The sequence below is a fragment of the Triturus cristatus genome, chromosome 5_2 (genome assembly GCF_964204655.1).
Source record: "Triturus cristatus chromosome 5_2, aTriCri1.1, whole genome shotgun sequence".
Classification (NCBI taxonomy): Eukaryota; Metazoa; Chordata; class Amphibia; order Caudata; family Salamandridae; genus Triturus; species Triturus cristatus.
Window position 1 is genome coordinate 967,117,884 of NC_140588.1, and position 288,358 is coordinate 967,406,241.

Consider the following 288,358-nt stretch of genomic DNA (forward strand, 5'->3'; position numbering starts at 1 on the left):
ACGTGCTGCAGAGAGATGGGGGCTGAGGCTGACAGAAAAAGGGATGAGCAGGAAATGCAGATGGGGAGAGGGGATGCGAGCACCCGAGAAAAGAAACTCTTCACAAGTAACTGGCGCAGGTGGGGTCGTTGGGTGAGGGGTGGATGGCCCCATTCCATGAACGTGTGGGGAGCACTGAGTGAGAGAAGAGTGAGCAGCAGATGCTGCGTGAACAGTGGGAGGAAGTTGCGACTAGCAGAGAGCGAGTGAGAAGATGTGTATACACCGGTACCGCTGGCCCGCTCCACACACCATTCATTCTAGGGTGTGCTGCGCAGAATTTACAAGCGGGTGCGCTTGCACAGTCACTCACATACAGGTGCTGCAGCCTTCAAATTAAAAAATGTTTCCCCCTTTTGCCGCCCTAGCCCTTTTGCCGCCCTAGGCGGCCGCCTAGTCTTGCCTAATGGTAGAAACGGCCCGTTTGTTGCTGCTTGCTGAAATCTTTCCATTAAACAAATATTTGGATTCATTATAGCCCTCGGCATTGGTTGGCGGGATGACTGCAACAAATGTCTGTCAAACTCTAATTAAGGCCCCTAGTCCTTCAAAGTTAAAGGGAGGTAGGATGCCAAGGATAAAACTGTAAGTAGATGCCAACGTGTTGTCTAACACATTTGACATAAAAGAAATCAAAGAATGCATGGAAAAGAAGCAGGAAGAATGCCAGTGTCAATCTGAGAAAAGTTGGGGTTTTAAAGTTTGAATGATGAGGAAATGTTAAATGACATTAAAGGAGGGCATTTCGGAAATTTTCAAAACCCATGAACATTGTGAAAGTGGGTAGTAATGCTAACCGCGAAAGATGGTTCAAAATGCAACATTTGCAAGCTTGGGAAAGCAATTTAAACTTGGCATTTTGATTAGTTCTACAGGGCCTTTATGAATCGACACCCTTGTGTCTGTCTCTCATTGTACCTTTAATAGCGCTGTGAGCCCTTCGGCAAGTTTTGCACATCATAAACACCAAGAAAGAGACATAGGAATAGAACAAAGCAATAGTTGTGGGGTAGTGGCGGCTGGCACGGATTGGGGGTGGTGAGGTGGGGCTGTGAAGAAAAAGAAAATACACTTTCCTCCTCACCGCGTCTCTCCTCCATCGTTTCTATGCGTCTCTTCCTGACGAGTCTGGCTGGAACGGAAGCAGGAAGCACACCTCTTCCATAAGCCAATCATGACGCTGCTATCGTATAGGTAGTATGGGGTTTTATGATGTAAGGCCTTGTGCGTCATACAAGCGATAATTAGATGACTTCTATCCTCGAACGGTAGCCAGTTGAGGGCTCTAAGGCCTGGAGAGATGTGAGAGTTTCTTTTTGAATCAGTGATGAGTCTCGCAGATGAGTTGATAGAGGCTCTAAGTGGGGTTGTCGTTGATCTGGGGAGGCCGCATAGGGTACCGCACCATATTCCACTCTTGGGAATACTAGGGCTTGAACAGCTTGTTTGAAGTCGTTTGCTGGTAAGAAGGGTTTCAGTCTTCTCAGGGTGTTTTTGTGGAAATGTGCTCCTTTTGTGGCGGCGCTGATATGTTTCTGCATCTTTAGGTCTCTGTCCAGTGTCACACCCAGCGATTTCGCTGATTCGACAATGAGAGGTTGCCCATTGAGCGCTGTTAGGATGCTTCATCCAATCGAGGATGATGTGAGATTTATTGGGGGGGCGAATAGGAGGAATTCTGTTTTGAGGGAGTTCAGTTTCAAATGGTTTTCGGCCAACCATATTTGAGTTTTTTGTAGCGTTGAGTTGAGAGATTTGATGTCCTCAAGTGAGTGGATCTTGATGTATAGTTGGGTGTCGTCAGCCAGCATACATGTGAAAGTGGACATTGGAGAGACTGAGAAGTTCGGTGAGTGGCTCCATGAATAGGTTGAAAAGTGTGGGTGAGAGGGAAGAGCCTTGCGGTACTCCTAATGAGACTGGCACGGGGTTGGACAAGGATTGATTGACCTTGAATCTTTGAGATCTTTTTTGGTGAAAAGATGTGAACCAGGTAAGTACAGATCCAGATAATTCCATTCTGTATCTCAGGAGCTCTAGCAAGTTGTCATGTTTGACAATGTCAAATGCTGATGAAAGGTCGAGTAAGATTAATAAGCAAGCTTCGTTTTGATCAAGAATTTTTAGTGCGTCGTCTATTCTGTGGGTCATGGCTGATTCCGTACTGTGACCTGCCCGGAAGCCTGATTGATATTGGTTGAGCAGTTTGGATTGTTCAATATGGTTGCTAAGTTGCATGTGAACACATTTTTCCAAGTGCATGCAATTTTCATTTTTGTTTCTTTGGAACACTGACATTTGTATTGATGCTGCTCTACAGGTGAGAAATTACAACACTTTCACATCTCCCCGAAAAGATGCCATACACATCGCCCTGCAAGTACCACCATTTTTTACCCTCCATTTCCCCCTGCCCACATTTCTTTTGCACCAGACTTGTATATGTGTGCAGAAGATCCCGCTGCCAATGGAAGGCACACCCTGCCAGGTGCACAAAGTATGAATGGAGACCCCTTGATTACACCACTAAACATAGGGGATTGGGACTTGATTTCTTCTCCATCCCAAGTCTCTTCTTCACGGTCCTCTTCTTTGTCCACCGTCACACATTCAGGCCAAAAAAGCAAGCTCCCTCCCTCCTGCATGTACGTGGTTGAGCTGCTCCTTTATGAATGATACCTTGCAGGGAGCATGGTTGTCAGTGTCTCATTGACTTTGTCAATGTGTTTTAACATGGTGTACAGCTGCCCACCTGCGGTGCAGCATTGCTGAAATCAACCAAAGAAAAGCTCTGATGCGCAGACCCAGCCATCCAGATATGCGTCACAGAAGCAGTGCAGCTCTACCATAAGGCTAAATTAAACATTGATAAAATCAATAGATGTGACCAGAACATCCTAAACCTTTATTTAATTCATCCTAAATTCAATTATGTAGATTTTCTTATTTTCATGCTAAAATGATTAGCCTGAACACTAGCTATTTGTTGTAGGTTTTTACCTCATGGTGAAAAAGAAGTGAATTGTGAATTTTTGATACCTGCTTAACGTACTATCAAAGTCTTTGTATTACTGCACATTAACACACATTTTAAATGTACTGCCATCTTGTATTTCAAGGCTGTACATTACAAATGTTCGAGTAAGTGTAACCTCGCTTTGAGGTTGGCATAGACATGTGAGCACTACAGATAGAGGCCCTTATCTAAAGTTTAGAGGGTGGAATACTCCATCATGAATGGATGTTCTGTCCTCTGTATTACAAGTGTAGTCCAGCTTATGGAACTCACAGTACAGCAATCGGGATACCTGGGATATTTTGACAGAGAAACCCATCCACCGAACCCTAAATAAAGCCCTCCATATAGTCAGCTTTCTACCATACCCCACTAAAGTCTTCAAGGTCCTTTTACACTCTTCCCACAAGAAGAGCTAGGCACCTGCTCTTTAGCTGCTATTTGGAGGTTTTCGTATAGCATCTCATGTCCTATCCTCTACTTGCTTCTTTATCGAAAATGAATAAAAGAAATGTGAAAACTGAAGCGAATTAAGCGTTGTATGCTCCCAAACATCAGACGGCCAAGAGCAGATCCGTTGCTTTGTAAATCCACACTTGGATTGTTGCTGCTTGCTGAAATCTTTCCATTAAACACATATTTGGGTTCATTATAGCCCTTGACATTGGTTGGCGGGATGACTGCCACATCTGTCTGTCAAACTCTAATTAAGGCCCCTAGTCTTTCAGTTAAAGGGAGGTAGGATGCCAAGTATAAAACTGTAAGTAGATGCCAACACTTTTGACATAAAAGAAATACAAGAATGCATGGAAAAAAAGCAGGAAGAATGCCAGTGTCAATCTGAGAAAAGATGAGGTGTTAAAGTGTGAATGATGAGGAAATGTTAAATGACATTAAAGGAGGGCATATCTGAATTTTCAAAACCATGAACATTGTGAAATTGTTTAGTAATGCTAACCGCAAAAGATGGTTCCAAATGCAACATTTGCAAGCTCAGGAAAGCAATCTGGCTTTGTGATTAATTCTACAGGACCCTTATGAATCGACACCGTTGTGTTTGTCATTTTACCTTTAATAGAGCTGTGAGCCCTTCGGCAAGTTGTGCACATCATAAACACCCAGAAAGAGACATAGGAATAGAACAAAGCAATAGTTGTAGGGCAGTGGCAGCCGGCACGGATCGGGGGTGGTGAGGTGGGGCTGTGAAGAAAAAGAAAATACACTATCCTCCTCACCGCGTCTCTCCTCCATCGTCTCTCTGCGTCTCTTCCTGATGAGTCTGGCCGGAACGGAAGCAGGAATCACACCTCTTCCCTAAGCCAATCATGACGCTGCTGTCAGCAGCGTCATGATTGGTCTGTGCACCGTTTAGGGACTGGGATCCTGAGCATGTTCTCCATGCAGGCTGTGCAATGCAGCCTGGTGGAGAGCATGCTAACTGCGTATGACTGTTTGGCCGTCCCAAGACAGCAGGCCAAACCGTCATGCGCACTTACAGAGTGCCCACCAATCCTCCCCCTGCTCTGTGAGCAGAGTAGCCCAGCCCGCCTCATCTGGCAAAGCTGTCCTCAGCAGGGAAAAATAAAATGATAATAACATTGTGTTATTATCATTTTATTTTTTCCTTTTTTTACAGTGCTGAAAAGCAGTGGGGCGACACTCCTCCGCCTTAGTGGAGGAGCCACCACTGTTGTGGTGGTAAATGAGAATTCAGGTCTTTAAGAAAGGCACTATGGAGAAACAAAAAAAGAAAGAGGTTTGCTTTGTTTACAGACAAGAAACAACTGACTCTGTTTCGGGAAAAAGGCTAACTACGAATTGAAAAAACTTTAGGAGTTTGTTTTAAGCTCCTGTGATTGCTCTAGGAATTTCGCAGATATAGTCTGTAGATTCCTTATAAAACAATTCTGTAGGTATTGTGTATGATGAAACCAAGTTTGGAGATTCTCTGCTGGAAGTCCGTTATTCTACCTAACAGGTGATGAATAGCCGAGGAATTAGTCATTTTGATTCTGATTCCAATCCCCCTGTTATTCCTGATTTATTTCACCCCGAGATTCTACCTGCTATCAGGTGGAAGATAATAGATGTGCAATTACTTCATAATTTGTAACAGGAGTCACTGGCCCCATTGGAATTAAAAAAGGTACCAAGAGCGATTGCCTGCTAATGTTGTATTTGAGAAATTTTAATTCTGGTGACAACCATCTGTTCATAATTTTAGGGGTTTATTTTCTCCATGTTGAATTGATGCGAGGGGATTCCATCTTGTGCACAGAGGGTGTGAAACAATTGTCCCTTCTGTCCAAATCTTGAGTGGTGCCCGAAAGATGTTAAGTGTCACAAAATGGTAACACAAGATGGTCTTCAGGAAACAAGAGGCTTGGGAAATGGTCCTTTTGCTATCTTAGTTCATTGCAATATTTTCAAATCTATTTTTTTAATCAGTTTGCTATCTATGAGGCTAATTCAGAGCTTAGCAGAGAGGTGAAGGAGTTCAAGGTGAAGGAGTACCCTCTCTGCCAAACTCAAGGTCCGCCTGCCTGATTTACAGATGGGCAGACCTTAAGTATGTCAGCGATGGTGACCATTTCTTCTCAATCGCTGACTTACTCCGTCGGTCCTTTGGAGTTTTAGCCATTCACCACCCGCCAGATTTAAAGTTTGCGGTTGAATAGCCCGTTTTCATTGTCCATCGCCCCAGGTAAAACCTGGTGGAAGGGAAAGTGCAAAATAACCCCCACACCATGGGAGACATTACCCATGGTGTAGAGGTCATTAGATTTCTATATTTCAAAAACAAAATCCCCCTTTGGGATTTTGTTTTTTAAAATACAAAAAGGTGTTAAAAGTTCAACAGGTGGTACCATCATGTTGATGGAGCCATTCATCAAACTTTTAATACTTTGACAAGATTCTCCATGAAAGTGGTTCCTGACAATGTTAAGAGATGTCCGCTGGGCCAGCGGAAATCTCAAAATTGAGTGGGCGGTGACCCTCGGTATCGTGGGACTAAAGTATTACGCCATACCACCAGACTTACCTCTGCCCTCCAAAGTACAAATCAGGCCCTTAGCTCTTTTCAATGGTTTCAAACTCTGTTCAAGTTACAGATTGCTTAAAGATCAGAAAACACTGAAACATAATGTTGTGTAAGTTTACTGCAAGAAATACTTATGTAACAATGTCAAAGTACCATGATTTTCAGAAATCCACCACTTCAGAAGGACGGAAGCCCGGGTCACTCTCACTTGTATTCAAACCTGTGGCTGGCATCTCCTCAAATATGTCTTCAGGAAGCATAAAGAATATGGGAGCAACACTAAATTATTACGTAATTGTCCATTTTATTTCAGTATATAAAGTGCAGCTCCTCATCATACTTTGAGACAGGGTCTCAGAAAAATACTTGCCAACATAAATGAGAGCATTTAAAAAATAATTAAAAACCTATGGTCCAGGGCAGGAATATCTGCAACGCCATTGTGTCCTTTTTTACATAATTATTAGCTTAAAATGATTTAATTCTCCATGCAATCCTGTTTCTTCTAAAAAAAACAAGAAAAAAACTTACACTTTTTCACTTTAATCAATATGATCTCTTAATGAACAGGCCAACCTTATTTTTTCTTTTTCTTACAAAAAAAAAATAGAACAAAAGGGGTTTTATTTAGGTTTTCTTATTTTTAGATGTTTTAAATAGCATCGATATGTCACCTTCAGCTACGTCTTTAACTCCACAATGAATTCCCAATCATGAATTTAAATTGAAGGCTATCCTGGACTGCACCTAGGGCATTTATTGTCCTTAGCTTATGAGGTTAGGGCTTTTCCTATTTTGCACAAATTCACAGATGTCCTTGTTGAGGAGAAGGGCTACTGAGCATGCACATTCTGTCGGAGCTGTTTATTGGAGATGTTATTCTGGCTCAAGGTGTAGGATTTCTACTGAAGCCGGCTGAGGAAGCGGTGGTAGACTAGGGTTCATCATGGAAATCCTACTATTAAAACACTAGACCCATCTGGACGTTCCATGCTAACTTGTGCCAGCACCGAAGATCAGAGTCAGGGCTGAAGCAAGAGCTGCTAGAAACAATGGCCTTCATTTAGAGCTTATCAGGTGGCAGTGAGCCCTTCAGGCAGGGCCGGACAGGGAATCCAAAGCAGCACTGGCAATTATCTGGGACCAACCCCTGCCTGGCCCCAGGAGGCTGGAAAGCAGCAGCGGCCCCTCCATTAGGGCAGAGGAGCACCGTCCCCCCTGCCATCAGCCGCAAATAAAACAATAATAAAACTGTTTTTTAACCCGTTTTATTGTCGTTTTATTTTACCCCCCCTGGACCCATCTCCAGGTCTCTGACGAGTCTTGGGGGCGGGTCTAGGGGGATGACACTGTGGCGGGGGAGTGCTGGTGCTCTTCCTTGTCCCTTCACTGCGCATGCGGTGTTTGGCCGGCAGTTTCAGACCGGCCTGACACCTCATGCACAGTGAAGCTTTCTCCAGGCCCAGCTGCGTTGATGGGGCTGGAGAAAGCAGGCACAGGCTCCAGTCTGCCTGGGAGCGCAAAGTTGTAGCGCTCAGGCCAATCCTGACGCTGCTTTCCTGCAGCGTAATGATTGGCCGCAGTGCAGTCTGGGAGCCCGTCCCAGAAGAAGCCTGTAGGAGCAGGATGCGGCGGAGGCGACGACAATCTGGTCCGTTTATTTATTTTATTTTATATTGTCCCCCAACACCCCCGCTCCCTCCTCCGGCCCGCCACGCCACTTTGGCAGGGGATGGGCAGTGACTACTGGAAAGGCTTGCTTGCTGCTTTTGGTACTGGGGCCGATATTGCAACACTGCTGCAAAACCGGCCCCACCGCTGTAAAACCAGCCCCCACCCTTCCAGCCTTCTGGGGAAATGCCTGGTGCATGGTCCAGCCAGTCCGACCCGGCCTTCAGGTCAGCAAGGCTCTGCTCTCTGCTTCCATGGCGGAAAACAGCCTGCCACATTCAGAGATTCCTGTCCACCCGACACGAATCTCCAAGACAACGGTGTATCCACTAGTAAGGTTCATGCACTTTCATCACTGCTAATGCCAAATGTGCCACAATGTTTTTTTCAACCCACCCAGCATTTGATGTTTTTTTACAGAAGCAAAACCCCGAGTGGGGGTTTGTTTCCAATAAAGAAAGCAACAATAACCTGGATGTGCAGGGAGTCACATGCACATGGGGGCCATCGATTCTACTCCCTACCATGCAATGCAGGGAAAGCCAGTGACCTTTCATTTAACAAGATATAAGGCAGAGCGATTGTCGCTGTAACCTAGCAGCCCAGTGGGCGACACACTGTCAGGTCAAGGGTTTTGGCGACGAGTTTGACGGATAGATTATCTGTGGTTTTTGGCAAGTGACCCACATCCGCCAAACTCTAAATGACCCTTAGAGACCTTCTTCTTATAGGCTGGAGAGATATGATATTCCTGATGGTAGATCTGCATGCAGAGCATCTGCCAAGTATACTTAGCAGCGGATGCCACAACAGGGAGCCGCGTGAGCATGATATCAGGGACTGGGGTGAAACGAGGTAACAGAGGCCACAACAGAGACAGAGCTCCTAAGGGGCATGGAACACAGACCTCCATTATAGCACTTCCAGCTCTGCATTCATGGTGGTAATGGTCACAGTAGAAGATCCCTTCACTGGATATTCACACTTACAGTGAGTCCATTAGTAGTAGGGAAGCGACTGACAAGTGTCCAAAGTGTCCAAGACTCCGTCGGCCTGTCCTTTCAGACAATAGCACATTCGATGCCGGCTCTTTTGAGTCCTTCGGTGTCGAGAAAGGAAGATTACCAATCTCAGGATATAGCTTGCCATTAGCTAAAAAAGCCGGAAAAGTTGAAACAGAAATACTTAAGAGGGGGCAGGTTTGCAACCCACAAGACTACTCTTTCATCAGAGCACTCACATTATCCCTGGTTTTAGTTTAACATCACTCTTGTACTTTAGCACATCTAGTTTTGAATTTGTAATGCATTCAAAAGGGAGAAATGGTAACTATAAGCAGAGCCATGCAAAATAATGTGAAGAAAAAAACATGACTGGAAGAACATCGCTTGATGGCTCAGAAAGTGGCAGTAACTTGCTAGCATTGCTAGATGTTGGAAACATTCTCTTACTACCAGCACAGGTTGTCCTGTGATAGTAGTCATAGTGGCCTCTCAGGCTTCTAGATGATAGAATGGTCAGGGCCACTAGTATTCAGGACTCAAGGTACACAGTCTGCAACAAAGGACGGGGGTCATTCAAGCATCCTTGCCTCTCAAGGTAGGCGTGGACGAGCAATCCATAAATTACCTTAAGACAGACTGAGTGTGGGTAGATGAATGCACAATACAACACAGTATTCCAAGCAACACTAAAGCTTAAATGACCACTAAAGGGTTATGTGTACAGAACACGATAGTAATTACTCATGGGCATACAATATATTTATGGTATTAATGGCCTTATGTACGAAAACTTAAAATAACAAATTGCAATTGGTTAGAAAAGACTCGCAACATGGGATTTGGTAATGATGTTATAATAAAGGATCACATACTGCAATAATGATTCGTCATCGGAAAATACTGAATCGCAGTTATCAAACAGCTTAGAGTTGCGATTTGCGAACGTTGCACTGGCAGTCGCTGATAAATAAGTCAACCAGGAAGTAAGGTTGGTAGACTTCTGGAGAGGAGAGGAGATGAGCAGGGGCCATCACTGTTTGTGGAATCAAAATCAAAATCTAGCCAAATGCCTAGTTAGGATTCTGGAGAAAATGACAGTCGAAAAAGAAAGAGAATTTTAAGCGAAATTATAGCCGAGGAGTGTGTTGAGGAACATGATAAACTTTTTGGCAAATCCTCCTTGAATGTTCCCAAAGTAACAAAAACACAAATTGCGGAGAGAATTTGCGACTGCATAATGCAGGAGTCGCCAATCATACCAAGAAAGAAATTGAGAAGTGGTGGAACATCTGTGGTCAAGAATAAAGGAAAAGTTCAGTAGCAGCTGCTACCAGACGGGAGTGGTGAGGAGGGAGAGATTACAAAAATAACAAGCATTGGCATAGCCAATAGGTCTCGCCTTTGGGACCTTATAAGTGTTTAGCCAGTATAGTTTCAACTAGAATTTATTTTTGCGTTTTTCATGCAGCGCAAACTCGACCCGAAGGTATTGCAGCGCTTTACATGAGCACCAGTTAAATTACACAAAGTCACATATATACAGGAATGGGGCGAGTAAGTGATTTGCCCAGGATCACAGGATGTTGAGCAGATGCCGAGACTGGAACCTCATTCCTCAGGTCCAAAGTGTCAGCTCTGACCATTATGTCCAATCCTCTCATTACCAACAGCAAAGGGTGCCTGAGATGTGCCTTTTTCACAACCCATGACTGTCCCCTCGTCTGCCGAAAGTGCCTTGAGTCTGTCAGCACTCTAGCGGTTTATGAATCAATTAGATCCATGGCAATACGGTTTAATGTGGCAGCGCATTAACCCACTGAGTTATTGCTGTCTTTTAGCTGGTCGGGCGCAAGTTGGTCTCGAAATGAGTTTTTTCCACACACACATATGCACACAAGGAAACCTGATCATGTGGTTACAAGGAGTGCCAGGACAGGCAGACAGACCTATAACCACAAAGCATACAAGAACCGATGAACGGGTCAGCACGAAGCCTCTAAGCACTAGATGGATTTGGCTCTGCTTTATACAGAGGGTTGCGCTGACGAGATCTAGTCGAAGTGCTAAAGCAGATAGACGGATCACCCGAACAAGTGCCAGGACAGACAGACCTATAACCACAAAGCATACCAGACCTACAAGCAGGTCAGCACAAAGCCTCTAAGTGCTAGACGCATTCAGCTCTGCTTTATACAGAGGATAGCGCTGGCGAAATCTAGCCGAAGTGCTCAACACGCACAAGGCACCCCCGCCTCTTATCTTTCCATTATGTAGGAATCGTGAGTGAATGAAGACAAAGTAGATACCTTCAGGTCGAGTTTGCGCTATATAAATGTGCAAAAAAAAAAGAAAAACGGAGGCAAACCTTGAATTACACGTACTATTTGCAGCCAAAGCAGACTTCCAGAGCCTTGTTAATTAATGTTCATGTTAGCGAGTGTTGTAGAGCTCTTTACCGCCATTTGAGGCTTCTTGGTGCTACTAGAGAACAACTTGCCTAGTGCAAAAGCAGATAGACATATCACCTGAACACGCACGCGCTTCCACAAAAGCTGCAGTGAAAGTAAACATTAATAACAAGGAGGCAGTGCAGCTGCTCGTTCCCGCAGGCAAAACGCGGTAGGATGTGAAGAATGCAGCTGCAGCGTCCCGCGAGTGGTAACTGTTGTGAAATCTGACACACAACAGATGGCACTCTGCGCGCCGCTGCTCGCTCTCTCATTGCTGAATCCTTACTTTTACAAAGGCGCGATGATTGCAAAATACTACTCGCAATTATAAAAAAATAATAAACAAGAGCGGCGAACGCGAAGCGCGGCAAACCCGAAGCTCGGCGAACGCTTTACTTAATAAATAAAAAAACACAAATGGTGGGAGGGTGAGAGCAGGAGGAACAAGCGCAGCGAACGCGCTAATGAGAAACAGATGGCGGCTGGACTGAGAGCGGAAGAAACAAATGTGGTGAACGTGCTAATTAGAAACCGATGGCACCCCTGCTAGTAAGCGCAGACATAGGCCATGGGCAGAAACATTTTCTGGGAAAGGTGGGACATGCACCCGCCTTTGCCCAATTGCGTGCTTTCTTTTTTAGAAAGACGCATGCAAAGACCAATAGAAAAAAGACTAAAAAAAAAGAACACATGCATGCGTGTGAAAAGTCCAGAGCGATTCCAAGAAGCCACTTTCCTAAATCAGCGAATGCGCGCTGCGCTAGGCTCGACCTAAAAACACATACCTTTTGGCTGCCCGCTGCCTCTCCTCCGTCGTCTTCAGCTTCCTTCTTTCTGGAGTTCCAACAGCAGGAAGCCCCCAGCAAACATCCTCCCCACAGCCAATCACTGCACTGCAATGCAGAGTTTTTGATTGGTCTGAGCGCCGTGGATCGGCGCTCAGACGTGGACTGGGAGGGTTTGCATGTTCCTCACCAAGCTGTGTAATGCAGCCTGGTGATGAAGCTGTAGTGCGCATGACTGTTTGGCCGGCCTGATAGGGCCAGTCAAGCAGCCATGCCCACTTAATGAGTGAAAACCGCTCCTTCCCTGCTCTGCCCAGCCTCACCCCGCCCGAGAGCCACTAAATTCAATAGGAAAAATAAATGATAATAACTGTACGTTATTATCATTGTATTTTTCCTTTTGAGCAGTGGGGCGACGCTGCTCCGCCATTGCGGATGAGCCGCCACTGGAAAAGTTGGCTCTATGAAGAACAGAGGCTAGTGGTACAGGAGATAGCCGTGGAACAGAGTCTCCCCCCAGCACAACCGAGGTAATGGCACCACTACTTTACAACCCGAGGCAGTCATTGGTGTTAGTAACATTGACACCTCTGTCCAAGCGGCCATTATAATACTTGGGTGTAAAATCTTGTTTTTAACTTTAAAAACACGTGCATGAAAGTGATTCTGGGCAAATCACTTAATCTCCCCGTGCCTAACAAAAAAAAAATATGACTGTGTGTCCTCATGTAACGTAACTGGTGCTATGTAAAGCGCTCTGATACCTGATTGGATTCAGGTCAAGTTAGCGCTATATAAAACTCTGCAAAAAAAAAATCATAACATGAAAGTATAATGCAATTGATTTATGTCACATCACACAAAAACAATATATTATGAGAGTTGTATGATTTAATATGAACAAGATGTGAATAAAAAAACGAAACAGTTAAGTCTGATATTCTAAAGTCTTAAGCATACCGTGTTAAACGACATCCACTACGTTTTTCCCCAAAAATATGTGTTTAATCTAAGGCCCGAAAAAATGCATTAGCTTTTAGATACAGAACTTCTTATAAGCCTTTGAAACATATGGCCCACACCAGTAAACCAAGAACAAATACAAATATTTGTTCCACATGCTAACAGTATGCTAATTTAACAAAGACATTTCATTATCATAACTAATCTTTGTCTCCACAGACCCGTCAGCATGAAGAGAGGCCTGTGACGAGTCACAGTTCATTACCTCACACTAGTAGAGGGAATACACCAGCGGTGGGAAGCCATACCACCTTGAGGGAATGTCAGAGTCACCAGATACATTCACACTTCTACCTACACAGACAACTGCAACAGTTAGCCTTTATTGCAAAATAGGACTACTTATTGCAAAGTAGGATTTTTTTAAAATAAGAAATTAAAAGTGGAACATCGGTCTTTAAAAATGTCAAAAGTTGTTTCCGTCACTGAGCAGGTTGGGTTATCTTCTCCATTACAGCGATGTTCCCTTGGTGTTCTCGGATGTAAATATGGGGTAAGTATCCATGGCCGAATAGCATATGCACTGTCACCTGTAACATACAAACATGAGCATGAATGAAATGTGGATATAAATTGAATGAAACATATAGCACCATGCATTATCACACTCACCAAGCTGGCATCCATCTGCCATGTCTCCCCTTGCAAGATGATTGTTAAGTCCACAGTGACAGAAATTAAAGAGCCATATGCACTTCCTGGGTAATGCCCAGCAATATCTGTAATCAGAAGCAAAGGAGGCTCCTCCATTAGGGCAGAGGATCGCCGCCCCACTGCTTTTTCGAAGTGCTAGAAGGGTTACAGGAGGGGAGGGAGCATGCCCGTTCCTGTTTCTGTTGAGGAGCAGGAAAACGCGGGACTCCCGGCCCAGGAAGCAAAGGCGGCGCGGGACCTGGTCAAGTAGGTTTTATTTATTTTTATTTTAACCCCCCCCCCCTCCGAGGTAACCTCCGTGCGACCCCCCACCCGCAAGTATTGCGAGCCGCGACTGACCAGAGGCATAGCTTCAGGGGGCAGGAGGGACTGGTGTCCCCCCCAAATGGGTAGAGGGGTTGGTGTCACCCCCCAAATAAATGCATTCTTGACTTGGAGGTTGGGTCTGGGGGGCCTAAGTCGGGTCTGCTGTGCCTATGTTGTTTTTTGATGCCATCACTTCACTAAGTGGTTTTAACTTGCTCATTTTTTGGATTTGGAGATTAACTATGTATAGTGATTGGTTTATCAAAAAAGTATTACTCTGCACGCATGGAAGTACTCGTTGAATGGGTGCAAATGTACTACTTTTTGGAATTCACAATCATTGTCAGTAGTAGGCATGGAAAGCTGTGCCAGTGTCAGGTTTCCAAACATACTACTGACAAACAAACACCCAAAAGATAATGAACGGATGCTTGAAAAAAGCATATGCAGCGGCAATCACTAGGGGTCGCATTTCAATTCATTGTTTTTAACTAACTGCTCCGCTCTAGGCAGTAGCCCACCTCATGCACTGACAATATTCCTCATGGGAACTGTACTTCTCGAACCTTGGTCCTCTCACCCCTCCACCATGGAGCTCATCGCTTTTTAGTTGGGAAATTTGAACTTCGCCCCCGTTGAATATCACTGACTAAGCTGCGCACCTGTCGGTAATAATATGATCTACACTGCGCACCACCTGAATGTTAAGAGAATGTTTTTTTTCTATTCCTATAAAGATAGACTGTAGCAGAAGTGGGACATACAAGTATGTACGTTCCATCTACGAATTCGATAGAAAAGTATTGTATGTATTTACTACTTAGCATTGAAATAAACACATTTCCAAACAGCCTAGAAAGAGCTCGTTGTGACATACCTCCTGCTCAGCTATAGATCCTTAATAACTCCCTGTCCCATGTACAAATAGGGAGCTCAAAACATAAACTTGCATAGGAATGGCTTGGCTGCATTCAGTTGATCTCACTATCAAAGGCTCTAATATCATTACATCTTGTAAGCCAGCTATTAAAAGCCGGTACGCTGTATGAGATTCAGAAGTAGGCTTTATTGTAGCAACCACCAACATTAACCAACTCCTCTTCCCAGTGTCTCTCAGTCCGAATGCCCATCTCACCACCCACCAGAACATTCTCATTCTATCACCCAGACAACAGGGATTCCACAACCCACAATAAGTAAATTACAACACATCCCCTTTACAATACATCAAAAACAAAATGATAATAAATAGAGATAACAATTATTTGGTGCAAAATATGAAGATTAACATATGCTTAATACATAACATAATCTTTAAACTTGGCTGGTACATGCCTGAGCCTGGCGGAACCATTACAATTCCCATTCCCATTCACAGGAACACAAAGCCGGTTGTTGTCTGAACGCAACTTTACATCAACAAACTTGACCAGCCTTGACATGCTCCAGGTACAGCCATTATCTAAAGTCACAACATTTTTCCTTATCGCCGTGATAACAAAAGGACCCAGAAAGTTAGACAGACCCTTATGACCAAACCTGGTTCTCTTGACCCAAACACGATCACCAAGGTTCCACTTCCTTTCTTTCACAGACATCTTGTCATCATAGCGCTGTTTGTATCTCGACTGATAATCAGCCAATTTTCTCTTCCTCACATCCTCACTGACCTCATTCCCTTTCCACACAGGGAGCCACCCTGGATTCAGCTTAGACATTGCCAACCTTCCCCTCAAAGCTTCAAAAGGTGATTTCTGAGAAATAGCATTAGGAACAGTGCGGTGTGCCCACCATGTTTCCCTCAGCATACAGCTGAAAGAAACCCCAGTATCAAGTGCCCTTTGAGCACAACTTTTTACCACCCTATTCATTCTCTCAGTGAGACCATTAGCTTGTGGCGAGTATAGTGCAGTTTTCAAAAGAATTATACCAACACTCTCTAGGAAATGTTGCATTTCTTGGGAGATAAACTGCACCCCATTATCTGTAACTAGATATTTTGGAACACCCTCAGAAGTAAAAACGTCCTTTAAGAATTCAATGATGGACCTGGAATTGACCACACCCATACACTTGGTAACCACCCACTTCGAGGTGTAATCCACCAAGAGAACAACAAACCTTTCCTGGGCAGGCATAAGTTCAAAAGGACCCATAATGTCCAACCCCAACTTGGTCCACACCACATCCGGCACCTCCACAGGCGAAAGAGGAGCATGACCAGTCACATGAGACTTATCATTGATGGCACACAAGTGACAATCTTTCACAACACTCTCCACCATCCGATCCATCCCAGGCCACCAGTACCTTTCTCTGACACGCGCTTTCGTAAGACTCCTACCAAGATGTCCCTCATGAGCCAAATTGACTACTTTCTCCTTGAGAACATCAGGTGGAATCAATCTTTCTCCTCTCATAAGCTTACCCCCACAAAAAGTTCATTCATCCTTTACACACCAAAACGACTTCACAGCCGGGTCAAGATCCTTGCAACTCATCCATCCTTTAGATATCAAATCCTTCAACACAACAAAAGTAGTATCCTTAACCGCACAAGATAACCACTCCTCTTCCAACAACGGGTTTTCCATCACCCAATTCACACACTCAATCTCATCACTCTCCTCCCCAGAACACGCTGGCAACCTAGACAAACAGTCAGCAGACTTATTATCCAACCCAGAAATGTAGTGTACACGGAAGTTAAACTCTTGCAGACCCTCACTCCATCTTTTAAGCCTAGGAGTCATGCGCTCACTGTGACGATCTGAATAAATTTGCACAAGGGGGCGATGATCAGATTTTACCATAAAAGGAATTCCCCACAGGTAAAATTTTAAATGTTGTATCGCCCAATACACACTTAAGGCCTCCCTTTCAATGCAAGAATAATTAATCTCCGCATCCCTAAGGGCCCTAGAAGCAAACGCTACTACCTTTTCTTCTCCATTAACAACCTGAGAAAGTACAGCCCCCAGACCCTTGAGACTGGCATCAGTTGTGAGAACAGTTTTTAATCTGGTGTCAAAATGACCTAGCGTTGGCATCCTCCCAATCTCCGACTTAACCAAATTAAAAGCCCTCTCACAATCTGGCGTCCAAACAAACCGTGATCCTTTTTTCAACAGCACTCTGATCGGCTCCACCACTCCAGCAAACCCTTTTACAAATTTGGAATAAAATTCGGCCATTCCTAGAAAAGACCTAACTTGTTCCTTGTCCTGAGGCGCTGGAGCATTAATTATACTCTCTGCAAGCTGCACCTTGGGCTGTATACCCTTCCCCGAAATGACATGTCCTAGATAGGTTACAGACTCCAATCCAATACGGCACTTGTCCTTTCTAAGAGTGAGACCTCTCTCCCTCAATTTACTCAGGACAGATCTTAAAACTGTCTCATGCTCACCCTCACCCTTCCCATATACCAATATATCATCTTGAAAAAACAAGACATTGGGAAGATCCCCAAGCACCGTTTTCATAATCCTTTGGAAACAAGCTGCGGCCGAAGCCAATCCAAACGGCATCCTCAAAAATCGATACGCCCCCAAAGGAGTGACAAATGACGTCAAATGTCTAGAGTCCTTGTGAAGTCTCACCTGATGATAAGCGGACGATAAGTCCAGAACACTAAATATTTTAGCCTCCTTCAATAAACTTAAACATTCTGAAATATTAGGAAGGGGTTGGCGATCCACCCAAATCCATTCATTCAACCCACGCAAGTCAACACACATCCTCACCGCCAATCCTCCATCCTTGGGTGCTAAAACCACCGGAGACAACCACTCCGAAGCCTCTATCTCCTCAATCACTCCTAGTTTGAGCAACTTCTCAAGTTCATGCTTTAACGGTTCAACCATTAAATTTGGCACCCTCCGCACCTTATGCACACACGGCTTGGCTGAATCCTTCAGGATAATCCGATGCTCAAACCCCTTAAGACAACCAAGAGAATCAGTAAATACCTCCGGATAATCTTCAACATACCTTTCCACACTCATCCCACCTACAGCTAATATCTTACCAGGTGAACTCACACTTATCTCATCCATCAACATAACTTGGTCTTCTGGGTTGGTAGCACTAGGATTAAGAATTATGCCTAAATCACGCTGGTGTCTCCAACCAAGCAAATTATCTCCTCTTACAGCCACATAAACCTTTCCTATGGTCTCTTTCTGTTTAAACACAATTCTTGCCGTTATGTATCCCAGAATATCCACCCGGGCCCCTCCATAACTGAAAGGTGAAATGTCTGGAGATTGAAGCTTTACATTCTCCAATCCAACTACTTCATCCCATATCTTATTTCCAATCAACGTGAAAGGAGAACCAGAGTCAGCCAAAACGGTAAATTCGTCACTATTCACCATAATGTTACAAAATGGCATGGTAATCTTGTCCGAATCCACCTTATTTCCGTCTTCAGAAATGCTTGAAATGACCACTGTATGAATATTGTCCGAGGAATTTCCCATGTTGCGATCCTTTTTGGCCGACTTGCAAACCCTAGCATAATGTCCCTTTACTCCACAATTCATACACACACATTCCCTTGCATAACAATTTGGAAAATTTGATGAATGAGAGAAACTTCCACATCTGTAGCATCTCATTTTCTGTTTGTCACTGTTATTTTTTTCACGGTCAAAAGAACGTTGTTGTCGAGGATCTCGTTCACTAGATTGTTGAGCATCTTTGTTAAAAACCATACGAGATTGAGTGTTCTTTGCAACAGCTTTAACTCTTGACCCTGAAGACACTTTGGCAATACTTTCAGATAATTCATCCTCAACATCACGCTCCAACATGGAATGGACGCTTTCTTGGTTTTTCTTTATACCTTCACCATTCCCTTGATCACCATCTTCGCGATTCTTCCTTATCTCTTTCACCCATGAAGAGGTATTTTCGACACCCTCAACAATCGCAATAGCCTCTGTTAACGATGGATTCTTGGACAATAGTTTCCCTTGTACCCTTGAACTATTCGTACATCTGACTAATTGGTCCCTCATAAGAGAGTCAGACAACTCCCCAAATTCGCACGTGCGTGCTAATGTTTTCAGTGAAGCAATATAAGTTCCAACACGTTCTGTTTGACCTTGAACTCTGGTGAAAAACCTGTGACGTTCTAAAAAGACATTAATCCGTGGACCAAAATAACGCTCAAGCATGGTCATGGACATCTCATATACATCTGTAGGTTCACCATCACCACTACCAATGATGATGGGGTCCATGCTATCGTAAGTGTTCCTGCCTTCAACTCCTAAATTGTGTAACAATATAGCTTGTTTTCTTGTTGCGGAAAACTTCTCGCCCCCAATAGCTACCAAATAGGAATCAAACAAATTCCTCCACCTCTTCCAAGGAAGGATAGGTTCTCCTTTTTCTGACAGAAAAGCAGGAGGTTGTGACATACTAGAAGCAGTTGCCATGATGTTAAAATTATCAATATCTCAAGGCAGTCTTAAATGCAATGTTGAGAAAAAAAACAACTTTGTTCTCTTCTTTTCTTTTTTTTTTTAAAAACGAGAGAGAAAACAACAAAAAAAACAAAATAAGGATTCCTCACCATGAACCAGTAGTTAAGGTCTTCAAAACCAAGAGTCACACGTCGCTGTCACCGAAAGATCAACAGCAAGATAAATGACTTAAAACTGAAGCACGAGTGATCGTTCTCGTATCCCAAAGCAAAATGGCCGCCGCGTAAGATGACGCGATGCGTGTGACGCGCTGCGTGTGATGTCACAAGCAGTCACACAACTTCCATGAAACCCAGAATTCGGCTCTTCGCGAGGACAGCAGAGCGTGCAGGGTCCCGTTTGAAAGTAAGCGTAACCGTTACTCCTTCACCTTACTTTGTCCGCAACACGACGAAAGAGTTTATTTTTGTCACCACTGTATATCCGGGTGTCCGGGAATCCCAAAATCCAAGTCCAATTCCGCGAGATTTTCACAATCTCAGAGCCATAGTTCCATTAGTAAAATCCATCCAATCATGCGGGTTCAATCAAGCACAACTCGTCGCCAGTATTAAAAGCCGGTACGCTGTATGAGATTCAGAAGTAGGCTTTATTGTAGCAACCACCAACATTAACCAACTCCTCTTCCCAGCGTCTCTCAGTCCGAATGCCCATCTCACCACCCACCAGAACATTCTCATTCTATCACCCAGACAACAGGGATTCCACAACCCACAATAAGTAAATTACAACACCAGCCTTGCTCAGTCTGTATCTGCCACAAATTTCCTCCTCCTCTGTTTGTTCAAAAGAGTGACTATCAAAAAGAACTCTCCTGTCTTCTCCTTTGTAGAGGTCCTAGTGAACACCTCCGCACCACCATTGTGGATGTTTCGACTGGATTTTAGGTGAGCGTTTATACTTCCAACTATTTGCCACCTGCTTTCACTCGATGGTAACTTCCACATACTATTTGGCTGTTTTGCTACTAGTTCCTATTAGGGGTGGACGGTGAACTCAGCTGCGCTGGCGGAGCTTGCAAAGTTGTTTTTACTCCGCGCTCCATTTGGAACGCGGAGTTCTCAAAAAAACTCTGCCTCCCGCATAGTGCAGCGGAGTTTCCCGGCGCCGGACACCGTAAGTTCCTATTAGTGACTTCTTTGGATATTTGAATACTATGGCTATTACAAAGTTGCCTTTTGGATATTGTAATCAAAAGTTGCCCTATAGCGATTTCTTATTTTATAGGTTAACTATGCTATTTTACAGATTTCTATTTAACACTGCTTACTTACAAAACAATCACCTTGTTCAGCGTTGGCGGCTGATTACTGATTTGTTACTTCTACGTACATGAGGCTCAAAGAGTTCAGACCAAATGGTAAGGACTACTCAGTACTAAATACAGCACTCAGAATACATTATTAGAACCATGAGTCAGTTTTCTCATTGCAAAATTGGTGATCTCAAGGGGGAGGAATGAACACAAGCACAGCAGTTGTAAACATAAAACCTTATTGAAATCATAGCTCCTTTCTAACATAAGCTTCTATGAATGTGAAGTTCTAATGTTCACAAAGCTCTAATGTTTATGATAGCTAATGATCGCAAACATCGAAAGACATGTAGAACAACTTGCCAGCAGAAAATTGACAAAGACAATGAAATATGGATACAGTATCTGAAGTTTGCTAACAGCTATTGTTCACAAAGCTCTACTGATATAGATACAGTTAACCAAAATGGATAACTCCTAAGTTACTTTAAAAGGGAGCTCACAGACAGCAAATCCAATAACAATATTATGGGTACCTGCAAGATATGGACGCATATCCCAGATTTATACACATATGTGCATGCACGAACACACAACTCAGATTGGACCACAAAAGTATCTGAATCTGGTGAGCTGGCTAATCAAAAGGGTCTCAGTTCAAGGCACCAACATCTTAACTGCACACATTGGGACGGTCTCTGGGGCAATCTATGTCCATTGGTGTTGTGTGAGTCAAGCGGATGAGCGCCGCCTTCATGTGGTGAGAGATACTGCATAGGCTTTCAGGACCAAGACTGTGCACTTGCTGGGCAGCAGCAGGAGGTGGGGCAAGCAGAGCTTCAGCTGTGCCTCTACTTAGTCTCAGCCTCAAGGATGTGGGCTTCACACTTTGGAAGAAGAGGTCCCCATGGGTCTGAGCCCAGGAAAAGCTCAGCGAGCTGCAGGACACAACTCAAAGATGTCAGCCAGTCAGGCCATGGTCAGCTTTATTTTCCTTTGAGAAGAGTTTAGGATTGCTCCGATCCTCTTTGGAGATAAACTATGTGCATTCCCTTCAGCGTACTTAATCAAAGAAAGAGCAGGAAGAAGGAGTGAGGGATGGGATTGTTGTCTGTAGGCGCTATTTGTCCTCCATCTTCTAAATGCCATTCTAACATTAGGATAAGTTCACAAACATTTATGGATAACCCTACCATAGGTGAACCAGCAAATTTCACAAAGCCCTTTTTCACAATTCATACACACTGGTGGTCATGAAGTGTTACACTGGCAACATTTAATGTTCACAAGTATTACGCTTAGCCCAAAGAAAATTAACAAGCAAGGGACTTAATTTAAAATGAAAAGGCAGAAAGGTAACCCCCATGGGTACACCTAAGCACACCAGAAGCAATCAGTTGCCACCAACTAGGGCTTTCTTAGTGAAGGTGAAGGAGGGATACCCTTTGAAACTACAAGAAGAGGGACTGGATGGAGGTTTTCACCACTTTAACTGCGTGCCAAGGATACCCCAGAGAAGCACCAGATGTGACGTTTCAGGGGTCTCTAGAAATTAAGGTCACAGATTCTGGCAAAAATGAAAAGTCCAGCAAACAGGAGGGGACAAAATACAAATGGTGGGGATGGCACAGAAATGATGTTGCTACTGCACTTTCTTGCTTACAGTGTGCCACAATGCTCTTGAAAATATTTCCTTTTTCCATCAGAATATTATCATCCCACAGGATCAGGTGGGCCCCATGTGCGGAGCTAACAAGCGGTGCCATGTCAGGTGTGGGTAGCTCATCTTTTTTTAATTCGCATTCTCCAAATTGTAACTTTTTTCCATTATAAATGCATGACTACATGTACCACAATGCAATGAGAAGTGGGGGAACATGACCAGACGCTGATATGACAGCAACAAAGATATACTTTACATTAGTGGTCAGACTGGAAGGAACAAGATGACCTTGTTGATGAGCAGCCATAGAACAGGCAGGCCAGGAACAATTTGACAGATTACATGTATGGACTTTAATTCACAAAGGGGAGTGGTAAATGACATTATGTAACCTTTGACCTTCTGTGACATCACTTAATCCTGCTCCTAATCCTTTAACTATTAATATGTAAAATCACAGGAAGTGACATCATAGGATATCACAGAAGATAACTTGGTAATGGCTGAACAACATATGTTAAATGACTTAACCTACTTTCATTGTAGACCAACAAAATACCACAAACTAAATACCATTGAATGCCATTAATTCACATCCTCTCAAACAGTCCCAAATAATGCTAGAATTGGGATGCACAAGCTTTGCAAGGCACTTCATCCCTCATATGGCACCCTCGCCCACCGTTCTTCCATCCCTAAGACCAATGTACATCTTTGCCAAACACCTCAATCCCGAACTGTCTGCCCACTGCTCTTACATCAGTGGGGCAAGGGTTGCCCCCTTTCTCAGACATAACTAATGGCCATTTTGAGATTATAAAGGTGAGGAGCTGGTACTTGAATACAAGTCTGGGTATAATTGACATTATCTTTTTAACACACCACTTCTGCCTCTGATTTAAAACCATTTGCATATAGTATAGACCGTGGTTCTTAATCTGTGGTCCGGAGACCCCGGACTGTCTGGGCCACCTACTCAGGAAGGCAGCGGCTGCTTAGAAAATTAAAAAATGTTTAACAAGTTAATAAAGAAGACATAATTAAAGAAGCAAAATGTAAAACTGAAAATTTTAAAACATTCTGTGAATGTAAAGGAATTTGAAATTGGGGGTATCCTTAGATTGATTTGTGGGAGCAGTGCTAGTTCATCAAACAGAATATAAGATGAGTGGCCTCAATTGAATTAAGAAAACCTCCAACCTTTCATTAAAATTAAACTTTTGATTCTTTTAAAATGTGCTTCTGAATTAAATAAGACATCTCATCACTTGTGTATTTGATTATGAATCTTTGTTTCTAAATTTGTTTGTATTCTTTTTGTGGGTCAAATCATTGAAATTGCTTAGACAAGGGGCCCTGGATTCCAATAAGTGTTCAGTGGAGTCCCCGGATTCCAGTATTGATTAACTGGTGGTTGAAAGACACCAAGAGGTCAAGAACCACAGGTTTAGACTGCATTAACATTTTTTTAAGTGATTACTTATTGCTTTTAACACTTGAAGTTACATTGCAATAGCAAAAATACCACCTTTTGCTGATTTTCCAAAGTTGCTTTTTTACCAGCATTTACATGAAAGTACACACAATGTCTGTAAATACTGGTAGGATGGCAACCCTAACTGGGACCCACATCCATCTCTAAGATACTACTTAATTCTGACATGTAGCACCCCATCATAGTCTGTACACACATATAACAAACCTGACCTGCAACCCCCACTGAATTCCTGGTGGTCTTTGAAAACTCCATTTCCCTCTTTCATCCACACTTGATTGAAAGGACAATCATTTGTTTCTTTCTGGGTCATATGATAAGAAAGAACACCACCAGGGATGAAAATGAACTTGTTGGGATGGAAAACTCACCAGCTTGGTGATGGACATGTGCCCATGCCCTGAGTTTCCCAGTGGCAATGATGTCTGGATCCCTGGTGCTGATTTTTTTTGTCGCGGGCGAACACAGATCATGCATGTGCACCATGACAAGAGGCCTGTCTCACAGACTGCATTCTTGTTGGCCCAGATGGGGCACCCAAAGCGCTAACCTCATAGAGGTGGAAGTCTATTGTATTTGCCAGGAGTGAAGTAGCACGAGCAACATCATTGCAGTATACCGAGTAGTGATCAGTAGAAGTGAACAGGCCCTTTTTATCTGTGGCACTGCAGTGAGGCCTAAATGCTCACTCATATAAAGTTCCGCTGTTGTGTGCTTAACTCACCCTTAGCCTACATCAAGTGGTATGTAGAGCTGTGCAGAGCATGCGTGTTGTGTGCATATGCAGGGTGTATGTGTGCGTGTGAATGATACAAGGAAGATTCTGGGTTTCATTTTGGGAGATTTCGGGCTGACTGGATGAGCATTATGGGGTAGAGGAATCCCCTCAGACAGATTTGTAGATTGCTGTGTTCCTGTAGGATGGGTGGGACACACACTGGAGGAAGGAGAACCAGGCTCCCCGGTACACTTTACAGGGTGCTCTTTGATTCAAAGAGAAGTCACTGAAAGGTGTGTGGCCACATCTTAGGACGGAGATAGAGCTGATTAGAGAATCAAAAAGAATCAGAAAGAATAGGGGTGGGGTCCTGGTTAAACCTTTTGATACACATAGCACTATGGCTGACATCCAGGTGTGAACGTTTGGGCCACTCTTGTGGCCTGTGTTGTGGGGCTATTAGATTTGGAGTCGCTCCTGCTTTGACAGGCTGCTTCCTGGAGTATGGTTGGTGCAAAGGAAAGGACAAGGATAGGAGCCTGGTTGATGCAGTCGTTGATAGAAGAGGCCACCACGGTGACCTGTGGGGGTTTGAGCCCTGACTGAGAACTGGGATCAGAAGCTGTTGAATCCCCTACACCCACCTGTGGGTGGATCAAAGGAAACTTACCGGTGCACTGGAGGAGTGCTGACGTTATCCAGCTACTGCCTCTGCAGAGCTGGAAGTGTTACTCACCAAATGCAGCTGCTGTATCTGCACCTGTGAGGGAGACACTCTTGGAGACTCCGGTCGTGCAATCCCAGCAGGTACGGTAAGGCTGATTGAAGAGCGGAAGGCCCTGGGGGAGCTTGTCTTCCAGATAGAGCTTTGGTGCTGGAACACTGTTGAATTTTCTAAAACAGACAGAGTGGAACTCCTGAGGCTTGGACTGCTAGCAGGGCTTTACCTGAATGTCGCCAATAGTGAATGGGGAATAACCACTACCACTAGTAAGCGGGAAGTAGGACTCAGGGGTTTGCTTATTAAACACTAGAGCCCTGACCTTAAGGGACTGTGTTTATTATTTGTGTATGCTGTACAGATATAAACACTACTTTTGTCAAAAAAGACAGTATTTGACCGGACAATCATTTATTGAAGCTATTGAACATAGTTTGAGTTGTGTGCTTGTGTTCACCCCACTATATCTACTTCCCCCCATGAGAAACATTGGAATGCTGGACCTGCGCTATGACTGAGAGTCAATGTTGAAGGGTTAGCCCAGTTGCTCAGGATCCCTAGTAGGTTGAGCCCAAAGTCATCAGGAGTAAAAGGCCTCAATCCCCCACAGCTGGGCCCAGTAGCTCCTACTTACCCTGTGGCCCTTTGAAAGGGATTCTGACAAAAGTGAATGAAAATGTCTGAAATATGATGTTTTAAAAACATGATGCTGCAGCAGCAGCTGCAAACTAAACGTGAACTGGTCTAAATTGAAAAGGGTAAATGAAAGCCCTCACTGTGACTGTCTTCGAGAACGTGTAGCATTTCACCAGGTTGCACACGAAAAGAGAAAGGGTCCAGCAGCAGCGAGGAGACTTAAGACAGCTCCTTATTGTGTGCTGACCTGTCTGGAATAACACAGCAATACTGAAAGCCTGCTGGCCAAGTATACTCATGCTTGGAGTTGTCTGGGGCCTGGAAGGCCTTAAAGGCGTGTTGCTAGGGGAGACCTAGGCTCATCAAGCCACACTGTAACAGTTGCAAAGTCTCAACCAAGCACTGCCACAAGCAGCTGCTGTTTTCTGAGCTATGGGGAACATTTTGCACAGCAAAATGCCCCTGTTCGTCTATTGCACCTTCTACTTAGGCCCATCCGAGGCTAGAGCTTGCAAAGACAGTGGAAGTTGGCCACTTGAGCATTTGCTACCTCTGGTGACCTTCAAATTACATCAATGATAACAGGTTCTGTCAGAATTGTCGGAAGCTATGGTGGGACCAGGGGGCAAAATCTGTGTGGGGCCATAATCAGTTCAGAACTCAAGAAGCAGCTTATAATATGGAAGAGGTTCTCTGGGGCAGTGCTTTCCAAACTTTAAAGAACCACAACCCAATTTTTAGAATGACAAACTTTTGCAACCCACCTAGCTTTAAAGGACACAAGGTGGAACAATCATTTAATTTAGTAGTAAACATGCTTTCAAAATGCTATGAATTACCAAAAGAGCATACTCTTTACAATTCTTGTGTTTCTCTCTTATAGTAATTTTTTTGCAAATGTCACAACCTTGACCATGCCATTCGATATATCTTTATCGGACTGTGGCCAAGAGAGTGATCTGCCATAAGAGTGGCAGATGGTGAACTGCAATAGAGTACCTTCTCCAACAAACTCTCATTCAAGCCCTCAGTGATTTGCCCATAGCCAATGTCGGGACTCAAACCTGGTTATCCGGATCCAAAGTCAGCAGCTCTGGTCATTAGGCCACATCCATATTTCTCAATTTTTGTGTGAAAGTCATATACAAGTGGGATGATTGTGTAGGAACACTTATAGTAAGCACATTTTCCCTAGAAACAACATTGTGAAGTAAAAACACAGCAGTAAAAAATACTGGAAGGTTGACCCAGAGTCTTGCTTGGTAATGCTTACAAGGGTTTGTTTTAAAACTGGACTTAGGGACATGGTTCCGCACCTTTGTACCAGTGGGGCTGGAACATTTTATAAGGAGGAGGTGCTGACGTTAATGTTACATCACTAAATTCATAAGGATTGTGAAAAAGCCTAGCTTCACACAAAGTAGTGTGTAGCTGGTGGTGCATTTTGGACTACACTGTTGCACAAATATTACTAAAGCATTGTACTGTAGCCCAATTTACAAACAGCACATTTTCCATTGAAATGGCTACTACATTTGCACATACCTACAATTTTATTGCTAACACTATGTAGCACACAAATGATAATGTGTGGAAATCAGGTTTCACGAATATTTATCATTCGCACATCAGCAAGTAAAAGTCTCTTGACTTGTTTTGATCCCATTAAATTGTTTGTTTTCATCACACTTCAGAATTACAAAAAGCGCGTTTCATTTTTGCTTTCCTAACTGCTGATATGTTCTCAAATACATGTACAGTGCATTTACAGGTATTTACATTTAGTTGTGTTACAAAAAATGACTTCCTACAGCTTTTCCTTTCACACTCCCTGTGCCGAAGCAAGAGTGTTATGTAGTTCATTTTAAAAACTCCTCTCACTTTGTGCTCAGAGAAAAAAAAGTAAACACCAATTCTCATGTTAAAAGAATAAGCAGCAATTTGTCAGAAGACAGAGCCTGACATTCGACCTCTAGCTTTGAAGTGCAGCAAGTGAGAAAAGATAAACACAAATTGCAAAGGCGTCTTTATTGAGTGCTCTTTCGCTGCCCACCAGAAATTGGCTGGCGCCCCACCAGTGGGCCACGACGCACAGCATGGGAAAGGTTGCTTTAGGAAAATTGAAAACACAATATTGTGCACCATTTACTAGTGATCCTGTGTTAGATGTATTAAGAAGTTTTATTATTAATAGCATGTTGCCGTAGAAGAGCAGGGCCCTGAAATGCGTGGGGTCTGGTGCGATGAGTCTCAGTTGCCCCCTGCTTGTGATAGCCCTGTGTTCTGTTGTAAGATCATGGGCTTGGGAGGATGTGTGGGTCTGCTTAATTATAGCTGGTGGTGCATCTTCAGCAGGGTCAGACTGGGGAACCACAAAAAGCTCTGGCAAAAAATGCTCAAACCAGCCCTGCTTCCTTAGTACGTTGCTCTGCCCCTCTTTCCATCCATCCATTCTCTTTTTCTCTTTATCTCCTCTCTCTCCTCTCCCTCTTTAATGGCTTTCGCCCTACCTTTACCCTCCATTCCTCTCTTTCTCTCTAGAAGCCTCCCCCTGCCTGCTGCAATTAAACTCAGGAAGAAGGAGAAAGTGACAGAGGCACCAGGAGCAGCTCTAGGCTTTCAAAGCTGGCATCCAGTGACTCCTGCCCATCGAGGAAATGCCCAGCAAAATAAAAGGCCTGTTCGGCCCTGGTCTTTAATATATATTGGGCGGTTGGCTGCAGAGATAAATAACTGTATGAATCATGGTGTCTGTTCATTTAAAAGAAATCCCTTTCCTCATCCTGCAGCAGGGTTTACAGTACTTAAGAATATGACTGGGAACAGCTGATATGCAATTCTCAAGCAAAATTCAATTGCATGGGCCAGAACCAAGCTGAGTCATATGGATTCCTATTACCACTGTTGTTGTCACATGTTACTTGTGTAATAAACAACTAAGACGGACCACTAAGGAGTGGTGAGTTCACCCTATTAGTGTAGGGCACCAAGTGGGCTTTTAAAAGAACCCTCACACACCAACTTAGTTAGTGTCATGCTTCATCATTGGGTTCCCAGCTGGGTAGCCGAATGTTACCCAGCTGTGCTGCGACATCTGATTACAGCGGAGCGGGTTTTCTTTGAGGAGTGTTATATGTGATGGTGTGTTAAAGTGCAGTGAAATTAAAAATACCTCTGGGAAACTCACTAACCTATACTTTATTCCCAGTGGTCCAGGGTATATTAAAAATGAATGAACGAGATGGATAATGTGTCAGAACTACTAATTGTGTCTGGATTATTCCTTGGTCAACATGTTTCAGCTCACAGTAAAAATCAAGGAGCTTCTTCAGGACTTCTCTAGTGAATGGTGGTGCAAAGTGAAAAAGTGAATGGTAAAAATTATCACCACGTGTTAATGCATATTTAGCACACACTCTAAGGTGTGCATGTCATGCTGGATGGACAAACTGTATTTTAGGGTCCATCAATGATAAAATACCTGTAAGAAGAAAATAGACAGGACAATACGACATATAACATTTATGAGAACATTTGTAAAAACATTGGCTTTTTATGGTTTTAACTCCCATTCTGTTATTGCCCAAGTTTTGCTCAAAACACTCAGTGTCACTCATACGTGCAAGGACACTCATACGAATGCAAGCAGTACATGTTTTCAAAGCTTAATTACAAGTGTAGTGGACATGCTCGTAATTAAAAACAGGTCATAGGTGCGTTGCACCCTATGTCAACAGCCGCCGTGAGCTGTGCGATGTTGGCTGCGGGTTGACGAGCATGCTTGTAGCCCAAACGTGGTGAGCATGCCAGTTTCTCTTATTGAGAGTGCACGCAACGTGAAGTGTCACTTATCGTATAGCGGTTGAGAAGCCGCTTCTGTGCGTGACTTAGTGGGCGCTCTGCGCGTGCTATTTAATGTCGGCTTTCTATTGTGAAACAGAAAGGAACAGGATATTGCCGTATAATTTACGTTAATCATGTTTTCTTTTCAGGCCGTTCGGTTCCACTGAGGGTGAGTTCCTATTAGATACTCTGACGGGCTCTAGGTTACGCACCTGCGTTGCTACGAGAGGTACTTTACCTGATAATGATTTTAGCAGCTTACACAGCAACCCTACACTCTTTCCTACTCCCTGCTGACGAGAGGCAACTACCTCGAAACACGTGTCCAGGGATGGCTAACGCTATTCATACTTGCACTCATGACACGAGCATATGTGTATCCGCCGACGCTGACTACAGGGACCACAGTTCTTTGGGGTAACACGCTGGTAGGTCAGCAGTGTGCGACCATTTGGATTTCAGTAATTTAGTGGCTCTTTGAGCCGGGGGAGTCGACGGGCTCTAGGTTACGCACCTGCGTTGCTACGAGAGGTACTTTACCTGATAATGATTTTAGCAGCTTACACAGCAACCCTACACTCTTTCCTACTCCCTGCTGACGAGAGGCAACTACCTCGAAACACGTGTCCAGGGATGGCTAACGCTATTCATACTTGCACTCATGACACGAGCATAGGTGTATCCACCGACGCTGACTACAGGGACCACAGTTCTTTGGGGTAACATGCTGGTAGGTCAGCAGTGTGCGACCATTTGGATTTCAGTAATTTAGTGGCTCTTTGAGCCGGGGGAGTCGACGGGCTCTAGGTTACGCACCTGCGTTGCTACGAGAGGTACTTTACCTGATAATGATTTTAGCAGCTTAGACAGCAACCCTACACTCTTTCCTACTCCCTGCTGACGAGAGGCAACTACCTCGAAACACGTGTCCAGGGATGGCTAACGCTATTCATACTTGCACTCATGACACGAGCATAGGTGTATCCGCCGACGCTGACTACAGGGACCACAGTTCTTTGGGGTAACACGCTGGTAGGTCAGCAGTGTGCGACCATTTGGATTTCAGTAATTTAGTGGCTCTTTGAGCCGGGGGAGTCGACGGGCTCTAGGTTACGCACCTGCGTTGCTACGAGAGGTACTTTACCTGATAATGATTTTAGCAGCTTACACAGCAACCCTACACTCTTTCCTACTCCCTGCTGACGAGAGGCAACTACCTCGAAACACGTGTCCAGGGATGGCTAACGCTATTCATACTTGCACTCATGACACGAGCATAGGTGTATCCGCCGACGCTGACTACAGGGACCACAGTTCTTTGGGGTAACACGCTGGTAGGTCAGCAGTGTGCGACCATTTGGATTTCAGTAATTTAGTGGCTCTTTGAGCCGGGGGAGTAGACGGGCTCTAGGTTACGCACCTGCGTTGCTACGAGAGGTACTTTACCTGATAATGATTTTAGCAGCTTACACAGCAACCCTACACTCTTTCCTACACCCTGCTGACGAGAGGCAACTACCTCGAAACACGTGTCCAGGGATGGCTAACGCTATTCATACTTGCACTCATGACACGAGCATAGGTGTATCCGCCGACGCTGACTACAGGGACCACAGTTCTTTGGGGTAACACGCTGGTAGGTCAGCAGTGTGCGACCATTTGGATTTCAGTAATTTAGTGGCTCTTTGAGCCGGGGGAGTCGACGGGCTCTAGGTTACGCACCTGCGTTGCTACGAGAGGTACTTTACCTGATAATGATTTTAGCAGCTTACACAGCAACCCTACACTCTTTCCTACTCCCTGCTGACGAGAGGCAACTACCTCGAAACACGTGTCCAGGGATGGCTAACGCTATTCATACTTGCACTCATGACACGAGCATAGGTGTATCCGCCGACGCTGACTACAGGGACCACAGTTCTTTGGGGTAACACGCTGGTAGGTCAGCAGTGTGCGACCATTTGGATTTCAGTAATTTAGTGGCTCTTTGAGCCGGGGGAGTCGACGGGCTCTAGGTTACGCACCTGCGTTGCTACGAGAGGTACTTTACCTGATAATGATTTTAGCAGCTTACACAGCAACCCTACACTCTTTTCTACTCCCTGCTGACGAGAGGCAACTACCTCGAAACCCGTGTCCAGGGATGGCTAACGCTATTCATACTTGCACTCATGACACAAGCATAGGTGTATCCGCCGACGCTGACTACAGGGACCACAGTTCTTTGGGGTAACACGCTGGTAGGTCAGCAGTGTGCGACCATTTGGATTTCAGTAATTTAGTGGCTCTTTGAGCCGGGGGAGTCGACGGGCTCTAGGTTACGCACCTGCGTTGCTACGAGAGGTACTTTACCTGATAATGATTTTAGCAGCTTACACAGCAACCCTACACTCTTTCCTACTCCCCGCTGACGAGAGGCAACTACCTCGAAACACGTGTCCAGGGATGGCTAACGCTATTCATACTTGCACTCATGACACGAGCATAGGTGTATCCGCCGACGCTGACTACAGGGACCACAGTTCTTTGGGGTAACACGCTGGTAGGTCAGCAGTGTGCGACCATTTGGATTTCAGTAATTTAGTGGCTCTTTGAGCCGGGGGAGTCGACGGGCTCTAGGTTACGCACCTGCGTTGCTACGAGAGGTACTTTACCTGATAATGATTTTAGCAGCTTACACAGCAACCCTACACTCTTTCCTACTCCCTGCTGACGAGAGGCAACTACCTCGAAACACGTGTTCAGGGATGGCTAACGCTATTCATACTTGCACTCATGACACGAGCATAGGTGTATCCGCCGACGCTGACTACAGGGACCACAGTTCTTTGGGGTAACACGCTGGTAGGTCAGCAGTGTGCGACCATTTGGATTTCAGTAATTTAGTGGCTCTTTGAGCCGGGGGAGTAGACAGGCTCTAGGTTACGCACCTGCGTTGCTACGAGAGGTACTTTACCTGATAATGATTTTAGCAGCTTACACAGCAACCCTACACTCTTTCCTACACCTTGCTGACGAGAGGCAACTACCTCGAAACACGTGTCCAGGGATGGCTAACGCTATTCATACTTGCACTCATGACACGAGCATAGGTGTATCCGCCGACGCTGACTACAGGGACCACAGTTCTTTGGGGTAACACGCTGGTAGGTCAGCAGTGTGCGACCATTTGGATTTCAGTAATTTAGTGGCTCTTTGAACAGGGGGAGTCGATGGGCTCTAGGTTACGCACCTGCGTTGCTACGAGAGGTACTTTACCTGATAATGATTTTAGCAGCTTACACAGCAACCCTACACTCTTTCCTACTCCCTGCTGACGAGAGGCAACTACCTCGAAACACGTGTCCAGGGATGGCTAACGCTATTCATACTTGCACTCATGACACGAGCATAGGTGTATCCGCCGACGCTGACTACAGGGACCACAGTTCTTTGGGGTAACACGCTGGTAGGTCAGCAGTGTGCGACCATTTGGATTTCAGTAATTTAGTGGCTCTTTGAGCCGGGGGAGTCGACGGGCTCTAGGTTACGCACCTGCGTTGCTACGAGAGGTACTTTACCTGATAATGATTTTAGCAGCTTACACAGCAACCCTACACTCTTTCCTACTCCCTGCTGACGAGAGGCAACTACCTCGAAACACGTGTCCAGGGATGGCTAACGCTATTCATACTTGCACTCATGACACGAGCATAGGTGTATCCGCCGACGCTGACTACAGGGACCACAGTTCTTTCGGGTAACACGCTGGTAGGTCAGCAGTGTGCGACCATTTGGATTTCAGTACTCTGAATGAGAATGGAAACAATTAGATAAAGAGTCTGGGTCCGTAACTGGCGGATACAAAAAGGGCTAAAGTGAAAATGAAGAGTGCATGGAATTATTACATGGAAAAACCTTACTTTATCTCGGAGCTCGTCTGCATATACACCTATTTCGGTCTCCTCTGAAATTGGATGTGCCTCGCGGGACGTTACCGTCTTGTCTTTAAATATTATTAGGCCGCCTTACTTCCTGAGTGATGACGCGGTGCGTGAGGACATTACAGCAATGCTTCATCATTCGGAGCTCTAGACTGCTCATGTTCAGTGCGCGACTATCCTAGCAGCGCGGTGCGATGACGCGGTGCGTAGGGCCGTTACGGCAATGCTTCGTCATTCGGAGCACATGTTACTTGTACACATTTTAAATGGGTGGCACATGCTTTTGGAGGTACATATGCTATATCACACAATAGCTCAGTGATGAGTAGCTACTTCGAACACTGTGGATCATCACATCCTGTCCTCCAGCCTCAAGGAGGTGCTGTTGCTGTTTGTTATGTGTCCTTTACTGCAAGTCGGTTTCAATCCGTGGCCTTACCACTGTGTCGGCAAAAGTGCTTACTCTTGCAGTGCGGCATCAGGCATAGCTGCTCTCAATCGACAAGTTGTTCAATATCTACGTCAGACCACTGTCCCAACTCAATAGATCTTTTGGATGCTTTGTGGTAACCTAAGCTGATGACAGAGTTCACTTAGACCTACAGGGGCACCAGGCATCAGAAATTTCTTTCTGACGCCTAAAAATGAATCCTCTGCTGGTTTTATGTTAAACCTTGACGTCAATAAAACCAACCTACTCCTGGTTGGAAAGCAGATCATGAGACACAGTGGCATGCAGTGGCCTTTGGAGTTATGAGATCCCCATCACCAGCACTTAAGGGTAAAATCTTATAAAAATAATAAGAGCTTACCTTTAAAATTTAAACCAATGCTGCCTCTCCTACCAGTTTCCATGCACTGAAAAGGCTAGGAAAGGTTCACCAATTTCTGATTACTTTAGTAGTATCTTCTTAGGCCTACCTGGCCCTGCACTAAGTTACAAAGGTTTGCTGACCAGAAAGTATCAAGTTTGAAAAAATGTGTTCATATTTCATTTACATGCAGAAGCTTATCTTTGGTGCTGGTAAAGCATCCAGTCATCTTCCAGAGACTTAGGTGCCGATCACGATCCGGTAAAAACCGGGTACGAACCGTCGGACGGAGCATATTCTCCGTCCGACGCGTACCCGGTCGTCAATTTCTACAAACAAGGAATTACGAATCGCACGGGTACACCATGACCGTACGATTCGTAAAAAAGTCCGACCGAACAAAAAAACACCTACCAATGCGATCCGGGAAAGTGCCGACCTGACGTCGGGACGCTCGCAGCCAGCCATTCACGACCCAGGAATCACGATTCGCACCGACGTCACCCCGCACGGTGAATATTTTGCGGCAGCCAAAAACTGCCGGGAAATCAGGACGACGCGAACAAGGACCACCAGTACGCGACGGACAGACGACGACGCGAACAAGGAGGACCAGTACGTGACGGACACACAGGACGACGCCACCAAGGAGGACCCGTACGCGACAGGACGACGCGATTGGAGTACCAGTACGCGACGGACAGACATGGACCCGAACCTACGAGTCATCCCTGCCCTCATAGCAGTCCACCTGCTCTACAGGCACCGACGCAGACGCCGCAGAAGGTCAGAATAACTAAGGGAGGGGGGAAAGTGGGGTGGGGTGGGGGTGGCACGACCAGGGCAGACCACAAAACAACCACATAAGTCACACATGGCCTGGACATACCTGACTCCCATGCCCTGGTCACCACGAGGGGGTGGGGGTGTGTCCTGATAAGCCAGCGACCGCCACAACGGAAGTCCGTCACCACGCGAACCGGCAACACAACCAGACAGGTACGTCCCGTACCCACGCCTCAAGAGCGTGGGTACGAGTCGTACCACGCCCACACACACGTGGCAAAGGCCTGGGTACGGCCCGCACAAGCATCACATAGCGTGGGGACGGATATGTACGGACCCTACCCCCACCCGCGTATGCATGGAGCGTACCCCCACCCCAACAGTGTAAGTACGACTCGAACCCTCACCCGCGGACGTACGGACCGTACCCCCCATGCCAACAGTGGAAGTACGACCCGTACCCCCACCCGCGTATGCATGGAGCGTACCCCCCATGCCAACAGTGTAAGTACGACCCGTACCCCCACCCGCGTATGCATGGAGCGTACCCCCCATGCCAACAGTGTAAGTACGACCCGTACCCCCACCCGCGTATGCATGGAGCGTACCCCCCACCCCAACAGTGTAAGTACGACTCGAACCCTCACCCGCGGACGTACGGACCGTACCCCCACCCCCACCAGTGTAAGTACGACCCGTACCCCCACCCGCGTATGCATGGAGCGTACCCCCCATGCCAACAGTGTAAGTACGACCCGTACCCTCACCCGCGTATGCATGGAGCGTAACCCCCATGCCAACAGTGTAAGTACGACCCGTACCCCCACCCGCGTATGCATGGAGCGTGCCCCCCACCCCAACAGTGTAAGTACGACTCGAACCCTCACCCGCGGACGTACGGACCATACCCCCACCCCCACCAGTGTAAGTACGAGCCGTACCCCCACCCGCGTATGCAAGGAGCGTACCCCCCACCCCAACAGTGTAAGTACGTCTCGAACCCTCACCCGCGGACGTACGGACCGTACCCCCACCCCCACCAGTGTAAGTACGACCCGTACCCCCACCCGCGTATGCAAGGAGCGTACCCCCCACCCCAACAGTGTAAGTACGACTCGAACCCTCACCCGCGGACGTACGGACCGTACCCCCACCCCCACCAGTGTAAGTACGACCCGTACCCCCACCCGCGTATGCATGGAGCGTACCCCCCATGCCAACAGTGTAAGTACGACACGAACCCTCACCCGCGTATGCATGGAGCATACCCCCCCACCCCAACAGTGTAAGTACGACCCGTACCCCCAACCGCGTATGCATGGAGCGTACCCCCCACCCCAACAGTGTAAGTACGACCCGTACCCTCACCTCGAATGCATGGAGCGCACCCACACCGTGTATGTCCCAAGCGTACATATCCAGAAATTGGAGGTGTGTGTGCAGAGTCCTCCCAGCAGTGCCCAGAGACAGGAGGGTGTGTGCAGAGTCCTCCCAGCAGTGCCCTGAGACAGGAGGGGTGGGTGCAGAGTCCTCCCAGCAGTGTCCAGACCCAGGAGGGGTGTGTGCAGAGTCCCCCCAGCAGTGTCCAGACCCAGGAGGGGTGTGTGCAGAGTCCTCCCAGCAGTGCCCAGAGACAGGAGGGGTGGGTGTGGAGTCCTCCCAGCAGTGCCCTGAGACAGGAGGGGTGGGTGCAGAGTCCTCCCAGCAGTGCCCTGAGACAGGAGGGGTGGGTGTGGAGTCCTCCCAGCAGTGTCCAGACCCAGGAGGGGTGTGTGCAGAGTCCTCCCAGCAGTGCCCTGAGACAGGAGGGGTGGGTGCAGAGTCCTCCCAGCAGTGTCCAGACCCAGGAGGGGTGTGTGCAGAGTCCCCCCAGCAGTGTCCAGACCCAGGAGGGGTGTGTGCAGAGTCCTCCCAGCAGTGCCCAGAGACAGGAGGTGTGTGTGCAGAGCCCTCCCAGCAGTGCCCTGAGACAGGAGGGGTGGGTGTGGAGTCCTCCCAGCAGTGCCCTGAGACAGGAGGGGTGGGTGTGGAGTCCTCCCAGCAGTGCCCTGAGACAGGAGGGGTGGGTGTGGAGTCCTCCCAGCAGTGCCCTGAGACAGGAGGGGTGGGTGCAGAGTCCTCCCAGCAGTGCCCTGAGACAGGAGGGGTGGGTGTGGAGTCCTCCCAGCAGTGCCCTGAGACAGGAGGGGTGGGTGCCCATCACTCCCAGCAGTGCCCTGATACAGGAGGGGTGTAACACATGTGTGTGAGGCCAGAATTATCCACATGCATACTGGCTACAAGGGAACATGTCCCCATGAACTCATGTCAACAGACTCCACACACAAGTACAGTGATCACCAAGGATGCCACGATTGTCGCAGGTGGAGACATGGCCCTGCATGCATGGCCAAAGTAGAAGGGCTCTGTCACACACACAGCTCATGTAGACACAGCTCTGCGCTAAACATTGGGAACACCCTGCAGGGAAGAAAGCTGGGTACACAGAGGAAGGAATACACCCTGGGACAAGTGCACCATGCAGTAACTGCTTACATGAACAAAGAAAGTTAGCCAACACCTTGTGATGGCACACAGATCACAGGGTCCCACCAATGAGCAGTACACTACTACACATCCCACACACCCAAACCCTTACACACCACCCAAAACCATGTAGCAGCCCCACCAACACCAATACCAGCATAGCAGTAGTGTGATAATGAAAACAAAATTAAGCTTTATTCAGCATGAGCACAATGTCCGTGGATCGCAGGCAGTTCAATCTTCACAAAGCCCATAGGGCAGTCAATGATTCTCAGCTGGATGGGGGACACAGTGGGATGCGTGTCCCCTACATTGCCTGCACAGTCAAATGGCATCGTCTTCCACACTGGTGAGGGCATCAGGGGGGGGAGAAGCAACAGGCACCGCAGGGACATCAGGGCAAAGGGGCGGCGTTGTGGGTGCAGGGATGGAGGACTCCACCACAGGGGGTGGGTCAGTGCCAAAGGCGGAGGCCAGGATGGCACTACACACCTTTGCAAGGTCCTCCAGGGAGTCCCCTGCACCCGAAGGGACCTCAGGCCCCAAGGAGGGGGGGGGGTCAGAGGGATGGGTCGCAGCGCCACCGGGGGAGGGTGGAGACAGGGGGGGAGACTCAACCACCCTGACCGGGGACCTCCTTGACCGCTTGCGTGGTGGTGTAACTGTGGGGCTCAGGGACAGAGCGGCCATGAAGGTGTCCTTGGGGGAGATGTGGCCAGGAGAGCTGAGGGGAGGGGATTTGGAGGGAGTGGACTGGGTGGAATGCGGACTCCCACTATGGCTGCGTGTCACACGTTTGCCCCCCGACCCAGTGGGTGTGCCTACCTCACCCTGTGTGTGCGTGTCAGGAGGAGTGCGGTGGACCTTCCCTGCTGGTGTGGTGCCCGTGTCCGTTGATGTGGGTGCATGCCGACGTCTGGGTGTACGTGTGACAGGCATGGGAGCGGGAAGTGTGGATGGGGCAGGGGTAGGTGGGGGGAGGTCGCGCTGCAGGAGACCCACTGCTGCAGTCAGTGTGGAGTCGATGGACCTCAGCAAGTTGCGTTGGTCAGCCTGCGATGAATGAATGCCCTCCAAGAAAGCCTCGATGTTGGTGAGGGTTTTGCCGTGGGCATGGAGGACATTAAGGATCGCAGCCTGACCAACCTGCAGTTGCCGCTGGATGTCCACAGACTCTGCATTGGCGGCAGCAGTGGAGACAGGGGCAGGGGGTGCGGTGCCTGGCAGGAAGGAGACATGCTGTGACCGGGCACGCTGGGAAGGGACACGAGCAAGTGGGAGGCGGCTGGTGGAAACTGAGGGGGCGGTGCGAGGTGTTGTTCCGCTGTCAGCTGCTGGTGCAGCCTCCGCCCACTCGGAGACATCGTCCCCGGACCTGTCAGCTTCGTAGTCTGATGTGCCAGTCGACAGGTCCTCGGCCACACTCTCCTCCGCCTCTGTACCACTCGATGTGCCAGACCCGATGTCACGGCTGGCACTGGTGCTCGGTCCCTCCGCCTGGTCTGTGTCCATGTCTCCCTCTGTGTCCCCCGACGATGCTGTGGGCAGGGTGGAGAGACAGAAATAATCAGACATCTGTACACATCTGTCACATGAGTCCAATCCACATAGGTAACATTGCATGGCCTGAAAAGGAAGATCCCTAACATCTACTGAACAGGGTACCGATGTAGGGCATGAAACACACAGTTGGTTGAGCCACCATGCCACTGAAATACCATGGAGAGCATGAGACAATAGCTAAACACAGGAAAAGGAGTCTGACATAGCACCCAGGCCCTGGGGACAATCCAGCACTGCATCTGCACCACACAGCGTTGGCGAAAATACCGATGACCAGGGACCATATCCATGAACTTGAGACACATGCTGCATAGGTAATGCTGAAAACATGCACAACATGACTCTGTCACTGCACATTGCGTGTGTGTCCAGACACATCACACACTGCCCAGACCCAGCAAGTGGTAATCAGGATTTAACACATAGGCATTGCCCGCCCCAACAAGACCCTACACGAGGCAAATTGTTGAGACACAGGTGGCACCAACATCTCATAGTCTGGGTGATACACACAGGGGCAGGCAAAAAGCGAGATTGAACGCCAAACAGCCAAGGTGCGCCTGTACAAATAATGTGGTACCAGTGCCCATCCTCAGATAAGTATAGCAAGACACACAGGCACTGGCAACTGTGAGTATGAAGAAGGACAATCAGGTCAGGCTGCACAGTGGACACCTGTACAAAATAGCACGTCTATATACATGGTGACAGGGGACAATGGCAGAGAGCACAACTTACGCTGTAGACACTGACAGTGGCCACGTTTATGATGACACATACACCACTGAGGAAAAGGTGCCCCAGGGGACAGTAGTGGGCACGCAACTACATGCTACTGAATGGTAATGACTGCAACACACGTCACCATCCCTGCACTATGTGTATCGCACACTCATGCACATCATGTCACAGGCCACTACATGGGACATGCGCGCTGTAAGGCATGACACATGAGAGACCAACTCCCATGTCTGGAGTCAGCATCAGTGCCAACTGATATGGAACCCACATGCAGTGAACTTGACAGTGCACAGGCAATGTCCCACAACCTGTTACACACCACCCCCACACATGATGCTACAGACATTGTTCCCGTGGACAAAGCGCCAGCCTACATTACCCTGTGGAGGAGTGACTACACACAGACCAGGGAACACATTGCAAGGAGGGGAAGGGTGGCAGGGGCACAGCGCTATACTGGGGCAAACAGGATCTGCACAGCACCTTTAAACCCTGCCAGTGAATTCATGCTACTGTGCCCTTACAAATGCCGGTGACACACAACAAACACACATGTACCTACCCCCTTCCGGCTGCTGCATCGCCTGTAAGCGCCTCTCCAGGTCTGGAAAGACCACCGGCAGCACACGCCTGTGGAGGTGGCTCAGACGGCGGCGGCCGCGGTTCTTGTGGCTCTCAGGTGAGTCCCCCAGCAGGAGCCGTGCAATCCTCCGCGTCCAGCACCGGATATCCTGCCAGCGTTTTCTCACCTGGGGAAGGCTCCGCCTCCGACCATCCACACGCCTCACGGCACTGACGGCGGTCAGCCAGATCTGCTCCTTGGCAGTGGCGCCTACCTGTGAGGTAGAACAAGTGACACCACATCAATACACCAGCCACATGTCACAGAGAGACATATGGGTACAAATTAGCTGGTTACAACAAGGCATGTCATGCAGCCAACGCATTGCACCTTTGTCATAGGGACATCATCCCCTGTTGAGGGGAAAAAGCACTACGTGCCACAGTGGGTACACAGGTGGAATGATGGCAATGTCACAATCAATGATCAAGGCTCACACTGTGCATCACACCCACCCCTCCTGTCTCAGGGCACTGCTGTTAGTGATAGGCACACACCCCTCCTGTCTCAGGGCACTGCTGGGAGCACACTGTACCCACCCCTCCTGTCTCAGGGCACTGCTGGGAGCACTCTGTACCCACCCCTCCTGTCTCAGGGCACTGCTGGGAGCACTCTGTACCCACCCCTCCTGTCTCAGGGCACTGCTGTTAGTGATAGGCACACACCCCTCCTGTCTCAGGGCACTGCTGGGAGCACACTGTACCCACCCCTCCTGTCTCAGGGCACTGCTGGGAGCACTCTGTACCCACCCCTCCTGTCTCAGGGCACTGCTGTTAGTGATAGGCACACACCCCTCCTGTCTCAGGGCACTGCTGGGAGCACACTGTACCCACCCCTCCTGTCTCAGGGCACTGCTGGGAGCACTCTGTACCCACCCCTCCTGTCTCAGGGCACTGCTGTTAGTGATAGGCACACACCCCTCCTGTCTCAGGGCACTGCTGGGAGCACACTGTACCCACCCCTCCTGTCTCAGGGCACTGCTGGGAGCACACTGTACCCACCCCTCCTGTCTCAGGGCACTGCTGTGAGTGATAGGCCCCCACCCCTCCTGTCTCAGGGCACTGCTGGGAGACATCAGGCACCCCCCCCCTGGGACCCCCCCGACAGTACATGGCATGTGTGTTACACCTGGACGCAATGGCAGAAGTCACAGTCACAACATAGGGACAGTCTGTGGCAGTGGCCTATGCACTCACCTGATACCCTGGTCGCCCATACAGCATGGGGTACTGTGGGAGGATCACATCCAGCAGAGCCATGTTCTCCTCCAGGGTGAATGGCTGTGTCCTCTCCACAGCCCTTGACATGGTTCCAGGGAATCAGTAGCAGCAGCTGGGTCGACGAATGCAAAGATGTGCAGGCAAGTGCTCCCTCATGGGACCTGGCTGCCTTATATGTGCCCTTCTGCCCAGTCTCATGCACAGGAGTACAGAGAGATTGGTCACTCACATTTGCATCCTATGTTTCCACCAATCCCTACAAACCTAGCAGTCTGTGTGTTCTCTATCGGTTTCATTCTCCTGCATGATGTCAGCCCCACAAACACATTGCAACAAAGTAGACAAATTCCAACTGACTTCTGCTGTGCACCTTCCAGAACAATTTCGAATTTTGAACTTGGTCTCCATGACAACCAGCATGCATGTAGGCCTTAATACTTGTCCCCTATGTAATTTGGAGCATCACACACAGGTACGGTGCGTGTGGGGGCCCTAGGGCACCCCAAATGCATGGCAACGGCCCGTACATGCATGCCTACCCTCTCCATCACTATGGGTCTGCACGCGTATGCGTACCCGTAGTGGTACGGACCGTACACTCGCATCTACGCTCACTATCACTATGGGTCTGCACGCGTATGCGTACCCGTAGTGGTACGGACCGTACACTCGCATCTACGCTCTCCATCACTATGGGTCTGCACGCGTATGCGTACTCGTAGTGATAGTGAGCGTAGATGCGAGTGTACGGTCCGTACCACTACGGGTACGCATACGCGTGCAGACCCATAGTGATAGTGAGCGTAGATGCGAGTGTACGGTCCGTACCACTACGGGTACGCATACGCGTGCAGACCCATAGTGATAGGGCCGTACACTCGCATCTACGCTCACTATCACTATGGGTCTGCACGCATATGCGTACCCGTAGTGGTACGGACCGTACACTCGCATCTACGCTCTCCATCACTATGGGTCTGCACGCGTATGCGTACTCGTAGTGATAGTGAGCGTAGATGCGAGTGTACGGTCCGTACCACTACGGGTACGCATACGCGTGCAGACCCATAGTGATAGTGAGCGTAGATGCGAGTGTACGGTCCGTACCACTACGGGTACGCATACGCGTGCAGGCCCATAGTGATAGTGAGCGTAGATGCGAGTGTACGGTCCGTACCACTACGGGTACGCATACGCGTGCAGACCCATAGTGATAGTGAGCGTAGATGCGAGTGTACGGTCCGTACCACTACGGGTACGCATACGCGTGCAGACCCATAGTGATAGGGCCGTACACTCGCATCTACGCTCTCCATCACTATGGGTCTGCACGCGTATGCGTACCCGTAGTGACACGGACCGTACACTCGCATCTACGCTCGCCATCACGATGGGTACACATACGGCAGCACTCCCACAGTGATTTGGGAACATGCACAGGCCCTCTCAGCAGCAGTACGGCGGATTTTACACATCACTGTGGTGATAGGCGACACACATGTAGGAATAGGGCGGACATACTTGTCCATGGATGGACATACTTGTCCAGGAATGGACATCAAGGCATCGTCTGTGCATTACCACATGTGTGGGGCACAGGTGTCACAGGCTGTGATGTGGAACATGCCTCCTGAGTGGAGAAGGCACCAGATGTATGATGAGATGTGTACATGTGTACTGTGTGAGGGTGCAATGTGTGCCAGGCATGCCCTTGACTCCTTTGACATGTGTGCATGTGGGACTGCGCACTTGGGGTGAGCGTCACTGGCATGGCACCGACACCAACACACGGAAGTGTCCCATGATGCCAGGTACAGGGTTCATGACACATGACTTATCACTACCCACAGTGCACAATGTGACTATGCCATATATGTGTCCGGGATTTACATCAGGTTGATGTTGTAGCACCCTCAAAAGCTGCAGCCGTTGCAGCAACCAACATGTGGCTGTGTGTAGATTGTCATTGCACACTGTTCCCAACACCATGCCACATGTGTTCTCGGATGTGAGGTGCACATGTATGCAAGGGACACGGAGTAGCGTGACAAGGCCATGTCAGCAAACTCACAAGGAATGTGTGGTGAGTCATGACATGTGCACCTTCATGGCAAGGTGTGTGGGCTGGACTAGTGTAATGTCATGTGACCTGTGGCTCAAGTGTTCCGCTGCCAGTCTCTGCAATCGGCATCACACTTCTGCTGATGTGTGGGTGTATGTCACTCCTGTCTTGCGTCGGGCAGTGCACTTGCACTGGGACACAGCTATTTCCATGGCGTGGCATGGGGAGGTTCTCAATCACCGTGTGTAGCTGGGTCTTGGAAGGAGTGTCACCTTGCATCCATACGTGTCCTGGGCATGTAGCACATGCCTGACTCCCTATGTGGCATGTGTGTATTGTCAGATTTACATGTGCTCAGTAGACATGAGTTGTTCTCGTAGTGCACTCACTCTTCCTTGTCACTTCCAAATTACTGCAGAGCGCCTCCTGTTGCCCGAAGAATTCCAGACTTGGCCACCATGCAGGAGAATGACAGGATCCGGCTCTACCGCTTCACCCAACCGTTGATTCTGGAGCTGACGGCGAGACTGGCACCACACCTGCAACCGCAGCACAGGTATCCTACGGCACTGACACCCCAGCTGAAGGTAATGGCTGCCCTACATTTCCTTGCCACGGGTACCTTCCAAAATACCATAGCTCATGTTGGTGGCATGTCCCAGAGCATGTTCAGCGGTGTGCTGCATGATTTCTTGGAGGCCATGTTGATTCACCTGGATGACTTCATCAAGTTCCCAACCCCTGAACAGATGACTGAGGTCAAGCGTGGTTTCTATGCCCTGGGAGGGATGCCCCATGTCATTGGGTCCATAGATGGGACACATGTAGGTTTGGTACCACCACACGCACGGGAGGTGGCGTACCGCAATCGGAAGCACTACCACTCCATCAATGCCCTTGTGGTGTGTCTGTCCAACATGGTGATTTCACATGTCTGTGCTCGTTTCCCAGGATCAGCACACGATGCCTACATCATGAGGCGTAGCGGGATGCCTGATATGATGATGCAGCTGCGCAACGAACGAGCATGTGTTGTTGGTGGGTACAGTCTGTCTGTCCTGTATTCTGTTTGGCCGAGCAGCACTACCGCTTCGCCAGTTCTAACGATGTCCATGTGCTTCCCATGTAGGGGACGCTGGCTATCCCAACATGCCTTGGCTGCTGACACCTCTCCGCAACCCCATCACGCCGGCCCAGCTCCGCTACAACACCGCCCATGGCCGGACAAGGCGAGTGATAGAGAGGACGTTTGGCATGCTGAAGAGCCGATTCCGGTGCCTCCACAAGACCGGCGGCGCACTCCCATATGCCCCGGCAAAGGTTTGCAAGATCTTCATGGTCTGCTGCATGCTGCACAACATGGCAGTTGAAAGAGCTGTGCCACTCATCCTGAATCAACATGACGAGGACCATCCACCCGTGGAGGACGAAGGGCTTGGCAATGGGGCTAGTGATGTGGAGGATGTGGAGCCGCAAGAGGACATCCGGACTCGGCTCATACGCGACTTCTTTGCTTAGTGGTGAGTACCAGTGTCTGAGTGTGCACGCCTTGGTCCCCGTGTGGCATGTGTTGTGATGTGTGTGTCCACCTGCATGTATGGCACGTGAGTCAGAGGTGTGTGTGGGTGTGTCACTGGAGTGATGGTGGCAGTGATGGTAGTATTTCCCCAGTCATAATTGTGACCTAGCATGTTGTCATCCATACATGTGTCGAGTCAATGCACATGCAAGTGGCTGTGCTTTTTGTGGCTGACTTCTTGTGTGTCTCTCTTCCCCAGGTACCTGCGCATGCCATCTGCTGGTTGCATTGTTGTGGCACTGCTATTCCTCATGGACATGGCATCGTGGGCTGACTCAGCGTTACAGGCACGGACACGTTTGGAAGTCTCCATGGGGTAAGGGATGCATCTGGGGTGTATTGGGTGTGGCAGTTGTTCACGATGTGTGCACACTGCCCAGGTCGGGGTTTGGTTCCTCTGCAGTCATGTTGCATCCCCATGGGACACGACATGCAGCTGGGTACACCAGAATAGATGGGCTGCCTGGTTGTCAGTCATCAGTGATGGGATGGTGGATTGTGATGATGGCATCAATGTGTGTGACACTGCCCTCGGACACATACGGTTGACATTGGCTTGACATGGCGTGGGACTTCCACATCAGCGGATCTATGGTGTATGGCAGGCTCTCCGTGTGCAGCTGTGGGTATTTAGCTGTTAGCCGACGCTTGTGTGCCAGTACCATGGCTATCACGCATTTGTGCTGCAGAAGGGGGGTGCCAGTGTTTGAGCCACATGTTACTCCACATGATGTGTTCATGTGTACTTCAAGTTGCCTCTGCAATCCCAAAAACATGACTATTAAAGGTGTCCCTATGCCTCCAAGGTGCCTCTGCTCAGTCAATGCTGGTGTGTTGGCACGGTGCATCCTGCATGTCTGGCATGGTATTCCCAGATTGTGGCTATGTGTCAATGTGTCGAGTGGCAAGATGCAAGCTGTGTGTGTGTGCTGAGACTGTGTATTGGGCATGATGTCCATGACTGTGTGGGTAGTGTGACATGTGCCATCCCCATGCATCCAACGTTGTCCAGGCCCCCATTCTCTGCATCCACCGGACTCAAGCTTGCAGGACATGGTTCTGCCACCTGTCTACACGTACCTGGGTGCCCCCCAGGACACGGGCCAGGTTCCCTGACCTCTGCGCATGACTGTTGCTGTACTCAATGTGTCTGTCAGCACGGTTGTTCGGCCACCCCCTCAGCTGGTTCTGCACATCACGGGTGTGTATGGTGCTCCATGTCTGTCTTGCCTAATAAACTGTGACCCATGTGTCCTGTGCCAGACTCAGGCCCCAGGGTGTGGATGGTTGAAGTGAACAGATGACTCAGGCATGTTTAGACTGTACAAGACACATGTTAGGTAATAATGCTACCAGCAGGCATCTACTCTTAATAGTGTGATTTATTAGGGGGGGGGGGGGACAAAGTGGGGGGCTTTCCGGGATTAGGGAATCCAAAGTTCAGTAGGGGAGTTGGTGTCCTTGCCATTGGAAATCCTCAGAGTCCATGCCACAGTCTTTGTCAACATTGGTCAGCCAGTGACCAGCAGGGCCATGTGGCAGAGAATGTCTCTTGATGCTGTGATGCTGTTGCTCCAGTGGGCCAGGTGCCAGGCCAGGTGTCCTGGGAGATGGTGATGTAGCAGCCACCCTCACGGTCCTTTCCGTGGACGACCCGGCTTCCTGCGGGGAACCTCAGCAGCAGGCCGTGACGACGTCTGGGATGCTCCGTCGGATGTTTCCTCCTCCTCCTCATGATCCCTCCCTGTGGGTGGTGATGTTCTCCGCCTTCTGGCACAGGGAGGGTCGGCCATGGTGTCGGCCATCCGACGGAGTTCAGCGTGAATCCCCTGGGACGCCGTCACTTGCTCAGCCTGTCTGTCCTCCATCCTCCGTTGGTGTAGCTGTAGACAGGCTATTAGCTCCGCATGTTGCTGGGCCTGCTGGACCTTGATCCCCTCGAGGACGGACACAACCTGGGCCATGCCCGTGGTGTCCTGCCGGTATGAGTCCAGGATGTTACGGACATGTGAAAATACCGGATCCCCAGCCAACTGGTCAGGCTCGCGCCTCCGCCGTCCTCCACTCCCACCACCCCTGCCCACTTGCGTCTGGCCTGCACTTGTGGGCACATCGGGTCTCCGGGACCCCTGAGGGGTGGCATTGGCGTTGTCGCCTGCCTCCTCCTGGGTGCCCGGGACACCTTGTCCCTCCTGGCGAGCCTGGCTGCATTGTGGTGTTGGGGCAGGGATCCTGGGTGTCTCCTGGGATGTGGCAGGAGTGGGGGTGGTGGTTGGCACGGTTGTACCTGACGCAGGTGCTGCAGGTGGTTGGACACCAGAGGGGCCAGGTCGGTCGGGGTCGTCCGCAGAGTGGTGAGAGTGGTCGCTGCCGGTGGGATCGGTCTCCTGCAGATCCGGGTCCTGTGAGTGTTCCCCCCCAGTGTTGGGGGGTGCAGCACGACGTTGACCTGTGTGTGAGAGAGAAAATGTTAATTTGGATCCATGCAACATCCATGTTTCATCCGTTACAAAGTTGGCACATTTCCTCTTGGAATTAGGATCTGTCTTGCATTCCACTCACAGTGCACTTGTGCATGTGTGTGTCCCTTGGGCACCAATTTGGCCCCTTTAACTATGTGTGGCACAGTCTTACTTGCTGCGTCAAGTGTGACTGCAGTCAGCAGTGGAGTGTGCATGTGTGCCGAGCTATGCATTTGCGCCTTCCTTGTAGCACTGTACATGTGCACATGGAGTGGATCCACACACTCATATGATGCAGGTGGCTGTCCTTGTGCTCGTGTACAGGTTGTGACATGGCCCTGCGTTTTGCCATGATGAAGAGGGGGGGTTCTGGCACTGGCCACCCTTGTCTACATGCATGCAGTCCACCTGCTGACGAGCAGACATTCCCACACACCACAGGACTGATTTGCTCTCCCTGTGTCTCCCTCCTTCTCTGTCCCCCTCTCCCTCCCTCTGTGTGTCAGCCTCCTCCCTCTGTCCATCTTCCTGTGTCTCCCTCCCTCTCTGTCCCCCTCTCCCTCCCTCTCTGTCCCCCTCTCCCTCCCTCTGTGTGTCAGCCTCCTCCCTCTGTCCTTCTTCCTGTGTCTCCCTCCCTCTCAGTCCCCCTCTCCCTCCCTCTGTGTCCCCCTCTCCCTCCCTCCGTGTGTCACCCTCTGTCACCTTGGCCCAGCTTCCTGGGCACACACTGTTAGCAGATCTTTGAGTGGCCCTTGGCCTGTTGATGTGAGTTTGTTTCTGATCTCCAGGCACCCATTTTGTCTGCTGTGTGTCTGTGCGCTGCTGCTGTGGTGGTGTGTGCTGCCACTCTTTCACACTGTTGGCTGTTCATTAGCTGCTGGCATGTGCAAAACAGTGCCTTCACCCCCATGTGTTGATGCAAGGCATCCGCCATTTGCTGGCAAGTCATTCCTGTGTTGGGACACAGTGTTTGTCTGGCTGTGACCTAGGCCATATGGGCAGAGGGCATTGTTGTCTGCTTTGGAGTCGCACTATGTGATTCTTGGTGCCCAGCCTCCCGCCATCCGGGTTACCGTGTCATGTGTTGTTGTCTTCTGTGGCCTGTGACTTGACATTGTCCAGCTGGGTGCATGGGGCATGGTGGCAGCAGTGGCATGTGCCTGCTCATGGAGTGTGGTTGAGTAATGCGATGGCTTGTGGTGGTTGCGTGCCTGTTATTAATTTTGGTTGTGGTTGCAGTTCCCCCCATGTGAGGTGCGTTGTTTGTGTACTCACCCGGGTCTCGGAGTCCTTCTACTCCTTCAACTGCCTCCACCGGCAGTATGGCCATCACCCTCTCCTCCCAGGGATGGTACTGTACGGGTCTGCGGGAGGGCCCTCCTCCGGTGGCGTTGGCCTGTTCGTGTTCCTCCTGTCTCTTGGCTCTGACCCTCCTCCGCAGATCGTACCACCTGTTCTGGCAATCCTGCTTGGTCCTCCTGGTGTCCGCAACAGCATTCACAGCATCGACGATGGTCTGCCACATGGCTGTTTTGGCTGCCTGGCTGGTGCTTCTGACCAATGTTCCAAAGATCTGTGGCTCGACTCTGAGGATTTGATCAACAAGGACCTCCAACTCTCGGTGACTGAACTTTGGATTCTTGGTAGTGGGCATGGTGAGGGGTGTGGGTGGGGATGGTGTGGGTGTGGGGGGTGTGTGGATGTTGGGGGGGGTGTGGATGGTTGTGTGTGTGTGTGAATGTGATGAGAGGGTGTTTGTGAGGGTGGTCGTGTGAAGGTGTGCAAGTGTAAGATGTGGTGTCGCTTGTAGTCTGGTTCTGTGGTGTCTGGCAGCAGTGGGTCTGTTGCAAAGGCTCATGGTTTGTGTGTGTGGGCCCTTTTTATTGGTCCATGGGTGGGTGTGGCAGTGTTTGAATTTTGGGTGGGTGTGTTATAAGGAGTGGTGGTGTATTGGGCCTCTGTTTGTTTTTGACAGTTGCAGGTCAGTGATTGTGTTATTTTAGTGGTTGTTGGCCATGTTTAGTGGCTGTGTGCCTTTCGAATGGTGTATTGTTGAGTTGTTTTGTTTTGTCCTTGTTGTGTACGTGCGTTTTGAGCGTGTGTACGGTGTGTACATGGGCCATTTGGTTGTACGATTTGGTCCTTGTGTGTGGCTTTGTACGACTCGTACATGCGGTTGTGATGTTGGGGCATGGGGTGCACTCCGTACTTAGGAGGTTGTGTTGGGGGTGCACCAGGAACGTACTGGGGTGGGGGTACGACTGGAACGTACTGGGGTGTACATAGACGGTGGTACGACACGTACAGGGGTGGGGGGGTGTACATTGACGGTGGTACGACACGTACTGGGGTGGGGGTACGACTGGAACGTACTGGGGTGTACATAGACGGTGGTACGACACGTACAGGGGTGGGGGGGTGTACATAGACGGTGGTACGACACGTACAGGGGTGGGGGGTGTACATTGACGGTGGTACGACACGTACTGGGGTGGGGGGGTGTACATTGACGGTGGTACGACACGTACTGGGGTGGGGGTACGACTGGAACGTACTGGGGTGTACATAGACGGTGGTACGACACGTACAGGGGTGGGGGGGTGTACATTGACGGTGGTACGACACGTACAGGGGTGGGGGGGTGTACATTGACGGTGGTACGACACGTACAGGGGTGGGGGGTGTACATTGACGGTGGTACGACACGTACTGGGGTGGGGGTACGACTGGAACGTACTGGGGTGTACATAGACGGTGGTACGACACGTACAGGGGTGGGGGGGTGTACATTGACGGTGGTACGACACGTACAGGGGTGGGGGGGGTGTACATTGACGGTGGTACGACACGTACAGGGGTGGGGGGGTGTACATTGACGGTGGTACGACACGTACTGGGGTGGGGGTACGACTGGAACGTACTGGGGTGTACATAGACGGTGGTACGACACGTACAGGGGTGGGGGGGTGTACATTGACGGTGGTACGACACGTACTGGGGTGGGGGTACGACTGGAACGTACTGGGGTGGGGGTACGACTGGAACGTACTGGGGTGTACATAGACGGTGGTACGACACGTACAGGGGTGGGGGGGTGTACATTGACGGTGGTACGACACGTACAGGGGTGGGGGGGTGTACATTGACGGTGGTACGACACGTACTGGGGTGGGGTTACGACAGGAACGTACTGGGGTGTAGGTAGACGGGGCTATGACACGTACTGGGGTGGGGGTGTGGCTCGAACGTACTGGGGTGTAGGTACACGGGGGGTACGACACGTACTGGGGTGGGGGTACGACTGGAACGTACTGGGGTGTAGGTAGACGGGGCTGTGACACGTACTGGGGTGGGGGTGTGGCTCGAACGTACTGGGGTGTAGGTACACGGGGGTACGACACGTACTGGGGTGGGGGTGCGACTGGAACGTACTGGGGTGTACATAGACGGTGGTACGACACGTACAGGGGTGGGGGGGTGTACATTGACGGTGGTACGACACGTACTGGGGTGGGGGGGTGTACATTGACGGTGGTACGACACGTACTGGGGTGGGGGTACGACTGGAACGTACTGGGGTGTAGGTAGACGGGGCTATGACACGTACTGGGGTGGGGGTGTGGCTCGAACGTACTGGGGTGTAGGTACACGGGGGGTACGACACGTACTGGGGTGGGGGTACGACTGGAACGTACTGGGGTGTAGGTAGACGGGGCTGTGACACGTACTGGGGTGGGGGTGTGGCTCGAACGTACTGGGGTGTAGGTACACGGGGGGTACGACACGTACTGGGGTGGGGGTGCGACTGGAACGTACTGGGGTGTACATAGACGGTGGTACGACACGTACAGGGGTGGGGGGGTGTACATTGACGGTGGTACGACACGTACTGGGGTGGGGGTACGACTGGAACGTACTGGGGTGTACATAGACGGGTGGGGGTATACATATACGGGGGGTACGTGTCGGACGTACGGGGGCTGGGGGGAGTGTTGGGCGCGTATGCGGGCACATGTCTCCATGGTTGCTATTGGTGTTGGGTGCGGACGGTGTTTTTTCCATACGGTTGTAGGCTCGGACGCACGGGATGGATCGTGATTCCTCGGTCGGACTTGGATTTTTACGTTTGTAAGGTAAATCGTCCGAGGACGTGTCGGACACATTTTCCGACCCGAGGACGTGTGGGGAATGATTCCCGGTGCGGTTCGTATGGACTTTTTACCATGCGAATCGTGATTGCCAGTTCGTACGGCACTTGGACGATTCGTACGGTAAAAAGACCCGATACGAGTCGCACGGGGGAATTTTTTACCGGATCGTGATCGGCACCTTAGTTTAATGCATACCGTTTCCTTTTGTCACGCTTTCTCCTGCCTGAAGGAATGCTTGTACAGAACCATGAGAGTTCACTCCTGCCAGGCTTTCTGCTACTTCAATTCCACAGAGAAAACTTTCATGCATGCACAGGACATCTCTCCTGAGATTCTTAGGCTACAAACTTTGTAACAACTTCCCTTTCCAACTTAGACTTGAAAGCCACAGAGGGTTTTTTTAGAATTAGGAAGATGCAGGACATCGCCAAAAATAGCAAGATGTCCCTTCTGCTTTTAGTGTGCACCACGAGGTATGCACTCTAAAAAGCCAATTTTTGGCAGGTGCCACACATCTGGTGAGGTCACCACCCTGTCCCCCTATTTAGGAGACACTCAGGATTTTTTTTTTTTTTTTTGCTGATTAGCTTAGCTTATTGAAGGTATCTTAATAATAATAATAATAATAAAAAGGGATTTATAAAGTGCATGGTTACTTCTGACAAAGTGTCCCAAGGCTAAGGTCTCATGCTCAGAAAACTTGACCGGTACAGCATACTGAAGAAGAGCACAATCAAGCTTTTTAGATTTTTACGGAACAAAGATTTCATATTTGCCTGCCCGGTTTTAAGAGGGAGAGAATTCCACAGTTTGGCTGCTAAAAAGCTGAAGGAGTAGCCCCCAGTAAGCGCTTTCTTTACAGTGGGGATACAGACCAGCAAGGCCCTGCCGATCATAGGTTCCTTGCAGGAGAGTAAGGTTTAAAAAAGGGGTACAAATAGCGAGGACCCTATTTGCAAAGCAGTAGCAGTAACACAGTGCCTTAAAGGAGAGCCTTTTATCAGAGGTAGCCAGTGCAATTTTGAAAGTGCAGAGTTCATGGGAGCCCCTCTAGGAAGATTTAGCAGCAAACGAGTTGCCGCATTCTGCCAAGTCTGTGAGACTCCCAGGTACAGAACATTACTGTAGTCCAGCCTGGATGTAACCAAGGCCTGAACTACTGTCTTCCTGGCAGATTCTGGGAGAAGACCAATGATCTTTTTGAGAATGTTTAAGATCCCAAAGCACTTGCCCACTAAAGCTGTAATCTGGCTGTCAAAGGTGAGCTGAGCATCGAACCAAATGCCTAGGTACTTGACCTTGGCTTTGGAACAGGTAGAAGTCTGAGTGAATCTGGACACCAGCCAGAGGACCAAATTGATGGCTGCTTGCCTGGGACAAGGACCTCTGTTTGTCCAGCATTTAGTTTGAGACAATTGAGCTCCATCCACTGGGTGACCTCCGATAGACAGGTTCCTAGCAAAGCAGCTACATTAGCTTCATTTTATGATGGGGTGATCATCGGCTCCGTTTCATCGACGTATTATACAATGTTAAAGTCGTAACGCTCGATGATATCAGCCAGGGGGCCATATACAGATTGAATAAAGTAGGGCTCAAAGAAGAGCCCTGAGGCACCCCCTGCTGCAGAGAGAAGACCTGAGATTGAAACGGTCTTTGTGCCACCTCAAAGGTGCGATTTTGTAAGAATGTACCTAGCCACTGCAAGGCCTTGTAACTGACACCGCAGCTCCACAACCGGTCCAGTAAAAGGTTATAGGAAACAGTGTCAAAGGCCACACTGAGATCCAGCAGCAGCAACACTGCAGAATCACCGCTGTCAACAATTTGACGAATGGTCTCAGAAGCAAGCAATAAGGCAGACTCTGTACCATGCAGGGGGCAGAAGCACAACTGGGTCCTGTGGAGAAGCTCCTTCGCCTCAATAAAGACCAAGAGCTGCTGGTTTACATATTTCTCACTGACCTTAGAAAAAAACTTAAAGCAAAACAATAGGGCTATAATTTTCAGGCTGGGCTGGATCTAAAAGTTGGACCACTGTAGCGTGTTTACAACGTTGAGGAACTTGGCCCATCCTGAAAGAGTCGTTGAGTAAGTCACTAAGCACAGGTAGTACTACCGTCATTCCTCGATCCAGAATGGCGGGAAATGTGTGGTCGAAACGAGAACCCAACTTGACTGATACCAACAGAAGGGACAACTCTTCAAGTTCAACGGGTCTGAAGAATGACAGCAAGGAAAGGTCAGCAGGAGGTTTCAACCACAGGTTAAGGCAAGTAGCATCCCTAGAGGCCTCAGAGAAGGAGGAATAGATGGATGCCACTTTATCAGAAAAGAACTGAGCTGAGCCGTTACAGCGTTTCTCCAAAGGGGAGTGGACACTGGGATTAAATCCAATGAGGATAAAGACTTCGCAATGGAGAAGATTTCTCGGGAGGAGTTCTGGGCTGCCTCAATTTTACCAGGGTAAAAATCGCAACGGATAGGCCTAATACTTTTGTGGTATACCTTTCTTTAAGACCGACGGGTGGTTGACCACATCAGCGGATCAAAGTTTCTACGCCAAACACGCTCAAAGCCCTTGCAGTTTTTTTCCAAAACAAGCAATTCATCATTGAACCATTTTGTTTTTATTAGCAAGATGATATTCTTAAGGGTGTATATTACGCTTAACAAACATTAGTTCAAATCAAACCACCTCTGACAGGGGCAAAGACCACATCCACCTCACAACTTAATGTTAAACTTGCAAACTTTTTAACATCTGAATGCCTGGGAATCCAAGTAAATAAACACATTTACCATACTTAAAATATTGCCCTCTGTTGTCCAGAAATACATACAACGTATCTGTTGCTTGCACACTTTAAAAGGGGATAGTCTGGAATTGTGGTGCAAAGTAAACTTTGGTTATACTTATATTTAGTGATTTTTGAAGTGCAAAGTACAAAATAAATTGTTTCTCATCATCAATGACTAAATATTATCTGTTAATAATAATGCAAGAAAACAAAAAACATAAAAGTACTCATTAAGTATAAATAGTAAAATTTACAAATAAGGAATTACAAACGACTACGACCCCATTATTTATTATGGTAATTAAATCATAACTTTCTAAGAGAATTGAATCCCTATATTCCATATTTAACACTTAGCTATCTATTCACATTATTATATGAAGTGTAAAGAGTAAATTAAACTTCTGTGCAAAAATATAATAAAATATATTACGATAGGACTTTATACCCTCGAAAAATATATATTTTTTTAAACTGATTAGTCCACCAAAAGAGAAAACGCTTAGTCATCCACATTTTGAACCTTTTTCAGCAAACTCAATAACATAGGTCTTGGTGAAGGATAGGAGAGTGTGTGAATACTAATTTAGATGCAAGAGTGGACAAATGTCTGTCACCTCATCCTAAAAAATTAATATAAGGAATAATGCATTTATTTTAATTATTTGAGAGTTGTTTCCTGGCACTTTGATATTTAGAAATATGTTGTTCAATATACTTAGCATGAATATGATTCAACGTTTTCAGAACAAGACTATAAAAATTAAATGACATAGGTACTTTCACGTACAACCAATCTAAATCTTTTTTAAAAGACAGTGACTGTCAGGTTTCAGGATTAATGTCCTGATGAGTCTGATGGCACTCCACTCCAGTCCTCAGCACATGGTTCTGCTAGTGTGCAGACACATACTAAAAGCAGAACAAAATATTGGAGTAAAGGGGATCTGGAAATGAAAGAGGAAAGGGTCAGCCTCTTCACTGAAAGTTTCTCTGACTTCTGGTCTAGGAAGGAGGAATAGCGCAGACTTAACGGTACACAATAATAAAATTAAGTGCAAACAAATATTAGCCAAATAAACATGCATTGTAAGATATTATTTTATTTGAAAATATTATTTCCTCACCGTATTCATGGCGCCGGATCTTCGAGAACCCACACCATAGGGAAACTGGAGAGAGAAGCCAATGCAACGGATAGTACACGCCTCGAGAGATAACAACTCTAGTAGCAAAGACTTAAAGGGCACAAACAAAAATCCCAAAACAGAGCCAAAATACCATTTGAAATCGTGGTCAAAAGTACAGCCCAAATATTCAGGAAATCGATAAAGGAGATAACAAGAAAGGTTAAGGATGAAGAAACACTGCATAAAACAGGATGACACGCGGTTGCGCCAGTGCGCCGTGGAAACAGACGCCCTCTCAAATGAAACTGGCGTCGCAAGTAGAACTGCTGCCTACAATGCCTTGGAAGTCCATCCCACTGACTTCAATTCTGTCTAGTTTCCTCAGCGTCACAACCACTATAGTCTTTTCTGCCATAACCTGGTGATCCTATCTTAACCTTATCCTGGGCCACTAAGAATAAAGTTTAATTAGTAAGGATTCCCAGAGAAATTTTTAACTTTCACCACCTCCTTCACACATCACGCGACACCAGCTCCGCTGTAACCAGGCGTCGCAGCACAACCGGTTGGTATTCGACTACCCGGTTGGGACCCCAATGATGGAGCATGCCACCAACCAGGTTGGTGGGTGAGGGTGCTTTAGATTGGGACAACAAGCCAGCATTTAGGTACTGTGTAGAATTGTGCATACACAAATTACAAAAGAAAGGCAAGGACTGGTGCTGAGTATGGATTTGCTACAATGGGCCAATCTTAGTGTAATTCAGGAGCTGCTTAACTATGGCCAGCACCCAAAAGGGGGTACGGTGCATCACGCAAATATTCCAGATAGAAGGCTGTTAGTAGTGGGGCACTGGTTGAGTTGAGGATGTGAGTACACCAAGGTTGTTTTGGTAGGAATCCAGTGTATATGTGTGTCAAGGGGAAGGGGGAACATTCACTAATGGAAAGCTGGCTGATCCTCAAAGCGGAGAGTTTGACTGAGTGAGGACCTCCCAGGGAGGCTGCTCTCTCTTAGGTCGAGCCTAGGCAGCGCGCATGCACTGTCTGGAAGCGCTCTAGGCTGCTAAGTTTAGCGCCAGCGCAGGGGGAAACGCCGGGCTGCCCCATATTGCTGTAAATATGGTGCAGCCCCACGTTTCTGAAGTGGCGGAGTGCGGCGTTAAGCCAGGAAGGCTAATGCCGCACTCCATCACTTTGTTGCAAATATGCCCCTTCATTTCTGTAAACAACCAAGTGCCCATTTTGTTTATATTTAATTAATAAAGTCTGCGTAGACAACAGGAGCCAGGCTATCTTCGCAGTCTACTGCCTAACAAAAAATAGATGCATTTTACCACAGTACAGAATTAAACGTTTTCAAAATCACTTCAAACATCAATGAAAATACATACTGAACCTCGTGCCGGTTCAGCGATATTTTGATCCAATGATAAAAAAACACATGAACTGGTACATTTGGTTCTGTATCTGTAGCTACAGCATATGCAGTGTGAAGCTGCCAGTGCTTAATTTAATATAGTGGCAGAGAGGAAATCAATGGAGGTGAAAACATCAGGAGCCATGGCCCTGGGAACAAAATGTCTGTTCATCTAGACAGCGCCATATGAGGTTGTCGAACCTTCTCAAGTTGTAGTTACAAACTCTATGCCATGAATCACGTTGACTACAACCTAAAATGAAACAGCTAGCATGAATTATCCGTGGTAACAAGACAAGTAAAATATCAGTCCCCAGAGTGCCACTGACGCTTCCAAAATCCACTCATTAGGGAATGTCAGTCATTACTTCGCTGCAATGTGCATCAGAAGACCTTACATAGCAGTAAGTACAATAGAATGTACCCAGGGCCTGTAAATTAAATGCCATTAGTGTGAAGGTGCACTCATTGTGCCACCCACCAAAATAGCACTGTATGTTATGTTATGTTATGTTATGTTATGTTATGTTATGTTATGTTATTGAAACTTTTAAAGCGCGACAAATACCCGGAGGTGTCCTGGCGCTACTGTAGAACATGTCTCAAGCCTACCACATCAGCTTGTGTGTGCAGTTTTAAACTGACATTTTGACCTTAAGCACAGCGCCTGCTTTCATGTTTACAACACGGGCGCCGCACTTTATGTTTCAGCATGGCACCCGTTTTTATGTTTACAACCTCAACAGCTCTAAGTCTTGCAAATGTGAGACCTTTTGCATTGCAAATGCTTGATTTTTTTTGCGATTATATGTATGGAAAGGGAGGGTTTCATATTTTTTCATCCATAAACCCTTACATTGGTAGTTTGCTCAGCACACCTCAGTATCCAAGTGGATGGGAGATAAAACAGTAAGTACTTACTTCATGCACGGTAATGGTTGAACAACAAAATGATAGACAGCCGCGGCCCGTGCAGGTAAGAGCTTTGGGGCGGTGGGGCCAGGTGGGGGGGATTTCAACAGACGACGATGAGGGCAAATTTATCATTTATTTAATTTCCCTCGTCATCGTCCATCAAAATCCACTCCCACTCGGCGACACTGCCGCACCTGTAAGGGCCGCAGCTGATGACAGATGTGTGATCTGCCAGGTTCATGTGGTGATGGTGTGCAAATGGCAGACTTTTTCAGGTTTCTCCTTCCTTTTCACGAGCCCTTTGATCCCTCAGAAACAAAACTGGTCACCACGCTGAAGAAGGGTGTGGGATAAAATCACAGAGGCCAGCGCTGAATTAATGGCCGGCGACTTGGCGCTGAGCAGTTTTTGGAAGCACTGCCCTAAATGAAAACAGAAGTCTCCAGACTCTTGGAAAGGGTTCTTATGAACAGGTACAGGCCTTAGAGGATGCATACTGCTCTGAATGTAAATGTAACCTGTAGATGGTGGAAATATGGGGATTTATTTGAAAAGAAATTAAAGGTTAGAAATTGCATTTATTTTTAATAAAGTATTACAGTCATTGGCATTGGGTGGTGCGTTGTCATATAAAGTTGTTCTTAATAACCCCTCTAAACCAGAGATTTTTAAAAGTTCTTTGCTGTGAGCCTCTCAAAGCAAAATGTTTTGAAGTCAGGGCCCCCTCCTAAACTTTATGCAAAGGAGTGTAGGAGTGAGAGGGTAGGGCTGAGCGCAGGAAGCGGGGATTATGAGAGCATTCAGGGAATTCTTTTCCCTAGTTTATAATCCACAATAAATGTGAGATTTATAACAAAGCAAATTCAGCAAACAAAACCAGAAATTGAGCAAAAACTCTGCTTCCCATAATCGAGGTGCTGTGAGCCCCTTTCACTTCTACATCCCAGTTCAAATGCACCTGCTGCACTGATAGCTGCAGGCCCGAGTGCCTCCTTCATTCCTTCCCCAACAGGCCTGATCATCATCCAATCTTGAAACAGGCTTGCTTGAGTTATATATGGCACAAACGTGGCCCAAGGGCATGGGGACACTGTATGTGAGTACCAATTATATTACACAAGGTCAGATTTATGCTGTTTTCCAGGCACGTGGAGAGTGATTTGCCCAGAATCACAGGATGTTAAGTCAAGGCTGGGACTTGAACATGGCTCCCCAGTTCCAAAGTCAGCAGCTCTCACCATTAGGCCACATAACCTCCCTTTTGGAAAGAAACACGAGCTCCTACATCTTGCCACCCTTTTTGCAGCATAGGTGCCCTCAACCCTGCCGAAAGACAGTCATGATTGTGATACAGTGGCCCCACAGACCTTGGACTCTGTGGTGCTTCATTTTTAGAGAAGGGTGCTAGCCATCACCGTCACCGTCACCGGTTCTTAAATATGTATATTGAAAGATTTGTTCTTTACTTTGTAAATCAACCATGTCATTATTCATGAGTGTTGGTAAACCTCTGGAGGGCTGTGGTATTCTACTTTCAGTTGTACCCTAACAGGAGTGACACTAGTTAAAATTACAACATACCCTAAACACGCAAAAGAAAAGTAAGCACAGCTCTTGTTTTAAAAGGATTAGCAGCATTTAGTCACTTACCTGTCACAAGACAGTCTGTTCTTGAACGCAGGCCTTTTCACAGTTCATTCTCCATCTGCACCCCATCAGCAATTTATGTGCGTGCTGCAGCACCTCTGCGCTCCCCTACCTCGAGCGCCACTGCCTAGACTCCAGTGCTGTTTCAACTGCTTCTCTAATGATAGCTACTGCTTTGTGAAGTGTGCTGTTTTCCCTGCTCGTCATCAAAACATGGGCTCCAATTTTTTCCCACCCCTCACCGTGCCAAATCTCTGACGTCCAAACTAAGGTGTCTACTCTGCTTCAATTTTCCTCTCCCCTGGGCCATTGTTCTGAGGCCCAAAGCAACACTGGCACAGCAGGTATGCACTAGGCCCTAATGCAAGCATGGAAGGGTAGTAAAATGGCCATAACTGTGGTTTAGCTGGCCCCCATATACCACAGGGCCATGGTGTTGCTGCATCTGCAGCAGCTATGATATCCAGAGCTTTGCAAAGCAGGCTGTCTGCTCTTCACAATCCACTGGTACATCACTCCTAGGCTTGACATAAAGCAGGCTGTCTGCTGCTAACACTCCACTGGTACATCACTCCTAGGGCTGACACAAAGCAGGCTGTCTGCTCTTAACACTCCACTGGTACATCACTCCTAGGCCTGACACAAAGCAGGCTTTTCTGCTCTTCACACTCCACTGGTACATCACTCCTAGGCCTGACACAAATCAGGCTTTTCTGCTCTTCACAATCCACCGGTACATCACTCCTAGACCTGACAGAAAGCAGGCTGTCTGCTCTTAACACTCCACTGGTACATCACTCCTAGGACTGACACAAAGCAGGCTGTCTGCTCTTAACACTCCACTGGTACATCACTCCTAGGCCTGACACAAAGCAGGCTGTCTGCTCTTAGCACTCCACTGGTACATCACTCCTAGGCTTGACACAAAGCAGGCTTTTCTGCTTTTAACACTCCACTGGTACATCACTCCTAGGCCTGACACAAAGCAGGCTGTCTGCTCTTCACAATCCACTGGTACATCACTCCTAGGCCTGACAGAAAGCAGGCTGTCTGCTCTTAACACTCCACTGGTACATCACTCCTAGGCCTGATACAAAGCAGGCTGTCTGCTCTTCACAATCCACTGGTACATCACTCCTAGACCTGACAGAAAGAAGGCTGTCTGCTCTTAACACTCCACTGGTACATCACTCCTAGGGCTGACACAAAGCAGGCTGGCTGCTCTTAACACTCCACTGGTACATCACTCCTAGACCTGACAGAAAGCAGGCTGTCTGCTCTTAACACTCCACTGGTACATCACTCCTAGACCTGACAGAAAGCAGGCTGTCTGCTCTTCACAATCCACTGGTACATCACTGCTAGACCTGACAGAAAGCAGGCTGTCTGCTCTTAACACTCCACTGGTACATCACTCCTAGGGCTGACACAAAGCAGGCTGTCTGCTCTTAACACTCCACTGGTACATCACTCCTAGGCCTGACACAAAGCAGGCTGTCTGCTCTTAGCACTCCACTGGTACATCACTCCTAGGCTTGACACAAAGCAGGCTTTTCTGCTTTTAACACTCCACTGGTACATCACTCCTAGGCCTGACACAAAGCAGGCTGTCTGCTCTTCACAATCCACTGGTACATCACTCCCAGGCCTAACACAAAGCAGGCTGTCTGCTCTTCACAATCCACTGGTACATCACTCCTAGACCTGACAGAAAGCAGGCTTTTCTTCTTTTAACACTCCACTGGTACATCACTCCTAGGCCTGACACAAAGCAGGCTGTCTGTTCTTAGCACTCCACTGGTACATCACTCCTAGGCCTGACACAAATCAGGCTTTTCTGCTTTTAGCACTCCACTGGTACATCACTCCTAGGGCTGACACAAAGCAGGTTGTCTGCTCTTAACACTCCACTGGTACATCACTCCTAGGCCTGACACAAAGTAGGCTGTCTGCTCTTAACACTCCACTGGTATATCACTCCTAGGCCTGACACAAAGTAGGCTGTCTGCTCTTAACACTCCACTGGCACATCACTCCTAGGCTTGACACAAAGCAGGCTTTTCTGCTTTTAACACTCCACTGGTACATCACTCCTAGGCCTGACACAAAGCAGGCTTTTCTGCTTTTAACACTCCACTGGTACATCACTCCTAGGCCTGACACAAAGCAGGCTGTCTGCTCTTCACAATCTACTGGTACATCACTCCTAGACCTGACAGAAAGCAGGCTGTCTGCTCTTAACACTCCACTGGTACATCACTCCTAGGGCTGACACAAAGCAGGCTGTCTGCTCTTAACACTCCACTGGTACATCACTCCTAGGGCTGACACAAATCAGGCTGTCTGCTCTTCACACTCCACTGGTACATCACTCCTAGGCCTGACACAAAGCAGGCTGTCTGTTCTTAGCACTCCACTGGTACATCACTCCTAGGCCTGACACAAATCAGGCTTTTCTGCTTTTAGCACTCCACTGGTACATCACTCCTAGGGCTGACACAAAGCAGGCTGTCTGCTCTTAACACTCCACTGGTACATCACTCCTAGGCCTGACACAAAGTAGGCTGTCTGCTCTTCACACTCCACTGGTACATCACTCCTAGGCCTGACACAAAGCAGGCTGTCTGCTCTTAACACTCCACTGGTACATCACTCCTAGGCCTGACACAAAGAAGGCTGTCTGCTCTTAACACTCCACTGGTACATCACTCCTAGGCCTGACACAAAGCAGGCTGTCTGCTCTTAACACTCCACTGGTACATCACTCCTAGGCCTGACGCAAAGCAGGCTGCTGCCCCGTTGTGTAAAAAAAGATTTTAAAAAAACATCTCTCCCATCCATTGTTTGGGACCTGTTCTATGCACAACAAACATGACCTGGTACCCAATCCTAGCAAATGGGTCGCCGCTCCCCCTTTACATAGCTTGGGCAGCCACAATTGGGGTGCAGTGGCCACTAACACCCATAGCCCCAGTGCCACAGCATGTGCTGCACTAATGGTAGTGACGACTCCTAAAAAAAAGACCCCATATGTTAGCCCTCTTCCCCTGGGGCATCCCTCAGAGGGAACTCTCTTACTTATAAACAAAAAATGATAACCCACATCTTTTTGACACTATCCATAGATCTGGCTCCTTTCCTCTCCTGGGCTATTCCTCTAAGACCCCCGGGACCCAAAGATCAGGGTTCTGCATCTGAATACAACCCTGCTGGTCGTCTCCCTGCCATCCCCTGGACTCACTTTTACAAAAATAAAAACATACATTTTTTAAAGGTGAAGCCTTACCTTGAGATGCCTCTGCCTGAAAGTGAAAGGAAGAAAGAAGGAAGGCTCCTCTGCTGTGATGTCTAGGAAGGGTAAGAAAACTAAAGAAGAAATATGTCTTCTCACCAGGGTGCCTGCTACCTGAAATAAATGTAAATGTATGCAATTGGTTAATCACCAAATATAAATCAATCAATCAATCAATCAAGATTTATAAAGCGCAGCAAATCATCTGTGGGAGTCTCAAGGCGCTGGACTTAATAGCTGCTTCGCGGTGCTCTTTTCCTTCTAACAGCCAGGTCTTTAGTCCTTTCCTGAATTCCTGGAGCGATGAGGTGGTCCTAAGGTGCAGGGGAAGGTCGTTTTAGGCTTTGACCGCCAGGTGAGAGAGGGAGCGTCCTCCACTGTTTGCTCAGCAGATCTGGGCAGTGTCTGCAAGGAAGAGTCAGGTGGTTGGTGGAAGGTCATTAGTTTGTTTATGTATGCTGGTCCTTCATTGTGCAGGGCTTTGTATGTGTGGGTCAATATCTTGAACTGGCATCTCTTCTGGATCGGGAGCCAGTGTAGCTTCTTGAGGTGTGGAGTGATGTGAGTCTGTCTGGGGAGGGCGAGGATGAGATTTGCCGTCGAGTTTTGCATTGTCTGTAGTCTCTTCAGGAGGTGCGCAGTGATTTCTACGTATAGTGTGTTCAGGTAATCCAGCCTGCTAGTGACACCAGCCTGTGTGACAGTCCATCTGTTATTGATTGGGAGCCACCTGAAAATCTTACAGAGCATGCGCAGGTTGTGAAAGCAGACGTATGAGACTGCATTTACCTGTTTCTGCAGAGAAAGCTTGCTGTCTAAGATGATGCCGAGCTTGTCGGCGTGGTCTATCAGGCCGGGGGAAGGATCGAGTTCCTCAGCTCACCAGGCATCATTCCATGGCGAGGTTTTCTTCCCAAAGATGAGGACTTATGTCTGGTCCATGTTGAGTTTGAGACAGTTGTCCTTCATCCAGTCGGCGCCGTTCATCATACATCTGTGGAAGTTGGCTCTGGTGGTGGAGGTGTATCTGACAGCGAGAGGATAAGCTGGGTGTCCTCGGCATAGGAGATGATGTTGAGTCCAAGCGATCTGATGGTGTTGGCCGGGGGGTCATGTACGTGTTGAAGAGGGTGGATCCTTGTGGGACGCTGCAGATGATCTTCTTGGATTCCAAGGGGAACGGTGGGAGACAGATTCTCTGTGTTCTATCGTTGAGGTATGAGGTGATCCATTTAAGGGCGTCTCCCTGGATTCCAATTTGAAAGAGTCTGTGGATTAAGATGTTGTGGGAAACAGTGTTGAAAGGCAGCTGACAGGTCCAGGGGGATGAGGGCTGCTGTTTTGCCATGCTCCATGAGGGCTCTGATGTCATCGGTGACTGCAATCACCGCTGTCTCTGTGCTGTGGCTGGCTCTGAATCCAGATTTAGAGGGGTACAGGAGGGTGAAGTGTTCTAGGTGTTCATGAGTTGCAGGTTGATTGCTTTTTCGAGAACCTTTACCGTAAAGGGGAGCAGGGAGATGGACCAGGTGTTCTTTGGTTCTGCTGGGTAAGTGGATGGTTTCTTCAGGAGGGGCCTCACTTCACCTTGTTGTCAGTCTTCAGGGAAGGAGACCGTGGTGATGGAGGCATTCAGGACTTTCTGCTTAGTAGCCAGCATAGGCTTTAACTGAAGGAGTCATTTGAAACACCAAGGTGACAAAGATTTATTCTTCTTGAGATGCAATGTGGTGGTTTCAGGAGTGTGGCCTTTTAATGGACACCTATAAAAATGTTTCTAGGTCTGATTACTTATTACTAAAATATATAAATATAAAAATGACCTACATATTCACAGTGCTTTCTATCTCTGGCTGGGACCTCATAGCACTATGAATACACAAGCCACTACTTCACCACACTGCGCCAACTAGGATGCAATACTGTGACTCTTTGGTCATACAAAACCTTCTGGTGTGATTGCATTAGTCAAGTGAGGTCTCATAACCTACAACGATTTCTTTAACTTGCATTTATTTTTCCTTTAACATGACGTATTAGTTTATATACTATTAACTGAAAGTGAAATAAGTACTAATATAGTTACAGACTATTTTGATCTTTTTAGCAAAACTTTGATCCTGACACTCCACTCACTGACCCAACCCCATGGCATCACAGTTCACATACTTTTTTCTCATCACTTCGACTGCTGGATGTAAATCAAGACAGACTGTAAACACACCAAATAAACAACATCGCTCTTCCAGGCCATCTTCATTTACAAGTAGTTCACCTTGGCAATGCAGCAACGAACCCTCAAGGGTGCATGTCCCACACATACCCCACAGTTTGAAGACCTCTGCTAAAGAGATTTGCATATGTATTAGGTAATGCAATCTGCAGGTGCCTGTCTGCAGGCTACTCTTGAAATCATACAATTTTATAATAATCAAAACTCCCATCTACTCGACTGTTGTACTTACTGCACATGTTGTCATGAAGTGCTACATATTATATCTGCTTTGTTTGCCTCTGCCTTGTTATATTCTATGATGCCATAGGAGCTGTGGGCATTCTCAGAATGTTGATGTTCAAGAGTTGGATTTGTTATTGTCAGTTACTGCTGGACCTAGTGATGTATTGACCTTCCAGCTGTATAGTCACTGGAAATAAACTGTTTAAACTGTAACGAGTTGGAGTCAATTACTACAAAATTTGTGGTGACGATTTGACTACACAGCAGAACCCTCAGTGCGATCCAGCCTCGAGCACGTCTCAACATGCCGTGAACTTCCAAATGCAACAACCTTCATCTCAACACTAAGTATTACTGCTGTTTGCTTCTACCTTTGTTCACATTTGTTCCGGCATTGGAGCTGCTTCCCCGTGTGGATTTGTGTGGATTTGTTGCTTCCTTGAAAGTGCATCGCACCGGTGCTCGACCAGATCGCAACGAAGTCTCGATGAAATCTTGATGAAGTCATTGTTGCCGATGTCTCTTTGAAGTTTTCTCCCCTTTCAGGCAGGCGTGATGCCCTGGGGTCAACATCCTTAATTCTAAACATTATTTTCGGCATTTTGTAGGAATTTGCTATTTCAGCTCGTGCCTGGGCTTTGGTCTCGTGCCGGAGACTGTCACACACACAAGGTGCATACGCGCACTGCAAACAACGCAACACTACGCACGTTCTTCAGGAAATTCCGTCAGCGTCCATAGTTACTATCACCACCAGTTCGTCTTTACTCGGCAAGTGTTACAATAACAACGCTACTTACAGTTTATGCTTCCTTACCAGCCATGAGTAATGCGAGTCCCGGTGATTCACACACCTCTTTCACATACTTTTCACATTCTTCTTAAATGGTTAATAATAAGTTTAAATGTGGATCTTAGTGATTCACACACGTTCACCCTGTAATTCATCTATTTGTGGATCACAAATCCACAAATCAGTGATTCACACACTTGAAACTTTCGTGATATCATATAACATTTTATTTTCTATTTAACTCAAACCTATTTGCATACTTGTTGACTCAGCAACATTTAACTTAACTTTTGTGTTTCTGTATGTTCTGTACAAGTTGCTTAACCTCTATTTTACAGAATATTGTTATTTCAGTACTACAATTTATATTGCTATCGTTTTTAATTCACTGGTATGTGTACTATGCAAGCTGTTACTCCACCCCAAGCTTTCCTAGACACTCCTGGCGAACCATCTGTTAAATAGGAGGTCTAGATGGTTTTTAGGGGCCATTGGCGCTCTTAGATTTAGTGCTGGCAGAAAGAAGTGTTTATTGCTCCACTCGTTAGGTTTTGAGGGCAGGTCAATTTTCAAATATTTACCTGACATACCTCTTGAGGCTAGAGAAAATGTTGATGAATATCAAGAAACTGTACGCAAAGTTAAAGCTAGGTTTGACAACAGCCAAGTCTTATGGTTTTGAGACATAGATTTTTAAAGAGGGAACAGTCAGAAGGAGAAGATGTAAATGCTTATTTGTCTGTTTTAAGAAGATTAGCATCGGTCCGCATATTTGAAAATTTCACTGATCAGCTTATCAAGGATCAATTTGTTTGTCAAAACAAGGATAAGCATATTAAACAAAAACTTCTTGCCATGGATAATTCATAACTTGATGAAACCATCAAAATAGCTAAAAGTATTGAAATTTCACAAGTCTTATTGAAATAACTCAATGACAAAGAATCTGAAAGTGTGAATGTGGTTGTGGGAAGCAATAAACAGAAACAAAGATTTGTTAGGAATAATGGGTCCATGAGCACCAAACATAAAGTAGACATTGGTATACCTAACATTATGTGTCTCCGGTGTGGAAATTCTCCTCACCCCAAAGGAAGTAGATGTCCTGCTGCAAATGTTATGTGCAATTTTTGCAGAAAAATGGGTCACTTTGCAAAGGTGTGTCTTAAAAGGAAATCACACAAAAGAAAACCATTGTATGTGTAGTAGAGTCTGAAGACGACTCTGATTCGGAAATCCTTTCTGTAGTCATGGGTGAGGACAATCCCTCAAAAAACATTTTGAATGAACCTGTTGCAGGGGACCCTTCTTCGTGTGTCGACCCTATTGTGGAAGTGTGCATTGGAGACAAAAAACTCAACTTATTGGTAGATGCTGGTGCCAGAATCACGATGATAACCCAGAAATTGATTGTCAAGACATGGGGTGACAGATAATTGTTTCCACCTGATCGTTCTCCGTCTCATATGAAGGGCGCAAAATGGAACTCCTAGGTTTCATTGAGGATGTTTTGATGTTTAGAGGGAGAAGGATCAGAGGTCAAATTTATGTTGCTGTCAAGGGTCTTAACATTCTTGGTGGGTCCATCAGGGATTGTTTGGGATGATACTCAGGCCAGGCACCAAAGAACAAGTGTTGTTGGTCACTTGTGAGGAAGAGGGCACGAAGTGGAAAAGAGAATTTCCCTCTGTTTTCAGTGACAATCTTGGGAAAATATCTGGTTTCAAACACAAAATCATTTTTAGGGATGGGGCCACTCCAGTCAAACACAATCTCAGAGGTGTCCCTTTCAGTGTAAGAGAGGATCTCAACAAAGAACTCAAGAGTTTATGTGACAGGGTTATCATAGAACCCACTGAATCATCTTTGTGGTTGTCCCCTTTAGTGGTTGCTCGCAAGAGATGTGGGCAGCTGTGCATGTGCATGGATTTGAGGTCACTAAATAAGGAGATCTGGGTTTATTCTCACCCTTTACCGAAAATCAATGATCTGTTTGCGTGTGTTAAGGGTGCCCAAGTATTTTCCAAACTTGACTTGGCCAGAGCCTACCACCAGATAGAATTACATCCCGACTCACGCTCTTTCACTGCTTTGGTGTCTCCTCTTGTGTCAGGAACATAACCGCCCCCTCACCCAAAGACACAAAAACCCTTCCGTTTAGCGCCGTACGACATAGAGACTACATCTCCCAGGAACATTAGCGTTTCCGGCATGCGCGCGCCGACGCGGAAAGGCTTCAAAGAGTGCTTCCGTGCTGGCGGCGTTGCCGATTATTCTGTTTACAGAGAAGACGCAGCGTGTTTAGGTTGCAGAGTTCTTCCTCCGGTTGTTTCCTCAAGCAGTCTTTTGGATTTTTGGGAATCTTTATGAACATTGGCTCCTGGGATTTGGTTCTTGGTTTTTGTTCCAAGAAGCCTGGTGACAGCGGGCGACGTAGGCAGCAGCCTGGTCACAGCGAACAGTGTGTAAGCAGCCTGGTGGCAGCGGGCGACGCAGGCAGTAGCCTGGAACCGCGAACATTGTGTGCAGCAGCCTGGTGGCAGCGGGCGACGCATACGGACCTCTTCATTCCAGTTGGGTATCGGTAAGGGTGCTGTGCACCGCCTCGTAGTTGAGCACCTACATTTGTTTTGGTCACATTTGTAGCGATCCGTGGATACGCTGTTAACGGAACTAAGTTAAGCCTTGAGGGGGTTATTCACACCAGGTGTTCCTCCTTGTTGGAGGGCCACACGTTTGTAGGCTATTGCGAGTTGTAGGAATACCGGTGCAGTATCCCCCATTTCTTCCACGAACATTTAGCTTTGGTGGACCAGATATCAAGACCGTGTGGTGTTAACACGGAACTTTGTCACGTTTATTCGCCACACTGGAGTGTGGAATGATTTTATTTGCTTGAGTTGTTTAACACTGTATAGTAGTTCATTGCACCACTGTTTCTATTGTGTTTCCTTAATAGGGGTATGTGGATGACATGTGAAGAGCTCATACTACCCCTGTGAAGCACAGCATCTATAACACAAGGGTATGTAGAGGACTAGAGCAAAAAAGTAGCGAATACCCGAAAGAGTGGCAGGGGCGTTTAACCCATTCTGTGCTCTCTCTTTTGTAGTGGGACCTCTTTAATATTATTTGTACCAAACGGGCCAACCGGACTCTCGAGCTGAGGGTAAAAGACTGAAGGCTCCATTTGCTGAACATTATTTTCCTTTTCAGGTAGTGTGGATAGTGAGGGAACTACATGCACATACGACCTAGTGGTGGAGAGAGAAGAGGGAGGATCAGTGTTTAAACGTGTTGTTCTTCTATCGTTACAGATCTCCTTCCCCGCTGTCCCCTACCTTTCCTTCCCTCACTCGACCACTTCGATAATCTGGGCTGTAATAGCTATCAGAATTGAAGCTGTCGAGGGGTGGACATAACAAGCATCGTTCCGGTCCTGAGGAGCTGAGTAACCCTGACAGAATAATCGGCCCAAGGTGTTAGCTCCTCCTGATCGAAACCTCTGCTTTAATATGGCTACCCTGGACGAAGTGGTGGCCGCCCTACAATCAGTGCAACAGGAATTAGCGGCCTCCAGACTAGAGACGGCTAATTTACAGGCTAAGGTAGACCGTTTACAGAAAAATCCGTTCGACGCGGGGGGTTTTTCCATGTCTCATCCTTCCCCCATTACAGTAGAAGTCCCCACGCCGATACCCTTATCACCCCCGGAGAGATATTATGGAGACGCCAATAAAATCCAGGTCTTCTTGACACAAATCATGCTGCATTTTAATTGTAAAGCGAAAGCATTCACCACCAATCAAGCTAGAGTAGCTTTCCTTATCTCTTACTTAGCGGGAGATGCGGCCTTGTGGGCCGTTCCATTAGTACAACGGGACGACCCTCTTCTTTACGATTGGGAGGGCTTTAAAGAGGAATTCGAGAACATCTTTGATCGTAGGTCGCATACCCTCTCAGCAGACCGTGAACTTTTAGAATTACGCCAAGGCAATAAGGAACTGGTGGTCTACCTTACTACATTCAGGCGTCTGGTAGCGGAAGCTAATTGGCCTGAAGAGAAGCAGTTCGCTATTTACTATCAAGGGTTAAGAGATGAACTCAAAGACATAATTGCGCAAATCGATCCCCAACCAACAACTTGTACGGATCTTATCAACTTAACCCTGCGATTAGAACATAGGTTGGGTGACAGAAAGAGTGACGTTCGGAGGAAGGAACGCATTCCCCTTCGTCCTGACAGAGTCCGCTCCAGAGATACACCACCGAACCCAGTCGAACCAATGGAAATCGGAACAGTGAGAGCTCCTTTGACTAGCGAAGAGAAAACCTTGAGACGGAAAAATGGTCTATGTCTCTATTGCGGTAAAAAAGGACACTTTGTCAGAGATTGCCTACAGAGACCCCAGAACTCTAGGGGAAACATTGGAAAAGGAACAAACCCTTCAAAAGAGGCGGAAAACTAGAACGCTCGAGTGAATTAAGAGGGAAACCCTCGAGCGCTACCTATTTGCCCTCTTTGAACGCGGCGGAGGTGAAAAGGTTTTTTTACATCAACATCGAAGTTAAAATCGGCGAAGAATGGAAAGAGGCACAAGCACTGGTGGATTCCGGTGCAACCGGCACGTTCATGGATGAGGAAGTGGCAGTACAGTTGGGAGTCGGTCTAGTGAAGAAAGCGATACCAGAAGTCGTGGTAGCGGTCGACGGAAGGGTACTAGAATCTGGCCCTATCCGCTTTGTAACGAACAGGATTGAAGTTCGATGCAATCGCCTACATGAAGAAGACTTGGAGTTCAGCATCATACGGTCCCCCCAACATGGTATTATCTTGGGGCTTCCCTGGCTCCAAAAGCACGACCCTCATATAGGCTGGATTACGAAAACCATTAGGTTTGATTCAGAATATTGCAGCCAACATTGTTTCAAGGCATTGGAAACTTCATCACAAGCTCTTTCAGAGCGACAGTGGATCGCAACTGCTGCAGAAAAAGACATCACCTTGCCCGCTAGTTACACAGCGTTTCAGGATGTATTCAACGAAATCCAAGCAGAAACCCTACCCCCGCATCGACAATATGATTGTCAAATTGATTTGATACCAGGAGCAGTAGTCCCTTGTGGTCGCATATACGCCTTAACGGAGAAGGAGAATGAACACCTACGACAATACTTAGACAAATATTTGGAATTGGGATTCATCCGCCCGTCCAAATCACCCGCGGCCTCGCCCTTGTTTTTCATTCCCAAGGCGAACGGAGAGCTTCGCACATGCATCGACTACCGAGCATTGAATGACATCACTATCAAAAATCGCTATCCCCTTCCTTTGATCCCGGTTCTCCTAGAGCAGGTGAAGACCGCGACCATTTACACCAAATTGGATCTCAAGGGAGCTTACCACCTGGTTAGGATGCGATCTGGGGATGAATGGAAAACCGCGTTTAAAACGCGATATGGCCTATACGAATATAGGGTAATGCCTTTCGGCCTTTGCAACGCCCCAGCGGCATTCCAATTTTTCCTGAATGAAGTGTTACGCGACTTCATGGATAAATTTGTAGTCGTTTACATCGACGATATACTGATTTACTCTGCATCAGAAGAACAACATGTCCACCATGTGAGCTCAGTGTTACAAGCCTTAAGGGAGAACCACTTGTACTGTAAACTACGAAAATGTGAGTTCCATGTGGACAATGTGGAATTTTTGGGAGTAATGCTTACTCCGAGGGGGCAAGTGATGGCGGAACGAAAAGTGCAAGCGGTGAAGTCCTGGCCGGAGCCACAAACAGTTCGCGATGTGCAATGTTTTTTGGGCTTCGCCAACTTTTACAGGCGCTTTATTCATCATTTCTCAAAAACCGTAACGCCCATAACGAAGTTACTCAGAAAAGGAACGCCATTCAAATGGTCAACCGAAGCTCAAACAGCCTTCGAGGAGTTAAAAACAGCGTTTATCACGGCCCCAGTTTTGGCACATCCCAACCCGGAAAAACCATACATTGTGGAAGCCGACGCCTCCGAAGCTGCCATAGGAGCGGTCCTATCACAGAGAAACGACACAACAGGACAATTACATCCCATCGCATATATGTCCCAGAAATTAAACGAGGCGGAAAGAAACTATACAATCGCCGAGAAAGAGCTGTTAGCGATCAAAAAGGCCTTTTCAGAATGGCGACACTTCCTCCTAGGAGCCAAAGAAAAAGTAACAGTATACACCGATCATCGGAATTTACAATTCATGCGCTCAGCAAGGCACCTGACACCCAGGCAACTACGTTGGATGCTTTTCTTTGAAGAGTTCGACTTCGTGGTGACTTTCAGACCCGGGAAGGATAACAAGAAAGCGGACGCACTCACCAGGCAAGAATCCCTTCGAGACGAAGACATATTGATTGAACACGCTATCATTCCTCCTCACAAAGTGGTGGGTGCTATTCAAACCCATGATTTTCTACAGAAAGTAGCAGAAGGCAGTAGGACGTGTCAATGGAGATCTTGGTTCAGGACCCATCCAGAATGGAAAGAAAGACAGGGCCTATTCATGAAGGAACAAGTAATGCTGATACCCACCAAGAAACTGCAGAAACAGGTGTTCCAATGGTGCCATGATATACCCAGCGCAGGTCACAACGGTGCATTCAAAACCTTGGAGCGTGTTGGGAGACAATTTTGGTGGCCCAGCATGCGCAAGGATGTGACATCATGGGTTAATAGATGTGACATTTGCGCACGCATGAAGACCGATCACTTGAAACCACAGGGGTTGCTTCAACCCTTACCCACGCCATCAACACCCTGGAAGTACATATCCATTGACTTTATCACCGGACTTCCCAAAGATCAGGGCTGTGATACTATCATGTGCGTAGTCGATTACCTAACGAAATTAGGACATTTTGTTGCTTGTCCTCAGATACCCACAGCTGGGCAACTTGCCAAATTGTTGCTAACCCATGTTGTGCGACTACATGGTTTGCCTCATCGCATAGTGTCTGATAGGGGGACCCAATTTACTGCTAGATTTTGGAAGGTTTGGTGTGAGGCCCTACACATTCAAGTAGCCTTGTCCACGAGTTTCCATCCCCAGACGGATGGACAGACAGAAAGGGTAAACCAAACTCTCAAACAATATCTAAGATGTTATGTAGACTCCACGACAGAAACATGGGTGGATCAATTGTGGGTTGCAGAGGTAGCATATAACAGCGCTGTACATAGCTCCACAAAAGCGACCCCGTTTTATAACACATATGGGTTTCATCCACGGTTTCTTCCCTTTGTGCATCCCGAGACTGGAAACAACATCCCTGAGGTACACACTAGAGTCAAACACATCAGAAACACACTAAAAAGAACCCAAAATCAGTTACAGACCGCCAAAATGCGCTATAAAAAAGAAGCAGACAAACACCGGCGCAGTGGTCCCCAGTATAAAAAGGGTGACATGGTGTGGTTGTCTACGAAAAACATCCACTTCAAAAAGAGATCCATCTTCAACCCCAGATACATAGGGCCATATAGGATATTAAGGGTTTTAAATCCTATTACAGTAAAACTTGCCTTGCCTTTGTCTCTTCGCATTCATCCCGTTTTCCATGTATCCCTCCTCAAACCGTCCGTAGCCCCAGTAAAGAAAAAACCCACTCCTATTTGGATAAATAGTGAACCCGAATACGAAATAGCTAAAATTCTCGACACAAAGACACGAGGAAGGAATAGATGGTACTTGATAGCTTGGAAGGGATATGGGCCTGAAGACAATTCCTGGGAACCCGCAAAGGCCATACACGCACCCCGTTTACTTGCAGCCTTCCACAGAAAACACCCGTTACCAAAGACCCGTTAGGAAGGTGCCTAAGAGGGGTGTACTGTCAGGAACATAACCGCCCCCTCACCCAAAGACACAAAAACCCTTCCGTTTAGCGCCGTACGACATAGAGACTACATCTCCCAGGAACATTAGCGTTTCCGGCATGCGCGCGCCGACGCGGAAAGGCTTCAAAGAGTGCTTCCGTGCTGGCGGCGTTGCCGATTATTCTGTTTACAGAGAAGACGCAGCGTGTTTAGGTTGCAGAGTTCTTCCTCCGGTTGTTTCCTCAAGCAGTCTTTTGGATTTTTGGGAATCTTTATGAACATTGGCTCCTGGGATTTGGTTCTTGGTTTTTGTTCCAAGAAGCCTGGTGACAGCGGGCGACGTAGGCAGCAGCCTGGTCACAGCGAACAGTGTGTAAGCAGCCTGGTGGCAGCGGGCGACGCAGGCAGTAGCCTGGAACCGCGAACATTGTGTGCAGCAGCCTGGTGGCAGCGGGCGACGCATACGGACCTCTTCATTCCAGTTGGGTATCGGTAAGGGTGCTGTGCACCGCCTCGTAGTTGAGCACCTACATTTGTTTTGGTCACATTTGTAGCGATCCGTGGATACGCTGTTAACGGAACTAAGTTAAGCCTTGAGGGGGTTATTCACACCAGGTGTTCCTCCTTGTTGGAGGGCCACACGTTTGTAGGCTATTGCGAGTTGTAGGAATACCGGTGCAGTATCCCCCATTTCTTCCACGAACATTTAGCTTTGGTGGACCAGATATCAAGACCGTGTGGTGTTAACACGGAACTTTGTCACGTTTATTCGCCACACTGGAGTGTGGAATGATTTTATTTGCTTGAGTTGTTTAACACTGTATAGTAGTTCATTGCACCACTGTTTCTATTGTGTTTCCTTAATAGGGGTATGTGGATGACATGTGAAGAGCTCATACTACCCCTGTGAAGCACAGCATCTATAACACAAGGGTATGTAGAGGACTAGAGCAAAAAAGTAGCGAATACCCGAAAGAGTGGCAGGGGCGTTTAACCCATTCTGTGCTCTCTCTTTTGTAGTGGGACCTCTTTAATATTATTTGTACCAAACGGGCCAACCGGACTCTCGAGCTGAGGGTAAAAGACTGAAGGCTCCATTTGCTGAACATTATTTTCCTTTTCAGGTAGTGTGGATAGTGAGGGAACTACATGCACATACGACCTAGTGGTGGAGAGAGAAGAGGGAGGATCAGTGTTTAAACGTGTTGTTCTTCTATCGTTACAGATCTCCTTCCCCGCTGTCCCCTCCCTTTCCTTCCCTCACTCGACCACTTCGATAATCTGGGCTGTAATAGCTATCAGAATTGAAGCTGTCGAGGGGTGGACATAACAAGCATCGTTCCGGTCCTGAGGAGCTGAGTAACCCTGACATCTTGTGACAATTCAATACCCACGGATGTCTTTTGGTTTGGCATCCGCTGCGTCAGTGTTTCAAAGAGTGATGCAAAACCTCTCAAGAGATGTCTAAAGGGGTACTTGTTTTTCAAGACAATGTGTTGATCCATGCTAAAGACAATGTTTCACATGATGTGGTTCTCCGAAAAGTGGTCAACATTTTTTAAAAGAATGGTGTTGTTCTCAATACTGAGAAGTGCAAGTTTCTCTGTAAAGAAATTGAATATCTTGGTCATTTGTTATCACAAGAAGGAGTAAAGCCCAGACAAGGACTCGTTGAAGCTATTTCCAATGCTTCCATACCTAAAGACAAGACCGGCATAAGTCTCTTCTTGGTGTGTTTGAGTATTACTCAAGGTTCATTCCCAATTTTGCGTCTATCGTTTGACCCCCTCAGCAATTTACTCAAGAAGGGAATCAAGTTTGAGTAGTCTGAGGAGTGTAATGATGCTTTTAATGAAGTTAAATCTATTTTAAAGGACAGTGGGCTCTCAAACCCTTTGATCCTGACTTGCCTTGTTGCATTGCTGTTGATGCCAACCCAGTAGGATTGGGGTGATCCTCACTCAAAATTGTGGGGATAAAGAAAACACTGTAGCATTTGCGTCAAGGGTGTTAAAAATTGCAGAGACACAATATTCTGATATTGAAATGGAATTGCTCGCTTGTTTGTGGGCTATAGAGAAGTATCGCCCATATGTTTGGGGAAAACTATTCAAGCTACTTACCAACCATAAACCACTAGTTTCTTCTAGGTTCTGGTTCCAGTAAGTGTTGTACACCAAGAATAACGAGGATGGTCCGTAAATTGCTGCAATATCAAATTAATATTTCTCATATTTCAGGGGGAAAGACTGAAAGGGCAGATTTTCTTTCTCGCTTTCTGCAAAATAAAGATGAGGGCGAAGAGATAGATTTCAAAGAAATGTGTGCTGAGGATGCTGAGGATTGTTTTGTTGCTGCCATAGATATTCCTAATCTTAATGTGGGTTCTGAAGAGGACTGGAGAGCAGTTTTGAGAGAAGATAATCTTCTCCAACAGGTGTGTGAGTTGGTGAGAGAGGGGTGGCCCAGAGAAAAAGAGTTGTCCCCTCTTTTACAACCATACTGCAAAGTGGAACCTGAAGTTTCTCTAGAAGATGGCATACTTTTGAGATGTGATAAACTCATTCCACCACATTCCATCAGACATATTATTATCAGGATAGCTCACGAGGGGCATTTTGGTGCAACACTCACCAAACATTGTATCAGGGAAGATTTCTGGTGGCCAAGTTTGGGTGTGGAGACAAAACTGTTCTGTGTGTGGCACCTCTGAAAAAACATTCAAAGTAATGACACCACCTTTATTGCCGGACGACTGTCCCTGTGGTCTTTGGGTCAAATTGGGTATTGATGTTATTGGCCCATTTGAAATTTTGCCGGTTGGGTGCAGGTATATTTTAGTTCTTATGGACTATGCATCTAATGTGGCCAGAGATAAAGATGGTCAGAGAAGCCAATACGGTGAGTGTAGTTGCGTTTCTGGGAGAGGTATGCATGAGAGATGGATTCCCTGAGTTCCTCGTTTCTGATAATGGAACTCAGCTTGTGAGTTGAGCATTTGAGGCATTTTTAGCTTCATGTGGGGTGAAGCATTTAAAGAGTTCTTTATATCACCCACAAACAAAGTCTTTTGGAAAGAATTAATTGTGTGGTGGGTGAGTGCATCAGATGGGCAGTGGCTGGGAACCATGATGTTGGCAAGTCATTGGAAAGTATGTTATGGTTTTACAGGACTACGCCTCATTCTTCTACGAAAATTTCGCCCTTTGAACTTTTAAGGGGTAGAATTGCAAATACTAGTTTCAGGCCCGGATGGATGAGTAAATGGCTTAAATCAGAGTCTAACATGGAGAAACTCATGGACATAGTTAAAGAGAATACCGAATTGACTCAAAATAAACAAAAGATTTGGGGCCTCATGTAGGTAGCATACCAGTTACCACTTCTAAAATACCGAACGTTACCGAATCGGTATTTAAGAAGTGGTAACTCGTATGTAGGTAATGAGTCGGTATTTTTTACCGATTCGTTACAATTCGGTAATTACCGAATCGGTATTTACCGATTCGGTAATGAGGCATACCTTCCCATTGAGGGGAAGGTATGCCTCATTACCGAATCGGTAAATACCGATTCGGTAATGGTGGAAAACATGCAAGGGTGACAGGGTGTCACATTGACACCCTGTTGCACCCCTGATTCGACCATGTGTGCACATGTGGCACACATACATGCCCTAAGGGCATATATGTCTGCCACATTGCACACTGCTAAGCGTTTAAAAAAGCATACACACATCCATTAATTATTTACCACCAACTATAAGTTGGTGGTAAATACCGACTCCTAAACACACCCACACACTCCCCCTACATATCATTTCTGGAATCGGAATTTACCGAATCGGTAAAAATACCGAATCGGTAAAATTACCAAATCGGTAACGTTACCGATTCGGTAATTTTACCGATTCGGTATTTTTAGCGATTCGGTAAATTCCGAATCCAGAAATTGTCCCCCTACATACCAATAGCCAAAATACCGGTCGGTAACGGTATAATTACCGAAAATCGGCCGTTACCGACCGGTATTTGGCTACCTACATGAGGCCCTTGGTATGATAAAAAAAAAGTGTTTAAATGGTTTATCTGGTTGTGGGGGATGTTGTTCGGATCAAGACTCCTGATCACATCAAGAAAGGGAAAGGGAAATATGGTAAACCCACCACAGTTGTGAGGATTGGTAGTAATGCTGTTCAGGTGAAGGGTGGCCATTGGTGGAATCTTTCCAAAATTGTTAAAGTAAGGGCCAATTGTCACAAAAGTGGAGGTGTGTCTAATGACTGTGCGGGTAGTCAGATGACTGATCTACCCGGGTTCGGTGAACTTAGAAGGAGTTCCAGGGTCAAAGTCACTCCTAAAAGATTCCGTGAGTGATCCTAGGGTTCCTCTAATATTTACCATTGTATTTTGTGTTCTTTTCCTTTTCCCTTTCCTTTTTTTTTTTTTTTGTTTTTTTTTTTCATGCAGAAGAAGGGAAGGTATGTTGTACTTACTGCATATGCTGTCATGAAGTGCTACATATTATGTCTGCTTGGTTTGCCTCTGCCTACAATGTCATAGAAGCTGTGTGCATTCTCAGAGTGTTGATGTTCAAGGGCTGTAATTGTTATTGTCGGTTCCTGCTGGACCTGGTGATCTATGGACCTGCCACCTGTGTAGTCACTGGAAATAAACTGTTTAAACTAAATGAGTTGGAGTCAATTACTACATTGACTCATTATAAAGAGCTGCCTACCATGGAGTGTGCATGAAATACCAGAAGCACAGCCAAACAACATTTGTGTCATAGGAGATTAAGGGCCTCATTTACAAGGCCTTAGCGGCACTTATGCGTAGCGTCACTTTTTTGATGCTCCAGTGGCGTAATGTGCCGCAGCATATTTACGAGGCCATGCAAAGCCACTTTACGTGGCTTTCCATGGGCTTGTAAATATTTGCCCCTTTTATGCAGAACACTGCGTGAAAGGGGGATGCCATGGGGGTTGCTGTGGGTGTTCCTACACAACACCCATGGAATCTAAAGCATTCCCAAATTTACTAGGAGGCGTAAACCTGGGAATGTGTCAGATTCTAACGCTACCCCAGGGGTGGCATCTTGAAGGCGCAACGAGGAGAAATATCCTTATTTCTCCACGTTTTTTCCTCTATGTTCGCTGCATTCTGCAGCACGCATAGAAGGAGGGAATTGCCTCCATTGATTGATTCTGTGCAGAGAGGTGTCCCTTCCTGCACAAAATCAATCATGCCCGCAATGCAGGCACCCTTGCAACATGGCAGAAGGGTGCCTGCGTTGGCGCTAGGCTGCTTTATGAGCAGCGGGGTCAGTACAGAAATGCACCGTATTCTTGTAAATCTGGCGCATTGCTGCACTTTTAGAATGACGCTGCACGGCCTGCAAAATAGCTTGAGGCATTGCGCTGTGCCATTCTATTATTAATGAGACTCTTAGTGCCTAGTTACCACATAGCTTACTTGAGAGTTGCATCAGGATTGAAATACTGCACCAAAGTGCACTTGGACTACAGGTTCAGGAGATGACATAAATGACTGCCTTGCAAATCTGAGTCTCTCAGCCTTATAGGCTGATCTATATGTATGTGTATAGCCAAACTTAGCTGTGGTGTGATGTAATGCTAAACAGCATGCATGAACACTAGGATAAGATACAACCTTGTTTCTAAGAGATAAAGGGACTAATGCTAGTGCTTAATTTGGAATAGAATTAGTGTTGGTGGCAAAACTTCTGCTCAGAAGCCCACGGTCAGTGCTTTTAAATGTCACTAAATACTACGGCTGCAGCGGCATAGCTAGACCTTTGGCCAACCCTGGTGGTCCCTTCGCCTGCCGTCCCGTGGCGTCCGCAGGGAAGAGCGAAGGGAATGCTGCCGCCCCAAAACTCGTGCCCCCTGCTACGCCAGTGCACGCCTGCGCAGTCTTGAATAAGCCTTGTGGCTCTTCCATCCACCACTCGGCACTCCCTGCCCTTTAATCTCACTCTAGCAGGCTCCTGCTTTCTCCCTTTGCGATTGTTTTGCCGTCTTTCTTTTCCTTCTTCTTTCCCCTTTGTGTATTTTCCTTCTCTTGCTCGCAGTAAATATCTGAAGAGGAAAAATAAGTGCTGGCCCCCAAAAACCAGTGCCAGTGGCTTTCGCCAGTAGCCACCGGCTCAAATTAATAACTGGCTGATGCGCAAAGGAAGCACATACATCTTCACTTGTACACTTACTCCTATGCACAAGTGTAGACTTGTGAGTTTTTGGAATTCAAATACATTCACGGTGGTACACCTGGAGTGCTGCATGGGTTGCTGGTTTCCAGGCATATCAGTGGCGGCTGGCAGGAAATGGGGGTGGCAGGGTGGTGGGGGAGTAGAAGGCCCAAAAAAATATATATACTTACCCTTTGCCGGCCACCATCTCTCCTCCGCTTCAGTCTCTTCCCACGCCACCTTCTCTTCAGCTTCGGCGCGAGTAGGAAGCACACAGGCCACTGCCCTAAGCCAATCACAACACTGCAATGCAGCATTGTGATTGGTCTGAGCACCATGGTTCGGTGCTCAGAGGGGGAATGGGAGACTGGGCTTGTTCCTCACCAGGCTGTGTAATGCAGCATGGTGGGGAACATGCAAATTGCGCATATCTGTTTGGCCGGGCCCAAATAGTCATGCAGTGAAACCCCCTCCTCCCCCTATGACCCCAGCCCTGCCCTAACCTATCCCCGTAGTGAAAAATAAAATAATAACAGTGTTAATATCTTTTTATTTTCCCTTTCTCCAGTGAGGTGACGCTCCTCCCCTGTGCATACTAATGTCTTATGGCACGTTTTTTTTTATTTTTTTTTATTTCTTCATTGAGGAATTGCACGCCGAGTACAGATCCATTCTGAGAAAAGGCACACATTGCGCAAATGCACGTTTTCTGACAACCCCCCCCCCCCCCCTCAACCCCCCCATTGGATAAATCATTTACCCTACACCTCCACACATTTTTGGGGTGTTTCGATCCCCCTCCAACCTTGGAGATGAATTTACCCCAACCTTCAGCTGGAGCAAGTCTCCGAGAGTTTCTGAGGGGTGGGGGGGGGGGGGGAGGGAAGCGTCGGATCGGCTTCCCTTGTGTGGGTGGGGTTTATTACTGCGTAGTTGTAAACTGGCGTACATTTAGGTGTGCCTTCGCGGATGTCGGCAGGCATCAAATAACTCATTTTCAGACACACATGGCTTAGAGGATTGGGCCATTAGAGTTTGCGAGTTGGCCTCAGATGACCCCTATATGATGTCCCAGCACTGCAGGCCCCACCCTGGGGCATGTCTGAGATCTCAGAGACTAGTGGCGTCAAGCGTTTCTGAATCTGTTCCAGATATGAACTGAAAACACTTCATTTGGGCGCAAAAATAATTGAAATATTTCCCCCGGTTTTTTTTTTACAATGTGCAATTAATGCTGCTAAACAAGTGTTCTATTGAGCATCGTTAAACAAAGTGGTTTTGATGGCGAACGCTCACCGCGCTGGGCCCTGGAGGGCGTGGGATGGAAAGTTAATGAACCTGGGAGAAGATAGCGTTTCCTTTGGTGGTGTCAGATACGGACGCCGGCTCTGTGACTCGTGAGCTGCAGTATGGACGTGTCAATGGTGGTGACCCATCTCCAGAGGGAGGGGGGCTGTGTTACCGCAGGCGGTACTATCGAGTTACCTCACCTCTGCTCTCTTAGTCTGAGAATGGTCAGGACTGGCCTGTCAGGCTGCCTGCAGGAGGCCCCTGCTGCCCAGGGACGCTCAACAAATACACTCATGAACTATTATTGCATATGTAAAATATGTGCCCTTTTGGGGAATCAAAGAAACATCTTGGCCAGTTCAGACAAGTATTTGTAAACAGCACATCTTCAGTGGGGCCCTCTCTTGGGGAGGATTCTTGCTTCCATTTAAAGGACTTGGGGCAGCTTGACCTGGAATAGGACATGCTGCCAACTTGCCCTGTGTGTGCCAGTGTGGGAAGTAGTACATCTTAGGAGCCTACACCATAAATCCCACACATTTTATAGAACCCTTCCTGTCATTGAGCAAAGAACAATATAAGATCAAAGTAGGATAAAAATGACTGTGCAGACAAGAGAACAAAGGTGTCAGAGGAAGAGCACCTAATGTGGCATGAATTGTATTTCAGACCTGCAGATGCATTCCGGGCTGAAGAAAAGAACCAATCGATGGACTTACACCATATGTAGGATGTACAGAGAGAGCTATGTTGGCTCGACTACTAGGGAAACCTCCACTCCACTCACCCCCAAAACATGAAATAAAAAGTCTAGGCTTCTGGATTGACAGCCCCCTGACAATGGAGCCTCAAGCTAGAGAGCTGGCAGGTAGCTGCTCTGGCACACTCAGGCTGCTGAGGAAAGCTCTCGCCTGGCTCCCCCATGCCACCGCCACCGTAGTCCAGGTCCTTGTACTGTCCCAGCTTGATTACGGGGACTCAGTGTACGTGGGTGCCCAGCATATGTAACTAAGCAATTGTAAGGGGTTCAAAACGACGCAGCAACAAAATGCCCATGTATCATTCTGCCCTCGTAGCCCTTCACTGGCTACCAATTTCTAAAATAATTCAATTTAAATCTCTCTGCCTGGCCCACCGAGCAATGCATGGCAAGAGCCCTCTCCTACCACAGCATCTCTTCACCCTCTTTCCAGTACCCAGGATTAAGAAGGCTAGAAGTGGGGGACGCTCCTTCTCGTACGTAGCATCAAAACTTTGGAACACTCCTCCTCTTCCGCTGGGAATGATCAAGGATGAACCCAGCTTCAGAAAACTACTCAAGACACACCTATTTGACTAAACCCGCAGACCCCAAAGGTACTATGCAACGGACATGACATTCAGCGCTGGGCGGCACGATGGGTAGCCATGCACTCTATAAATGCCTAGTATAGTATAGTATAGTATAGGATAGCATAGGATAGCATAGTTTAGTATAGTGTAGTATAGGATAGGATCGGATAGCATAGGATAGCATAGGATAGCATAGTTTAGTATAGTATAGTATAGGATAGGATCGGATAGCATAGGATAGCATAGGATAGCATAGTTTAGTATAGTATAGTATAGTATAGCATAGCATAGCATAGAATAGGATAGCATAATTTAGTATAGTATAGTATAGTATAGTATAGCATAGCATAGCATAGCATAGCATAGCATAGGATAGCATAGGATAGCATAATTTAGTATAGTATAGTATAGTATAGCATAGCATAGGATAGCATAGGATAGCATAGTTTAGTATAGTATAGTATAGTATAGGATAGGATAGGATAGCATAGGATAGCATAGTATAGATGTAAAATAAGTAACACCCATCATCACACGTTTCACTTGCTACAGTGTTTCTTTTGAACGATATCCAAGTTAGATCAGAAAGTAATTTGTTAAAGAAATCACCAGTTTTTATGGTGATCTCCCTTCATACCAGGGTCTAGGGTAACGATAATATGTTCTTTGATGCGAATAAAATGTTGTCTCTTATTTAACTGGCCATAGAAGTGGATACATCAGCAAACTTGGGAGTATTTCAGAAGGACTCCTCAACTTCACAGCAGCACCTCTCCTGTCATTACATCATCGCACTGTTGATTACCGTTCCACCAACCACACCCACGTTTCCTTCCACTAAGTTATTTGTTTCTTCTGTCATTAAATAACAATAACTTGTTATATGCAATAGTAACTGTTAGACTTACATCCTTGGCGTGGTTCCCCTGACTTTTTGCCTTCTGACCTCCTGTTTTGTTGACATCATTTTTGCTGGCTTTAGGATTCTGGGCACTTTACTATTGCTCACCTGTGCTAAAGTGCATATGCTCTGTACTCAAAACATGTTAACATTGGCTTAGCCACAATTGGCATATTTAATTTACTTATAAGTCCCTAGTAAAGTGCACTATATGTGCCCAGGGCCTGTAAATTAAATGCTACTCATGGGCTTGCAGCACTGAATGGGCCACCCACTTCAGTAGCCTTTAAACATGTCTCGGGTCTGCCACTACAGAGCCTGTGTGTGCAGTTTTAAACTGCCATTTCGGCCTGACAAGTTAACCTACTTGACAGGCCCAAGCCTTACCTTTTATTACATATAAGGTAGACCCTAGGCAGGGTGCAGTATACTTAAAAAGTAGGACATGTACTTTTCAGTTTTGTGTGTCCTGGTAGTCAACAACTGCTAAATTTATTTTTCACTACTGAAAGGCCTATCTCTCCCATAGGTTAACATTGGCATTGCCTTAAAACATCTTTCAAGTGTAATTTCCAAAACAATTGAAACGGCAGGGGGACTCTTGCACACAATCGCATACCAAGTTCAAAAGCACAGTAAGTCCAAATGGTTCTCAAGGGATGTGAAGCTGATACTTGCGCCACTAACGCTTCCAAACAGAGGACAGGAATTGCCTCTTAATCGTACACAAAGAATCCCGAGCTCCGTTTTCCAAAAATGATGTATTCTTCCACTTTCTTTTCTATTGTTATCCTGTTTTATCAAATGATGAAAATGTTTGGCAAAGGTAAATACCCTGCCACCAGAATAATCTAACTCATCCTGCTTAAGCTTCCTCCCCTTTCTTTGTTTTATCTCTTCCTCATACTTAATCAGAACCTCTTCCAAAATATTATCCTTTTAGTTCACTTGTTGCTGTAAGGTTTCATAAAAAGGAAAAAAATATAATAATAAAAGGATATGTCTCTTCCGGCTCCTCTTGGGTACCTACAAGTCCTTGAAAGGATGAAGGGATAAGGTTATTGCATTCATGCACTTATTTGCCATCAGTCAACTTCTCCCAAGCCTGTTCTTGTTTTGATGTAGTGCAGATGGAACCCAGGCATAAGGCCAGTGGGAAAACCATGACATGCACAGCTCACAAGTCCCCCTACGGAAACAGTTCGAAGAGTTAGCTTACACAGTGTCATCTTTTACCCTGAGCTCCTTTACGCCCCGCCCACCCCATTCCTTTAGGCCCCCGCCACTGTAAAGTGAGCAACTGAGCACTATCCTTAGGCAGTGTCCCTACCCCTGGGTCGTGGTGCTTGGAGATTCTCCAGCGTTGTATGCTCCCTGAGTTAGTCCGTGTGTCTGTTCTGATTTTTTTTGTAAGTGTTGGTAACAGCTTCCCAGAGAAAGTTTTGGTTCTGACTTGTTCCTTTTTTAGGTCTCGCCTGGCGTTTGCAGCGCATTGTTGCTTTCGCCAGGCGAGAGCCTTTTGTAATCGATTCAGCCAAAGCTGAATATGCACGCGTACCGATGGACAGAGATGTGCCGATGTGGACAGGCCGACTCCATTTTGTTTAAATTCCAGCCCAGAATTTACGCTTAACTTATAATGTGCCCTCTAGTGGATAAGCGTGCAAGCGTGCAAAGTTTTTATCTCACTCAACTCTATGAACAGTGGGACTGGTCATAAACAACGTTATTTATGTACTGTTTATGGTTGGAATTCTGAAACTATATTGATATTTTGCACCTTGTATAATTTGCACTATTTGATATTGCACTAATAGATTTCTAAACTTAAAGCACTTAGATGACTCTGCACTTTAGTATCTCAGGATTGGTTCTTGTTTTTAGACTTATAGTCCAGCTAGTGTAAACATATATTGTTTTATTTTATGATGAGTAATTTTAACTTGTTTTTAGTCGTAAAAAAGTAACCAGCCTATGAACACTTGACCAGATTGATAAAGAATAGCTTGTGGATGCCTACAAGTAGTCTCTTTGCAATGTTAGTATTAGCAACCACATTTTTTTTATTCTTTATTATGTGATTTTTTTACAATGTGATGTATATGTGTATTTTACTTACTTGTGTATGCTTTGATGTTTATGATAACCAAATAATGCACTTTTGAGACGGTTTTCACCTATTTCTGGTAATACACATGGGCTTGGGATCTATTATCAAATAGTTTTTTCTCTGCTGTCTGGTTCCAACGTGTCTGTGAACTTCCGTTAGATGCAGTGTGGTGTTTCGCCGGGCCCTCCAATCCGTTTTCTCGGCGTTTGCATCAACAGTCCTGCACACCTGTCGGTCCCCACCTCTTCCGACTCCGTCCCGCAGTCAACAGCTCTTACATTACGGGGCTCAGTCCCTCAGACCATCATCTCTTCGACCGAGAATATGCACGTGATGGAAAGGACTTCGCTCTGTTTCACATTTGCCTTCCAAAATATCAGAGGATAGACCTGCATGAAGTTTGCAAACTCTTGTGCAGCGCACCTTGCATTTTGAAGCAAGAAGATGGTTTGGAATTGACTGCGCATCGTTTTGGCTTCCATGGCTCATCACTGGTAGGAAGAAGATATTCCAGAGTTCTTTGGAGAACGGGATGAAGATCTGTAGCTGCCAGGCGTTTACCGGTGTCGAGATAGAGGATATGTTCTCGTCGGAAAGCACTGATTCAGATGCTGATGTCGAAGTAGAGTGGCTCCCGCTGGCTCAGCTTCCACAGCTGAAGGTTACCCCAATGAGTACTACTCTCCCGCATACCACTCACGCCTGGGAGGCACTAGTTTCCAGTTCCCATGCCTTATCAGAGTCCTCTGGTCCACCACTGCCTCACCTCCTTGGTTGGAACAGAACATTTGAACGGGACGAGACGCCTTCCTCCCTGTCTGGACGCAAGTCCTCCTCGATCCCATGTGCATCGATGTCAACCGCGGCACCAGCCCAGACATGGCCTCTCAGTCTTCGTAGGAGGCAAGATCCAAAGTGCTGGGAGTAGAGACACTCTGAACCAAACTCTTCATAATCGAGACCTACCGAGCCGCAGCACTTGGACCCAAAGCACTCCTCAATGGCCTCAAGCCATCGCCCATCCTCTTCTCCCTCCAGACCGCCGTCTGTGATATCATCCTCTGCTGCCTCCCAGGATTTTGACTAGCCAATCCTCCAATGGCTCCAAGAACACCTTGATGTCAGGCAACAACACGTCCCCATAGAGCCAGGCACCAGTCAAATCCTGGCCAAGCCTCCCAAGCATTCAAGAACTCTGTTCCTCAGAAGAAGAAATTGGCTTTCAAAGAGACCCTCAACCCTACTGTGCAGCCAACATCCTTGGTTTCTTTCTGTCCTTCTGCTCCAACTCCCCCTGTCTTTACCTCCCCTCTGTTGACTGTGGATTTCTACAGGGTTTCTCAATTGAGGGGGCAGGTGAAAGCCCAGGATCACCTTATGACCCTCATGACCCGCAATATAATACCTAGTCCCCTGGGATGATTATGACACCGAGGTCCTCTTACCACAAGGTCTTGCATAGGGTGGCCAACTTCTATAAAGTGGAAATACATATACAGCCCGAGGAAGACTACTTTCTCATAGAAATCCTCTCCTTCACACAGTGTTCCCTCCAATATCTTCCAATGCTCAAGGGCATGCTTAAGCCCACTGGAGACATATTTAGGGAGCCCATGAAAGCGTGCATTGTCACGCCTTAGGTAGACAAGAAGTACAAGGCCACTCAGACCTGCCCTTTATCAGGAACCAGTCACACCCTTAGTTGTGCACACAGCCAGGAAGTGTGCGAACTCCCAGAGTACAGGAGATGTGCCTCCTCTGGACCAAGCAAGTAAGAAGATTGATGTGGATGGCAAGTGTGTTGCAGCACAGTCTGTCACCCATTGGCATTGCCAATTCCTTAGTCCTCCTCTCCCGGTACAACCAAGCCCACTGTGATCAGATGGAGGAACTTGTCCAACATCTCCCAGACAAATATAAATAGGAATTACTGTTATAGATGATTTTGCTTTCCCCTATTAACATCAGCTGGGCTTTAGATGCTGCAGACACAGCTACCAGCGGCCTAAACACTCGTGTCCTTTGCCGCCGCCACGCATGGCTGCTCCTTTCTAGGTTTAAGCTGGAGGTACAACAGCACCTACTTAGCGTGCGCTTTAGTGGAGAACATCTCTTTGGCCCCAGGTCAATGAGCTGCAAGCAAAAATTAAGAAGGATACTGATGAAGCTAAAGCAGTGGGCGCCCTATAAACAAACTGCCCACAGGTCCTTTTGCCACTCCCAGTATCGTGGCACGTCCAAAGCTCCCACCCCGGAGTATTCCACAACCCTCTCAGACACAGCAGACACCCCTCAAGGGGCTTCTACAGGGAAAGCTCTAAAGGGAATTAGTATAGGTAAGCATGTGAGAAAGCGATACAAAAAAATGAAGACAAACAAGAGGTGAAGCAAAAAAGCTTGATCTAAGGAGCCATTGTTATCCAAGACACGACAACATACAGAGATGAGTGTTTGCGCCAGTTGTCAGACAGGCGTTCTTATCGCCCATTAAAAGAGGATCCCACTGAACGGATGAAAAAGACCATTGATAATCTTGTGGAAGAAGGCATTTCGGAAGGCTGGATTACTACACAAGAAGGGGCTTTTTTGCACACTAATCATCCAGTGATGCCGTATTTTTATTGTTTGTTATGTTATGTTATGTTATGTTATGTTACTAGGTATTTGTTAAGCGCGCGGCTACTCCCAGGAGTGTCCCGGCGCTGAGCACAAGACCCGTAACAAACCAAAAAAGCTGGCTAAGAAAAGAGCCCTAGAAAGTTTAAAACAGCAGTGTCTTGAGTTTGCGGCGAAAGCATAAGAGATCGTTTTCCTGGCGTAGAGTGACAGGGAGCTTGTTCCATAAAGACGATACCAAAACCTGAAAGGAACGGCCGCCCAGTCGTGCACGGTAAAACCTGGGCGTGCGGAACAAGTGTGCAGAGGAAGACCGTAGTGAGCGTGTCGGCACGTAGTGAAGGCAGCGGGCTCTTAGATAGGGAGCACCAATGTTATGGGAGGCCTTAAAGGCAAATATGCCGAAAATACATAAGCCACACAGACCACCACCAGGTAGACCTATAATATCAGGCATTGGGTCACTTTTGGAGCCCCTCTCTACTTTTGTAGATCATTTTCTACGGCCCATAGTGAAGACTATGCCGACATTTCTACAGGACACCAAAGATGTCTTGCGATTACTACCTGAGATTGATTTTGATCAAGACCGTGACTATTTAGTGTCCTTTGACGTAGAATCTCTTTACACGTCAATACCGCAAGATGAAACTCTGGACACCATTAATGACATCTTGGTTGAAGCTACCTTAGACTCTATAACACCAGTCCCATTCATAATGTCCCTGGCCCAATTGGCTATGAAAGAAAATTTTTTCAAATATGAGGACACTATCTACCTACAGACCTCCGGGACCAGTATGGGCAGTATTTTTGCGCCGAGTCTGGCGAATCTCTACGTCCATACTTTCGAGCAAGAGCACATTTTGACCACATCGAATCCGTTTTTCACATCGATCCGCTTCTGGAAGCGGTATATCGATGATGTTTTAACTGTGTGGCGTGGTAGTTTGGAGTCTATTACTGCATTCAAAGAGTGGCTCAATACTAGAAATGAATTTCTAAGATTCACAGTAGAAGTGGGCAAAGACAGGATAACTTTTTTAGACCTGTCTATTTTTGTCACTCCCACGGGTCTACAAAGTGAACTGTACCGCAAACCAACGGCACGAAATTCACTACTCCGCTTTGACAGCCAACACCCCAAATCTCTCCGAGAGAACCTGCCTTACGGACAATTCCTCCGTATTAGGAGGAATTGTTCTACCCGTGAGAAATTTGAAACACATTCTGTAAACTTGAAACAGCAACTTCTTGAGAAGGAGTATCCTAGGAAACTGATCAAAAAAGCGTACAAAAGAGCATCCAACAACAACCGGGATGCTCTTTTAGAACCCCCAGTGGAAAAACCTCCACTCGAGCGGTTAACGTGTGTTACTACCTTCTGTACTTTAACCAACATGATCCAAAAAAGTGTTCGTAAACACTGGCGAATTCTGAACAGCGACTCTGACAAGATACCACTCCCTCTGTTTTCTTTGAAAAGAAGCACCAATCTGAAAGACGTACTGGTCCACACTCGCCCTTGTGATCAGAAGCATGTGTCAGATACCACCTTATGGGGTTTACCTCCAGTTCAGGGCCATTACCCATGTGGCACCTGTGCCGTTTGCCCACAAACCCAAGCATCTAAAACTGTAGACATTGGTACCACCAAACCATGGGTACAAAAAAGTTTTACAAACTGCAACAGTGAAAACCTTGTGTACCTCATTACATGTCCATGTTCGTTACAGTATATTGGCATGACAACGAGGAAAGTAAAACTACGGATGCAAGAACACAAAAGTACATTCAGATGTAGAAAAACTATCACAAAACTGACTAAACACTTTGTAGAAAAAGGCCATGATGCGGGTGATTTTAATTGGACTGTACTTGAAAAACCTTATATTCCACCACATGTGAGTGATGTGTCCAATTTCCTGTTCCTACGTGAGCAACGATGGATTTTCAAATTGTCCAGCGATGCCCAGGGTCTTAACGACGCAATACCATGGATGTCGTTAAATAAAAAATAATATTTTTGACATAGAATTGATTTGAAGAACAAATGGCAGTATCTTGTCCTGTATAAACATAAGTGACTATTACATCATCACTAGACACTCTGCAATGTTTATGATTAGAGAAAGTTCATTTAACTATATTTAGTTTTTCTTTTCTCTATTATAGATGTTCGCCTCTTTTCCGGCACACATAACTCCATATAAGACGTGTGCCTTTTCATAGGAGGAGTTGTATATCCACAAAATTAAAAATCCTCACTGTGAACAAACATAAATAATCAATTTCCCAGTAGGTCTCTCTCCTGCCGTTTTTTGCAGTGTAGAATTAAGCGCAACTCATAAATTAGTGCATACCGATTTTTGGTGCGCGCTACAATAAAGTTTTCTACAACGTTTTTTCAGTGAGAAAATACAGCTTCTGTTTAAACTACAATTACCAGCAATCGAGACGTCTGTTTGTAGTTCCATTGAAGTTCCGCAACACGTCACGTTCAGCGCGCCGGAAGTTCGTTCGGCGGTCTTCGCTGATGGTTGACAGCTGAGCATCTCCATACGACATAAAAACAACCGACCCGGTCACGTCTGGTACCTCCATCCCAGTACGAGTCCCTACCGGAGGTACCGACGGACAGGTATGGTTCATTAGCCCGGTCTTTGTATTTCTTATCATCTCGCGATTTGTATCGCACAACTGAAACTGCAGAGACTCGCTAGAATTTTTAAGGTTTCAAGAACCATGCCCTGACCCATTTAGTTTAGGAGCTATTTAAACACTAATAGCCCCTGCCTTAAACATTGTTTTTGGACAGGTCCGATTTTGTCATTTTGGGTGGTCTTCCACACATGAAGTCGAGCTGAGTTATCTATATGCCAAACCTAGCTAAGTTGTTTTTAATAGATGCCAAATGGCAACACGGCTGACACGTTCCGGTTACGATCACTTAATGAGTGTGGGACGTTGCCAAGCGTTTATTGTCTTTCTTCTTTTTTGAGAAGTGTACCGTTCTTTAGGTTTTGAGACCGGTTGATTTATTTGGCTCACGTTTACTTGCAGAGCGGGGCCTCTTCCTTGACTTAAGCTGGTGCCGAGCGAGGTGGGGCTTTTTCCTCAGATGATGTTTGGTAAGCATGATTTTGGGAATCCTTAATGGCGTTTTTCAGAAGAATGAGGATACAGACGCTTTGAAGCAATATATCTCTTGTGATTAGCTGTATGATTTCACTTCCCAATGTAATTTATTGTTTTGTTGATTTTTTCGTTTTTTAGATGTCAGTTAACATCAGCAATCACATTGAGGAATTGGACAACAAATACGAGGGTATAGTAGTAACCCATTTTTCTTTTCTTTTCCAAAGTCCACATCAGGGACTTTGAGCATGAGGTCCTGAAGAAAGCCAGGGAGAGTCTTCCTGAAGGCTGAAACATGTCGACCAAATAGTGGGCAGCAAACGTTGTTTACCTGCCTTTCCTTCCTTTTTTGTTCTCACACTGTTTTTAGATAGAAATACGATTGATGGGGCACAGTTTAGAAACATATATACCTAGTGCTAGTCAATTGTGTATTCTGTTTTACGAACACTGATAAATACAAAAAATATTTGTTTGTTTCATTGCACTCTCAATAGTTTTCTATTTTTCCTCTTTTTCTGGATGGTTTCTTGATAAGAGGATACAACTCATTCGTATGGCCTCGATATAACATGAGGTTTCTGAGAAGAGTTGTTTGGTACCCCAGATGATGACACTGGGCACTTTAAGAGTGTAATGATGGGATGCTGATTATCCTTAGATCAAGCTTTTTTGCTTCACCTCTTGTTTGTCTTCATTTTTTTGTATCGCTTTCTCACATGCTTACCTATACTAATTCACCGTTGGCACAATTTTGCTATTAGTCAACTATCTTGAATTTATATCAAGGGTTGCATATAAGACCTCGGATCCCTTTTGTGTTTTGAAATATTTAGGAAGGGGGATTAGGAATCCTTGAAGGTCTCTAAATATTTGCCCTCAGACCCTATTTGTTTTGTTTGTTCTTGTACGGCCTTTTGGCTGCGGGTCTTTCCATTTCAAAAGAACAGATTCTTTTGAACTGTTCCCGTGTTATAAAAAACTATGGCAGAATTTAGCGGTTTGGCATATGATGATGCAACTCTCCAATCCATTTTGGATTCTACACCCAGCATCATTGATAGTACATCTAATGTAGAAACACCTACTGAGAACGATTGGAATAAAGTTCTCTTTTTGAAAAAATCTCATTCTCGCACGCTCATTCATGGAGCCATAATGGCAGAGTACCTGCGAGGTAATTGTGCTCCTCCGGGGTTGATTGTCACAAATGCTCCCCGCCTTTTTCTTCAAGATAAAACCTTTTTGAAAGATTGGTCCTTAATTGCATGGCGATGTACTCGTGATTGGTTAATCCTCATAATATGCACAGCCAAACGGATAGCAGACACTATTCTTGTCGAAATCCAATTACTTGAGGCCCAAATAAAGACAACGATTACAGCCACCCTGTTTAAAAGAAATCAGGAAGAGTCGAATAAAACAAATAAAGAGTTTAAAGATAACATCTTACTCACCAAGATCGACAAGTTTAAGAAAGATTTGTCACGTTTCAAACACGAGGTAGTTTATCCTTACACTAGTGATGACTACTCTCCCCCTGAATTCAATAAGAAAGGGCGACGATATGGTTCCTCTTATTCAGGTTCAAGCTCTGAGGGAAATTCAGATGAGGGAGAAGCACCCACGGACAACCGCCAACACTTTCGTGGGAGGGGGCGTGGGAGGTTTAGTAGACCCAACTGGCAAGGAGGACCACAGACATCACATTTTCAACAATGGTGGCCACCGACTCCTTGGGGTTTTCCACCCGCACACTTTCAACCACCTCATTTCCCTATGCATTGTCCACCTCAGTTCCCGCCAAGTCAGGAATTATATTCCAATCAACCTTTTTTAGGATTTGGCCAAAGGAGACCAAGAGGAAAACGAAGAAATGCACCAAACCAGGTACACTGGGAACAACCCACAACATCACACATGGGCACCAGGAGCCAAACGAAAAAGAATGTACAACCAGGGACCAGTGCAGAGTAAACTTAGTAGTTAATCTCAGCCAAAGAGAACTCACAGAAGACGAAACCCTAGTCCTCAATAAAGGTCTGGGCTTTGTTGAAACAAATTCCGGCGATCCTTTCCAAGTGAACTGCGAATTAGCACAGTTCTTTCGGAAAATTCGCCTTTTCTACTTTTTTCGCGAGAAAGACTCAACTTCAGGACAAATTGAGGTCGAAGACAAGAATACAGGCCTAAGGAAACGCTCCTCTTTCAATCCCCCCATCACCGGTGTTCCTCACAAAGTACTCACTTTTGAAAAAGCAGTACAAGAAGAGGTAACAAGTCTCTGTAAAACTCAGAAATCTCAATATCATAATCTATCCAGAACAGAACAGAATGCACTTCAGACATTAATGAAAGACCATAAAATAACAATTAAGCCCGCCGACAAAGGCGGAGCCATTGTTATCCAAGACACGACAACATACAGAGATGAGTGTTTGCGCCAGTTGTCAGACAGGCGTTCTTATCGCCCATTAAAAGAGGATCCCACTGAACGGATCAAAAAGACCATTGATAATCTTGTTGAAGAAGGCATTTCGGAAGGCTGGATTACTACACAAGAAGGGGCTTTTTTGCACACTAATCATCCAGTGATGCCGTATTTTTATTGTTTGCCGAAAATACATAAGCCACACAGACCACCACCAGGTAGACCTATAATATCAGGCATTGGGTCACTTTTGGAGCCCCTCTCTACTTTTGTAGATCATTTTCTACGGCCCATAGTGAAGACTATGCCGACATTTCTACAGGACACCAAAGATGTCTTGCGATTACTACCTGAGATTGATTTTGATCAAGACCTTGACTATTTAGTGTCCTTTGACGTAGAATCTCTTTACACGTCAATACCGCAAGATGAAACTCTGGACACCATTAATGACATCTTGGTTGAAGCTACCTTAGACTCTATAACACTAGTCCCATTCATAATGTCCCTGGCCCAATTGGCTATGAAAGAAAAAATTTTCAAATATGAGGACACTATCTACCTACACACCTCCGGGACCAGTATGGGCAGTATTTTTGCGCCGAGTCTGGCGAATCTCTACGTCCATACTTTCGAGCAAGAGCACATTTTGACCACATCGAATCCGTTTTTCACATCGATCCGCTTCTGGAAGCGGTATATCGATGATGTTTTAACTGTGTGGCGTGGTAGTTTGGAGTCTATTACTTCATTCAAAGCGTGGCTCAATACTAGAAATGAATTTCTAAGATTCACAGTAGAAGTGGGCAAAGACAGGATAACTTTTTTAGACCGGTCTATTTTTGTCACTCCCACGGGTCTACAAAGTGAACTGTACCGCAAACCAACGGCACGAAATTCACTACTCCGCTTTGACAGCCAACACCCCAAATCTCTCCGAGAGAACCTGCCTTACGGACAATTCCTCCGTATTAGGAGGAATTGTTCTACCCGTGAGAAATTTGAAACACATTCTGCAAACTTGAAACAGCAACTTCTTGAGAAGGAGTATCCTAGGAAACTGATCAAAAAAGCGTACAAAAGAGCATCCAACAACAACCGGGATGCTCTTTTAGAACCCCCAGTGGAAAAACCTCCACTCGAGCGATTAACGTGTGTTACTACCTTCTGTACTTTAACCAACATGATCCAAAAAAGTGTTCGTAAACACTGGCGAATTCTGAACAGCGTCTCTGACAAGATACCACTCCCTCTGTTTTCTTTGAAAAGAAGCACCAATCTGAAAGACGTACTGGTCCACACTCGCCCTTGTGATCAGAAGCATGTGTCAGATACCACCTTATGGGGTTTACCTCCAGTTCAGGGCCATTACCCATGTGGCACCTGTGCCGTTTGCCCACAAACCCAAGCATCTAAAACTGTAGACATTGGTACCACCAAACCATGGGTACAAAAAAGTTTTACAAACTGCAACAGTGAAAACCTTGTGTACCTCATTACATGTCCATGTTCGTTACAGTATATTGGCATGACAACGAGGAAAGTAAAACTACGGATGCAAGAACACAAAAGTACATTCAGATGTAGAAAAACTATCACGAAACTGACTAAACACTTTGTAGAAAAAGGCCATGATGCGGGTGATTTTAATTGGACTGTACTTGAAAAACCTTATATTCCACCACATGTGAGTGATGTGTCCAATTTCCTGTTCCTACGTGAGCAACGATGGATTTTCAAATTGTCCAGCGATGCCCAGGGTCTTAACGACGCAATACCATGGATGTCGTTAAATAAAAAATAATATTTTTGACATAGAATTGATTTGAAGAACAAATGGCAGTATCTTGTCCTGTATAAACATAAGTGACTATTACATCATCACTAGACACTCTGCAATGTTTATGATTAGAGAAAGTTCATTTAACTATATTTAGTTTTTCTTTTCTCGATTATAGATGTTCGCCTCTTTTCCGGCACACATAACTCCATATAAGACGTGTGCCTTTTCATAGGAGGAGTTGTATTTCCACAAAATTAAAAATCCTCACTGTGAACAAACATAAATAATCAATTTCCCAGTAGGTCTCTCTCCTGCCGTTTTTTGCAGTGTAGAATTAAGCGCAACTCATAAATTAGTGCATACCGATTTTTGGTGCGCGCTACAATAAAGTTTTCTACAACGTTTTTTCAGTGAGAAAATACAGCTTCTGTTTAAACTACAATTACCAGCAATCGAGACGTCTGTTTGTAGTTCCATTGAAGTTCCGCAACACGTCACGTTCAGCGCGCCGGAAGTTCGTTCGGCGGTCTTCGCTGATGGTTGACAGCTGAGCATCTCCATACGACATAAAAACAACCGACCCGGTCACGTCTGGTACCTCCATCCCAGTACGAGTCCCTACCGGAGGTACCGACGGACAGGTATGGTTCATTAGCCTGGTCTTTGTATTTCTTATCATCTCACGATTTGTATCGCACATCTGAAACTGCAGAGACTCGCTAGAATTTTTAAGGTTTCAAGAACCATGCCCTGACCCATTTAGTTTAGGAGCTATTTAAACATGAATAGCCCCTGCTTTAAACATTGTTTTTGGACAGGTCCGATTTTGTCATTTTGGGTGGTCTTCCACACATGAAGTCGAGCTGAGTTATCTATATGCCAAACCTAGCTAAGTTGTTTTTAATAGATGCCAAATGGCAACACGGCTGACACGTTCCGGTTACGATCACTTAATGAGTGTGGGACGTTGCCAAGCGTTTATTGTCTTTCTTCTTTTTTGAGAAGTGTACCGTTCTTTAGGTTTTGAGACCGGTTGATTTATTTGGCTCACGTTTACTTGCAGAGCGGGGCCTCTTCCTTGACTTAAGCTGGTGCCGAGCGAGGTGGGGCTTTTTCCTCAGATGATGTTTGGTAAGCATGATTTTGGGAATCCTTAATGGCGTTTTTCAGAAGAATGAGGATACAGACGCTTTGAAGCAATATATCTCTTGTGATTAGCTGTATGATTTCACTTCCCAATGTAATTTATTGTTTTGTTGATTTTTTCGTTTTTTAGATGTCAGTTAACATCAGCAATCACATTGAGGAATTGGACAACAAATACGAGGGTATAGTAGTAACCCATTTTTCTTTTCTTTTCCAAAGTCCACATCAGGGACTTTGAGCATGAGGTCCTGAAGAAAGCCAGGGAGAGTCTTCCTGAAGGCTGAAACATGTCGACCAAATAGTGGGCAGCAAACGTTGTTTACCTGCCTTTCCTTCCTTTTTTGTTCTCACACTGTTTTTAGATAGAAATACGATTGATGGGGCACAGTTTAGAAACATATATACCTAGTGCTAGTCAATTGTGTATTCTGTTTTACGAACACTGATAAATACAAAAAATATTTGTTTGTTTCATTGCACTCTCAATAGTTTTCTATTTTTCCTCTTTTTCTGGATGGTTTCTTGATAAGAGGATACAACTCATTCGTATGGCCTCGATATAACATGAGGTTTCTGAGAAGAGTTGTTTGGTACCCCAGATGATGACACTGGGCACTTTAAGAGTGTAATGATGGGATGCTGATTATCCTTAGATCAAGCTTTTTTGCTTCACCTCTTGTTTGTCTTCATTTTTTTGTATCGCTTTCTCACATGCTTACCTATACTAATTCACCGTTGGCACAATTTTGCTATTAGTCAACTATCTTGAATTTATATCAAGGGTTGCATATAAGACCTCGGATCCCTTTTGTGTTTTGAAATATTTAGGAAGGGGGATTAGGAATCCTTGAAGGTCTCTAAATATTTGCCCTCAGACCCTATTTGTTTTGTTTGTTTTTTTTTTTTTTTTTTTTTTTAAAGCTTTAAAGGGAACAATGCAGTGGCAGAGGACCTAATTCTGCTCTTTTTAGGTCTCGCCTGGCGTTAGCAGTGCATGGCTGCTTTCGCCATGCGAGAGTCTTTGTAATCGATTCAGCCAAAGCTGAATATGCACGTGTACCGATAGACAGAGATGTGCACGCGCACGCCGATGTGGACAGGCCGACTCCATTTTGTTTAAATTCCGGCCCAGAATTTACGCTTAACTTATGATGTGCTGCCCTCTAGTGGACTCATGACAATCTTCAGGGCAGCAGCAGCACCTGACTTAATCGACAACATTTTCAATGCTTGTCTTCGCCCTGTCTCTTCCTTCTTGTCTGTCTCCCTGTTCTCGTTATCTGCCTCTTTCTCGTATCCTTTGCCTCTCAATCTTCCTATCTACTTTCCCTTTCAACAGCTGTCAATGTCTCCCTTCTTTCCCTGCCCTTTCGTGTCCGGGTCTCCTCCCTTCACCCTTTCTCTACTCTTGCTTGCCGTCGCATCTTTCCCTCTTGCTTGGACTCTCTCTTCCGTGGTCTCCTGTCCTCCCCCCTCCCCCCCTTCGGGATCTCAGAGTTCCCAAGTCTCTGTCTCCCTCTCTCAATAACAACTCCATGCTTGTTATAAAAGTTAACGTAGAGGAACACATGAATAATTCAGAAAGTTCAGCGGCCAATCTTCATATCTGGCTTCAGCTTAGAACTTTACAGCAGGTGCACGGCGGGTTTTAGTACAACTTAAAACAATTCATCGTCTAGTTCAGCTGTTTTGCATCTGTTGATAATTTACAGATCATTGTCATATATTTTTTATAAACTTGGTATTACAAATTCTGTCGATTCCCTTTGCAGATGCCATTCATTCCTTTGGAAAATATTTGGCCAGTTGGCTAGCACACATTGTTGTACAAACAAGAGAACCTGCGTACCGAGAACCCGAACATTTCGCCTTAAAGTAACCTTCTTAAAAGATTAAGCTAGCGAAGCTTGAAGTAATGGCTAACGCTGTGTTTCACCTGACAGCAACTTGTAAAGTAAAAACAAAGGATCTCCTGGAACTCGGCGACCCTCCAGTTTTGTAAGACAGTAGTAGACAGACACAAACACACACACACACACACACCTCCTTACACACACACACCTCCTTACACACACACACCTCCTTACACACACCACCCTCCTCACACACACACCCCTCCTCACACACACACCTCCTTACACCTCCTTACACACATACACACACAAACTCCACACACCTCCTCACACACAACTCCACACACTTCATACAGACAACTCTCTCTCTCTCACACACACACAGCCCACTCCACATATCGCACACACACAGCTCTCTCTCTTTCTCTCTCTCTCTATCAAACACACCCTCCCCCTTCCACATATCTCCCACCCATACCTTACGCTCCCTTTTTTATCTGGAAAACAAAAATATATTATCACACAACTGATTTTGGCAGCATTTATCAAGAAGTGGGCTTGGGACGCAAGATAGTGACAAAACAAAATATTGCATCTGTGGTTTTTAGTATTTCTGTATAAGAGGCTGCCATAACTTTGCTCAATATCTTATTAGACACAATTGAGTATTTTTCTGTGGCTTCTGTACCACTGTCTTGGAGGTTTATACTGAAATTCATGAGCTTGAAACCACTTCCTTCGCCGTTGTTTGAGTATCACACTCCCCTGAAACAAAGGAGGCCATCTTTGGATGAAACAATTTTGTTGTGTATTAGAGGAACCTACCTTGTCTGCTTATTATACTCGTTGCTCTAGGACAGGGGTCTCCAACCTTTTCTGTAGTGAGAGCTACTTGTGTTCAATGAAAATCTTCCCGAGCTACTTATATTTTTAGAGATGTAGTAACCACATCAGACAAAAGTACTGGCCACCATATGCAAGATTACTAGCAGTGATGATCTTCGTGCTTTAGGCATGATTGCCAGCAGGAATGTAAACAAACACTGAAAATGCAACAGGACTCGCCTTTGGTTAAGTTAAAGCCATTTGCTTTGCTATTGGTATTGTATAGCAAAGTAAATGGCTTTCACTTAATAAAAGGCGAGACCTATTGCATTTTTAATGCTTGTTTATTTTTACTTTCTGCAGTTTTATGTAGCGTGAACTCAGCCCAAGTGCATCGCAGCGCTTTACGTGAGCACCAGATTACACTATTGTTTTTTTGTTGTTTAGGTTAGGGGAAAATTAACTGGTTTGCCCAGAATCGCAGCATGTTGAACCGAGGCGTGGACTTGAACCTGGCTCCTCAGCTCCCTTCCCTGTGAGGTGAGCTGGCTTGCAGTTTCTGTGCAAGCGTAAACAATACATAGGCCTTTTCCCAGAAATAATCATATGCACACTCCCTGTTTTACAGCCCACATCTCTGAAGGCCTGGGGCAAGTGACATTTTCTTCTTTGCTAAAAACAATATGCTGCCTGTGATCCAGGTGAGACTGGAGGTGATTTCCAGAGAGTTGAGAGAATGTAAGTGGAACAGGATTGGACAACATGCTACTCATATGTACATTAAGCACACTTACAGTTTGAGACTCAGTGGGGCTAGGGGTCATATTTAGAGCTGGGTGGTAATGCTCTGAGAGCTGGAGGGGATGCTGAATCTGGAGCGGAACCCACCAGGACATTTTCCACCATGGTAGGGATAGCATTGTGGAGGAAATTCCGAAAGTGGATTCTCCGAATTCACCGTTTCCACCAGAAATCGGCAGGTTTTCCATTACCACCCAATTCTAAATCAGGCAATAAGAGATTTGCCCAGAATCACACATTTGTTCGGTCAAGTGCCAAAGCAGCCAGGATGAGAAGCCACATCATCAGGTTCCAATGTCAGCAGTTGAGAAACTAGACCAGATCTTAGCCTGGATGTATTTCATACATTAAGATCTGGCAGAGACTTTAGGAAATGGCGTGGGGAAGTTCATCCCTCTACTGAGGCAGCAGGAAGGAAGGTCTCAGAAGGTTGGGAAGCAGCCTGCTTGGAAGAACAGAGCACGCGGGCCTCCTGAGACAACACTCTACCTGTGCGCCTGGTTTATTCGATGCGCTCAGTGTTTATCTCACAGATCTTGTGGAGAGGGAGAGTCAGACATTTTACTGGACCAGCATTAGAAATACACAAAGGGCAGGCACGACGTCATCCTTTGAAATCACACACATGCCTGCTTCCAACATTAATAGGAACACTGTGTTCGTAAATTGTGAGCGTCATCCTTGGGAGTAGAACAAAGAATAACAGCGATAAAAGAACATTAATGCGTCCTTTCAAGTCAGAATATTCTAGGATTGCATTAAATCTCTGAGTCATCTTAAGTAATGGGGTAATGGGGTATAGCCATCATTTGTATAGTGCACCTCTAACACTGGTATGACTTCGCAGAGCTGTGGGTGCTCTGATTCTGTAAGAACCCTCAGTTGTGGATTTTGTAATTATAGGGCCTGAATATTTAAAAGTCATTTAATTATAATTTATTCAAAAAAAATATTTAAATGTAATGTTACATTAATTTTTAAGTTATAAAAGTTTGTTGAATATTTATAATTAAATAATGAATATGTTTTATTTGTATACATTAGTTAACATTAAATGATATTTGGTTTTTTAAATTTTTTAAAATAATTTACTTAACATTATTTCCTATGGGGTTTTATTGAACCCCCTGTCTATTTTCTATAGGTGAGTGTTGCAGAATCAGTGGTTGGTCATGCGTGGTGTTGCACGTCCTGCGCTTCCATTTATGGCAACAGAAACTTACACTTGTAAATTTGGCTTCACCCCTGTTTCAGAGGAGTGGCAATGTGTGAGTCTACAGTTTTGAGTATCTTCACACTTGAATTTTGTCAATAGTCAAAAGTGGTAAATTTACTCAAATTTGTAGGAGCATATTACACATGTAAATTACTCACAAGTGTAAGTTACCGTTGTGCAAAGCCCTGTAGGTTGTTGTTCCAGACTCCAGGCTTAGAGGAAATTCAAGTGCCTTGAATCAAGAACAGCCCCTGCTTATTGAACGTATTGAAGCCCTAAAACGGTGCAGACCCTCAGACTCTGGCGCTCCACTCTAGACCCCACCACTGCATGCAGGTTTGCATAGTTAGCCGGGTATTGCGATGCTCGAGGAGATAATGGAGCCTGCTCTGATGGCCTTCCCCTAAGCTTGCTTTTAAGGAGAGCTTCATATCACCCCCCTGCCACTATTGAGTGCTTGAAGTAGTAGGCGTTGCTGTTACCTCAGTGACAGCACTTAGTTTGCTGAACTTGGAATGATGAAGGCGGAGTTAGAACTTTGGGACACAGAGAGAAGAGCCTTCTTAGGCACAATGAGCACTGAGACCAGGAAGTGGGAGAAGAACTGGAGGAGCATGGGGTCAGAGATCTGGGCAAGAGTTGAGTTTTGAGGCAGAGCAGCACTGGCCCTCGTACGTTGGTGACGTTGCACTATCCCGTACCTTCGGGCGTAATGACACTAAACTAGTCTACAGGAGTGCGCCATAGCATCACAATCTCTGATGGAATGCATGCACCATCCTTTTCTTTATAGAGAATACTCACACAGATCAGCCACCAACATACTAAAATTATCAAAAACAGGGATTCCCAATACACTCTCTATGTCGCCTTTAAATGCCCCCCAGTTTAAATGCCCCATTGCACCGCTAATATCACCCAAATATGCTCCTAGACAACCCCCTAGTAGCCTCTCCCCATATACAATTGCTTCTAAATCATATTTCTTTCTTCACAACACACCCTTGGGAAAGAATCCTCAAATCTCTCTGTAGAATTTACAATTGTCTTTAATGACTCTAAAGTTTTGATCTATATAAATGGCTCAATATGCCATAAAATGCACCCTTTACCCCACCTTGTCTCTAAAAGCCTTGTAGGAGAACCCCCCAATTACTCTATAAAATGATTCTTAAGTCCTATTGAATTTTGACCTATATAATTGTATCAAAATGCTTTAAAATGCCCCATATGCTTCACAATTGCTTTCTGTTTTCACGGGGAGGACCCTGATGTCATTCAGTGAAATATCTTTAGTACGTATCCAGGTTGAACCTAAATAATTGGCTCAACGTGGAGTAAGATGCACCACTGGTTCCGCCTTTTGTTGAAAAAGTACCTTTAATTTCTAACAGTTTTTGACTTATGCTTCCAACTCAAAGTGCTTTACTATACACCTTTTTCTTAGACGTTTCTTAACATTTCCTTTGAGAATCCCTAAATCCATCTTAGGACCAGGGTTTCAGAGCCAGTGTGCCTTAACTCCTTCGCCGCGGCACGAATTCCGCCGCGGCGCTGGGGGGGGTTCGAGGTTAGCGTGGCGCCGCCATGCTCGTGACAGAACCACTCCGTCATGAGCCACGGGCGCGCTGTGCTCATGACGGAGTGGTTCCGTCACGACTCCGCCCACTTGCATTGATCGCTCGCACAGGCGGGGAATCAGTGCCGCGTGGGCGGAGCGGCCGCCAACGGCCGCAGCATGACGGAACCACTCCGTCATGAGCACACGGCGCCCGTGGCTCATGACGGAGTGGTTCCGTCATGAGCAGGGAAGGGGTTAAGGTGAAACTTTTACCACAGTATTGGAACAGGTTGCTGGACAAAGGTGCGTTAGAAGGTATCAGTGGTCACAACATCTCCTAAAATGTATGTGGGTACATTGGGCAATGCTATAAATCACTTGCAATTGTAACCAATACCACGGTCACAGTGTGCTGTAAAATCCCCTATTGTCCCACACAAGTCCTAGATGAGAACTTCTAAGTTGCCTTGTGAAATTGTTTGTCAGTCCAACCAATTTCCCACTGCTTCTCCCTCACTTATCTCTTGTGTAAAAATGAATCCCAACTCCCAGCCGAGTGTCTTTTAGAAAATAATTTATCTGAAGGGAGAAAAGAAAAAGCCATGAAATTGTTGACCAATGGAAGTTTTAAGTCAAATAAGTAAAAATGTGCCACATAGAAGTTGAAAAACTTATATATTTTTTCTTGTTTATGTGCAGGAAGGATTGTGGTGGAACGCCCACTGCAACACCCATTGCCCTCCCCTTTCCCGCTAAGTACAGCATGAAAGTGTGCATTATTTAAAAAGGCAGCGTAAAGCCACGTTAAGTGGGTTAAGGCTGCCTTGAAAATAAGGCGAAGCCCCTATTGCCAGCACAACGTCACTAAAACTGACATTGTGGTGGCGATAGGGACTTGCAAATATGCCCCGCAGACTTATAGGTGCTTCATACCTCGAGGTGTAACCAATTAAATAAGGACATGCCTGATGTGATTGAATTTCTTTGGTCTGGAGATGAGTCTCGAAATAGAGTGAAATACCGGATAATCAACATGAGCACTTCTCACATGGGTATTGTACACTTAGGGTACATGCATACATACCTCTAACATAGTGCACCAACTAACATTATGCACTTATGCAAGCAGATAGGGAATACTTACATATGCACTGCTTATCTATCCACTATCTGAAAAGCCATACTACAAACCTCACCAGCAGAAAGTGGTTAAAGCCTCATAGTTGAAGGCTGCATGAGGTGGGATACGCTGCTAGGTCACCTTAATGAAGAAGAAACCAATATCAAAAAGGTCCAGGTGGGTGGTGCCCAATGGAAGGTCTTACGTGAGTTTTTTATTTGGATTTTTATGTATTTGTTTTTTATATGACCTTGCCTGGTAGGTCGCTCCCCCCCCGCTGTAGCTCCGCCTACACTCCTGCTGCCGCCTGCTGCCGCCGCTGAAGTCGAGGCCCTCCACCACCCACAGGCTACCACCTGCGCCTCATCCCTGGTGGCCAGTGGTGGCCTTAGGTTTGTATCTGCTCTCTGTTGTGCCTGTACTCTGTCTGCCCGTCTCTCTCCTGTACTCCGCTGCCCTCGTTCTGCACACCCATTCCTCTTTTGTACCCCCCTGCCCTCCGCTCGCCGCTGCGACCTCCTTTACTTCTGTGCCCCCACTGCCCGGTTTTCTCCCTCTGCCCCTCGTCTGCCTCCCGCCCCTGCTGCGACCTTTCTGCTCTGTGCCCCCTTTTCTGCTTCTGCACCCCTTTTTGCCTTGTTTCCTACCCGCGACCGCTCTGCTTCCCTGCTCCCGTCCACGCCGCTGCTTCCCCTGCAGCCCCGCCATCTCCACGCCCATTCGCTGCCCCTGCCACCCGCCTCCCAGCTGCTCCTCCCTCCCAACCTTCCCATATATGGCGGCCCCGCTCAGCGGGTGCGCCGCTGGCGTGCCAAAGGCACGCTTAAGGCAAGCCCACCTGCGCCCATCCGTGCCTGGACCGCGCCCAGCGCCAGAACCCCTGGCCCCCGAACCAGCCATAAAGACCGCCTCCGCTACGACGCCAGCACCCTCGTCGCTCTCAACCCAGGAAGGACCCACACCTGCTGCAAGGCCGCCCCGAAGCACACACACGGTCCCTTCGCCTGCCGGAACTGCAGCTCCTCCTGCCTCAAAGGCGCCGAGACACCCGCCACGACGGAACCCAACCATGCATCCTGATCAACACTCGCTCCACACGCAAACACGCCGTCGAGCTCTGGGACCTACTCGACACCGCATCCCCGGACGTCGCCTTCCTGACCGAGACCTGAATGAACGAAGCCTCCTCTCCAGGCATCGCCATAGCCATCCCCGACGGGTACAAGATCACCCGCAGAGATCGCACCAATGGAGCCGGAGGAGGAATCGCCATCGTCCACAAGAACACCATCAGGGTCTCAACAAACACCAATGACACTCTCAGCACCGCCGAACACATGCACTTCCAGATCCACACGGACCCCAAGACCACCCTAAGAGGCACCCTCATCTAGAGACCGCCCGGACCCTGACCACAATTTTGCGACTCCATCGCCGACCTCATCAGCACGTACGCGCTGACCTCCACCGACGACATCCTCCTCAGAGACTTGAACTATCATCTGGAGAACAACGACGACAACAACGCCTCCATCCTGATTGACAACCTCGCCAACCTCGGACTAAAACAGCTCGTCACGACGCCAACCCACATCGCCGGTCACGCGCTTGATACCATCTTCTCCTCAAGCCCCCACGTCGCCGTCAGCCACGCCTCCGAACTCACCTGGACAGACCACCACTGCATCCACTTCACCTTCCGAAAAACCCTCACACACCACCACACGCTATAGATTCCCCGCCGCTGCTGGGGCAAAGTCACTGAAGAACAACTACAGACAAACCTCGCACTCAACCCACCGACCAACCCCGACGATGGTGCACGCACCCTCAGACGCTGGATGGACGACTGCACCAACACCTTAGCCCCGCTGAAAAAGCCAACCAACAGAGACACCAGCAAGAGAGCCAGCTGGTTATCCCCGGAACTCCTAGCATCAAAGCGCACCTGCCGGAAATTGGAGAACAAATGGCACAGCGACAAGATGCCTGACAGCCATGCCGCCCACAAAGACGCCATCCGCAACCACCACCATCTCATCAGGACCGCCAAAAGGACCTCCTTCAAAGACCACCTTGACAACAACGCACACAACAGCAGGGAGCTCTTCAACATCATGAAGGAACTCTCCAACCCCAGCTCCAGTGCCAACGACATCCTGCCATCGCAAGCCCTGTGCGACTCCCTTGCCACCTTCTTTCACCGCAAGATCACCGACATCCATGACAGCTTCAACCCCCGGACGACCCCTACTGGCCTCGACACGCCGGACCCACTGCACCCCATCAACCACGACTCCCTGACTACCTGGGCCAATGTGAGCATCGAGGACACAATCAAGACCATGGGCACAATCCACTCCGGATCCCCGTCTGACCCTCTCCCCCACCACATCTTCCACAAAGCCGGCAGCTCCATCGCACCCCACCTGCACAGCATCATCAACCTCTCCTTTGAGACCGCTACCTTCCCTGAGAACTGTAAGCACGCCGAGATCAATGCCCTACTGAAGAAACCCAGGGCGGATCCGAGCGACCTCAAGAGCTTCCGGCCCATCTCCCTGCTTCCGTTCCCAGCAAAGGTCATCGAGAAGATAGTTAACACCCAGATCACCCGTCACCTCGAAGACAACAGCATCCTGGACCCTTCCCAATCAGGATTCCGCAGCAACCACAGCACCAAGACCGCCCTCATCGCCGCCACAGACGACATCAGGATCCTTCTAGACAACGGCGAGACGGCGGCCCTCATCCTCCTGGACCTCTCCGCCGCCTTCGACACCGTCTGCCACCGCACACTATGCACGCGCCTCCACGACGCAGGGATCCGAGACAAGGCCTTGGACTGGACCACCTCCTTCCTCTCCGGCAGAACTCAGAGAGTCCGTCTCCCCCCGTTCCGGTCCGAAGCCTCCGAGATCATCTGCGGCGTCCCACAGGGATCCTCCCTCAGCCCGACGCTGTTCAACGTCTACATGGCACCACTCGCACGCATCGCTCGACAGCACGACCTCAACATAATCTCCTACGCCGACGACACGCAGCTGATCCTTTCCCTCACCAAGGACCCCCTCACTGCCAAATCCAACCTCCACCAGGGAATGCAGGCTGTCGCCGACTGGATGAAGGAAAGCGGACTTAAGCTGAAATCAGACAAGACGGAGATCATCATCCTCGGGCCCAACCCCTCAGCATGGGACGACTACTGGTGGCCCGCATCACTGGGGACACCCCCGGCTCCTACCAACCACGCACGCAACCTGGGAGTCATCCTCGACTCGAAACTCACCATGATCAAACAAGTCAATGCAGTCTCCTCTACCTGCTTCAACACCCTCCGTATGCTCCGCAAGATCTACAGATGGATCCCGACAGACACAAGGAAAACAGTCACCCAGGCCCTAGTCAGCAGCAGACTCGACTACGGAAATGCCCTCTACGCCGGAGCCCCGTCCAAGCTCATCAACAGACTGCAAAGAATCCAGAACGCCTCTGCACGCCTGATCCTCGAAGTCCCGCGCCGCGACCACTTCACCCTCCCACCTGAGGAACCTGCACTGGCTCCCCGTCGACAGAAGAATCTCCTTCAAGCTCCTGATCCACGCACACAAGGCACTCCACAAAACCGGCCCAGCTTATCTCAACAGTCGACGCTCCTTCTACGTACCCAACAGGAAACATCACTCCGCTGACCACTCCCTGGCCACGGTCCCGCGCATTTGTAGAACCACTTCCGGAGGCAGGTCCTTCTCCCACCGTGCCGCCAAGACCTGGAACACCCTCCCCCTCAACCTACCCACTTCCGGAGGCAGGTCCTTCTCCCACCGTGCCGCCAAGACCTGGAACACCCTCCCCCTCAACCTACGACAAACCGAAGACATGCTGACCTTCAGGAGATGACTCAAGACCTGGCTTTTCGACCAGTAGCAGCAACACATACCCCACCCCCCAGCGCCTTGAAACCCACACGGGTAAGTAGTGCGCTTTACAAATTAACTGATTGATTGATATAGCGCTCCCAAGACCTTCAGCCGGGGTAAGACCACCTTACAAAAATGTGTTTGTTACATAATTTCTTATACATTTATGTGGATTGGAGAAGAGAGTATATAATGCTCTATTCACAAAGGTAAATTTGTCTGTAAACATAAGTATGTGATCAAATTCACCTCAGTTACGGACGCCAGAAATTCACAAAGGAATACCTGGCAGGTGTAGACTTGTTATGAGTTTCGAGATCTCCATCACATCGCACGTGCAGACATCTCTGCAGCCCTAGACCCCTCTAATGTGGTGGTATTGAGGCTGTTCCTGGGCATTCCAAGGCGTGGTTTTGTTGGACGTTTGTGAATGCCCACAAACCATTTCATTTGTGGGCAGTCACAAATGGTGATCATTCCTGTATGTTTATTTCAGCCACGTGCTGGCATAAATCACTTTCCAGGATTGGAAGGGAAATGGTTCACTCCCACGTTTGGTATCATTACTGGGGAAAGGGCATCTACATGCGGGCAAATATTTTCCCGTCAAAAAAACACAAAAAACACAAATTGCATTTCCACAGGGGATACCATCCCCCCCTGTGTGGAGTTCTCTACAAAGGGAACAGGATCCTGATCTGAAAATCACACCATTTCCCAAAGATTCTGCTTGGAAACCTGTGCCAGGCACAACTGTCTATGCTGCTTGCAAGTCGAATTCATAAATTCCAACAAGTAATAAATCTACACACGGACATCAGCTTAAAGAGTATTTACTACTGTTTTGTGAAAAGGCCCCCTAATCCAATTCTTATTTGTGATTAATATGACCTGTAAATATTATGACATTTATGATCATGATTTTGGGGTATATTCTGAGCAGATCTGTGCCAATTGCATGTAGCCATGGTGCTGAGAGTAGCCGCAACCTTTAGATGGCAGTGAAACATTGCTTAGATTTCTGAAAAGAAAGCTGCCAGCAATACATTCGTTGGAACTGAGGGCTGCATTTTGAGGGCATTAACAGACAATGAGCATTTTATGATTAATCTGTTTTTGTATTTAGGGATGTTAAGTCAAAGGAAATAATTCCTACCACAGTTCTATTAACTCCTAAGAAGGCAGGTTTGTGTGCAAGGTAATTGCAGCGGAGGTCCCTCCATTGGAGCAGAAACGCGTCACCACCCACCCTGGATCAGAAAGCGTGAAAAATAAATTGGTAATAAAATGTTTTTATTAACATTTTTTTTGTTATACTCTTCGAATAGAGTGTGGGGGTGAAGCCAGTATGTTATTGCTGCTAATTGGCAGCAATGAGGAGTGGCTACTTCGATTTGAAGTGCACATGTAGGTTTGGCCTGCTATCCTGCTATGTCAAGTCTGACTTGTGCAATTCAAACCTCTCCAACACAGCTGTCTTTGACAGCTGAGTTGGAGAGTAATGCAAAAAGACCAATTGATGGACAGAATGCTACACAATGTCAAACATTCACCACAGTACAGAGATCTGGGCCTAAATCCATTGTTTTTGCTCCCCATGCCATTGCAGTTCAGACCCAGCCATATACAAATCAGTCTTGCTCCTGTTCCCCATGGGAACAGTCCAGCCGGAAATGCCAGGCCACATCCTCCCGGACTGGAAACAAGCATTCTGAAACCGGTCCCAGGATGCTTGTTTCTGGTCCAGGGAGGACCTGGCTTGGCAGTTCGGGCTGGACTGTTTCCATGAGGCTCATGGTCAAGACTGATTTGCATATGACCAGGTCTAAACTGGGGTGGCATGGTGAGCAACAGAATGATGGATTTAACCCAGATCTCTTGACTGGGGGTGCATGTTTGATTTGCTCTGCATTCCATTCATTATCTGTGTGTCTTTTGCTTTCACGCCTGAAGTGTGCTGGGTATGTCCAGACGAGGGTCACAGGCTCACAGTGCCACAGTGCCACTGGATTCAAGCTAGCCTGGCTGATGAGGGCTGATGCCCAGAAACCGGTCCTAGGATGCTTGTTTCCGGTCCAGGGAGGACCTGGCTTGGCAGTTCGGGCTGGACTGTTCCCATGAGGCACAGGGTCAAGACTGATTTGCATATGGCCAGGTCTAAACTGGGGTGGCACTGTGAGCAAAAGAACAATGGATTTAACCCAGATCTCTTGACTGGGGGTGCATGTTTGATTTGCTCTGCATTCCATTCATTATCTGTGTGTCTTTTGCTTTCTCGCCTGAAGTGTGCTGGGTATGTCCAGACGAGGGTCACAGGCTCACAGTGCCACAGTGCCACTGGATTCAAGCTAGCCTGGCTGATGAGGGCTGATGCCCAGAAACCGGTCCTAGGATGCTTGTTTCTGGTCCAGGGAGGACCTGGCTTGGTAGTTTGGGCTGGACTGTTCTCATGAGGCACAGGGTCAAGACTGATTTGCATATGACTGGGTCTAAACTGGGATGGCATGGTGAGCAAAATAATAGATTTAACCCAGGTCTCTTGATTGGGTGTGAATGTTTGATTTGCTCTTCATTTCATCCATCATCTGTGTGTCTTTTGAGTTGAAGAATAGGCACAGGGCTTCACTGCCTTTCGCAGGGCTAAGCCAGCATGCTCCAGCCAATCCAGACACTTCACTCATGCTACTTAACAGCATGAAAGCACCGTCTGGATTGAATAAGGTACATGGCTGTGTGATGTAAGCTCACGCTAGGAGCAGTCTGGAGCCAGGGACTGGAGAAGATCAAGGACATGCTTGAGGACAAGGTAAGTGATACTTTTATTTTTTATATGTTTAATGGTAATTTCTTTCTAATGTTCGTATCGCCCCACCATTATCGTATGTCACCAACCACCACTGGGTAATAGGGGGTCCCCGTATGCACTGCTTTATACATAATACATACATTCTTATAGTTGTAAACAATTAAATAAAGCCAGGACCTCCCTGCTGTGATTACATTTCTTTGGTCTGAAGTTGAGTCTTGAGGCAGGTGATTCTGGGGAGGGAAATCAGGGAGAAAATGTCATTCATGTCAGGGACATTGCAATAAAAGAATACTCTGGTGTTTTTGAAAAACAGAAAGTTTTGCAGAGTGGCACCAAAACAACATGGCGCTTGCTCAGTTAACTGTTGCGTCTTCATTGCACCCAACACACTGGTCTACCACAGGAGCAAAGGTGATAGCCGCAGTTGCCCTTGTGGGCTTACTGCCCACCCGGCAGGCTCTATTTTAACCTGAAAGTCTTTTGACTGGTTTTATTATGAGAGCGTATGTAAGAAACTGGAGTATTCGTTGAAGGGGATGAGAACCCACTTCAAATAATAATCACAGTTCTTGTCAGGGTGAGCTCCAAAAATCACAAAATAAACCTGTGCTTAACCCTCTGGTAGACAGGCACAAAGAAGTCAGGCTTAACTTAAAGGCAATGTGTAAACTATTTATAAAACAGTAATAAAGTGAAAATACAATGGCGAAATTCGATGCTTGCCTGGGGAAAGGCAGAGAGCATTACTATTAGACGTGATGAAATACTAGGACTGTGCAAGACTCCCATTGCAACATGCTGGGACGCCCTTTACAGCGAGCTGCAACTCACTGTGGACATGGTGGGAGGGAATTCCCCCGCTCCGCACTCTGTGGTTGACTGATACTGTCCTGTATTTGGGTGGTAAATATTGTGCGTCACTTCCCTAACGTATTCCATATCACTTGTATACATGGGCTGCTGCTAATTATAGTTGGGGGGGAATGTTAGTTGGCATTCTCTGGTAGCATATCATTTTTGACAGGATATCAACGGCTGAATATCAGTTATTGAGGTTATAATATGTTCCTTGGTTATTGTAAATTACTGCAATCTGTGTTTTCCTGTGTCTCTTTACAAGAAATTTATGATACTACCTAATCCAGTGCGAATTAGGCCCAGACTAGAGGATAATGTACAGTCCGTATAATCTTTTGTGTACTTGCGGCCAGACATCCATAATTACTATCCTAAATTGATTGCTAGACATGTAACATGATTATGTTTCTAGATTGGAGACTACCAATACTTCATGTTCCAGATGAACATTGTGCCTTTGAACATTAAACTATAACCATGTTATGTTGTCATATATGTAACACACCCATGTCGTATGTTAAACTGTTTGGTTACTGCTTGCACACAGGCTTCACTGGAACTGTAATCTCATTGCATTAAGAAAGGCAATAAAAACAGAATTGCAAAAAAAAAAAAAAAAGTGAACATACAACACAAGAAAAATCCCAAACTAATTTAAAAAATAGGAAATAAGTTAATAAATAAATGACATGAAAATGACAAAATCCCAATAAGTAGTACTGGAGTTATGAATTTTGAAAGTTTGAATTACAAAATATCTCCAAAAAGCACAAAGCACCAACCCCAGCTATCTGTCACACTAGACCAGTCAAAGTCAAAGGTTAAGGTTGACTGAGAGGGAGCGTTCGTTGGACATAGAGACCAGGTTTGTCCTGGTGGTAGGTTTACCTTCTGACTTAGAAACTGTTATGGTGAATAAGTAGTTGGCGACAAATTGTTAGCGGGTAAAGCTGCAAGCTGGATATGAAGCAGAGTTTTCCGAAGGTGAGTTGCTGAAGAGCAGCCGTGGATGAGCATGGAAAAGCTCAGCCAGGCGAAGTTTGAAATCCATGCCTAAGAATGCTTCATCATGGATCGGATGTTGCTCGACCCCAGTCCAGATGAAGCTCCCTACGTTCAGACTTGGAAACTCTTCTGGAAGGCAGATCTTCACCGGGACAAAACAGCAGGTTGAGGCCGACCGATGATTCAATATCGACGGCTGCGGCTTTGACGGTGACTAGGTCTCTGTTGGTTCTCCACACAGAAAGTTGGCAAAAAGATTCTAACTCTCAGTTCTTTCAATTTGGGGACGGGGGAGAACACTCTAACACCAGCCAAGGAACCAGGACCTGGGAGCACTACTTGGGGACTAAGACTCACTCCAGCAGACGCCACTAGCAGGGTTCAGAGCAGGTCCAGTTGAAATTGGTCAGCTTGGCAGTTGCAGGGAAAGAGGCCCCTGGAAGCTTGTTGTGTCCCTGGAGCTCAACCTGGAGGATGACCTAATGACCCTTGGAGTCACTTCTGGGTTCAAGGCAAGCAGACTCAGTTTTTCTTCAGGTTCTTCAGACATTAGCGCATTCCGTCCTCTGATTCTTCACAGGTACAGGAGTGTTCTGTGGAGAGGTCTGTAGGGTCCGCTTTTATGCCCAGTGATAACCTGTGGGTGGAGGGAAAGCTTTTGTCCACCCCCTAAACCAGTTCCGGTCAGTTTCTCACCTCCCACTGGGGTTGAATCCAGCCTGACTAAAGAGATGTATGTATAAGATATTCACCTGTAACTTAGGTATGCACTACAAGGTATAATTGAAGAATGTTTTCGTGGATACTGCCTGGGACAGATAGGAAGGTTAGGTTTTAATTTCGCCTTATGTGCCAACTCTGAAACAATCCTGAAGGCTTCTGCAAAGGCAAGTGTTTAGGCCTATAGGTTTAACAGGTTAGTTCTTTATTATTTGTATTATTTTTGTACTTTTATCTTTGTTAATTTTGAAACAATTAGTGATATCTGGAGGGATCTATTGTTGTGACTTGCTGAAGAAATTTTGCCTATACATCAACTGTTAGTCTACGTCCGACTCATGCAGCAAAAATCACACTTTTAATTCACCACCCCTTTCTCAGGGTGTTATAGGTCTGGTTTGACAGCAGAGCTGGTGCCCACCTAATCGGATTAACATAAGCATAGCTTTCAGGAGTACTACAGAGAAGGTCTTTGGCTATGTCCATATGTTGGTGGAAAAGAGTGCATGTTTTGTTTGAGCAGAAGCTGTGTGCTTCAACGTAAAAAGTGCTAACCCTCTAAGAGCTATGATCATTTGTTTATCGAGTTGCGTGAGTCAGAGCTTATTATCAAGTCTAGCTGTAGTTGTGCAACAGAGCCAGACGTTCAGGGTCCACACATGTCACTGCAATGCGATATGCCTCCTAGATAAATAGATAATTATGGTGTTTGTTCATCTCTGGCAGCAGCACAGATGAGAAGAGCGCAGTCGGGAGGCATGTTTTACAGTCCCAGACACCTTCCACTTTCCCTTTCCATCATCAACTTCAGAGATACTTTAACATGGCACACCTTGAGAGAATAGTGATTTTTCTTAGTAAGTTCCTAGTAGTGATACTTATCAGTTGAAAGACTTTTTTAGCTTCCTGGCTCCAAAATGGTAATTTAATAATTATTTTTAATTTACTATTTAATTAAACAATAATACTAATATTATTAATTTAATTTAGTTTTAATATATGTTTTATATTAAATGTAATTCACTTACCTATTTGATATACTGCCATTTTAAATTACTCTTCCCTGAACTCTAAAAACCTTTCTACACCTTAACACTACCCTCTCTTGAAACTTGAAATCCCCTTGCTGCTCCTTCACACTACCCTTCCCTGAACTCTAAAACTCCTTACTACCCCGACTACCACTTAACTCTACCTATCCCCGAACCCTAAAAAAGCGCTTACAGTTACCTATCCATGAAGCCTGAAAACGCCTTCTAATCCCTTAAAGCTACCATTCCCTGAACCCTAAACACTCCTACTACACCTTCATGCTACCCATTTCTATACCCCAAAACCTTAACCACCCTTTACAGCTACCATTCCATGAATCCTAAAAACCCCTTAACACTATCCTTCACTGTACCAAAAAACTATACTAACTCCTAACACTACCCATCCCTCAACTCTCTAAACCCCCTACTACTCTTTACAGCTCCTCCGCCCTGAACTGGAAAAACTCCCTACTGCCCCTTAATGTTGCCCTTCTTGAACCCTAAAAGCCCTTTTCTGCCCCTTAATGCTACCCATCTCTGAACCCTACAAACACCTTTATGCTACCCTTCCCTGAAGTCTATAAACCATGTACTATTCCTTAATGCTATCCATTCTTGAGCCCTGACAATCCTGACTAGCCCTTTAATGCTGCCTTCCTTCAACCCTAAAAAACTTTACTATCCCCAAATGCTACCCTTCCCTGAGCCCTAAAAACCTGTGCTACCACTTTTGCTACTCTTCCCGAAACCCTAAAAACATTACTACCATTTAACTCTATCCATCACTTAACTGTTTCAAAGCCCTTACTACCCTTAGTGCTACCCTTTGTGAATCCTAAAGTCCCTTAGTACCTCTTAACACCAGTTCTGAAACCTAAACTACTCCACCACTTACAGCTACTCATCACTAAAACCTAAAAAACATTTGCTAACCTTTACCCCTACCCTTCTGTGAATCCTAAAACTCTTACTACCCCTTAACACTACCTATCTCTGAGCCCTTAAGACCCTTACTACCCCTTAAATCCATGCATCAATGAATCATACAAATCCCTTAATGCAGCCACTTCTTCAACCCTAAAACCTCCTTTTTACTCCTCCATGCTACCCTTCCCTGAAGCCTAAAAACCCTTACTACCCCTTACACTACTCTTTTTTGAACCCTGCAAGCCCACAGTAGCCCTTAAAGCTACCCATGACTGAACCATAAAGGCCCATACTACTCCTTAAAGCTACTCATCAATGAACCCCAAAAAAACCTTACTGCCCCATAATCGTACCCTTCCTTCACCCCCAAAAACCATTATTGCCTCGTAACTGCTTCCCTTGCCTGAAAACTACACCCCTTACTACTCTTAACACTACGTTCCTCTGAACCTTAAAAGCCTGTACTGCCCCTTAATGTTACCATTTGCCAAGCACTAACAACCCCTTGCTGCCAACTAATTCTACCCCTCCCTGAACCTTAAAAACCCCTACCCTTTAATGATACCATTGTCTAAACCCTACAACCCTCTTAACCCTACTCTTACCTTAACCCTACAATACCTTATTCCTTAAAGTTACCCATCCCAGAAACCTAAGAACCCTAGTTATCCCTTAATGCTGCCCTTCTTTGATCCATAAAACCCATTCCTACCCATTTAAAAGCATGTACCACCCTTCCCTGAACCCAAAAGTCGTACTGCGCTTTAACACTACCTTTCCTTGAACCCTAAAAGCCCCTTACTACCCCTTAATGCTACACGTTCCTGAACCCTACGAGCTTCTTACTGCCCCGTAATGCTCACCCAGGGATTCTGCCTGCCGGAAGCAGGGGGACAGGGGTAACCTGTAGGTGAAATACTGGAAAGAATTGGGAATCAAATGACCGATTCCCCAATAATTTCCCCATTTTTAAGATGACCCCAGGGGTCCCACTTGTGATTCCTTTTTTATCAGCACTTTTTTGGGAGTTTTTCTATAGTGAAAACTCGACCCAAATGCATCAGAGTGCTTTACATGAGCACCAGTTGCATCACAGACGGACACATTCATTTTTGTTAGGCACGGGGAGATTAAGTCATTTGCCCAAAATCACAGAATGTTGAGCGTCCCTGTCGAGACTCAAACAGGGTTCCCCAGCTTCGAGGTTGACTGCTTCCCTCACCGCAGTTATCAATGACCCCAGAATCAGGCACTCTGTGGAGGAGTAACCAAGAGATATCAGGGATGTTGGTATAAGGCCCTTAGTGGCGCTGGGCAACACGGGAGAGCTTAGCCTTTACGTTTCAGGGTGGCCCGATGAGGTGACGGAATTTAGGTAGAGCACCGTGGAGAGGGAGATCTGGAACGAGATGGTACTTTACATAAGCAGATGATCTTTTGCTAGAATTCTTTGATTTTCATAACATTCACAAACAAGAATATATACATATCTGTAATAAGTGTAGAAAGAAAATATTATCTTCACCAGCCTTTGACTTTGTAGATTGTGCATCCCGACCTCACTGGAAACAGCACCAACACCCACCGACCATGCACGCAACCTAGGATTCCTCCTCGACTCCTCACTCTCCATGTCCAAACAGGTCAACGTCGTCTACTCCTCCTGCTACAACACCCTCCGCATGCTCCACAGGATCTACAAGTGGATACCGACCGAAACAAGAAGAACGGTGACACAGGCCCTCGTCAGCAGCAGACTGGACTACGGCAATGCACTCTACGCAGGAATCCCAGCCAAACTCCTAAGACGACTGCCACATCACTCCCCACCTGAGAAACCTGCACTGGCTCCCAGTCGACAAGAGGATCACCTTCAAGCTCCTCACCCACGCACACAAAGCACTCCACAACGCCGGACCAGCCTACCTGAACAGCAGACTCAGCTTCCACACCCCCACCCGCCAGGTCCTCTCCGCCAACCTCGCCCTCGCCGCTGTCCCCCACATTCAACGAACAACCTCCGGCGGCAGATCCTTTTCCTACCTCGCCGCCAAGACCTGGAACACCCTCCCTACCCACCTACGGCAGACACAAGACCTACTCGCCTTCAGAAGACTCCTCAAGACCTGGGTATTCGAGCAGTAGCGGCATCCCACCCCCCCCCCCCCCCCAGCGCCTTGAGACCCTCACGGGTAAGTAGCGCGCTTTACAAGTACTCTGATTGATTGATTGATTGCATCCTTTGTTCATGTTCAATAACACGTCTAGAGAGTTTTCCCAGCACTTATATAAATCTTCTGTCATTTAAAGATAATATCTCTTTAATAAATGTTATCATGAAAAAGTCTCAATGCATTGTACGTTTTAGGGACTTTTGAACTATAAACTGGCTAGTCACTCAGAATGGCAGTGAATTTCTGATCTTTCTTATTAGTCCTCTTCTTTTGTAAAATACACGTTCACTTTTAAAATATATATTTTTATTTATAATTTTAAAATTGTGCAATTTTAATTAATTCCTATTTCAAAAAATACCCTAAATGTTCATACAAGTTTACTGATGTCAGACCTCTCGAGAAGAGTCTCTTTGAGGTTGCTCTTTCCTCTTCACAAACGTGCCAAAAGCCACCTCAAGTACTCACCCAAGGACTAGAAACACTAACTCCTACTGCTTTTGTGGCCACCACCACATCTCAGGAAAATATGCAATAGCAAGCATCTGGCCCTTAGAGTGGTTCTCTTATATAGATATACGAGTTTTAAGATGGCCGCTGGGATTTTGCAAATCTCACGTGACCATGATGTATGTTTTAATTTTCAGTGGCCATTAGGCCTCGTTCTAGGATGTATGTGCGTTCCTTGCTACACCTGGAAAATAAACATTCTGGTGGACCATAATTACAAGAATTCTCAGTTTAAAAAAATGTGAATATCCCAAAATAGATTGTTATCAAAAAAAATTGTTTCTTAGGTAATATCCTGCATAATTTAAAAGGTGTGCGCTTAGTGAGTAAATAGCATGCTTCTGTTTTTCCAAGAGTAACAGCACATAGTTTGCTTTTATATTTATTGTAAAGTGACCTGGTAAATGCACCAGTCCACACACTGGGCCATGTTTTTGTCAGGGCTGCAGGTGGTTGATGGACTTTCCACCACGAGGCAGGGCTAACCCTGAGAATCATTTACAGAATTTCAGATGTTGCCGTTATTCAACAATTCCGCAATACTATAATCACAACCGGTTATCAGGACATTACTGCAAATTTAGAGATAAATGTGCAAGCACTGTTTTTCTTTTTCTGCAATTATCGGTGTACACTTAGCACTAGCTTTCTGCTTGTGCTCTGGTACTAATAGAATCAGAATGCAGTACTTTTCTCTTAATGCAAAAATAATCTTAAATGCACTGAAAACCACTTTCCGTACACTTCACCAGATTTTCTACAGCGTCCCACTTATTCTAAATGACCCCCAAAGTCGTAGGTACATTGATGACAACCTATACCAAATATTAGTTCATGACTATTTAAATTGTTCGGACTACTGGCCTATAGAGGTATGGTAAACTTCCCTTTTTAGGTCGAGGGATTATTCTACATCTGAAAAATAAACTCAAATATGTTGTTTGTCACATTCGATTCTTTTTTTCCTATATGCATTCTGCCTAGAGGGCAATATTTTTGCCACTTTTTCTCAACATTGGCAAAGACATGAGGTGTGAAAACCAACATTTGTGCATATAATGCAGGCAAACAGCATTTGTGTTTGGAATCCCTATGTTTACATTTGTTGGTACATTGAAGCCAAGCCTATTGACTTTGCTAATGCTTTTTTCACTGGAAGTGCTCCTTTCGATGTGGCAGGAGCACTTTTGACCCTAATGCAGTGCTTAGGAGACCCCATTTCATGGAGGTCCGTTTAGTGTTGTTTTTGTTTTCCTGAAACAAACCACCAAGGTGGAGATTTGTTTCTGAAAAACAAAAACATAAATGTTCTTGATGCAAAGGGAGTTTTCATCCCTGCATGTCAGGGATATTTTCCATTGTTCCGGGCAGGACATGCATGGCTGAAAAGCCAGGAGCCATATGGATATTTGGCGGTTGGCTCGGGGATGCACAACGGCAGCCCGAACTGAGGCCCTCCCCATAACATGCGTTTGCAATGCAATAGGTCTCGCATTTGCGACAGTCTAAGCTATTGGCATTGTAAATGACAATGTGTTTTATTTATCTGTTTTGATAATTAACACATAAATAAAAGGCATTGTCATTTACAATGCCAATAGCTCAAACTCTTGTAAATGCGAGACCTATTCACTTCAAAGAAGCGGCCGGCATTGTCCCAGGCTGCTTGGAAAGTGAAAGCGCAAATGGCGCATTGAATGTTGCAGGGTAGCATGTCGTGCCTGCAGTAGGAGAAACTCATTAAAGAAAATAGTGCTTACAGACTAAATAAGAAGTACAGAGTAACAACCGAAGTAAAAAAGCCAGTCCTCAAGGGAGGTTATAATTGAAGACAAGGTGGTTCTAAGGCGGGACTAACAAGCCTATTAATGAATCAGAAGCCAGCATTCACGAAGGACAATGACACTAGCCAATGACAAATATGGGCGGAGAGTGGGGGGGGGGCTTCAAGTCCATACTCCAATACAGCATGCCTCACAGAGAAGCGCTTGCGCTGCCAAAGCTCGACCTAAAACAGTGTTTCACAAGCTCGAATGCAAGCAAGAAAAGTGGTTGATATTAACCCCTTCGACGCGCATGACGGAACGGTTCCGTCATGCACGTCGGTTGCGCTGTGCGCATGACGGAACCGTTCCGTCATGGCCCCGCCCACGCACGGAATCTTCAGCGTGGCGCGGAAATCCGCGCCGCGCTGAAGAAGTTAAAAAATTGTTATTTTAGGGGGTGCAGTGAGCCTCTTGTACCCCACAGGCACCAGTGCCACTCCATCTACCTCATTATTGATAGTCACTGCAACATATTAGGGTTCTCTTACATCCTCATTCCTCATGTCTATCCTCACTCTGCTGTCTATCTCATTCCTCTCACCTCCTATATCATTCCTCCGTTTCACTTTACCTTCCTATCAACTGCCAGTCTGACCTCTCTCACTCCGACATCTCTATATCGTTTTTTTCAGGGAGTGGTTAGTCAGATTTCACACGTTGGAATAGTGAACTGCTTGCTACTTTTTCTCTATTTGCGTAATGGTTATTGGGGGGGAATGTGTTATGGTGATGACTCAAATTTGATTTTTTAAAGGATATTTCAAGATTTTAAATGAAATTTGCTCCATTTTTACCTTTCACTTGCACGTTTTAGGGACTTTTGAATTATAAACTTGCTATTCACTCGATGGCAGTGAATTTCTGATCTTTCTTATTAGTCTTTTTCTTTTGTAAAATACATGTTCACTTTTAAAATATATATTTTTATTTAAAATTAAAAAATAATGCAATTTTAATTAATTCCTATTTCAAAAAATACCCAAAATGTTCATACAAGTTTTCACCGCACTTTAAAATTTGTTTTAAAAAAAGTATATTTCAAGATTTTAAATGAAATTTGACCCATTTTGCCGCACTCCTCCTCCAGGAGTTTCCGATGTTCCTTCAGAGCGGCCATCATTTTTTGATTTTTTCGCTCTAGTGTTTACCTTGGCACCAGAACTTAATGGCACATACACCGTGAATGAACACAGCAGGGATGCCAAATGCATCCTTCATTGACGAGAACATCATACTTGACTCCCAATCAGGCTCCCAAACAGCACAGAGACCGCCCTCATTGCCGCGACAGATAACATCTACTCCCTCCTCGACAGAGGAGAGACTGTGGCACTCATCCTCCTGGACCTCTCTGCGGCATTCGACACAGTTTCACACCGCACCCTAGACAGCAGACTCCATAATGCAGGACTCCGGAACAAAGCCCTCGACTGGATCCGCTCATTCCTCTCCGGCAGAACGCAGCAGGTCAGATTCCCTCCCTTCGTCTCGGAGCCAACACCAACCACCTGCGGAGTCCCACAAGGATCCTCCATCAGCCTCACCCTGTTCAATGTCTACCTGACCCCTCTCGCTTCCATCCTCAGAACACACAGACTCAACATGCAGACGACACACAACTCACCATCTCACTATCCAACAAACCCAACATCTCAAAACCCAACTTTCAAGAAGGAATGATAGCAGTCGCCAGGTGGTTGAAGAACAGCTGCCTACAACTGAACACAGACAAAACCAAAATACTCATCATAGGCCCACATACCGATGTCTGGAACGACACCTAGTGGCCCCCTCCCCTCGGGAACCAACCTCCACCCACGGACCACGCACGTAACCTCGGAATCATCCTGGACCCAGAACTCAAAATGGACCGCCAGATCAACGCTGTCACCTCTTCCAGCTTCCACACCCTCCATCTCCTATGTAAAACTTTCAACTGGATTACCCTCGAACACAGGAAAACTGTCACCCATGCCCTCATCAGCAGCAGACCAGACTACCGCAGCGCACTCTACTCGGGGATCAACAAGAACCTCAGCTGCAAACTCCAGAATATCCAAAACGCCGCAGCCAGACTAGTCCTTAATCTACCACACCACTGCCACATCACCCAACACCTATAGGCACTACACTGGCTCCCCGTTGAGAAGAGAATCACCTTCAAGCTTCTCACCCACGCCCACAAGGCCCTCCACAACACCGGCCCTGCCTACATGAACCACTGACTCTCATTCCACGCACCACAAAGATCCCTCCGCTCAGCCCAGCTCTCTCTCGCCGCATCAAGAAGACCAGAACAGGAGGTTGCTCCTTCTCCTTCCTCGTAACCAAAGCATGAAACACCCTCCCTCTCCACCCCCGCCAGACACCAACTCTCTCCAAGATCCTGAAGGACCTCAAGTCCTGACTCTTCGATGAATCACCATGAGCGTCCGGCACCGCACGCACCCTGATGGGCTATAGCAGCCATCTGATGATTCTCCACGAGGGCTTTGGAGTCGCGCACCCCCCCCCCCCCAGCACCTTGAAACCCTTCCAGGTGAGTAGCTCGTTTCACAATCCCTGATTGATGGATTCATTGAAAGGCAAGCCCACTGCAACCTTCTGCGTCCGGAACACCGCCAGCCATGCTGCTCACTCACAGGCACGTATCCCAATGTCATCTGCATTTTTTAAATCATTGAATGATACTTCTAGGCATTGTGAAATTAGTCTTTCCCCAAATAAAATTAAAGGTCCCCTGGCATGCCTTAGCTATAGAACTGTACTTGGATCCCTCTCTGATCTACCTGTCACCTCTATTAATAGATCAGTTGTAAGATCACTATGTGGCGGTCTAATCAATGCCCGCTCTTTGTGTAAACGTGCCAAAGAAATTCATGGCTTGCTTCTTGACCTCCAGTTGGACTTTCGCTTTATTACTGAATCGGGGCTCAAGGAATGGTGCAATCCTGCTTGGCAATTTGGTCTGGACTGTTCCCTTGAGGCACAAGGTCAATACTGATTTGCATATGGAAGGGTCTGAACTAGGGTGGGGAAGTGGCTAAAGAACGATGATGGATTCAACCGAGATCTGTGAGTGGGGGTGAGTGTCTGAAAAGTTTCAGCGCTCTGTTCATCATCTCCTCGTGTTTGCTTTGTTCGCCGTAAGTTGGTAGGGTATGCCCAGACGTGGGTGCCTTGCTCACTCTGCCACTGAATTCAAGCTAACCTGGCTGATGAGGGGTGTTACCCCGAAACCATTCCCAGGATACTTGTTTCCGGTCCAGGGAAGACCTGGCTTGGGAATTTGGTCTAGACTGTTCCCGTGAGGCACAGGGTCAAGACTGATTTGCATATGGCTGGGTCTGAACTGGGGTTGCAAAGTGAGCTAAAGAACGATGATGGATTCAACCCAGATCTGTGACTGGAGATGAGTGTTTGAAAAGTTTCAGCGCTCCGTTCAGCATCTCCTAATGTTTGCTGCGTATGCCTGATATTGTCCATGCTTTACGTCTAGGTTGCACTATTCTTTGAAAGGATAGAACTAAGGCTCGTAGAGGAGGGCTGGCAATTATTTTCCGGGATTCCTATGAATACCAAACCTTTGATTTAGACCATTTGAAAGGGGCAGAAAGCTTTGGATTTTGTTTTAAGTTGAATTCCTCCCTGTGTCTGGCAGAGAGGCTTATTTATCACCCCCAGGTCCACATTCGTGCTTCTTAGCATCCTTAGGAGAAGCTTTAGCCCCTCATGCACTTCGCTATGCAAACTTTAGCATCTAGGGAGACTTTAACCTCCATCTTGAGTGTAGTAACGATTGAAGGTAGCCAATTTTATGGATATGTTAAGTACATTTGAGCTTCATCAATTGGTGGCACTACCCACACATTCTGCAGGGCACACCCTATATGGTATTTCTTCTAATCTTTCAATTCTGACAGTTGACCCCCCCCCCCCCCCTCATCTGACAGGTCTGGTCCGATCACATGTTTATTCTGTTTAGCATCCACCCTCAGACAACCAGCTCATCTCCTGCCTCCTCATTGGCAGCTCCCCAAACGGCTCATAAGTGAGCCAAGCTGTTGGTTGATCCTGAGTTGATTAGATATGCATCTGCTTCTACCCCCACCTTGTCGGGAAACATGACAGAGGAAGCTTTAGTTTTTAAGACCTGGATTACTCAGGTCACCGATAAATTAGCCCCAGAAATTCCTATAAAGAGGAAACAGAACTTTGAGACCTTAGCCCCATGGTACACTCAGGCTCTAGCGGATCATCATCTCCACTGCAAGCAGCTTGAGCGGAAGTGGATGAGAGGCTAGAAGACAGAAGATCTTGTTCTGTTTAGGCTGACCTTAAATATTTACCATGGCCAGATCAAGTTAGCTAAAAAGGTCTATTTGTCATAGCAGATACAACATGATCAAAAATCTGTCATTTCAATCGCCAAGCCATTTTTGCAACCGAAAGCTCTGGCTAGGGATAGTCCCCCCTTGCAGATTCTACGTAATGAAATTTCCTACTTCTTTGAAGAAAAAAATCAGAAGATCCAATGCGAGTTTAGCACTATCCCATTGCCACTGCATGATTGAGAGGTGGATTCCCCCCAGTCTGGAGCTTCCCCTTCAAGCTTTTCAGAGAATTAGTCTAGCTCAGTCTCAACGAGTGATCTTATCTTGCAAATCAGGTTCCCCTTTTGACCCCTTCCATCCACCCATCCTCCATACAATTATGGACATTGTGAACCTAGTGATCAACAAGATTGTGACCACCTCGTTGACCGCTGCTGAGATCCCAATTGACTGGAAATTTACTGCTGTCAAACCGCTACAAAAGAAAAAACAAGCAGACCCCTCAACTCTCTCTAATCTGAGCCCTATTTCATTAATTCCTGTTCTTGGGAAAATCATCGAAAAACTGGTAAATAGTCAATTACTGACAGTTTTGGAAGAGGCCAACATCCTCCATCCTCGGCAGTCTGGCTTTCGTCCTAAGCACTCTACGGAGTCAGCTCTGCAGGAAGTTGCAGATACGCTAGAGTTAACATTAGACGTTGGAAAGAATGCAGTGCTGATCTTATTTGATCTATCAGCCACATTTGATCCCATCTCTCATGACATCCTATTACAGTGTATCAAAAATGGTGGCATTTCTCATCTTGCTTTGGCCTGGTTGAAATACTTCCTTTCATTTCACCGGCAAACAGTGGTATTAGGACCTTTTCTATCACCTGAAAAAAAAGGTCACTTTGGGTGTACTGCAGAGGTAATCTCTTAGCCCTGCAATGTTTAACATATACAAGGCCCCAATCATCACATCGATCTCCTCTTTTGGAATTGAAACAATGTCTTATTCTGATGACACGCTGCTTATTTTGGTGTTGTATCCATTGGCTCTTAGCTTAATTTCAAACACTGCATAAGAGGGTTCTTCGGTGGAAGGAATACAACCACCTAAAATGCAATACCGATAAGACGGAGATCATGCTTTGAGGTAAGGCCAATTCCTTTGATCCTATGTTAGGGTGGCCGAATTCTGCACTGTCGCCGAACACAGTTGAGATAGTAAAAAACCTTGCCGTGAAATTTGACACCTCTCTATCTTTTCATCCACAAGCTCTTGCAGCGGCAGAGATGTGTTTTAATTTAATAATATCATTGAAAAAATTCTTTAATTACCTTCCTCTGGCACAGCAGCGTAGCAAGGGGGACGGGCTGTCTGCCCTGGCAGCACGAGTTTCGGGGGTGTTGGCCTCCCCTCCTCTCTTACCTGCGGACGTCATGGCATATGCAGGGATCGCCAGCACCCCCGCTCTTACTTGCTTCCAAAGGTCTAGCTACCCCACTGCCCTTGCAGCAAGAAAGACAGTGGCCTTTGCATTATTACGTCCAGATTGGACTACTGAAATAGTCTATATGCAGGTGCCACCAAACAGATTTTTAGAAGCTGCAGGTAGTACAACATGCAGCTGTTAGGCTTGTGCTAAAATTGCCACGTTGTTCCTCGGCCTCAGCCGCTCATAATCCCCTCCATTGGTTACCGAGACATAAGAGGGTTTTGTTTAAAATGTGCGTGCTCATTTGTAGATCTTATAGAGCATTATGTCCAAAATATCTAGCTTCCAGAGTCACCCACTACACCACCTCTCAGACCCTGAGATCCTCATCGGCCAATCTTCTCAAACCCCCTACCTTTAGGTGCAAGACCAAAGGTGGCAAAACCCTCCCTGACCTGGGGACCAGGGCTTAGAAGCAACTCCTCAGACATCTGAGATGTATTGACTCTGAACCTATAATCAGGAAACATCTGAAATCTTGAATCTTCACGGACCCTGCCTCATTGTGTCACACACTTATTCAGTGATCCTTTGTTCTTTTCTTGGCCACGCTGTTATGAACTTGTCTAATTCTACTCAGCACCAGGATGATCCTTTGTGAGCGACAGGTGCGCTATACAAATGCAATATTCATTCATTCATTCATTCACCTTGCCTCCTTTTAACCTCTCTTCTAGCTAGAAATGTAGGACCTAATTTCCAAGAAAGTGCCATAGCACAGCACCGCAAGCCCTTTGATGGTGCCACACTGCAGCACTTTCAAAGCACAGGGGTGCATCATATCTACAAAGATATGATGGATCCCTCTGCTCTCCCCTGCGCTGGCACACAATTAGCTGCCACGCACCGACGCAGGCACCCTTGCACCATGGTGCAAGCATGCCTGTGTCACAGGGAGGATTGTTTATGTGCAGGAAGGAACACCTTCCTGCACATAAACAATCTGAAATGGTGTCTGTCAGCTTCTATGTGTGCTGTATTAGCACACATGGAAGTTACAAAACATCATTTTTTATTGATTGTTTATGTGCAGGAAGGGACACCGTCCTGCACATAAACAATCACAAAAGGTGATTTCCTCGTTCTATGTGTGCTGCAGAATGCAGCATGCATTGAAAGAGGGAAAAACAAGGAGAAATGAATACATTTCTCCTCCTTGCGCCTCCCTGGAGGCGTGGCATTCAAATGCATTTCCAGGTTTACGATTTCTCGCAAATCTGGAAATGTGTCAGGCTCCATGGGTGTTGTGTGGGAACACCCACAGCAACACCCATGGAACGGCCCTTCCAGGAAAAGTGCTGCATGCAAAGGAACTGTAGTTACAAGAACAGGAAAAGCCACACAGAGTGGATTTTCCTGTCCTTGTAAATATGGAGGAGCAAAAAGCGCCGTTGGTGCATCACAAAAAGTGAGGCGCTGCCGGTTGAAGGGACTTGTAAAAGCTCTGTAATCTTTACATTTTGTGGCTTGAAGATGAAGTTGATATCCTTTAAAATAATGTCTGTGGCCTGCTGCCCTCTGCTAAAACACTAGCAGGGCGAGTGGGAGATGCTGAGAGCTGCTGAGGAGTGCAATGTCAGGGAGGTTGAGCCACCATGAAATATGGATTGCCTCAGTGGAGAAATGTACACAGAAATGTAGATTTCACTGACTCTGAGACTCGCAGGCGTCTTTAGGTTTCTCGAGTAAAAGAGCTCATTTGTGAACCCCTAGGCGCATCCTGATGCACCACCTATAAAAAGTGCAGTTTAACCCTTTAATCCCAGTGCTGGAGATGTCATTCTACATGTGGCCAGGAGAAGGGGCCCCATTGTGCCTAGGCCGCTCCTCTTTCGCACCTGAAGCCTTAAATATGTGCACTTTATGCAAATCCTCCATCCCAGTAAAAGAATAATTATTTTTAATTGAACACTCAAGTGATGGTACCGTTTGTGGTTATGAGGTATTGAGTGTGAGGAAATTTAGGGAGCTCTTGAGAGCTTCCGACACAGAACCTCTGCCAAAAATCGGTGAATGTTCCATCCGCTCTAGTTAGTCAATATCTTCACCCTTTCCTTTTTCATCTATGTCCTATCCTTCTCTCTAACCAGACTCCCTTTAATCTCCCATTCTGCGGTATCCTCTTAATTCCTTACTTTTAAACATCTATATTTTACTGTTGCCTGACTCTCCCTCTATTGCCTCCATCCTCGCCTACATCCTTATTTTTGATTCTTTCTTTCTTCTTTTTCCCATTTTGCATGTTCTCATCTTGCTTATTCGTTTCTTTTCTACATTTCCATATACCTTTCTTTCCCCCTTCCTCCTAAAAAGGCAAAAAAGTGCCCTCTGTTCTTTTTAGAAGAAGGGCCTGTGCCAGATCTCTCAATGTCCCAGTAAACAAGTCTGTCATGTGCGTCACCATTGACCCTGCCACATCCACGCACACCCACACTGCCCCAGACCAACAATACAAACGAATCTGAAACTGCTGCTCTGTGAGGGAGATGGGCCCCTCACGCTCCTGGCCCCCGTGCACAGCAGCGGCTGCACCACTGGTAGCTACCCACTGTCAGAATCCCTGCAGTGCCGCCAGCTCTGGATGAGGTGGGTGAACCACCACCGTGGTGGATTGGACAACCAGCAGTTTAAAGCAGATGTTACACATCTGCCACCCTCTAAAGGAGTTCCTTTGGCTTGAAGTTCTCTGGACAATGGTATTGTCTTAAAGGGTGTTGTGCCCCACTGTTGTGATAGACTAATCATGCTTGAGAAAGCTCTTCCCTGGAAAAGGATCGACTCGAGGAGCTAGATACAGGTGCATGCTAAGAACACCACCAGGCAGACAGGTTAGAACACACGCATGTGGCTGCATGCTGGTAATGTGCAGCAGACTGGACTTCTTTCGGTAACAGCTGCTGGCGAAGAACTGACAGATGTGGCAGCGATGCAACGACTCCAGAAGCGGTGGTGCCAGCATGGCACTGTGTGTCATTGCTACAGATCCTGCCGATGGCACACTTTGCACCCACCACCAGGCATAATGAAGCATTATTTACACTCTGAAAACCAGCACAGCTGCCGTTAGGACAAACAGGCCGTCAGTGCCTAGAGCTTCCCTCTCAGGTGTTAGAGAGGATTTGCACCATGCAGATTTCTGGCGCAAACTCAAGTACAAGCTGCACTGAAGCCATGAAGGTTTATTAGCAGATTAGCAATGTTACAAACTCAGATCACTGAAATTAGTAATAAATCAGTAATCAATACATGAATGAATTAGGACATAGGCGATATGATTCAGATCAATTCAAAGTCACAAATACAAAGAAAAAAATGTTTGAAGTTTGTCATAAATTAAATCGAAGTAGGCACAGTTTCCCATAAAGGGAAATTTCCTAATTTGCTAAACTAAAGAAGTCGGGTAAGTGGGAGAGAAGTCAGGCAGACGGTGTCACCAAATGAAGCCTTGAAAGGCAGAATCGAATAAAGATTCAATCATGTAAGTAGGAAAGGGATTTAAGAGAGAAATCTAACTCGTTCTGGCGAGGAGGCGTCTCCTCGGAGGAGAGGGGGAAGGGCGTGTGAACCTGCTAACTCTGCGATGCGTTGGTAAATCACGTCTTCTACAAGAGTTTCATCCCACCGTGATTCCAATGAAGAGAACCAATCAGGATCGGACATGTTGCAATAATAAAAAGTTCAGTCCTCTTCCCAGCTACAGCACAATGGAGTCTCTGCTGGTAACCTTCAGCGGGGTATCTGAGAGAGAGGACACAATTCGGCCAGGACGGCCCCACCCGTGGGGGCGGGGCTCAGGATTTCACTCCCAGAGGAACATCCACAGATACACGTTCACACAGACACTAAACAGGGAAATGCATTTTAATTACCATTGGCTGATACAGCCTGGCTCCTGAAACGAGAAAGAGAACAAATACAGGGCAGGCGGGAGGCAAGACACTTTAAATGGATGCATACACTAACTATGGTCAACTTAATGTGAATATCACACAATGTGTGCTGCAAATAAATGTAAATATATGTGCAAACGCATTGAGAAAGAACATTTCCATCACAGGGAACCCTGCGGCACTTTACACACACCAGCACTGTATGGGACTGTTTCATTTGTTACACACTAAACAGTCCCCCCACCTCCTGCACGATGAGGAAATATGAGGCGCAATGAGCTGTGTCCTATTTAAGCAATTAAATTGATTACTGCTCACAAGCTAGCACACTGAGAACCCTGGAATCACTGAACGGCAGGCACCCTCAGTCCTCGGACACACTGACAGGCACCCTCAGTCCTCGGACACACTGGCAGGCACCCTCAGTCCTCGGACACACTGATAGGCACCCTCAGTCCTCGGACACACTGGCATGCACCCTTAGTCCTCAGACACACTGGCAGGCACCCTCAGTCCTCGGACACACTGGCAGGCACTCTCAGTCCTCGGACACACTGGCATGCACCCTCAGTCCTCGGACACACTGGCATGCACCCTTAGTCCTCGGACACACTGGCATGCACCCTCAGTCCTCGGACACACTGGCATGCACCCTTAGTCCTCGGACACACTGGCATGCACCCTCAGTCCTCGGACACACTGGCATGCACCCTTAGTCCTCGGACACACTGGCAGGCACTCTCAGTCCTCGGACACACTGGCATGCACCCTCAGTCCTCGGACACACTGGCAGGCACCCTCAGTCCTCAGACACACTGACAGGCACCCTCAGTCCTCGGACACACTGGCAGGCACCCTCAGTCCTCGGACACACTGATAGGCACCCTCAGTCCTCGGACACACTGGCATGCACCCTTAGTCCTCAGACACACTGGCAGGCACCCTCAGTCCTCGGACACACTGGCAGGCACTCTCAGTCCTCGGACACACTGGCATGCACCCTCAGTCCTCGGACACACTGGCATGCACCCTTAGTCCTCGGACACACCGGCATGCACCCTTAGTCCTCGGACACACCGACAGGCACCATTAGTCCTCGGACACACCGACAGGCACCCTTAGTCCTCGGACACACTGGCATGCACCCTCAGTCCTCGGACACACTGGCATCCACCCTTAGTCCTCGGACACACTGGCAGGCACCCTTAGTCCTCGGACACACTGGCAGGCACCCTCAGTCCTCGGACACACTGGCATGCACCCTCAGTCCTCGGACACACTGGCATGCACCCTCAGTCCTCGGACACACTGGCAGGCACCCTCAGTCCTCAGACACACTGGCAGGCACCCTCAGTCCTCGGACACACTGGCATGCACCCTCAGTCCTCGGACACACTGGCAGACACCCTCAGTCCTCGGACACACTGGCAGACACCCTCAGTCCTCGGACACACTGGCAGGCACCCTCAGTCCTCGGACACACTGGCATGCACCATTAGTCCTCGGACACACTGGCATGCACCCTTAGTCCTCGGACACACTGGCATCCACCCTTAGTCCTCGGACACACTGGCATGCACCCTTAGTCCTCGGACACACTGGCAGGCACCCTTAGTCCTCGGACACACTGGCATGCACCCACAGTCCTCGGACACACTGGCATCCACCCTTAGTCCTCGGACACACTGGCAGGCACCCTTAGTCCTCGGACACACTGGCAGGCACCCTCAGTCCTCGGACACACTGGCAGGCACCCTCAGTCCTCGGACACACTGGCAGGCACCATTAGTCCTCGGACACACTGGCAGGCACCCTTAGTCCTCGGACACACTGGCATCCACCCTTAGTCCTCGGACACACTGGCAGGCACCCTTAGTCCTCGGACACACGGGCATGCACCATTAGTCCTCGGACACACCGGCATGCACCCTTAGTCCTCGGACACACAGGCATGCACCCTTAGTCCTCGGACACACTGACATGCACCCTTAGTCCTCGGACACACCGGCAGGCACCATTAGTCCTCGGACACACTGGCATGCACCCTTAGTCCTCGGACACACTGACATGCACCCTTAGTCCTCGGACACACTGGCATGCACCCTTAGTCCTCGGACACACTGACATGCACCCTTAGTCGTCGGACACACTGGCAGGCACCCTTAGTCCTAGGACACACTGGCAGGCACCCATACACCCTTAGTCCTCGGACACACTGGCAGGCACCCATGCACCCTTAGTCCTCAGACACACTGGCAGGCACCCTTAGTCCTCGGACACACTGGCATGCACCCTTAGTCCTCGGACACACTGGCAGGCACCCTTAGTACTAGGACACACTGGCAGGCACCCATACACCCTTAGTCCTCGGACACACTGGCAGGCACCCTTAGTCCTCGGACACACTGAGAGGCACCCTTAGTCCTCGGACACACCGGCATGCACCCTTAGTCCTCGGACACACTGGCAGGCACCCTCAGTCCTCGGACACAACGGCAGGCACCCTTAGTCCTCGGACACACCGGCAGGCACCCTTAGTCCTCGGACACACTGGCAGGCACCCTTAGTCCTCGGACACACTGGCAGGCACCCTTAGTCCTCGGACACACTGGCAGGCACCCTTAGTCCTCGGACACACTAGCATGCACCCTTAGTCCTCGGACACACTGGCAGGCACCCATGCACCCTTAAGTCCTCGGACACACTGGCAGGCACCCTTAGTCCTCGGACACACTGGCAGGCACCCTTAGTCCTCGGACACACTGGCAGGCACCCATGCACCCTCAGTCCTCGGACACACTGGCATGCACCCTTAGTCCTCGGACACACTGGCATGCACCCTCAGTCCTCGGACACACTGGCAGGCACCCTTAGTCCTCGGACACACTGGCAGGCACCCTTAGTCCTCGGACACACTGGCAGGCACCCTTAGTCCTCGGACACACTGGCATGCACCCTTAGTCCTCGGACACACTGGCAGGCACCCTTAGTCCTAGGACACACTGGCAGGCACCCATACACCCTTAGTCCTCGGACACACTGGCAGGCACCCTCAGTCCTCGGACACACCGGCAGGCACCCTTAGTCCTCGGACACACCGGCAGGCACCCTTAGTCCTCGGACACACTGGCAGGCACCCTTAGTCCTCGGACACACTGGCAGGCACCCTTAGTCCTCGGACACACCGGCATGCACCCTTAGTCCTCGGACACACTGGCAGGCACCCTTAGTCCTCGGACACACCGGCATGCACCCTTAGTCCTCGGACACACTGGCAGGCACCCTTAGTCCTCGGACACACCGGCATGCACCCTTAGTCCTCGGACACACCGGCAGGCACCCTTAGTCCTCGGACACACTGGCAGGCACCCTTAGTCCTCGGACACACTGGCAGGCACCCTTAGTCCTCGGACACACTGACAGGCACCCTTAGTCCTCGTACACACCGGCATGCACCCTTAGTCCTCGGACACACTGGCAGGCACCCTTAGTCCTCGGACACACTGGCAGCCACCCTCAGTCCTCGGACACACTGGCAGGCACCCTTAGTCCTCGGACACACTGGCAGGCACCCTCAGTCCTCGGACACACCAGCATGCACCCTTAGTCCTCGGACACACTGGCAGGCACCCTTAGTCCTCGGACACACCGACAGGCACCCTTAGTCCTTTGACACACTGGCAGGCACCCTTAGTCCTCGGATACACTGGCATCTTACTCGGGATCATCTGGGCCTCCAGGGCGATCAGGCGTGCCCGACAGGCTGGCCTCACGGTTTAGTGCGTGGCTGTTTTTCTGGCTGTGCGTGGGCCTGTTTATGGTCTGCTGGGCCGGTGTTTACAGTGGATTCCCCTGATATTAATACAAACATTGCCCGCAGCAAGCTCAAATCCATGCAGACTTGCATTCCTTGCAGCGCACTTTTACAAGGTCAACATTGTCCCACTTTGCAAACTTGGGCCACTTTCTTTTACTTTCTAATTCGCTAGTAGGGCTACTTTTATTTTGGTGCCCAGGCCTATTTTTTTGAAAATGTCATTTGTTCTCATGTAAAACTGCTGTGCCTCCGAATCCAATAGCTTTTTATTCAATGTATTTGAAAAGCTGCAGTAAAATGCAGCATTTGGCTGTCATTTTCTTTTAAAATTATTGTGAGGAGAGCTGCTTTAAATGCTCGTGAACAGAGTCCTAGACCTGTCAATCAACATTAAGATAATTTGCATCATGTTATGTTACAGAGAAGGGGGGTGGCCTTGGCAAGGAAGCGGGGATCGGAAGTGGGGCTTTGGATGCCCTGCTCTGCCTTAACAGCTCCCGATTGCCCCCCTCAGCCCCTCCTCACAGGAAGACTTACCTTATCTGGGACAACATTCCATGTACCAGGGAACTTTTAAATGGAGCCCTGCTGTGCAAAGGTTCAAGCTGGAAACCTGTGAAAAGCTTCTTTGAAAAGCTCACCGTGTGAATGAGCTTCTTCACCAGGTCACTGCGTGATCAGCATCGGACTGGCACAGCGGGCAATCAAACTCACCACAAAATCACCCGGTTAAGTGCTAGGAATAGAAGGTGTCAACTAAGAGTGAACACATATATTGTGTGTGTGTATATATGCAAATATGAGGAGTTTGAGATCTGAAGAGAGCTTCTTAAAAGAATAGAACCCTCACTCAGCCAAGATGAAATGCTTCATCATTGGGTTCCCTCCTCACACCCGGACCACAAGGATAAGTGAAGGGCAGAGTGCAAAAAGTATATATGAAACGATTGAAACCAATGTGATTTAATCTATCTCCAGAGGGCCCAATCAACTTTATTCAGTGGTTCACTAGGATAGAGTAAAAAGACAAGGAAGAAGGAGATTTTAAGCAAATATACCCCTGTAAATGGTCAACATGTTTCTGCCCATAACAGAACCTGGAGGAGTTCAGGGGCTTTCATCAGAACCTTAGACAGTGTATAGAAAAACAGACAGCGTGTTTAGTCATGTAACTAATTAGCGTGAAATAAAAATATCATAAAAACAAGGAAGTGTCCAATGGGTAACTCCATGTGTCATTTAACCTATTCAGAGACAGAAGACGACCACTCTCAAGCCACTGGGTAACGTCCCTGCGCAACTATTGCCATTAAGAGGGGCCTGGGGCAAAGGCCGGCTGGTGGGCCGTTTATTTCAGCAATAGATAAAATCCCATTTTCCTAGGCTCGCTTGGCCGCTGGAAGGCTGCTGTCGTTGTCTTGTGCAGTAGGGCAATGGTGCAAACTGAGCAGGCACATCAGGAGGTGGGTCTGCTTGAGCAGGCATAGCATGAGGTGAGTCTCCTTGAGCAGGCACAGCAAGAGGTGAGTCTCCTTGAGCAGGCACAGCATGAGGTGAGTCTCCTTGAGCAGGCACAGCAAGAGGTGAGTCTCCTTGAGCAGGCACAGCAAGAGGTGAGTCTCCTTGAGCAGGCACAGCATGAGGTGAGTCTCCTTGAGCAGGCACAGCATTAGGTGAGTCTCCTTGATCAGGCATAGCATGTGGTGGGTCTGCTCCTGCCCCGGGGGGGGGTCTCCTTGAGCAGGCACAGCATGAGGCGGGTCTCCTTGAGCAGGCACAGCATTAGGTGAGTCTCCTTGAGCAGGAACAGCATTAGGTGAGTCTCCTTGATCAGGCATAGCATGTGGTGGGCCTGCTCCTGTCCCGGGTGTGTCTCCTTGAGCAGGCACAGCATGAGGTGGGTCTCCTCGAGCAGGCACAGCATGAGGTGGGTCTGCTCCTGTTCCGGGTGGGTCTCCTCGAGCAGGCACAGCATGAGGTGGGTCTCCTCGAGCAGGCAAAGCATGAGGTGGGTCTGCTCCTGTCCCGGGTGAGCCTCCTCGAACAGGCACAGCATGAGGTGGGTCTCCTTGAGCAGTCACAGCATGAGGTGGGTCTGCTCCTGTCCCGGGTGGGTCTCCTTGAGCAGGAACAGCATGAGGTGGGTCTGCTCCTGTCCCCGATGTGTCTCCTAGAGCAGGCACAGCATGAGGTGGGTCGTCTCCTTACCGGGTGGGTCTCCTTGAGCAGGCACAGCATTAGGTGACTCTCCTTGAGCAGGCACAGCATTAGGTGAGTCTTCTTGATCAGGAATAGCATGTGGTGGGTCTGCTCCTGTCCCGGGTGGGTCTCCTTGAGCAGGCACAGCATGAGGTGGGTCTGCTCCTGTCCCCGATTTGTCTCCTAGAGCAGGCACAGCATGAAGTGGGTCTTCTCCTGTTCCGGGTGGGTCTCCTCGAGCAGGCACAGCATGAGGTGGGTCTCCTCGAGCAGGCACAGCATGAGGTGGGTCTGCTCCTGTCCCGGGTGAGTCTCCATGAACAGGCACAGCATGAGGTGGGTCTCCTTGAGCAGGCACAGCATGAGGCGGGTCTCCTTGAGCAGGCACAGCATGAGGTGGGTCTGCTCCTGTCCCAGGTGGGTCTCCTCAAGCAGAAAAAGCATGAGGCGGGTCTCCTTGAGCAGGCACAGCATGAGGTGGGTCTGCTCCTGTCCCAGGTGGGTCTCCTCAAGCAGAAAAAGCATGAGGCGGGTCTCCTTGAGCAGGCACAGCATGAGGTGGGTCTGCTCCTGTCCCAGGTGGGTCTCCTCAAGCAGAAAAAGCATGAAGCGGGTCTCCTTGAGCAGGCACAGCATGAGGTGGGTCTGCTCCTGTCCCAGGTCGGTCTCCTTGAGCAGGCACAGCATGAGGTGGGTCTGCGCCTGTCGCGGGTGGATCTCCTTGAGCAGGCACAGCATGAGTTGAGTCTCCTTGAGCAGGCATAGCATGTGGTGGGTCTTCTCCTGTCCCAGGGGGGTCTTCTTGAGCAGGCACAGCATTAGGCGGGTCTCCTCGAGCAGGCACAGCATGAGGCGGGTCTCCTTGAGCAGGCACAGAATGAAGTGGGTCTGCTCCTGTCCCGGTGGATCTCCTCGAGCAGGCACAGCATGAGGCGAGTCTCATTGAGCAGGCACAGCATGAGGTGGGTCTGCTCCTGTGTGGGTCTCCTTGAGCAGGCACAGAATGAGGCGCGGCTGCTCCTGTCCCAGGTCGGTCTCCTTGAGCAGGCACAGCATGAGGTGGGTCTGCTCCTGTCCCGGGTGGATCTCCTTGAGCAGGCACAGCATGAGTTGACATGCTTCATCATTGGGTTCCCTCCTCACACCCGGACCACAATGTGCCACATGTGGGCGACAACACCCCGGAGGGAGGAGCTGAGGTGTTTTTGAGATGAGCCGATTTTATGGCATAAGTGAAGGGCAGAGTGCAAAAAGTATATATGAAACCAATGTGATTTAATCTATCTCCAGAGGGCCTAATCAACTCCTTGAGCAGGCACAGCATGTGGTGGGTCTTCTCCTGTCCCAGGGGGATCTTCTTGAGCAGGCACAGCATGAGGCGGGCCTCCTCGAGCAGGCACAGCATGAGGCGGGTCTCTTCGAGCAGGCACAGAATGAGGTGGGCCTGCTCCTGTCCCGGTGGGTCTCCTCGAGCAGGCACAGCATGAGGCGAGTCTCATCAAGCAGGCACAGCAGGAGGTGGGTCTGCTGCTGTCCTGTGTAGGTCTCCTTGAGCAGGCACAGAATGAGGCGTGTCTCCTCGAGCAGGCACAGCATGAGGTGGGTCTGCTCCTGTCCCGGGTGGGTCTCCTTGAGCAGGCACAGCATGAGGCGGGTCTCCGTGCGCAGGCACAGCATGTGGTGGGTCTTCTCCTGTCCCAGGGGGGTCTTCTTGTGCAGGCACAGCATGAGGCGGGTCTCCTCGAGCAGGCACAGCATGAGGCGGGTCTCCTCGAGCAGGCACAGAATGAGGTGGGTCGGCTCCTGTCCCAGTGGGTCTCCTCGAGCAGGCACAGCATGAGGCGAGTCTCATCAAGCAGGCACAGCATGAGGTGGGTCTGCTCCTGTCCTGGGTGGGTCTCCTTGAGCAGGCACAGCATGAGGCGGGTCTCCGTGCGCAGGCACAGCATGTGGTGGGTCTTCTCCTGTCCCAGGGGGGGTGTTCTTGAGCAGGCACAGCATGAGGCGGGTCTCCTCGAGCAGGCACAGCATGAGGCGGGTCTCCTCGAGCAGGCACAGAATGAGGTGGGTCTGCTCCTGTCCTGTGTGGGTCTCCTTGAGCAGGCACAGAATGAGGCAGGTCTCCTCGAGCAGGCACAGCATGAGGTGGGTCTGCTCCTGTCCCGGGTGGGTCTCCTTGAGCAGGCACAGCATGAGGCGGGTCTCCGTGCGCAGGCACAGCATGCGGTGAGTCTTCTCCTGTCCCAGGGGGGTCTTCTTGAGCAGGCACAGCATGAGGCGGGTCTCCTCGAGCAGGCACAGCATGAGGCGGGTCTCCTCGAGCAGGAACAGAATGAGGTGGGTCTGCTCCTGTCCGGGTGGGTCTCCTCGAGCAGGCACAGCATGAGGCGAGTCTCATCGAGAAGGCACAGCATGAGGTGGGTCTGCTCCTGTCCCGGGTGGGTCTCCTTGAGCAGGCACAGCATGAGACGGGTCTCCGTGCGCAGGCACAGCATGAGGTGGGTCTGCTCCTGTCCCGGGTCTGTCAGTGTGACAGGGAGTAAGGCCACAGGGAGTGGCTCTGCTATTTTTGGGTGTCACAGCCAGCAGTAATGTTACCTGGGGTTGGGGTGAAAGGGGCTGTGCAAGGACAAAGATTACATGTGGTGGCCATCTAAGAGGGATTCTCCAGACGAGCCACATGTGCCTGCTGCCACCTTGTCATCTTAAAAACTGGGAGGGGACCCTGGTTCACCAGGAATGAACATAAAAAGCAATGCAAACAACCAAAATGATAAAAAAGATAAATGTTTTTTACCCCACAAAACAATTATTATTATTTTTTTTAAATATTACTGTGACATTTTTTCATTCTGGGCCAAAATGACAAATGGAAGGGAGACTAGACATGCCAGGGCAGTGACAGAATGGATTGAGCGAGGAGAGCAATGTGGAGAGAGACAAAGGAGAAGTGAGACAGAAGAGTGGAGAAGAATGACAAAAATATGGGAAGAGGAAAATGAAATCATGTGAGGAAGAAAGGAAAGGTAGAGGAGAGATAAGAGTGCTAGAGATGCAGACAGATGGAGGGAGTGAGTGGAAGGGATTAGGGAGAAGAAGTGATTGAAAATAGTGGAGAGAAGGTCAGAAATTGTTAAAGATAGAGAGAAGGCTGGAAAATGAAAGTGGAAAAGAGGGAGACAGGGAAGTGGCAGAGGATGTGGTGTAAGCTCCAGAGCTGCCGACGTTGGAATTTGGGAACCAGGTTTGAGTCTTAGCATTGTCTCAACATTCTGTGATTCAAGGCAAATTACCTTATCTCCCCATGCTTATAAAACAGGGAGCGTGTCAATGTAAAGCGCTCCAATAACTTTGCGTAGAGTTTGCGCTATATAAACTACAAAAAAAAAATGAATGTTGAAGCAAATGATGGAGAGGAGAGGAGGTAAGAAGAGGGTCTCAAACATTTACTGGTCTATGAGAAAAAGGAAGGATGGTTACTTCCTCACATGCACTATCCTAATTCTCCCACTCAGTCTAGGGCTTAGTTTAGAGGTTGTTGGCATTCCAGTAGATAGTGATAAATGTAGATTACAATCCATCAGTGGAAATTCCTTCATCAGAGGGATGGAATGGTAAAGGGAATTCCACCTGTGGATTCTCCTTTGTTTTAAACGCTGCCTCCAGGCACTGGCGGACTTCCGTTATTGTCTGCAGCAAAGCAATAAAAAGGATACATAAGAACATAACATTAGGTATAGTACAAAGAAATTCAAGCGGCAGAGAGATGGGAACGAGGCGGACAGGAGAGAGCAAGGCAGGAGAAAAATGGAAGGTTTGCAAGACACAAAAATTAAATAAAACTTCAAGGAGAGATGCAAAGTGCAGGGATCTTGGGGGGGCACTGACTAAGGGGCCCATAGGTGACTATTCAGGCACCAAAATTAGAGAAATATATAGGCCTGAAGATCAGGTGAGAAGACCTGTGGGTGAGTTGCAGTGGAATAATGGTGTGTCTAGGGATGTGTCTAGTCTTGGCCAATGCTACTGACTCCACGAGTTTAGAAAGCTTAATTTATCAGAGAATTCTCCTAAAATTACTCCCAATACTAAGCAACATTTCATGAAACGTCATAATCCACAAATGTGGGCCACATTTTAGGTCGAGCCTTTGCAGCGCATACGCTACTCTGCGAGCCATGCTGTATTGGAGTATGGACTTGAGGCCCCGCCCACTCTCCACCTGTGTTTGTCATTGGCTTTGTCATTGTCCTTAGTAAATGCTGGCTTCTGATTCGTTAATAGGCTTGTTAGTCCCTCCTTAATACCGCCTTGTCTTCATTTGTATCCTCCTATGAGGACTGGCCCTTTTACTTCGGTTGTTTCACGTTATGTCTTATTTACTCTTTAAGCACTATTTTCTTTAATGGTTTCTCCTACTGCAGACACTACACACTGTCCTGCAACATTCAGCGCATTCAGCGTGCCGTGCGCCCATTCACGGGGCGCTTTTACAAAAAAAAGCATTTGTTTGTCAACTTGACAAACAAATGCTTTTTTGGTAAAAGCGTTCCATATCGCACTTTTTACCTTAATAGCAGCCGCAGGACCTTTCTTTAGACATGGCTCGTCTAAAGAAAGGGGCGTGGCCTCTATTAATGTTAAAGCGCAGCACGGGTCGCGTGTAAAGAACAATTGCGACCCATTGCAAATGCTTGTTCTTTCGGTGCCCAGGCCGAATTTTGTGCCCAATCCGACCATGTGTGTGATGACCTGTGAAACCCTGCGCAACAGTGGCACTGTGTGAGGTGGTAGGCCGGGCATCGGCAGTATGGTCCTGTAATAGCCATTTTTGCAGGGACTTCTTTTAGATCCTAAATCAGTCCTTTAAAAATGGCTACCCGCTGAAAGATCTCCACAAGACCCCTGCTGACATCATCAAACAAACGAACATTCTACAATGCCCATGTGGTTGTTGGTAGAGAGATACAAAACTTAATTGACAAAGAGAATTGTTTTTTGTCCTCACCCTGGAGGTTCCCATTAAAAAACAGTGTTTCTAGTTTTAATTAAGCACACCTGGCCAATGATTCCTCCAGTGCACTGGCCTGGAATATTAATGACTCAATCATGCGTCCGTAACTTGGCAGCCCGAGGAAATGGTGATCCGAAGGTGCTGTTAAATAACTCTTCATTTCCTCCATAAATACTGCTTTTTTCTAGCCGCGTGAAGCTACGACTATGGGGGCGTTGTCTCAGGAACTCAGTGAATTCTTAGTTGATTTAAAATACTGTGCTATAATTAGTCGTTTTTAGAGCTATATTTGGAGAATGCCAAGTACATCCATATCGGATAAAAAAAGAAATATTGTTTAACAGCGCCACGTAGTGGCTATGATTTGTAATGCAGTTAAATGTTCCATCACTAGTATAACCAAGTGGGAATTTAATTGTCAAGTTACTGATTTACTAATTATAAACTGAATGATAGAAATTATGGTACACAACAGCTGGAGTATTTCAAGTCTGTGGCTTGAGAGTATTATTGTATAATGTTCTTTTTTTCTACAGAACAGAATAATGACAGGTGCGTTCTTTATTTATAGTTCCCCGAACTTTCATCGAAGGTCGGAGATCAACATGGTTTTTGTATAGTTGTTTAACCTTTTCAGCATTTGTCTACATCCCTGAGAGGCAGTCCTATATCTGTGTTTATGACTTTGGTGAAAGTTCCATTTCACCAGCTATATTTTTTAGAAGCCAGTTTTGGTATGCGCGACCTTGTCATCAGGCCACATGTTTCCAGAATTAACTAGCAAAACCACCTCTAACGATTAGATACGAATACAATTTGAGGCCGAGTGACATCATATTCACCAAAAAAGTAATCCAGACCACAGCTTAAATTAGCTGCAGTATTTAATTTGTAAAATAAAAAAGTGTCAGGGCACAGATTTTACATCTAGTTTAGCGGCAGCTTTAGCTGTCTCCCCAGCCTCATGTTTTTCAAGTGTCGCTCAAATTTTGCTTCCATCCCACATCATGCCGAATGGGGCAGTTGGCCTGCCCACTTCAGCCATTGGTTGTGGGTGATGTATTTCGCTTACACCTTAAAAGTAGTCTACTTCTGTGCCATGGTTGGTGAGTCACTTTTTACTTTTGTAATGTTATTTTTTGCAAACCTATGCACGCCACATTTAGTCAACAGCATTTTTGCTCTTTGCTATATTTAAACGTTTAAAGTCTACTGCATATGAAATACAACACTGAGCTATTGACTTTGCCAGTGCTTTTTTTTGAGGAGACAGCGGCCCACTGCACTTGTCGGCACTGCCACTACCATTGACAGCTCCACCTACTGTTTTACGTGTAGGGCCACTACTACCCCCCCTCCCCCCACCCTTCATGAGGTCCGGTTGGGGATGGGTCTGTTCTTCAATTTACAACACCAATAGGTATGCATTCTCCTGGGGAGCTGCCCCTGGAGTAAGCCCCAGAGATAGGAATATGGTACTTTATCTTTATATGACCCATATACTGTTTCTTCTTGCAATTTTTTGAGGCGTTTGCATTGAAACTCTGCATACCATATATATATTTTTAAAATAAAGCTAAGTTGTTAGAATTAAGATCTTTGCGTCGCCGGCATGGTATGGCCAACTGGTCCTTTTTGTTCTCCTAAGCTAAAGCTCCAGGGGCAGATTTACAAGCCCCTTGTGCCACTTTTGCGTCACTTTTAACATGGGAAAAGTGACGCAAAAGTGGCGCAAGGGGCTTGTAAATCTGCCCCCCAGTGTCTTGCGCAGCAGATTACTTTGTTTAACAATTGCGTGCTTAAATATTCTCTATAGGGAACACTTAAGGCAGAATACTATGTGATGCTGTGCAAATGCAGAGACAGTGCTTAATTTGAGCCAGTGGTTTCCAGTGCTCGGCACTGGCACTTATTTGTCAGCACTGGCACTTATGACAGCTGCCACATGGTGGTGCTGTTTGTGCAATTTAGATATGAGCAGAACATCAGTCGTTAATTAATTAAATATACATGAAAAACAATTAATACCTGTAGCGCAAGCCATTGTTATGGCTTTGGAGGCCTCGAACAGTCTGTATTGTTACATTTGTAGCAGTGTGATGGTTATTAGTTGTGTAGGTACTGTTATTGGCAGCGCTGGCAGCAGCAATGGGTGGTGCAAGCCACGGTGACTTCCTGACGAGGGCCCTGGCACTTATGTTTTTTTTTTTTACAAATTAAGCACTGTGCAGAAGAAAGTGCTAGAGAAAAGGTGGTTCGTATACACTGGCAGGGTTTAATTTAAGGTGCGCTAAATCTGAACAGGACCGGCCTTCGCTGTGCCATTGGTGCAGTGCACTCTGTCAGTGCCTCTGCTTAATTTAGGCTGAAGACAAGTGTGCATTGCCCTTGGAAGGCACCACTCACCTGGGGCCATATCATGATGGGCGGCACTGGCTCAGCACCGAGCTCAGCACCTGTTTTTATGTGTCCGCTGTGTGTATAGTGAATTCCTATAATCAGATATTTCTCTGAGTTACAGCATTCATTTTCAGACAGTAAAGGTTGATAAGAGTGAGTGGGGTTTGTCTTTTCTTGTTTCTGACATGTGCTGTCACTATTTCGAAGAAAAATTGTGTTATATGAACTCACTTTGCTCTCTGTAGGCAGTAGCAGCTGGAATCTACTAGGAGAGGGTTGGCGGGTGCGCACGCCAAAATAAATAAATAAATAAACACCGTATCTGGAGAACGCGACGTCCTCCACTCCGGACCTCCACAGGAACTGGAAGCTGGAGCCTGGAACTCCCTTGACCAACCAGGGTACTGTTATCATGCTGTGACAGCAGCACCCTGATTGGAGGGAGCGGCCTCACTTGGCACTCCACCACGCCCTGTAGGCCTGCACTGAGTCTAACCCAGCTGTCGTAAGACAGCTGGGTTAGAGATGTTTAAAGTGTACATGTGTGGCTGGCAGTCGCAAGACGGCTGGCCAAAAAGACATGCACACTTTAAACATAAGTGCATAGTCAGCCCACCCTCCTCCCTGCTGCTGTCTCTCAGCAGCAACCCCACCCCCGCCCTGACGCTTGGCTCGGGACGGGGATGAAAAATAAAATGGTAATGGATTTGGTTAGTGTCTGGAACCAAGAGACGTAGCTTTAGCTTCGGGGGGGGGGGTGTTTGGGAAGTGACACCCCTCAAATAAATGCATTCTTGGCTTGGTAGTTGGGTCTGGGGGACCTGGGTTGTGTCTGCCTTGCCTGTGTCACATTTTTTCTTGGTGCACCAAGAATAAAATACAAAACAGTGACCTTTGAAGTAAAACAGGAGGGAGAAAGAGTCAGAGATATATACCTACTGGCTGGATTTTAAAATGTGAAACCAGATAACCTGGAAGCGATTCTGGCTTCCCAGTGAGTCCAAATTGTGGGATCCTAGTCAAACATTTTATTTCACAGAGCCTCCTTTTTATTTATTATCACATATGAGAGAATCTTTGAATACTCGAGTTCAGGATGTGAGCTCCACAAGTACCTGTCATGTTTCTTTTAATATACTATAATGTTTTTCCATCTACAAGAACAATCTAGCCCATGTTTCGGGTTTGCATGACTACTGACGTGCGTCTTAGTTCCCTAATGACATTGTTGTTAGGAGCAAGGCATTAATGTTCCTAAGTCCATATTTAAAAACTATCACTTTTAATAAATGTCTGTCTATGCAGCAATATGATTTGATGCACTAAGCTAAAATGCTTCTGCATGTTAAAGAAATATGCTTTTTTGAATTTTGAAGTGACAGTATCATATTTCCACATTATATACAAACATGTTTTTATGGCTTGGCTTGTGCTAGGACTCTTTGAGCCAAGCCAGATCCATCACCCGGCTCGACTCCGACTCAGCTCACTCTATTAATTTTCTGGCGAGCCCACCGCTATTTGGGCTTAGAGCATGGGGCAGTCAGTTACTTGATTTGTAAAAGTAATGGACTGGAAACATGGAGCCCTGCCTAAATGCACCAATACGACAATTCTACCATCAAGGCTTCCCACAGCAGAGACAACAAAGGGTGCATACAGTGAAAATAAATATAAATAAGTGATCCCAAGGGAGGGACTCCAGGCCGTTGTGCTGTACATGACCATAGTCATGAGTCGCCTGGGAGGCCTATCATGCTCAGGCAAGACAGGCAGGGGCATAGCTTCATGTGGTGGTTCAGGCGTGACACCTTCCAAGTGCATTCTTGGCTTGGTAGTTTTGCTTGGGGGTCGTGTGTGCTATGGCTTCCTCATTCTTTATCATCATTCTCATTTTGCAAAGAGCTGAAACTAGCTAATTTGTTTGGATCAAAAACTCAAATGTATCTAGTGACGGGTTTATCAAACAAATAGTATGTCTTCACCTGCAGAAGTACTCATTTAACAGTTGCAAATGTACTACTTTTTGGAGTTCACAAGCATCAGCAGTAGACAGCTTGGCAGGCTGCAGCAGTTTCAGGTTTCCAGGCATACTTCCGGCAATCAAACTCCGACACAGTGATGAGATAAATGCTTGTAAATAGTCTAACCAGTGGCAAATGCTCGGAGTAGTATTACAACCCATCGTTTTTGCCCACTGAGCCACACTAAACAGAGACCCACCTACGCAGATTAGTACTGACCCTGTTCCTCAAGGAAACAGTTCATCCCAAACCTTGGTCATGTCACCCCTCCACCTTGAAGACCACTGCTTTTTAAGTTGGGAAATCTGAGTTTCACACCCCAAACCATACTGACTAAGCTAAACCCCTGCTGGAATCACTGCACTCTGTGCTCACTGCACCTTCCTCTGCACTGTTGCCCACCAAGGTCGGCACTCAGATTACCTCTGCTAGTAGTGTCACTTCAGCCCAAAGACTGAGAAGGAAGCAGAATTGTTCAAAGGGTTTCCAACCTGTATGTTGTGTGGGACCATGTCCTGCAGGACTGGGCTGCTGTGTCCTGCCCGCTGCAGCCTGTGAGTAACAAGCTTTTGCAATGCAATAGCTCTCGCATTGCTGAAAGTTTGAGCTATTGGTGTTGCTAAGAATAATGCAACGCCAATAGCTCAAACTTTCAGTAATGTGAGACCTATTGCATTGCAAATGCTTGTCACATACTGTAGGTGCCGCTTTAAACCTCATTGACCCCCTTCCATCCCCTCCCTTATCTATCTCACCCCCTGCCGGCACACACCAACATCACTATTTGCACTACCAAGTACATGACACCCACATGATCGAGCTACCCTGTGAGTAAATCAGAATGTTTGGGGTGGTGGAGGGCTTGTGAGACGTTGATGCTCAGAGGCTAGTCACTGTTTGATGCATAACTGAACTGTGAGCACAAAATGATGAACCCCCTGCTGCCTCATTTTATTCACCAGTTGTAGCAAGGGCGCCAAATTTCTTCCCACACAGGGCTCTATCCGAGTAAGCGCCTGCATTGCGGGGATTTACATATAGTTTCATGCTGCTATGGTGCAGTTACTTTGTGCAATTTCCAAATGTGTCCACTCTTCCCTGACCCCTTGATGATCTTACCCTGCCCAGATGTGTGACTGGGTGCCCTGACGTGGCGCTCTCCTGCAGCTGCTCCCAGCCAGACCCCTTCTAGCTTCCTTGATGGCATAACCACGACGCCCCAGGCCAGCAGCAGTGCTAGGGTCCACTCATAGACGACAAGCCCCAGGCTGAAAAGGGAGAGGACAGTGTTCTCCCTTAGCATGCTGCCAGCGGGTGGTGGTCTCAGCCCTTTCGGTTGCTCGGCTTCGAAGCACTGTGCGGAAGAGGAGGAAAAGCTTGGACATAGGGTACAGCTTTATTTCGGCCCCCAAAGTAGCCTAAAGCAGAAGACATGAAAACCACCACCTGTTGCTGCCAGTGAGACTGCACCACGGCGACAGGCAAACTTAAACCAGCACGTCCCATGAAGACGGTGCGAGCTCCCGTCATACACGCCCCCACATCGTCTGGGACATCTTCCTGGCTTCTGTCCCACATTATACTGCTTTCTTAAACTTAGTTTCACTTTTTACACTGCCAGGACATTTAAACAAGATCAAACATGGTCAAATCCAGTAGGCCTGACATTAGTTGTCATCCTTTTCATTTTGTCAGTTTTGTTTTATCTTGTTTTCTCTAAAATAATGCATTGTTGCAGAAGCTAATAGGCCCGCAATGATGACAAAAGTATTATTTAATCTAAAAAAAACACACATTGTCATAGTAGCCCCGGCACTAAGGGGAACTACTTTGTGTTTAGATCTGCTCCATGTGAAATTGCGGAATGGAATCTCACAGTGAAGTTAGTCAATGACTGAAATGGGCTGACACGTTGCCCCATCCTGTATGCCGAGGTTTATGATGGAATACGAGAATGACACAATAACAGACCGCTGGAGGAAGGAAACTAGCCGAAAACCCGTATAACTGAGTATATTTTATGTACACATTTAGTAATATTGAAAAGTCTTGGATGACACCAGACCTAATAATACTAGACACTGAAGTATACTTATGAAGAAGTAAAAATCAAAATGAGTGCTAGAATATATAAGAAAACCGTGTGCACACGATCAATGTAAGAGTCAGTGAGTAATTCTCAAAGAAACTTTTGATTTAAAAAAAGAAGTGAACACACTTGCATTTAGAGCACCTTACCAGATCAGGGCAATAGGGTGCCCAGATTGGTAATGTGACAGGACGACATAACAATATTTAGCGCCATAGAATTGAGAACAACTTAATAGATTGAGAATGCGCTATGACGTTATAACAAAGGTAGTTCGTAGAACAGAAATGGAAATAACATAATGGATTGACATCTTTCTATGATGTCATAACACTGGCAGTCAGCACCTAGAAATGTGTATAACACGAAGGATGCTTCAATGACTTAACAATGGTGTTAGCTCTAAAGAAACGGGAGTAACATAATAGATTGAGAATGTGCTATGATGTAATAACAATTGTTATTTACGATATAGAAATTGGAAATTATAACCTAAGCATCTACAGCTCTGACAAAGAGAATTTTTACAGTTCATAACCGGTTGTGGTTTTTTGCATGAGTTCCTCTAAAGTTGAAGCTTGGCAATTTCAGCCAGACCACAAGGAGCACAAGCTGACACATTCCCTCAGCTGCAACCCGTGCACACAAACACACTCTAATAACGAGCCCTTTGCCCAGATCAGCGGCACCAAAATGAAGGAAACCAAAATAAGCCATTGCTCGCATTTCAAGTAACTGACCCAGCAGTGTCCTTTGAATGCGGCTGATCACCAGGTGCGTGGTTTCACCAGGCTATCAGATTGCCCTCTCTGGGCTCGTGCTTTGAAATGCTGCCTGCCTCTGAGCGCACAGGATCAGTGGATATGCTGCCTGGGATGTGCACATCGGCTGTCCAGACGCACGCTGAAAGAGACGCCGTGAGCGTGCACATCGGCTGTCCGGGCGAAAGCTGAAAGAGACGCCAAGAGCGTGCCCATCTCTTGTCCCCCTTCGGACGCAAAACCAAAAATAATAGATCTCGCCAAGGTGTGCAGCGCATGTGCTGCGTCGCTAGGCGAGACCTAAAAAGGACCAGGCCCATAGCAGCATCAGGCAAATAAGAAAAGCGGCACAGCACAGGTCATTAGGTGCACAGCAGGAAAGGAAAAAGCCTGGCCAGCCCTAACTCAAGTCATCCACTGGGAGGTGGGCCAGTGCCTTGCTCTCCTCCCTGGGATCATGTTAGCCTTACAGGACCCCTCAGGGAAGCATGTCATTCAGCTGTTGGGCCAAAAATAGTTACACTTGTTGCTGAATCACAGCAACCAGTTCTCAACGTAAGAAGAGTATGTGTGCTGCCCACCATGAGGACAGCCACTGTTATGAATAGCGTGGCTCACTGTGAAACCATTCAGCAGGCAGTCGCCATTGCTCCAGCTGATGCTGCATCAACACACAAGAGCCACCTCTCGAGAATAAGTCTCACCCAGCAACTGACAAGCACCCACGACCGGACTGGCCATACCGGGCATCGGGTGTTTACCCGGGAGGCTGGAAGGGTGGGGGCCGGTTTTGCAGTGGTGGGGGCTGGAATTGTTACTGGGGTTGGTTTTGCAGGGGTGCTGAAATATCACCCCACAGTAACAATAGCAGCAGTGATTCACACTGCCCCTCCCCCCACCTTCTTGGGGGGCTGGTCCGACAGATTTTCAGGGCTGTTTTGAGTTCTCAGTCCGGTCCTGCAAGCGCCATCAGAAATTAACCACTGATACTGAAAGGCTTTTTAGTGGTAGCTAATTAGGAACATTAACTTCCTCCTGCCACTGCTCCGGAGGCTGTATGATTGGGAGGGGAAGATACCACAGGGATTCCTTGCAGCTTTCTGTGCATGCCTTTCTTACCCCCTCACCCACCGCGCTGTGTGTGCACAGTCTGAAGGAATATACCCTGGAGGATCACCAAGCCCAGGATATACCTATGCATGACAGACAGACAGACAGACAGACAGACAGACAGACAGACAGACAGACAGACAGACAGACAGACAGACAGACAGACAGACAGACAGACAGACAGACAGACAGATAGATAGATAGATAGATAGATAGATAGATAGATAGATAGATAGATAGATAGATAGATAGACAGGAAGTCAGACAGACAGATATAATACAATATTTATATTAATAATATTTACAAGAGATGTCATAGTTGTGAGACTTGAACTTCGACATGAAAAAGTCAAATTAGCCAGACTCATTTTTTGACATCAATCCCTCACTCAGATATTATTCTGTGTTTATTTAGAAGAATGCACAGAGAAGCGTTGGTGTAAAGTGTACCATATCAAGGTTTTAGAGCTGAACTCACCACACTACTCACGATCACCAGACCTTGCAGTGAACTCTGTCCAGCAACAGCGGCACCTTTCATTAGAAAGGAAAATCAGCCCCAATCCAAGCGGCTGGTATTTGAGTCTCTGAATGACTGCACAAGGGCCACCAGATGCAACATAGATGATATATAGATTTAAGCTGCCAAGCAACTCCCTGAGACCTACTACATAATCACCAGACATGCATGCAGCCTGCTGAGGTCCTCTCTGGATTTGGAGCTGGGAGAAGTTCATCCCTCAACTCCTCCCTGCCACCCCACCCCCTGTGAAGTTCAATTATAAGTTCCATGGCCCCGCCTCACTGTGTAGAGGTCTTGGACTTAGATGTCTTCCTGCGAGCTGGATCCAGACCTTTAGAGAAGACTTGTAAAACCCCTTGTGTACTCTTCTCTCCATCTGGGCTCACAGCTCATGTGCATCTGTGGATCAAAGTCCAGGCTTATCCTCTTTTTTCACAACATCTCCACGAAACAGTTCCACAGGTTTAGTGCCTGCACCTCCAAGTGATACTGAGATGTCCAACTTTTAGCTCTTATGAAGTCATAGCTCTGAACTTGGACAGATCAGTTCTTCGTGATCAAAACACTATTGTAGAATTTAATTTAAGACACGAATATTAGGAGCCAAAATAAATTTTATGTTTTATCAAATTATTTATTAAGTTTCATTATTTGTAAATTAACTGCAGGGTGATCACGGTGAGCTAGGCGCTGTTAACGGAAAAGTACAGTCCATTAGTTTGGGTTCGTGGATTGATAGTTCAATCCGCAAACCCCTGCCAAAAGATAACTTTAGTCGACTGTTTCCTTCGGAAGACTATTGCAATGCTGACCTCTGTGAACAGTGGTTTACTGTGAACATAACTGGGAACACCACAGGTGGAGTCATTACTGTTGACAGGAGGAACAGAAGTCAGAGTGTCTCCTGTCAGATTACATTGGTCTAATGTTTACCATTAGACAGCAATTTGGTCTTTATATTTTGTGACTGGAAGATAAAGTTGATTTCCTTGAGTATAGCCTCCTATAATCTGTTATAACATTAACACAGTGAGCGGGAGATGCTGAAAGCTGCTTCAGCAGTGCAATGTCAGGGAGGCTGATCTACCAGAAAATGTGGATTGCCTCAATGTAGAACTTTACACAGAAAAGAAGATTACACTGACTCTGAGACTAGCAGGCACATCCTCATGCACCACCTACAAAAATTGTGGTTAAATCCCTTAATTACAGTGCTAGAGATGCCATTCCACATGGGGCCAGGGAAATGGGTCCCATCGTGCCAAGGTCTTTCCCCTTTTGCACCTCAAGTCTCAAAATATATGCAATATATGCAAATCCTCCAATCCAGTAAACAAGAATTCTTTTTGGTTGAACACTCAAGAGATAGTACCATTTGTGGTTATAAGGTACTGGATAGAGAAAACATTTAGGGGGCTCAATAAAGTTTCAGACACAGGACCGCAGCCACAAGTTGTTAGATGTTCCATCTGCCCTGGTGAGTATGTGAATGGGTTACATTGATATTCAATATAAATAGGGCGAACAGGACATCTGCCAATTTTTGGAAGATGTCCTACGAATGTCAAAATGGAAACACATAGAAACACTAGACTGTGACCAGCCAGTCACTACAAAACCCTTCTTACATTTTGCTGAGCTGCAGAGGATTGATGATCAGCCGACTAACTAAAGCGTAGCGCACCGAACATCAACTGCAAGAGTAAGGATGAAAGTCCAGGTGATAAGAGACTGGACCCACTTGGTGGAGTATTGGGGTTTGGGATTAGGAGAATCTTGCCCGAGGAGATCACCGGCCTAATAATATTAACTATTGGGCTAGAGATGCTGGGCTCACAATGGGAAGCTTTATGCAATGCTATGTAATGTCCAAGAAAGCAATGACGGACTCACCCCTAAGTTCTGGTATTGACATGATGTGACAACTCAAACACACATTTGTGTCCAACAGCACTCCATGGTTTCTGATACAAATCACTGGAGCATGGCAAAGTTTGTTGTAGTTTAAAATGTCACAGGAAACTGATTCAGTCTGCTTCATAATGAGAGGAAAGCACGTCGAATCAAATCCCAAAGGCAGGAAAATAGAACTGTTAAGATATTTTAAGTTGGAATTATTTCTGTCACGCTTTAACACAACAGCTGGCAGAAAGTGAAACTAAGTGGGAGAGTAAAACATAAAACACATAAAAAGATATACTTATAGGCAGTATTAGCCCAGTGGTGACTAATAATACACTGGAGTATCTCCCAAGGGAAGGCATGTGGGCATAACATGTTATTGAATGGTTTGCTTTGCCTCTGGGGAAAGGTTATGGGCACCAACCTGGAGTCTAGTGAGAATTACATGCTAAAGTACCTGATAATAATAATTTGAACATGTCTAGTAATATAAACACCAGTCTTTGTAAAATTCTCAATACTGCGTTTTGTTGTTTCCAAGTGCCTGTAGGCAAACAGGCACTGCTTTTACCAGATGTAAGTTGAGTCAATATTTTGCCGGTGGAGGAATGGATGACTTTGGCGTCCCTTTTTGGGTCAACAGCCATCACCTTAAGGGAACAGCAGGCACTAGAAGCTAGTTTTACTTTGCAGTTTTTTATAGCGCGAACGCGATCATCTTGTTATGTGAAATGTTCCTTCCAATGTGTTCCATGTTTCTCTTTGCGTTCCAGGCACAAGATAACATGCTAGTTAGAAGCGTAGTTTATTGTTTGCCTTTAGTAAAAGTAGAAGTAGATAATGTTTAATTGGAAGATAGATAATATTTAAACCATGTGTGCGGATGAGAAGAAGCCCCCTCTACCATGTCGTTCGGACCGATGAAACATCCATGGTTGTGCAGCTGTACGCTCCTTTGTTCAAAGATGGCAAATAGGGGAGTTTACCTGCTCCAAGTTGACTGCCTTTTTATTGGTCCCCACAGTTGGGAAGCAGGTGGGAAGGAGTTTTAGGTAAAATGAAATGTATTTATTGTGGGTTTCCAGGGAAGTAGTTAATAAACCTTTTCCTGACTTTGATAGATCTCTCTTACCTGAGGCTTTGTGTTTCTTGTTCTTGAGTTTAACTCTTCAATGCATGTTTCTCACTTGCTTTGAACTTTCACTTGGTTCAGACTTAGAGCCTTATTTACTGACACCTTTTGCTTAGAGTTTCCTCCCTTCACTTGATGCTTTTCTAGTTTTCCTTTAAGGAACAGAAACTGTCTCTGATTTGCATCTTGAGACTATTCAAATGATATATGCTTCAAGTATTCAGTTATAATCTTTTGGGTTGATTAACTTACTGAATTTGGAGGGTTAACTGAGAAATTATTATTTAATTACATTGAATCTTGAATTTGATTAATCTATTCATCAATCTTTAATGTTTTAAATCACCATTCTTTGTTGTTTTTGTGGAACCAAATATGTTTCACAGTAGTTTAAAATATCTAATTGATGATTGTTTCCTGTCTACACACCTCAGCCGAAAACCAACGGTCCATACGGCCGGAGCGCAACTGAGATCAAGGAATGCACCCGAGGCTTGATAGGAGCAGAACATTTCTCACTGACAATTGGTAGCTTAGGAGGATGGTTATTCTCTGAGGAGTAGAGAGCTAGAAAATACCACAGAAACAGTTAGAAATTGGCCAAGCTCAGTAAATGTTCCAGAAGTCCATGGTACAGTTTGGAGTACTGAAGGTGTTCCGGCGTTTCGGAAGCTGTTGCGGTATTCTACAAGTAGAAGCAGGGCTATGCGTCGCTGAGTGTATGTTTCTTGTTCTTGAGTTTAACTCCTCAATGCATATGTTTTCACTTGCTTTGACCTTTCACTTGGTTTACTGACACCTTTTGCTTAGAATGTCCTTCCTTCACTTCACTTTATTCATTTCTAGTTTAGCCTTAGGGAAGTTCCTTTAAGGAACTAAAACTGTCTCTGCTTTGCATCTGGAGACTATTCAAATGATTTATGCTACAAGTATTCAATTATAATATGTTGGGTTCATAAACTTACTGAATTTTGAAGGTTAACTGAGAAATTATTATTTGATTAAACTGATTTGGGAATTTGACTAATCAGTTAATAAACCTTTAATGTTTCAAATCATCATTCTTTGTCGTTTTTGTGGAACCAAATATGTTTATGTTATTCCCCATTTTCCCTCGAATGAGTGTTAACTTTAATTTCTTTAGTGGAAGAGGCAAGAGTTATTTTTGTTTGCTTCTGGTGGTTGTATAATATTGCTTGTGTGAAGCTTATTTTCAATGAGGGAGAGCCGCTGCACGGTGCTGCGAGCTATGTCATAGGGCGCCATGCTGGTATTGGCCAGTTGGTGTGTGTGCAACGTTGTTATTGGTCATCACATCAACGAGTGCTGCACTGTGAAGGGCCAGTATAGTTGTGCCACGCTGAGATTGGATGCTGTGATTTACTGATGGCACCGCTTGTTTAGATTGAAGTTTTTGTAAATTGTTTCAATTTCCTCAATATGATACCTTTAACTTAAGAATTATTGAAAGCTTGAGAGGAGTATTGTATGACATGACACACCCACCTAGACCAGTACAGTATCAAGGTTTAAGTGCATTGGAGCATGCTGCACATGCGAAGGACAAAGAGAAATATCAGACCAGGGCCACAGGACAGTCTGTTGTTGGATAGATGGAAAGTGGGATGCTGACCAGCAAGCAAGGAGGAAATATTTGATTGAGGGGGCTATGATGTACCCTGTACTGACTCATCTTAGATCAGAGAGAAAGAAAGTACAAGGAGGTCGCATAGGTGCACAGAGAGAGGTAGTTATTGATAGAGACTCTAGCAATGGCTTTTTGGAGGAGTTCTCGACCACCTCCATATTACTTAGCTCAGTCCACTGGAGGAAATCCGCAAACTGTTGCCAATAGTGTGAGTGCACCTACTAGCTTGGCCCAAACAGGGGAAGGATTATCTCCTGTTGCCTCAGTCCCAGTGGTAAGAACCCCATTTATTACAACTGTTGCCATAAATGGTGTTTTAACCACTGGGACATCAGTTTGTGATATGTGATATGTGATTCAAGTCCAGTTCATCTATTTGGCACGGATTTACTTTGCAAGCTTAATCATCCAGTCCACTCTGTAAGAGTGATGCCCAGAGAACACACACCAGGTAAGGGTCTTTTCACAAAAGTTTGAGACAGGATTCTGATTGCAACTCCTTGAGAAAATTAGCAAATCCTGTGATGGAGACCTGCATTGGACATAAAACTTTGAGCCCAGCATTCACATTCTCAATGTGCTTACACTGTGACCAATGCATTTAAACAGCATCCAGAGGAGTAGCCTAGTCAGTGAGATTTGGGGGGGGGTGTGTATGTAAAATTTCCCAACTGAAAAAGCAGTAGGATGCAGGGCGGAGCAGTGAAATGACCAAGACGATGGATGGGCTGTTTCCATGAGGAACAGGGTCAGTACTAAATTCGCGTTAGGTAGACCTAAGTCTAGAGTGGCTTAGTGGGCAAAAAATGGGCTGGAATGCTATCCCGAGTTACTGCCACTGGTTGGACTATTTGGAAGCATTCATCCCATCACCTTTTGGGTGTTTGATTGCCAGTAGTATGCCTGGAATCCTGAGACTGCTGCAGCCTTACAAGCCTACTACTGCCAATGTTTGTGAATTCCAAAAAGTAGTAAATTTGCACCCATTTAAGAAGTACTTCTATGAGTGCAGATCTACTGTTTTGTTTGTAAATTGATCACGTACTACCACATTTAGAAGTCAACATCGGCAAGTGCAAGTGGTTGCCCTTCATATCATTGTCTGTGAGTCCTAATGTCTGCTCACTCAAGCAGAGTTTTCGCTGTCACATTTCGACCACTTGGACCGTAAGCATGCCTCAGTAACGCAACAAAACTTGGGTGGGCCCCAGCAAAGTATATGGATGCAAATCCTCCAATCCAGTACAAAATAATTAGTTTTAATTGAACCCTCAAGGGATAGTACCATTTGTGGTTATAAGGTACTGGATAGAGAAAACATTTAGGGGGCTCTTTAAAGTTTCAGACACGAGACCTCTGCTGCAAGTTGGTAGATGTTCCATCTGCCCTAGTTAGAGAATGTGAATGGGTTACAGGAGTATTCATTATAAATAGGGCCAACGGGACATCTGCCAATTTTTGGAAGACGTCCTACGTATGCCAAAATCTGAAAAACCCTTCTTAGATTTTACTGAGCCGCAGAGGATTGATGATCAGCCTACAAACTAAAGCGCAGAGTACATCAACTACGAACATAAAGGTGAAAGTCCAGGTGATGTGAGACTAGACCCACTTGGTGGAGTATTGGTGTTTGGGAATAGGAGAATCTTGCCCGAGGAGTTCACCGGCCGATTAATATTAACTATTGGGCTAGAGATGCAGGGTTCTCAATGGGAAACTTTATGCAATGCTATATAATGTTCAAGAAAGATAAGAAGGGCTCACCCCTTCAGTCATTGACATGATGTGACTCCTCAAACACAGATTTGTGTCCAACAGCACTCCCAGGTTTCTGATAGAAGTCACTGGAGCATGGCAATGTATGTTGTAGTTCAAAATGTCATAGGAAACTAATTCAGTCTGCATCACAATGGTAGGAAAACAAGTCCTGAGCTGGGGGCTCCTGTGAGGCTGGAGAGCGTTATCTTCGGCTCTTGCCAGTGTCTTTGGTGTGTCGAGAGGCACCGCACTGGGGTCTGTTCTGCCGGGGGCTTCGTGAACGTGTTCAGTCTTCCAGATGGGGCTTGTGGAAAGAACTGCCTCCATGTTGTGGGTGCCTTCTCCCCTATGCCACATGAGGACCCATCCTCAAAATGGGCCCTCCTGTCTGGTCTTGGAAAATAACAGAAGAACTACTACAATCCTTCACTTCAAGAGAGTGAATAGGTTGGCCATCTTGGAACGGCTATCGAGTGACCTTGTACCTGGCATTTCTACTCCGGCAGACCTCTAGCTCACCTCTGGAGGCCAATAGAATCTCCTTTTTGACTGATTAAGCTGGGCCTCTGTGTTCTTTGGTCTCCTCTCGCAAATTAGGGCCTTTTTGAGCTGAAAGAGGTTCCCACCTGGCTGTTTGGAAGTGTTTTCTACTGGGGACGGCTACCTCTAAGATCCTCCTCGGCAATAGGGGTCCAACTGAGCAACATAGGTGCCTCATTAATATCTGAGACCGCAGGCATACTTCCACACTCATCTTCCCTCCCACGTCCCATTATCATGGATCCTAACACACAGGGATTACGTGAGTTCAAGCTGGAACCATTGGGTCACAATGCATTTACCATTAGATACCCACCTAACCTATCAAAAATACCTCGAAACGCCTCAACACAGAATTGTCAAATCTTACCCAGACACCCTCATTTAGTACCCTACTTCTCCTCAAATTAAAGGATCTACTATCTGTGATCTCATCTTCTACTGAATGGAGAAAATGCTCTTCGTTCTCCATGCCTGATCACCTTCTCCCAAAAATTTGTACATGGAACTAGATTGTTGGTAGCCCCTTTATCCACCTTCAAAGCTGATGCTATAATCACCATTTATAACAATGGGTTAATCCTCATTCAAGCTTCAGACCACCATCTAGGGTCTTCTGAGGACATTTTCCACATTAGAAAGAATTCCATTACTAACCAGGATCCTGACACTTCGAAGTAAGGGCTTAGCGCTCCATCCTCACCAATGGTCCACCAAACGATCCCGTTTTGTAACACCACTACCCCAGTCACTCTTCCCCTCTCCCCACCTAACTCCTCCAGCTGCTCACTTTTTCCCATCTCACCTTCTTTGCGGTTGGGATCGCAGTCACTCGGAGTGAGGGGTGACGTCCTGAATGCGGACATACATAGTAATGCTTCCTGCTCAGCCACACCATACTTACACGTACCCTGTGTTAGTCCTGTCTTACCTGATACAACGGTCTACACTTCTCATCCCTTGGCTATGGAGGGGTCTTCCCTGAAGCCCAGTTCCCCATTCACCAAAAACTCCAATACCCTTTTGACCCCAGAGTTCCTAGGACACCAGCTTAGGAGCTCTCCCTTGCCCCCTAGCAATCTGAGTAAACTTTCCTTCTCTACCAACCCTTATCAGGAACTCTCTGGCCATCAATTCCTGATCGATTCCATCAGAACTCTGTCACATCCGACTGGAGCACTGACACACTCATTGGAGTCTCATGACCAATCTTTACCTTCATCTACCCTAGATAATATCTCCCAGGATCTTCAACAACTCAAGGTGGATTTCCAAAGCTTATAATAATCACCTCAAAACTGGCTAACGATGGATGGACTTACAGGACGTCAGGGAATTACAGATACAAACTCACACCATATACTATCTTCCACACCAAGCTGTCATCGCCCCCTTCAATCAAGGGTTTATCTCTGACCTATGCGTCCCTCTGCTGGAGAACCATACCCTTCCTGAACGCTTCTTCTACACCCTCTGGATCCAGAAACTCCTTCACAGTGAAGGATATCGACATTCTTATGCGTTCATAAATTGCCAGATCACCAGAACAAATTCATGCCATTCCTCTGAACCCGCTCAGAAGACCCACACACAACACTAATGCTTTAAACATCCCCAACCTCAAACAAGTTCCCATCACACAGCCCACATCCTCTGACGCCATTCGACACCTTAAGTGCATGCTCATCAATTGTAGATCAGCCATGAAACAAGCCGCAGACATTGCTGAACTTGTTCTGGCTCAGGATCTTGACATCCTCATTCTTACAGAAACTTGGCTAAAGGAGTCTTCTAGTCCGGTCCTTGACATACTAGTCCCTCCGAACCATAACATCTTCAGGCTGGACAGAGCGGACAGACCTGGTGGAGGTATCACCTGTATATACCAGAATAGCCTCATTGTGAAACAGTCACACATAGATGAAGTCCCCTCTTGCGAATACCTGTACATTGACATCACCAGCAACAGCAGGCCATTATGCAAATTGCACATGTTTTACCATCCACCAGGATATAACCTCCCCTTCAATGAACAAATCACGGAAATCATTTCTTCAAATGTGGGGCAACATTGACCCCAAATCTTCCTCGGAGACTTCAACCTTCACTGGAATGACTTGAAGGACCCGGCAGCGAACAATCTCAAAACCATCCTAGCTGACCTTAGCCTAATTCAATTCTGTAATAGCCCCACTCATGTTCTGGGCTTGATCCTGGACCTTATTATAGCTAAACCCAATGCTATTCAACTGGACTCGATTGCCCCTTGTGACTGGTCTGATCATCATTATATCTCCTTCCACATCATTGAACCTTGGTCAAAGAAAAGATCACAAGCCAAGAATCCCAGGCACTGGAAACGATCTCTCTGAAACACAAACATGAATGAACTGATATCCCTCAGCAAGAATACCTTGTTGCCTCCTACTGACATGTCCGAGGTACAGGACCTCACAGAACATTACAACAGCTCTATATTGAGTATTTTAGATTCCGTTTTCCCCTTACAACTAAAAAGAAAGACCTTCAAAGACTCCAAACCTTGGTTCAACGATAGTTTAAATTCAGAGAGACGCAATCTGAGACTAGCTGAACAATCCTGGAGAGGCTCCCCATCCCTTGAACACCCCATGCTCCTAAGATCTAGAAGAAGCACTTACAACAAACATATCAGGAGGGCGAAATCGAACTATTTCAGAAGCCAACTAGATAATGCCAGAAACAGACCTAACAAACTTTTTGAATTAATCAAACTACAATTCAATTATCTCCCCACTCTCCCGCCATCACAGTCCAGTACACAGCCAACTTATGAAGTCTTTGCCTCCTTCTTCCTTGAAAAGACAATTAAGATTGAAACTGATGTCCGAACACTGTAAAGCAACCAACTGATTGTCCCATTCCCTACTAACCCTACATTCCCTCCTCCTCCTCAACCTCTGCCTGCTACAGGTGTCTCACCCAAAAATAACACCTTCTGGAGTCAATTCGCTTTTTTGACGAATTCTCTATACTCAACCTGCTTACTACTTTGAAACCCTCAAACCACTTCAGTGACTCCTTACCCTCAAGTTTTTTCGATGAGATGAAATGGTCATTAGTCCCTCTCTGGACCAAAATAGTAAATGCCTCCTTACGTCAAGGTATGATCCCTATTTGTCCAAAGTCACGGCAGGTTATGCCCATTCTCAAAAAAAACCCAGAGTGGATCAAAAGGATCTTGATAACTTCTGTCCAATCACTAGCATTCCTACTCTATCGAAGGTCCTAGAGAAATGTGTACATGTCCAACTATGTAACCACATTGATCAATTCCAACTTTTTAGATCAATTCCAATTGGGTTTTCGTCAGGGCCATAGTACTTACTCACATAGTAGATTACACTCTAAGAATACTTGATCAGAACGAAGCCTGCCTTCCAATCCTCCTTGACCTCTCTTCAGCTTTTGATACGGTCAAACAAGGCAACCTCCTGGACTTACGGGAACAAAGGATGGGTCTTTCAGGTTCAGTGTTAAACTGGTTTGCCTAATTTCTTAATAACAGAGCGCAAAGATTTAAAGTCAATCAAACCCTCTCCAACTCTACGCCATCCACATTTGGGGTACCTCAGGGATCTGCACTCTCACCCATGCTCTTCAACTTGTTCATGGAGTCGCTAACGGAAATGCTCAATTCATCCAACATTCACTATCACATATTTGTAGATGACACCCAACTGTACCTGAAAATCTCCTCCCGGGAGACATCAGATCACTTAACTCAACCCTACTCAAAACACAACACTGGCTGACTTCCCAACATCTCGAGCTAAACTCCTCCAAAACGGAATTCCTCCTTATCGTGCCATCCAAACCATCATTGTTGAATACATGAAACACCTAACAGCTCTCAACTGTACTCCACAAATCATTGACACTGCAAGGTCTCTTGGCATAATACTTGATAAAACCTTGAGTATGCAGGCGCACATAAGCTCAGGTACCAAAGGAGCTGACTTCCAAATGAGTATCCTAAGAAAGATAAAACCCTTCCTCCCCCCGGAGGACTTCAAGTCTGCTGTTCAAGCACTAGTAATTTCCAGGTTGGATTATGGTAGCACAACACTCTGTGGGCTACCCAGCTACAAGTTGGCACTGCTCAGGGCATCCCTGAATTCAGCTGCAAGGCTCATCACGGGATCCAGAACAAATAATCACAACACATCGGACCTGAAATCCCTAAACTGGCTGCCTTTTGAGGCTAGGATTCATCTTAAAATTGCTTGCATGACACACAAGGCCCTTCACCATAACACCCCTCTGTACCTAGCTCAAAAACGGGAACTTTCTGGTGGTAGCAAATCTAGGAGTTCCAGCACCCTGCTGCTGAAACCTAAAAAATTCCAAAGAAAGAAAACCTATACCCAAGCATTCTCAGGTATTGATCCGAGAATCTGGAACTCCTTGCCTCTGGAAATCAGATTGATTACCTCAAAGGCATCTTTAAAAAAAGAAGTGAAAGCTCTATTGATGAACACCCTTTGATTGAATGTACCTACTCCCACTAGGTACCGATTGTTGTTGGTTTCTCCATGCGGGGTTCACTCCTCCACCACGGATTGTTTGACCCTGAGTGACGCTGCTACAATGTATTTTGCACTTGATCCTATGATTTTACCTATGTCTATGGCCTATGACTGTTCTCAACATCAAAATGTGTTTGCTGCTCATATATGTTCATCTGTATCCTTTTGTGATGTCATGCTTCTTTGTTCCTCTTTCTACTCCAGTATCTTGCTTATCACTGTTTGTGTTACTAACCTACTGGCCGAACTCTTTGTGTCCTTGATCATCTGTAAAGCGCTCTGGTACCCGCCTGGGTCATGTCCGTGCTATATAAAACTTTATATAAATAAATAAATCTAATAAAATCATCAAGGCAGGAAAACAGAACTGTTAAAATATTTTAAGTTGGAATTATTTCTGTCACGCTTTAACACAACAACTTGCAGAAACTGAAACGAATTGGAAGAGAAAACCAGACTTTCCCATGTCCTGAGCAGAAAGGTGCAAGCTGTTCACTGGGGTTATGAATGAGGGGATATTGGCAGCATAATTTCCTTCCTAGGGCTAAAACGTTCCCACCCGCAAAAGGGACAATTGAGAAGGGGGGACACGTTGAGGGGGTGCACATTTGCTAAGGTTTTTCCATATGTAAGTTCACCTTACATGTTCAAATGGATCTTTTACAAGTACAAAGACAGTAGTTTTATGCACAAAAAAGATTTACTTATAGGCAGTATTACCCCAGTGGGGACTAATTTTTGCTCCCATGGGAAGGCATGTGGGCGTAACATATTATTGAATGGTTTGCTTTGCTTATGGGGCAAAGGTCTTGAGCACCAACCTGGAGTCGAGTGAGAATTACATGCTAAATTGCCTGAAAATAATGATTTGAACATGTCTAGTAATATGAATCCCAGTGCTTGTAAAATTCTTATTACAGTGTTTTTCAGTTTGCAAGTGCTGTAGGCAAACAGGCGCTGCTTTTACCAGATGTAATTTGAGTCAATTTATTGTCGGTTAAGGAATGGACGACTTTGGTGTCCCTTTTAGGATTAACAGCCATCACTTTAAGGGAACAGCAGGCAATAGAAGCTAGTTTTTAATTGCAATTTTATATAGCGCGAACTCGAGCTGAAAGTAATGAAGCACTTTGCATGAGCACCAGCTACATTGAACAAGTAGACATCCATTTTTTGTGGGCCCGGGGAGATTAGTGATTTGCCCAGAATCACAGGATGTTGAGCCGAGGCTGAGAATAGACCATGGTTCCCAGCTCCAAAGTCCCCAGCGCTGGCCGTTACGCCACATGCTTAACTCACAGAGTCATCATAAACACTCTGGGGCAGATTTACAAGAAAGTGACGCATCTATAGAGATGCGTCACTTTCCTTGCGCCACCCTAATAAATGCTTGCGCCACCATGGATGCGCCGTATTTACAATACGGCGCACCATGGCGGAAGGATTGACAGATGCAAGCACGACGCAACTCCAGCAATGCATTGTGTGGCCTATTCCCACTACACTGCGTCACTCCTTATGCCTGCTTCAATTGTAGATTTCACTGCGTCACTTTTACGAGGCTTTCCTGCCTAGGAACGCCCCCCTGCATACATTATACCCGCAGCAGGTATAAGTGACGCAGGACTTTCCAACGTGACTCATATCCCTAGATGCGTCGCGTTGTAAATAGGATGCATTGTTTGCGCCGCCATTGAGTCAAAAACAGTGACGCAATGGCGCCGCAAAGAGGCCCAAGAGGCTTTTAAATCTGCCCCTCTGTATACTTGACTGATTTCTGGGGACACAGGGTACATCAAGCTGTTTGATGAAACACAGTTTGTGAGACATTTGGTGAGTGCAGAGGCACCTTATGTAATACTTCAATCACAGTTTGTAGCGCAGCTCGCTGATTATCTATACTGACACATAACTACTCAAAAGCGCTTTCAAAAAGCCAGGTCTTGAGGAGGCGTTTGAAGATCTGTTCTTCCATCAACTCCCGGAGGTGCAGAGAGAGTGACTTCCAGGCAGAGGCAGCGAGAACCGAGAATGAGGAACCACCCCATTTTTTCCTTGTGAACCTCGGAACCACAGCCAACAGTGCATTGGAGGAGTGTAGGGATTGAACGGCAATATACTGTCTAATCCTGTTCCTCAGATCGCATGGCCCTCTTTAGTAAAAGGTTCGGTGTGTTAGCGTGAGTCCTTTAAACCGGACTCGCTCCTTAATGGGAAGCCAGTGAAGCTCTTTCCGGTGCTGCTGAATGTGACTCCTTTCCGATACGTTCAATAGATGCCGAGCTGAGGCTAGGGTGACCAACCGTCCATAAATTTCACGGACTGCCCGGAATTTGGGCCTCTTGTCCGTTGTCCATGAGGGCTTCTTCCATGGTTGCCTTTTGTTCATAATTTCAGGCATTGGAGCGAGCTGCCCCCTGCAAGCAGCCTGAGAGTTCTGTAACTCTCACAGCAGGGGCCAGCTCGGCTCCTGCTGTGGTCAATGGCCTGCAGCAGCCCCTCCCCGGCTTGGCACAGACTGCTATCGGGCCATTATCAGTTTGTATGTCGGCCTAATTTTCACACACAGAATGATTATGGGCCTCTGAGCAGTGACAGCATTTGCTGAGCCTCCTCCTGCCAGAGCCCAGGGCTTGGGAAACTGCTTTTGTCTAGGGGCTCCTGTCGCCTCACCAGGGGCCAGGCTCTAGGGAGGTGGAGGTTCCCTTTTGGTGCATGTTACCGGGGTGCATCCACTGTTAGCCTCTTAAACTGTCACACAAGCAGTGATAATGGTACAACTACAATTGTCCTTTATTATTCATTTCTTTTTCTCTAATCGTGCAAAGTTTCTGCTTTTGTGCTGGTATTATTTTCATGTTTACCCTGGCCCTCGGAGCCCCCTTAGCTTTTACACATCCCATCCCCTTGGGACGATTGATCGGATCAGGTGTTTTTATTCAATGAGGGCGAGGGGGCATGTAAGATCTGAGAAGCCTTCAGCTTTGATCATTTTTTTCATTTTTTTTTTTAACATGCAAACGCAAGTGTTAAAGTTTCATTCATACACAGAACAGATGCAGTGCAAAGTTCTTTCAACCTAATATAAACTTATTTTGACTTGTGCTTGTGTTGGTTGTCTATTTACTTATGTATTATTGTGCAACCTCCTCTGATGTGTCTGCAAAGCATACCTTTTGTGCTGAATTTTCTTCCTGAAATCTGACCTTCTGTCCTGATTTTTTGTCCTGAATTTTGACCTTTTGTCCTGAAGTTTTACACTTACTGTCCTGAATTTGCACCCATGCCAGTTGGTCACCCTAGCTGAGGCGTTCTGCACTAACTGCAGCCTCCTCAGTTGGTCGGCCGGCAGGCCCCAAAGCAGAACATTCGCATAGTCCAGCTGAGATGTGATCAGCGCATGAACTACCATTTTGTGATGCTGCTCGGGTAACCGATACAGAAATTTCTTTAAAGACTTTAAAAGGCCATAACAAACGCCCACCGCACTATCAACCTGAGCCCCAAATTCCATCAGGTTATCAAATTTCAGCCCCAAATGCCTCACTACGGAAGAGGGGGCTGGAGCCTGACTGGGACAGCGGTGACCATCCCACAGCAGGGATCAGAGGAACGAATAACAGAATCTGCGTTCTGCTGGAATTGCAGTGAAGGTTACTCAAAGGCATCTTGCGGCACACCACCGAAAGAAAGATAGACAGACTGAAGTAGCACACCTCTGCCCTGGACAACTAACGTAGGATCTAACTATTCCCAAATAGAAAAAATGAATGAACTAATTGTTAGTCCCTCATCCAGATGTATTAATCATACCCACAACATTTCGTGATTCCATAAGAATCGCAGTTTTTTAAATAAAATATCTTTTTATTGCTTTAATCGAAAAACAAAATAAATCGACATAGCATAAATGACAATCGGCAAGAAGTACAGTCATAGTGTGAGAACACAGCGGTGATGATAGCAAAATACTATACACTACACAAATAATGACAGTTTATCCCTTGAGTTGGTTCAGGGGGATAACGGTTCCTCCTCCGAGGAATGTACCGGGCCATACAGATTCCTCGCCTATATGCGTTCCACCCAGACCACACTGCGGACCACTTTTTGGGGCATCCTCGTGCCATGTACACCGTCTTTCCTCTGAACATGCACCAGTACAGACTTCTCTCCCAGGAGGCCAAGGTAGGCGGAGCCGCCGCTCCCCAATGCTGGGCTATATCTCGTTTGGCCACCATAGTCCCCAATGTAGCCCAGGTCCTCTCCATAGTTGTTAAATCAGTGGGACCCCACATGTTCAAGAGGCATCGCTTTGCCTCCGGACCAATGGTCTTCTGTAGCACCTCCTCCATTACCTCATGTATCTCCCGCCAATACTGTTGTATCTGGTCGCATTCACAAATTATGTGAATGAAGGTACCCATGTGCCCACAGCAGCGCCTGCAATCGCCCCCGTCACCCCTTCCCATATGAACTAGCTGTGGCCCAGTGATATATGTTCGGTGGAGTAGCTTGAGTTGGACCAGTCGCAGACGTGCCGGGATGGCGACCTCCCTGGGTGAGGCAACCGCCTCTCGCCACTCCTCGTCATCAAATTCTAAGCCATCCATCTCCCAACACTCACGCAGATGCCCGCGAGGATCTGGGGTATTGTTAATCAATTTCTTGTATGTGAGGGTGACCGCTTTTTGAGGAAGGTAGCCGTCCAGTAAACGATCCTCTAGTGGTGAGGATTCTGGGGGGGTTGTGCCTGTCTGTAGGGCAATGGTTATGGCATGCCTGTGTGTATCAGAATAATTCCGTGGTGGAGTGTTCATACTGTTGTTGGAGCGTGGCAAGGGGACCACAGCGTCCTTAATCCAGAGATCACCAAGACGAGATATGCCGATCAAGTCCCACTTGTCAAAACCCTTCATGGACCAGAGGCTACCCAACAATTCCGAGTCCCACAGCGGCATAGCCAGTGTGAACTTCCAGTCCCAACCTAGGCTCTTATTAACGGAATGCCAAATAGCCACAGAGTGTTTGGTGGGGCCCGTGAGGGAGAGTCCCCAAGTGTTGGAGTATAAGGATCTGCTAAAATTCCCCCCACCTGCCCATCATAAATGCAGGGTCGTCTGGTTGGCGATACGTGCCCTGATTGATAGGCGCTAGGTGGGATGCCCAATAATACTTACGAATGCCCAGGAGACTAATGCCTCCGTCGTACCAGTTAAGGACCAGTTTGTGAAGCGCTATCCTGGGCCTCCCCTCCCATAACAGTTCTCTTTGCAATCCCTCTATTTCCTTGAAGTATCGTGCTGGGACTGGATCTGGATAATTTTGTAGGACGTAGAATAGTCGGGGCAGCGACATCATTTTGAATAGTGCTGCTCTGCCCAAAAGCAAGAGCGGTAAGGCCTTCCAACAGGACACATCCCTCCTAAGGCGCTGCAGGGGTGGGGCAAGGTTACGTTTATACCTGAGTTTAGGGTCGGCGGTAACAAAGACTCCCAGGTAACGGAAGCCATCCCTCACTGTCTGCATTGGGCAGTTTTTCAGCAAGGGGGGTGTAGCGCGCTCCCATTACATATATGAGCGACTTGCTCCAGTTGATTGAATAGCCTGAGTACTTGCCGAATATTGTGAAAATATCCAGCACACATATTAGGGATTTTTTGGGGGTGGCTAAATAGAGGAGGATGTCATCCGCCGAAAGCGAGATTCGGTCCTCCCAGCCGGCCGACCATCGCATTCCACAAATCTTCGGGTCCGCGCGGATCCAGGCCGCCAATGGCTGAAGGGCGTGGGCAAAGAGCAGGGGGGTATATCTATGATAAGGTACCCCCTATGCGTACGTAATTCTAGGTCTGGGAGAAGGGGAAAAAACAACCGTAATATAGCAAACAGCTCCCACACGACCTATAGTGATTTCATTTCAGCTAACCCAAGCTCTAATGGGCTCCCTATACTGTACAGATCAAAGTCTACTACCAAGTTTCATTTGAACATTTTATTCAAAACATATTTTTTTCCACTTAAATGTTTAGTTCAGAACTTATTTTTCTTTTTTAATCAAATAAATATTTTTACTTTACAGTGCATTTATTTTTGTGGATAAAACATGATTTTTATAAGTATAGTGAAAAAGCAATATACAATTAAAACATGACAGACATGTGAACAACACATTTTATAGTTCAAATTGCAATGTACATGAATATGCTTTTACTAATATAATAATTCTGTCTTGTGCCCAACAAGAGAGAGAAAAACAAACGTTTATATAGAAAAATCAAATCATACCGCACCTCTCACTCCATTCTACCGTCATTCATACTAGACATACATACACACTTTCACCCTATCTGTTACCACCAGGCTTAAAAAGGCGTGCTACAACACTGCATGGCAGAGGTCATATTTATCCATCCAAGGTGTGGCCGTCAGCCGGGGATGTATATAGCCAACGTACGTTTCGGTGGATTCAATTAATTAGTGTCCACCTTCCTCAGGGCCATCCAATTTTTATTCTTACTCTCACCCGTAGAGGTGCGATGAGAAAATCTTATGGGGTAGTCACGAGATTTTCTTTTCCTACAGTCCGCTGTATCTGCGCCAGCCAAGAATCGTATCTTAGTATGTATACCTCTTGCTAGTTGAATAATTGATTTGCTCACATGGCATAATTTTGCCTGTATCTCCGCACTATATGATTGAGATGTCCTGAGTTTCTATGGAAGGTAAGTCTTGCAAGATGATATCATCCAGTATGATACAAATTTGGTCTTTGAAACAAGCTCCTGGTTCGATCATTCAGGCCGCATTAATCTTGCCTCGGAGAAAAGATCAAGGTGCGGCACTCGGTCAGAGGCGAAGTATAGCCACTTTTAAGTGCTGCACCACCAATCCTGTAGCCAGCACAGAGACAAGTCCTCTCTGCAGCAGAGATCCTGAATAGTGAGCCAAAGAGCAGGGGGGACAAGGGGCATCCCTGTCTGGTCCCACGGTGCAGCTGAAAAGGGTCTGATCGCTTTTTATTAACTACCACCTGAGCCATAGGTGCCGAATAAAGAAGTCTAATCCATGACATGAAGACTGGTCCAAATCCAAGTTTGGCAAGAGCCGCTAGTAGGTAGGACCACTCCATGGTGTCAAAGCCATGGAAGCGTCTAGTGACACTATCACCGCTGGCTCGTCAACCGTGTCAACTCTTCCCAACACTCCGTGGACCCCGCGCAAGTTGAGGGCCATGTTGCGGTGGGGCATAAAGCCCGACTGATCCGGGTGTACCAAAGGTGTTATCACCCGAGAAAGCCGCATAGCAAGGAGTTTGGCAAGAATCTCGGGTTCTGCATTCAAGAGGGAGATCAGTCTGTAGGAGGTGCATTTATTTTTGGGTTTCCCTTCCTTGGGGATGACCACAAGTGATGCCAGCCTCTGATCAGGAGGGAGAATACCCACTCGTCTGCTCTCCTCAAACATGGAGCAGAGAAACGGGGCAAGGCCATCGGGGCACAACTTGTACAGCTCGATGGGGAGGCCATTGGGGCCCAGTGCCTTAACCGGTCGAAGGCTTAGAATGGCTTGAGCTATTTCGTCGTTTGTTATGGCGCTATCAAGGAATTTAGCATCTTCCACAGAGAGAGTGGGCAAGCGGATATCTCGAAGGAGGCCTAAAGAATCCTCTTCGAGGAAAGGGGAGGTGGATTGGTAAATTTTATCGTAGTGTGGAGCAAATTCGCTGACTATGTCCCCGGGATCAGAATAGACCCTGCCCCGGTCGTCGGTCAGTTGAGGGACCATCCTGTTGGCCCGTTCTCCCCACTCATATATCCCCCCATCTCTCGCACTCCCCCAACTTTTGGCCTTGTCAGTCGCAATGCTCTTATATTCGACCATCTTAAGCTGCAGGAGGTGCATTGTTTTTGGGCCCAGTTTCCCAGGTGTGATCTCAAGGGAGAGGATTTCTTTCTCAATATCTTCGAGGTCTTTCTGCTATTCTTTTTTAACTCCAGCAATCAGGGAAAGGGCTTGACCTCTGATCACAGATTTAAACGCCTCCCAAAGAGTAAGGGGGTGTCGACTGAGCCCTGTTTCTCTTGAAAATAAAGGTCATTTGCAGACAGGAGGGCCTTACGGACAGACGGGTTGCAGAGGTAACAGGGGTTGATGGGTGCAATCACACCCATGAATTACAAAAGAGGGGGGGACAGAATGGGGCTATTTCCGTTCTCAGGGGAGCGGGAGGTCCAGCGGGAGAAGATGCCCCTGGGGTATACAAGCTCAAAAAGGTAGTTTCCGCTGTTCCTCAAAATAGGAAGTGGGAGAAGAGTCAGGTGGAAGGCTAGAACCAATTGTATCCACTTTGTATTGGAAATTGGTAATCCATTTGTCGGATAATAATGCCCTCACACACCCTTTCAGGTGTCATGCTTCATCATATGGGCTTGCTCCTCGTCGGGCCGGCGGTGCAATGCCCGACGGGCTCCCTATTAAAAGGGGCACTTTGTCGGAGATCTTTTAATCCGACAGCCGTATGGTGAAGTGCGGGTGAGGGGGCCTAAGTGGTGTAGATGTGACTAAGTGGTATAAAACAGGGTTAGAGTGCCAGCTGGGAATCAATTTTATTCTTGGGGCCTCCTTCCCTGATTAAAAACGTGAAAAAGTGGCACTCAACGGAGTATAATGTCTCATGTGTGAGTGAACTAAAAAATGGTCAACATGTTTCTCGCTATGAGTGTGTGTACTCGCGATTCTTCAGGACCTAAGAAAAGCACTATCTACAGAGGAATAGAAATAATAACAACAGTTTACTGAACTGGGCCGATGGAGTCCGGTTTCAGAGGTATCGCTTAGGAGCCATGCGGGTGCCAAGCTTAGCGGGCGGTGTGCCATTGTAGCTTCCACCCACCTCCCGAGACCCATGTCGTAGTGACTTTCTACACCCAAATTCTACTTTACGAGAAATTCTAGCTCTATGTACACCCACCGAGTACTGTTGCTGTCTAAACTGATACCAAATAGGGTTACACCAGACACTGACAGGTACTATAATTAAAGTCACCGATTGACGCGACACGGCCCAGTTCAGTAAACTGTTGTTATTATTTCTATTCCTCTGTAGATAGTGCTTTTCTTAGGTCCTGAAGAATCGCGAGTACACACACTCATAGCGAGAAACATGTTGACCATTTTTTAGTTCACTCACACATGAGACATTATACTCCGTTGAGTGCCACTTTTTCACGTTTTTAATCAGGGAAGGAGGCCCCAAGAATAAAATTGATTCCCAGCTGGCACTCTAACCCTGTTTTATACCACTTAGTCACATCTACACCACTTAGGCCCCCTCACCCGCACTTCACCATACGGCTGTCGGATTAAAAGATCTCCGACAAAGTGCCCCTTTTAATAGGGAGCCCGTCGGGCATTGCACCGCCGGCCCGACGAGGAGCAAGCCCATATGATGAAGCATGACACCTGAAAGGGTGTGTGAGGGCATTATTATCCGACAAATGGATTACCAATTTCCAATACAAAGTGGATACAATTGGTTCTAGCCTTCCACCTGACTCTTCTCCCACTTCCTATTTTGAGGAACAGCGGAAACTACCTTTTTGAGCTTGCAATCACACCCACTCTTGTGTCCCCCAGAACCAGCCGGGTCCATATTGGCGAGTGATCCGAGATTCCCCGAGCGAGGTGGCGGATCTCACGGATATGCAAGGTGTGGGCCGCGTGAGTTATGAGATAATCAATACGAGAGAAGCTGTGATGAGCTCCCGAAAAGAATGTGTATTAGGTGTCGCTAGGGTGGAACGTATGCCAGGCATCAGATAAACCAAAGGATTCTAAAAAATCTGGAAGCCAACTATGTGCCGGGCCAATGTCGCGTGAGGGTAGCGATCAAGTGAGCCCGAGCCATCAACGTTGAAATCCCCTCCCACCAATAGGCGACCCTCGGAAAGGGAAGCAAACGTGTCCCTAGATCAACAAAAGTTTGCGTCTGTAGGCCCGGTGGCACCTATACCGATATTAGGGTGAGCGTACCGTCCTCCCACTGGCCCGTTACTATAACATACCTTCCCAATTCGTCGGTGTGCGTTACTTGTGTATGGAAGGGAAAAACGTTTCTAATAAGGATTTCCACCCCCCTGGATCCGGAGGTGAAACCAGAGTGAGCTATCAGCTTGTACCCCCATCTGTTTAAGGCCCTGCAGGAGTTACCCACAAGGTGTGTCTCCTGCAGAAAAACAACATCTGGGGAGTGACGTTTAAGGTACTGGAGGACTAAGGTGCGCTTTACCCTGTCACCAAGACCATTAACATTCCAACTCATCAGGGTAAAACCTTTATCCCACTGCGTATCCATATGTAATGTTAAGTGCGAACCTGCATCTAAAGGTCGGTCATCTCAGTTAATGCAGTCAAACGAACTAATCCCAACAAACCCCCCACCCACGCCCAACACCAACCACCCCCCTCTCTGCTCCCCTGCACACTGGGCCTAGAACTACCCATTAAATAACTTGCAGAGTGCCTGTCGCCCAACCCAAAGACTAAGTGACTAAATGTGGGGACAGAGGATAGTGCTCCATCTCCCAGCCAACCACTCTGAACAAGTCAAACAATATAAACCCCTGTGCAGGACAGCATCCCGTGTCTCCCCAAGCGAGAAGGGACCAGTGAGGAGTAGGCCAGTCAATGCACCCCCCATCAGCAAGGGCCACCCCCGAGAGTCAGAATGGTCCGTCTCGGACCTGGAAACAAAACATTCGAGTGAGGTAAGCCAGACAGGTTCAGATGAGCGTCAGTGTCGTCCGCAAAAGCAGCCGCAGTGGGCATTGTGTTCAGCAGCATTTCGCCAGCCGTCAAGCCAGTCCTCCACATCCTCAGAACGGTCGAAGAACCATGGTTTGCCATCTGCCTCAACTCGCAACTTGGCCGGGAAGAGCATGGCGTATTTGAGGCCTTTATCTCTGAGTTTCTTCTTGATGGCAAGAAAGGACCTTCTTTGTTTCTGCACAGCTTGAGTGAAGTCCGGAAAAAATTAAATGACTGCATTTTCAAATTTATGGGGGGGGGGGGCTGCTCTGGCACATTGCAAGATTGTGTCTCGATCGCGAAAGTTGAGCACCTGGCTGAAAGGGATCTGGGGGGGGCCCTGTGCAGTTGCAATTTACTTGTTTGCAAATTCCGATTCCTTACCAGTGGTAAATTGCAAGTCAGCATTCACAGATTGTGTCCGTGACCGTTGATGTGACTGATGATCATAGCCAGGAAGTAGAGACCTGGGAGAGCATTGCCTACAGAGAGCAGGCGATGGAGCAGGAGCTCACAGCAGCAGGTGAAACAAACCCCATCATGGCAAGTCAAGAGTCTCAGAAGGAGAACAGAGGCAGGGCAAGGAATCAGACCCCATCAGGGCAAGTCAAGAGTCTCAGAAGGAGAACAGAGGCAGGCAAGGAAGCAGACCACATCAGGGCAAGTCAAGAGTCTCAGAAGAAGAACAGAGGCAGGAAAAGGAATCAGACCCCATCAGGGCAAGTCAAGAGTCTCAGAAGGAGAACAGAGGCAGGAAAAGGAATCAGACCCCATCAGGGCAAGTCAAGTGTCTCAGAAGGAGAACAGAGGCACGATAAGGAATCAGACCCCATCAGGGCAAGTCAAGAGTCTCAGGAGTACAGAGGCAAGACAAGGAATCAGACCCCATCATTGCAAGTCAAGAGTCTTAGAAGGAGAACAGAGGCAGGAAAAGGAATCAGACCCCATCATGGCAAGTCAAGAAACTCAGAAGGAGAACGGAGACAGGACGAGGAATCAGACCCCATCAGGGCAAGTCAAGAGTCTCAGAAGGAGAACAGAGTCAGGGCAAGGAACGAGACCCCATCATGGTAAGTCAAGAGTCTCAGAAGGAGAACAGAGGCAGGAAAAGGAATCAGACCCCATCAGGGCAAGTCAAGAGTCTCAGAAGGAGAACAGAGGCAGGAAAAGGAACGAGACCCCATCGTGGTAAGTCAAGAGTCTCAGAAGGAGACCAGAGGGAGGACAAGGAATCAGGCCCCATCACGGCAAGTCAAGAGTCTCAAAAGGAGAACAGGGGCAGGCCAAGGAAGCAGAGGGTTTTCTGAGGTTGCTGCTGGAGGAGTGTGTCTCCAGTGACAAAGTGTGGGGGAAAACCTCCCTACCGTGTCTGAGGCCTTTAAAAATGTGTCTTGGTGTTCAGGAGAGAATGAATGTTGTGACTGTCATTCACTACAGCACTGAGGACATTAGAAAACGGTTATACAACATGGTGGCCCCTTCCAAGGTCAAAGTGGTAATCAGGAGAAGAGATGCAGCTGGGATTAAAGGAGGGCCTTCCACCGAACCCCCTCCAGCCCTTGTACAGAAGATGGAAGGGAGCACCCTGCAGCCTGAGGCGTCAACAGACAGAGTCATTTCTATCATTGCCTCAGCTCTATGTCCCACAGCGACAGATCAGTGAAAACCCCACAAACACAAACTCAACTTAAGCGAGGTAGGACCCCATACAGGTAACAACTGTCTGTAAAGAAACTAGTAGCATACCAAGTTAATCTAGAAATGGTGCACACAAGACAGAGGAAGTGCATTGTTGGTCTTGTAGTTCATAGATTTACAGGCTGCAGAGACTGACACAAGGGCACTGTGAGAAAAGCGAATGCATGACATATGGTGTCCCATTGTGAAAGCTGTGTATCAATCCAAATGTAGATGCAATTGGTGAGACAATCAAACATATTTCTGTCATGCAACTATGAGGAAACACTGACCATTGCCTTTTCTAACAGAAGCCACATCCTGCCAAGAAGAAGAGGAAGGTGGAGCCACAGAGTTTTTATACATTAGAATTTAGACTAACTTTATATTAATATGTGTGTTAATATGTGGCTAAACATGTATTCTGAAGCTGCACTTTGTATAACCAAGTATAGCTATTAGTTTCCTAGTGTATTGATGCATAACAAAATGTAGTTCCTTAAGTTAGTTTGATTGAAAGTAGGCATCAAATGGTTTCTAAAAACCTTTCTTGTTATGTGAAATGTTCCTTGCAATGTGTTCCATGTTTCTCTTTTGTTCCAGGCACAAGATAACATGCTAGTTAAAGAGAAGTTTATTGTTTGCCTTTAGTAAAAGTAGAAATAGATAAAGGTTAATTGGAAGTAAAATGGTATTTAAACCATGTGTGGGGATGAGAAGAAGCCCCCTCTACCATGTCGGACTGATGAAATATACATAGTCGTGCAGCTGTACGCTCCTTTGTTCGACGATGGGAAATAGGGCAGTATACCTGCTCCAAGTTGACTCATTTTTATTGTTCCCCACAGCTGGGAAGCAGGTGGGAAGGAGTTTTAGGTTAAATGAAATGTATTTATTGTGGGTTTCCAGGGAAGTAGTTGTGAGAAGTTAGCCTTGTATATGCTGGTCACTAGTGAAAGTGGCCACCTTGCACCAGTACAACTCGACTCTTATGGTAGATAGGTTTAAGACAACCTTTTAAAGAAAGCTATCCTAGTGGTAGCTGTGGAGAGCAGCCTTCAGGCTACGTCTTTAGAGGAATGTAAAGCAGCTTGTTTTACCTTATAATCTCTTGAATTACTAAATGAAAGGACACCACACAGGTATATATATATAAAATATATATGTATTTATTACTAGACACACTCTACTAATCTCTTTATGAGATTAGAAGTCACGCACATATGCACAAATCAACATTTCACAACAAGTTAAGCACAAATATGGCTGGGGCCCTGAGGGCGTACCAGACCATATACTAAAAAAGAGACTTAGGAATATTGACTTGCGAGGGGACAAGGCCTAGAGCCTTTAGAAGTGCTGGGGCCTCACTAATCCAGCCAAGGCAGGTAAGTAAAGGACGCACGGGAGACGCATGCAGTGTGAGAACACAGCCGCGGATCCCAATTGACTTCAATAGAGCAAGTCGCGGTTGGAATTTAAAAGTTTTAGGATACTTCAGGAGAGTCTACAAGCAAGTCACTTATAGGGTAAGTAGTTCTAGAGCCAACACACACAGGAGCACCGTAGTGCTGGAGTTACCTCACCCAGGGTAGCCGGGTGCATAGGTGTCTTTTGGTGTTGGGTCGCGGCGTTGTTTTCAATGGGAGCCAAAGAAGACTTGCTGCTTGTGAAGACAGAAGAAGTGTCCGGTGGAATCCAAGGCTGGATTCAGAAGAAGAAAGACCTGAAAGCAGAGGGGACAGTGTTCAAAGTCACTTGGCAGTGACCCGGGGCAAGGAAGATGGATGCCCACAGTCGTCAGGTGATTTCAGGTGATCACGGGTGTCTTGACTCTTCAGCCACGAGGTCCAGGAGGCGTCGATGACAACCAGAATCTGGATTCGGCATGTCCCACATAGTCTGCAGCTTACTGCAGTGTCGGCGACCAGATTGGAGCCAACAAGCCTTGGCAACAACAAGTCTTGTGGAAAGTGTAAGAAGTCAGCGGTGCAAACCAGCAAGGTCTGAGGGACTCACCCAGCGAAGGTAAGTCAGAGCAGACCTGGAGCAACCAGGGGAGCCCTTTGGTTCTGTAGAAAAGTCTTCGGGGGACCCACAAGCTAACCGGCAAAGGATCGCAAAGACGCCTTGGGAGGATTCACTCACCAGGAGCCCACGGTCACTCGAAATGAGGTAGGCCTCTGATCTTCAGAGGAAATCCTGCTGGAGGCTTGGACCACACGTGGTTCAATGCACAAGTTCGTAGAATGTTGTAAAGGGGTTGCACTTGAAAATAGTGCCCGGTGCCCAGGTATTGCGGTTCCTCCTCACTAGTGGGGTCCACTTGCCTCAGCATCACTGGGAGCTCACAATGGCCTTGGAGAAGTCAGGAAATCCACTTCCAGGGCTGCAGGGACTTCGGGCTCTGGCGAGAGCGGGAAAGTTTGCGACCGTTGATTCAAAGTTTTGGTGCCTGCCAAGCAGGGGAGTCACTCCTTGACTCCAAGGGAGATTCTTCAGTCTTCCAGAGGTAGTGGAACGTCGAAGGTCCAGGATTCTTCTTCAGAGCATCGTCCAGGGATATCTAGTTTGCAATGGCAAGGGTTCCCTAACTTATACTACAAGGAAGGGAGGGACTAGCTGTATGACCCCACCTATGGGAGGGTCAGGGGAGTGGGTGGCTACACCCACTTCCCTTTGTCCAGTTTCGTGCCAGAGCAGGGGCTGGTAGCCCCTGAACCGGTTTGAGCTGGCATATGCACAGAGGAGCCTACTGCTCCCCCAGTGCAGGACTTCAAAGCACTCTAGGAGTGCACCCACCCAGCCCCAATACACTAAACCATGTCTGGGAGGTGACCACACCTCCCTGTGACAGGATGCCTATTGTTGGGCCTCCTCCACTGCGAGTTTCGGTCAGCAACAGGAGGGCAGTCCAGTGTCTGTGACTGGTGGCATCCATTTTGTGATGCCAGGGCTCTTCAGGATTCTACCGTGTTTCCACAGTGGGTACATGTCTATCCCTCTAGAAGGGTGGGATCATACTCCCACACCAGTTACTGCTGTGGGGGTATGATTCCAAAGCGTTTGACACCAAACACGACATGTTTTGATGCAGCCATCCCAAAGTTAGCATTTACCGCTAGGTTATAATGCACTTAAGAGTATATGGTTTAACCGCATCCACAAACGGCCACAGAGAATGGACTCTGAGAGCTGCAGAGGGGCCCTGCTCAGGCAGAAGCACCCCCTCACATGGAAACCAAGCACCCTGCCCTCAGGATTGATAGGGCCTGCCTTAGAGGTGACTGATAGGTTTATATGTGTGTGCAGGTAGAGATATAGTGAACCTATATCTCAGTGAGGAGTGCAAACACTACCTCACCCAGGCTGCAGTAGCAGGCCTGTGGTGTCAGATTTAGTCTGCTTACCACGGATGGCATAATACATGCTTCAGCCCCTGGTAGGCCTGTGAAGTACCTCTGCCCTTGGTACCTAAGGTACCATATACTAGGGGCTCATAAGGTACCACAGTATCCAATCACTGGTGCACCTAATATGCACTTCAAGTTGTTTAGAGAGAACAGAGTGGCTGGGGCCCTGATTAGCAGGGTCCCAGCCAGACTATAGCCAGAAACCAGTGTTAACATAAGTGCAGATCCTACTCTCCTACAGTAGTTAATACATCTTTTCCTGAATTTGATAGATCTCGCTTGCCTGAGACTTTGTGTTTCTTGTTCTTGAGTTTAACTCTTCAATGCATATGTTTCTCACTTGCTTTGAACTTTCACTTGGTTCAGACTTAGAGCCTTATTTACTGACACCTTTTGCTTAGAGTTTCCTCCCTTCACTTGATTCATTTCTAGTTTAGCCTTAGGGAAGTTCCTTTGAGGAACTGAAACTGTCTCTGCTTTGCATCTGGAGACTATTCAAATGATTGATGCTTCAAGTATTCATTTATAATCTGTTGGGCTGATTAACTTACTGAATTTTGTAGTTTAACTGATAAATGATTATTTGATTAAATTGATTCTGGATTTTGGCTAATCTGTTAATAAACCTTTAATGTTTGAAATCATCATTCTCTGTCGTTTTTGTGGAACCAAATATGTAACACTGTAATTTAAAATATCTAATTAATGATTGCTTCCCGATTAAACACTTCAGCTGAAAACCAATGGTCCATTCGGCCGCAGTGCAACTGAGATCAAGGAATGTACCCGAGGTTTGTTAGGAGCTGATAAAGTCTCGATGAAAATTGATAGCTTACAAGGATGGGTTTTCTCTGAGGAGTAGGGAGCTAGAAAATACCCCAGAAACATTTAGAAATTGGCCAAGCTCAGTGAATGGTCCCGAAATCCATGGTCTAGTTCAGAGTATTGCTGGTGTTCCGGGGTTCCAGAAGCTGTTGCTATATTCCACAAGTGAGTATAAGCAGGGCTATGCGTCACAGACTGAGTGTTGTCAAGCTTTGAGGTGTTTGTGATGATACTGTGTGTTTTTTGGTGTGGTGGCCATTTCAGGTCCAAGAAGGCTGCATATTGGACTTGAGAATTAACGTGTTTCTTTGTGTACATTGTTGTTGCTTATTAATGTAAATGCGCTTGTTATTAAGAGTTTAAATTTGTTATGCGACTTGTCGAAGTTTAAAATCCCGGGATAGACGGTAACCAGTGCTTAATTTGTAAAATATTAAGTGCAGGTGCTCACATTTGTTAGGAGGCCACACCCACTTTACTGACTCCGCCCACTTCCTCCAGATGCTCCACCCACATCCTTTATTGGTTCCACCCACATCCACAAGCCTCAACACATCATAGCCACCTCCTTACAGCTTGAGGTTCGCAAGAAGCTGAAGACCTGGCTCTTCACATAAGCACCTCGGGGACCTCCCACCTACACACCTGCCCAAGTGCTTGGATACCCTCTTGGGTGATTAGTTTTTCTACAAATCAATATAACTTAACATAATGTAACATATGGGAAGCCTATAACAACTTGAAAGTGAACTCAAATTGGAGAATGTGTGTAAATCTCAAAATGCAGCTTCAGGAACGGTCATTACAGAACTTTGAGGTAGCTTTGCAAATTAAAGAGAATGTGCTTGTACTATGCTGTTTAAAAGAAAGGAAGGGGTGAAGGAAGAAATAAATTAAAGAAGGCAGCAACAAATGCAGGCAGGAAGGGGAGTACTGGAGTGATTATATATTTGAGCAATGGATGAAAGGAGGGAATAACAAAAGAATGTGAAAGGAATAAATGAAGGAATAGAGGGAGAAAGGAAGTGAATGATTTGTGATGAATTAAAAGAAAGAAGAAAGGAAAGGAGCAAGATAAGCATAAAGAATGATTGATGATAAGAAAGAAAGAAAGTAAAGAAGAGGTGAAGGAAGGAGCAGGAAAAAAGTAAGGAAGAATGGAGGAAGAAGGATTACATGCACCCAGGGTGGAAGTATGGGGAATGAATGAGGGTGTAAGGAAGCAAGAATGGAATAGGGTGTAAGGAAGCAAGAATGGAATGAGGGTATAAGGAAGCAAGAAGCAAGAGAGAAAAGGAGGCATGGCAGGAGGTGCTGAGGAAGATAAAAAGGGAAAAGAAGAAGCTGGGACGAAGGAAAGAAAGGAGGTCAGGGGAATGAATACAAGTATGAGAGGTACTGGGTCAAGGAGGGACAAAGAGAATAATGTTGGTGTAATATTGCATAGAAATTGAAAAACAGAGGGATTGAAATACATTTGTGCCCTTAACATACCATGTTTGTTTGTAAAGCACATTCACCAAAGGGGGCCTTAACACTGAATTTAAAATGTTGTTATCAATCTCACTGGCACACATTTCATCAACCTCAGATATATGAAAGACTGAGTTGCCACACCAAGATTTAAATTTATGATCCTGAGAACAAACACGGATTCCTGGAGTGGATATAAAGAAATGCTCAAGAAGGAAACACATAAAAAGTGAGAGTGAGTTTTGATTTAAAAAAAAAGGGAGAGTGAGGAAGGAGGGGAGGTCTGAAGGCAAAGATAGATACGGTAGAAAACGAATGTAAAGAGAAGTGAGGAAAGCAGAGATAGGGAGTGCAAGACTGGAGTGGACCATGATGAGAATGAAAAAAGGAAAGAGGAAGAAGTGCATACAGCGGGGAGTGAGTGAAAAGAAAGTGGAAGGGAAAGATGAGAAGGTGAAAAATAAACGATTAATGAGGGGAGGTAGCGATTAAGAGGAAATGTGGTCGTAGGGCAGAAAGTGAAAGAAGAATGGAAAGAAGGGTGAAGGGGAGGAAGAAAATCAGATACTGGGGAAGAGCAAGAAAAGAGTACACCACTGCTTTATTAAATATTGAGTAATCAATTATGTATAGTTGAGGGGTGACAAGGTTGTATCATTCTTGGCCTGTCTCATAAATGCTCAGCTGTGCTGTCCAAGACACACAATAGCGATTTAGGACACCATATCACTGAGTGGCAAGCTTGGGGGCCTGCCATTTGTGCATGCACTGTGAAAGCTCGTGCCATTGTTAGTTCTTAGGCCTAGTTCTTTCATGTGAACATGGTGCTCCCTCCCACCTCCTCGAGCTTGGTGCATGCACCACCAAAAGTGATTTTTGCATCAGGTGCAAGGGGCGCTACAGCAGGCGCTGCCAACACGTTTACTTAGAAACTCATTAATTCAACCACTCACATTGACTTGAGAATAGAAACATACATCACAAATTAACTAACGCCATGTGAAGATAGAAACAATGTCATCTTTTTAAATTACGGCTTCCCTTTACAATTTGTCTACTTCAGGCATATTTGCACAGGTCTGTCTGTGTAGTGTATCCTAAACATTCTACATTTTAACAAGTGTGCACCGAATTCTTTGCACAACATGAATGACTCCTTAGTCCTTGGGAGGCAGCAGTAGTGGAATGAAAGTCATTTATGACTCTTTCAATTTAGCTCCTAAATGATAATTATTTTTTCAAAACAATTAACCCTTTCCATCCTATAATAAGCCAAGTACATACAGTGTAGTGGGTTAGGGGTGGCATTTTACCATAAGTGGATTTAATATAGGAGACGGACAATGGTTTATGCAGCATACTATTGCTCATTTTGCGTTTGGACACTTTAATCAACAGGCATGTATGTTTGCGTCAATCAGTTTCAGCTGTTGTGTTCATTCATCTAGTAATTGAATTAAGGGTAAATTAAATGAAAGGACACACTTGCAGAGACAATGGTCATGCAATGTTTACATGCCAAGAAATCACATATGCCAGTGTTAGCCCCGATAGCGATCTAAACTGCTATGCTAATGTGCTCTTTTATAGCGTAGCTATCTCCTGTCACAGTAAAATGACAAAAGTATTCAACATTCTCCCGGCATTGCAGACCCGTGTTCGCATCCTTAATGTATTAAAAATAAAAAAGGCTAAAAGTGAGCCCATTACAATATGCCTATGTGCCAAACATAGCCTAAATCAACAAAACTGGAACATGAGTATGCTCCTATGCCAGACGCACAGCGTAATCCGTGAATGTTCACACAGATACCATAGGCTTGAACATTTTTAACAGTTTTATTCCATTTGATCCAGTGTTTTTTTCCATTCATTGCTCACTCCATTCACATGTAAGGTTAGATGTTTTCCCATTTCTTCTCGTGCAACAGATATGCCTATCCAGGCCTTTCTCTAGGGCACGCGGAAATACACAGTTCATTCTTGGCAGTTTTATCACATTCTACCCAATGCATTTCGGGCTCCAATAGCCCTTCTTCAGGGGTAACTATAAATTAAAAAAATTGCCATTTGTTTTTTGTTCAGACCAATATGCGCCGAAATTACTTTTAAACTTATTACGCTGTGTGTAAACTCCTACCATATTTTAGACAACACCCTTTCATTGATCTACATTGTCCCTCTCAAGAACGTGTTTAAACTCATCCAAAATGTGCCCGTAAAAACATATTTTGAAACTCTCTCAAAGAGTGCCCTTCTTCTATCTTCTACATCCATGTTCACATGCACCCTGACTAAGTGCTTGGGCCGTGAGATCAAACCCATTGTGTTCACAATCAACTGATTAAAAACTAACTCTATGGTAATAACAAACATAGCCACAACCAAAATGAACTGAGCTTTGTGTACCTGCATTCTCCATTTCGCAGTGCATTAACTCCAACCGCTTTCCACATCTTCTGCGTGAAAGTGCTCAATTTGCATCTACCACGTGACCACACCCTACTATTACCCTGCTGATTAACCAAATGCTTCTACCTGTCTGTTCAGGTCCACGTGCTCTCAAGAAAAAGACAAGTCCCATAAATCACTACATCCTATCCCTCTGTGAACCTACCTACACCTACTAATTAACCCCTGGCTTCTAATTACACATTCAAGAACCCGTGTATTCAAAAATACCGGCCCCATCAAATCCTATGGCCCATCTTTCCAACAACTTGCTAATAGCTACGATTTCCACATTTTTTGATATACAACATAACATTTTAAGAATTTAGATGTTCTACATAGCATTGATCATTTGTTGATGAAAAAACATTTTTATACATGCAATGATGATCTGCAATGACAGTCTGTTAGTCCATAACTCTAAACGTGAATTAACACTTGTGGACGTGATATTACCAAATCACCTTACATGTTTATTCTTCTTAAACCTCCTGGGTGCAAATGATCGTCGAGGCAGCTATAATTAACTATCCAAACATTCCAGTTTTGTTGATATCATACATGCGTGTTACAGGGCAGAGCATGCAAGCCCAGGCTGCACGCAAGAGACAAATTAGTTTCAAGCATCATAGAATAAATGAATTAGAATGGTGTGCAATGTGCATTTGATCATCTTTGTTTGAATAAACATAGCCTAAAGGCATAGAAATAAGCTTTCAATATTCGTAAGCGACCCAAAAAAAACATTTTAAGCACCGACCAACAAAAACTGACTTAGGCTAATGAGTGCAGAGCAGCAAGTGCACACCATAGTGGTGAGCCATCATGAGCACTTCGAATGCACCATTACAGGCAGCTCCAGGTCAGTGCTGATAAAAATGCAGCATGCTACGCGCCCTTTTTTAATTTTGGAATGGCAGGGCAGCAAATTAAATCTACGAAGGATTTCCTTTTCATGGAATCCTGCTAAATGCTAGCAAACCCACACTAAAATGAAACTCAAGCAAAGCAGCCTCTGGCAACCATCCTCCGGAATTTACAAGGCCCTAACTCTGAAGCGCAGGCCCTCAGTTAGCACGGGAGACAGGCAGTGGTCGAAGTGGGGGAGAAAAAGTAGGGTAACTGTGGGAGGAGAATCAGAGGGCGGGAATAACCCAAGGATTGGATCACTGGGTGGAGACACAGGTGTGGCCAGAATGAGCAAACATCCCAATTTTTAGTATTTATTTGTCATTTCACTGCCCAGTTTAATCAACCAATGGATACACATGATTATTTAAGGTTATAATGAGTTATTGACATTAAAACACATTCACACAGTGGGATACGCTTCTAATCACAGAATGTCCCAAATATGATGAAATGTGGAAGCACAAGCCATTTGTCGCCGAGCCATAGTGTTTGTCATCAGCACTTCTCCCTTTTTCCACAACAGCAGTTCAAACATGAATGGCAAAATATCCTAGTTTGCAAATGTTTTCTATATAATTATGGCTCTGCCATATTTGCCTCATAATGCAAGATCTGCTGCATGATCTGACCATTTAAACTAATAAATTGTTTGTAGCTCAAACGTATCAAAAGTTAATAATAAATGTGACTTGTTTTGCTGCGCAGTGGATGGCTTATTGCAGAGGTTGACTGGCCACCTTTCTCACTGTTGCATTTGTCTGTTACACTGGTACTAATAAGGCAAAATCTTTCCAGAGACTCTTAGCATGTGTACACATGTCAAAATAATAAAATATCAGAAAATATACTGCCTTACACTGCAGCCATTTTTTTTTTGATAACCAGTTTTTATTGATTTTCGGTTGCAACAAAGAACACAGCACCATTTAGGAATACATCCTAAAAGGCAAGACCAAGACACAAACATATCACATTGGCATAAAAGATAGACGTACTGCAGCCATTTTTTAATGCATAATTTAGTCAACGCTGTGGCATAATTTTGTCCTCCTTTGCTGCATAATTAATTCCAGTGGCCCCGCAGCAAGCAGCACATGGTAAAAGTGCTTGTGAATGAAGCAGAGAGATTGTGAAGTTTGTGAACTTAGTTTGGTGTGCGTGCAAATTCTGCATTGCCAATCCCTGGTGAGTTGCAGCTACTACTTCTGAAACAAGGCCAATGGAGGTACCTATGGGTGAGGCAGACTGGCCTCAAGGGCAGGGCCGGCCTTAGCACTGGTGGTGCTCTGTGCATTAATGTTTGTTATTGCCCCCTTATAACCACCTCTGCCATGGGTTCCCTCACAACCACCCTTTAACAGTGCCCCTCAAGTCTCCATAACCACACACTCAGATGCATTTAATTGATTTACAGCACAACTCATACCAGTGTAGGGTGTCAGAGCACTTTACATCACACACATTACTCAGAGACAATCAATGTGTGTAAATCACTGTATAGAAAATGTTACATGATAAGACTAAGGACTATAAGGTGTAGGAGTCACATGACAACCATACTAGTAGGCTGTATAGTTTAATAGTGATTGGTCTGGAGAAACACTAACTCAGAATTGAAAACGTAATACCATGGTTGGGGGTTCTCTTTAATAATCAGAATTGATTTCTGTCCAAAAGAACACTTTTTGTAACATTAGGATAATCAAAGACTGGGGGGAAAAACATAACGCTCTAATTTATACCTTGCAGTTTGTATGCAGCTCTTAGATGAAAGTTAATAGCTCACTGTTCTATGTTAGGATTTTAACTTATAAACTGCAAGTAACAAAAGGATCTCTCTGACAAACGCTGTAGCCCACTGACCTATTCACATTATGTGCACTTTGGGAACTGCATGGTACATGTTCTTTGCAGCAGGCACATTAACCCTCTGAGCTACCTTTCCCTGAATCAAAATGTCCACTAGACAAAATGATTTCTCTTTAGGAAGAACATTAAACACCAGAGTCATCATGGCATTTTTATTGTTGCCGAAAATTGCTGGAGGCCACGAAGGAGGCAGCAGGCGCTTTTAAAACCTTAATATACTTGCAAACATAATTCCTCCACCCAAAGTCAGCACCCGGTGCTGTCACACCGGTTGCACTGCCCTAGAGCTGGCCCTTCTCAAGAGTCCTGTGACCACAGTGACAGAGTCACTGTTGTTCTAGGCTGTGCTGCTTCATAGGCCTGCCCCCAAGACTGGAGGTGAACTTCAGTATGGATTGTGGTGGACAAACCTTGAAGGTTAACTCACACTTGCCACTGCTAGGATCCACCTGCTGGTGCTAAGACACCAGGGCTTCTAAGCTCTTGCGAAGCCTTCTAAGGTCTAGCATGGGATTGTGCTCTCTCATAAGAGTGGTCTGGTGGACTGGTTATTAAGGCTTATTAAGGTTCCCCAGTTCCAAATTCAGCAGCTCTGGCCATAGTGCCACATCCTCTCCCCCACTGAGAAAAACCTCACACTGTCTTCAACTACAACCCAATTGCTGCCGGCTATAAACACCTGGATGCGGCTCAATTTAAATAACGCACTAGACAAGAGCAAAATGCAGCCTACAAAAAAACAGTACCAAAATCCTGGATAAAGCAAACACTCATAGGAAATGCTAAATTTAGCAAACCATGTGAAATGTAAGCAGGAACAACATGGTTACCTTAACACTTTTACACTCACTATTCAGAAATCAGTGAGTGCTTTTGCCTGAAAAGTTAAGGGCCTGACTACAGGGCCCTGAATGGACCCATTTCAATGTCCATTGCTTATATCCTTACAAAACGTAGGCAGTATGGTAAAAGACCACATCCCTGGACGCAGAGCCGCAGTACACATTTTGTTTTCCAATCCACACTTTGCAGTACCTCCGGGATTGGTGCACTAGTTACAAGCCCAGGACAAGAAAACAAAAATAGCGCTTCATTGGCAAACTCTGTACAAGTGGCGCAACTGTGTGTGAATAAAATCAATCTGGCCAGTTTGCTACCACCCTGTCTTACTTTATTTAGTTATTTTTCATATTTTTAACCTTTTATTCCAGATGCTGCTCTTTGGGATTAAAATACGACATTTCCAGCAAAAATGGTTTTCTTTTTTGGATCCATTTCACAGGGGAGCAAATAAAAGAAAGGAGAGGAAGCAGAGTGAGAACCTCGTCTTGAAGTCATGGTTTTCAGTAAGAGAAGAACTGCTAGAGAGAAAGGGCCCGATTCACAGAACTAACTTAAGACAAAATCCTAAACTTACTGCAATTTTGGTATTCACAGAAGGCACTTACTCATTTTGGTATTCACAGAAGGCACTTACTCATTTCGGTATTCACAGAAGTTAGGAGTCCTAACTTTAGGACTCCTAAATACCTTCTGTGAATACCGAAAGTCTTAAAATTAGGATTTTTCTCAGTTTAGGAGTCCTAAAGTTAGGACTCCTAACTTTACTACTAGTATACTGAGAAAAATCCTAATTTTAAGGCTTTCGGTATTCACAGAAGGCATTTAGGGGTCCTAAAGTTAGGGGTCCTAACTTTACTACTACTAAATTGAGAAAAATCCAAATTTTAAGACTTTCGGAATTCACAGAAGGCATTTAGGAGTCCTAAAGTTAGGAGTCCTGACTATACTACTACTAAACTGAGAAAAATCCTAATTTTAAGACTTTCGGTATTCACAGAAGGCAATTCGGAGTCCTAAAGTTAGGACTCCTAACTTCTGTGAATACCGAAATGAGGAAACTCTGTAACTTTGTGTCCCAGTTTGTTCTTGGTCTGCATCCCGAGATCAGTTCACATTCCCAGCAGAGCGTTTTTTGTTGGCAGGCCATGCCCTTTGACGAAATACTTCAGTATGCAAAGTATTGCAATGATGAATTAGAGATGAAAAAAAAATAAACATAAGTTCATGTTGGCACTGACCAAGTTAGCCCAGAGGGATTTCAGAATGGCCTGTATGTGGCAATAGCAGGTTCGGGCAGTAGTCTTAATCCTAATAGAGTATCGTATGGCAGTCAAATGTATTTATTTAATTTGATAAGTTTTATATAGTGTAAAGATTACCCATCAGGGTATCAGAGTGCTGTACAGAGAAGCAAAGTAACATTGTACATACAAGATGATAAACATATAAAAATGTGTTAGAGAACATCCGGCAGCATGGTGCTAAAAAAAAAAACACATTGCAAAGTTGAATGGAAGACTCGGGTCGCAACCAAGAAATTATTGTCAATTAGAGTGTCAACAATCCAATGGTTGCAGGTGATTATTCAGGAGCAGCCGTTTCACCTCCTTTTTAAATGAGTAGGTCGATGGATTGCATCTGATTTCAGGAGGGAGAGCGTTCCATATTCTCAAGGCAAGACCAGAAAAGGCGCAGTTATAGTTTCTTTTATTTTTGAATTTTTGCAGTTTCAACAGTAGAGTGTTGGAACTTCCTAGGGCTCGATTCTTACTAGATAGTTTGAGTTTTTTTGCCATGGTAAATGGGAGTGTAGTAATGAGGTGGTTTGAGTGTCAAGCAGGCTATCTTGAACCGAGTCCGTGCTTTGAGAGGGAGACAATTGAGTTGTTCTAGATCTGAAGTGATGTGATCATGTTTTTTTGATCCCATGATGAGTCCGGCAGCAGAGTTCAGTGTAGTCCTCAGCGGGGCCAGTCTAGCTTTGGGCACCCCTGCCAAGGTCACAAATCCGTAATCTGAACTAGGATTTGGACTTTTAGCTTCATGTCATCCAGAGGAATGCGAACTATGAATACAATGCCAGTGTAAAACATGCAGATGCCAAGACCTCAAAATCCAAGTTATCCCAAATCCTTTTGTGAGTCCTGGCAATTGTCAACAGTTCCTGGTCTTTGAAACTTCCAGATACCACAGGTCTGATCCGTCACAATGATGATGCCAGAGAGAGTAGGAAGACTGTGTGCTTTGCACAGTACTAGAGGTAGCCCAATGTGGGCCATTTGTGCATGGTGAGATGAATGGCCTCCAAATGTCCTTTTTGATTGACAGCAGTGCTCTTTGTTCTGTAGGTACAGTGGAAGTTCCAAGCCTATCCCTCTCAGAAAAACAAGTCCAAGTTGTAGGCATTGCCAATACACAAACTGTGCACCCTGTGTCAGCTGCAGTGGCGTAGCTAGGCCTTGTGCCGCCCCTGGTGGTCCCTACTTTTGCTGCCCACAGCGGCCGAATGTAAGTAAGAGTGGGGGGTAGAGGGTGCTGGCGTTTCCTCGTGCCGCCCGGGGTGGACCGCCCACCCTGTCTCCCCCTTGCTATGCCACTGGTCAGCTGAAGTCCCTGTAAGAACAGGCCCTGTTGAGGAGACCCATCAGTTTGTGATATGTGATTCAAGTACAGTCAATCTATTGGGCAGGGATTTACTTTGCAAGCTTAATCATCCAGTCCACACTGTGAGAGGGATACCCAGAGTTCTCACACCAGATACGGATATATTTTCACAAAAAGTTTGAGACAGTATTCGGATTGCACATCCTTGTGAAGATTAGCAAACTGTGTGATGGAGACCTCCATCGGACATAAAACTTTCATCCTAGCATTCACATTCTCAATGGGCTTGTACTCTAACCAATGCACTCAAACAGTATCCAGGGGCGTAGCCCAGTCTGTCAGATTTGGGGGAGGGTGTGAGTCTCAAATTTCCCAACTGAAAATGCAGTAGGCTGCGGAGTGGAGTAGTGTAATGACCAAGATTTAGGATGGACTGTTTCCATGAGGAACAGGGTCAGTACTAAATTTGCAGCGGGTGGGCCTCAGTCTAGAGTGGCTCACTGGGTGAAAAACGGGTTGGAATGCTATTCCGAGTTATTGCCACTGGTTGGACAAACTAGAAGCATTCATTCCATCACCTTTTAAGTGTTTGATTGACAGTAGTACGCTTGGACACCTGAGACTGGCGCAGCTTTTTATGCCTACTACTGGCAATGTAGTTGAATTCCAAAAAGTAGTACAGTTGCACCCATTCAAGGAGCATGAGTGTATATTTACTATTTCGTTTGTAAACTGATTACATCAGTATCACATTTAGAAGTCGACATTGGCGAGTGCGGCGAGTGCAAGCTGTTGCCCTTCATACCATTGTCTGTGAGTCCTAATGTCTGCTGACACAAGCAGAGTGTTTGCTGTCACATTTCGACCACTTGCACCTTAAGCATTATTGCTGCCTGCCTCAGTGGAGTAACAAAACCTGAGGGCCCCCTGCAAAGTACACAGAGGGGCACCCTTCATCTCCCTACCCAGGAGCTCTCAGGCCAGGGGCCCGCCACCCATTCACAGATCCTAAGGGGCCCCCTGGAGCTCGGGGGCTGTGGTGGCTAATGTTACACCACTGGCCTGCCTTACATAGGCATTAACCGTTCCTTACTATGTGTGTAGGCCTGCCAAGTACCACCCATCAGGCGTTAGACTAACGCATTTCAGTGTGGTGGTCCGCATCACCCCACTGAAATACGAAGTCATGAATAATAGCACCTCCTCAGCGCTAGGTAATCATGCATAAATTACTGCCTAATTGAAACAAAAGCTGGTGTGGTCTGGAGTGGCAGCCAGTGGGTTTGGGGGTGAGTTTGCAGCTATAAGCTGCTACAATGTAACAGATTCTCCCGACATGCGCTGCTGCATGATTAACGGCTATAGGTTCATGACGCTGCAGCACAAGTGGTGAACGGGCCGACTGCAGTTTAAACAAGCATTTGCAATGCAATAGGTCTTGCATTTTAGACACTTTGACCTATTGATATTGTAAATTACAATGCCTTTTATTATTGCAGCTTTTTAAACACATAAATAAAAGGCATTGTCATTTACAATGCCACTAGCTCAAAATCTCACAATTGCGAGACGTATTGCGTTGCAAATGCTTGTTTTCCTTGCTACTTGCACGAGTGATGGTAAACTTAAAAACGGACGAAGGCATGCCACTCGGTCGTGGATGCAAGATCAGTTTGCAAAGTCAACACATGAAAATTATTTAAGCCCAGCCTCTAATTGTGTTGATCACGCTCCTTCAACAGGTTTACCACGCCCCTTTTAGAGGCCCCCAGTTTTTTCATTCCACTTAAAAACCCTGGTTTAACGTACAATAATTCACTGCAAGTAATACAACGGTGGCAAGATGCTGGTCAGGCCAGTCTCTATCTAATGAAAAGTCACAGCGCAATTACTACAATTTAGTGTTTTGTGCAAAAAGCGAGATGGAAGAACACGGAATTAAACAACAGGGTCCGAAAGACAAAGATAGTCAGTTCGTAATAACTCAGAGACCGTGATAAGGGTTCACTGCTGCCTTTCTCGGGTACGAATCGTACTGGCCTCTTCCTTTGCTGTATGGAGAGGAGCGACTCGGTGCCCTAAGTAACCCTTGTCCGCTGTGCTTCCACAAGCTTTTAACACACTTACTTCATTGCAGAAAGCTAGCAAGCCGCTGATCTTCTAATACCACTTCCTGATCAACCCGGAGCTGGAAACGTTTTTTCCCAGCAACAACAACAATTAGAATACCTTGAGTGTCACGCTGCCGAAGCCACCATATTTAGACTGTTGACGGTATAAAACCCGTTTAGGTAGAAGCTGTGACAGACTTGATGTGCCTGGCCACATGTAAAACTTTCACTTTCTGCCCAACCATCACCAGGCTGCTTCGGCGACCCGTGCCTAATTAAAGTGAAAGCACGCATTGCGCACTCCGTATACAACTCGTGCCCGCCATTGTCCCACGAGTGCTGTGTGGGCGCACTGCAAATTCAAGCGCCGCCATTGTCCCACATTAGTCATAAAAAAAAATTGTGCTCACAGACTAAATAAGGCGTCCTGTGTAACAACCGAAGTAAAAGGGCCAGTCGTTATGGGAGGTAACAAATGCAGACAAGGCGGTACCAAGGAGGGACTAACAAGGCTCTTTACGAACCAGACGCCTGCATTTACGAAGGACACTGACACAAGCCAATGACAAATATGTGCGGAGAGTGGGCAAAGCTTATATTACTTACTCCACTACAAAAAGTATCCAAGATCAGCGCATACGCGCTGACTCTAGGCTCGACCTAAAAAGTGCAGCTAAATCAGTTAGCCAAATTATGTTCTTACTAAAGAGCTATAATGTGCTTAGGACGTCCCACAAACACAGTTGGCCTATAGGCAAATAGAGTCCATCCTGCTTCATACCTGCATCCCTTCACACTGTTATGGATCTACACCTCGTCTCCATCTACCTGCATCAATCTCCGCAGCTTCCGACTGTTCCTGTAGCCTCTCTCAACTCTTTGCCTACCTCATACCACCTCATTAATCCCTCCCCAAGCTCTAAAACCTTTACTCTGCACAATACACCAGATATTTGCACAGTGCAGTCTGTATACATCAGCAGCTCGGGAAGGAACTGGGATATGATGAAAGGGTGGACGCTTTTGAAGAATCATGCATTTTAGAGCTTGATGGACCAGTAATGGTAAAAACTGGAAGTAGTTTCAAGGCTGCTCTAAGAGGGAACTGAGTGATCTTTCCCGACGTTTATCTTTTTCTTAAATATGGAGGAATTGTGCAATGGATTGTATTGATTTGCCACTTACATGGTGCTTCCATAAGACTTAAAGAGCCTAAAGTGTTTTCCAGTGCTCGTTTAAGAGGGTACTTTGTTTGTTTTACAGGGTTACACTTAAGATGTTGGTATAGACCACAGTGAATACCAGAAACTACAGTCGTTCTCAGGGGTCCATCCAGGATCGAGAACGGAGAGTGCGAGGAATACCGCAGACATCACTGTTGTAGGCTTATGAGGTCTAGGCCAATAATACAGAGTCATCACAAATTAGACAGCTTGTGGCAGTGAACCCAAGGAATATCACACTCACAAGAGTAGTTTATCCTGGAGGTCTACCTGGAAGCAGTCCACAAAGGAGCTAGGGAATGACACCGACACCACCGTATCATGGTATATCGGGTTCATCCAGAGGGTGATGAAGGCGGAAACTGAGAAATACCAAAGATACCAGAGTAGTGAATTTTTGGGGCCCACCCAAAATCGGTGAATGCAGAACCCAAGTGATGAATGTCACTAAAGTCCTAGTGGCTAAGCAGCAATCAGCTCTCTTATAGACAAAATGCAGCTTGTTCAAAGAGGAAAAAGCTGTGCGGCAAGAGGATGGATAAAGTGAGACATGGGAAAAGAAAATCAAGCTAGATTGCAGCCCTTGGCGCTACTTGGTCTAAAGGACCCAAACCATGAACACACCTACAGACAGCTCAGTGTGAAGTTGGATCAATGAGGCCTGCCCAAAAGCAGGGAAGGTCCAACCAAAAGACATCTCATTATAGGGTTTAAAGGGGCCACCCAGCAGGAGCGTGGAAGGGGGAATTCACCTATGTGGCTGAGAATCAGAACACCATGTAGAAAGAAAGTAATTACATTATCACCAAGGAGGGTGAGCAGGAGAAGTTAGGGAGACAACCTGAATGGTAGAGGGCAGGGTTTCTTGTCCAAGGCACTAAAAGGGAAGGCGTAACAGGAAGATGCCCTTAGCCTGGATGCTCAGGAGGCAGAGGTAATTGGAGTCAAGGGTGAAAGGGACTGCGTTTTAATGGCAAACAGATGTGGGAAGGTCTAAGCCCAAGTTACGCCTGCCAGGACTGCAAGGTGCCTCAGGGAAAAACCCAGCACAAAAGAACCACCTGTGAAGAAACAAACACATAGGCAGGCAGAAAAACTATCCTTGTAAACAGTTATTTTTCTCCACGTTGACAAGACTATACTGAGAAGCAACCAGGAAGCGGACCGACAGAGCTAAGAGGGTGCCACCGACTCACCTGGAGGGTGGTTTGCCAGGACAGAGAAATAGATGGGCCACTTTGGAGGAAGCAAATTCTCCTCTGTGCTGGGACAATGGAAAGATGCGTTACACAATGTAATATACTGTGTTTAAGTACCATTAGTGAGACCCATTAGGGTTCAAAGATCATTTTATAAGAGACGTAAATGGTGTACCCAAGAAATATTTATAATGCTGCAGGAAATTGATATATTTTTTTAATACGTGGAGACATTAGTATTTGCCATGAATTAATCACTATTGGAAGGTGTCTTGTTTCAGACATGTGGCAGACTCACTCAGAAGACCAGCGGTTGAATGTGCGGTTCTGATCGTCACATTGTCTCAGAAGTGACAAGGATTGAGTTTGAGTGAAGGCAAGCACATCACATATTTATAATGTATAACAGGGCACCTTCCTGGAACACAGAATTCAAATCCAAGACCAGTTTGTGTCAATAAACAAGCAATCCATACCTTTCAGGGTTTCTTGGAGGTATATCCACTATAAGAATCAGGATTTTAATACAGGGTCAAATTATAAATTTTAAGACCCTTTTGCAGAGTATATTTGCTAAAAAAAACAAGAAATTAGTTTGCCGATATCCGTTGTTGAGAAATTGGACTTGTAATGCATGCAACCCCACCCGTAAATGTTGTGTTATGTTAACTGCTGCTTCTATAGCGCATAATCACCATCATGTCTCCTAGCGCTTTGAGAGAGGGGGCTAATACCCAAAACCCACTGCAGTCCCCAGGAGCATGCGTGACAGATGATTAGATGGAATCTAACGCCTCCCGGAACAGGAGCGTTTTGAGGTATTTCCTGAAAGGGAGGAGAGCGCACTCCTTACGGAGGTCATCGGGTAGTTTATTCCAGAGTTGCGGGAGGAGGACAGAGAGGGCTCTACCTCCCTTGGATTTTGTATTGACCCGGGGGACTGCCAGCAGGCCGCTCTCGGCGGGCCGGAGTTTACGGCCTGGCACATAGTTTTGAAGACGCTCTTTAATGTAGGTCGGGGCCTGGCCATAGATTGCTTTGTGGGAAATACAAAGGCCTTGAATTTTGCCCTCTGCTTGATGGGGAGCCAATGAAGCTTGCGCAAGAGAGGGGTCGCATGTGCCCTTCTGGGGAGCCTGAAGATCAGCCTAGCTGAATCATTCATGGCCACCTGTAATTTGTTGGTTAGTTTTTCCGGTGGGCCGATGTATAGGGCGCTCCCGTAATCTAATCTGGACAGGATGGTGGCTGATACTATCATTTGTAGAGGTGCCGTTGAGAGGAGGTGGGTGAGTCTCCGCATCTGTCTCAGCAGGTCGGTGCATGTACCAGTCACGGACGCAACTTGGTTGGACATAGAGAGGTCCACACCTATCTTAATGCCCAAGTTTTTTACGGTTGTGACCGGCATAGGGGTTATGCCCAGCTCTTGGGGCCAGGGATGACTAGGACCTCAGTTTTGTCTGGGTTGACCTTCAGAGAGTTTGTCGTCATCCAGTTCATGGTGTATCTAAGAATATTTTTAACCAATGAAGGGGCCTGCTGGGAGTTGTCGATCTTGAGGATGAGCTGCGTGTCGTCCGCATAGTTAAAAACTTCGCAGTCCATGCGCGCCGAGGCAGCTATTAGCGGCTGGAGGTAAATGTTGAAGAGGAGCGTGGACAGTGCTGAACCCTGGGGGACGCCACACGTAAGGGCGCCCCTTTCGGACACCTGCTCCCCAAGCTGGACCCTCTGCGACCGCCCGGAGAGAAAGGATTCCAGCCACTGGTAAGCCACCCCGCAGATGCCCAGCTCGGCAATGTGGGCTAGAAGCTGCGCATGATTGAGTGTATCGAATGCTGCCGACAAGTCTAACAGCACCAGTGCGCACGGTTTCTTCTTTTCAGCCATGACTCTGAGCTTGTCAAGTACTGATGGCATTACTAGCTCTGTGCTGTGGTGGGGCCTGAAGCCCGCCTGCCGCCCTTGAGTAGCAGGTGTTCCTCCAGGAAGACCGCAAGTGTTTTTAGGATGTGCTGCTCTAAGACTTTCGCCAGGAAGGGGACCTGGGAAATTGGTCTGGCAAATTGGCAAAGCATGTATAAAATAACACATTAAAACTCAAGTGGAACAAGCATACCAGATGTTTGGAAATGAGCACCATATGCAATATATTACTGTTTGAGAAAACGTAAAGTGTATTTTAAATGTTCCACATAAGTTTCTACCTTTCGTCAACTTGTCTAAATAAATGCACATCATTCGTGTGGAACCTTTTTGTGTCCCGTGCTCCATACTTGAGGCAATCTGAGCGCTAACAATTTACAACTTGTCCTCTCCAGCGCAAGGTTGCCCAAGATCGCACATTTTACATACTGATTACCAAACATTCAGATCAAATGCTTTAGCTACTAAATCACTGCCCCTACTTGGGAGGCTGTCGATGAAATTAGACAGCGCCCAGTGCCCGTTTTTGCAACACATTTTTGGAATCCTCAGGAACTGGTACGACTGCGCTCTTTTGATTACAACCCGTGCTGTATACAAAAGTTTGCGTATTCTCCTCCCAACAGCAATGTCGCTAAGAAATGAAGCAGCGTTATTTTGAGTAGGAAAGATGAATTTGAGGATTTCAGGAATGGAACCGTTAAAATATTCCCCAAGATAGACTAACCTGTGCAAAAATAAATAAGGTAACATAATAATGAGCTTTTTGTTTTAAAATACACCAAAGCAAAAAAACATATCCAACACATCTTGTCACCCATGAAGGTTTAAAGTACACACCATGGGTAGTGTGTGGTTTCTTGTGGAAATGAAAAAACATCACGTGTATGCACCCTAAAAACGTAACCAGCACTCGTTTTGGAGGACAGAGCCTTTTTGCGCAATAATCGGACTCTGATCCAGAGGCAACAAGCATTTGCAATGCAATAGGTCTCGCATTTTTTAGAGTCAGAGCTATTTGCATTGTAAATGATAATGTCTTTTACCTATGTCTTTTGGTTTGGAGTGTAGTGGATCTATGAACAGAGACACAGATGCAACACTGTCTGGAGGACTGAGAATGGGGAATCACCACTGGGACCAGAAAAACTGCTGCAGCACTGTCTAGAGGACTAAGAATGGGGAATTACCACTGGGACCAGAGAAGCAGCTGCAGCACTGTCTAGAGGGCTAAGAATGGGGAATTACCACTGGGACCAGAGAAGCAGCTGCAGCACTGTCTAGAGGACTAAGAATGGGGAATTACCACTGGGACCAGAGAAGCAGCTGCAGCACTGTCTAGAGGAGTAAGAATGGGGAATTACCACTGGGACCAGAGAAACCGCTGCAGCACTGTCTAGAGGACTAAGAATGGGGAATTACCACTAGGACCAGAGAAGCAGCTGCAGCACTGTCTAGAGGACTAAGAATGGGGAATTACCACTGGGACCAGAGAAAGCGCTGCAGCACTGTCTAGAGGACTAAGAATGGGGAATTACCACTGGGACCAGAGAAGCAGCTGCAGCACTGTCTAGAGGACTAAGAATGGGGAATTACCACTGGGACCAGAGAAGCAGCTGCAGCACTGTCTAGAGGACTAAGAATGGGGAATTACCACTAGGACCAGAGAAGCAGCTGCAGCACTGTCTAGAGGACTAAGAATGGAGAATTACCACTGGGACCAGAGAAAGCGCTGCAGCACTGTCTAGAGGACTAAGAATGGGGAATTACCACTGGGACCAGAGAAGCAGCTGCAGCACTGTCTAGAGGACTAAGAATGGGGAATTACCACTGGGACCAGAGAAGCAGCTGCAGCACTGTCTAGAGGACTAAGGATGAAGAATTACCACTGAGAACAGAGACACAGCTACAGCACTCAGATACTGTTAAAACTTTTGAGCAAAGTTAAGTACAGGCCTGTAAACTGGCAGCAGACACGCAGCTATGTAACTTCTGCCGCACAAACTCATGTAACTAGGAGAACTGGCAGAAGAGACCTGGAGGAAACGAAGCGGTACCATTGTATTTACAAGGAAAGTGAATCGACCGGACCCAAAGACACCCAGATGGATGCAGGAAGGCATCACTCTAAGTCACAATGAACCAAAAAAGAACATAGGAGTTAAATCAAATGAAATGAAACAAAGCTTCATTCGATTTCCATCAGACCAATCATAAAAGCACAGCAATTCATTTGATCAAATTTCAATTCATAGGAGTTTAAACATGATATAGCCCCTTTCTATACATAGGACAAGTGCAGTCCAGAGATTGCTTATAGTAAAATTTGAAAGACATAATAGCTCTCCCTTTAGGATTGCAAAAAAGCTTTTCTTCTATGAAAAATTAAAAAAGTGTACTGCCTAACCTAAAGAGTTACAGACCTGTGGTATCATGTTACTCATGGGAGTATAATGTTTATAGTTTCTTCTAAAGCTTGACAAGTTGTGGGATTAGTGAAATGGAGTGGAATCGAGAAAATGCACCCCTCCCCGCCTATTTGCAACCCAGGACTGGGGTTTTTTAAATCAGTCTGCCAAGGCCGGTCAGCGTCACGGCCTGAAGTCACAAACCACAACACCAAGAATAGACCGCTGGCACGCGATGCTGCTGTGGAATGGAGAAGGGACCTGTCTTACGGGGATTCATTGTGAGCAGAACATGCGAAAATGCAAAGTATTTCCATGAGAAAATCTAGCTATAGAGAGCGATTTTTACAGTGTGTTTGTGGAAAATCTGATGGTTCCATTTCAAAAATGACTTTTTTTTAACAGTGAGCAGCAGTGAAGTGAGATAGGATTCCGGGCGATGGTGAGAAAACATGCAACTGGTGCCAATCGCAGGGGTGTGCGTGGGGCTAGGGGAGCAAGCAGGGGCACACACATTGCCAACAGCAATAGAGATGTTCCCATTAGCCTGCAAGGGCGCTCCCAGGGCCACATGCATAATGTTATTTTTCAATGGCGCTATAGCTATTAGAATGTGGTGACCCTGGGGGTTCACCATCTATCCACGCCTCACCTCGTCAACAGTGGTTTCTCTCAGTCTGGCTCTGTTCCTTTCCTTCACTCCTCTTCAGCACTGAAACTCCATTATCACATTTGAACTGTGTGCACCCCTGTGCAGAATTCCAGCTCACCTCTTGGCAATCATCCACAAGGCCAGTGACTTTCCTGGAGAGCGTTCACGAGCCCAAGTAGCTTCAGCCCCATCCAAGGCATGCGGAGATGTGATGAAAATGGTGGCCACTGCCACTGGGTGGAGTTGCCAGATTGCCCCACGTTGCACAACACCATGCATCCAATGCTGGGCTTGCATTTCAGAACCCCGATGCACTCTGGGAGTTGTAGTCTTTGGAACTAGTTGGATTAGCCTGCAATGAGCCCAGGGCTAGAAACATTGTGTCCTGTTGACATGAAACAGTTTTGCATCACTGCTACCACGTGGAGGAAACAAGTGGATTTTGGCATCAGCAAAATGTAACATATAAATTCATGTACATTTTAGAAGGGATTCTCTACAAGAAGGGCAGCACCCTTAGCCCTTAAAGTTTAGAGGGGCTGGTTCATATTGATTGCACAACTGCCGATGTAATTTAACGTGTAGATTTGCACTTTGTGGTAAGGGACACAATGGCATTTGCACTGTCTGACCAATGCAAACGTGAGACTTTGCCATTGGTCTATTCACGTGTCGGTGCAAATGTCAGTGCATTATTTCAAACACGGATATGTTGGTGCAAAACTGCACTAAACATTGCAAAGGCTCCTAGGGAAAGCCTGGAACCCCTGCCACCATTACATAAATTATATTTGACATTCAACGAGGCCTGGTGTTGATCGGTAGTAGCAGACAGTGTAGACATGTTAAGTGAAAGGACTTGGTCACTTTTACCTAGCTAGTTAGGGTCAAACTTTAAATTATATTCTTCTGACATTCAGGCCAAATCCTCTTCTTTCAGATAAAATACTAATTGCCATGCTTTTGGTGTTATTGAGCTGTGAGAGCCTTCTCTTTCAGTTACACTAATATGACCGAAAATGATACATTTGGCCACAGGATCTCCAAATATACACTTGTTATATAACTTTGTACACTACGATTGTGGTCGTTTTCACTCCTTAATTATTAAATGTAGAGTCATTTTATTCTGTTATTTAATTTACCAGGAACCTAGCTCCAGAGAGCAGTGGAGCACTTTGCAGAACATTCTTAGACAGGAGCACCGCAGTCGCGAGCTGGAAAATATAAGGAAGAGTGCAAGGCAAGGGGCCACTTTTATGCAATAAACAAAACGGACGCGAAGGCAGACAGGGTACGGAATCTACGTGATGGAAAAGAAGGTGGCAATGTGTTCGGGTCACTGTTGGCACACTGTGCGTTTTTTTCTACATCACAGATAATTGAGGCACAAGTGAGAGAAAAATAGCCTTGTAATCCAGAGACAATCTTAATTCTGACCCAGGAGTAGCAGTATAATGAACCTGCAGCCTTCACAGAATGAGGACTAGAGGGCATGAGCTTTAGCGACTTCCGATATGATTTTTTGGCAGCTGCAGCCTGGTCTGTGAAGTGTTGTGTGCGGGTATAGGAAGCGCGTGGGAGCTGCTTTTGCAGGCACAAAACAGCCAGCTGCCTGCTCTGAGGGTGCTGCAAAATGAAGTCACTAACAACTTTCCTTCAGGAAGTGGGTAAGAGCGCCCTAGGAAGTCAATGGGGGCCGGGGTTATGGATATTAGGCATCGTGGGACACCTGAAATGTGATGGCAGGCGCACTGGTGATACTGAAACGAATGCCATTGAGGCTGGTTTTGTTCTTGCACTGCCTGATGATACATAGGGTATCTGATTCGTTCTGTGCTGATTCCTCGGACTCGGGGACCTGCCCCAGATCAACAAACGGTGTCAGCACGATCTGTAGTGCACTTCTGGCCTGGTGCTGCGGCACGTCCATGCAGCTAAAATGAAAACATATTATTCACAACTGTAGAACAAGAAAATACCAGACAGGTCTGTGGTTGTGACCTACCAGATGACATCATGGTGTTCCAAGCCTATTCAGAAATGTTGCGTAGCTAGGAGCGAGCAAGCAGGAGTTGTGCTAACGCGCCGTACGCGTGCACATCTGCTGTCCCTCGAGCCGCCCTCGAGCCCCGCGGTACTCGTGCACATGTTTGTCCCCCTTCGGACTTAAAACCCACAACAATAGGTCTCGCCAAGGAGAGCAGCGCATGCGCTGTGTCACAAGGTGAGACCTAAAAAACTGCAAAGGAACAAGAGGAGAAAGATTAGATAAACAGTGAAAAAGGGAGAAAGGAGAGGCGGTTAACTTTAAAACCGGGCATCCTGCAGACACATACACACGCGCGCGCACAAAGGCGAATGAAAAAGAAAAACAAGGCGGAAGAGATGCGAGACACCGTGCGCGTGCACATCGCCTGTCCGTGCATCGCCTGTTCGGGCGCGTGCACATCTCCTGTCCCCCTTCGCTACAAAAATCGATGACAATAGATCTCGCCAAGCGAGCAGCTGCGCTGTATCGCTAGGCGAGACCTAATAAACTAGTGGCAGGCTACAGGGAGTGGTAATGGCAGCGCCGCACTGCTCACACCATGACTGAGCTCTCTACCGTGGATATTTTATTATCTCCATCAAACACGCGAGGGACCTGACCGGGACGGGCTCTAGAGTTGTTCCTCAGCAGCCAGAAGGACACCAGCCCCTCCTGTGCAGCTGTTGCTAAGTCACGAAATTGTGCCCGGGCCGTGTTTGCAGCGGTGGGAGTCGTTGTGTCGAGGTGCAGCCCATACAATTACTGCTCCTCGAGTCGACTCACAGAGTAAGTTGTGCCTCAGTGATGTATCTCGCTTTACTTCAAAGTGTACTTTACATTTTATTGATAGAGCTAGCACGCCGCCGATCCTATTACTTTCACTGCCAGCGACCTTAATTCAGCACAGCTCACGTGGTCAGTATCTGTGTAGTTGTAGTAGGTCTGTGACAGCAGCTTCTGAAAACAAATGTGTGTAGGGGCCTTTCCATTCATCTGGGCAGCGTGTGGGCTCTGCATTCACTTTACGTTACAATATGCAATTATTTCATAAAGTGTTGCAGAGGGCTGCTTGGGAATTGTTTAGCAGTGACCCTAGTGTATTTAAACCCGAACCCCTGTTGTTTTGCACATGATCTGCTTATCTCCACGACTGCGTTTTTGTCTAAACTATTGCATTTTATTTTCCAATGGCTGGTAGAATGCATTGTGGCGTCTTGAGGTCACCTAGAGTTCTGGAGTTCGTTTTCTTGTTACACCCAGTGCTGCCATCCCTACGGGAGTGTGCACGTGCCCTGCTCTCCACATGCCGCCTAACCGGCATACTGCTTGTAAGACCTGAATGCTTCTGTTTTTAGAAATGCCTAAAAGAAAAACCTTTTTTGAAAAGCAGTATGAAAACGGAAAAGGGAGAAATGCTCCCTTAAAAAATAAGCATTGGCATAGCCAATAGGTCTCATCTTTGGGACCTTATAAGTGTTTTGCCAGAGCTATTGGCTTTGCGAATGGGTTCAAGCTATGTTGTGGAGCAGTGTGGCTGCTGTGCAGCATGTTGAAAAGTTATAATAAAGTGTTATAAGCATTTTTGTTACCTTGAAGTGGTGCTGTGCTGGGGCTAAGTGAAGCTCAGGTGGTGCTGCTGCTGTAGTGGTGATGAGTGACACTGACTGATGCTGAGCAGATGCTGGGGAGGTGCTGTGACAGTGTTGCACTGATGCGGAGGTAATGCTGTGATGCTAACATGGTGCTGCGCTGGTGCTGAGTGATGCTGAGGTGGTGCTGAGTCAAGCTGAGGTGGTGGTGCTGTGATGGTGCTGAGTGATGCTGAGTCAAGCTGAGGTGGTGGTGCTGTGCTGGTGCTGAGTGATGCTGAGTCAAGCTGAGGTGGTGGTGCTGTGCTGGTGCTGAGTGATGCTGAGTCAAGCTGAGGTGGTGGTGCTGTGCTGGTCTATGACATTTATTTCCTGAAATTCCGTCTGCTTACGGTGTCTCAAACCCTCTGAAGATGACAAAGTGCAACACGTTGGCAGCCAAAACAATTAAATAAACATACATATAAATCAGCTTAAACACAACAGCACCATCATTAATTTATAGTAAATACAATTTTACAGCTTAAAATAACTACGGGGGAGCGGAGCAAAGAGAAAGAGCTGCAACAAAAAATGGCTTTTTAACACAAAAAGAGAAGTTCCTTGTTTTAAGTCAACAGCACTATAACATTCTGTGTGGTGCAACTGTAAGAGTATTGAACAACAGCCTATGAAAACAAATACACATTTGGACTGTTGAGATCTGGTTTGTGTTATATCCTGTGTCTCCTGGTTCCTTGCTGCTCAGCCTGTGTCAGTGTGATGTGATAGAATGTTCATGAGTGCATGGTTTTGGTTGAGTGACTTACATTGATATGTCTATCATGAAGTGTATGCAGAACACTGAGCTGGCTGGAAAGGTTAGTCTGCTTCAGCTCTCACATTCTGTTTATCTCCCAGAAACCTGATTTATGAGGGAGGTAATAAACAGAAAGAAACTTAGCCCGCTGGCAGCAACTGTTCTCATTATAATGGACCTGTGAATGATGAAAGGCTATGTGGACCAACCAGGATTCGTGTATGTTGCCATGAGGTGGGGAGCGAGGGGGGGGGGGCAAAGGTCAGATACTTAGATACCTTGCATCTTTACTCAAAACCCCTAAACTATTTGTTTGTGGATCGAGTCACCACATTGAGGTTGAAAACATATTTGACCAAATCAAAGTACAAATGACCCCTTCCTTTCGGAGGTCAACTTTCTTCAGGCTGCTGCTCTACTCTGCACTTAATTTGTGCAGGTGCTATACATAAGAGTCATGGAGGGGGCTTCTTTTTATGCATTTAGTCTTCGAGGGCAAGGGAGAGGAAGTACGAAGAATACAAAAGTAGTAAAACGGCGCTGACAAGGGGATAAAGCCGGGATGAAAAAGAACTTATACGAGTGATACATGGAGACAGGAAATGTAGGGTGGTGGAAGAAAGAAGCTGGACTGGGAAACCTCAGAATTCAGACTCCCGGCATTCATAGTGGGCCCCTCTAATAAACTGTAGACCCCGGCACTTACTTATTTACAAATTAAGCAGTGGCAATACCAGGAAGTAGATCTATAGGAGTGTTCCACTTCCTCGGTTCTATTCCAGACTCTTGCACCCACGTCACTGCCCTGCACCAGAAACAGAGAAATGTGCCCCACTGCCCACATTCAGAAAGGTCAAACATTGACGGAAGGTCAATGCTGCCCACTGATGTGCAACAGCACACTGTGTTCTCTTATATGCACTAGTCGAGAAAACCTTGCTCAACTGCTCTGATAGCTTGTATTCTAACATAAAGTGTTGCAATGTGTGTACTTCGTCATTTCTCAAACCCATATGGCGAGAAGCCAGTGTGGTTAGACGAAGACTGTTGAGGTCCGTGCGTAGGGCCAGATCAAGCGATTACGAATCATAACAGACTCAGAAATGTTCAAAAAGGATATACATTAGTGGTGCAGCTGTAGATGGGCGAATTAAACAAGGCTCGAGCTGAATGTCTGGCTCGGGTCGGGCCCTTCTGTTATGGAGCTGTCAAGCTGTAGTAGAGCCGAGCCAATTCAACTAAATAATTAAGTTTTTAAAAGACAAAACGGGTAATATGAAGACAGCTGGAAATTATATCCTAAAAGGAAAAATAAAAAATATATAATCCGGTGCTCTTTTTCTTAAACATTTTTTCATTGACATTTGGGTTTAAATGTTGAAAATGTCAGTGAACACCTAGGGGTTTCAAACCCTTGTCAGTTGTAGTAAGTGCTACATAAATGTGAATAGAAGCCACTGTCTGCAATTCATACATGTCCCACTGATGGTGTGAGCATAAAGCAAACTCTCTGGTTTGCCAATCCGCAAAGTTTTGCTAATCCGGTCAATTTTCTTCATTTGGGATGTGACACCGACTGGCACATTTTTATGGGTATCTCGGGGGATGTCAGTGGGTCTAACAGAGTGTCTTATCCCTTACACGTCACCTTGTACAATGGACAGCATCTTAGAAGCGCTTTCCATGCACTTTGCTCATGCGTTACAGCTACTTTTTTTTTGCAGCTTTGTATAGCGCACACTTGGTCAAAGGACATGAAAGTTACATTACACAGGGTCAGATTCATTTTTTTAGAAGATTACCCAAATTTCCCGGAATCACGGGATGTGTGGAGCTGACGCCGGGAGTCGAAACCTAATTCTCCAGTTCCAAAGTTGGCAGCTCTGGTTGTTAGGCCCCATCTCCTCTCCTAGTCGTTCTCTTTTCTGATTTAGCCCTTCTTTGTAATCAATCACGCAAACATCTTCACCTTGGAAGACACCCACCCCTCCAGCGTCAGAGTCCCATAACAAACAATTCAATATAACATATGTTTCCGCCTTAAACTAGGAAGAAAGGATTGTATATACAATGATCAAATTTCACAATGGGGTGATTTAGGCGATTTACAAATTATATTAACATAACACAATGTGTTAACAGGAAACCTTTGCTCAAATCCGGGCTTCTCCCTGTACGAACTGTTGATCTTATGCAAAACGGTTTAATTCACTGTAGCTCGTTTCCATGACTGTCCAATTAAGAGCACCTTTAAGTAAGTTGAGTCAGAATATGCACCATACAAACCCCCCATTCAGATACTGCTTCACACAATGCATATTTGACCCCGGTATAATAGGAACAATGGCCATATATATTTCAGAACTGACCCAAATCATGGCGCTTGGTTCACTCATGGAAACATCGCAGGGCGTGTTTGTGTGTGGAAGGGGGGTGCAAATAAACGTTCTTAAATTCATGTTAAAAAAGTTTAGATTAATTAGAAAGTTCAGTTTAAAAACGTCACTCAATGTAGTGATATAATCTTCTGTGCTCATTTGAAACAATAACTAGAGAAACTTCAGTTTTCATTTTAAGAGTGTTTATCATATGTGTACAGGACACGTTTTGCGTGGATTTCTTGGCTCGTTCACCTCCGGGAGGTCATGTTTTACAAATGCGGCGATGGTGCTTTCATTCACATCTTTGTCTAGGTAATAGTGTGTTTACTTCCCTCAGTTCTTTGGAGTTGTGTTTTGCACAGCCGGTTAGGAACTAGCGTGATGTCACCAGGCCGAATGCTATGTTTACACCTCAGGGCTAATGTGCATTTCTTTGGGTTTAGGGTGTATCCGTGTTGCCGTGGAGTTGGTGGAGGGTGTGGGGGAAAGGAAGGGTCTTGTGACTTTATAACTCGTGCTACGTGTTACAGGAATTCTGATCACACATATGTGGCAGGTGTTTGCTTTGGACATCTGGCTAGCTAAGGCTTTCCATGGCACTGGCTGCCTGGTGGCTTTCTATGGTGCATGATGTGGGCTGTGTCAGACGTCAAGTCCCCCCTCCAGCTCCGCACACAGAGTGGTCTTACCAGGTCCTGCGCCGCCCTGAAGGTGGCGTCCAGTAGCATGAGCTTCCAGGGCTAGCAGATGGTGTCCGGCAGCGGTGTGTAGACGTAGTAGGAGGCCAGAGAAATGCAGGCGGCCAGCACAGCGTGGCTGGTCTTCATCTTTGGAGTGCAGCGCTAGCCCGCGGGGCGACGGGCTTCAAGTACAAGTGGCGGCAAAGGTGAAAACGTTTGCCTTGCGGGAGCGAGCAGCGCCCGGAGCGATAATTGCTAACACATGGCGCCAAAACTCGCTCCCGCAAGGGAATCGTCAAAGCTGTGACGATTACAAAAGGTCTTTTTCCTAAGCAGCGCATGCACACTGTGTAGGCGAGACCTAAAAATCATGCTTGGACTAGTAACAGTTCACATTTAATGGTTCTAAAAATTATTTCTTAATTACCATGATTGGTCATCTGTGTGCAATTTCTATCTCCATGACAAGCCTGATTTATTAAATGGCTCCTCTCAGATCCCCTTCCTGTAACATTCATCTTAGAAAGGGGCAGTAGGTTGGTAACTTTGCAATTCAGGGGTTTTGCAGCAGCTTGGAAGTCTTTCCAAAGCTTATTAATGTTTTAAAAGGCTGAATTTCTGACATTTAGCTTTTTCCATGGACTTATCTGTGGTTTTATTTCAGGGGAAACATTTCTCTGTCACTGAGAACTGCAGTCATGCAGTCTGTCTCCGGCTAGTGCCCTTCCATTTCTGTTGCTTTGCTGCAGTTTGAAGACCTTGTAAGAGTTTCTTGATGCTCAAATGGGTGTCTTTTCTGATATTTATCTGTTTCCCTCATCTTCATTACTTGATTTTGTTCGCGAGAATGTGTCACTCATAGTCATTGAAATGTCACTCGTAATTACACTGACATTCTGAAAATGTCACATGTAGCAGTCTGAAACCTTGGCAGCTATGTGTGCGTCAAAGTATGTGTGCATTCCTTTGCAGATCACAAGCTGGGGGCGCGCCCTTTGGCTGTTCCCTTTCACTTGCGATTTGCAAGGGATGGAAATGCTCGCACTGTGATCTGTAACGGAGAGTTTCTAATATCATCTATTCCGCGCTTAAATCAACCAAGTGGTAGACTATATTCGTTCAGAATTACGTCTAAATTGCAATACTGAAAATGAACACTAGATGGAAACATAAGACCACTGCTCGTTTTGTGAAGCGTCCTAAGTAGTTATTTGACCCACATAATTTATACATTAATAATCCAACATTGGCACTGACTTCTACAAATGCAGCACCAGATGAATCCGCCATTTGCCCTCTTTATTCTACAGGGAAATCACATTTATTTCCGGAGGAAAAACCTTGTTGACTTTCTTTCCCGCTGACTTTTATGGAAATGGTCGATTGTAGTATGGATTATCGAGGAGTGATTATCGAGCACACAAAATACCGTGACCTCAATATCGAGAAGATAAGTAAGTGCACATAGGGAGTTATAGATAATTCCTCATCTATGTAGTTTGAAAACATATATATATATATATATATCCAAAAAAGGTGTCCCCTGTGAGAACGCACTTGGCAGGCAGGCGAATCCTGTACTTTCACCAGCATCCTTTATTTGTTAATGACCGGACATTGTTCTGCATGTTTAAAATCACCAGCCCTACGCGTTTCAGCGCCCCTGCGCCTTGGTCACGGGCTCATTGCAGTGTCTGCAGGCGGAGGAAAGGCAGGAAACGAGTCACTTACTTTAAGTAGTCTCAGGTGAGATTACACCCTCTGGTGGGAGTTACCCTCTGGTGGGAATTTCATGTCTCAGCATTCTGGGACTCGTGGTTTTCCTGCTTTTAAATTGAAGTCCTCCAGTGGTTTCCGCCTCAACAAACACACAGTTTTGCACATTGAATGCTCTCCAGTGAGCTAACAGCATAAAACTCCGGTTTTTCATTATTCAAACTGCTTGCCCTGCAACTTCAAACACAGCCAGTCTGTGTGAAACAGCCCGCATTTCATTCAGCGGGAGTGCAGTTCTCTCGGCCAGGACCGGCCGAATTAATTATCCAAAAAAGGTGTCCCCCTGTGAGAACGCACTTGGCAGGCAGGCGAATCCTGTACTTTCACCAGCATCCTTTATTTGTTAATGACCGGACATTGTTCTGCATGTTTAAAATCACCAGCCCTACGCGTTTCAGCGCCCCTGCGCCTTGGTCACGGGCTCATTGCAGTGTCTGCAGGCGGAGGAAACGCAGGAAACGAGTCACTTACTTTAAGTAGTCTCAGGTGAGATTACACCCTCTGGTGGGAGTTACCCTCTGGTGGGAATTTTTGGATAATTAATTCGGCCGGTCCTGGCCGAGAGAACTGCAGTCCCGCTGAATGAAATGCGGGCTGTTTCACACAGACTGGCTGTGTTTGAAGTTGCAGGGCAAGCAGTTTGAATAATGAAAAACCGGAGTTTTATGCTGTTAGCTCACTGGAGAGCATTCAATGTGCAAAACTGTGTGTTTGTTGAGGCGGAAACCACTGGAGGACTTCAATTTAAAAGCAGGAAAACCACGAGTCCCAGAATGCTGAGACATGAAATTCCCACCAGAGGGTAACTCCCACCAGAGGGTGTAATCTCACCTGAGACTACTTAAAGTAAGTGACTCGTTTCCTGCCTTTCCTCCGCCTGCAGACACTGCAATGAGCCCGTGACCAAGGCGCAGGGGCGCTGAAACGCGTAGGGCTGGTGATTTTAAACATGCAGAACAATGTCCGGTCATTAACAAATAAAGGATGCTGGTGAAAGTACAGGATTCGCCTGCCTGCCAAGTGCGTTCTCACAGGGGGACACCTTTTTTGGATATATATATATATATATATATATATATATATATATATATATATATATATACAGCTCCCAGAAAGGGAAAATCAGGGTCGCACTCCGTAGTTCTGATACAAAGCTTTTATTTTCAGTTCGCCCCAAGCAAAGAAATCCACAGAAATCAACGCGTTTGAGGAATGAAGTGTACTATGAGAAATTGAAATCAAACCCAACAGATGAAATTAAAATACATGTAGATCAAAAATTATCAACATGGGCTCAGACGAAATTGTTGGATGAGGATGAGGTTAAATATTTGACGGTTCAATTTCCTGTAACTGCGACTATTTATTTCCTTCCAAAACTTCATAAGGATTCGAAGAGGCCACCAGGGAGACCTATTTTATCCACTAAAGGAACCCTTTTGGAACCAATATCTAATTATATTGATTTTTTTATGGCACCTTTTGTTTACAATCTGAGTTCATATATAAAGGATACTACCAATCTTCTGAGAAACTTACAGGACACCCCTTGGCAGGATAGTTATCTCCTCATTACCATGGATGTCATCTCCCTGTACACTAACATTGAGAACGAGATGGGAATGAAAGCAGTAGAATTTTTCCTAAAAGAAAGAAATATTCACTACAGTGATCATAACAAAATGTTGCTGCAAATAATATCCTTATGTCTCACGAAAAATATATTCGTATTTGGGGAGGAGATCTACCGCCAGAACATGGGTACGGCTATGGGTTTTTCCTTCAGCCCTAACTATGCCTGCCTAGTAATGGGTTGGTGGGAGAAAGAAGTAGCCTGGCACCCTCAGCATGATCAATATGTCAATAAAATTGTCCTGTGGAACCGCTTTATTGATGACCTGCTCCTAATTTGGGACGGAACCAAAGCGGAATTTGATAATCATTTCCTTATTTTGAACTCAAGTATGGCAAAATTGAAATTCACTTGCGAGATAAGCAAAGAGAAAGTGATATTTCTGGACACGGAAATATACATTAAGAATGGTCAAATTAAGACAACTTTGTATCGTAAAGCTACAGCCACAAATGCGACATTGTTGGCAACTAGCTTTCACCAACCATCACTCATTGCGAGTATCCGTATGGTGAATTCTTGAGGATCCGACGGATCTGCACGGAACAAGAGGAGTGGAGAAACCAGAGTTTACAGACAGCAAGGAGATTTGAGCTGCGAAAATATAATAAAGCATTGGTCAAAAGGTGTTGGGAACGGGTGAATGATAAATCAAGAGAGGAATGCTTGAAGCCCAAACAAGAGATCAAACCTGATGTTGTACCCATAAGAATGATTATGGATTTTTCGAATGACGCTAAAAAAATAAGCAAAATCATCAGAAAAAATTGGAAATTGTTACAAATGGATGAAACTGTAAGCAAAATCATTGGCAATCATCCTTTAATCACATATCGCAGAGCTCGGAACCTTAAAGATAGACTGATCAACAGCCATTTCCAAGGTAAAAAGAATGCAAGTTGGTTGAAAACCAATGGTTTCATCAAATGCCGGAAGTGCAAAGTTTGTGAAATTGCCAAACCCACTACAGAGTTTAGTCTAGCAAATGGAAAAACCTGGCGAATTAAACAGCTCATTTCGTGCAGAAGCCAATTCACAATTTATGTTATTGAGTGCCCGTGTAAATTAAAATATGTGAGCAGCACTATTTGTGATTTAAAAATCGGATTTTGGAACACACACGGGCTGTAACAAACAATGACACTACGAACGCTGTTGCTAGACATATGGGGCAGGCTCACACAAATAATTGGAAGCTTTTAAAATTCTACGGCATTGAATCAATTCCCTTGTCCATCAGAGGTGGCAACAGAGAGAGAATTTTACGGCAAAAGGAATCTCGCTATATCATCAAAATGAGGACATTAACACCGTATGGCCTGAATCAAAGCGAGGAATTGTACAGCCACCTGTGATTGGAACTATGATTGACTTTTGCTGCTTTTGTATTTTGCTGTTTCAGTGATATAAGGTTTGAGGGACATATCTTTGATGAATAGAATTGCCTGATTTTTAGGATTGTTGGTCTGATTCGTATTCTTATCCTAACGTTTATTTTTGGTGAAATTTGATATTCTTACGTATTCTTGGATTCTTTCTTCTTTTTTGCATGATACAACAAGGTTACCACAAAGGCACTAGGTATCAGAACCAATTTTTAAGCCTGGTCCGAATGCTATGTGTTCACACCCCACTGGAGGGGTTTCATTGTTATATTAAAACATGCAAATAACATGTATATAATGAAGAGGGTGGTAGCCTGCAAAGGTGATTATTTAACTCCTGTGCTAATTTAGAATATAATTGCATGGGGATCAGGTAAATTTGATAATACAGCCTCCTAAAATGTGCTAGCGGGCAAATTACCCGCATTATGGTGCCATGATTAATTCATGCAAATGAATTCGGACAATACAGTTGGTTTAATTTACTTTAATTATAGAGAAATGTGGGATTTCACAAATTAAGGAGGTGGATGAACAAACATATGTTATGTTTGATGAATTATATGCAATTGAAGAAAAATTTTATTTTTGTGTAAACTACATCTCCCACAATGCACACATCCTCACGAGACAGGAAGTGGGGTGTGTCCTAGGAATGCCGGTACTTATGTGAGGTCCATTGTGATAAGCAGTGTCGTGATCAAGGTCTTGTGGCAAGACCGAAACGCGTTGATTTCTGTGGATTTCTTTGCTTGGGGCGAACTGAAAATAAAAGCTTTGTATCAGAACTAGGGAGTGCGATCCTGATTTTCCCTTTCTGGGAGTTGTGGATATATGGTAACGGTCTGGCTCGACCGTCAGGATACCGCACTGGTGTGCAGCGCCATTGCCGGCCGACGAACGGAGCCAAAGTGGTGATATATATATATATATATATTCACTGAAAAAACCATGGGTTTCACACACGTTATAGTTAGGAATTTTCATTTTAAAAACCTTGCAAATTCACTGAAAAAACCATAGGTTTCACAGACGTTATAGTTAGCTGGACATTTCACTCGTAAAAAACCAATGAAATTAAGCTAACTATAACTATAACTCGCGCACCCGCAATCCACTGCTGATGACGTCACATATAACATCACTCATGACATGGTCACTGACATCACTCATGACATCACTGATGACATCTCAAATGACATCACTGATGACATCACTGATGACATCATCCTTGTGATAGAGTGGCAGACCTCCTCTCACCCTAATATAACCTTTGATACACACATTCAAAAATAGAGACTAAAATTTTCAAAACAATGGACCTACCAATATCAGTTACAACAACCTATTCAGTAATTTTAAGATCCACATACACATCCACTCATTCACCAACAGTCCTATACAGTCACTCATACATGTACTTACTCATATGTGCTCATACACCTGTACATCCTGTTACACAATGCCACTCATCCGTTGAGTTACTCACACACATAGTCACTCATGCTAATAAAGAATCAAACATCCATTTATTTGCATAAACAGCTATACACACACCACCACACTTACTTCTACGGAAACTTACACATACTTAGTCTTTTAAACAATCACTTATAGAAACACATACTTATTCATACAGGAACTCTTTCAATCACTCACTCTCACATATACTCACTTATATACACCAATAGTCACATATACTAGTTTAAAACATATGTAGTTACTCATAAAGACACTATTGAGACAGTCTATCACTCACTAACACACCCATACACACACTCATCCACCCATACAGTCCTGCACACATGCTGTCTTCAACACATACAAACAGTCAGTCACTCATTCATGCACCTATGCACTACGTAATACCCCCCACCGAACCATGCAGACACTCAGACTGATACTCAAAAAACCAACTAATAACCTATATGGACACTCATGTAGCTACTCACCAACCCATGCAGCCACTTATACACAAAGTGAGAGACTGATACAGATATTTACATATTTAAACATTACTCACTAAGCCATGTATTCACTATGATAAACTTAATCAGTCAGTTACACAATCAATTTTTAAAAAACAAATCATCCATTTAGACACTTATATACCCATTTATTCTTCCATCGACCTTGACATATACATATTTAAAACATATTTAATTTTCAGAAAAACACACATTCACTGGATGATGTCATCAGTGATGTCATCAGTGATGTCATTTGAGTTGTCATCAGTGATGTCATGAGTGATGTCAGTGACCATGTCATGAGTGATGTTATATGTGACGTCATCAGCAGTGGATTGCGGGTGCGCGAGTTATAGTTATCTTAACTAACTATAACGGGGAAATTTCATTGGTTTTTTATGAGTGAAATGTCCAGCTAACTATAACGTCTGTGAAACCTATGGTTTTTTCAGTGAATTTGCAAGGTTTTTAAAATGAAAATTCCTAACTATAACGTGTGTGAAACCCATGGTTTTTTCAGTGAATTTGTATGGTTTTTTAAATGCTAATTCTTATATTTAACATGAGTGATTTTTTTTTTTTTGCAAGGTTTTTTACATCTTTTTATTTTTACTTTATATTCTCTTGTAAAATTAAAAAAATTCTGCAATATATATTTTTTTCACCTTTTTTTTTTAACCAAACAGGTAAGATATATTAGTATAACATAGTGATTCTTTTTTTCCAATTTTTTTTTTTTTTTTTTACGTACACGTACGGTAAGCTTACCGTAAGCGCACGTTTTGCTTTATGTACGTAATATTTCTACTCTGTTTGCGTATGGTTACGCAATTTACGTAGACGTGCGTACTGCGTACGCGGCGCGTAAGCGCATACGTTACACGCGTACGTTACGCGGAAGTGTTGGGGCGTGCCTGTTATGCGCATGCGCGCGTGTGCGTGTCTTTTATACGCGCATGCGTACTTTTACCGTAAGCGCTCCGTAAGCGCTCCGTAAGCGTAACGTACGCGCACGGTGGGTCATGTGATCAAGAAACAACACTTTTGATTGGTTTAAACTACTTTCAGTTCTAGAACTCTCCTACACCACACCCATTCCCCTCATTTCTGCTTGTGATCCCTTAGGAGAAGGAGCTGAGTTGTCTTTGGGATACAATGGCAGACCAGCAGTCCTCTTCTTCGAGTGAGGCTAGCAGCACCACCATCAGGCAGAGAAGGAGGAAACAAAAGAGCTCTTTTATATGGGAGTATTTTACGTTTCCAGAGGGCGAGAAAAAGGTAAATGCTCCTTTAGTGACTTGCAAGCTTTGCCAGCGTGTACTATCTAGAGGTAATCCTAACAAGAAGTATTCCTTCGGGAATCACACTATGTTAAGACACCTTCAGGATGTACACCCTAGGACAAATGCTCGACATACTGGAGCAAACCCTTCAGTTAGTCGACCGAGCACATCCACAGCAGCTCAGCCGAGTACATCTTCGGCAGCTCAGCTGAGCCCTTCATCTGTGGGGGGAGAATCACCTTTTTCTGGTCCTCTGGAAACTAACCCTCGATTTGCGAGGGTTACAATGCGGTGCTCAAATTGTCATGGTCTAATTGTTCGTGGGGAGACCAGTGTTCCCCTAATTAACAACAGAATAGACCAGCACATTTGTCCTACCAGCTAATATTCCCATTCTTTCTTTCCTCTGTCCCTGTATGAACACAACGGCTCTTTTAAGAGCCAACCTTACCTTTCAACTTTTTTATTTTTTTTTAAAAATCTTTTTTATCTTTTTTTTTTACCGTACGCGTACGGTATAAGCGTATTTTTTTTTTTTTTTTAAAACACAAAAAAAAAATTACCACATTACAAGGTCCTTGAGGGATTATAACGAAAAACTGAAAAACTGACTGAGGAGAAGTGGAAAAAAGGGACCATGAAATTTCTGACTTACCTGACCCACCCAAAAAATTAAATATCAATTAAAATTGTATTTAAATTGCTAGAAAAATGGTTTAATTTTTCGAAAATTTTCTTTCTCAATCTGAAAAAAAAAAGAAAAAAGTATTAATATTTAATAAAACATTTTATAATACAGTACACGTATTTACATATTTTCCAAAAACAATTTTTTTGCCATTTTTTTTCTGTTTTCAGAATATATTGCATTTCACTATAAATCGTGAAAGCAATTGCATTCATCACTTAACAGCGGGCAAAAAAAAAATAACAATCTCAAAGATTGTTTTAAAAAAGCCCAGAATCTCTTCTCACTTAAACATAACATTATAGAAATGCAAAATATTCAATAAAAATATCATCTAATAACAATAACTATTTCTAAAAAATACCGTCTGACAATTTTGTTACAGAAGCATAATCACAAAAATAATATATCTCAAATAACTCCACAATACATCTGGTTACCTTTCCTTTAGGCCAAATGGTAATTTTAAAATTCATTTTTGATTAAATTTCCAATGGTAATCCAATAAAATTCCAAAATTTGATCTGTACAGATGTTACCAATTCTCTCTAAAATTTTGGTTTCCGAAAGATTAATTAGGAATTAAATAAGTCCACAATACAATTGGTTACCTTTCCTTTAGGCCAAATGGTAATTTTAAAAATCTTTTTATTAGAAAATTCCAATGGTAATCCAATAAGATGGTAAAATTGATTTGTACAGATGTTGCCAATTCTCTCTAAAATTTAGGTTTCAGGAAGATTAGATAGGAATTTGCTAAATCAAAAGGCAAACGTTGCTTAAAAACCAATTGACAATCATTACACATTGTCCAGCCTTTTTCACATTTTAGATAAACTGTGTAATGACCAGAAGTTACAGTAGGTCCATCATGGAAAATTATTGCAACTGTTACAAAAGTTTTTCCTGAAATTGATAATTGCTGTCCTGTAAACTTCTTTATTAAAGTATCCAATTTTGAACCATCAGCTCTACATCGTTGCATCATTAAAATTACATTCTGTCCGTATTCCTTTAAAATTAACGTTGAAAACATGTCAGATTTACATTCACCGCATTCCATGCTATGATCAGCATCTTTAACTAATTTAGTAAAAGTGACTGATTTACTCTCTGGCAATGTTAAATAAATAAACCTTTCAGAATCAACATTAGAACCACATGCATTGAAACAGTTTTCACAACTATGTTCCCATTTATAAGAGAGACCAAACATATTTTCTATTTGTACCCCTTCTTCTTCCAGTACCTGAAGAAAATACATCAAGAATTCCTGTGCATCTTGCTGTACATTTTGAGAAAACTGTGTACATCCTGAACATACATCTAAAAGTTTTCTAATTTCAGTAGAACTTTCTATTTTAGTTTTATCAATACTCAGCTTTTGAAAAAGGAGACTCAGCACAGAACAGAATCTTTTTCCCTGATTTACTATTATCTGCTCTTGCAAACTTTCAAGATAAAATACAACATTCAGCACTACATTAGCGTAGCAGTTGACACCAGAGCTATTTTCAAAATGACAACCAACAACCTCTTCAACATTGTCCTTTTTCTTTTAGCTTGCAATTACATCACTCTTCTTTTGTTTTCTCTTCTCTACATCCTCATTACAGATATTCTCAATTCTCCTTTTACGAGAAACAACACGTTTTTCCAACACAGGATACTGACCTAAATGAGGAGCATAGGTTCTTCTTAATCTATTATACTCCTTTACACAATTTGCATCAGCACTAACTTTTGAGTCATCAAAGTCTATCATGAATAAACCAGATAATGTTTTCACTCGTGACAAAGCAACATAAGCCATACCTTCTTTGAACACAGTTGAACCAATGTTCACAAAAGCACAATCTACAGTTAATCCTTGAGACTTGTGAATAGTTACAGCATATGCTAGAGAAAACGGAAACTGCTTCGTGCGTACATATAAGTCTTTCACAACCAAAAAACTGACTGAACAACGACAAATGTCTTTAACCTCTTCAATCTGATCAAACTTTATTTTTAAAAATTCTATCCCATCATTTTTCTGGTAGTTCACAAAACCCACAACTTTACCCATAGCTCCATTCACTAAACCTTTTTCAACATCCAAATTTCTCCTTAAAAATACTCTACAGTTCATGCAAACATATAGATTTTTTTCTAATCCAGCTGTTTTCGAAAAAAAATTCTCTAGAGAATCCAATTTTTTTCTTAGTTCGCCTGTTAATGTAATTGTAATTCTTTCATGCTGAATTTTGTCCACTGCTTCCAATTTCTTAATCTCTTCCTTTTCCAATTTCAAAAGTTCCTCATTGAATATTGAGCATTCACGTAGAGTTGGCATTAAGCAGATTACACTTTTCTTTTCTGCAATGTTCTTGTATATTTTCTCTGCAACTATTTCTTCCTTTGGGAATAAATTATGTAGCAACCGACTCTGTAATGCTTTCCTGCCAACTTCAGTGAGTAGTCCAATTCTGATATCTTTCAGAATACTTGCATAATCTTCATCGTTTGCTTGCCTCATATTAGTAGTAAGTTCCTTGTACTCAAAGAAGGACCAAATATTTGCATTACCAATGCTTCCCAATGACTTCTTTGTGTCTTCATGTGTCACAGTATTAAACACTGGTTGTCCTTTAACTGGAGTAAGCTGTAGAAGATCCCCAAAAACTATGACATGTTTTCCACCAAATAACATGTCATAGTCTCTCCTTAGAATTTGCTGCATTCTTAAATGCACAAAGGCAAGCATTAAGTTTGATACCATGCTCACCTCATCAATAATGAGAACTTGCATCTTCTTCAACACTCTTGACACTTCGAAGCATGCTTCTCCTGTTAGCTTGTGGTATTCTATTTTGTTCTCATGCTCCACTGGTAACATTAGCAAACGATGTAAGGTAATTCCTTTTATGTTATATGCTGCTAACCCAGTTGGAGCAGTAACAACACAAGACAAAGTTGAATCCGTTTTTTGCTGTAGGTAGCTTCTGATGACTTTTATTAAGAAACTTTTTCCAGTTCCAGCTTGTCCGCTCACATACATCCTGATTGGTTCAAATGATGTGCATGAGCACTCTTTTTTTTCATGTAGTAATCCATGATCAATTTTGTTTCTGATCTCTTCATAAATTTGTTGCTGTTCTTCATTCAGTTGTTCTTCCAAATTTGGTAAGTCTATTAATTCTTCTTGAGCTTGATTCATAGCCGTTTCCACTTCAGTCATGGCTATTGCAGCTTCATTTTCTACGATTGGTTGTCCAAGGGGATCTTGACTGAGCGTTCCTGAACTTTGGCTGTTTTGAGAACTGTCTCTAGCTACTTCAGCTGCAATTGTAGCTTCCTGTTCAATTTCTTCATTTAACATTTGGACATAATTTGTGAAAGTACTGCATTCAATCGTATCTTTACATGCATTAAATGAGTCCTCATAGCTCTGGAATTCTCCAAGTAGTTCATCCTCTGAACGCCATGGTTTGAACAGCTGTAAAAGTGCCAAGTAGTAAAATTCCTTTTTGTCAGTAGTGTCGCAACTCAGCTTCCGGTGATTTATCAAACTTCCTTTTGTTTGCTTCACCAAACATCCTTCCTCACCACTGACTTTATATTTTCCATTGTTGATGTCTTCTGTGGCATTCCGTTTAAAAATGAAGTTCTGCAGCACTTCATAGAGACACATGTTTTCAAGGTGATGACTTCTTTTTGGGTAATATGTGTCCAACATGTTTGTTTTCAAAATATCTGTACTTTCTGGGTCGTTTTCGGCCAAATATTCAATTTCTCCAACAGATTTCAGTACCCGATTTCGCATTCCTGCAAGGCCTAAACTGACCCAAATTATTCTTCTGGATTTCGAGTAAAGACTTGCAGATGATAACCTATCTGAACATTCGTAGGATCCAATTTCTCGATGCGTTAACATCTTCAAACTAAAACTGTACAGCTTCTTTCTGACAGTCTTCTCGTGAGAAATCTCTTCCCACATTTCCTTCAATTCCGTTTTCTCAGATTTAGTAATGTACGATGTGACATACCGAGCAACAGCAATAGAATTGTCAGCTACATACTGTATATCCATGTTAGCATTCCACATGGATAAAATGACTGGGTTGTAGTCATTTATATATTTTGACTCTTCTTTTCTTTTTAGGTTGTAGGTATTCTTAGGTGATTTTCTTGTAATAGTATGTCTCACAGCTGACATAAAACTGTTTACTCTTCCTTTTGAAAGAACAGGTCTAGGAAATCCAAATCGACATTTAGTGTAGAATTTATCTTTGCTCTTGTACTTCCGTCGACAGTATTTTCCACACCGATGACTTTGGAAACGTAAAACTTGCTCCTTTAACTTTTTCTCTTCTGTGCTTTTTGGTATAGCACATGTTGCATATTCTTCGATGAAACTTAAAACAGCATCATCAGATTCTGTTCCAAATTTTGGGGCATCCTTGATCCACAACAGCATATGAATATGAGGAGCACCTCTTGCTTGGTACTCTTTTCTCCAAAAGAAATCCACAACTTCTCCAAGAGGTGGATTTTTTTTATTGCAGATGAAGCACATCATAGCCTCAAATCTATGATTGAAATATCTGCAAACATTAACCGGATCCAATGCGCACAATTCTCCTGCTGTCTTGTATTCGATGTTTTTAATGTTTGAATTTGCCTCTCGAAGAAAATCCAGTAAATCATCCCAAGCGTACTCGGCACAGCTTATGGTAAGGAACCATGTTGGAGTTCCCAAATTCCGTAACATACTTTTCAATTCTCCATGGCGTCGGTACCAATATTCATTTGTCCCACGCTGGCAAGCCATCAGATTGATCAATTGAGATTCCAAATGATCATCTCGCTGCTGCACTTTATTCATAAAATCCTTAGCAGACACATTATGTAGATGTACTCCACTTTTTAAAATGTGATTTACTGCATAGGATAGTGCTGACAAGTCACTTTCAAATAACAGATGGAACAAATAAGGAATACTTTGTCGAAATCTGGGATCTTGTGCATATAATCTTGTAGTCCGATACTCAGAAGCAGGAATCTGTTCTGGGCGTTCATCGTATCGTCCACCTTCTCCTTTAGGAAACAGCTGGGGAAAACAACGAGCTTCCAAGCTCTGCTCCCATACACTCACGGGAGTTCCTTTGGCTTTTTTCATCTGAAACAGATCAATACTATCTGCCATAACTTCTTTTGAATGAAGAGGATGTATGCTGAAATGTTCATAAATTTCTTCTTCTTTTGACTTGTCCACCTTTTCAATTTGCCCAGTTGGTGTTTCTGTGGCTCCACTTAAATCTTCTTCATCTTCATCCATATAAATTGATTCATACCATTTATTATTTTTTTTCAAATAAAAATTTGCTCTTTGTACTTTCCGTACATCCACCAGCTCCTGCCAAATTTTCTTGTTCTTTGTAGGTACACCATTAACCATTATAACTAATGGTTCAGTTTCCAAAGTATCTGCATCAATAGTTTCCATATTTTTTTTCAAATCCAATGGCAAATAGACAACTCTACCTTTTAAACCTCTCTGTATATCTGAAGGAGGTAATTTACCGGTTTTTGGCTCCATACGTACTATAGTCTGGAACGGATGGACACATTGAATGAGTATAGACTCATAAGTATTTAAATCAGAAAGTTCAGCAGGAATATCATACAATTCTAAATTATTATGTACAGCTCTTGCTGGCATTCTATTTTCTTCTAACTTGTTATAACAGTATTTACAAATACGCTGATCTTCACCCAAATCAAAACAATTTTCCAGAAATATATATGTTGCAAAATCCTTCCACTTATAATTATCTTCTTCTTCACTTTTTCTCTAGAGATCAACATTCCTGGTTTGATTTTTATAATGAGTTCTGCGGCAACAAATACAAGTAATATTTGGTCTTTCATTAGAGATGATTGCAAATTTTGTCATTTGATCATCAAATTTCTTACTTACAGAGGGTTCTACATTCTCTTCCACATCTTCCTCGATAACTGTGTCATTACCTGCACTCTCTTGTTCTGGACCAAAGTAACTAAACTGAATTTCATCAGTAACCTTCTCTACATCTGATACCGATCCACGGAACAGAGCCCTATTCAATTCATGTAACTTTATTGCTGGACTTTTAGCAAAATACAATCGTCTCACAAACTTTCTCATTTCAGTATGATGAACTGCCAGCATCCTAAAATGGTGAAAAACACTTTGACACACTTTCCTAGATAGACAAGCCACAGAGTGTCCTTGCAAACCAGTATTCTCTCTCACTCTGCATGGATCTAGACTTTGAAGCACCTTAATCTTCTGTTTAACACTTTTTTTACTATATTCTCTTAGAAACTCACGAAATTTATCAATAGATTCCTGACGCACAGTGCAAATACTACTACAATTCCAAGTATACACTGGGGCTTTAGGACGTCTCCCCATAACCTCATCCGCCATCACTTGTTCCTCATCTCTTGGAACCATTTTCTCCTTCTCCATTATACAACCATTTTTCACTTCATAAGCACGACCTCTGGTGTCAACTGCATGCAACAAACTATTACTTTGAAGATAACTCTCTTCATTAAAAAAAGGTTCACTACTTGAACTATGCATCCATTCTCCTAAAAACACTTTACAAAAGTTTGTTCTTTTCACTAGTCTTTTCCTTTTGCTTTGTGATTTCAGTACATTGACCATTTTATCTAATGTACGCATCCTGTTCAAAATTAAAATGAATAGTTTCCTTTTTAATTCTAAAGCCTTTGCTACAATGGCTTCAATTTCTTTTTTTCTCTTATAAAATTTCGCTTTTTTCTTATATTTCTTCACATCCTTTATCAAATTGGACATAACTCTTCTCTGAAACATTTTTCTACGAATCTCTTTAAACGCTGTTTTTCTTTTTAAGTTAATATTTATTGTTTCTGAAGGTACATTTGCATTAACTAAATGCTCAATTTTTTCCTGTAGTTTTCTATTTAAAACAGTATTTCCAGTACAGACATTTTGTACATTTTTCCTTTTTTTGAAGATATTTTTTAAAAAATCTTTTGTCTGCTTACCAGAAGACTTTCTCTTTTTCCCAACATGAGCATCTCCAACTAACTTGGGTCCTCCAGTTGTCTTCAAATATAGATTTTTTTCTGGTTTTTCCTTACTCTGGATTTTGTAGGCATCTTAAATTTTGATCACTGCTCTTCAGCAATACCTGAAAGAAACTAAAAAAAAATTCCTTTATTTTATTTAAATATATTACTATATTTTTTATGATCTTTTCAAATCTTAAAATACTATGTACCCCTTTCCTACAAGTGAAAATCAAAATAAAACCATCACGAATTAAATATCTAAAAACAATTCCTGTGTGCACACAGACTCATGGTGTGATTTTATGCAGAAAAAGAAATTTCTTTGCCAATTTGAAAGCACACTTACTACTCTTTCTTTGGCAACTGATAAGTACTTTTACAGTCTGACACAATTTCAATCCACTTTTCAGAATCAGAAGAGAGCACATGTCCAAACATCTTTTTGAGACCATGAACATGTGTAACCTGGGTGACTGACTACACTCCAGCAAAGGCAACCAGCCTTTGTGATGTTGAATGTATTTGCATTACTCACTGCAACCTCAAACACCACTCGGTTGTGAATACTATGCATGATTCTACAGGATAAACAGCTGGGTGTGTGCTAAGAGTCTGCTTCTGCTGAAAATAGCTGCCCCTTTCCTACTAATGCAAATCTAAAATTACCAGAGTAATACGCAATAAATCTCTGTCAACAATTCCTCTTTGCACACAGAGTCATGGTTTGATATTAGGCAGAAAACAAAATTTATTTGCCAATTTGAAAGCACACTTACTACTCTTTTTTTGGCAAGTGATAAGTACTTTTACAGTCTGACACTTTTTCAATCCACTTTTCATAATCTGAAAACAGCACATATCCAAACAGCTTTTTGAGACCAGGAACATGTGTAACCTGGGTGAATGACTACACTCCAGCAAAGGCAACCAGCCTTAGTGATGTAGAATGTATTTGCATTACTCACTGCAACCTCAAACACCACTCGGTTGTGAATACTATGCATGATTCTACAGGATAAACAGCTGGGTGTGTGCTAAGAGTCTGCTTCTGCAGAAAAATAGCTGCCCCTTTCCTACTAATGCAAATCTAAAATTACCAGAGTAATACGCAATAAATCTCTGTCAACAATTCCTCTTTGCACACAGAGTCATGGTTTGATATTAGGCAGAAAACGAAATTTCTTTGCCAATTTGAAAGCACTCTTACTACTCTTTTTTTGGCAAGTGATAAGTACTTTTACAGTCTGACACTTTTTCAATCCACTTTTCAGAATCTGAAAACAGCACATGTCCAAACAGCTTTTTGAGACCAGGAACATGTGTAACCTGGGTGAATGACTACACTCCAGCAAAGGCAACCAGCCTTAGTGATGTTGAATGTATTTGCATTACTCACTGCAACCTCAAACACCACTCGGTTGTGAATACTATGCATGATTCTACAGGATAAACAGCTGGGTGTGTGCTAAGAGTCTGCTCCTGCAGAAAAATAGCTGCCCCTTTCCTACTAATGCAAATCTAAAATTACCAGAGTAATACGCAATAAATCTCTGTCAACAATTCCTCTTTGCACACAGAGTCATGGTTTGATATTAGGCAGAAAACGAAATTTCTTTGCCAATTTGAAAGCACACTTACTACTCTTTTTTTGGCAAGTGATAAGTACTTTTACAGTCTGACACTTTTTCAATCCACTTTTCAGAATCTGAAAACAGCACATGTCCAAACAGCTTTTTGAGCCCAGGAACATGTGTAACCTGGGTGAATGACTACACTCCAGCAAAGGCAACCAGTCTTAGTGATGTTGAATGTATTTGCATTACTCACTGCAACCTCAAACACCACTCGGTTGTGAATACTATGCATGATTCTACAGGATAAACAGCTGGGTGTGTGCTAAGAGTCTGCTTCTGCTGAAAAATAGCTGCCCGTTTCCTACTAATGCAAATCTAAAATTACCAGAGTAATACGCAATAAATCTCTGTCAACTATTCCTCTTTGCACACAGAGTCATGGTTTGATATTAGGCAGAAAACGAAATTTCTTTGCCAATTTGAAAGCACACTTACTACTCTTTTTTTGGCAAGTGATAAGTACTTTTACAGTCTGACACTTTTTCAATCCACTTTTCAGAATCTGAAAACAGCACATGTCCAAACAGCTTTTTGAGACCAGGAACATGTGTAACCTGGGTGAATGACTACACTCCAGCAAAGGCAACCAGCCTTAGTGATGTTGAATGTATTTGCATTACTCACTGCAACCTCAAACACCACTCGGTTGTGAATACTATGCATGATTCTACAGGATAAACAGCTGGGTGTGTGCTAAGAGTCTGCTTCTGCTGAAAAATAGCTGCCCCTTTCCTACTAATGCAAATCTAAAATTACCAGAGTAATACGCAATAAATCTCTGTCAACAATTCCTCTTTGCACACAGAGTCATGGTTTGATATTAGGCAGAAAACGAAATTTCTTTGCCAATTTGAAAGCACACTTACTACTCTTTTTTTTGGCAAATGATAAGTACTTTTACAGTCTGACACTTTTTCAATCCACTTTTCAGAATCTGAAAACAGCACATGTCCAAACAGCTTTTTGAGACCAGGAACATGTGTATCCTGGGTGAATGACTACACTCCAGCAAAGGCAACCAGCCTTAGTGATGTAGAATGTATTTGCATTACTCACTGCAACCTCAAACACCACTCAGTTGTGAATACTATGCATGATTCTACAGGATAAACAGCTGGGTGTGTGCTAAGAGTCTGCTTCTGCTGAAAAATAGATGCCCCTTTCCTAGTAATGCAAATCTAAAATTACCAGAGTAATACGCAATAAATCTCTGTCAACAATTCCTCTTTGCACACAGAGTCATGGTTTGAGATTAGGCAGAAAACGAAATTTCTTTGCCAATTTGAAAGCACACTTACTACTCTTTCTTTGGCAAGTGATAAGTACTTTTACAGTCTGACACAATTTCAATCCACTTTTCAGAATCAGAAGAGAGCACATGTCCAAACATCTTTTTGAGACCATGAACATGTGTAACCTGGGTGACTGACTACACTCCAGCAAAGGCAACCAGCCTTTGTGATGTTGAATGTATTTGCATTACTCACTGCAACCTCAAACACCACTCGGTTGTGAATACTATGCATGATTCTACAGGATAAACAGCTGGGTGTGTGCTAAGAGTCTGCTTCTGCTGAAAATAGCTGCCCCTTTCCTACTAATGCAAATCTAAAATTACCAGAGTAATACGCAATAAATCTCTGTCAACAATTCCTCTTTGCACACAGAGTCATGGTTTGATATTAGGCAGAAAACGAAATTTCTTTGCCAATTTGAAAGCACACTTACTACTCTTTTTTTGGCAAGTGATAAGTACTTTTACAGTCTGACACTTTTTCAATCCACTTTTCAGAATCTGAAAACAGCACATATCCAAACAGCTTTTTGAGACCAGGAACATGTGTAACCTGGGTGAATGACTACACTCCAGCAAAGGCAACCAGCCTTAGTGATGTAGAATGTATTTGCATTACTCACTGCAACCTCAAACACCACTCGGTTGTGAATACTATGCATGATTCTACAGGATAAACAGCTGGGTGTGTGCTAAGAGTCTGCTTCTGCAGAAAAATAGCTGCCCCTTTCCTACTAATGCAAATCTAAAATTACCAGAGTAATACGCAATAAATCTCTGTCAACAATTCCTCTTTGCACACAGAGTCATGGTTTGATATTAGGCAGAAAACGAAATTTCTTTGCCAATTTGAAAGCACACTTACTACTCTTTTTTTGGCAAGTGATAAGTTCTTTTACAGTCTGACACTTTTTCAATCCACTTTTCAGAATCTGAAAACAGCACATGTCCAAACAGCTTTTTGAGACCAGGAACATGTGTAACCTGGGTGAATGACTACACTCCAGCAAAGGCAACCAGCCTTAGTGATGTTGAATGTATTTGCATTACTCACTGCAACCTCAAACACCACTCGGTTGTGAATACTATGCATGATTCTACAGGATAAAAAGCTGGGTGTGTGCTAAGAGTCTGCTTCTGCAGAAAAATAGCTGCCCCTTTCCTACTAATGCAAATCTAAAATTACCAGAGTAATACGCAATAAATCTCTGTCAACAATTCCTCTTTGCACACAGAGTCATGGTTTGATATTAGGCAGAAAACGAAATTTCTTTGCCAATTTGAAAGCACACTTACTACTCTTTTTTTTGGCAAATGATAAGTACTTTTACAGTCTGACACTTTTTCAATCCACTTTTCAGAATCTGAAAACAGCACATGTCCAAACAGCTTTTTGAGACCAGGAACATGTGTAACCTGGGTGAATGACTACACTCCAGCAAAGGCAACCAGCCTTAGTGATGTAGAATGTATTTGCATTACTCACTGCAACCTCAAACACCACTCAGTTGTGAATACTATGCATGATTCTACAGGATAAACAGCTGGGTGCGTGCTAAGAGTCTGCTTCTGCTGAAAAATAGATGCCCCTTTCCTAGTAATGCAAATCTAAAATTACCAGAGTAATACGCAATAAATCTCTGTCAACAATTCCTCTTTGCACACAGAGTCATGGTTTGAGATTAGGCAGAAAACGAAATTTCTTTGCCAATTTGAAAGCACACTTACTACTCTTTTTTTGGCAAGTGATAAGTACTTCTACAGTCTGACACTTTTTCAATCCACTTTTCAGAATCTGAAAACAGCACATGTCCAAACAGCTTTTTGAGACCAGGAACATGTGTAACCTGGGTGAATGACTACACTCCAGCAAAGGCAACCAGCCTTAGTGATGTAGAATGTATTTGCATTACTCACTGCAACCTCAAACACCACTCAGTTGTGAATACTATGCATGATTCTACAGGATAAACAGCTGGGTGTGTGCTAAGAGTCTGCTTCTGCTGAAAAATAGATGCCCCTTTCCTAGTAATGCAAATGTACAATTACCAGAGTAACACCAAATAAATCTCTTGTCAACAATTCCTCTTTGCACACAGAGTCATCTTCTCATTCTATGCAGAAAACAGTATTCCTCATTCATACCAGTACACCTTAATTTATGGTGAAAACATAGTCCATAATATTTTACATGTTCCTTACATTTAAATTTCTCCCAAAACACAAAATGAAAAACACAACTTCAACAAAAGGAATCCCAATTCTATTATTCATTTCTAAATTTACCACATACATCCCCTCTCAAACTCATAACTCACCTTTAAAATTAGTTAGTTGTGAAAGAAATGTGGCACTCAAACAGCAGATTATCAGAGCCAGGATCTCTGTTCTGTACACCTCTCTCCTCTCAGCAGAACCAGATAATGGCAATGTTTCCCTCTCTTTTTCCACACATATACATGTTAACTTCAAATAACACTGCTTCCCACATTTTTTCAAATGGAAACACACATTTCTATTGGTTGAAAATGTCAACCCTTTTCCAAATGCACCCTTCCCCCAACATGACTTCTACCTCCTAGCATAGCAACAGCTCATGGAACACTGGTGTGAGCAGAGAGGTCAGAAGTTCATCAAACAATGTTTCTATTGCTAAGAGCAAGACTGCTTGACCTGTCAAACCTTACAGCAAATCCAATTTAATCTTCTGTGGGAACACAATTTTCTGAACCAATACAAAACATGCTTCTAAAAATGTAAACATGCAGCCTAGTTTTGAGTGTAGAATGGTTTGAAACAGCCAATGAGTTCTTTTTATTAAAAAAAATATGTATGCCTCCATTTTCCAACTGTCTTTCATTTCATTTTCCCATTCTACTGAAATACACCTCCTGAGTGCATCCAGATCTCCTTGGAAGATGTTCACAGTGTGGATTGTAGGGCACAGCTATGTCTTCTGGAGTGAAAAGTATGCCGAGAAAACAGGTATGGTGAGAGACCTTACTTTGCCAAATGTAGACATTAAATGGATTGGTCAGAGAGGGTTAAAGTGGCACCAATTGATGCCATTGGTGAAATCCTTCATGCAAATCCAACACCCTGACCTCATAATAGTGCACTGTGGTGGCAATGACCTAGGCACTTTGACTGGGGTAGGTCTGGAAATGCTTATGAAGGAGACCTTTGCACAACTGTTTTCACTTTTCCCTAAAACTGCCTTTGCGTATTCTAACATATGCCAAAGGCAAAAATGGAAGTGGTCCAATCAATTTTGTCCACAGATTGACAAAGCAAGAAAGCACGTCAACAAATCTGTTTCTGCTTTCCTCCGAGACTATGGTATGGGTTCCATTTACCACAACAACTTGCGTTACAACATGCAAGACATTTATAGAGGAGATGGTGTACACTTCACTGATGAAGGGAACAGAGTCTTCCTCTTGAACCTTAGACTCTGCATCGGTACTTACTTGTAGGTACCACTAAAAAATCACTTCATAAACACAACGGCTCTTTCACTAAAAAATCACTTCTTAAACACAACGGCTCTTTTTAGAGCCCCCTAATATCTAAACACTTAAATCCGAATTTTATTCGCGCACTCCGCGATTTTTTTTTTTAAATTAATAAATGTATTTTTCGTACTTTTGTGTCCTTCTTTGACCCCCTTTCAAATGTTAGGGGGTCTGTAACTCTCTTCCTTGCCCCCTTTTCACGTTATCTCCCTTTTTTTTCTGTGTGAAACACACAAAATGGCGGCCGACACTTCCTGATTTCGTCCGATTCTAATGTTTACAGTCATATGACAACCAATCAGATTTGAGCTCGCGCACGGCACCGTACGCGTACGGTAAGCTTACCGTAAGCGCACGGAGCGCGCTTACAGATATATATATTGCTTTAAATGCTATTTTCTCAGGAACTACTGAACAGATTTACACCAGACCTACAAAAGGCACATCCTTGACCTGCGGACTACCTCTCTGCCAAATTACAAGTAATTCTGTTCAGCCGTTCGGGCTGTAGCTCGGACTAAAGGTCCTATGGAAAAATGCATGGGGAAAACGCGTTTTGGGACCCCCCCTTTTTCTCAGCCCCCGCTTGACGAATCCCCCCGAGACTTTCAGGGAAGGAGCGGAGCGGAGCGCCCCACCTATTTTGAGAATTTCGCGAGGATTCGTTAACCGGCGCCAAAGTTATTCCAAATAGAATGTTGCGGATTTCCTATGGAAACACGGTCCTAACTATAACTATCTACTGGCGACCGCCAGTAGATAATATATATATATATATATATATATATATATATATATATACATATATATATATATATATATATCGCCCATATGTGGAGCTTGTTATAGCAAATATAATCAAGGTAGGTATATATGTATATACATGCTTACCTGTTGATACTTTGGTCTTCGATATTCCGGTCTCAGTGTTGCGACTTTGGTATTCCCTTCCGAATATTCAGAAACCACACTGAAATTGAGACTATTTAAATAAAATTTTCTGTGATTATTTAAATTATATTTTCTGTGATTATTGATTTTCTTCATGATCTTTTGTGGTAGTTAGCTGTTTTTGAATTGTATCAGACAAGTCCTACTTGCTCTGCACCTCCCTGAAAGAAAGGCTTGAGTCTGATCCATGCTACCAGCCAGTGAGTCGAGAGAATAGTTAGGGCTGAAGAATAGTTAATGGAGCTCCTTGTTTCCCTCTGTTATATGTTGAAACCTTCCTTGCACATTCAAAGGCTTTGGTCATTCTTCCACCATGGGTTGCGCAGGGAGCTCGTCCAATCATAACGACAAGGACAATAATAAAAGCAATTTTAATTCTGATTTGTAGGCCGCACAACAAACTGAATTGGGTCTTGACTAGGCCTGGGCAAAGTTTGCTGAGTTCTTCTATGCTGAACTCCCCGAAGTGACCAAAAATCTCTGCTGCTCTACAAGGAGTTCCCTAAGCACCATAGTGCATTACGTTGCACCATTCGGGCTGATTTTGAGTTATGAGTGTTCGTCCCGCACTGTAAAATTGGCGCGAATTGCACCATGCGCAGCACAAGAGGGCGCTGCTTCTTCCTACCGCTTGAGTAGAAGTTCTACTCGAGCGGCAGCTTCCTCAATGTGAATTGAAGGTTGTGCAATGCGAGCGGTAGTTACCATCGACGACCGCCCGCATTGAGAAATCTATCGCCGGGAGGTGGTCTGGAGTAAGATTTTCCTCTCTCGTGATCGGCATCTTAACGTTGGCGAGCGTGAGCGAGGAAAGCGGAGCAGAATTTCGTGCCCAGGCCGAGTCTTGACTTTTAAATAATGTGTTATTTTTCGACTCAGTGTTTTTCATTTGATCAATCTCGGAAAGATGGTGAAGACGGTGGTCCACAGAGGAAAAAATGGATCTTGCACCCAGATCTTGGACGCAGGTGCTCAATCTACTGAGCATCTATAGCCACAATGTAAGTGTTATTTCTTTATTTAGACTGAGAAAATCATGACTCCAGAGCACCTTTCCCACAAGCCTACTAAATGTCTCGTCATTCCTAGACTAATTCAACTCATTCATTCTCTTTTATTTATTTTCCACCATTAATACATGTGTTATATTTATTAGTTTAAATATTTCAATGGCCAACGTCTCTGAAATTCAGTAAGTATCCACTGCACAGAATATGTCTTCAATTTCTGTGTGTAGGGTAGATTTCCCAGGTAGTATTCCTACCATTCAGCCCGTCTTCTGCACTCTGCTGCTTCACAATGCTTTTACTACTATAAGAGTTGGTAGGAATGACAGGTCTGTCCGTGGCTAAGGAGGCTAAGGTGCTAAGTTGGAGTTAGCTGTTCGGAAGGGGAGTTCTCATTGCACATCAACTGTATAGAGATGCCTTCGCTTTGGCTGCAGGGTTCTGCAACAGTTGGGCCCGATGCTCCATTCCTGTTCTGAATAAACTATTTTCTACTTTTATAACACATTTGATTGTGTTTCATGAGAACAGAATACACCTGATAGGTTTCTCAAGGCCTCCTTTTCCATCCCTCCAATGGAGGAGGATTAGCCCCCTGCCAGTACCTGGCAGCAATGTCTATTTTGCAATGGGAAATCCCAGCCATACCAGTGCTTAATTTGAGCCAGTGGTTTCCAGTGCTAGGTACCAGCACTAAATTACCAATACCACCATTTATGACAGTTTGCGATATTGTGGCGCTGTTTTTCTAATTTAGAGATGAGCACAACAGCTGCTGTTTATTAATTCAATACAGATTTTAAATTACACCCAATTCATTCTTATAGCTCTGGGGGCCTGGAATAGTCTGAATTGTCACACTTGTAGGAGTCTGAGGGTTGGAAGTTGTGCTGGTGTTGTCTTTGGCAGCGCTGGTAGGGACAATGGATGGTTCAAGCCATAGTGGCCTCCTGATGAGGGCCCTGTTTGAGTTCAGATCGACATGTGTGTAAGATGGTCATCTTGGGGTCTGCAGGAAGCCTCCAACTCAACACCCTACACAAGACGATAAGCACACTCTTCCACAAAGGGAAGGGAAGTACACTACAGCCCCAAATTGTATGGATAAGATACCCTCTATGGGTTTTCCATTTTAAGCAGGGAGGTAATAACGCCGAATTTCACAGCCTAGCATGGGTTACTTAAATGACATGAAGGTAGTTTAATTGAATAAGTCAACATTGGGACACAATGGCTGATTCTCTGGGGGATGCCATTGCCTCCCTCCAGTGATTGACAGAAAGTGTCCCCAAGCCCTTTTCCCAAGAGTAGCACAGCTGCTTAGAGGAGGCTGGGGGAATTTATAAATATCAATATATTTGTGTTATTTTGTGGTCCTTCAGATCCCCATCAATGGTTTGGGAGTTCCTCCTGATCGTCTGTGTAGGCAGTGAATGTATGTCAGAGCTGGCGGTAGCAAAACAACTGACTCCAGAGGAGGTCATACTCAGACCAGTTGTGTCGCTGGGGGGAGAGAAGGGCTAATAGTCCTCCTATAGAGTGGGTGTAGTTTCTGAACTCCCTCCATCACCTCTTTTTTAGGTCTCGCCTGACCCAGCGCATGCGCTGGTCTGGCGAGACCTTTTGTGAGGGCTCCAAAAAGTGCTACCAGGCCAGCCCAGAGCTACAGTGCATGTGCGCGGGCGCGCGCGCCTTGCTTGATCGCGATTACTTTCACTTTCGTGGCCGTACGGCCGCTTTGATGTTTGATCGCGATCACGGCCGCTTTGATGTTCTCCGTGAGGCTTCAATAAATTGCAGCAGTTAAAAGAAGCATTGGGATAGCCAATAGGTCTCGCTTTTGGGACCTTATAAGTGTTTAGTTATGCAACTGTTGCATAGCTAAACACTTATAAGGTCCCAAAGGTGAGACCTATTGGCTTTGCCAATGCTTGTCTGATGTGAAGGCAGGATCCCCTTGCGTGTCATGCCCCCACTCATTAAGAATCGCCATGTGGGCTGCTCTGTAATAGGACTTGATGTCAGCTGCCGCCACCCTACCTTTATATGTAGATTTGAAGTATCTGGCAGTAAAATCTCAAACCTTTTAATTCTGATATGACCAGTAACAGAAGTTTTTGGCTCTTTGGGATTTAACAGGGTACTGGTAAAGAGGCACACAATATATAAGACCCCACCTTCTTCTCTGCTTCACCCCCCCCCATACTACCTAAAACCACCCCTTGTACTGATGTTTCTGCCACGCTGTTTGGGGGTGCCCAGAGAAGGTCCTGTCTGACCTAACAGGTTATTTTCTCAACCCAAACTATCTCTCAACATCTTGTCTTCAATGTTGCAGACACTCCCTCATCTGGCCTCTTGATCCCCCGCTTTGCTTTCTCATAAAATTGACTGAGAATATGTACTACAAATACATTCATACTCACATACTTTTATTTTTTATTCCATTTTCTACTGTCATTTTACTGCATTACCTATCCTTTGAACCCCAGTCTGGGCCTTGAATTGGCAATGTAAAATTGAAAAACTATAAGACAAACTACACTAATAAATAAATACATCCCAATAATTGTCTTGATTTTCAGTACTGAAAATGAACACGGGGGACTGTTTTACAAACAGTGCCCCTGGGGCGCTGCATAACCGTGTGGCTGCTTACTCTGCCACGGGGCACTGTAGTAGAACAGAAAAAGTTACAGATGCTCTAATAAAAATTATTTAAAATCGAAAAGTTACAGACGCTTGTGTGCCTTCTTCTGTAATACAGATAGCGCTGGTACACATAGAGCATCGGTGTTATGTACACCGAGGGGGGGTTCCCTGATTAGCATCGAGGTGTGGCCCCACCCTAATGTCCTAATGAGGGAAACACGTTCCCGCTGCACCTGCACCCTATTATAGACGCATGCACATAAGGAGGCGCACTGAGTGCGCACCATAAAATTGTGGCTCAGTCAGTGCGCCCCCCCCTAAGTGCAACTTCTGCAAGAGGTAAAAGAGGGGTCACATGGACCCCTCAGACATCCCCCTCTTTCTCTTGTGTAAGAGGTGTGGGAGACATCAGTGAGGTATCACTAACTGAACTCAATATTTGGTTCCAGACAACGGCTCTGACACAAAAGGGCTGATTTAGCGCTAGACAGCGATGGGAAATCCTTCAGTGAGTGATGAAAGCAGTAAAAATAAAGATTACACTTTAAATATAGGGACTTTAAATCACAAAGGCCTTGCAGATTACTTTTTAATCAATTACCTTCGAAGTCAATGCAATCTGCCTGATTGAATGCTTTCAAAGAAAGATTTGTGTGTTCAATCCACACAGGAGGATTAAGTCTCAATTTAATAATTTGTCCTCAGAGCTTATATAGATGGGTGTATTTATTAATTGTTCTTTGAAGGTGATATTATTTTCTATGGAGTTTAAAAAAAGGCTTTTTTTTACTGCAGCTCACTTCGTATCTGTGTCCTTGGGAATAGTTTTGCAGTTAATGCTTCGTGCTTGTTATATTTAAGACAGGCGCGTGCATTCTAAGATTTAGCAAGACAGTTTAGCATTTGTTCCTGAAGCCCTCATTTTTTGTGTGATAGTTTTAATATTTCCTTAAGTATAAGGGCTGAAGACCAGAAATATAAATATATAAATTTTTTGATGTTTTTCGGGTTTAAAGTTTTTATTTTCAACCTAGAAAAACAGTACATTGCCGAAGCATATTTGACAGATCACAGGAAGGTTCTGTTTCTAAACGGGATGTTGACCGACCACAATCTGTCTAGAAACCTTTTCCGAAAAAGAAGCATTTCAAGAGCATGATTCAGAACTGCTGCAAGGGGGTGGGGCGCATCGGTCTCCGTTGCCCAGTATGTGGGGGGCGGGGTGAGGGGCTAAGGGAATGCAAAACAGAATCTATAGTTCACGGGGTTGACCCTTGTTACAAAAAATTGCAATAATAACATCAACAATGAAGTCATGTCACCTGCCATAGACTCCTAATGGTCCTGAAATAGAAGAACAACATCAGAACAGCCAAACACGCAGACAAAACACACATGCTGACCCTGTAATAGTCAATGTGCAGGGTCCCCAGGCCCTCCTGCCTCAGGACGGTCATGTGATTTCATAGATGGCTTCCGCAACCTGGGCAATCGCACAACCCTTCCCACCGCGGGTCACTGAGTATGGCAGGGAACTGCAGTGATGTTTTAAGAAGTCAGTGATGCTCATTAAAGATCAAGCAATCTTCCTGATGCGGCTCCAACTCACTGAAGCTGTCAACACTGTGGATCATGAGAAACCGTTGAGGATGAGGTGTGTCCTAGTGACTAGTGCTGCCGATTTTGGAACCTTGGGGCCCAGGTTCGAATCTTGGCCTTGACGCTTGATTTGGAAATGGGACCCCCAACTAGCGGTCGCAATGTGTATCTTTTGTATTGCAGTGTGTGCGGTTGCAGTACAAAATATACACTCTGTACATATCCCTGCACCACGTGGCAGGCACCATGTGGCGACTGCCACGTGGTGCAGGGATATATAGGGGGCCCGCTACAGGCCCCCAATGTCCCTTTCAGCCTGCCTTTTCATGGAGGGTAAACCGCCATGAAACGGCCAGCGGGAAGGGACATTGTAATCCGTACAGCACCATTGTGTAGGGTAACAGACCCTCCATTGGTCCGACGGGCTCTTTGAGCCTTCGGATCTGTGGCGGGCAGTCTCTCCGACCACCAACCAATCACCCACCATCATAATGCGGCGGGCGGTAATGCAGGGTCAAATGGTGGTGGGACCGCCACCAATGGGTTGGCAGTGGTGGTCCCACTGCCATTGTAATGAGGCCCTTAACCTTTGTGAAATGTATTTTGTAATCCTCACTATCCCACTCAGTTCAGCGTACCCCAAGGAGGCATACTCGCTCTGACCCTTTTCAAACCCTACTTCTTAATGAGCTCCTGGAGCTTCGAGTATTTTATCACTAATACTTGGATAATTTTCAGCTTTTAAGAGTAAACCAGAACACCTCAATCTCCCACACGACTGACTGACAAGATGCAGAACTGGATGACTGAGGAAATTAAAAGCCAGCCCAAAAAGCATAATTCCTCATTTTCAGTTCGTGCACAAATATAGCATTGGAAAGTTTTGGTAATAAAATCTTTGCAACTCTGGCCCAATCAATAGGCTTGATTCTTGTCAACAAGCATACAATGGACCTGCCCATGGAGACCGCTTCCAGAAGAGACCACAGCTAGCTGAGATTATTAGGGTGCATCCAGCCCTTCACCCTAAGGAGAACCTCAAACCAGCTGTTCAAGGTCTAGTTATTTCCCACCGAGATTACAGAACGGCTGTACTAACCAGTCTGCTGCACTCGCACCACTGACCTGGCTCTTCATATAAGCACCTTGTAAACACAAACTTACACAGCTGCCCAAACGCCTGGATACCCTCTCGGGTGATTAGTGTGCAGTACAAATCAATATAACATATAAAATAACAAGGTGGTTGTATATGAGGGAGCCGGACTGATTTCCGGCGGTGGAAGGTATGACCACGTATCCTGTGGTCACCTCAAGTGGTTTCACTTGAAGAACGTGCATCTTCAGGTGAGTTTCTTCATCATTAAATTCATAAAACTGCATACATTTCAGGCATAAACTCAGGCAGCCTGAAAAATACTCACAAGTCCAGCTCACTCAGCGTTGTACTCAGCAGGGGTGTGAAAACAGCCACTTCAACAAGCTCCTTTTCGGGTCTCACACCCAAAATAAAAGTATCCCTAAAGAAGTCAATGTTGTCTTCCTTTTCAAAATCAAACTGAAGGAGCGCCTCCATAAAAGAATATATTAAAGTATAATGTGTGCACTCAGCCCAGGAGTTTGCGGACCTAGATTAGTTTCTACCCCTTCTGCCTTCCTGCCTAGCTCTCCCTTTTTAATATTCATTAACCCTTGAAACTATATGATGGCAGGTAATAACCCATATTGCCTCAAAAGGGTATGAGATCTGAGCACTATAGTACCATCTAGTTGGGTAATTTACCTGGTTTGATTTCTTAGGCAGCACTTAATCTCCTCGTTTTGGGGTCCTTGCTCCTTTATACATGTGAATTGCATTGAATTAAAAAAGACACTTTCTCCTCATTCCTTTCTGCCCTCCTTCCCAGTCACCAATATTCCCACTCTGTCTAGCACCTACCTCTGAGAACTGCCCTTTACCGCCACATAAATCTTTAACTCCCATGATCTTCATGACTAGATGAAGCTATTGGGCGCAAACATCCGTCTCTTGTAACAACATGAATGGAACAGTGGACCAAATCAGTGAATTTTTCCACTTTATCTTTCCTCTACTTTATATTGTCCTGTACACCTTGAAAACCAAAAAATGTGTCTGGCTGCCTTGTGCATTGATGGAGTCATTACAGTAACGTGTCACTTGCATTGTTTGCTTTTTTTGGAAATCTGTTATCAGATACTTTGAAGTTAAGAGGTGAGAATAAAAAGGCCACACTTCCCAGAGGCACCCATGGGTTTCACCTTCTCCTGACAGGGCAGACAATGCTCATAGACTTAGGGGCAGAAGATATTATACATGGAGACAACATAGAAGGCCCTCCTTGCCTTGTCCGGTGATGATGAAGAGGAACCAAGAGGAAATAGATCCACACCTGCGAGCTTCTCTCGGTGTTTGGGTACCTGGGCAGGAAACCTGAACCTCCTCGGTGATGACTTATTGCTGTAAACAAACGGTGGTCTCCTTCAGTAGTGTTACATGGATTTGCTCTTCAATGCCCATGCTTCCAGCTCTAATGCCTTGCTGCAGGCTGATTAAGCTCTCCAGATTGATCAGGCTTCAGTAGCTACTGATTGGTAGACCAAAAATGTTGAGACATCCCTGAAGAGGATAGATAACCAGTGCCTAATTTCAGCTGGTGGTTTCCGGTGCTTGGCACCAGCACTTAATTGTCAACACTGGCACTTATGACAGTCTGCCACATGGTGGCGCTGTCTGTCTAATTTAGAGATGAGCATCACTACAGTTGTTTATTAATTCAAAATACAGTACAAATGACCAATACGTGCCACCCTATTACTTCGGGGTCCAGAAATAGCCCGAATTGTCACTCTTATAGGAGTGTGATGGTTAGTGATTGCGTTGGTACTGTCATTGCCAGTACTGGCAGGGGCAATTGGTGGTGCATGCTGCAGTGGCCTCCTGACCAGGGCCCTGGCACTTATTTTGTTAACAAATTAAGCACTACAGGTAACTGCTATCTCTATGCCTCTCTGCCCTTAGTAAAGACGTTTCAGACACAGGCAGCAGGACTCCATGGGACACACCTGTGCTGATTTGATTTTAAAGATTGAAATGCAGGAAGGTTTGATGTCAGACAAGTCTTGTGAGTGAGATCCCTGTGGCAGCAGTGCTTAATTTGAGCCAGAGGGTGCAGGTGACGGGGCACCAGCACTCTTTTTTCGGACTGGGATTTAATTTTAATGATCAGGCTTTGACCCAGAATAAGATAAAGAAAGGCAGCACAGGGGGAGAGGCGGAGGAAGAGGAAAAAGAAACACTAGTGACAAAGGGAGACAGCAGGGATCAAACAGAGTCTGCAAGAGTGAGTTAAAGGGCATCAAGCTTATGTTGGTGGAAGAAATGGGCATGAGGTGAAATAAAGCATCGGCATTCAGCAATCCAGACATTAGGCAGCGATGCCAGTGGGTTTCTGAGAATAATATGGGTTCAGCCATTTATTCTTTTACAAATTCATCAGTGTGGCAGTCTATTCTAAGAGAGTGCATGGTTTAAGAGGTGAAGGCAAACAGTCTGCTTACTGTAGCAAATATACCTTTTCTGCATGGTCAGCACAGATTTTCACCTTTTTCTGCACTCTGTATCTGCTGGCTTTAGGACCCTGCACATTTTATCACTGTTAAACTGCAGAAAAACATCTGTGCTTCCCCCCTAACATGTACTGTACATTGGAACTTCCTATTTCGCCTATTTTACGTCCCTATAAGTCCATTGCAAATGGTACCTTACGTGCACCTATGGCATGAAATGTTGAATGTTACGCCATGACTGCAGAGCATATTTACACTATCCACATATTTGACAGAAATACATTTCTGCTAGGAGCACCACCGTGCCCTGCACTGACACATGGCAAGCAAACTGCTTTTGTCATTTTAGAAAACTTATTTTATGTATTCATACGTCACCCTTAAAGTGTGCCTTATAGGCCCGTAGGGCAGGGTGCTTAAAAATAGAGCGCACTACATATTGGGGGTAGTGTACCCTCACAGAAAAATAAAAGCTGAAAAGAACTGTCTCTTTTTTGCAAGATCATCCCTAAAGATTTGGACTAATGCTGCTGGTGCTTCAACTTTGGAAGTGCACTGAGGCCTGCTAACCAGACCTCAGTGCCAGTGACTTGACCCTTAAACATGTACGTTTGATTGGTCTATACCCAATTGGCATAAGCTAACTTACACCTACATCCGTAGTATATATCAGGGATACTCAGGGCCTGTAAATTAAAGTGTACCCTCAGAGACTACACCACTTGTTGGGCCACCCTGAGTTGGGTAAAATAAAGCATGTCTTCCTGCCTGCCACTGCAGACTTTTCCATTTCAAACAATGCCCAAACCTACCCTTTTTTTTTTTTTTTTAAAGAAACCTTTATTACACAATAAAATACATACAAGGGCCTACAACCACCGAGGCCGGCCGCTACAGAGCCCGAGGGCCCGCAATGAAACGCCACACATTCAAATAAACCAGAAGCGAAGCTCCCGGCTGTTCGTGAGCACATGCAACAGGCTCAAACCTACCCTTTTAATGTGCATAAGACACCCTTACAGTGTGCCTATCAAGCCGTAAGGCAGGATGCAGCACATTGAAAAGCAGAACATGCATTTTTCTGTGAGCGAGCTAATAGCCCCATTGGCAAATATATGTTTAAACGCTGACAATTCTGCTGTACTAACTTCAGAGCGGGACTACTAAAGTTGGTACTTCAGGGTATCAAACAACTAGTTACATTAAGCTTGACTTGATGCCCAAGTCCAAATTAATGTAACGTATTGCTACATGTAACTTTTAGAAAGTTTCCACGCTTCTTCCCAAGTATTGCAGTGGCCATTTGCAGATGCTGGCCACGAGACAGCCTTCTGCCCGCCTGGGGAGATGTGTAAACGGGTCCCATGACTAGTCATAAAAGAGGCCTGCCGTTGGAGGAGGAGTTACCTCCTCCTGGAAGGAAACCCCACCGGGAGTTAGCCCAAAAGGCAAGCTTCAAAGGGAAAGCCACCTTTGAAGGGCAAATGGTGACCACAATCAAGAGGGGCCGCTCGTTTGTCTGGGTGTACAAGTTGGCATCGAGGACAGTCCAAACACTGGCCAAACAATTTTTTCCATTAGCGTGCAGCCTCCAGTTAGCTACACCTCTAGGGTGGGCTGTCGAGCTCCTCACACCAAGAGAAGGGTTCAGCTATTCTGGGAGTGGGCAGAAAAGTGCACTCTGAGACAGCTTGAAGCCACACTTCACAGGAAGTTGTCATTAGGCGGGTGGAAACCAAGTAGCCCATTGGTTATTGACCGCAAATTCTCTTAAGGGCACTTTCTGGGCTTCTGGCTGCTCAAAGCCACAGCTGCCCAGGGTATAGCTAAGGCTTGACAAACAAAGTCTGGCTGGTCTCAAGAAGTGCTAGTAGTGTATTACACAGTGAAGTCTCACAATCACACCATAGAAAGCACCCCATTTCCTCACAAAAGCCAAAAGCTATTTCAATGAGTAGGACTGTTTAGACTTTTCCCTAAAAGGCCTAGATAGTATTAATATCTTAATTTTTTACCTCCACTTAGGAAAGGGCTAATTAAATGCTTCAGAGTTATTTCTTGCATAGCTTTTAGTTTCTGACTTAATGGTAGAATCAGAGTTTTGATTGCTTCAGCAGAAAAGTAACTTTATGCAAATATATTTTAGGCTGCCTGAGGCATAACTGGCTAAAGGCAGTACTGACACTCCTCACACCTCTAGAGCTGGAATAGGCATCCTTTGCTATGAGAGTTAACAACTCTGCCTCTGACGAGACTGGGTTGTTCTGAGCACAGGGTAGGCCAATCCACGTAGCAGAGATTAGCTATTCAGGAGCTTACAGGAACAGTTGGCAGGACATGGGGCAGCTTTAACATTACCTCTTTTGATTAAGAGATGCCAAGGAGGGTGCTATAACCTGTTGTGTTGTGTGCATCTTCCTTATTACTATTCTGTCCCTTGCTGCTCAGCCATGTGTGATGTCACTTAGAATGTTGGGTGTGAGGGACTGGAGGAGTTGGCAGTTGGAAGAGATGGGCTGAGCAGCAGGGAGGCTGCTCCTGGTGGGGCTCTACAAGAGATCTAATGGGCTCTTATATATGGACTTAACAGAGGCTTTACTAGAGATCTTACCATCGTATTTGATCCTGTAACCTGCCTAATAAATATACAACCTGTTCTACGTTACCTTGCTACCTGACCGATGCTTCATTATTACACTGGCGACGATTGGAAAAGAATCTACGTGTGTGCTTCTTCTATGGATTATGGACTTTGAATTTAATGGATTTACAAGTGAAAAGGAACTTCATGTGAGCTTTCAAGCTGGATGCTGATAGGAACTGTACTGAAACTGTGAGTAAAGTGGAATTACAAGCTGTGTATTTGCTGAAGGAAACTGTACTCTAGCTAAAGATGTGTGGAAAGTGATTGAAACTGGAACTTAAGAGAGATTACAAGTGAACTTTTGGAAGCTGACACTCAAGAGCCCCACCAGTGACCACTCCATCGGTCGCCCTAATGGGAGTGTCAGTTCTTTTTGAAACTTTCTGTACAAGACTTTCTTGTTCTCTCCATGTTAAAGTGAACCTACATGTGGTGGAGGAACGGTTGTGAATACCTTGTGAAAAGCAGATTTGGAAATTGCTGCCATCCTGGAAGCTTGCCTGCTTTGCCCCAGCTTTCTGTTTTGGGAGAGGAAATGACCCTCCTGTTTTGAAATACTTCAGTTGGGAAATGTTTGCTACGTGACTCTAGAGGAAGCAGTGTTGTTGTGGAGTTACACGAGATTGGTGCAGTGAGATGCTGAGATGCTGTGAACGTGAGCCTCGACGCTCGTGAGGTAAAGGAGCGAAGCGATCTAAAAGAAATTTGCACCAAAAACGAACTTTAGTGCAGGTCTGACTTCCCTGCAAAGCACAATGCTTGTGGCACGTTTGTATTCTGTGAGGCACTGACTGACTAGAAAAGAAAAAATTTACTTTAAGACTTTGTCTTTGTCCGTTCAACAACTGCCGTCTTGAAGTTTAAAATGCTCAAGCGCGAGTTACAATCAGCGCGCGCAGTCTTACCTGATGTTGATTGTCTTGCGATCCTCTCCGATGCTTCAGGCTGCTCACGGTGTGTGCCTGCTTCTGGACGCCTGCATGCACGGGCGCGCTGTAAGCCATCCGGCCCAGCGTCATTTTTGTGCCGCCATCTTAGGGTTGCCTACATTGGTGCCAATTCCGATCCGGTAAAAAAATTCCCCGTCCGACTCGTATCCGGATTTTTTTCCGTCCGAATCGTCAAAGTAGCGTACAAACTGCCAAGTACGATTCGAACGGAAAAAAGTCCATACGAATCGCATTGGGAAGATTTCCCCACACGTCCTCGGGTCGGGAAAAGTCACCGACACGTCCCCGGGCGAGAAACCCACCGTGCGGAAAAATAAAGTCCGACTGCGCAAGTACGATCCCTCCCGTCCTCCCCATTTCACAACCGTACGCAAAAAACACCGTCCGAACCGAACTCCCATAGCAACCATGGAGACATGTGCCCGCATACGCGCCGAACACCCCACCACCCCCCGCCCGCGTATGTACGCCCCGAACCCCCACCCGTGTATGTACGCACCAAACACCCACCCGTGTATGTACGCCCCCGAACCCCCCCCAGCCGTGTATGTACGCACCGAACCACCAGCCGTGTATGTACGCCCCCGAACCCCCCCCAGCCGTGTATGTACGCACCGAACCACCAGCCGTGTATGTACGCACCAAACCCCCCCCCCAGCCCTGTATGTACGCACCGAACCACCAGCCGTGTATGTACGCCCCCGAACCCCCCCCAGCCGTGTATGTACGGACCGAACCACCAGCCGTGTATGTACGCACCAAACACCCACCCGTGTATGTACGCCCCCGAACCCCCCCCAGCCGTGTATGTACGCACCGAACCACCAGCCGTGTATGTACGCACCAAACACCCACCCGTGTATGTACGCCCCCGAACCCCCCCCCAGCCGTGTATGTACGCACCGAACCACCAGCCGTGTATGTACGCCCCCGAACCCCCCCCCAGCCGTGTATGTACGCACCGAACCACCAGCCGTGTATGTACGCACCAAACCCCCACCCCAGCCGTGTATGTACGCACCGAACCACCAGCCGTGTATGTACGCACCAAACACCCACCCGTGTATGTACGCCCCCGAATCCCCCCCCCAGCCGTGTATGTACGCACCGAACCACCAGCCGTGTATGTACGCACCAAACACCCACCCGTGTATGTACGCCCCCGAACCCCCCCCAGCCGTGTATGTACGCACCGAACCACCAGCCGTGTATGTACGCCCCCGAACCCCCCCCAGCCGTGTATGTACGCACCGAACCACCAGCCGTGTATGTACGCACCAAACCCCCACCCCAGCCGTGTATGTACGCACCGAACCACCAGCCGTGTATGTACGCACCAAACACCCACCCATGTATGTACGCCCCCGAACCCCCCCCCCAGCCGTGTATGTACGCACCGAACCACCAGCCGTGTATGTACGCCCCCGAACCCCCCCCCAGCCGTGTATGTACGCACCGAACCACCAGCCGTGTATGTACGCACCAAACACCCACCCGTGTATGTACGCCCCCGAACCCCCCCCCAGCCGTGTATGTACGCACCGAACCACCAGCCGTGTATGTACGCCCCCGAACCCCCCCCAGCCGTGTATGTACGCACCGAACCACCAGCCGTGTATGTACGCACCAAACCCCCACCCCAGCCGTGTATGTACGCACCGAACCACCAGCCGTGTATGTACGCACCAAACACCCACCCGTGTATGTACGCCCCCGAACCCCCCCCCAGCCGTGTATGTACGCACCGAACCACCAGCCGTGTATGTACGCACCAAACACCCACCCGTGTATGTACGCCCCCGAACCCCCCCCCAGCCGTGTATGTACGCACCGAACCACCAGCCGTGTATGTACGCCCCCGAACCCCCCCCAGCCGTGTATGTACGCACCGAACCACCAGCCGTGTATGTACGCACCAAACCCCCACCCCAGCCGTGTATGTACGCACCTAACCACCACCCCACCAGGGAATGTACGGACCGCACCCCCACCAGTGCATGTACGGACCGTACTGACGCCAAAAAAACACGTACTGAACCCGGACAAACCATATTTACACAAGGAGAGTCAAGTAGAGTTTCCCCACACCACCAAACAGGCCCAACAACCCCACAAACATCACATACACTCACCTGCAACTGCCAAACTGCCAAACAGAGGCCCAAAACTCAATCACTCCTCATAACACACCCACACAAATTTCAAACACAGCCACACCCACAAATGGACCAATAAAAATGGACCACACACACAAACCATGAGCCTTTGCAACAGACCCACTGCTGCCAGAGCCCACAGACGACCCACACCACCATACTTGAACCTCACACTTGCATACCTTCACACAACCACCTACACAAACACCCCCTCATCACATTCACACACACACCTCCACTACCACACCCACACACCCACAGCCATCCACACCCACACCCCCACAACCACACCCCACGCCATGTCCACCACCAAGAATCCAAAGTTCACAAAGGAGGAGCTGGAGATCCTTGTCGACGAAATCCTCAGAGTCGAGCCACAGCTCTTTGGGACATTGGTCAGACAGACCAGCATATCCGAAAAAACCGCCATGTGGCAGAGGATCGTCGATTCTGTGAATGCTGTTGGGACAACCAGAAGGACCAGGCACGAGTGCCAATCCAGGTGGTACGATCTGCGGAGGACGGTCAAGAGGAAGATGACTGACAATCACAACCAGGGGAACATCACTGGAGGAGGGCCGCCCCCCAGACCGGTACAATACCATCCCTGGGAGGAGAAGGTGATGTCCACGCTGGCGGTGGAGGGACTACACGGACTGCCAGGACTCCCAGACCCTGGTGAGTACACAAACAACTCACCTCACATGGGGGGGATGCCATACACAATCAATCATGCATGCCACCCCCCCCAAGCCACCACCGGACACAACAACACTCCACAAACACACACATGCCACTGGCACCTCCATGCCCCATGCATCAATCAGGGCCATGCCAAGTCACAGGCCACACAAAACACCAACACAACACAGGATGTGGTCGATGCTGGGAGTGGGGGCAGCAAAACTAACATTGAGCAACTCACAAGCACACAACAATGCCCTCAGCCCATATGGCCCAGGGCACAGCCATACAAACTGTGTGTACCCACACAGTACTGTCTTGCCTGCAAATGATGGCTGCCATGCAGGATGCCATGGGTCTGAAGGCACAATTTGCACATAACAGCAGACAATGAAGATGCATCGCTCTGATAGAGTCTCAGCACACACCGCCACAGCAGCAGCCTACACTCAGACACACTGCCCAATGGGTGCCCGGAGAACAGGGACTAACTCACATGAACAAGCCAATGGCCATTCAAAGACCGGCTAACTGTGTGTGCCCAGGAAGCTGGCCTGAGGTGACAGAGAGTGACAAAGAGAGGGAGGGAGAGGGGGAATGAGAGGGAAGGAGACAGAGGGGGGACACAGGGAGACAGACAGAGGGAGGGAGTAGGGTGACAGAGGGAGACCGACAGAGGGAGGGAGGAGGGTGACAGAGGGAGGGAGGAAGGGAGACACAGGGAGACTAAATCACCCTTGGGTGGTGTGGCCATGTCCACTCGTCAGCCGGTGGACTGTGTGCATGCAGACCAGGTCTGGCAGTGCCTCAACCCCCCCTTCCGTAGATGAAGACCGGTCCATGTGTCAATCTGTGCACGAGTCCATCCGTGCTGCAGGCACAGACCTAACCACACACCCAGTATACCCACCCACCGTGTCGGTAAGAACCCTGTCACAAATGCTTCAGTCCCCTACCTGCAACATCAAATTGCCTTGCCAAAACACCATTTGGCCACGTACAGTGCAACACGTAAGGCGCCTCTGCATGGCTCGCTACGCCCGCACACCACACTGCTGACTGTGTACCCAAATAGATGCATCAACTAAGATTGTGTCTCACACATGCGTAAAGCCCTGACAGCTGTGGCCAAGGGACATAGCCATGCACAAGTGCACTGTGAGAGGAATGCAGGACAGATCCAACTACCCAGAGGAAGAGTGCCAAATCAGAAATGCATGCAACATGGATGCCACATGTGACACTGTTAACATTGTCTCTCTCACACACAGGTCAACGTCGACGAACACCCCCCAACACTGGGGGGGAAGTCACACAGGACCAGGCTCCGCGGGATGATGACCCCACCGCCAGCGATGACTCTCACCACTCCGTGGATGACCCAGACCAACCTGGCCCCTCTGGTGTCCAACCACCTGCAGCACCTGCGTCAGGTACAACTGTGCCAACCACCACCCCCATTCCTGCCACATCCCAGGAGACGTCCAGGAGCCCTGCCCGCACACGACCACCCAGCCAGTCTGCCCAGGAGGGACACGGTCCTCCGGGCACCCAGGAGGAGGCAGGCGGCAACGCAGATGCCATCCCTCAGGGGTCCCGGAGACCCGATGCACCCACAACGGCAGGCCAGGTGCACGTGGGCAGGGGTGGCGGGAGTGGAGGACGGCGGAGGCGCGAACCTGACCAGGCAGCTCAGGACCCGGTAGTGTCCCAGGTCAGCAACATCCTGGATACATACCGGCGTGACACCAGGGGCATGGACCAGATTGCGTCCACCCTCAATGACATCAAGGGGACCCTCCAGGAGATGAAGACCCTGCAGTCCCAGCAACATGCCTGTCAACTGCAACACCAAGGAAGGATGGAGGATAGACAGGCTGAGCTCGTGGCGGTGCAAACCCAAATGACCGGTGTACTCCGTCGGATTGCCGACAACATGGGCAACCCTCCCTGTGGCACCAGGCGAAGGCCATTACCAGACACAGGGAGGGATCAGGAGGAGGAGGATTCATCCGACGGAGCGTCACAGACATCGTCACGGACTGCTTCCGAGGGTCCCCGCAGGAAGGTGGGTCGTCCACGAAAAAGACTGTGAGAGTCAGCAGAACATCACCATCTCCCAGGTCACCTGGCCTGGCACCTGGCCCTCTGGCCCAATAGCAGCACATGACATTCTCTGCCACATGGACTTGCTGGTCACTGTCTGACCTATGTTGACGAAGACTGTGGCATGGACTCTGACATTTTGCTACGACAAGGATACCAACTCCCCCAGTGAACTTTGGATTCTACACTCCCGCTGTGCACCTCTTGTCATCCCCACAAACCCGTACCCCACCACAAATAAATTAATCACACTTACAAGATGATGCCGTGATTCTACATTATTACAATACATGTGTGTGTCGTACAGTCAAAGCATGCCTGATCTCAGAATTAACTCCAACCATCCAAACCGTGGGGTCGCAGTCTTGCCCAGGACACACATGGGTCCCAATGTCTCATCTGATACAGACATGGAGTACCAAACTCACCTGTGCTGGGCCCAACCAGCTGAGTGGTTCCCGCACAACTGTGGCTACAGACACATTCAGGGGAGCAACAGTCATGCGCAGAGGTCAGGGATCATGTGGAGTGACCTGGCTTGCCGCTCCCAGGTATGTCTAGACATGTGTCCCTACAATGTGCAGCATGCTTGCGTCAGGCGGATGTTGAGAATGGTGGCTAGGCCAAGGTTGGATGCATGGAGATGCCAGAATGCAGTTTAGGATCACTGTGCCACATGGTTGTGTTGGGGTTGTGGGCTGCATCATGAGTGTGGGCGTGGATCTAGAAGGTCATCCTGCAGCTGGCTGTGAAACATTCCCCCCATCCCGTTAGGACGTTGATGTGGCCTGGTTGCCCGACGCAGTAGCAGAGCTGTGCAGATGCACTCCGGATATGGACAAGTACCATGGGAGTCGTGAGGCACATGTCCGTAGACTGCAGGGTAGGATTCTACACAGATGTTGTAGTTTCCCTGGGGGATGGTCTCTCTTGCCTTGAGGTGGATGGAACTGTGCATCTTGTGCATAATACAGTTCCCACTCCCTGACAAACCCCTAGCATCTTGTCACTCTACACATAGACACATATGCACCACCTATGAAAACTATGCCAGACCTGCGGCACGCACAGTGGCAACAGGGCACCATTGACAGGGAAGAGGCACCTTGGAGACAGAGGGACAAATTTATTAGTCATGTGTGTTGGAATGACAATGATACTCTGTCAACACATACACAGGTCATGTGGATGTACATGTGGGAGCAACACTGGCACCCCCCATTGCAACACAGATGCTGGCATCCCATTGACCTGGCACACAAGTGACGGATAACAGCTAAACACCCCCTGCTGCCACGGAGAGGCCGCTATACACCATTGAGGCCCTGATGGGGCAATCACACACCATGTCAACCCGGTGCAACCTGTATGTTTCCGAGGCCAGTGTTACACACAATGATGGCCTCATCACAATCCCCAATCCCCTGCCACATGACAGTCACCAAGTCTGAGCATGGCTCCAGGTGAAGCCTGCCCCATGTCATGTTCCCCATGTAGGATCACCATGTATGCAAATGGAACACACATGAACCGGAGAAGTGCACACAGACTACAAACAATTCACACACCCAAAACGACGTGAGGCATCCCTTACCCTGAGGAGATTTCAACACTTGCCCGTGCATGTGACGCTGAATCAGCACATGTCGCTGTGTTCATGAGGAGTAGCAGGAGCACAACAATGCCACCAGCAGACAGCATGCACATGGACCTGTGGAAGAGAGACACACAAGGATTCAGCACAAAGGAGCACATCCGCAAGCATGTACTTAACACGTATCATGTTGTTAACATGACAGGTGACAATGATGACCCTCAGACAACATCCTTCCATTGCGCCATCACTTGAGTGACACTTCAATACACACCACTGACTCACTTGGCAGACATGCAGATGGACACACACATTGCAACACATGCCACACACGGCCCAATGCGTGCACACTCAGACACTGGAACTCACCACTAAGCAAAGAAGTTGCGTATGAGCCGACTCCGCATGTCCTCCACAGCCTCCTCCTCCTCCACATCACTTGCCCCGTCACCAAGCCCTTCATCCTCCACGGGTGGATGGTCCTGGTCATCTTGATCCAGTATGAGTGGAACAGCTTCCTCCACTGCCATGTTGTGCAGCATGCAGCAGACGATGATGATCTTGCACACCTTCACCGGGGCATATGGGAGTGCTCCGCCGGTCTTGTGGAGGCACCGGAATCGGCTCTTCAGAAGTCCAAACGTCCTCTCAATGACTCTCCTGGTCCGCCCATGTGCGTTGTTGTAGAGGTGCTCGGCAGCCGTGCTGGGGTTGCGGACAGGCGTCATCAGCCATGGCATGTTGGGATAGCCAGCGTCCCCTACAAGGAAACATCATGGACAGAAGTGTGTCAGCACAGGCAGTGAGATTGGAAGATGACGCCAAACACTGAACTGCCAGAGTCTACCCACCAACAATACATGCTCGCTCGTTCCGCAGCTGCAGCATCATTTCTGGCACCCTGCTACGCCTCATGATGAAGGCATCGTGTGCTGATCCTGGAAAGCGAACACAGACATGTGAAATCACCATGTTGGACAGACACACCACAAGGGCATTAATGGAGTGATAATGTTTGCGATTCCTATACACCACCTCCTGTGCCTGTGGTGGTACCAACGCAACATGTGTCCCATCTATGGACCCAATGACATGGGGCATCCCTCCCAGGGCATAGAACTCACGCTTGACATCTGTCAACTGCTCACGATTTGGGAATTTAATGTACTCATCCAGGTGAACCAACATGGCCTCTAAGAAATCATGCAGAACACGGCTGAACATCGTCTGGGACATGCCCCCGACATCAGCAATGGTATGTTGGAACGTACCCGTGGCAAGGAAATGTAGGGCTGCCATCACCTTCAACTTGGGTGTCAGTGCACTTGGATACCTGTGGCGCGGGAGGAGTTGTGCTTCCAGCCGGCCAGTCAACTCATCAATCAACCGTTGGCTGAATCTGTAGCGGCGTATACAGTCCCGTTCATGCAGGGCAGCAATGTCTGGCATACGTCGAGGGAGAGGCGGAGCCCTGCAGTGAAATGGAAGGAACACCTAAGAGTGAGCACTGTACAACAACATCGTCAATGCACTGAGCACATGTTACACAGCCAATACACATATGCCACGTTGTGAGTCAGGTCTGTGCCACAGTTCCTGGACACGAACGCCAGTCAGGTTACACTCCTACCAAGGGACAGCCACTAACGGAGGGGGGCAAGATCACGATGACATGGCATGAGACTAGCTGTGGGCCAGTGTAAGTGAACATGCACACGCATCACAGGATTCACAGACATCCACACATGTGCAGAGGTAGTATGCGTATGGTACAGACAGGTAGTTGGATGCGATATGCACTGGTCACATGTCATAGGAATAGGACAGGCCACACACATTGCCTTTGAGGAGTACATGTCGAGACAGAACATACATAGGGAGCATGTGGATATGTACTTGTGTTGATACTCCGTGTAGTTGGATACATACACACCTCATGGCAAATCACATATGTGGGCTGGTGTGCGGAACAGTGTGCCATGCCCATCGACACACAGACACATGTTGGCAGCAGCAACTGCTGACACATTGAATCACACACCTACAGCAAAATCATGGAAAGACATGCCACACACATGACATGGTTGCAGCATGCAACGCAGCCATACACGTGTCATATGTAATATTCCGTGTACCTGGCATCAGGGGACAGGTGCGGGTGTCCGTGACTGGGACATGCAAGTGACTCATGGCTCCACTAGTGTGTACGACATGCACACATGTCAAAGGAGTGCAGGGGATGTGTGGTACAATGCGCACCATCACACACGACATGTGTACACAGCTCATCGTACATGTGCTTTGCCCACACCTCAGGGGTAAAGTGCCACATCACATCCTGACACACCTGTGTCACACACAGGTGGTATTGCACAGACAATGCATTGGTGTCCACCCTTGGCAATACCTGTCCGCTCCATTCCTGTCTGTGTGCCGCCTGTCACCACTGACAGTTGTTATACGCACCGTACATACGCTCGGAGCGCGTGTATAGGGTCCCTGGGCCAATATTGCCGCTGGCGTATGCGTACGCCACAGTAGTACGGACTGTACACGCGCTTGTGCGGTCCGGATCACAATATGGGCGCTGGCGTATGCGTACGCCACAGTAGTACGGACTGTACACGCGCTTGTACGGTCCGGATCACAATATGGGCGCTGGCGTATGCGTACGCCACAGTAGTACGGACTGTACACGCGCTTGTACGGTCCGGATCACAATATGGGCGCTGGCGTATGCGTACGCCACAGTAGTACGGACTGTACACGCGCTTGTACGGTCCGGATCACAATATGGGCGCTGGCGTATGCGTACGCCACAGTAGTACGGACTGTACACGCGCTTGTACGGTCCGGATCACAATATGGGCGCTGGCGTATGCGTACGCCACAGTAGTACGGACTGTACACGCGCTTGTACGGTCCGGATCACAATATGGGCGCTGGCGTATGCGTACGCCACAGTAGTACGGACTGTACACGCGCTTGTACGGTCCGGATCACAATATGGGCGCTGGCGTATGCGTACGCCACAGTAGTACGGACTGTACACGCGCTTGTACGGTCCGGATCACAATATGGGCGCTGGCGTATGCGTACGCCACAGTAGTACGGACTGTACACGCGCTTGTACGGTCCGGATCACAATATGGGCGCTGGCGTATGCGTACGCCACAGTAGTACGGACTGTACACGCGCTTGTACGGTCCGGATCACAATATGGGCGCTGGCGTATGCGTACGCCACAGTAGTACGGACTGTACACGCGCTTGTACGGTCCGTACTACTGTGGCGTACGCATACGCCAGCGCCCATATTGTGATCCGGACCGTACAAGCGCGTGTACAGTCCGTACTACTGTGGCGTACGCATACGCCAGCGCCCATATTGTGATCCGGACCGTACAAGCGCGTGTACAGTCCGTACTACTGTGGCGTACGCATACGCCAGCGCCCATATTGTGATCCGGACCGTACAAGCGCGTGTACAGTCCGTACTACTGTGGCGTACGCATACGCCAGCGCCCATATTGTGATCCGGACCGTACAAGCGCGTGTACAGTCCGTACTACTGTGGCGTACGCATACGCCAGCGCCCATATTGTGATCCGGACCGTACAAGCGCATGTACGGTCGGTATCACTGCTTGTGGGGTGCCCTAGGGCGTGGAACGCACCGTACCTGTGTGTAAATGTATGAAAACACATAGGGGACACATGAGGGACAAGTATAAGGGCCTAAATGCCTGATGGTTGCCATGGAGACTGAGTTAAATTTTTGAATTTGAGCACCAGGTGCACAGCAGAAGTCAGTTTGAAAGAATCTACATTGTTGCAATGTGGATGTTGACTTGACATCATTATCAAAACTGAAACCATGCAAAGCCACACACTGGGGTAGGTTTGAAGGGATTGGATGAAACGTAGGATGCTAATGTGACTGACCAATCAATCTGTACTCCTATACATGAACAGGCCAGCCAGGCATATATAAGGCAGCCAGGTCCCATGAGAGAGCACTTGCCTGCACATCCATTCATCCATGACCACTGCTGCTGATAGTGATTCCTCTGGCACCATGTCCAGGACTGTGGAGAGGTCACAGCCATTCACCCAGGAGGAGAACCTTGCCCTGATAGATGTGATCCTCCCACAGTTCCAGAGCCTGTATGGTCGACCAGGGGTTCAGGTGAGTGCAGACTCCACTAGCTTAGACTGTGCCCCTTTTGTGTGACAGTGACTTCTGGCATTGTGTCCATGTGTGACAGACATGCACTGTTGTTTGGAGTGGGTCCCAGGGTGTGGAAGGCCTCATGTCACCCATGCAGAGCATGCTGTGTTTCCTGTGTGCACTCCTCACTTGCATAGTGCCTACTGTGACAATGAATGCAAGGTGCATGCCACATTCTGCCTGCATACTCCTCCTGGGGATGTTGTTTCCACAGTCCTGATGTGATCCTGTGTTCCCCCCAGTGTGACAGGTGTCAGTACCCATGGATGTGTGTTTGTTCAGTGTACCTGTGCTGTGAGTGTCCAAAGGCCGTGTTCGTCCCCTGCACATTGGTGTGTGTGTTAGTCCCCTGTCATGTGGGTGAGTGCATATGGGGAGTGTTGCACACAAGCAGCATGAGGGATGGATATGGCCTGGCCATCGGATGTGAGCAGGGAGCAGTGCTGTGTGCATGCCGTGCTGAGCCAGCCCCACACCTGTGACACCCCCGTCTACTGGCACATGGGCAGAGTGAGGTGTGTACCCGCAGTTGGCAATGCCATGTGATTGTCCTGTACCTGTGTGTGTCTGTGTACTCTGCTGAGGTAGCATCAGTGTGCTGGGGCAGGTGACTGCTGTGAGGTGCTGTACATAATCCTGGTGTAGCCTGTGAGGCACAGTGTGATCCCTGGTCAGTGAGTGTGTGGTACCCCTCATGCCACCCGTGTGCTTCCACTGGCACGTAGTGCATTTGGCCTTCCACAGTGGATAATGTCCCTATGACAAAGGTGCAATTAGTTGCATGCATACCATGGCCTGTTCATAATGAGGATTGTTCTATATGTGTGTCTCTGTGTCTTTGCTCATGTGGATTAATGTATTCTCTCTTTTGCATCCTCACAGGTAGGCGCCATTGCCAAGGGGAGATCTGGAGGGAAGCCGTCAGTGCCGTGAGGGGTACAGAGGGTCGGAGGCGGAGCCTGTCTCAGGTGAGGAAACGCTGGCAGGACATCCGGTGCTGGACGAGGAGGATTGCACGGCTCCTGCTGGGGGACTCACCTGAGAGCCGTAAGAACCGTGGCCGCCGTCGTCTGACCCACATCCAGAAGCGTGTGCTGGCGGTGGTCTTCCCCGATATGGACAGGCGCCTACAGGAGAGGCAGCAGCAGGAAGGGGGTAGGTACATGTGTTGTCAGTTGTGTGTCCCCAGCCAATGTAAGTGTGCAGTTGCATGGATACACTGCCAGGGTTTGATTGTGCAGTGCGTCAACTTCTCCACAAAGTAGCACAGTGCTGTTCTCACTCCCTCCCTTCCCCTCCTTGCAATGTGTTCCCTGGTCTGTCGCCACTCTTGCACAAGGTTATTTATGCAGGCAGTTCATGCAGGTGCCCTATGCTATCAGCATCATGTGTGGGGGTGATGTGCCACAGGTATGGGGACCTTGCGTGTGCCATGGCCAATTTCAGTCATTGTGGTGTCCATGTCACTTGGCACTGATTGTGAATCACGACATAGGGGTGTGTCTCCAAAATGTACAGCCTTCCAGCATGCATGTCCAATTGTGTGCCCTCTGACATGATGTGCCTGAGTGGGAGGCCTGCTAAGTGCAGGGACGGTTGCTTAATTTGCAGTCATGTCCATCCTGGACCATGGAGGAGTGTGGGCACTACTGTGCCCTGGGGCACCTCTTCCTAGGTATCATGTGCGTCATCCAACAATATGGCCATTCACTGTGTCTTTGCCATGGGTTGCGTAGGGTGGCATTGTACCCTGGGCTCAACTGTTAGGACCTACAGGTTGCTACATGTGTCCACTGTACAGGGGGACCCATTTTGCTTGTGCATACTCACAGTGGGCATTACCTGTGTGTGTTGTTGAGACAATCTGATGATGTTTGCCTGTCAATGATGTGTGGACATGGCCACCAGGGGCTGTGTGTTTACAGTCATGAATTAGTGGAGGCCATGTGTTTCCATCCCAGAGTAAGAGGTGTACATACTTTCTCCGTCTCAATGAGATTGTCTCAGGTGTGGGTGGTTTGTGCGTACAAGGCCTACATGTCAGAAGCTTCATCCTCCTTGCTGGGTTTAGCCTGTGTGTGATGTTTGACTGGACATACGCTCAAGGTGCAGTGACCCTGTCATGTGTGGCCTGGTTTCATGTATTGCCTTTGCAGCATGCGGCAAGAGTAAATGGATATGATTCATGCTCATCCCTTTTTGACGACGCAGTGTGGTGCAGGTGCTGTGCACATTTGTCCCCAGAGGCTGACTCCTCTCTAAAATTTCAGGTGCAGTGATTTGCTGTTGTGTCATGATCTCCATTGTGTCTCAGTGGCATGGTGGGTAGAAAAACTGTGTGTTCCATGGCCTACATGTGTACATTGTTTTGTAGGTGTTACTCCTGTTGCTTTTCAGGCTATGCAATGTGACCTATGTATATTTGACTCATGTGACATAAGTGTACAGGTGTCTGATTTTCTCCTGTCTCTTCACCTTGCCCACAGCATCGCCGGGGGACACGGAAGGAGACACTAGCACGGACCGGGAGGAGAGATTGAGCACCAGTACCAGCAGTGCTGTCCTGTCTGGCACATGGAGTGGCACGGAGGCCGAAGGGAGTGAGGCGGAGGACCTGTTGACTGCCAACACAGACTATGACGCAGACGGGTCCGAGGCTGAGCTCCCAGAGGTGGCGGAGTCTGCCCCCCCAGCTGATGGCAGCCCTCCACATCCCCCCGCCACCTCAGGTTCCATCACCGGCCTCCCACATGCTCGTGGCCCTTCCCTCCGTGCTCGGTCCCCACATGTCTCCTTCCTGCCAGGCACCGCACCCCCTGCCCCTGTCACCACTGCTGCGGTGAGTGCGGAGTCTGTGGACATCCTGAGGCAGTTGCAGGTTGGTCAGACTGCGATGCTAAATGTCCTCCATGCCCACACCCAGGTGCTGACCCAGATGGAGGCATACATGGAGGGCATGTCGGCTGCGCAGTCTGACCAACGGCAGTTGCTGAGGTCCATAGACTCCACACTGACTGCAGCACTGGATCTCCTGCAGCGCTGCGTAACACCCCCTACCCCTGCCCCATCCACAATTCCCACTCCCGTGCCTGTCCCACGCACATCCAGACGTCAGCGTGCACGCACCCCAACAGACACAGGCACCACACCACCAGGGAAGTCGAAGCGCACACCTCCTGTCACGCACACACAGGGTGAGGAAGGCACACCCACTGGGTCGGGGGGGAAACGTAGAACACGCAGCCACAGTGGGAGTCCGCATTCCACACAACCCACTCCCTCCAAATCCACTCCCCTTAGCTCTCCTGGCCAACAGTCAGTGACAGCATCATCCACTGCGAGTGTGCCCCCCAGCCCCAGGATGACACCACCCCGCAAGCGGTGGAGGCGGGACCCGGCCAGGGGAGTTGAGTCCCCCACCCTGTCCACACCCTCCCCCAGTGGCGCTGCGACCCATCCCTTTGCCCCCCCCCCCTCCTTGGGGCCTGTGGTTGGATTGGGTACGGGGGAGTCGCTGGGGGAACTTGCCGACGTGTGCAGCGCCATTCTGTCCTCCACCTTTGGCGCTGGCACCCCCCCTGTGGCAGATTCATCCCTCCCTGCACCCACAACACCTACCCTTTCCCCTCCTGTCCCTGCGGTGCCTGTTTCCACCCTCCCCCCTGATGCCCCCTCTTCTGTGGATGAAATGGACTTGTGAACTGTGCAGGCAAGCTAGGGGACACACGTCCCGATGTGTACCCCCCCCCCGGACATTGCTGCTGGGCTGGCCCATGGCCCTTGTACATAGTGGACATTTTCTCTGATATATTTTCCTGCTGAATAAAGCCTTTTCTTTTTGTTTTGCACACTGATGCTTTCCTGGACTTGCTGTTGGTGCTGGTGCTCCCTGCGTTGGGGTGGTGATAATGTGTTAGGGGTCTGTGAAATGTTGGAGTGTGCTGCTCATGGGGTGTACCCTGCCATCTGCGTGCCATCACAAAGGTCTCTGCAAATGGTATTTGGTCATGTTTGCTCTCACTGTATGGTGACATTGTCCCAAGGTGTGTTCCGTCCTCTGTGGCCCAGGCCATTTTTCCTGCAGGGTGTCTCCCAAATGCTGTGCTGTGCTGTGTCTACATTTCCTGGATGTGTGAGGGTTGCCTTTCAATATAGCCATGCTGGCTCAGCGATGGCTCCGCCTGCATCTGGGGTATCACCCTTGTAGGTCACTGAACTTGTTGATGGGGTATATTGTCCGATGTCTGGGCACTGCTGGGAGTGATAGGTACACACCCCTCCTGTGTCTGGGCACTGCTGGGAGTGATAGGCACACACCCCTCCTGTGTCTGGGCACTGCTGGGAGGACCCTGCACCCACCCCTCCTGTGTCTGGGCACTGCTGGGGGTGTTTTGCACACCCCATTCTTATAGCAGGTTCGGTGCGTACATGCACGGGTGGGGGTTTGGTGCGTACATACACGGGTGGGGGTTCGGTCCGTACATACACGGGTGGGGGTTCGGGGCGTACATACTCTGCTGGGGTGGGGGTTCGGTGCGTACATACACGGGTGGTGGTTCGGTGCGTACATACACGGCTGGGGTGGGGGTTTGGTGCGTACATACACGGCTGGTGTGGTGGTTTGGTGCGTACATACACGGGTGGGGGTTCGGTCCGTACATACACGGGTGGGGGTTCGGGGCGTACATACTCTGCTGGGGTGGGGGTTCGGTGCGTACATACACGGGTGGTGGTTCGGTGCGTACATACACGGCTGGGGTGGGGGTTTGGTGCGTACATACACGGCTGGTGTGGTGGTTTGGTGCGTACATACACGGGTGGGCGTTTGGTGCGTACATACACGGGTGGTGGTTTGGTGCGTACATACACGGCTGGGGTGGTGGTTTGGTGCGTACATACACGGGTGGGGGTTTGGTGCGTACATACACGGCTGGGGTGGGGGTTTGGTGCGTACATACACGGCTGGTGTGGTGGTTAGGTGCGTACATACACGGGTGGGGGTTCGGTCCGTACATACACGGGTGGGGGTTCGGGGCGTACATACTCTGCTGGGGTGGGGGTTCGGTGCGTACATACACGGGTGGTGGTTCGGTGCGTACATACACGGCTGGGGTGGGGGTTTGGTGCGTACATACACGGCTGGTGTGGTGGTTTGGTGCGTACATACACGGGTGGGCGTTTGGTGCGTACATACACGGGTGGTGGTTTGGTGCGTACATACACGGCTGGGGTGGTGGTTTGGTGCGTACATACACGGGTGGGGGTTTGGTGCGTACATACACGGCTGGGGTGGGGGTTCGGTCCGTACATACACGGGTGGGGGTTCGGGGCGTACATACTCTGCTGGGGTGGGGGTTCGGTCCGTACATACACGGGTGGTGGTTCGGTGCGTACATACACGGCTGGGGTGGGTGTTAGGTGCGTACATACACGGGTGGGGGTTTGGTGCGTACATACACGGCTGGTGGTTCGGTGCGTACATACACGGCTGGGGGGGGGTTCGGTGCGTACATACACGGGTGGTGGTTCGGTGCGTACATACACGGCTGGGGTGGGGGTTTGGTGCGTACATACACGGCTGGTGTGGTGGTTTGGTGCGTACATACACGGGTGGGGGTTTGGTGCGTACATACACGGCTGGGGGTTCGGGGCGTACATACCAGGGTGGGGTGGGGGTTCGGGGCGTACATGCACGGGTGGCGCTTGGGTGCGTACATACACGGGTGGGGGTTCGGGGCGTACATACCAGGGTGGGGTGGGGGTTCGGGGCGTACATACACGGGTGGCGCTTGGGTGCGTACATACACGGGTGGCGGTTCGGGGCGTACATACACGGGTGGGGGTTCGGGGCGTACATACACGAGTGGGGGTTCGGGGCGTACATGCACGGGTGGGGGTACGGGCCGTACTTCCACGGGTGGGGGTACGGTCCGTACATACCCCTGCCCACGCTCTGCGTGCCTGGGTACGGGCCGTACCCATGCCTTTGGTGTGTGGGTACGGTGCGTCCCACCATTGTTGCGGGCCGTGGGGTCCGCACCGTACACAGGCCTTGGGGGCGTGGCTACGGGTCGTACCACGCGTACCCCTACATGACCCCAGCAATGCTGGTACGAGCTGTACCAAGGCCTTTCTGACGTGGGTACGGGCCGTACCGCTATTGTTGGAGTGACGTAGGGGGACGCGTGGTACGTTCCGTACCCACGCTCTTGCGGCCTGGGTAGGGTACGTACCGGTTCGCGTGACCATCCACTTCCGTTGTGGCGGACGCTTGCGTTGCTGGCCTTGCCCCCACCCCCTGGAAGTGACCAGGCCCTGATGGTCAGGTATGTCCAGGCCATGTGTGATTTGGTACCATGTGTTGGTGTTGTGTGTCCTGCCCCTGCCCCCCCCTTTGCCCCTGGTTGTTGTGCTGACCTTCTGCGGCGTCTGCGTCGGTTCCTGTACGCCAGGTGGACTGCTAGGAGGGCAGGGATGGCACGTAGGTTCGGGTCCATGTCTGTTCGTCGCGTCCAGCTGCTCCTTGCGTGTGTCGTCCTGATTTCCCGGCAGTTTTTGGCAGCCGGTAAATATTTTCCGTGCGGGATGACGTCGGTTCGAATCGTACTTCCTGGTTCGTGAAACGTAGGCTGGATGCGTACCGACGTCACGTCGGCTCCTTTCAGGATCGGAATTGTGTTTAGTTTCTGTTCGGTCGGTGTTTTGTTCGAATCGTACGGAAATGGTGTTTCCGTATGAATCGTACTTGCATTTTCGGATGGATTTCGCACCGGGTACGAGTCGGACGGAGAAAAGGCTCCGTCCGACGGTTCGTACCCGGTTTTTACCGGATCGGAATTGGCACCAAAGTGTGGGATCGTCGTGGGATCATCGTGCAATCGTCTGTGGCCAACCATGGTGGGAATGTACTTTCTTCACGTTGTTGATCTACGTTCCGGATTAAGCACATGCGCGTTGGTGCGCAAAACCTCTACTCTGCTAATTCACTACAAGAGATCTAATGGGCTCTTATATATGGACTTAACAGAGGCTTTACTAGAGATCTTACCATCATATTTGATCCTGTAACCTGCCTAATAAATATACAACCTGTTCTACGTTACCTGGCTACCTGACCGATGCTTCATTATTACAGAGGGCTTCTCTTATTCATTCAGATGTCTCTTTTAGACAGTCAGGCTCCCACCACAGGAGGAGGGTAAAACAGTTTTGACCCTTTTAGATAGGGGAGCGGCTTAGAAGCTGAAGACAGGCCTACCTGGTGGAAGCTGGAACTTTCCATGTTAAAACAGGGTATTCTAGGTAATTTTACAATAAGGGGGACAGTGAGAAAATTGTTAGGATTAGGTGGTAGATTACTGGCTAGTGCACAGGATAAATGTGGCACCTCAATTGTCACTTCCTCAGAACATTCCTAGGTGGGGGAAGACTCCATCTAAAGAAGGCCTTGCTGGAAGAAGAATCCTGACTTTTGACTCCTGATTGCCTGCTGGGAGAAAAGGACTCACACAAAATCCTAGGGACTCCTGAATCCTGATGGCACTCAGGGACTGGAACTGCTCTCCAAGGGTCAAGAGGTTGGCCTCCTTTTGACCTTCTACAAGGACACATAATGCAGAAGGACTGGCTAAAGAGGATTAGTCTCTGTAGGAGACCTGGATGGAAGAGATCTATTGCCCAGAAACCTGCACTCAGGAGCTAGGGGTTGTAGGACAAACCGGAGAGCTCCCGGTGGTTGGAGAGTAAGGGCTTGATTTAGAGCTTGGCAGACTAGTTACTCCAACATGACGTATATCCAATTCCCCGTATTCCCCATATTACAAATGCAAATTACAAATGGCTTCTGCTCCAAAACCACCGAGATCATCTGTGGCGTCCCACAGGGATCCTCCCTCAGCCCGACGCTGTTCAATATCTACATGACCCCCCTCGCCCACGTCGCACGACAACACAACCTCAACATCATCTCCTACGCCGACGACACCCAGCTGATCATATCCCTCACCGAAGATCCCCACACCGCCAAAGCTAACCTCCACAGAGGAATGAAGGCCGTAGCCGACTGGATGAAGGACAGCAGACTGAAGCTGAACTCAGACAAGACGGAGGTCCTCATTCTCGGACCCACCCCATCAGCCTGGGACGACTCTTGGTGGCCCACATCACTAGGCACAGCCCTGGAACCCACGGACCATGCACGCAACCTGGGGGTCATCCTCGACTCCACTCTCTCCATGACCAGGCAAGTTAATGCCGTCTCCGTGTCCTGCTTCAACACCCTCCGTATGCTCCGCAGGATCTTCAAATGGATCCCCCTCGACACGAGAAAAAACGTTACCCAGGCCCTCATCACCAACAGACTCGACTACGGGAACGCCCTCTACTCAGGAACTACAAACAAGCTCCTGAGACGACTCCAACGCATCCAGAACGCCTCGGCCCGACTCATCCTCGACGTCCCACGCCGCAGCCACATCACACTCCACCTGAGAGGCCTGCACTGGCTCCCCGTCAACAAAAGGATCACCTTCAAGCTCCTGATCCACGCACACAAAGCACTGCACAACACCGGACCCACCTACCTCAACAACCGACTCAGCTTCCACACCCCCACCCGAAGCCTCGGCTCAGCCAACCTCACCCTCGCCACAGTCCCCCACATCCGAAAAACCACCGCCGGCGGCAGATCCTTCTCCTACCTCGCCACCAAGACCTGGAACACTCTCCCCACCATCCTACGACAGACCCAGGACCTGCTGGCCTTCAGAAGACTCCTCAAGACCTGGCTCTTCGACCAGTAGCATCCCCCCCTCCCCCCCCCCCAGCACCTTGAGACCCTCTCGGGTATGTAGCGCGCTGCAGTGATTGATTGATTGATTGATTATATCCTACGGCACTTGTAATACCGTGGATGGGATATCCATCACGTTTGCAATGGAGTAAAGCGACGTCTGCCAAACTTTAAATTAGTGCCCAAAATCTAATGGTTAAATCTTTGAACAAGACAACGCGCTTGCTGTACGCAACCTCCCGTTCATTGTAGTTGGTTTGAAATTATGCCTAGGTACCGGTCCAAGGCAAATTGATATTTTTCCATTCTGCTTGAGTTTTTTCTAGCTGCTTTTTGCTTGAAAACCTAACAAAAAAATATATAGTTTATAGTTGGGTCCCCTTATCTTATTTTAAGTATCTTGGTATTTTTTGCTGATTATACTTTTCTGACCTAACCAGAGAGGGTTTATTAAGTTGGCTGGGGTATCACCTACCCAATTAGTAACCCATTTCTAACACTGGCAATGCTGGTTTGGACAAAGAACAGCTTGGAGCACCATCTGTGAGTGAGGGAGGAGTGGGGTAAATGTTACCGAGCTCTCCGGCACACAAATCCCCAGTAATCCTGACTATGCATAGTCCTCAGCAAAAGACTGAGAACAGTGTAGAGTCAGACTTACATTTTCACAAGATCTGGGAGGTGTAGTGTAAAACTCTGAGCTTGGTTAAGAAAAAGGCCTTGTGAGAGAGTTCCAGGAGCTTCTTCATTTTTCAGATGCTCTGCCACCTTTACGAACACATGGTGAAACAAAAAAAACGATTATATGTGAGTCGCGACCACAGTTACTGCTGTGAAGATTTTTCAATTGTGTTATTCTGCAAATTCAATAAATAATTAAACAAACACAATCTATCTGGCATTCAGACCTAGTTTGGAAGCTGCTCTCATTCAATTCATTTTGAATTGTCTCCTCTAATTATCTAATATTTTGTGTGCCAATGCTTCTCTCTTTGGTGCTGAGGATAAAGTCGACAATCATGCTTTCGCATATCCAAAGTTCATTAAAAGATGGCCAAAAATATTTTTCCCAAAATCGTAGTGAGCAATATGCTTGTACATCAATTAACTATCACTTACAACTGCAAATTAAAAATAAACCTGGTACTTGAACCATATTTTAATCTCAACCCCAAAAATCATGGGGTGACCTGTTGTGGTTCAACAAGCTTACGCAGTCAAGTCCGCCTGAAGGAACCGCGGGAAGTAGCATTCACGTTCAGACCGCCTTCATCTGCATCCCTGGGCAGAGATGCGCTTTGTCTGGATAGCTTAACTCAGCACAGTTTTACTGTAGAGCCACAGCTAAAAGGTTTGCATATCTCATTAGATAATATTGCAAGTGTACAATACACCGCAACGCGCTACACAGCGCGCTTGCAGAATTTAAGATGGCTTTGCGGCCTTCTGAGCTCCGCTGAGTTGCTCACACTGGCAACAATGTAACTTGATTTCCCCTTCATCAAACAGTGAATGAACATGACAATTAATATTGACCTCAGGAATACTGACTCTACACAAATTCCTTAACTGCGTTTCATTCCTATGGAAATCAGACATTGCAGCCAGGGAGGAACCTTGAGCAAAATATATAATTCCTAAGCTATTGTTCCTCTTCTATCAATGCATCGCATTATAGGAGTTAATAAAGTGTGAATAATGATCATGCTGGTGGTGTTTTAGATGTGATGTACTCAAAATATTATTATATTTAGTCAAAATAGGGGCTACAAGTAGAAGTAAGGACACGTTTTCCTTTCTCGAGATGTCTACATAGTGTCAGCTTCAGTCTCAAAACTATTTTCACACTTAAGCTTAATTTGCATGCAGAAGAAGTTGCATCTGAGCCTAAACGTTGTAGATCTAGGTCACAAAGCCAAGGCCTGCACGACCTCCCACGCGCAGATGGCTCTGGGACTGGTGTGCACGTGTGTTTTCACAGTAGTAGGTGACACCTAGGGTGGAAGCTTGGGTTCTTCCAATGGGAGCGTTAAGGAACCAAGTAATGCCAGCACTTGGACACACACTCGCTCTCAAGAAACTGAATGACAGCTCATTTCTTAAGTCTCCGGCACGCCTAGGCATTTAAGGTAACTCACAGAGCTGTTGCTTTTGCTCTTTTATTGCAGTACCAAGAGTGGAGTGGAGGTATCAAACCTTGTGGGAGGAAACTGAAGGGCAGCTTCAGTCTCCTAGACCCTACAACATTCAATTTCAGGTTCATAGCCCCATTGACACTCAGCTTCAGTTTCTAGCCCACTCGACACTCAGCTTCGACGTACTAGCCTTCTTGACACCAGGCTTCAGTTTTCTTTAAATTATTATCCTGTCCGACACTCTGCTTTAGTGTTCAAGCCCCCTGAATACTTAGTTCCAGTTTCCTAGCCCCTGGACATTCAGCTTTAGTTTCCTAGCCCTCTCGACAATCAGCTACAGGTTTTTAGCCCCTTCGACACTCTGCTTCAGTTATCTATCCCCTTTCACACTCTGCTTCAATTTATTACCCTGCTCGACACTCTGCTTCAGTGTTCTAGCCCCCTGAACATTTTGTTCTGGTTTCGTAGACCCACGACACTCAGCTTCTTCAGTTTCCTAGCTATCTTGACGATCAGCTGCAGGTTTTTAGCCCCCTTGACACTCAGCTTCAATTTATTACCCAGTTTGACACTCTGTTTCAGTGTTCTAGCCCTGTTAGACCTTGCATCTTTTGGTGTGTTTCCCCTGTCTTTTTGCTTCCTGACCTCCCGCTTTGATGCTGTTTTTTCTGGTTTTGTGTCTCTACACACTTTCTCACTGCTGTTCACTGTTACAGTGCAAGTGCTTCTATTGTAAATTGCATTATGGATTGGTATTTTCATGGTTGGCATGTTTAATTTACTTGTAAGTCCCTAGTAAAGGGCCTGTAAATCAAATGGTGCTAGTGGGCCTGCAGCACTGATTGTGCGATCCACACAAGCAGCCTTTCAAAGGAGTTTCAGACTTGCCACTGCAGTGTCTGCATGTGGTTTTTACTGCCATGTCGACTTGGCAAGTGCACGCACTTGCCAATCCCTAACCTTCCCTTTTATTACATGTAAGTCACACCTAAGGTAGACCCAAAGGACCCCAATGGGCAGGGGGCAGTGTATGTGAAAGGTAAAACATGTACTGGGGAGTGTACCATGTCCTGATAGTGAAAGACAGTGTAATTAGTTTTTCACTATAGGAAGGTTATCTGTCCCATAGGATAGAATAGGAAGTACTGGGTAACATTTTACAAGTACATCTTCCCACTGGGACAGGATAGAGAGATGGAGTTTCGTATGCCTGAATTCAGAATGCAGAAATGCATCTTTTTGTAGAGATTATTTTAATGTTCTGTGTTTGAAGTTACCACTTTTAGAAAGTAGGTATTTTCTTGCTTAGCCCTCCTGTGAGCCTCTGCTGGGTTGTGGATTGACTGTTTGGCTTTGGAGTGATAGGGCTGGGGATGTGTATTCTCTTCAGACAGCCACTGGGTGGGAGTCAAGGTGTGCCTTGCCTTTCCTGGGTGAGTCAGGGCTGAGCTGAAAAGACATGGGCTGCATTTAGAGTAGTGGGAGATTTCCTTGTACATGATTGGGCCTGGTCTGCCTTGGATAATGCTGTCTCCACTTCCTGCCAGGAAGCTGGGCCAGAGAGGACCAAACTGGTTTGGACTGAGCACAGACACTCTCTACCCATGAGAATAAAGAGTAACTAAATATAAATATTGGGGCCCGACCCCCAGAACTTTAGAACTCGCTTGGATCAAGGAACCTGCCAAGACGAAGACCTGGAAGAATTGTCAGGAGGACTACTACCCCTTTGCTGTGTTGTTGCTTTGCTGGGTTGGCCTGCAGTTGCTGCTTCTGCCTTGGGCAGTGAATGGACTGGACTGAACGTTCTTCACTTGTCGCTGAGTATCTCCAAGGGCTTGAAATAGAGCGTGCCTCCTGTTCAGGAAGTCTCAGGGACAACAAAGACTTCACTTACCTCTGGGTACAGCCTCCGGAACGTGGGTTTCAGTTGCCACAGAGGGGGAAAGCAGCCGACCTCATCACCGACACCGCTGCTGGCTCCGTGTCCTGAAGGCACCGCAGAAGGCACCACCACACTTCACATCGCAACCCTGGTGTCACTGACGACAACGACTGCCGCTGAACCGCTGCTAGCACTGTGACCTGTGACAACGCACTCCGCCCCGTCTAGCTTCACTCCGCCACCCTTGTCTCACCGAATACGTCGCTGCACACTGACCTCGACACCCGTGAAAGCACCATGGATTGGGGGCACCACTCATAAGTCACAGGACACACCGCCCTGTCCCACACCACAGTCTGGGCTGACGGACATCAGCTCAACATCAAGCAACCCAACTGGCCCATGGAGGACATCAGGGGATTGAAAAGGTGAAAGTCGGGATGTGGGAGAAGGTCTGGTTCCCAGGGCTTGAGGGCTGAGTCGAAGAAATGGTGAAGAAATGCCCAGCGTGCCAACTAACCAGTGCACCACAGCAATCCGCTCCCGTCCAGACAGATGAGCATGGGAAGACCCTGTGGGAGAAAGTGAGCATAGACTTTGGGAGCTTCCCTGTTGGCCGGGCGACACTGGTTATGGTGGACTCTAAGTATCCAGTAGTGGAAGTCGTTAGCTCTACTGCTTTTGTTGGGATTGCCCCTATCCTGGAAAAGACATTTGCGTTGTTCGGCTGCCCGAGGTAGATCACAAGCTACAACGGGCCCCCATTCCAAGGTGGAGAGTTCCGCGATTTTATGCAGCACCATGGGATACAACACCGCCGCATCACCCCTCAATGGCCACAGGCCAACGAAGAAGTTGAGAGATTTATGAGGACTCTCAACAAGGCCCTGCGCATTGCCGTGGCCGAAAATGCAGACCCGGAACGCCACCTACAGCTGTTTCTCCAGGAGTACAGAAGCACCCCACAAATCACCACGCGTCAGGCCCCGTGGGCACTAATGTTCAACGGTCCACGCCCTGACGCCATCCCTACCGGCCCTGGGTGGACCCCGCCTCCTTCTGATGAGGACGAAAACCTAGACAGGAGAGAACATCACAACCGAAGGGCCAGTCACAAGAGGAGAGCAAGGCCGCGTAACCTGGTGCATGGAGACCAGGTAATCATGCGTTGCGACTGGCCTTGTGCGACCACACACGCTTCAAGTGCGTGGGTGCGACATATCCAGCCAATGCCGGGTCTGAACACTGCACTGCTGACTTATTACACTACAAAGTTGGGCCTCTAGGCCCTGAATCAGTGTAAAATGACATATGTACCCCCCTAAACGGTACTGTAAACATAATAGACAGAGACTTTTCAATCAACAAATATATACACACATATATGCAAATATATATGATACGTGTAATGTTAGCCAGATAATTTTACTGGCGAGGCTATCATTCATTACCCCCAGGTCCCTCCGTCCTCGTCCCATTCCTTACAAAGTGGAGATTACTATCTCCGCGACAGAAAAAAAGAACAGGAGCATGCTGGGATACCTAACCCACTCCCTCCCGCTGGGAGTACATAAGCGGTACCAGCCCAGCATGCAGCCTGTTCTTTTTTTCTGTCTTCCGACAGGTTAGGACGTGCTGATCTTACCTGTGATTTCTTCGTTGGATGTCTCGTGGGGCTGCTGGGCTGTCCTCGACATCCTCTTCCGCGTCTCCTGGCCTGCTGGGCTTGCTGGGAGTCGCGTTGATTGGCGCCCGGCCCTTTGCGGCTGGGGCGCCGGATGTCCGGATTCCTTCCGGGTTACCGCGCGCGTCCTCCTACGGCTTGGCCTGGCTGGAAGACGCGCTGCTGTGGATGAGATGGGAGCCCAGGGGCTGCGCCGGGCGGTGCTCCTGGTCTCCCTTGGTGTGCTGCTCGCCTCCTTTCCTACCAGTTCCCCTGCTGTTCCTGAGGTTGGTGCTGGGACGATGCTTGATGGGGGTCTATGTCTGATCGGTGGCTGCAGCTCTCTTCCTCGCCCGGCGCTGGTGTCTTGGAGGGCGCCTGGGCTGGGTCTTGGGGGCAGGGCGCTTTTGGTGTGCTCTTCCTGCCCCTGTGGTGAGTACCGCATAGCGGTTCCGATTTCTTCCATGCTTGTTCCTCTGTCTCTGTGCTTTGCCTGCTGGGTCTGGCTGTGCACGGTGGGCTGCTTCGGCGGTCTTGGCTGGGGGTCTTGCTTGGCTGCTTCGGGGGTATTCTCGCCGTGCTTGCTGCCTGGCGATTTTTTACTCTGGGTCCTGGCGTCCTCTGGTCTCACCGTTTGCTGGTTGATTCCTGTTGGGGTTTGTCCGTGCTGGCTTCTGGCGCTCCCTGTTCCTACTTGCTGGGTTGGGGGCGTTGCGTGGCTTTCTGCGCTGTGTCCCTGCCTTGCTTCCCGATGCTGCGGGGGGGGGGGTGCTTCCTCCTCCGGTTCTGGGTTCCCTGTCATCAGGAGCTATAGCTCAATGGTGAGTCTTGTGCCTACGGTTGTAAAGGGTCTCACAGGACAAGGGTTCGAGTCCCGCACACTCTGTCAGAGTGGCATAAGATGGCAAAGTTTCTCACTCATCTTTAATGCTCCTTGTTTCCGCTTGCTCGACGCTTGTTGCTGAATGGCGTCTGGGCGGAGGGGTTGGGGGACGGTCTCTGTTTTATGGGGTTGGCCTGTCCCCCTGGTGGGTGCCGTTTTTCTTCCATGTGCTGCGCTCTTCTGCTGTGCTGGCCTGCGGCCTTGGCTCCCTGTTTTCCACTGCTGAGGGTGTGCCGGGGCGGGCGGGTGCTGTGGCTGTCCCCCGTTCCCCTGTGCTCGCTTCTGCTCCCCTGGGCTATTTTTTTTTCTGGTGAGGTTCGTCCTGGTTCGTTCCTCTGTCCTGTGGGCTTCCTGCCTTCCTGCCCTGCGTGCTTCTGTTTCCCCTGGTTGGTGCTTGGTTGTCTGTTCGCACGGATTCTTCAGCCTGCTGCCTGTCCGCCCTGTTGGTTCCTGCTGTTCTTTTATGGCCAGCCCTGGTGCGTGCCTGTCTGGGTGCCTGCCTGCGGCTCAGGCTGCTGGGCGCTTCTTGCGTCCTTCCAGGGGTGTTGGTGTGGCCCGTGCTCGGGGTGCCTTGTTTTTTTCTGCCCCCCTGTGCCTGTCCGGTGCTCTGAGCTTCAACGTGTGGGGTTTCCTGGCCTGTGGCCTTCCCTCCCTGCTGGCGCCTGCTCCTGTCTTGGTGTTGCGGCTGGGCACGCCGGTGCCCTTGCGTCCGCTCTCTCCTGCCCTCCGGCGTCTCTTCCTGCCTGGGTTGGTGGGCTCCTTCCCCGGCAGGTTCCCTGTGGGTGTACTTCGTGCTGGTTGTGGTCGGGGGGGGTGGGCCTGTGGCCCCCGGTGTTCCCCCGTCTGAGGATCCTCCACTTTGCGCTTGGCCTCTGCTTGTGTTTGGCTGGGTTGCTTCTTGCATCCTGCATCTGGGTCCTTGTTGCTTCCGGACTCCCTGTTTCTTGGGTTCTCGGGGGGGGGGAAGGGGCTGTTGTGCCTTCCCTCTGTTCCGGTGGGTCTTGGCCTTGGTTGGCTGTTGACTCCGGGGCTTTCCTGGTGGGCTTTCTGGCTGGTGTTGCTGCTTGCCTCTTCCCTCTTGCCTGGTGCTGTGTTGTGGTGCGCTGGGTTGACTGATGGGGTTTGGTTTCCTGTTGTGGTTTCCTTTCCCCTCGTGTCTCTTCTTTGTGGCTTGCGGTTGTTTGCCTCTCGCTGCCGCTCCTTTGCCTCCTGTGGTGGCTGGGGGTTGTGGGTCTTCCTTGGCTTCTGCCTGGGTGGTTCCTTGTTTCTTGGGTGCACTGCTTCTGGGCCTCTCCCTGTTTATGGGTTCGGGTTGCCCTGTGCCCTTCTTTCATGCTTTGGGTGCCGCTCCCGATGTCCTCCTCGCCGTGCCTTATCTTGGGCTTGGCCAGTGGTTTTGTTGGTGGGACTGCCGGTTGTGGTCTAGCCTCCCGTAGTGTGTGGGCCACGTTGCTACGTCCCCGCTCCTCTTTTCGGCCTTGTGCTGGTGGTTGGCTTTGCCTGGGTCCTGGGGCTCTGGTTTTCCCCTTGTGGGCCTTTTCCTTGGGCTTGGGGGTTTCTCGCTCCCGTACGGCCTGCTTTCGGCCTGTGGTGTCTCTGGCCGTTGCTCTTGCTGGCTCTGCGTGCTTTGTTCTTCCCTTTTTGGGTGTGTGCCCGCTCCCCCCGGGGGTTGTGCGCCTTTGGTTTCTCCGGGCTCCTCTCCTTTGGTTTGGGGGTGCCGGGGGTGTTCCGGGGTGCTGATGTGTTTCCTCCCTCCGGTCCTTGTTTTTGGGCCTTCCTTTGCGGGTTCCCTGCCTGGGTCCCTGCCTGGGTTCTTCCCTGGCCGCTCGTTCTCTGGTGCTTTGGGCCTCTTTTTGGCCTCTTGCTGGCCGGTGGTTCTGGCCCTGTTGGTCTGAGTGCCGGGTTGGTCCTGTGTTCTTTCCTGAGCTGCTCCTTTGCGCCTGGCTGGTGTGCTGTGACCTCTGTGTTGGTTGCCAGTTGTGGCTTGCCGGTCTCCCTCTCTGTTCCCCGGCTGCTTCTCCTCTCTTGGTGGCTTGGCTTGCTTTGGTGCCGGTCCCTGGTCCCTTCTTGTTTGGGGTTTTTGGGTTTGGGTCGGTTGACCCTTTGCCTCTCCTTTCGGGTTCTGCTGCTCCAATTTGGGGCCTCCGGGCTGGCTGGCTTGTCCGTTGTCCGGTTGGCTTCTTGGGTCTTCTGGGCTGCCTGCGTTGTTGGGCTGTTGGCCTCCTTGTTGGTCGTTCCTGTTTCGCCCCTTTTTGGGGTACGCCTTAGGAGGTTCCTTGGTGTCCTCCTGACCTATGGGTCGGCTCTTGGTTGGTGGGGGTTTCTCCTTCCCGGTTCTGGGGTTTATTCCCCGATTCTGTGTTCGGCCCTTGGTTGTTCTCTCCTGGCTGTTCGCTGACCGTGTGTGGAGTCTGCTTTGGGTGGCGCTTGTTGCTCTCCCTGGCCTTGCTTAGGTGGGTTCCTGGGTTCGTGTCCCTGTGTCTCCTGCCTTTGGTTGCCTCGGTCCTGGCCTTTTGACTGGTTCCTGTGACCGGGTTTTTTTTCTCCCAACGTGGCGGCCTTGGCTGAGGCCTTCCGGTGTCTCTGCTGGGGTTGACGGCTTGTCTTTCTGCCTTTTGGCCTGGGCCTTCTGTCCTTTCCTCTTCGGTCTTTGAGGCTCTGCGGGTGTCTTCCCCTGATGTGTTGGGGTTGGTCCTGTGAATGGTCGCGCTCGGTGTTTTTCGAGTTTGACGTGCCTCTTCGTTCTCCTCTTCATTCCCCTCGCCTCTTGGTGTGGTGTTTGTGGATTGGTCCGGCTGTGGGTCGCCTTCTTCTCTGTTCTGGGGGGTTCGCTCTCTGGCTTGCCCTACTATGTTCCTTCCTGGGTCTTTGGCGTGTCTCCCTGTGCGTCATGCTCTCGGGTGCTCTGCGTTGGGCCTGGTTGTGCTGTTTTGTCCCATTTGCTGCAGCTGCTTGGTGCTGCCTGGGGCTGTGGGCTTCTCCCTTGGTGGTTTTTCTCCCGGGTTGTTTGTCCTTCCTGGTTGGGTTGCTCCTTTGGGGCGCTTCCGCTACTCCGGGGTTCCCTTTCCCTGGTGGTTAGGGGTGGTGGTTTCTCTTTCTGCCCCTCTGGGGGTTTCCTTGGGTCTTGCTTCTGAGTGCGGGGCCTCCTTCGGGCTTTCCTGGGGGGTCTTGTGTTCGTTTGCGGTCCTTTCTTGCTAGTCCCCTGCTTCTTTTGGGGTCTGGGTTCTTTTCGGCTTGGTTGGAGGCATGGCTGGTTGTGTTCTCCTGCCTGCTTTTCTTGTGGGCTCCCTATTGCTTCTGTTGGGGTCCGTTTTTCTCGGTCTGGTGACCCTGGCTTTGGTGGGGTTCCGGTAGGCCGGGTTCTCTGCTTTGGTATTCTCCACTTTGTAAGGAATGGGACGAGGACGGAGGGACCTGGGGGTAATGTCCTATTACTTACCGGTAATCTTCATTACTCCTGGTCCCGTAGTCCTCGTCCCATTCCTTACTTCCCTCCCTCCCTCCCTGGCGGCCGGCCTTCCGGTTGTTGGCTTGGTATTTTCAGGCTGCATGCTGGGCTGGTACCGCTTATGTACTCCCAGCGGGAGGGAGTGGGTTAGGTATCCCAGCATGCTCCTGTTCTTTTTTTCTGTCGCGGAGATAGTAATCTCCACTTTGTAAGGAATGGGACGAGGACTACGGGACCAGGAGTAATGAAGATTACCGGTAAGTAATAGGACATTAACGTGCGCTTTCATTTGGAAGTGCACTGCAGATAATTCAGAGGACAGTTGTTAAAGTGTGTAGTTTCGAGCAGTATTATGGTTCTCTAAGCTGCCACATCAGTGCTCGGCTCCCGTCGGGTTTGATCTTAAGGCTTGCAGACATTGTGTGACTGTTCTGGTGCAAGTTTGAGCCAGAGTGGAAGTGTCAGCCGCGACCCGGAAGAGGTGTGGAGCAGATGTGAGGAAAAAGAGCTGCGCCTCGGAGGAGGCCGTGACGGCGCCTGTCAGGGGCAGGCGGGCCTGTCCTTGCCGCCACAGACATTAATGTATGCAAGATGTAAATGTGCTGAAACGTGCTCGCGCACAGAGGCTCGGAGCCCAGGCTCGCGAGGCGCGTCGCTTGGCCAGCTGAGACTGACTGAGACAGCCCAGGGCACTGATTGCCATCTCAGAATGGCTTCACAGTGAGCTGTCTGACAGTTCATTGTTGCCTGGTTAGTTACAGACGGTGCCTGGCTTCTGGACTTGCTCCTGTCTTTGCGAGTTGATATTAGAGCACCATTGTCGGAATATAAATACTGTCATCTTAATATCATTTTTTTTTTAATTCACATAGGATTTAAATAATAGAAGATCTACTCCCATGGCCTGATGATTTTGTAGGCTATATTTGACATACAGTATTTCTGTATCAACCAGTGATAACGTTTCCCACCAATCAGAAGGGATCCTGTGTTGCACGTGCCAAAGAATGTCATGAAACCAAAATTACATGGACCCTGCACCCCCCAAAAAGGAGCCAGAGACCGATTTAGTCTAATGACCATCCCTATCTGGTCTCATGCAAATGGAACATTAAATTCTTTTACTTATTTCCCACTACCTGGTCCGTGGCAATGTTTTATCACACACATAAACCATACTGCGCCTATGCAAAAATATTTTATAAGTTATAAAATAAACCTTTGTGTGCCTTTCCATCCTCAGAACATTAGAGGGAATTGCCCTGACAATCTTTCATTCTCTTCAGCTCAACTGCACTTCATAGCTTGTCAATGTAGACTTGCTGAGTCTGCTGTCCAGTAAGGATGGCCTTGAACGCTCATTGGTCCAGAATAGTCATTTTCTACTCAGCAGTGCTGCTTGAATAAAAGGAACTCGAAAGCTTAGCAGCTACTTGTGAGACCGGCCTCACGGCGTAGGCCCTCCCGATCATCCAGCCCACCTGCAACCACCCCAAGACACGGCATCTCCGACTCCGGCCGCCCCAGCCACACAGACCCGAGGGCCGGCCAGAGCCCCCGACAGACTCGACACCCTACCACGCATGTCCGACTAAGGGAGCGGGAACCCCCCGAGCCAGACCAAGAGGCGCCAGCCCAGTCACACCTCGGATCGCCTTCCCCAGGGAGGACTCGATCGGCCACCAGGCCCCTGGGGCGCAGGCGCCTCGCCTGCCGAGCGTCTGGGGTCCCTCCCAGACCCACCTGAAAAGACCAAAGGAACGAGCGGCAGGAAATCCCGCCGAACCCCCTCAGTCACCAAAGGCCCCTCTCTGCGAGGACTCCGGACTTCAAAGGGCAGGGGGAGTATAATAAGGGGTGCCGGAGGGACGAATGGCAGAGAAGACCTGGAACCATCGGAGCCCTGCTGACGCTGTCGCGGCTCCCGAACACCGAACCACCTGGGCCTGCTGAGTGACTCGCGGCCTCCAGCCATTGAACCATCTGAGCCCTGCTGACGCGGTCGCGGCTCCCGAACTCCGAACCACCTGTGCCTGCTGAGTGACTCGCGGCCCCCGACCCTTGAACCACCTGAGCCCTGCTGACGAGGTCGCGGCTCCCAAACTCCGACTACCTGTGCCTGCTGAGTGACTCGCGGCTCTCCCCTCGAGGAAGAATTGGCAAGAGATCGCCAAGAGAAACAACACCCTCCAGCTCGAGGATTGTGAGCTATCCGCAGTGTACTTTGCAGAGACACTACATTCAAAGACTGTCCCGCTACCCCCATTCCCCTACCACCGATTTGTAGTCTCTTGTGCCGCTGATGTACTACTTACAACTTGGATCATAAAGATCCCTTGAAACCTTCGATAAAAGAACCTATCGTCCTACGAAGAAATACGTGTGGTGTCCCTCTGTTCGTAGTGTAAGCTCAGGGTGTGCGCGCCTGGTTCGGCCTACTTGGGAGAGGTGGGTCAAAGGGGTGGGCAAGACGTGTATCGAACCCCTCTCCGGCGAACGCCTTTCCAACATTTGGTGGCAGACGACGGGATCCGAGCCGACACCGAAAGAGAGCGTGCAGTGAACGACTGACGCACTACCAAACAGAGATGGAAGGAGAAACCTCCCTGGGTGCCGCAGGTACCGAAATGAGCTCGACGTTCCCAGAGGATCAATTGGACTATTATACGCATAGAGAATTAAAACAATTTTGCAAAGACCTTGGAATCGCTACCACCGGATTAAGCACAAAGGAAGACTTCCAGAAAGTATTGAAGACCTGGGTCGAGACAGGGGCGTCCCCGACCCAAACAGAAGGAGATTCCGCCCATGAACCACGAAGCATCCCGGTGAGAAACAGCGGGCCAGAGGGGAACCTGTCCCCCGAGGAACTAGCAGACCGAGAGAGAGGCCGCAACCACGAACTTGAACTGGCCAAGCTGAAAATCGAGGGAGAAATAAAACTGGCCGAGAAAAAGTTAGCCGTCGAGCAGTTACGGCTACAAGGGGAACTCGAGGAAAAGAGACGCCAAAGAGAGCACGAAGAAAAGAAACTCCAGCTGGAACATGAATGCAGCCTAAAAGAGATCGAGTTGAGGGCTAAAAGTGAAGAGTCACGACCCTCCGGGAATCTACCATCCGCTCCCACCGTGGAAGCCAAAGTCCACATCCCCAAGGATGTGGTAAAGGAGTATTACAAAAACGACGATATCCAGCAGTGGTTTAAGGCCTACGAAGTCGCCATGACCTCTCACCGAGTCCCGCAGAAGGATTGGGGGGCTGGGCTATGGGGCCGGTTCTTAAGCGAAGGAAGAGATACCCTGCTGGATCTGCCCTCCACGGTCATGAACTCCTACAGCCACATGAAAGAAGCCCTCGTGGGCCGATATGGACTCACCCCCGAAATGTACCGGCAACGGTTCCGAGATTGCAAAAAGATACCGGGCACCACATGGGTAGAATACGTGAACTTTTACAGCCGGGCCTTGGACGGGTGGGTCAAGGGCAGCAAGGTCTCCACCTTCGAAGAGCTGTTCGATCTGATCGCCTGGGAACATTTAGCGGCCAATTGCTTTGTAGAACTGCGCCAACATCTCCTGGACAGTAAACTCACCGACCCTCGAAAGCTGGCCGCCGAGGCTGACCGTTGGGTGAACACCCGGGCCACCCGAGGCCCCGTGGGAGACTACGGTCACCACAGTCAAGGACCCCCCCGCCAGAGGGGCGGAGGAAACCACGGCCGACCGAGAGACTTCCAAGGGGAGCCCCCGCACAGCCCTCCCAGCAGCCCACCGGCGGCAGGTCCAGCCCCGTCCCCAGCCAGCACCGGAACCCTGGGGCGGCTAGGGCCACGAACCAGGACCACCTGCTTCCGCTGCCAACAGCCCGGACACTACGCCAATGACCCCCAGTGTCCCCTGTATCAACGACCCGCAACGACCAACCCTCCGGCCCGGCAGATGGCCTCCGTGGCCCTAGGGGAAGAGATAGAGGACTCCGAAGAGTGGGAACCAGCTGCCATGGCCCTGGTCTCCCTTGGGGATCGAGAAATAGTCCCCGGAACACCCTTGCCCGCCAACACGAAGAAGTACCGACAGCAGGTGACCATCAACGGCCACCGAGTCGAGGGCCTCCGCGATACCGGGGCAAGTGTCACCGCGGTCCACCGCAACCTAATCTCTGAAGACCAGATCCTACCCGATGCCCTCTGTCCGGTCATATCCTCCGACAATTCCGAGAGCCTCTGCCAGATGGCTCTGGTGCCTTTCGAGTGGGGAGGAGTCTCCGGAGAATTGAAGGTAGCCGTCCGAACATCACAGCCTGTAGACTGCCTCCTGGGCAACGACCTTGAGAGTTCCCCGTGGGGGCAAGTAGAACGAAGAGCCCATCTCGAGATGATGGGCCTACCCGAATGGGTCTGCGCCACCACGCGCTCCATGACCGCGCGATTGCCTCTCTCCGAGGGCGGTGAGGCCCTCCCACTGAACACTGTCCCCGAGAAACGGAGCACCCTACCAGAAACGGACAACCCTCCTCCGGAAGGAGAAGAAGACACTAACCCGGGAGAGGGGTCGGAACCTTCCGCCCCTGAGGCACTGACTGAGCTCGGAGAACTGCCCGAGATGGCCTAGTGGCGCTGTGAGGGAGGTCCCTCCCGTGAAGAGTTCTGCCAGGAACAGGCCACCTGCCCTTCCCTCGTGGGACTCCGACAACAAGCCGAAGCCCAGACCGCCGGTGACCGGTCCGGAACCCACTGGGTCTATTGGGACAATGGCCTCCTATACAGCGAACAAAAGTCAGCCGAGCTAGGCGCAGCCCGAGTACTGGTAGTACCCCTGCGCTTCCGAAGCCTCCTCCTGGGCCTGGCCCACGATGTACCCTTGGCAGGACACTTAGGCCAAGACAAAACATATCAGCGATTAGTTACCCACTTCTATTGGCCCAAGATGCGAGCAAATGTAGAAGTCCACTGTAAATCCTGCCTCACGTGCCAGGGCAGTGGGAAAAGTGGCGGAAAGCGCAAGGCTCCATTACAACCCTTTCCCGTTGTGAGTACCCCGTTTGAGCGGGTTGGCATCGACATCGTGGGACCCCTGGATCCGAAGACCGCCCAGGGCCACAGATTTATCCTCGTCCTGGTGGACCATGCCACCCGCTACCCCGAGGCCATTCCCCTCCGCACCATGACGGCTCCAGTGGTGGGCCGGGCTCTCATGGGGATCTTCTCCCGTGTCGGATTCCTTCGCGAGGTTGTGAGTGATCGCGGCACTAACTTCATATCCCGCTACATGAAGTCCCTGTGGCAGCAGTGCGGAGTGACATATAAGTTCACGACCCCCTACCACCCCCAGGGCAACGGCCTGGTGGAACGCTTCAACCGAACCCTGAAGGGGATGATCCTGGGCCTCGAGGAGCCCCTGCGCCGAAGATGGGACGTCCTCCTCCCTTGCCTCCTGTTCGCGTACCGGGAAGTTCCCCAAAAGTCCCTGGGGTTCAGCCCATTCGAACTACTATACGGACACCCCGTCCGGGGGCCCCTGAGCCTGGTCAAAGAGGGCTGGGAGACAAGCCCCCGGGGGACCCCCCCTGATGTGTTCCGCTACATCCTGGCGCTCCGCAACCAGACCCGGAAGTTCAGAGAACTCGCAGAAGCTAACCTCGAGGTCAGTCAAGAAGAAATGAAGCGCTGGTATGACCAGAACGCAACTCTGGTCGAGTTCCAGCCGGGCCAGCAGGTTTGGGTCATGGCCCCGGTGAAACCCTGCGCCCTACAAGACAAATGGACTGGCCCCTTCAAGGTGATCGAGCGGAAGAGTCAGGTCACGTACCTGATCGATGTGCAGTCTCCGCGGAACCCCCTCCGGGTTCTCCACGTGAACCGTCTCAAGCCCCACTTTGTGAGAACGGAATTGAGTTTGCTCCTGGCCACCGACGATGGGGCGGAAGAAGACACTGAACCCCTGCCCGACCCCCTGTGCGCTAAAGAATTAGATGGTTCCGTGGAGGGAGTGAAACTGTCGACCACCCTCACTCCCCAACAGTCCGACGACTGTCGCCAGCTGCTCAGACAATTCGCAGACCTCTTCTCCCTCATCCCAAGGGTCACTGACTGGTGTGTCCACGACGTGGACACCGGCGACAGCCCACCTGTGAGACACCGAGCCTACCGGGTGCCTGACCGGGTCCGCACCTGCATCAAGACCGAAGTACAGAAGATGTTGACCCTTGGAGTGATCGAACCCTCCGATAGCCCCTGGGCCAGCCCGGTAGTCCTGGTCCCGAAAGCGGCCGCCCCTGGGGTTGCCCCCGAACTAAGATTCTGTGTGGACTACCGGGGGCTCAATGCGGTCACCCGAGCGGACGCTCATCCTATCCCCCGCGCCGACGAGCTCATCGACCGCCTTGGGGCCGCTCGTTTCCTCAGCACCTTCGACCTGACCTGCGGTTACTGGCAGATTGCGCTCACGGAGGGAGCAAAGGAACGCTCCGCCTTCTCCACACCCGATGGACACTACCGCTTCAGGGTCATGCCGTTCGGGATGAAAAATGCCCCGGCCACCTTCCAGCGATTGGTAAACAAGGTCCTGGCCGGACTGGAGGAGTTCAGCGCAGCGTACCTTGACGACATAGCCGTATTCAGCTCTCAATGGCACGAGCATCTCCAGCACCTCCGGCAAGTACTGCTGGCCCTGCGCCAAGCCGGCCTAACCGTGAAGGCCAGCAAATGTCAGCTCGGGCAAGGCTCCGTGGTCTATCTGGGGCATCAGGTGGGCAGCGGGCAGGTCACCCCCCTCCAACCAAAGATCGACGCCATCAAGTCCTGGGAGCCCCCCACCACTCAGACGGAAGTCCGGGCCTTCCTGGGCCTCACAGGATACTACCGGAGGTTCATTAAAAACTATGGTAGCCTCGCAGGGCCCCTCACGGAGTTGACCTCCAAAAAGCTCCCGAAGAAGGTGCAGTGGACCCCCCCGTGCCAGCAAGCGTTCGACGCCTTGAAAACCACCATGTGCACCGCCCCAGTACTCAAGGCCCCCGACTACTCCCAAGAGTTTGTGGTCCAGACCGACGCATCCGAACACGGCATCGGGGCCGTCCTCTCGCAGTTCAACGACAAGGGCATAGATCAGCCTATAGCCTTCATCAGCCGAAGGCTGCTGCCTCGAGAACAGCGTTGGAGTACCATAGAACGAGAGACCTTCGCCGTAGTCTGGGCCCTCAAGAAACTACGGCCCTACTTGTTCGGAACCCACTTCCGAGTGCAGACGGACCACCGGCCCTTGCGGTGGCTGATGCAGATGAGGGGAGAGAACCCCAAGCTATTACGATGGTCAATCTCCCTCCAAGGGATGGACTTCACTGTCGAGCATCGCCCCGGGACGGATCATGCCAACGCCGACGGCCTGTCCCGGTTCTTCCGCTTTGGCGAGGAGAACCCCCCAGTGGATGGGTAGTTCTCCACGCCTTTCAGCTGGGGGGGACGCGTGTGAGACCGGCCTCACGGCGTAGGCCCTCCCGATCATCCAGCCCACCTGCAACCACCCCAAGACACGGCATCTCCGACTCCGGCCGCCCCAGCCACACAGACCCGAGGGCCGGCCAGAGCCCCCGACAGACTCGACACCCTACCACGCATGTCCGACCAAGGGAGCGGGAACCCCCCGAGCCAGACCAAGAGGCGCCAGCCCAGTCACACCTCGGATCGCCTTCCCCCGGGAGGACTCGATCGGCCACCAGGCCCCTGGGGCGCAGGCGCCTCGCCTGCCGAGCATCTGGGGTCCCTCCCAGACCCACCTGAAAAGACCAGAGGAACGAGCGGCAGGAAATCCCGCCGAACCCCCTCAGTCACCAAAGGCCCCTCTCTGCGAGGACTCCGGACTTCAAAGGGCAGGGGGAGTATAATAAGGGGTGCCGGAGGGACGAATGGCAGAGAAGACCTGGAACCATCGGAGCCCTGCTGACGCTGTCGCGGCTCCCGAACACCGAACCACCTGGGCCTGCTGAGTGACTCGCGGCCTCCAGCCATTGAACCATCTGAGCCCTGCTGACGCGGTCGCGGCTCCCGAACTCCGAACCACCTGTGCCTGCTGAGTGACTCGCGGCCCCCGACCCTTGAACCACCTGAGCCCTGCTGACGAGGTCGCGGCTCCCAAACTCCGACTACCTGTGCCTGCTGAGTGACTCGCGGCTCTCCCCTCGAGGAAGAATTGGCAAGAGATCGCCAAGAGAAACAACACCCTCCAGCTCGAGGATTGTGAGCTATCCGCAGGGTACTTTGCAGAGACACTACATTCAAAGACTGTCCCGCTACCCCCATTCCCCTACCACCGATTTGTAGTCTCTTGTGCCGCTGATGTACTACTTACAACTTGGATCATAAAGATCCCTTGAAACCTTCGATAAAAGAACCTATCGTCCTACGAAGAAATACGTGTGGTGTCCCTCTGTTCGTAGTGTAAGCTCAGGGTGTGCGCGCCTGGTTCGGCCTACTTGGGAGAGGTGGGTCAAAGGGGTGGGCAAGACGTGTATCGAACCCCTCTCCGGCGAACGCCTTTCCAACAACTCAACCAACGTTGATGCACCTTGTTCATTATACTTAGACCAGTAAACCAACATGCATGAATGTGTGGTTATTTCATGAATGTGTGATTACATGTTGTTAGGATCTGCAGTCAAGTTCATAGTGAGTCATAATAAACAAAGGTACACCCCTATGTTAATACTTATAGGTCTGGGTAGAGGGGGGAAATAACACTATATACCAAAAGACACCCACTAGACCTGTATTTCTTCCCACATGCATACCTAGTTCATAATGAACCCACACATACCCACAACAAATAATGACCACAATACAGGGAACACAAACACACAGCAGTAGTAACCAGAGGACCAGGAGAGAACAGTGGCATCAGGTCAGCAGCCCTTAACCATACCTGGGAATCATTAACCGGTCACATCCTTGGTCACAAAACAACCAGCAAAGAAGAGATGCAGTGTTTACTACTCTTGAGTGAAAACAAAATCCTGCCTCCAATGAGAAGAGAAGTCAGTCGTTTTGAATCGAGTGGCATTGAAACCACGCCCTTCGCAAAGAGCGATGCTTTACATCGGAATACCCACAGGTGACAACCCACATAAGGTTTCACAGTTTCACTATTGAACCCATTTCCGCACAAGGACTCTGTCAAGTCAAGCCACTGTATCTCTGATACTTTGTGGGGGGTATAATGAATGTGCACGTAGACCCTGAGCACGTATCATATGTACGAAAGGAGAAAATGCTGGCAATAGTTTTATGTCTCAGCATGTTAGTAAGATTGACCTACACACAAAATAACCAAACGCCTAGACTGTGCGGCCAAAAAAAGATATATTCAACAAAGAGAAGTGAGCACGCTACCATACTCATTTATTAGTCTGCTTGAGATGTCCCTCACACTCGGTGGGAACAAAAAGACCTTTAGGTTTTATTATGAGACCCCTCACCCACCAGCCTAGTTGGTGGCATGCTTCATCACTGGGGTGCCATCCGAGACACCTAGCACATTAAGGGTGTACTTCAATACCTGATGTTTTTTTTCTCTCTTCCAGATGGGGAAAGAGTTGACTTTAAATTGTCTTCAGGTTACGAGCCAAAGTAGTATATTTTAATAGTGGTAACCTTGAACAAGTTTTAAAGGCAGTGGTGGATGTGTTGCGAGTGTTACGAGAAACCAATGAACACTCACATCCTCAGTTTAGGTCGACATGTTTCAGCCATAATGCCTAAGCAGCCCAAGAGAGTCAGTATGGCTTTTTTCAGGACTGGATTCGCATGTGCGCTAAAGCATACGCAATATCACAGTTTGTAACTTATGGTTTTATCTGTGTTTTACTCCATTTGATCCCAGTGTGCCAAAAAAAAGTCGACAACTGTGTTGTGACTTATAAATGGAAATTAATCTTATATTAGAACATTGGAATGTTGGGAGCTCCATTGAAAACAATGGAGTGCTCCGGGCTTATAATGGCTGGTATAAGCCCGGAGCTCCAACATTCCAATGTGTCTTTGTTCACAGCTCTGGCTGTGAACAAAGACTTCAGGGAGCCTGAGGGGATTTCAATCCCCTCGCGCTCCCGGAAGGCTTTGTTTTGTTAGAACATTCTGCCCTCTAGTGGCAGAATGTTCTAATAGCCTTATAGCCCTTCGTAGCAGGGCTATACCGGCTTTTAAAGTCCCTCTGCTTTGTTAAAGTCCCTCGCCTTCGGCTCGGGCCTTTAACGCTGCAGCGGGCCTTTAACAGCCGGTATAGCCCGCTACAGCGGGCTATAAGGCTATAATCATTACAGGTGAGAACTTTAAACAGGGTTGACAGTCATTTCACCGGTTGTTTGATTCCTTCAATCTGCTCTCTACATTACAAGTAAAAACTAAACTCATACTCAGAGAAAGTGAACCCCTTTATTTTGCTACATCACTAGAGCACATATGGGTAACACACATCAGACAATAAATGGTACCTTGTGGATTTTCTGTAAGTGCAGGCAACCCATGGAGTGTCATTTTCTTTTCTTGGATAGTTGTTTTAGTTTGGTACTTGTAGCACTGGCATCTCTCACAGGGGTGCTCATGCTACTTGCTGTTTTTGCTCATGTATTGACCACATGGGATTGAGAGTACATGATGATACTTTAGCTATGCAGAGAGAAGATTTAGAAATCAGAGACACAATCGTGTACTACTCTAGACTTTTCGGTGTGGTCTCCCTAGATTTTGCAACTTTTACGGGCTGATGTTTGCTGACATTTGGACTCTGTCCATTTAACACTGTCATTCGGTGCCGTGGTGTGTGTTCTGTGTCCCTATAATCTGAGGTGAAATTGGCTACATCCACTTGACATATTTGCCATTCCAGTAGAGTCATAGTAAATTGGTGCAGGAAATGCAACAGTGGTAACAGTGGCATTGAAGTTAAACATCATTTGTGAACTTCAGTGTACTGTAAGGAACTGAACTATTAGTTGAAGGGGATGAGAACCCACTTCAAATAGAAAGTGCAGTCCTGGTCAGTAAATTAACTTGAGCTCCACCGCCTGGTAGCCATGGCGCAAAGCACACAAACAGTAACAAAGTGAAAACACAGCAAAAGAAAAATCCCACACCAATTTAGAAAAATGGAGACTGTTTTAATAAATAAAATGATACCAGAAGAACGAAAATCCAATAGGTAAAGCCGGAGATATTCATTTTTAAAGTTTGAATTAAAAATAGGATCCAAAAGCACAAAGCGCCAACCGTGGGGAATGAGTCTCGCTGGATTTGGTCAAAGTCAAAAGTTAAGCCCTACAGCAATGGATCGCCAGTCAGATACAGGAACCACAGTGGCCCCTGTAGAAAGTTTAGCATCTGACTTAGAAACCTTTATGAAGACAAATGGTAATTGATGAGTAAGTTGCAAGTTGGATCCGAAGAGGGGCTCAACTATGGCAGGCTGCTGTAGAGTGGGGTCCTGCTGCAAGCATCGACCAAGGCAGGAAAGATCCGAGTGGACGAAGTCCAAAGTCTGTACCCAGGAATCAGATGCTGCTCTGAGTTGATCTTGGTGAAGTACTCTATGTTTTGACTTAGAAACTATTCTGAAAGTCAGATCTCATTCAGCTGTGCAAACCAGCAAGTTTAGGCCAACTGAATATTTAGAGTTGACGGCTGCGGCTTCAATGGCGACCCTGGTCTCCATCGGGTATGCTGGCAAAAAGTATGCAAAAAGTTTCTGAGTCCCACTTCTTGCAGTTTGGGTATAGGAGCAGTACACCCAAACAGAGGCCAAGCATCTAGAACAGGGGGGCACCACTTGGGGGCTAGGACTCCCTCCAACAGAGGCCAGCAGCAGGGTCCAGGGCAGGTCCACTGGGTACTAGTCAGCCTTGCACTTGCAGACAGAGAGGACTAAGGAAGCTTGTTTTGTCCATGTAGCTGAAACAAAAGGTCAGCTAACTGACCCTTGTAGTTACTTCTGGGCTCCTGGGTTCAAGGTAAAGCAGGTTCAGTTTTCTGTCAAGTTCTTCATAGAGCACGGCAGTCCTTGTTCTGAGTCTTCATAGGTTAAGGAGTGTTCTGAGGAGGATACTAGGGATGTACATGTATGCCCCGTTCCAGGCCGTAAGTGAGGGAAGTTCATGGCCATTTCCTAACTCATGGGGTAAATGTTCCCAAGGGTGACCCTACCCACCTTTGCAGCACTTCCTGTAGCACAGTACATACTGTAAACTATCCCACAGTGCCCCTCTCTGCCTAAATCCAACAAATCAGAATCTGTCTTCCCCTAGCAAGAGCTCCCTGCGCTCACTCAGAAGTGTGACTATGATAACGGGCAAACCCTCCCTTGTGGTCACTCTAAACCAGGTCTGAGGCAGCGCTCCCTCCCACTTGGTGTGGAGCCAACCTGACTAGCGAGACAAAGAGAGGCAGACCTAGGTGTGAGCTTCATCTGCCAGTGAAATGAAGGGCCTCTTTTGAGTCAGGAAGAGGCTTGGCATAGCCCCCAGGCCATCTTTCGTCTGGGAGCAATACACATCTCACCACAGGGGAACCAACAGGGGTCAGGTCAGAGCTGAACACAGGCATGAAAGCTGTTTTTTGAGCAGGAAATTGACAACTTTCTGAAAGTGTCCTTTGTAAAATAGTAATATAAAATCTGAATTGACCATTAAGTTGGATTTTATAGTACTATTAAAATTAGTCCTTGAAGCATTTTGCTAGCTATTTTAATATGACCATAGCACTTATTAAATGTAATAGTGTGAACCAATGTTAACTATGAGAAAACCAGCCTTTCCACAGCTGTACTGGAAAAGTACATTTTTAAAAATCATACTTTTTGCTACCAGAAGTTAAATAATTCAGATAATTTATTAATTTAATTCTATTTTTCTAAATTGGTTTGACATTTTCTTGTGTTGTGTCTTCACTTTATTATTGTTTGAAGTGCTGCAAAAATACTTTACACATTGCCTCTACATTAAGTCTGACTCCTTTGTGCCAAGCTGTGAGAGTGTTGAGCACAGGTTAATTTGGTGTTGGTTTGTGTTTCACCCTGACAAGTATTGTGGTTGCTGTTTGAGTGGGGTTTACCCTTGTAAACCAGGATCCTAATGTCCAACATTTCTGCTCTTAATAAGGGAAGATGCTGATCCCAGACCAGAAAGAAAGGGTGGTGGCACGTTTCCACAGGGTTGGGATAAGGAAGCCTCATTTGCGCCATCCTGAAAAACTGGACAGTTTAGAGTCAAGTGAGTTTGTAATTGCTGTCAAAGTGAGATATCTAGTGATGGAAAAATTCAATTGCATGAGTCTAGGGAAATTGCTAATCTGAGCTCATCAGAAAATAGGAGGTCTGGAGGTGGGGATCAGCTGAGAGCTCCTAGCTACATAGAGAGGAATACCGGGGACAACGTCAACGGCCCATAGCCATGGAGCGGGATGCCATGCTGGAAATCTTTAAAACACAGGTAGAGGACATTGGTTTATCCTGTGCTTTGGGTTGGTGGCTGCTTGGGGCGGATCTCCTACTCCTGGGGCTCCCCCTCCCCCTCCCCCTTCCTGCATAGTTCAAACAATGTCAACAGACAGTTCTTTAGTGTCCAATAGTTCAACAATGGGAGCGTATCTATTCTTTAATACCAGTAATTGTGAAATTGCGATATGCTGAATGCTATGGCAGATATGTTTTGTTCTTTTTTCTTTTTTGGGGGTGTGTGGGAGGAGGGCTTTATTACCTAATGTTGCATTGTCACTTACATCGTCATATTATAAATCCAAAGATATTAGATAAGTGCCTGGTTGTATAACAGATACGAAACGTATATGTCAACTGTACCTATGATATGGATAGAATGTGATCATAATACGGCGGATGAGATATCTGTCTTGTTTTTGAGGGTGTTTCCCTCCCCCGCCATCTACATCAGGCTCTCTGACCTCTCAGCCTCCGTGAGGATGAACAGTTTGCTGGTAACTTTTCCATGTGTATTTGTGTGTAAGAATGTCTGTATCAATCTCTCAGTCGTGAATTGATTGATTGATAAGTGGCATGAGATCACGAGATTCTTCAGAGATTGTAAAGGGGGGCCGTTCGGCCCTCCCGCCCACATGGCGGTGCGGTACCCCCCCTCCCCCGGCCTCTTGGTGTTGGGGGTGTGTCGCGGGGCGATGACGCGCGCGGCGCGCCCCCACCTCCGATAGGCTGATGCCTCCCCCGTGACCCGGAAGCAGCTTTTCAGCTTCCAGGTCAGGGGGCTGGGTCGGTCGGGGAGCGGGCCGGCTGGGCCGGCGACCCCTAGTGCAGCTGCACTTTAAAAGGCACGGGGAGCGAGCTGGGCGCCCTCTTGCCCCTGGCTCGCTCCCCGCGTCTCCTGTGTGCCCCACGCTCGTGGCGTACTAATTTTTTTTTTATTGTTTCAGGTCGGAGCCTTTTCGTGAAGGATTGCGGCGGAATCACGAGCTACTTTCTGGAATCTGGCCAAGGAGTGAACGGAGGAAGCAGGAAGGCGCAGTGAAGCCGGTTGTGGGTGGCTGGTGCGATCGAAGCCGGATAAACTTCACGGAGCGCTTCAGGTAGCGTGTGTCCCTGCCTTTCAGGTGTCTCCCCGCCTTCGTGGGTGTGACTGGGGAGAGCGTTGAGTGCGTCTCATCGGTAAGGTGTGGGGGGGTGGCTGGTGCCGGTCGAGCGGCGAGATAGGCTGCAGGGGTTTTGATCTGTTTCACGCGTTGGACCAGGTTGCTTTTCCCTGGTGGGGGGCGAAGCAGGATACAGCAGGGCAGCCACTGGAGGGGAGACCAAATAGAAAAATTCTTGAATTTTAAATTGTTTGAAGCCGGTTCATTGCTCATTTCAATTTTCCCAGGGAGGGGGCGAAGCAGGACACAGCAGGGCAGCTGCTGGAAGGGAGACCAAGTAGAAAGGGCAGGTGTTAAACAGTTTAAACCCGGTTTTTGAAGTATATTAAATGAGATTGGTGTAAATTGTGGGTCTGGATAAGGGTTTTGGTTGCTGCAAGTGTATTCCAGGCACTGGGATTGATTTCACAAAGTGTGTTCCAGGCTATTAATATTTGTTTTCTCGTAGGAAGCTTGACTCTGGTGTCTCTTTCCGGGGGCAGACTACAGATCACGGGCGCAGAGCACAGCAACGGGCTGAGGACACACGGGTCATCGGTGGTAAGGGGAGTGAGGCGGGCCTGCATTTCATTGCTTCTGGAGGGCCGCGGGCTTGAGACCTTCCTACAAGGGGTTGGCGCTCGCCCACACGCTAAGACTAGCTTGGTGTGTTTTGCGGTCACAGTTGCATGGTGCTTACGGCCATCTTCACATCCCCCATCTAAAAAAGGTACAATCGCCGGTGTTTGGCTAGGATTAGATTGCATCACGATTGTGGAATATGCCGGGGGCGTGAGTTAATAAGAGTTCCCGCATGGAGCAAATGATGCAGGCTATGATGCGCAGGATGACGGCGATTGATAGGCACTTGGGTAAGGTTGATGAGTTGGGTAGGAATGTGGCTGAGATTAATCAGAGGTTGGACGGGCCTCCGGGTCCACAAGGCAGGCCAAAAAGGAGAGTCAACCCACCACAGCCTAAAGGTGATTTTGTCACCCCTCCTAAGAGGGGCAAGTCCAAGAAAACCGCACGCACCACGCTCACGTATACAGCTGAGGGGGAGGGTATGCCAGGGGGAGTGCCTAAAGATGCTCCCGTTATGCCCCCATTGGCACCGGCGGGGCCAGCTCCTCTTATACCAGCATTGCCGGTTATTCCCCCTGCCACCCCAGTGAGCATTGCCCCCGTCCCAACCCCCCCGAATAATGTTGTCCCGATGGAATTGGCATCCCAGATAGCCGCTGTTTTACCCTGGTTACAGTTGGGGGGGGTATTGCCATCCTCTCAGGATCATTCAGCAGAAGCCTTGAAACTGGTTGAGATGATTAAGTTGGCCAGGGCGGGGGAAGGGGCACCATTGGCACCAATTACTCCCCTAACAGGTTCCGCCAGCGAGCAGACGGCAAAGAAGGATGGGGCGACGTCGCAAGGCATTGACAGTGGTAAGGAGGTGGCTTTGCCTTTACTTAATGATGGTGCTATGCCCTCTAGGAAGGAGAATTTGGGGCAACATGTGTCGCAGGCTGTGAAAGAGATGATCTGGGCGGGCAAATATATCAACATTTTCTCCTTGCTGCTCGATAATAGGGAACTTGAATATGCCAAGTCACAAAAGGAATGGATGTTGCCCAGTGAATGGAGAACAGAGTTGGTTAAGTTCAGAGTAGAGGAGACATTTGTTAACCGGATGAGGGCCTTTTTCGTGTTTAGTGCCATTACAGCGGAAAGGTCGCCCAATTTACAAGCTGAAATGGCCTGCTACCAGAGCAGGATTGCCATGTGGAGCGAGACACAAGTGGGGAATGGGTGGAAGGAATATGACATTTCATTCAGGAAAGCTAAGGAATTCAATCCCTCTCTAGCATGGGATGTGGTGGATTCCCTGTCATGGTACAATCAGATATCTGGGGGGGCAGCAGCGATGGGGGCAACCGGTTCACAAAAAATATACCCGGCCAAGCCGCAACAGCCCTTTCGGCATGCGCAGGGAAGTGAGGTACCAGGAAAGGGTAAGGGTTGGGGGGATAAAAAGGGCGTATGTTGGGATTTCAACAAACGGTCCTGCACTAGGGCAGCGGGCACATGTAAGTTCAAACACGCCTGTTCCTTGTGTGGGCACCCCTCGCACCCCGAGACCTCCTGCAGATTTAAGGGTGGCAACCAGGGCTCCAGGGGGAGAAGGAAACCTGAATAGACTAGAGAAGGGTTTAGTATCGCACACTCCCATTGATGTCATGGCAATGATTCCCTGGCTGAACAGATACCCAGATCACGCAGCGGCTAAATTACTTCAGGAGGGATTTTCTTGGGGTTTCAGGATACCGGCAGGAGGGTACACAGGTAAGACTGAGTGCAGGAACCAACTGTCTGTAAAGCATAACCCAGGGGTAGTGGCTGCAAAAATTGAAAAAGAATTACGCCTGGGTAGGTTGGCAGGACCTTTTGACGAGGTGCCAGTGCCCAACTTTGTTTGTTCCCCACTTGGTGTTGTCCCTAAAAAAGAGAAAGGCGAATATAGACTCATTCGTAATCTCTCAGCCCCAAGGGGGGCGTCCTTGAATGATGCTATAGATGAGAATGTCTGCAGTGTAAAATATGCTTCTTTTGATCAAGCGGTGGTGTTGCTTAGGGGCCTCGGTCCAGGGGATTGATGTGGTAAATAATTTAATTACCGGGACTGAATTTGATACAGAATCTTAGTAAAATAGCTCAGTAAAATAAGAGGCAGAATCCGT

At 46.9% G+C, this 288,358-nt stretch overlaps 1 long non-coding RNA gene across 1 annotated transcript; it reads right to left on the reverse strand.

The window, feature by feature from the left end:
• Positions 1-12,881: 12,881 nt before the first annotated feature.
• LOC146829497 (uncharacterized) lies at positions 12,882-207,983 on the reverse strand. Its single transcript, XR_014961999.1, has 2 exons — positions 207,506-207,983; positions 12,882-13,561 (listed from the first exon to the last, which is right to left on the reverse strand). It is a non-coding gene; the product is annotated as an uncharacterized LOC146829497 (long non-coding RNA).
• Positions 207,984-288,358: the final 80,375 nt, after the last annotated feature.